The sequence below is a fragment of the Natator depressus genome, chromosome 6 (genome assembly GCF_965152275.1).
Source record: "Natator depressus isolate rNatDep1 chromosome 6, rNatDep2.hap1, whole genome shotgun sequence".
Taxonomy (NCBI): Eukaryota; Metazoa; Chordata; order Testudines; family Cheloniidae; genus Natator; species Natator depressus.
The window spans coordinates 118,334,305-118,622,662 of NC_134239.1; the positions used below are offsets into that span (position 1 = coordinate 118,334,305).

Consider the following 288,358-nt stretch of genomic DNA (forward strand, 5'->3'; position numbering starts at 1 on the left):
CAACATGGCCAATTCTGTTTTTGTAGAACTTTTCTAAGGAGAATTGTACGTACGTTAGGGAAGGCCATCTGTATTTGTGCAAGCAGAACTGGGCTCTTTCACATGCAGACCGGTTTGGTGCTTATGTGTACTGGATTTGCGTGACTGGAGAGTGCATGAACACATGAACAGCTTGTGTGTCAGCAAGACAGCTTTTTGAAATTTTGACCTAAGGTACAAGTAAACACACGTGCCTGTGCCACTGTAATGATAAATGGCATTACCGCCAAATTGATTTCGCTAGGTGTTAGAGAACTCTGTACTTACTAAAGCTTGAAAGATTCTGCTACCTACTAAGTGGCCATTAGTACCAAACACAAGTAATTGAGTTTTGCTTCAGTGCAAGGTTGTGGCTAGGGAACTGAACTGGGATTCATAAATCCCAAGGTCCGAAGGGACTATTGACCTCCTGTGTAACAGGCCATAGAACACCTCCAAAATAATTCCTTTTGAAGCTAGAGCATATTTAAAAAAAAAAAATCAATTTCTCAATCAAGATTTAAAAATTGCCAGTGATGGAGAATCTATCACAACCCTTGGTGAATTATTCCAGTGGTTAATTATTCTCTGTTAAAGGTATGCCTTAGTTCCAGTTTGGATTTGTCTAGCTTCAAATTCCAGCCACTTAAGCCCCAGAGACTTAAGTTCACTTGCTAGGTCATCTTGGGCAAGTCATTTAATCCCACTTATTTACACTGTATACTTTAAGTGACCCAGTACGCTTTAGGATCTTTAGCACTTATTTGAGTATTGCTCTTATCTTTCCAGTTCATGTTTAAGTTGTCGCCTCATTTTGTTCACAATAAATATTTGCATATAAATGAAGTACTTGAATTTCAGCACATCCAAGGCTAGATTTTCTGAATACTGAGTACAAAACTGCACCTCCAATTACTGCTACTGCACCCATATTTGGAAACTGGACATAAAAATAGCCAGTTAAGTATCTAATCATTTGCACGTTCTTAGCATGACTGCATTCACATTTACAACCAGACGGCTAAAGCGTTACAACTCAACAAGTGGAAGGAATTACTTGGGAAACCAAAGCAAGAGCTTCTCTGTCATCCTGTGTGAATTCAAACAAGTACACATTCACCTTGTACACAGTGCAGCCAATCTATAACACAGTGCAAAAGTATGGAACTTGCCCAGCTGCCTGATTTCTACCACCACTGCAGAAGCTCCTGTTTAATGTTAACTGTTGCTTCATGCTTATACACTACCTGGAGCAAGGCTATCACTTTCCTGCGATACCAACCCCCCTGTTCTCTGCCTCTCGAAAAAGCTGACCAGCTGGTTTTTAACAGCTTTTTAAGATAAAGCTGAAAACTTTACTTCATCTCTCCCTCTACTAGAAGCTCTGGTTCTATTCCCCAGTCAAAACTGCTTTCACCTGCTACGCTCCGCTTCAAACACCGGTCCATGTCACTTCTCCCCAACCAGGCTAGCAGCCTCAAACTACCCAAGACCTGGCTAACCTTTGCTGCTAGTTAAGCTTGCTGTCTAGCTTCTGCCATCTGTTGGCAGAGGCTAATATTCCTCACTCTGTGCCTTTGTTCTCATCTCCAGTCTCCATTTTAATCTGTTACTTTAAACTCTATAATGCATACAGACAACCGAGGCTTTGAAGGGCATTAGCCTTTCCTACTCTTTCCCCCTCACACACACACACACAATATTTGTGCCCAAACTTTCCTCTCGTGGCCCCCCTCCCTTTTACCTGTAATGAAAGGTGCTGTGCCCTTCCTCACCCCCCATGGGCCAGGGCAGAGCAGACCTGGGTGGCATTCTTTCCCTGTCCCCTGTGGGGGCTGGCTCAGGCCATGCCATGCTCCCCGGGGACCACTGTTCTAAACTGTCACAGAAAACTTGCTCTGTTTAATAAAGGAGCTGCATTGCCTTGGAAGGGGGGGTGGGGGGGAAATGACACACACAAAATGATGAAGCAAAGGTTTGTTGCATTCTTTTCTATATCATTTGGCCTCCTTTAGCCTTCTCCGGTTAGAACCACTTGAGCTAGTAATGATGCTCCACTTAAGCTTATTCTCCAGGAACACAGGTGAAGGATTCTTAGCCAGGGACTTTACTGCCACTTTCTGGACAAAGGTAGCATGAGGAGTGACATCAAGTATGTCTAATATAGGAGCGATGTCAGCATAGCTCCACGTTTTCTTGTCTCCCCCCACAGGCATTAGGAAACAAACCCACTCGTCTAGGCTGGAGAAAATAGTTTTATGGGGGAAAAAAAAAACATAGGTTTGAATATTGACTCAATGTTATAATCAAAATGGCATTTAAATGCTTGTGCAAATAAAACCCTGCAATAAGAGTAAAACCACAAAATTTAATAAAAAGTCTGGTTTTATTTTAAAAAATTTACAAGTCTCTTTTTTAAACCTCAAACATCCATAGCTGAATTATTCACATCTTCCATTAGATGTGGCTTATTGCTTCAGCCCCTCTCAGCAAAGTACCACATGACTAAAGAGTTCCCCTTCTGCAAAAATGTATCCACCACTTTACAAAGCTCTTGTGCAGACTTAAAAAAAAAAAAACCTTTAGTAAAGCCAGCTGTGCTTAAGTATTTTATATATATATGAAAAAGGTGACAGCAGGTTAACGATAGTGCAGATGGCAGCAGTTTCACTGGAGGTTTGCTTGACTTGCTCCTTGCTCCGCTCCAGAATCCACTGCTCACAGGCCGGTGTATGCAGGCTAGCTGGGATGCCAGAAAAGCCCACTGAAAGCATCCTGTAGGGCACGGTGACAAGCAAGGGAGGAAGTGTAGCCCCCAGCAAGATCCTGTGGAGAGGTAGCTCGGACATGGTTTAGATATCTGAAACAAAGAGAAACATGGTTTTAGGCCAAAACCAAATATCACATATACTGTGGGAACCCCAAGTAGTTTTTAAGTTCCCACCACTGAAAACTTTTCCAGTGATGGTAAAAATATCACTCAGAATCTAACTAAGACCATTAGAAACTACAGCAATCAAATATACTTAGCTTCTTCTCAATAAGCGAAGTATCCTGAATGATTTCTAACATACTTAAAGCACAGATTATTAAAGAGTCAGACCACATATAAATATATTTTGTATAGTCTCATAAAAACTAGATTTCTAAAAGTTTTATGATTAAATAATACAACATAATGGCTTGTAAAGTTCAGAAAACAAGGGTTCCAAGACCTCGGGCACATTTCAGAGGCCACGCACCTGGAAGAACCTGCCCATGCGCGTATAACAGTGGTTCCCAACCCTTTGTGTGCCGTGACACACCTTGATGTACCTTCCATTATTTTGAGGCACACCACATGGTCTCCAAATGAACTCATGAATATTCATGACCTAATCCCAAAAAGGCTCCCAAATGTATTGGGTAGGAGGATTTTGGCCCCTGCAGCAGAATTTCTTACCCCCCACATCTGCCCATCCCAAGCCCAGCAATGAATTCTATCCCCCAACCTCCAAATCAATCCTGTTCCCCAGTCTCCAAATCAGTTCTGTCCCTACCCTCCAGACCAGCCCACCCCCCCCAACTCTGCCCCCCACCCGCACCGGCTGTACCCCCCCACACACCCATCCCCCACACCTCACTTCTGCTTCTCCTGGGGTTCTTCTCCCCTCCCAACCCTGGGGGGCTGTAGCAGAGTCCCTGCTCCCCTTCCAGGCTGGGGAGGGGTGGCTCCAGTAGGCTCTTTCCCCTCCCCCTCCCCCAGCTGGTGGCTGCAGGAGGGGGGAAGAAGTGGGAGACTGAGTTCTGATTGGTTGCTCTGCCCCTGGAGCAGACAGGGTAGTGAGGCAGACAGCCAATCAGAAGGCAGCTTTCCCCCCATTCCTTTCTTCTTCCCTTCTCCCACTCCACAGGACTCTGAGCAGGGGGTTGGACTAGATGACCTCCTGAGGTCCCTCCAAACCCTGATATTCTATGACTCAAATTTGCTATCTTAACCTTACTTTGGGGAGTGGAATGTGACGCATGCATAATATTCGCACGGGGCCTGGTCCTGGAGAGCAAAAGTACAAACTGCAATCCACCTATGACACTAATTAAAGTTCAAAGGAAGGATTTTTGTTCTAGTGTAGTTTTTCAAAAAAATTAGCAGCACACCTGTTCAGGCCTGATGGCACACCAGTTGGGAAACACAGGCGTATAATACAGGCCAGTATGTGTGAAAATGCATCCCTAGGTGTGCTCACAAATTTCAGGTTTTCTGGGTGCAGTGAGTATCTATGCATTTTTTCCCCCAGTTGCTTTTGTCACCGCTCTTGAAAATCTAGCTATCTGTGGTGAGTAAATTCAAGCACTTAGTCAAGAACGTGAAAGATATCAGACTCTATAGAAGTCTATGGAACCACCTGCGTCTAACGGCCCCTAGTAACTCACAGGACAAGCCCGGAGGGACAATGGCAATACAAGCTTCCCTACATTGCTCTGAAGGGGTCTTTGAGGAGTTCTATGTCCAGTTAATGCTAGACTGCCAGTAGACTGCTGGTGGGTTTGGTGACACCAATACTCTGCATTCTGCTCCCAGAATGTCTATCTGGAGCAACTCCACTGAATCCATGAAGTTACACTGGTGCAAGGCGATTGCAAAACCAGACCCATTAGTGAAGGAATCCTTACAGCACCCCTGTGAATTAAGTATATTCCCCATTTTACAGATAGGGAAATTGCATCAGACACAGGTGTCCTCAGAATCCCTATTAGCAAGTGGACAGAAACCAGCAACTCATTTCACCAGGGCTGGAAATATCCAGACCAAATTTGAACCAGTGACCTGAAGCTGGAAGAGGCTACGCTCATTGTATGTCCTTGAGCTCTCGGGCTCCCAAAAAAAGGGCTGGAGAGAGCAAACACTCAGGTTATTTTGCCCACTTAGAACTACCAGTAAAGTGGCAGTGTTGTATGAAGAATGGGGCTAAATGGGGCTTGAATGTTTCATTTAGTGCCATAAACTCATAATCCCTGCCCTGGCATAACAAAGATGTAGGGCCAGATCCTCACCTGGTGTAAATTACTTTGGTGCAGCTATACCCATTTATACCAGCTGAGGATCTGGTCCACAGAACCCAATTAAGCACATCAAATCCCCAGGGTTACAGCTTATCACCACCAGGAGAGTGGCTGCCTCAACCTTTAAAAGCCAGATACAGTACCATACATGAGAATTGGTTTTCCACAGTTGTAATGAAAGCCATTAAGATTAAACTAGCTGTTTTGATTCATCACATCTTGGTACAAGTTGCACCCGGGAAGGCTGAGTCATTCCACCTCTGGCTTGGCAATTCAAGCATAAACTTGCAATGCGCACACTGCCTTTTTATATGTTATCCTGAGAAACCCAGAACAGCTGCACTTCTGGCAGGAAAATACAGGACCACCAGTAAAATATCCAAAAGAGTTGCATCTTTTAATTTATGACTGCACTGTTTCCATAAAGAGTACATAAAACAGGTCAGCCTTTTTAGGTAAAATGTAATAAAACGGTCATACCCATTGATGCCATAAATGTGTAAAGAATGTTATTAAATAATGATTAATTACAGTTTGAAAACTGTATTTCTCACACCTAATAACTATAATGGACCCACGTGAGCGATATTTCTAACGGAGTTATTGTTAGTAAGATGCTAAGTTAACAGAGTGAGTTTGTCTTTTATTGCCAAATCCAGGTATGTGCCAGTGCTTTATATTGACGAGTACAGGACGGCTTCATGGCGCTGAAGACAAGCTCTCAACAACATGGACATTACATAGTACAAAGAAACTCCCCTTCAACATCAATGGTAACCTACAAATGGCGGGGGGGGGGGGGGAAGGGGCTGGAAGTTTGTGCCATTTTTAGCTTCTTTATGACGTATGAAAGAAAGCCTAAGAGAGTTCCTGGTTTTGTTTGGTAAAGGACAGATTTTTTTTTTTTGCTTGCCCTTTAAAACATTAGGAACAAAGTCTTATGTTCCCTGATTTTACTGGAGGATATCTGACAGCTTTTCTCCTGAGTTAAAAACACCCCTATCACCCGTAATACCAGTGAGTTTTACATAGTCTTAATAAAAATCATCTCATCTCAATCAATCAAGTTTTACTTGCAGCATGTTTTTCTCTTGGCAGAAGCTTAATAGTTCTCCAGTCTTCCATAGAGTCTTCCAAGAAAAAGACCTGAATTTTTACAGTAAAAAAACCCAAGCAAGGCGGGGTAATACCCCCAAACGCGCCTTTTATTGAAAAGCTTTTCAGACCTTCCTCAGACATGGGGGAGGGGAGGGAAGAGTGGGAGGACAGTCCAATTTTTCCCCTTTCCAGATCACCTTTAAATGGGAGTGTCAGTCTTATAAAGAAGTCTGATTCTACAGAAATTATGGCCTTCACAATCAACTAGTATGTGATCTCTGAAGCAGCACAAAAATCATTACTGCTGAAAAGGTTTTAAACCTAATTTTACCATGGCAACTTGCATTAATTCTTGTTTTTCCAATAAAACAAACAGGATACATTGTTGGCTTTCAACTGAGGCATTTATTTTCTTGTTAGGTAATGTTAACTTAATGTTCTTAACCCCTTTAATTACTGTGGTACACCAGAGCATTTTAAAAAGGCTCTGCCACACTGAAACCACACAATGAGAAATAAGTGTTTTGCCTACTTTTTCACATTAATCCACATCTGTGTTATTTTAATTCCTTCATGACCATTACCCAAGTTCATCTCTGAACGGGATTCCTGGGGTTTCTGGCAGAGGTCAGTATCTTTTCATGTACACCTTTACAACAGCACCAGGAAGAAGAGCTTGCCAAGTCTATTTTCAAAAGTCAAGCTCAGTTGGGTTTTGGAACCTGTAGGTAATTGCTCCGACTAGTTAGCAAATTCCAGCACACTCTGTCTGTTTTTCATAGGTTTATTTTAAGTATCTGTAAATCTTATATGCAGAAACCAGGAAAAAGAGGTTTGCTTATTCTGGTGCACTGTTTTTCATGTATCTTGTTTTTACTGAGAGCAGACTAAACTCTAAGGTTAAGAAAAACATGCACTATTATTTTTGAATAAGGTTAAAGAGCCATGTGTTCTCTAAACCATGACTTTATACTCTTCGCATTTGCCATGTTGCCAGTGCTCTGCTTCATACTCTGCCCAAACAAGTCCCCTTTCCATAGCTGCTGCTATTGATCTTCCCCCGTTAGCGCATCAGTTAAAAACACACTGTATTTTGTTCTTTGTGAGTCTTGAGGAATTTCGTTCTTGACCTATGATTTCTCATCACAATGTGAAATAATCCTTCTGTTTTCAAGGAAAAGGATGTACTTTACAATTATCCTAGAATCTTCAAGGCCAAGCTGGTCATTTCAGGGAGTGAGCTTCCCCTTATATTTTCCTCCTCCCTTCAAAGGCCTTGTGGCCACTCCTCTAGCAGGAATGGCTGGACACCACTCAAGCAGTGGTCAGCAGTATTCAACCTGTCAACAGAGCACGCCCATTTCTGAAAAGCTAGGGGACCCCAGACTTTACTTTCCAAGATGGCAGCACTTTATTTTGACTTCGGCTTTCCTATAAAAGCTTCTCTGGTAGTTCTTTTGCATGGTCACCTTTTATAATTGCATTAATTGCAGTAAGAGGAACATAATCAAATAGTTTAGGCTTAAAATTGGGCCTGCTTAAAAGCAATTCCAGTGTAGAGTTACAAGTTTGTCCAGATGTTTCTTTTTAAAATCAATCAGTTTTAGGTAGAACAATGTTATCAGAGATCCTGTCCACTTTCCAGTTTCTAGCAAAGTAAGGGCCCAAACATTTCCTTACTCCACCTATTCCCTTGCCCACTGATGACATCTCCCCCCCCCCGCGCCAAAAAACACCCCACCTCTTAGCTGCTGGACCATCTTTCCTCTGCACTTTAAAACTCTAAGGGAACTGGGTCCTCAGTGCCAAATGCCCTCTTCAACCATTGTATTAAAAATGGTTACTAACCTTTCTGTAACTGTTGTTCTTCGAGATGTGCTGTTCAGGTCCATTCCATGTTAGGTATGTACGTGCCGCGTATACAGTCACTGGAGATTTTCCCCTCAATGGTATCTATTGGGCAGGCTCTGGAGTCCTCTGGTGCCATGCACTCATGTGCCAGTAAAAGGGGTCCAGCCAGCTCTGCATCCTCACGATTCCTTCTTGCCGGCTAACTCCAACAGAGGGGCAGAAAGGTGTGTCATGGAATGGACATAAGCAACACACCTCGAAGAACAGTTACAGAAAGGTTAGTAACTGTTTTTTCTGCTTCGAGTGCTTACTCATGTCCATTCCATGTTAGTCTACTCCCAAGCGGTACCTTAGGAAGTGGGCTTAGAGTTCATGGACATGCGGATTGCAACACTGCTCTACCAAACCCAGCATCACCTCTAGCCTGCTGGGTGATGGTGTAGTGGGATGAAAAAGTATGCACTGACGACCAGATTGCCAATCTGCAAATATCCTGGTTTGGGACCTGGGCCAGAAATCGACCTACCATCCACTGGAGGGTAGAAGGCCGAGATGGCCGGTAGGTGTACCTTAAAATCAACGAAATAGCTAGGCCCTGCTGTCTCAGATGAAGCAGATATTCCAGCAGACAACTACATTGAGAAACGCTTCCACTGGCAAGGTAAGTCACTCCAGTAGATAGTTTCCTATTACGTAGCAAGACTTGGCGGACTCAGCTGGGTTTAACCATGGTCAGGTGGAGGGCCTTGAGGTTCAGGTGAAGCAATTGGCTGTGATCTTGCAAGATCAGGTCTGGGAGGAGAGGGAGTGGCATCGGCATAGCTACTGACAGGTCCACTAACGTATAAAACCAGTGCTGGCATGCATGCTGGAGCTATAAGGATAACCCTCGCTCTGTTCTGCTTGACTTTGAGTAGGACTTTGTGCATGAGAGGAATGGGGAGGGAAACACATAGAACAGGTGCGTTGTCCAAAGAAGCAGGATGGCATCTGTGAGCAAGCCCAGGCTGCGCCCGTGTAGAGAACAAAACTGCTGACACTTCCCTTGTAGACCATTTCACAACCAAGCAAAACAGGGAGTCCACCACCACTGGAAGATGGTCCTGGCTACATTGGTGTGAAGGGACCACTTGTGGTGAAAGGAGAAAGATCTGTTGAGGTAACCTGCCAGATTGTTCTGGGCTCCCGGTAGGTGAGAAGTTTCAAGGTGGATTGAGTGCTTCACACAGAATTTCCACAAGTGAATAGCCTCTTGACACGGAGGGTGGGGTGGAGAAGAGAGCATATCCCTCCTTGCCTGTTGATGTAAAACATGGCAGCTGCGTTATCCGTAAGAACTTGAACAACCTTGCCTACAATCTGGGGTAAAAACACCTGGTGTGCTAAGCAGACGGGCTGTCATGATGTGGCAGACCTTGACCTGTGATAGCAGGGATGAGACTGTCTGGAAGCAGGCCTCTAGGAGGAAGGCTCTGGCCCAGGTGGAATCGAGCATGGCACCAATAAACTCTATCCTATGAATGGGGATGAGGGCTGACTTCTGCTCATTTATCAGCAGGCCCAGTGTTTGGAAGGTAGCTTGGAGCAGGTAAATGCTGGCTGTCACCTGGGTCTTGGACCCGCCCTTGGTCAGCTAGTCATTGAGGTAAGGATAGACTTGCACCCCTCGCCTTCTGGAGAAGGCCACCACTATTGCCATGCATTTTGTGACTACTCACAAGGGGCTGCTGACAGGCCAAAGGGGAGGACAGTGAACTGATAGTGGGTCTGGTTCATGGTTTGCTGAGAAACCTTCTGTGGCCCCGAAATATGGAGATGTGAAAATACAGTCTTTTAAGTTGAGGGCAGTGTACCAGTCCCCTGGATCCAGGCAGCGAATAATGGAGGCCAGGGAGACCATGTGGAATTTCAGTTTCTTGAGGTAATTGTTGAGGAAATGGAGGTCTAGTATGGGTCTGGGACCCCCTTTGGCCTTCAGGATTAAGAAATAATTGGAGTAAAACCCTTTCCCTCTCAAGATCTGAGGTACCTCCTCCACAGCCCCTACCTGGAGGAAGGCTTGTACCTCCTGGGCCAAAAGCTACTCATGAGAAGGGTCCCTGAAGAGGGACAGGAAAGGGGGCTGGGAGGAGGGATGGAAATAAACTGGAGAGTAACTTTCCTCCACTGTACTCAGTACCCAGCTGTCTGATGTAATGAAGGACCACACTGGGCTGAAGTGGGAGAGATGGTCTGAAAACAAAAATGGGGCAGGATCTGGTACAAGAACTGGTATAACACCCTCGAGCACCCTATCAAAAATTCTACTTGGAGCCTCCCAAGAATCTGAGAGTGCCTGGTAGCAAGGCTGAAGTGAATGGGAGTGGTTGTCTGCATTTAACCAGTTTAGCTTCTTAAACAGGTCCTGACAAGACAGTGGAGCTGAGAAGCGGACCAGTTGTTGACGTCCGAAGTGTGTCCTCAAACGCACCAGGGCATATAGACCCAGGGACTTGAGGGTGTCTCTAGAATCCTTTAGGCCATGAAGCTTGTTTGTTCATTCTTCTCTGAACAAACTGATGTGGCCTCCGAAGTGCCTTCAAATGGAAGGTCCCGAATGGACTGTTGGACCTCTGTTGTGTCTCTGTGTCCTTTGCTTTGGAGATCGCTCCTTGTTGTCCGTCTGTCCCTCTCAGCCGCTAAGACCACCAGGAATCCTGAAGGGGAATAAGAGTACAAGTATTCACAGCCTTAGGTGGGAACAAAGTACTTATTTTCAGTCCTTTTGGCAGTGGGAGGCAGGGAGGACAGAGAGTTTGCCAGAGGTCTTTAACCAGTCCCATAATGGCCTCATTGAGTGGGAGGGCCACCTTTGACGGGCCCTTGGTGGTCAAGATATCAACCAGGCTGTGAGAGGATTCTTTGACTACCCCCATTTCCAGCCCAAGGTTTGAGATCACCCTTTTCAACAGCTCTTGAACAGCTGCGAAGTCGTCATGAGGGGGAATATGCACACCCCAGACACTGCATCATCCAGGGAGGAGGAAGAAGAGGCCTGCAATAGCAGGGGGTTCATCTCCTGCTCCTTCTGCACCAACCGGGTCCTGCAGGTTGGTACCGGGCTTGGTATCGGAGTGTGGGTCGGGTGCCGGTCATAGGGATGGGGGTGCTCTTCTTCCTGAAACTACAGAATATCGGCATCTGGAAGAGGGCCTTTGCATCAGCAGAAAACCCCACAGTTCCAAAATGGCCATTGCATCTGCATAGACCAGTGCCCACACGTACTTGCAGTGCTCCTGCACCAGATCCACCAACTAGTAGGGCTGCCTGGGAGGAGAACTGGCAATGGTTCCTCAAGTGGGAATATGACTCCACTTTGAGTCCGATGACAAACCTTCCACCTGGGACCATGGAGAGGCAGTATCCATCGGTGCCAACGAACGATGCTGAGGAGGGAAGACCTGCATTGAGACAAGCAAGGATGGTTTCCCTTTAGATGGTACCAAATGGGAGCCCGGGGCCACATGCTCCCTTCTGCTCCCCGTTACCGATGCTACTGACTCTTATACCACTGGCGACATCAGTACTGATAGCACCAGCAGGTTCCTAGCTGCAAAGAACGCCTCCAGGGTAGATGCTATCATGATCCCGCTTGTGCTGCTTTGCCCTTTTAGTGCTGAGGGATGGTCTGGGACAGGACTCAGCGGCGTCTGTACATGAGGCGGAGTCACCGGTGTTGCCCTTGGAGCAGGGGCAGAGGAGTGGCCAGACTCATGTCGCACTCCACTGCATGCCCCGTGCTTCGTTCTCTTCAGAATCGGGGAAACATCCACTCTCAGCCAGCTGCTTATGTTTTTTCTTTGGCACTGGTGAAGGACAACGGTGCTGAGAGACTCTCCCAGCGAGAGGAGCACTTTGTACCAACACTGAGGTACTGAGTGCCAAGTCTGACTGGCTTGGCGCTGATGAGGGATAGAGCACCACCTGTATCAGGAGGGACTTCAATCTGGCCTCCCGGTTCTTCCTCTTACAGGGTTTGAAACCCAGGGACCAGATCTGGTGGTAGTTCCTAATAGGAGTCGCTCTCAGGCACTTCAGACAACTGGAGTGTGGGTCACTCACAGGCATAGGCTTGTTGTAGGAGGCACTGGGCTTGAAACCCAGGGACCGAAGCGTGCCCCGGCACCAGGAGCAGATGAAACTCCGCTAACAGGGTGAGAATCACCAACTAATTTACAACACACTAAACTGAGAAAAATTAACTACAGGGTACTTAGAAACATAGGAAAAGGACTGAACAAAGACCATTGAGCAGGAGTTTGCCAAAGCAAGAAGAGCTGTTCCAGCGACTGTCGCGGGCGGTACGAAGGACTTGAGAGGCTGCGGAGCCAGCTGGGCCCCTTATACTGGCACATCAGCACACAGCACCAGAGGAGGCTAGAGCCAGTCTGATGGATACCACAGAGGAAGAAATCTCTGGGGACTGTGCATGCAGCGCACACACCCCTAATGTGGAATGGACATGAGCAGGCACTCAAAGAAGAATACTAGGTTTTTGTTAATACTTTAAAAAAAATTAGGCCTAAACTACTGACAGTCCCTTTGAAGTAATGGGAAGAGATGATGCGAATACATTTAATTCACACTAGTTTACTAGTGAGGTACACTCGCAAAATTAAGTTGTCTGAAAGTAATGTTTGAACTCTCATTAGCAGTAATATTTAACAAATCCTTGAAGTAAAATTGGATGAATAGAAGATATTTAAATGCAAAGACTGTTTAGAAGCTGGTGCTAATCGATAGATTCTCTTATTCAGACATTTATCTGCATTAGGACAGGGCCTGGAGTCCAGGATTGAATTGGGCACTATAGAAACCTGTAACAAAAGGTGATACAGCCCATACAGAGGGCTCCTTGGAGCCAGCCCATATTCAAGTTAGTTAACATCCAAGGAGTGACTGTAGTAGTTTATAGCTTTGAGTTATTGTAATTCAGCAACATTACGAAATAGCCTGAGTCAGCGCTGAGATAAGAAAATACATAACGGTGCTGTGGATTATCTCATGGATCCTTCTCCAAACCCATCCCAGATTAAGAAACTCCCATTTGGGGTGTGCTGTGGATGGATCATCTGTGGCACACATACAGCTACATTTTTGGCATATAGATGTTCTTTATTTTTAAATCTGCTAGCCAGATGTTTTATGGGAAATGAGGGGAAGATAAGAATAATTCACAAGTTGTTTGACAAGAAGAGATAAAGTAAATCACAATTCACCCTGTGATTCAATTTACTGCCCGTCTGACCCCAGCATCTAAAATGTAGTGGAACGGGGCGGACAATCCATCTGGGAAATCTTCCAGATTCAACGTTTAAATAAGAATACAAAAATGATAACTCAAAAACTGGCTGCACAAAGCAAGTGGAATCCTTCAGTTTTGAACAATGTCCCTAGTTACAGTGCTTGCGGGACAGTCTAGTTAGTGACCAAACCGAAGACAGGAAAAAACAGCACCTGCCATAGCTACTGGCAAGTTTTCAATACCTTCCCTGGTGCACTTAACTCTTTAACTATCATCAAAATGGCATAACACCAATTCAAAGACAGACTGGGAATAAGGGCTATTTCGAGAAATTCACTCTCTGTGACACAAAGTCAGCTACTGCCATTGTTATTTTATGAGCATACACCTCCTGAATCTTTCCACAATATGCTGGTTTCATTAGGCGCACAAGGCCTCTACAATAAGTTTCAAACATATTTGTTCGTGGAGCCTTTCAGAGACACGTCCTTTTCAAAGGTACCCCTTTGGTACCACTTCTGGTTTTGAACATAAAAACCAAGCAGTTATTTCACTGAGAGCTTCTTCAAGTTAAGTATATTGCTGCACAAAGCTCAAGCTCAAACCCAGTGGCTTCCCAGGTTGTTAGTGTAACTAGGTGGAGGAGATTTATACCAATCTAGAAATAAGATGTATAAAGAATTAGGCTGTATCCAGTCTTCTGTTTGCCCACTGGGGCATGCCTAGCTTTTGTTTTTCCATATATCTCCTGAGCTGACAGAACTCACGTTCCAACAAGCAGTAACTTTTTGCTTGAGTTGATGGTATGGAAAGCTTCTCTATCTCCATGCAGTTGAGGCAGGATTTGTTTATAAAATACATCCAATTCTAAAAAGTCTCGAAGTGCATTATTATGTTTTATTATAGTAGCACCCTGAAGCCCAGCCAGGATCAGGCCCATTTTTGCTAGTTGCTATTCAAACATATATTGAGAGTCCTTTCACCAAAGAACATACAGCCTATGTTAAGAGAAAATACAACAATTGTGTAACAAACACATGGGAAGAGCGTGTGTGGAGGCAGAGAGGAGGCACAGTGACAGGAATACTTGGTTACATATGGGCCTGTTCCAAAGCCCTTTGAAATCAGTCAGAGTCTTTCCATTGACTTTAAAAATGGGCTTTCAATTAGGCTCTTAGGATACAATTTGTTGGGCAGGGTTTGTTTGTTTGGTTTTTCTTGTTCTTCAAGCTATAACTAAATGAGCTATTAATCATGCCAATAATCCTGCTGGTGACCTGCCTACTCAATTGCAATTATAACTCAACATTTTAAACAACAGCAACAAGAGACTCACAAACACAACACACTTGCACCCTCTTTCCCAATCCCCAACACACATTTAAATGCCTGCGAAGAGCCTTGTACCAGGCCTGTCAGCAAGGACCAACAGGAGAAGTGAATTCCAACATTTTATTGGAAACACCAAGCCATCCTGGGAGACCGCTAGCTCAACAGCTTCATCTCATCTCAGTTGCTATGGTGGTACGTGGAGGGAGAAGCAACCTCTCAACATAGCCAAGACATAACCCCTAATGGTCTTCATAGACCAAAGTTAACTTTGAATTGCACCTAAAGGGAACAGGAAGCCAATGAAATGGATAAAACTGGAGCAACCCGCTCTTTGCTGCAAACCCTAGCAAACAGGCCGGCAGCTGCATGGTGAATGGCACTGGGTGCATTAGCTGAAAGTTTCAAGTGGGCTTGTAGTGGCATAGATAATCATGGCGAGACGTCCAGGTCTGAGAGAACCAGCTGTAGACGAGAAAAGTTTGCTTTTGATCAATAGCGCCACCGGGGCCGTCCTTAGGAGGTGCAGGGCCTGGGGCAAATCAGCCTGAATTGGGCCCCCCTTAACATTTTTCATACAGGTGAAATCTGGTCACAGAGAATTTCAAGGGCAGCTGCTGGCCGCAAGTTAAATATTGATAGCACTCAGCTGTATAATTATAATGTTATATTATATTGTAGTTCTTTTTTATAATTATAATGAAGTTCATATAATTTAAAAAAAACCTTCACCAATCACGATCAGTGTCGCGCCGCTTACATTCTGAAATCCACCTTCCTGGACTTCCTTGCAGCAAACTCACTTCCCAGGTGCATATGGTCTCACTACCCTCCGTGGATTTTTAAAAAAAATGTAATTATGCATTCGCAACACTGAGAACCCATGTCTCTATATGTGCCCTGGTGCTGGGGGACCCCAGGACTATCCAGCATGGAGGAGGGGCTCTAAGATCTGTTTTCTCTGGGGGTGGGGCGGGAGACAGAAAAGCAGATGGATGGAGGATCCCAGTCCTGATGGGTGGTGGAGACAGCAGAGGTGTGGGACCCCAGGTCCTGGTACTGCGGAGAGGGGGACCCCAAGGCTGGAGAGCTGAAAGCCAAGGAGGATCCTGAGGCAGGGGGCATGATAAGGGCTGGCCCTGGTCAGGAGATGGCATTGGAGGACCCCACCCAGTGCTGGGGAAGGGGAGAATGGGCAGTGGAAGAGGGAGGTGTGGGGCACTGGGGGGACACCAGTGCTGGGTGACGGGCGAGGGATGATGGAGACTACTGGCTGGCACTCACCTGTGCTACGGGTGAGGGGCCCCCTGTGCTGGTGGAGGGTCCCACCAGAAAAGGGAAGGGTCAGGGTCAGCCTGCCCTGGCACGAGTGGTTAAGGGGTGCCAGGACCCCGTGGCGGCAGGCGACGCCGTGGGCCAGCAGAGCGGGCTGGGGCTGGGGCTGGGTCGCTTGCTGCTGCTGCCGCAGAGACTGAGCCTGAAGCCGAGCCCAGGGGGCTGCAGGCACGAAAAAGAAATAAACGCCTGGGCCAGTGAATGCGGGGCGCGGGTGTGACCCCTGCTGCCAGCACCAGGCCCCCCACTAGCCTCTCAGGCCGCCCTGCCTCCCCCCTACATCCCTCTGCAGTGAAGGGCCCAGGGCAGTTTCCCCGGTCTGCCCTATGGTCGGGACAGCTCTGAGCGCCACTTAGTGAAGTAGCAGCAGGGCAGGGATCCAAGAGCAACCTGTAATGCAGTGTGCGACAGTAAACAAAGGAAGCAATCGATCTCAACCCTGCATCTCAGTTTTTCTTCTAGAAACCATAATCTCAAGAAGATGACATCGCTATTTCAAACAACAGGCTCCAACCTTGAAAACCCAAGGATGTCTTTGAACCACATCCTCAAGGGGCCTATGCCAGCTGGACACAGCCGGCTGCAGTCACACCCCTCCCCCAGCCATACCACAATGCATACCTCCTCCCAGGGGGCCAGCAGAGTGGAGCCACGGAATTAACTCCGGATTTCCACTGGTGCAAGTGAGGGCAGAATCAGGCCTGTAAGCTGTACTCACGACGTACAGCACACGGTCACGGTACCATCAACTAGGCACTAAACTGTGATTAAGAAGGTTCTACTCTTCTGGGCCCCAATCCTGCCAACACTTAACTGCTGAGGGCAGTACTTACATTATGAGCCAGACCCATCGGCTGCATCTCATGGTAATAAGTTCTGTGCTCTATTTTTGCAGGATTGCACTCTGGTTGATTAAAGTAAATCCACATATACCTACACAGTGTCAAGGAACACTATATGTCCAGTCCCATAGACACAGTAGCATGCTGATAAATTCAAAAATAAAAGTCTATGGGCCAAATCCTGAGGTCCCCAGTCCTTTCTTACCTCAGGACTTCCAGGACCAAGGAAACATTAAAGCCCTGATTATGCAATGAACTCAGCAGAACCTTGTGCTCCTGTGAAGCCCTGTTGACTTTAATGGGGATCCAGATAAATCTCACGGCAGGACTGGGGTCTAAGGAAAGACTTCTAAATTGGAGTGACCCACACCACTTCATTTATTTTAAAGTTTTAAACAGAAAACAGACTGTTCCACCAACAATAATTTCTCCCAATGGGAAAACCAAAAAAATTACACATCCAAAGCATGAATCCTTAAAGGAAAACTAGAACCTCTATTAATTCTTCTCCGACTCCTCTGTCTGTCTTTTCTAACAAGCAATTGTTTTCAAATGCCTACCAGGGAATCTTGGGCAGGCACACGATTGAGCTGTGTTTAGTAAGGCAAAGATCTTTAAAAACAAAACTCAAATGCCACACTGTGGTTCAATTAAAGTGAAGCAGCACAGAGGTCAGCTACTGGACATCAGCAGAGGGAAGACAAAACTGTAGTGCAAACCAAAAGAAAAGGACAAGTAACCTTAGCCTTGGAGCAGCTGTTCTTTGATAAAGCTAGTTTTAATTCCAAAGGTGGGAAACCAGTTTAATGATATGGAGTTATTCCTCCCTCTCTTCTTCCTTTCCTTTTCTCTCTTTGATCAAGGGCAAACATTTCAGAGTGCAGCAGTCTGAAAAAGTGCATGCCTTGCTGTAATAGCAAATGCTGACAAGTTCAGTGGAGCAAGTTCTCGGAGTTCCTTGTTTCAGTTATGAATGAAACAGCGTTGGTCCTTGGAAAAGAGACGGTTAAGGGGAGAGATGACTGAGGTCTATAAAATCATGACTGGTGTAGAGAAAGTAGATAAGAAAGTGTTGTTTACTACTTCTCATAACACAAGAACTAGGGGTCACCAAATGAAATTAATAGACAGGTTTAAAACAAATACAAGGAAATATTTCTTCACACAATGCACAGTCAACCCGAGGAACTCCTTGCCTGAGGATGTTGTGAAGGCCAAGACCATAACAGGATTCAAAAAAGAACTAGATAAATTCATGGAGGATAGGTCCATCAATGGCTATTAGCCAGGATGGGCAGGAATGGTGTCCCTAGCCTCTGTTTACCAGAAGCTGGGAATGAGCGACAGGGGATGGATCACTTGATGACTACCTGTTCTGTTCATTCCCTCTGGGGCACCTGGCACTGGCCACTGTCGAAAGTGATAGGACAGGATACTGGGCTAGATGGACCTTTGGTCTGACCCAGTAGGGCCATTCTTATGTTCTTACCATCACTACAGCTACTGTAGTGGCTTTTTAAAGTGTCCATTAGAATGTTTCACAAAAATCAATGCAATTTTGAAGTATTTCCAAAATAACTGGTCTTCTAATTTAATCACAGAACATATGTTTAAACCAAAAAGTCATACCTATTCCTTATACTAGGAGGTTGTGGCCAAGTGTGTCCATGGCTTTTGGGGGTACAATTCTGAACACAACACACAAAAATTCCTAAATCATGAGAAATAAGGTCAATGCAGACTTTATGTCAAGGTCTCGATGCATGTGAACACAGGAATAAAGATCTTCACAGAGTAATACATATTAAGTAGAGCTAATTGGAAAATGTTATTTCTTCTCCTCTCGTAAACCCCCACTTTTTTTTCACTTTTTGAATAGAAATTTTTCAGAGGTTTGGTTTTCTGATTTAAAAAAAAATGGAAAAATTTTCAAGGAAAGTGGATGCTTTCTGTGACAAAAATTTCGTTAACGTTTTCCACTGAAAAAAAGTTAATGGAAAATTTTCAACCAGCCCCAGGTCCTGATTCTACCCTCCCTGCATTTTTAAATCAGTAACTCCACTGACTTCAGTGGAATACATTCTGATTGGCACAGGTCTGAGATCAGCACCAGGGTATTTTTTTTTTTTTTATTTAGCATACATGTAAACTGTAGCCTTTGGAGCAGCACAAACTCAAAAAATTGTTGATTGCACATAATATGAGGAAAGGAAGGAGAGAAGCCTCATGGTTCCACCGAAACTAACAATTCATAATACTCTGAAAGCTATAGATCGTTTAAAGCATCGTGCTAACTGAAAAGAACAATGAAAAAAGTAAAGATCTGTAAGAAAGCTAACTTTCCCCCTTTTGTTTTTGCCATAAACTAGAAAAATCACTCCATGGGTCACATCCTTAGCTGATGTAAATTGGCGTAGCCTCATTGACTCCAAAGGAATTACATCAGATTACACCAGCTGCTATCTTTTGTTTTATACTTGGATTGTAAGCTCTCTGGGGCAGGGACTGTTCTGTGTTTGCGCAGTGCATTACACAAGGGGGTCCTGGACTTGAGTAGAGCTCTTCATCACTATGGTAATACAAATTATAAATACTTAACAATAATAAAGAGATCTCATTTTAAAAAGAAAACTTCTTCCAATAACGAATCATGCAAGCTAGAATATTCTACCTGACTGTAACTCATACATGTAAGCAGAGAATACTTTTGAAATTCATACTCCAGGCCTCACATGAGCATGAAATTTGCCATGTGTGTCTGCACATTAACATGGAAAATAATTAAATGCTACATTTAAGGAGGATATATTAAAATTTGACTGGACAGCACTACACAAAAAGGCTAGAACTCAATTTTTAAACAAAAAATGGGAATGCAAGCATGAGTAAGAACCCACTTCCAGAATTCACGGTAAGATTTAAATTATTTTTGCTAATGCAAAAAATCCTGAAAGCACTTGTAAAAGCTTTGTAAAAAAAAAAATCAAGCAATGACAGAGTTAATATACATGTTCTTTAGGAAAATGAGCATATCTATAAGTGTGCATTGTAATTGCAACAAGTCAAACTTTAAAAAAAAATAGGCCTGATCCTTAGCTGGTATAAATTGGCACAACTCCATTGATTTCCATGTAGCTATGCTGAAAATCTGGCTCAGTGGTTATCTGAAAGTTCTCCTTGTTTTATAAAGTGACCGTACATTTTAAAATAAAAATGGGAAATGGAAAACAGAACCTATAATCAAGTCTTGAATGTTGGAAGACTATATGCTTCCCGATTTATTCATGTTTATTCACATGCTCATACTTTATAATGGAGGGATATCTTAAGTGAATTGTATGCTGGCTTCTCCTACTATTCTTTAAATGTTTGAGACACAAGATCGGTGAGGTAATATCTTTTATCGGACCAACTTCTGTTGGTGAAAGACACAAGCTTTCAAGCTACACAGAGCTCTTCTTCAGTCTTCTTTAAATGCTAGGGATACTTTTTCTTTTCTTTAATAAGTCAGTTTAAAATGGACTTAAATATGCTCAGCTAAGAACCAGCCTAAGTTATATTGTACAAATTTTTTATCTTGTTTCTAGAGCAGACCCTGGTATCTTAGATTGCTATTGTGATATCACATTTTATATTCCACATGCTGACTGTCTAATATGTAGCAATGAGACTACTTGGAGGAAGATTTTTTTAAACACGATAATAAAGCATGAAGGGTGTTTGTTTGTTGTTTGAAAGCCATCCCTAATGCAAACTGGAATTAATTTCCCCAGACATTTAGCTGGTAAAATAGGTTAATGTTTATTTCTAGAAGGAAGCCTTCCTTTAGTGCAAGTTAATTTTGTCTGTCGTGCCTGTGGAAATGGAGGTTTTACAGGCATTCTCTGATGATCAGGGCACCTGGCCCACCATTTGTCATTTTCCTGAGGTCAACAGCCAGCTGCCTGTCCTCTCAACACCCTGCTTCACCAAAACAGTGATCACATTCTGCCTCACTCAGATTTCTAGGTCTGAACCTCCAGATATAGCAAATCAATCATCCATCGCAGAAACTCCAGAAACAACTGCAAGTAAAACATTTTAACATCCTTGAGCAGCTTTACTGCCTAGCAAGGACACTGCAGTAATAGCTGGAATCCAGCAAAACACTCACTCTGCATGACTAGTATAGATTACACTTTAGAGGACTGCAAAACTGTAGCTACATTTAGTCTATGACTAAATCAGGCTTCACTTGTAATTGACCCTGAAAAAGAATGTCATTGAATGTGAGGGCTACTTCTCAGCTATAATTCCACAGATTCATAGATTTTTAAAGCCAGGGGCCATTAGATCATCATTTTAAATAACTGAGGAGTAGTATGCTCTTTCAGACAGAATTATGGAGACTTTTTGGCATAGATTTACCTTGTTTTTAAATTTTAGTTATTCTTAGTATAAAGACAACACCCCTCCCTACAATGAGACTACATAATTTCAGTTCCCTATTATACACTATGTTTAGGACAACAAAGAACTACTAGAAGAATTTGGGCATAGTCAAATAATTATTCAAACTTTATTTCATAACTATAAACTATGGCCAATCATCAATTTACATTAGGTAAAGGAAATGTCTACTAAACAAAGATATGTATTAAACTGATTCTGTACAAAGGGTCAAATTCCATTTTGTGTTATTGTCCATGGACTGGGACTGCAAAATTAGGGCCATATTTGCCCCTCAGTTCATAAGGGGATCTTCCACTGGGAACAATGGGAAGTATGCACACATACTGAGAATAGAATATGGCCCTAGTTAACATTACCTTTGCATTCAGCATCACTCAGTGAGGAAAATGGTCAAGCTGGGCACTTACTGAGTCATCATTCTTTCTACCTATTATTTGGCAATTTGTGCATGCAATTTGGCCATTTGCTTTCACAAATACAGTAACAGGATGCAGCAATTCAGTTCAAAATTGTGTACCTACATCAAAGTTATGGAACTTAATATATCATTAAGCTTAAGTTCACACATCTGAGACCTGGGGCTTCTGTCTAAGGGTCTATATACACACAGCAACTGGGAGGTATGTAGCACATGTAGGCATACCTACACGAGAACTAGCTTTAGTAGTGAAGCTGCAGTGACATGAGTGGTGACAGGCGGTGACACAGGCTAGCCACCTGAGTACAAACCCACCCAGAACCCTGAGTACGTACTAGCCACAGCTTCACTGCTACTGTTGTTTGAGCAAGCTAGATCAATGCCCACCCATGCTGCAGTCACATCTCCTGATTGCTGTGTAGACATACCCTAAGGCACTTCTACATCAGGTTGTGTTTGGAAAGTTATCTTCACAACCACAAAGACTAGAAACTTATTTTAAAGTAATCTTGCATACTGCAGAATCTGAACTTGACATGCTGGCCAGATAAATACAAGCAGGCCAGAAACAGTGTATGCCCTACCATTTTAAATCATAACTGTACAAAACATTAGAAAATGTAGTGTAGGGAACAATCTCCCACTGGCAAGCAGATGGGACAGAAGTGCTAAGAAGTCTTTATCACCCTGAATTTCAATGAACTATACAACTGATTTTTTGGTAGAGTGGCTTAAGTTCCATAATACTGATAGAGGTATTAAAATAACTGACAGAAAATCATAAGTGGATTTGGATTTTTGGGGTGTTGATAAATGTAATGATTTTTTCCAGCAACTCTGATTTTCTCAGATTTGCATCTATATGTTTCCCCCATGTTCCTATTTACTTCCAGTTTGTCTGAAGTATCATTTACATTATAACTAAATTTCACTGATAGTCTCATTTTATTTCCCTTTGGCATTTATTGAGAAGAGAACACACGTCACTGCTACTTTCATTGTTCAGCCATTAGACCAGTTCCTAGACCCCTTACATCATGCAAGTAATTCTGACTCGCGTCACCACCTCCCAGTAAATGGCACTATTCACATGTGTGAGGATTACTTTCATGGACTCAAATTTTGCAGGGTAAGACCCCTAAACTGCAAGTCCAACCTTAAACACAACCTAATCCTCACTCACTCTTTATGGAATATTTTCTTGGAGTTGAACTCTGGGAGTGTGCTTCACCTCCCTAGACAAAGGGATACAACACATCTTCTTTCAAGCAAATTCTCTTTGTATTCATCAGTTATTCTTTTAGGATAACAATTCCCCACTGTTCCTCACTCTGCCCTTTTTTGACTTCCTTACACCCCACTGTGCATCATAAATCCTCCACTGCACAGCCAGAAGCCCATATTGATGAACTGTGTCTTTGAGTTACGTGAAAGACTCCATCGAGCCAGCTTACATGTAAATTACACAGATCTCAGCCTCACGAAGGTCGTTATGAGTGCTCTGTCTATAAGTCAGGAATACCCAAGGAAAGAGGGTGGCGTGAAACACATGGGGACTTTTCTTTTTATAGCAACTTTTGCTTGGATGTGCAGCTTTGTGGCAAATGACTAAGAGCGCAGTCATTACTTTGCCACAAGCCCAGAGTCGTCGTGCTGTCCCTCAAGCAGCCCAGGAGGGAAATATTGACTCAGAGCATGAGGGGTTGAGAAAAGGTTCTGCCCACCTGTGCAAGCGTGTGAGTGAGGGATGGGGTTCACAGCAGCTCCACAGAGCTTGCTTCCCTTCCTCTGATGAATGTTGCCAGGGCAAAACCTTACCTAGCTCCCCTGCCCTATCATGCTGGTCAAGCCACAATTTGGCACTAAAGAAGTGGGACAGAAAGATATAAACCCAAGAAAAAGTAAATGTGTAAAAATGTCAGTGCTACATAGATTTCATTATTCAGGGTTCATTAATAAGAACCCTGAATGGCTACATCAAGGCTACAGACTGCTCTGGTTGGCATACTTTTCAAGATTTATTTTTCCTTGGAGACCTGTTTTACCATTGATATGGCATCATGAAATGACCTCACATGGTTTTTAGCTCTACGAGGGGGAAAGAGATGAGGTCAGAAATAAACGGGAAGAAAAGAGGAAAGAAAACCACACTCAGAAGAGAGGACAAAACAGGGGACAAAAGAAGGGAAAATGTATCCTACCAGGATACATGTATCTATCCTACTTTCTGTCAATCACAGAACAGGCTTCCAAAAAAGCCACTAGTGGACTCACATCACTTAGTGAAGGGAAAAAACAAGACTCTTATTTTTCAAATCTTGACCCCTATATCTTTGTGTTATCAGGGGGATATTGCACCATTGTCACACATTTTGGGCATCAATTCACATTGTGTGACATTTTCAGCTTAATATTACCCCCAAAAGAGAACAAAATGCACAATGAATTTCTGGAGCCAGTTATTCCAAGCTTTTTATTTCAATCAAGCAAATGGGTTGTAAACCTGCTCATTCTGAATGAACAATTGCAAGCTGGGAATAACCTTTTTAAAGCTGTTACTATAGGTCTTTTTTAGACAGTACTGGTGGAAAAGCACAAGTGTCCAGAGCAAAATGATGGCTGTTTGAATGACTATTTAAAGAAGATGAGGGAGACTAGGTCAAAATGAGGTGAGAAAAAACAGCCAGCATGGGATGGCAGCTGACTAATGCTCTAATGTATTAGACCCTCTGCTTCTTAATTCTCTGGTGCTGCTGATCGGGTCAGCATTTCACTCTGGTGTTGAGGATCAAGTTTACAGCTCCCAGCCGCACTGGCATTTGCTTCTGGGAAATGCTGGGGAAGGGGGTGGGGAGGGAAGAGCTAGGAGTGGAGGGTTATCCCATGAAACTACTATTGGGATAAGAATTAAAAGCATCTGCTAAAGTCATGTGAGCTTTGTTGGCTGAGCTCACCAGAATGACAACCTGCAGAGGATCAGTTTTGACCCACCACAAGTCTGTGTCACACAGCAGTCAAGGAGACTTCATACAGAGGGCTAGGAGAAAAGTCAATCTGCTATCTTAGAAAAGCTTTTCTAATTAAGTGAGGGGGGAAAAAACCCCAAGCCCTCAAAACCAGTCTCCTCCTATCTGTCAGCATATGGTAGGAGCTATTACTGTTTGGCGTAAACATAAAATAACGTTAAGCCTGTTTTCCAATTTTAACATAGTTTGAGGTTGCTGTTGTGAAATCTGTACATAATTTGTTCGGTTTTATTGTCCCCAGTCTATTGTTCCATGATGGAATTTCCAGACAAAAATAATAAAAAGGAAATTTTTTGCTTTGTTCTTTTATTATAAAAGACAATGAATTAGACTATTAAAGGAAATAGGCTTATATTTTAAAAGTTTTTTTGATGAATTAAATCCTTCTCACTGGTAGTATTTAGGCTCTAATACAGTTTCCTGAAACAGCAGGAGCACAGACTTCCAGACTCACATGTGCTGATTTAAGGGTTATTCATTACTTTCATCTGGAAGAGAAAAGTGCTAACAAAGTCGTTACACAGAAGCAACATGCAAGGTCTATTGAAATTCTCCATGGTTTATATGAGGAACATAATTTAAGCCAACTTGCAAGCTGTATCCTTAATAAATGTAAGAAAAGTAGTAATTATTTACTGGTGCAGAAACTGCCCCTTCTAACATGCATGGGCAGCAAGCACCTAAGCATATTAGGGGCACTATGAGGATATGATTAATAAATAATGATGATTAATTTAATTGCTGAAACCCTGTAGAAGAATTCACAAATTAACACTAGGTGGCAGAAGGCTCTGCCATACTGGAGACACCTGCAAGCAGATATACAGACATACTACTAAGTCTTCCAACAGACTTTAGAAAGCCAGAGAAATATTGAAAAGGCAGATCAGTTATAAAAATATTTTGTCTGTTCCAGTCTGTATAATTGTGATTTTCACACCTCCAGAACAGACCTTTTCAATACTCAAAGATTAATGCTATACCTAGATTTATGTACACCTTTTAATCTCTGTCTCACCTGAATTCAAGTTGATACAGACCAGGTATTTATATGGTCAAAGTGAAACTGTGCATGTGACTAACTAAGCTTTTACTTAAACACAAGAATAAGTGGTCCAATGAAATAACACAGCCCATTGGATCTGATAAATACTCTGCCAAAGCAAGCACACCCAGTTCCACCTGAGGGATTTGTTCTTCTATTATAAATGAAATGAGGTTTAGGGCTTACTTCTGGTCATGAAAAATGCTGATGGTGAACCTTACCCAACCTGTCTAAAAGGAACGGTCGAGAATATCTCCTGAGAATGGCAGCAGGTAGTTTACGGACATGCAGTGGCAGATATTGGAGCTTTTGCTATCCATGGCTACATACAATTTTCCATGGTAAAACCTCTTTATTCCATTTACCATTCTCCATCTTTACCCACCCCTCTTCCTCAAACCGTACACCTCAATACCCACATTTCATCTCTTCTCACCCGACTCTTTTCGGTTACAGCCACCATCTTTTTACCTTTTCTCTCTTTTCTCCTTATCCCTTTTTATAGCGCGGTTGCTGAAAGCCATTGAACAAAACTGTAACCCCTGTATATGATGGAAACCACTTCAAACCAGGAGGTGCTACCGCATCCCTAGCACCTGTGGTTGCAACTCCTATGCTATTTCTGTTTGATACATTTCCCATTTTTAATCATCTTTAACTAGCAGAAGCTGAACTTAAGAGACAAATGAGTTTGACCTCCAGAGAAGGGGGAGAGAGAGGTATCAACAACTCTAATCTGACAGCACTACCATAGGTCAGCTCATGAAGCTGCTTTAATGGTGGGTCCTACCAACCTGGTTAAAAAGAGGAACAGAGGAGAACGCGGAGAGGTGAGGGGAGGAAATAGCTGTGAGAACAAAAGGTTGAGGAACAGACCATGGTTATATGCCAGAAAATAAGGGATTGGAGATGGGGAAGGGGAAGTACATGCCATTTCCTTAGGCCAAGAAGCAATGCAGCAAAGAAGATAGAACTGACCCCCACCAAAAATCTCCTAGGATGGCCTATGGCTCAGATCCTCAGCTGATATAAATCAATGTAGCTCCACTGATTTTAAATTAGTCATGTTGATTTACATAGTCAATATCTGGCCCTACAAGTCTCACTATGCCAACTCAGAGCTGTCTGGCACGGTTGTAAAATTGTCATCAAAGCAACAAGAGAGGAATAGGTTAGAAAGTGAAAAAGTATCGGGACTGTAACTGGCTCATTTGAGGGGAGAGGATTGAGCCACCCACTGCAAATTGCTGTTCTGATGTGCAGAAAAAAAATAGTAAGTAGGAAATCCTATTCATCAAGGTTTCAGTCACTGCCAGCTGAAAATTAATGTATCTGTCTGCATTATGTTTTTTTAAGCAGCACACATGTGAACTGAAAAGGTGCAATGTGTCACCACCCCTTCTCTCCTCTTCATTTTCCTTCTTTTTTAAAACCTTGACTCCAACAGAAAACAATCACATTTCACCTCATCTTTTCCCAGGTTTTCTGAAGTTCAGTTCCTGCTCTGTACCACTGAATACAGTCTAAGTACTAACCCTGACAGCCTATTTGACAAATATATATTGCACATCTACTTTACACCAAAAAGCTCTGCAGTTGGTAAGGTTTAGATAGGAAACGAGGCCAATTAAAATAAACAGAAAGAAGGTTATCAATGAATTCCTTAGAAGCACATCAGACAGATGCACTGTAACCTAATTAGCATTTACCCAATATCAGAATTTTAGGGCTCACTCACGAGGGGGATAAGCACTCTGGCTTAGAACCAGGAAAAACTCCTGAGCATATGTTTAACTGTGTATGAGTAGTCCCACTGCGCTTTCTGACTAATACTAATGAAACTATTCATGTGCTTAAAGATAAGCACACACTTAAATGCTTTCCTGGATCAGGGCCAGATGGCTCAGTACCTCGCAGAAACAAGTCCAGAGTGCAATTACCATTATTTTACCACCTCACTATTTTCTTCCAGAGAAATTTTTAGGTATTTTGAAAATATCACATTTATAAAGTATTAAACTAGTGACGCCTGATAAACCTAATAATTTCTGCTTTACAGCTATCCTCAAAGTAACAAGTATTCCTCTCTGATAGCTGTAATCAGGATAATCAAGCCGCACAAGCAAATAATAAATTGATAAAAGAAATGAATTAGAAAAATAAGGCCAGTGATCTATCATTAATCTGGACAAAACTGACAGAGAAGTGTAAAGTGAAGGGTGATATTCCTTTAATCTTAAGTGGCAGCTTATGTTGCAAAAGTGCTTCAAAATCCCATATCATAGCAGGCACTGAATAGCAATTTATACAATAAGGTAAGTATCTTCACTTTGGTAATTAATACCAGTCAACAGTGTCATTGGTTTTTGTCTTCTCATATTCATATTTGAGTTCAAAATTTGGAAATCCCACTCTTATTCCAGCAAGTATATGAAAAAAACCCAAACCATTGATATGCAAACTTGTGACTGCTTCATCAAGACTAACCCTTCACATCTGAAAATCTCAAGTATTATCGAGAATAATTAATACCTTTTTCCCTGCTATTAAGAAAATGAATGTCCTTCACTCAGCCACAGGCCAAAATTACAAGGCAATAATAATGATAATTATCTAGTTGCTTTTATCTGAGTGTACACCATCAGTATCACATCATGAACAAACACCAATTAAAAAAAAAGCATATCAATAGGACTGGGAAGGCACCAGGATAAGTTGTGCATATGTTATGATGAAATTTATCTTACTGTTTACTTCAGTACTTGATTGGTTTTCCTTAAATGTTTAAAGAACTTAGTGGAAAATGTAAATATATGAACAAGGCCAAATTAAAACGTCAAAACTTCAGGTTGATTTTGCATCACAAGTTTTACACTGGTGTAACTTCATTTATTTCAATGGCATTAAATCAGCATAAAACTGGAGTGAAACTCTGGTGAATCAGAGCCTGTGATGTTTAAACTGTACACAGCTGGTGAGTTCTGCTTCATGCCTGAACCAGATTAAGGGGAGAACTCTGTCATCTTGGCCCCATGCCAATGAGGAAGAGGTTAGGGAACTAAGGAGCTTCCAGAGTGTTACTCAAGATGATTTTACACCCAGATAAGAATCTCATGCACCTGATCCAAGACTGGACCTATAAGGCCTTGTCTATACCAGAAAAGTACACCAGTTTAACTATATTGGTCTAGTTAAACTAGGGCAAACCTCTATTGTACACACATTTAAGCTAAATAATTATTTAATGATGTTGTACTTATTGCCAGAATTAGAAAAAGAATCTAAAAAGCTGCCCTAAATAGCATGCTGTACTGTTAAACTGAAAACACATTCCAAGAAATATAAAATACTAAACTCACGCAAGATGCCAAATCTACGTTGTACAAAGTAATGGGCTTATTTTAAATAAAGTACATTTAGTAGTAGAATTATAAGTTTTTCAGAAGTTATATTAAAATAATAATTAAGTTGATGCCCAGAGTCAGAAAAATATTAATGTCACATGAAATTGCCTCTGTGTTTTATGTAAATTAACCTTCATTTTAACCAGGTGCAATTGGAATCAATTGTGTGTCAGTCTGAAAACATCTCCTTAAGGCAACAAAACTCGAGGCAAGGATGAATGAATATTAGCCCTGGTCTACAGTGGGGTGGGAAGGGGGCAGGGAGAAATCGATCTGAGTTACGAAACTTCAGTTACGTGAATAACATAGCTGAAGTCAACCTACTTAGATCAACTTACCATGGTGTCTTCACCGCGGTGAGTCAACTGCTGCTGCTCCCCCATCGACTCCACCTGTGCCTCTCGTGGAGCTGGAGTACAGGAGTCAACAGGAGAGCGCTCAGGGGTCGATTTATCACGTCTAGACTAGACACGATAAATTGATCCCCGCTGGATTGATCGCTGCCCGCCGATCCGGCGGGTAGTGTAGACATGCCCTCAGAGTCACAACTGAAAGGAATTTTCCGTCATTGCTACAATTTGGAACAGTAACATTGAAACAGAGAAAACACAAAAGAATGAAAAAATTGTGACCACATTTCTGGCAAAATTGTCAGAGTCAAGCGCGGGTTTGCAAGAAAATGGAATGGGAACTGTTTTGACAATGGCTTATGGCTTTTATTTAAAGAGGACATTCAGCACTCTATTAAACCATATACAATACAATCATAGCCCTGTGCTTGCTTACTTACAATAAATATTCTTGAAAAATACTGTAAGGACAATGTTCAGCAAGCGTCTAAGAAGGAAATATGTCTGACCACACAGAGCAGATATGAAAATATAAAAAACATATACTGGAGACAGAGCTTATCACCAATGGGAGAAAAACAGTAGAGATTGGTTTTCAGAGGTGCTAATCACTTGCAACTCTAATTGAAGGCTGGGAGCTGTGGGTGGCTCTGCTCTTTTGAAACTCAGGCCTAGAAAGCTAGGCTCCAATCACTCACACAAAATGCAGAGAAACCCCTGCTAATGTTTACCAGCTAATACCCCTCACCTGTATTAACAGCCTGTAAAATCTCTCTGTTCCTGCAAGAGCTCCCATCTTAATTCCACTGAATCACGTGGCCACTTGTTATAGCTACCAGAAAAACATAACAGAAACTCACTGGTCCCTATTACTAGATTTTCACTAGACATCAATTTTTATATATGTAGAGATCTACCTACATATCTCACACACACACACGCAATTAAAGGTATCACAATGATGGACAATACATTTTTGTATACACATTCATTAGATCCATCATTGTGATACCTGTTGTATATTCCCATTAAAAAAAAATTCCCCCACAATTGGCAGAAATCAAATCCTTGCTTGCCTCTATCACTTCCTGATAATACTGTTTATCAGCTGAAGTGATGGAAGAACATGCAGACTAAAAATTGAGGGGAAAAACATATGCCTGAAACAAAAAGGAGAAACTGATTGTGGTTTATTTTGCAAACTACAGCCCATAACAGGACATGTACTCCGCTATCCCTCACTTCTTGGTCAGTGGGCATCATAATATAAGGGAAGGGTAAACCTGAGACAGCTTTACTTGACGTGATTGAAGAGCTCCACAATAAGATGGATAAATTGGAGAATTGAAATAGTATTGACAAGACATTTAAAAAAAAGTGTAGTACAGTATTGTCTGGAAACAAAAGGCTTGATCCAAACCCTATTCAAGTGGATGGGAGTCTGATTACTTTGATGGGCTTTGAATCAGGCCAATCATGTTGAACAATAGTCAAAGGAACAGAACAGAACAGAGCAACGGCTGATAGATCAAGTAGAGAAGTAAAAATGTCTAAGAGTTAGCTAATTCACTATCTCCTGAAAACCAATATCCTTACAAAAGCAGGTAGAAAACCTTGGAGAGCAAGGAGTTTTTGAGTACTAGGAATCCCAAAGAGATGCAATTGATCTATTTGGTTCTATGACAGATTTAATCCATGAAAGCTTACCTTAAAAACACAGAAAGCATCCATCATACTTAATGTTGTCCTTTATGCATGTTTCTCCCCTACCTGAAAGGCCCTCTGACAACGAACATACTCGGGAGACGAAATTTTCTCCTCTTAGTAAGTCAATTGCCTTCAATGTGTTTGTGTAATCTGACAGAGAAAGAACTGAATCTGCAATCTTTCTGGCATCTGGGATCATATTCCTCACTCACCTACCCTTGCATACCAACAGTTTCTAAGGAAGCTACCAGTATTTTGATGGGATGTTCCATTGCTAAGGCATATCTCCAAAGGTCCACATAATGTATGCTATATATAACAGATCTTCAATGAAGTCAAGTCATAAGGCTGCAAGGCACAATGCTTCCATGGATGAATGCAACAATTACTGAGAACAACAAATTTAATACTTTTACTCTTATAACATTAAGTACAACATATCCTTTTACTTACTCATTTAACTTTTATCTGGAACTTGCTAATATACAGACCTCAACAGAAGCAGAGTATCAACAGAACAAACTATGGATGGAGTTAATTTTCACTCCATGCATCTGAAGAAGTGGTGTTTTACTCACGAAAGCTTATGCCCAAATAAATCGGTTAGTCTTTAAGGTGCCACCAAACTCCTTGTTATGGTAGTCTTAAGCAATATTATAAAATGTAGCAAATTAATAAAAGCAAGGACATTTGCCTGTATAGGACACTTGAACATTGTAATTTCACAAGTTCTAGAGATACAAATTTAAGACAATGAAAAATGACTCTAGCTTGGTCATAGCAGTGCACAAGTCACAAGATGCATGCTCACAGTTTTGTTGTTACCTTAACAAATAGCCATAAACTGCGTTCCTGTCCCTCTAATGTTACAATCAAACTTTTTTCTTTTAAGTCTACATAAAATGTTAGTGCCTTATGCAATACACTATGATACGAAGTCATTAGATTACAGGATACACAACTCTTTGGCATTATTAAACCAAGTGCCAGATCTCATCACATTTTATGATCACTATAACTCAAGTCCAGACTCATTTCCCATTAGCCCCAATTTAACATTTGTGTTCATTGCAGGTCAATGTACAGGCCTCCTAATTAGAAGCAGTGGAGCAGAAAAAGATAATACAGAAGTATGTTTAATGTATTGTTTGTGTAAAAATAGAAACTAATACTTACTTATTGGGTCTTATTATTATGGGTCTTACTAATACTTAGTAGCAAGGGGGAACTGCAACAAGTTCTTTGCTACTGAAGTGCACTTCACTAAAGAGATTACTAAGGGTAATGGGACCAGTACTTTAGTTCAACTGTCCTGGATGGCTACCCAGCTGGATGGACATTTGGGAAACAACTTTAGCACATAACGGTGTCTGGGACCAAAAAACTGAAAAAGGCAGGTCCACAGAATGGGATGGAAAAAATTGCAAGAGGAAGAAAATTTTGTTTTTTATTTGGGGTTGGGTCTTACTATAAGGCCTAAGTCCATCCCCCTCACACCCCAGTCTGCCATTCTGCAAAAATTGTTTTTGCTCAAATAAACCTGCTTTTATTACTAGCAAAATGAGGCATATATTTTTGGTAAGCAAGGCAGGCTAACTTCTGATAATTTGCTAGAATGGCTTTCACTCTGAGAACTGAAGCATGTACTGATTTCTTCCACCAGAAGGAGAAGAGCTTTAGTGGATCCCCTTTCACTAGTGTATTGTAGGATCTCCTACACCCAAGTAACTAATACAAGAACAGAGGAGGAAATTTTCAAAGGCACAAAGGGCAGTTAAATACCCAAATCCTATAGAAAGCTACTGGGAGCTAGAAACCTGACCCCACTTTGGGCCTCTGAAAAAATATCCTCCTAAATACACCCAAATAACCAGAGATATTGTCTTACAAAAGGATAAATACCGAAAACTGACTGCCATCTCGGCTCACCTTTGTAGTATCCAGAAACATACATTTGACCACATTTAAGTGCAATTCTGAGCTGACACACAGGCTCAGTCCCTGAAACTAGTTCTCTGATGTTTCTAGTGAGTGCTGTTTTGGACAATTTCCACAGTGTTCATCATAGATATCAAAAGCTGAGAAGATCTGTATCGAATTCCTCATCTTTACAGAAAGAACTGTGTTCCAGTTACCAAATCCTTACTTCTTAAAACAGGAACTAATGGTCTTGTGTTTTTTTCTTTAAACTGGCTCAGCAGTTTTGATGAACATTTGACTCCATTTTTTTTTTAAACATACTATATATATATAAAAGATTCCACTAAGCGCTCTGTTCACTAAAAGCATTGCTGCAGAATAGTATGGCTGTCTGTTGTACCCAATGATGACATCACAGCATCTCATGTGTTCTCTTGTGGCTATATAGTCTGATCTGTGAGGAGCAAGGTCGCAAATAGATATGACATAGGAATTTGTAGGCTCCCACTGAAGACTTGGCATGACTGTTGGCCCTTTTTTTTCAAATCAGTATGTCAGGTCTGTCTCACTCTAAGTGTCTGCAACGTTTATTGATAGTTGCTCTCCATTCATGTCTGTCCTTGGTTGTGTCTTTGAAGTTGTCAATATTTAGGTCACATGAGTTGAGACTCTGCTTAAGGGTGTCTTGTAAAGTGTTTATGTTGATTGCCCTTCCTGTACTTTTTGAGTTTCAGCTCACCATAGAGGATTTTTGGGGGGAGTCTATCACCACCCATTCTGATAAAATGACCTGTCCATCTATGCTGAGATTTGATAATCACTGCCTCAATACTGGTTGTTTCTGTTCCTTTCAAATGTGTTAATATTTATCATTTTGTCTTCCCTGTGGCAACAGCAACACGGGACATTTTTCAAGTTGCTTCATGTGTTTGCAGCAAATTGTCTATGTTTTTCACCTGTATAAAGGGAAGGCTACCATTGCTGAACTTATATAATCAGTTTTGTTGACAGTTTGATGGTGTGCCAGTTGAGTATCCTATGGTGAAGTCTTCCAAAAAACCTGGCTTGCCTTTCATATTCTGTTTGATAATTTTGATGCAGGAAACTGCCCCTTGAGATGGTACTGCCAAGGTACATAAAGTGATTAACACTGTTAATTTTGTACCATAGATAGTGATGTTTGGGCGGTGGTAGTGGTTGACAGGGCTAGTTGAAAGAGGACTTCCACTTTTTCCAGGCTGATGGTGAGTCTAAACTGTTTTAACTTTATTTAGATGATCTTCTGAATATTATCGGTTGCGCACTTAAGAATAGCTGCAAAGAAAAGACCAACGAGGATCAGTGCCAGCACACAGTCTTGTTTCACCCCATTATATATGGGAAATGGTTTAGAGAGCAGTCACCATCTGAGAGCACTTGACCAGTCAGGTCTTCATAGAGTTAATGTATGTTGTTAACGAATCTGGTGGAGCAGCCAAACTGTCCTAAAGTTTTCCAGAGGCCATTTCTGCTCAGTGTCAATACTATTTTTTAGATCAAAGATTCAGCACACAGTTCCAGGTTTTGTTCAATGCATTTTTCCTGAATCTTTCTCTCAATGAAAATCTCTGACCTGATTTAAATCCACATTGGGTATCATGTAGATGTTTCTCTGCTACTGTTTCTACAAGCAAAGTAAAATACAAGCAAGGATTTTATCACCTGCAGGTAGCAAGGAGATATTCCTGTAGTTGCCACAGTCAGATTTTATACCTTTATTTTTGTAGCGTAACTACAATTGCACCTTTGAAATCCTGAGGATTTTTCTTAGTTTCCCAGATATCCTTAATTTTGTACAGATAGTTGACAATTTTGGGTCCTGCAAGTTTATTGTATGCTGTCTTTGCCTGGTGATTTACCTGACATCACTTGTTTGATAGCTTTTTGCACTTCTTGAATGGTAGATTACTGGTATATTTCTTCATATATGGGTTGTTGGATTACTTTCCATCTAGTGTCAACCCATAGATGCAAGAGATTGCTGAACAGCTCAGTAAAGTGATGCGGCCATCTGTCAAAGACGTCTCTCTTGTCCTTGAATAATGTAGATCCATCTGAACTGTTTAGCGGAGCTGCTCCTGATTTCAACTGGCCATAACTGGCCTTCAGGGAGTCATAAAACAACTTTGTGCTGTTAATATTACTGTAATGCTGTATTTGTTCTAGTTTCTTTTCCTACCAGTTGTCCTTTAGAACATGAAACTGCAAAATATACTTCACACGGCCACACAGATATTTTTTTTAAGGAGACATTGGTCTAATTCCTGCTCCTACTGAAGTCAGTGATAAAACTCTCAGTGACTTCAATGAGAACTGGATCAGGCTCCATATTTTTAACCAAACTGGGATTCACAAAAAAAAAAATGCCATGCCTTTTTTTAAAAGTAACACATTCAAAATATTGATCAACGTGGCCATATGAAATGGATTAAGAATTGGTTAACTGATTTTTCTCAAAAGGTAGCTGTAAATGGAAAATCAAGCATCATTATCCAGTGGGGTGTTTCAAGTCACATCTTGTTTTTGTTCCAGTGCTATTCAATGCCTTTTTTCAATGATCTAAAAGAAAATCATTGCTGGTACAAATTTCCAGATGACACAAAAATCACTGGAGTGGTAATAATGATGGGGAAAGGTCAGTTATAGAGAGAGATCTGGATCACTTGATAAGGTGGGCTTTTTTGAACGACATGTATTTTAATACAGCCAACTGCAAGGTCATACATCTAGGAACAAAGAAGGTGGATCACGGACTGTATCTTGGAATGCAGTGACAGTGAAAAGGACCCAGGAGTAATTGCTGATAACCAATTGAACATGAACATCCAGTGTGATGCTGTAGCTAAAAGGATTAACACAATTCTTGGATACATAAGCAGAGGATTATCAAGTAAGAGTAGAAAAGGGATATTCCATCTATATACAGCATTGAAAAATGGGAAAGGGTTCAGAATAGAGCACAAGAATGATTTGATTACTCGAAAACCTGCCTTATAGTGACAGACTTAAGAAGCTCAGTCCATTTAATTTGTCCAAGAGAGGGTTAAGAGATGACTTGATCACAAGCTATAAATACCTACATGGGGAAATAGATTTCTTATACTAGATGGCTTTTTAATCAAGCAGAAAAAGAAATAATGAGATCCAATGATTGGAAGCTGAAACTAGACAAATTCAGACTAGAAATAAAGGACCATTTTTTAACAGTGCACATTGGAACCACTTGCCTAGGGATGTGGTGGATTTTCCATCCCCTGAAAGCTTTAAATCAACACCGGATATTTTTCTAAATAATATACTCTAGCTCCAATAGACTCATACAAATGTAGGGCTGAAAGGGACCCTGAGAGGTCATCAAGTCCAGCCCCCTGTACTGAGGCAAGACCAAGTAAACTGAAGCCATCCCTGACAGGTTAAACCTGTTCTCTAAAAACTTCCAATGATGGGGATTCCACAATGTCCCTTGGAAGCCTGTTCCAGAGTTTAACTACACTTACATTTAGAAAATTTTTCCAAAAATCTAACTTAAATCTCCCTTGCTGCAGATTAAGCCCTTCTTGTCCTTCCTTCAGCAGACACGGAGAACAATTGATCACAGTCCTCTTTATAAGAGCCCTTAACATATTTGAAGACTTATCAGGTGCCACCTTAGTCTTCTTTTCTCAAGACTAAACATGCCCAGTTTTTTTTAAATTTTCCTCAGAGGTCAGGTTTTCTAAAACTTTTTGTCAATTTTGTTGGTGTTCTCTGGACTGTCTCCAATTTGTCCACATATTTCCTAAAGCATGGCGCCCAGAATTGGGCACAGTACTCTAGCTGAGGCCTCACCAGTGATGAACAGAACAGAACAGAATTACCTCCCATGTCTTACATACATTTCTATTAATTCGTCCCAGAATATTAGCCTTTTTCACAACTGCATGACATTGTTGACACATATTTAATCTGTGATCCACTAGAATCCCCAGGTCCTTTTCAGCAGTACTATCACCTAGCCAGTTCTTCCCCACTGAGTGGTTGTGCATTTGGTTCTTCCTTCCTAAGTGAAGTACTTTGAACTTGTCTTCACTGAATTTCATCTTGTTGATTTCAGATCAATTCTCTAATTTGTCAATGTTGTTTGGAATTCTAATCCTGTCCTCCAAAGTGCTTGCTACCCTCCCAGTATGGTGTCATCTGCAAATTCTATAAGTACACTTTCCACTCGATTATCCAAGTCATTAATGAAAACATTGAATACTACCAGACATAGGCCTGACCCTGCAGGACCTTACTAGATATGCCTTCCCAGATTGACAGAATCATTGATAACTACTCTGAGTATGGTCTTTCAACCATTTTTGCATCCATTTTCTCATAATTTCATCAAGACCACATTTCCCTAGTTTGCTTATCAGAATAGTTTATGGGACTTAACCTTTTACATCCCTAACTGGTTAACCAGTAAGCATTAGGCTTACTGTTAACCAGCCTTAACTGTTAACCCCGCACTGGCCGGAGGGACCCCAGCCCTGGCCGTCTCATGCCGTCCCACCAACCCCAGCCCCCCAGCACTGGTCAGCCCACTGACCCCAGCCCCAACCGACCAGAGCAACCTCGGTTAACCGGTTAAACAATATAATTTTAATAGTTTAAATGGTTAACTTTTAACACGATATTTACATCCCTAATGGGACTGTGTCAAAAAGCTTACAAAAAAAAAAAATCAAGATATGCCATGTCTCCTGCTTCGCCCCATCCATTAGGCCAGTAACTCTGTGAATGAAGGAAATTAGGTTGGTTTGGTATGTTTGTTCTTGAGAAATCCATGCTCACTATTCCTTATAACCCTATTATCCTCTAGGTGCTTACAAACTGATTGCTTAATAATTTGTTCCAGTATTCTTCCAGGTACTGAAGACAGACTGACTGGTCTAGAATCCCCTGGGTCCTCTTAGTACCTATCTTTAAAAAGGGGAACAATGTTTGGCCTTCTCCAGTCCTCTGGGGCCTATCCTGTCATCCATGAATTCTCAAAGATAATTGTTAATGGAAGTTATGGGCCTGAGGTTCTATAGCAGGGGTGGGCAAACTTTTTGGCCTGAGGGCCACATCTGGGTATGGAAATTGTATGGCGGGTCATGAATGCTCACGAAATTGGGGGTTGGGGTGCAGGCTCTGGCTGGGGGTGCGGGCTCTGGGATGGGGCCAGAAATGAGGAATTCAGGGTGCGGGAGGGGGCTCCGGGCTGGGGAAAGGGGTTGGGATACCGGGGGGGGGGGAGTGAGGGCTCCAGCTGGGGGTGTGGGCTCTGGGGTGTGACTGAGGATGAGGGGCTGGGGATGCAGGAGGGTGCTCCGGGCTGGGACCGGGATCAGGGCAGGGGCAATGGGGTGGGGTACGGGAGGGGATCAGGGGTGCAGACTCTGGGCAGTGCTTACCTCAAGCAGCTCCCAGAAGCAGCAGTATGTCCCCCCTCCAGCTCCTATGTGGACGCGCAGCCAGGCGGCTCTACATGATGCCCTGTCTGCAGGCGCTTGGGACGGGGGCAAGGTGTGAAGCCCCCTGGCTGTCCCTACACATAGGAGCTGGAGGGGGGACATGCTGCTGCTTCCGGGAGCCACGCAGAGTGGGGCAAGCCCCTGATCCTGCTCCCCAGCGGGCGCTCGAGGGCCGGATGCGGCCCCCAGGCCATAGTTTGCCCACCCCTGTTCTATAGCCTATGTTATGCAAGAAGTCACACTAGATCTTCATAATGATCCCTTCTGGCCTTAAAATTGATGGCTGTATAAAGTATTTATATTTGCATATATCCATTATTTTACCTCCACTAGCTTCCACTCACTGACTACTGTCAGGCATAAATTTGTTAATGCAAATGAACAGTTACAGAAAATCACAGGAGTTGATTAATAGGACTTCCTACAATACTTTTATAAGATTATTCTTTGTGTTAAAGAAGAGGGACAATGAGAATATAAAGGAAAGGACAATCTAGAGAAGTGAGAGTCGATCTATTAACCTTGAAGGATTTGATGCTCAAATTTATAGATCCTTAGAAGCTTGTATTGAATAAGATTTGCAATATTGACTCTGGGTAAAATTTTCAAAAGCACCTAAGTAATTTAGGAACCTAAGTTCCATTGAAAGTTAATGGACATATTTGTAATATCCAATTTTCAGACAGTAAAAAGTTCAAAGCACCTGTTACAAACATGCCCACCAACAGGACTGACAATGTTTCAATAGCCAAAAATATGTTTTGAGAGAATTAAGTCTTCTAGTTGAAATTGTGGGCTTGACTTATCAAAATGCAGAGGGCTGGCACTTAAGATCATGCCCTTGAGTATCATCAGAATTATAAAATATTGTGCAAGACAGAACCACAGCCTCCTCTTAGGGTTAAGGTTGAAACAATTAATAGATCTTTTGAATTCCCCCCTTTTTTTCTTCCAAGATTTGCAGACTACACTGGAGAGTCTACTCCAGTTGTGGTTTTCTGAAGACAGTAGTTTTTGTCTCAGAAGATGAAAAAGCATTTACAATTCTCTCTCCTTTCTACAAATGTCCCTGGAGACCCAGCTTCAGATCCAGTCTCTGGTGACAAATTAAAACACGTTTCATGGTCTCATCCTAGTTTAAAGACAAGGACATAAAGTAGCCATTATAACATCTGGTATAAGTGCCATTGCTCCACTGTCACTTATGCATTTAACGAACACTAAGTGGTGAGTGAGCAGCCACTGTATATATAGAACAAAATTACCCAACATGGTAGGTCCCTGTCCCCATAGGAGCCTTTCTGAAATTCCACAACTGTGTGTCATGGCAGACACCCTGCTCTATCCGAGCTAGTCTGGTCTTTACCGATAATTCTAACCTCTGCTGCAAGGATGAGCCCCCCACAGATGCCACTAGAACTTAGCTGGTATTCCCCCACCAATAAATCAGAGCTCAATCCAACATAGTACATTCAGGTCCAAATGTCAGCTTCTACACCTGAGAGGTGTATGCCACATGGATACATGAGTTCAGGCCAGACATAGGCAATGTCCTCGTGCTTCAGTGTGTGGAGCCCAGCAGATCTTCCTTCATGCTGTCCCCCATGCCTTGGGCAATCGTCTTAAACTAAGTGCGGGGTCTCTCCCTCTGCAAACTCACTTCTTCCACAGATCCTTTTGGCAGAGTAAAACTTTCAAAAGCACTTACGTGATTTAGCAGCCTAAGTCCCATTTTCAAAAGTGACAGACACTTAGTTTCCAATGAGACTTAGGCCACTAATAGGCTTTAAATTAATAAGTCACTTTAGAAACGTTCTTTGGAAACATTTATGCTTTGGCTACTCACTCACTTGATCTGTTTTTCTGGGTCAAGATGTGTCAGTGTTAGATTGTAACACCTCCAGGGCAGGAGCCATGCCTTATTCCATAGTTTGAACAGCACTTGGTGCATCCATATTGAATTATAGATCAGCAGCACTGGCAATGACTTATTACCCTAAACAGTGATGTTCATCGATAAAACAATCCTAGTGGGAATAATATTTGTTCTATTTTTCAAATTCAGGAGGGCTGGGCTGCTTTCAACAAGTCCATGAGAAGCCAAATCCCCCCTCTATTGCCCAGCCCAAGCATCTGGGCTTGGCATGGGGGAGGCGGGGGGAAGGAGCAGCAAGGGACAGATAGGAATATGACTGCCTTATGATTCTCCCCATACCTCACTGTGATTGGGTATTCATGTAGAAGCATACTACTTGCCACAGAGGGTGTGTCTGCTAAACAGGGCTCTGTGCAACGCATGGGATGCATACCTGTTACATCTCCTCTCCCCTTCCCCAAGTCCTGTGCTCTCCTAAAGCAACACAGCAGTACCAGTGCAGCTGCCACACAACCTGCCATGATGGTGAAGGAGGATTTGCCTTTGGGAGTCTTCCCACATGTCATTACTACTTTTCTGGGAATATCTGGCCTATTTAGCAGAGTAAAAATAAAATCCATGGAAGCACCTCACTAACAAAAGGTGCAATTAATGTATGTGGGTGAGGGGGGCAAATGTGTTTATTTAGACGTCCTTTTTTGTTTCTATATTTTTTTTTTAAAGTTACTAAATTTAAACAGATTTCTTGCCCAGTAGGTTGTGGGGTATCCAGGCTGTTTGATGTGTTTTACAGCCTCTCCTTTATTTGTATTTCTTGTTTTACCTATTGTTTTTGCTTTCCTAAGGCAGCTGGCTGCTGAAACACTGTTATAAAACCAGGTTGCAAACATTTAGTGGTGTTGCCATTTTAAACACGAGGCTCAGCTGTAACAGCTGTGGGGCAAGGTTTTGCTGTTTCAGCTGCTGGATCCCAGAGAAAGGGCAAAAAATGCTGAATAAAAACAAAATATAAAAACACAAATCACTAAGATTGTGGGCTTTGCACTTGATCACCATCCATCAGTGAGGCCCCAAATTCAGTAAGCACTTCCTTCCATCCATCCATCTTAGGCACTTACACAATCCCATGACCATTGTATCTGAACGCCTCACCTCCTTTTCGGTGCATTTACCCTCACAACAGGGCTGAAAGTCCTATTATCCCCATTTAACAGACAGGGAACTGAAGCAAAATGAGGCTAGGGCCATGTCTAACACTAGGAGTGCTTTCCCAGTATACTATACCAGCAAAGCACATCTCATGCGGACACAGCTTGTAACACAAAAGCTGCACTTCCACCAGCATAGCTTATTCCATATACTCCTGAGTGAAACAAGTATATCGGTAAAAGTGCAGTTTTGCCAGTATACCTGCATCTACACTGGAGGCTTTTTGCCAGCACAGCTCTGCTGGTCAGGGATTCATACCTCTTCACCCCCGCAACCAACATAACTATGCCAGCAGAGGTCTGTAATATAGATATGGCCTAAGTGACTTACCCCAGGTCACCCAGGAAGTCTTATGGAGCAGTGAATTGAACCGGGGCCTCCTGAGTCTCAGACTACCGCTCTAACCATTGGGCCATCCTTCTTACGTGGGCTGTTGGACTCCTTGAGAAAGGAGTAAAATGCAGTGGTGAGTTCCTTTAGTGTTTATGGGCCAGACCGTGCCATCATTACTGACACTGAGTAGTACCGTACTCCATAAACAGTCCCACTGAAATGCATGGAAGTACTTAAGGAGTAAGGTCGTACTCCATGAGAGCAAGAGCGGCGCAATCCAACCCATGACAAAGTGACTCACCAGTCTGTTTACTGCCTTGTGGCTGGATGTGGCGTTATTAGGATTTTCCTCACCCTAGACTTGCTGACCCACTGTTCAGGTCTGCTGTTGGCCCTCTCTCTCTTGTGACTTGGCCCTCACTGTCATGTCTCACCCCTTTCAGCATATGTCAGGGTCCAGTCTGATAACAGTCTGGCAGCCTTGTTTCAAGCTCCAACACCACATCCAGGCCCACTAGGCTTTATGACCCTTGTCTGGAGCCTTCCCCAGGCCTTATAGGAAACCCAATCCCTCCCTCCAGCCAGGGCCCCCATAGCACATGGCTAAAGTCTACATGTTCCAACCTCCTTTTCTGTCCCTGGGCTTCTTCCTATGGCAGCCTGCCTCTACACCTTCTTCCCTAGCTCCCAGAGGAACATTTACAAAAGAAAGACAGAACACAAAAATAGTCCAATGTGCCCTGGCCTCCCTCCTTTCAGGAGATCCCTGGAAAGCTGTACCTGACTCAGCATCCTCAGGGCTACAGTGCAGCGTTCACAGGAAGCCTCTGCTAGCTGTGTCCTCTGCAGCGCTCCTTCCTCAGGGCTAGTGGGGAGAGGTCTGTCCATCTCTCAGGGCTGGGCTTCTCCCCCAAGATTGGCATACCTTGCAGGTGCAAAGGTGGGGTGAGGCTGCCTGAGCCCAAAGCTGCTCTTTACCTCTTTTTGCCTGGTGTGGGGTTGGTACATCCTGTGACATGGCCTTATGTATTAGTACTTCTCTCTAAAAGAATTTGCTACCATAGCTCACAAAGTAATTTTCTCAGGAGATAAGTCTCCTACCATGAATAAAAGCCTATTCTTCTTTTCTTTTTAGGGCCAGATTCTGATCTTAAGTACACAGCACAGATCCTGTAAAACCAGCTACTGTGCATGTGTACATAAAGGCAGCTGATCTTACCAGATAGCTCAAGATTTTGCAACACTGGTTTGTGTTGTGAAACACAGACAAGTCAACCAGCAGGCAACAGCACCTGAGAAAGCCCTGATCTCGAACAACATGGCTGAAGTACTATTCCAGTAGCCAAACTCAACCAGTCGGCACGCTCATTGAGACTCCCAGTGACACAAGGAGCTGCAGCAACCACATTCCTTTTTTCCCAACCTAGCATGTGAATGGTCTCTATCAAGTTGGGTGCTCCTGATCAACGCCATATTATGAGTGCTATAAGTACATGCAATGCTGTACAATGTGTGAACTGCAATAAACAAAAAACAGTCTCTGACCCACAGAGCTTAATCTGAGGGTGGGATTTTTGAAAGCACTCAGCACTGGCCTACCTCTGCTCCCATCAAATCTATGTTAAAATTCCCATTGACATCAGTGGGATCAGAGTTAGGCCAATGCTGAGGGTTTGTTTGTTTTTTAAAATCTCATCCTAACAGCCCAAGTGAGTGCAATATCAACAGTTTGGAATGGTGTTTTGTTGCTTTATGGAACAGGTGGGGTTCCTAGAGCTGTATGAAGACTGAAAGGAAGGGAACTTGGCATATATTAAACGGGAGGCTGTAAGAGTGGTCTGAAGGAATGTATGAAAGTTGGGGAGGAGTGAAGTAGTTGCATTGCACTAACACAGCTGTTGTCCCCAGGGCCTGCTACTCCTTGCTCAACATTTTATCCAGTTGATGCTTTTTCAAGCTCCCATTTTGGACCAAGAAAAGGAGTACTAGTGGCACCTTAGAGACTAACCAATTTATCTGAGCATAAGCTTTCGTGAGCTACAGCTCACTTCATCGAATGCATCCGATGAAGTGAGCTGCAGCTCACGAAAGCTTATGCTCAAATAAATTGGTTAGTCTCTAAGGTGCCACAAGTCCTCCTTTTCTTTTTGCGAATACAGACTAACATGGCAGCTACTCTGAAACCTGCCATTTTGGACCAGCGACTTTGGCAGAACAGGTTCCCTTCATCTGAGTGCTCATCCCTACCAAGTGATAACTGTCATAATGGATTGGAACAGTTACAGGTTTCCCTAACAGCACATCATCTTTCAGGCAGCCCGTTTTAAGAGTGTGATGGAGGCAGGATAGAGGCAAGGTACATAGTTTCCACCCTGATAATCCCAGATAAGGAGTAGGGAGATTTATAAATGTCTCACATAAATGAAGGACCAAGGGATTGTTTTCAACCAAGAAACCAAAAGGCGTAGGAGATGTCCAATGGACTCCTTGGGGTTGGAGAAGGACTGAGCCAACTACTGCAAATCCATGACAGTCTCTTAAATATGTCCTCCAGTATTTTATCCATTGAATCTCAAGATGCCATTATCCTCTGCTGGGACTCTTTCCTTTGGTGAGAAAAGAAAAGGAGGCAGCTACACAAGGTCCTAAGAAAAATGTAGGGGGCTTTTTACCATTTATAGTTTAAAGGCAAAGTCTATGAACAAACCCCATATTTGTGGGACCTTCCATTCCAAATTAACTGTGCACTGAAGTGAAACTGGAATAGGATCCCCCATGTGCTTCCTCATTTTCAGATCACCTCGGAATCCAGATCCTCACACACACAATAGGGAGATTTAAAGTGAAGTGAAGTGAATCAAGGTAATCAGAGTTGAATAGTTTGCCCAATCCATTAGTGCCTGACTGTGCATTCTCAGCTTAAGGAAGAGGAGGTTCCCCCTTCCTGCTCTTAGAAGAGGGATGGATTTTATCTGGGTTTATTCCTATGCTTTCCTCTGTTTTTGTACCTTCTGGAAGAGAGAGACACAGGAGATAAAGGCAGTGGCCAGGGTCCATGTTCTGAATTCTCCTCTGGAGGTGACATAGATGGAAGAAGTAGTAGGGAGTAGAGGAAGTGCATGAACACAGCCTTTTCTGCGCAGAGCAGGAGACACAGGGGCACAGAACTGCTACATAACTGGGGTATAGTGGCCTCTTAGGTGAAATTCTCAAGTTACAAAGTATGACTGTGCTGATACAATGCCTGTAAGAAACAGTTCAAGTTTCTTAAGGTCAGGCTGACGTACCTGAGAACGGAGGAGTCACGGAAGTTCCTGAGTGAAGAGAGAAAGGGTCTGGTATGACAAATCTTAAGTCCCTTGGAGAAATCTCCAGACAAAAAGGTGTTCAAGAGACTCTTCAGAGGAGGGGAGATCACCTGCTTTGGAGCAGGGACCGAGCAATCTCTCATCCAGGGCCAGCCATTTCACATGTAGTTTCCTGCACAGCTCTGTTGGTCATGCATATCTGCCTTTCCAGATAGGCTTGCCTACCATTTTGGAGTGAGAAAGCTTAACATGCCGTTAGCCAGCCTCAATCGTCTAGCCCGAGCTGCAGTGGTGGCCTTCCAAGGCGTGTGAGCAGGCACAACTGAGCCACATTCACCCTATAAACAACTGAGGGCAGAGAGGGTCATTTTCTAAATGTTTCTACAGTGCCTAGCACAAAGGGGCCCCAACCTGGCTGGCCTCTAGGCATCTCTGTCATACAAATCTTAAGTAATAATCATCCTCAGGTGGATGTGCATTATGTCTGCAGCCACCTTTGAGGACGGGGGGTGGGGGAGAGGAAGGAAAGAGAGAAGGTTAGCTACTAATCCCACCAAGCCCCATTACCCCCATGTTTTCCAGTTACTTAGAGAAAGGGCAGCTAGCGAATAAGCTCACAAAAGCAGCATACTAGAGAGACAGACTATGCTCCTGTCTTGGACAGAGCGAGAGCTTTGCTGCTTAGGGAAAATATCTTCATTGGGACTACAGCTGACTGGTCCTCTAGAAAATGCTTTCCGTGTGGCAACTCCAGATCGACTGGTAAGGAAACAAATGTTACTGAAAAATAAATTTGGATTTTTTGTGGAAACATTTTAAATGTAGAAAAATAACACTACTTTCATACTGAAAGTAACTCAAGCATGTAGAAAATATATTACATCAACTCTAATAAGAAATCTAATCCTGTAATGTTTTCAGGATCACACTTTGTTCAGACACTCATTTGAATTACTATCAAGCTATTTTTAAATAAATCTCTTCTACTAAAGAAAATATCAATAAATCAAAATTATTTTTTAAACTAACGAATTTCCTCTTTTGCAAAGCAAGTTGTTAGGTAATGGAAAGGTTTCCAAGGTAGCTTACACTTTCAAATTACAGACATCAATAATTGCTAAAACTGAAAGAGGACAAACAAACCTAAACGTTTGAATTAAAAAAAAAATTCTGCTTAAAAGATAAACAACTTATTTTTTCTTAAAGAAAAAAATATGTATGCACACCTGCTGTTCTCCTATCAATTTGAGCAGGAAACCATTTCACCACTGCATCATAAGTAGAAGAAAAGTACTTATTAAAACATTAATCACAGTCCATTATATTCTGACTCACTGCCAAAAGTTCCCATTACATCACTGAAAATATCTATTAACCAAAACCTGATTCTGACAAGTTACAGAAGCGTAGTGTTTAGCCTTTAGTAATGTAAAAGTCTGTTTTAAAAGAACAGTTACACAATTGATTTTGCAGTTGCAAGCAAGTATAATTAATTGTTTTTCTGACATTTATTACTGCAAGGGGGTTGATTTAACTGGTGTTTCTACTGTAAAATTATTCAAAAATTATTTCAAACTTCACTCACCTTTATTAAACACATTTATTGTGACGGTATTAAATACCCAGGGATGGCTAAACAATTTTAAAATGTGCTGGATATACTACTACTATGTAAAAAACTGTATTGTCTTGTGTAAATATGGGCCTTATTTAGAACTATGTCTCTCAGGAAATTATGCCAAATGAAAACCATCCCCCCTTTTCCACTCCCACTGCATAGGATTTATGATTTTACATTTAAAACCATTTAGGTAAAGGAACAAAAACATGGTAGCATTACCTTCAAGCCTGAGCAATAGCTAATCTGTGAAGTCGGAGTATGTTCAAGTCATTATTTCATTATTAGAAACACAGCTTGACTGGAGTATTTTGATTCTGAAGCCAGGAAAAACAACATCAATATTTTTTGCAAGCCCAAATCTTCACTATGGGTTTATGTAAAGTATCTTAAAAATATTATTGCCTTAGTTTTAAAAATAGAAGCCTAAAATGACTTTCTATGACCTCCATGACTTCTGCAGTGGCCAGTGTGGCTGATCCCAGGGCCGCCCAAACAGCTGGGCCTTGCCCTGGGGACTAGCCACTGCCTGGGGGGCCCAGGGGCCCAGCTGTGCCAGCCGCTGCTTAGCAGTTGGTGTGGCTGGCTCCGGGGACCGTCCGGAGCAGCAGCCTCGGGGACGGCTGGAGCAGCCCCGGGGACAGCTGGAGCAGCCCCTGCTCGGCGGCCTCAAGCTGCTGGCGCTGGGGACCGCCCAGGCAGCAGCCAGTGGGGCTGGCCCCAAGGGACCCCCCCAGAATATCAGCACCCCGGAACCCCCACCTAAGATTTAGTCTGAGGTATCTACAGTAAAGGTCCTGGACAGGCCATGCGCCGTGATTTTTTGTTTATTGCCCATGACCTATCCATGACTTTTTCTAAAAATACCCATGACTAAATCATAGTCTTATTTATATATAGGTAGCTAAGCACCCAGCCCTTCAAAGACTTACGAGTCTGCTTCACTTTACATGAGTACTTTCACTTGAAGTCAAAGTCACTGTGCATAAAGTGAAACACACACAAGTCCCTGCAGGATCAGGGCCTAAATAAGCTACCTGTTTTTCCAAAGTTATGAGCCCCTAACAGCTCCCGTAGTGGCCTATATGTTTAGGATGACAAGCCCTAGAAACCAATCCTTATGAAATACCATTAATTTACACAAATATTTACTCTGATTCTGCAAATACTGATGCAGGAGATTCATAAATTAAACATGTGGACTTCCATGTCTCAGGATCAGTTTTTTTAATTAAATTTTTATGATTAATAAAAGGTATCTAGAATACATAATGCCAACAAAACACCTCATTCCTTTATGTCTGTTTTCCTTCCATTTAGACATATCTGGAAATCCAAAACTTAAAGCAAGTGTGTTCACGCTAATAATCACGTTGCCATTCCTTGGACAAATTAAAGTTTCTGAAAGGTCTTCAATTTTTTCTCCTTTTTAAAAAACAAAAAAACAAAAACAAATTCATGCTCAGTCACCAAAACAGCTCAACACATTCACCTGGCCACTTCCAGACCCTCCCTTTCCAAAGTCCCTCCCCCACAGTCCAATTTTAGTTTTTAAATAAGAATGTACTATAAGCCTGATCCTCAAAAATCACTCCATTGACTTCAAAAAGAGGATCATATTTATTATTTATACAGCACCATACATGAGCTTTACTGATATATGAACAACATAGTCCATGACCTGCTTAGCTTGCAACCTAGGGCCTCGACCTGCAAACTTGCATCAACAAGAGTAGTTTTACACAACCTGAGGCCAAGGGACTTCTTACACTCGGGTGACCAGATGTCCCGATTTTATAGGGACAGTCTCAATTTTTGGGTCTCTCTCTTATATAGGCTCCTATTACATCCCGCAAACCCCCTCCTCCCCCCCCATCCCTGTCCTGATTTTTCATACTTGCTGTCTGGTCACCCTATCTTATACTTATATGTATTTGCAGGGTAGGAGACTATATTTCTACAATATTTTTCTCTTTTCATCCTTTGGGTGAGGGCAGAATGATGAGAATACCGTTGTTCTGGGATTTAAGGTGAATGGCATTCTTCTTTGATATGAATTACTCACTACTTCTTAGCACCATACCTTCTTGGCTTGGAAGACGCTGCATTTGGATTCTGCAGACACCGCTCCCAGCTTTGAAACATTCCTGACCGAGATGATCGCTGCAAAGAATATTATCTACCAACAATAAAGGTGTTAGGAAAAATGACTGACTGCGATCAAAGCAATTATAAGTAGCCTGTAAAGCTCAATTAAGGCTCCAAGTGACATTCTTTCTAGGAAGAGACTATTTCAGGAAGCATGCTGCCCAAGAGCGGGCCAGCAAAGCCACTGCAATCTCTTGGTCCATTTCATACTTTGGGAACAAGTCCCATTTGGAAGGCTGTGGTCTCTGCCACTACTGCATCTATTTCTGGAATCCAGGCCAAGGAGTTGCACTGCTTCTGCGATTTTGAAGAACTCACTACTTCTCTGTTAAGGTACCTTCATTTCGCTGGCTGCTCCGATTCCGATTTGATCACTTTCTCTACAGTTACATTAATAAGCGCCAAGATTGGGTTTCTGCTCCAAAGACAATAAATATACTGTTGTTGGGGCTGCTGGAGTCTTGTTTAGAAGCGTCACCAGATCTTTGTTTCATAGTGAAAAGGATGTGGGGAAGTCTTTCCTATCCGTTCACCTCCAGGGTTTCTGAATCTGGATCCAATACTTCCCCTTCTTCCAGGAGTGAAGTCTCAGAGTCTGAGAATACCTCATCTGTTTCTTGGACCTCTTCACTGTATTTTTGCAACTTCCTAGATTTCTTGCATGACCTGGAGAGGGAGGAACTGGGTCATTCAGAACAGGATGCTCTTTCCCTTCAGCTTTTTAGTTAGTTCTTTAGCACTGGATATGGCTGAAATTGCCAAGCAAACCCCTATGGAAATGCTGGTAGCGTCTAAGCTGGATGAGAGGACAGACTGCCTGGACAGGCCGGGTGGGGAGGGCCACACACTTCTGTGAACATCCATCTAAGTACCTCTTGTGGTCTGTTGGGGAGGCAGGGGAGCTCCAACGTTCTGAGCAGGAGCAAGAGGAGGTAGTTCTCCTGTAGTACTTGGTATGGTGTTGGGCTGTGCCTACTCATGCTCTGAAGGACCGTTATCAGACTGACTCAGTTCCTTACTCTCCTTATGGCCTGATGCCACTGTAATGCTGATACTACTGGGCTTGAATAGCATTATTTGTGGCTGTGTGCCAGAAACAACAACGGAAGCTGGAGAAGGAGCTTCTGAAGACATTTGGACTCTCCGGTTCCTGGGGGAAGGGGGGGAAGTGGGCAGGGGCGGCTGCCGTTCCATATGGAACACAATCAGGAATTTGCCCTAGCCATCATCTTGATACCAGCTGTACAATTCCCAATGCAGAGGCATGCTGCATTGTGGGGAGACAGGAGAGAGACAGAATTAAGAAGGGCAAGGCAAGGGGGAGAGAAAGGGAGACTGAAAAGGTGCTAGGCATCCTCCAAAATTCCATGAAAAGGCAGAAAGTTATGGAAGCTTTAAAACTGCATGCACAGGTCCCACAAAAGCAAGATCTTCTGACCAGGAAATCAAGGAGCGGGCTCCCCACCCAGTCCCGATACTGAGCAGGAACTACCCCAGGTAATGATCCCTCGGGTATTTCAAAATGGAGGGTGGAGGGAGAACTTTGGTTTTGGAGGAGACAGAGAGATCTGGGAGAACTCAGTACGTAGGACCCTAAACCATCTTAATGCTAATATGAGTGAGCCCCCTAGAGCTAGGTTCTCTATCACACAGGTGGCACACAACCCCTGAAGAGACATCCCCACCTGCTCCGCACAGCACAACTGCACTGCTGAAGGGGAAGCACTGACACCTGTGAAGACAAGAGAAGGATTTTCCCCTTAGTGATTCCAGTAATAAAGCCAAAATATGAATCATGGCTTTTTGAAGCCAGCTTAATATTTATCGCTATTTACCATTTTAATTCTTTAGTGCAGTTTACTCAACACTCCTCTGCTCTCAAAGGTAGGTGCTGAATTTTTATTTATATATAAATACACACACGCATTTAATAAACATCATGATTTAGTATTCTGCAAGCTCACACTACAAAAGACTGTTCTGGAATAAATGGTATAATTACATTTCCTACAGTGACCTTGTAATCTCTTGAGTATTTACTCTAGACTAAACAGCCTTATTCAGCTGCCCTGTGTCTGATTGTCGATGAAAGAAGCTTGTTTGACAACTGCTTCGAGCAGAAACATATTTTTTCCATGATTGCATAAAAAAGGTAAAAAAAAATAACATCACCAGACTAGTATTCCAAGCACAGAGGTTCATGTTAGATCGATGAGTTAATTCTGAAGCCAAACGCCAACAAAAACAATTACTATGGACATTCTGCTGTCATGACCAGCTTTTGAGGTTAATTTAGTGGTACATATACAACTGCAGCCAACTTTAAGTATAAGTAACTACATGGTGTATGCAGGCTTCCCTTCTTGTTTCTTCATACATTTTCCATTTTCTTTGCTTTTATAACTCTCCCGAGACCCTTTACAGTTACAGAACCCACACTATACCCACAGGTGGGCAGGCAGGAAGTAAAACTCTGTTTCAAAAGCAGTCCACTATTAATATATTCAATTTCTAATGACCTTGACAGAAGAGCTCCATGCAAAACACCATGTACTACAGGGTGTCATTTGAAATGTTCATATGATATTTTTGCCAAAAAGTCGATTTCTTAAACAGTAAGACTTCAGACACACTACAGGCTGATTTCCATTCAGTTGAAAAAAGACAGTGCTTATCTGCCTCTCCTGTATAAACCCTCAGCATTCCAAGCCCTTATAACAAAACCTGAAGGATTTCAAATAGTATGTTAAAGCAATATAAACCAGCTCCTAAATCAGCTCAAAATTAACATTGTTTATGAATTGTTATTCCTTCCCTTTCCGTTTGATTCTGAAGAAGGAAATGCACTAGTTATTCTATTGCATATCCAATATATAAAATATAGTGTGTTTTCTTCACAAGTCTTTATTCAAAGCTGCTCACTGCAAAGTGCGTACAAGTACTTTTTTTTTTTTTTTTAAAGTGTGGATACACTGCATAGAAAGGTGTCCAGATACTGTTATGTCCCTCAAAGCATAAATACTCCACCTCCTACCTGCCAATTCTCATTTATCAGCAGCCAGATTCAAAGCTTAATGAAGTCAATCAGAATCTTTCCAATTACTTCAAAGGAATTTTGATAAGGCCCTAGCACAGGAAACTTGTTGGAAATCAGAATGTGTGCCCTGCTAGCCAACAGAATTCCTATAAGAATAAAGGGACAGCAACTGCGAAGTATACGTTTCAAATCAGACCTTCCTTACCATTACTCAATCTTTCGGCTCTCTGATGACGGAGCTGGCTAAGAAACTATATTCTATTCAGAGGAAGCAGAATGAACTTAGTGTTCAGAATCAATGGGCCAAAACAGATCAACTTGAAAAGAGCCGCACATTAGAGCTTTTCTCCCTTTGTAAGGCTCAAAAAATATCTGTATCCCCTGTCGGAAGACAGCTGACGTGAAAAATCACCTGTTACAATTTTTGGAATTCAGAGGCCCTGGTACTCCTTCCAATCAATTCTCAGTTATTTTATTGGAAATTAATGCAGAGACTCAGGTTAAGCAGTTATCAGCAACTGACCTGACTGAGAAGCAGACTAACAAGGATTTAAAAACAGCTCAAAGACTAAGACATTACTAAAGCCTCTTTAAAAATCACTCTGATTGACAGCTAAGAAATTATACTAGTCATTTCAAAACAAAAGTTCCAGAACACTACATATGTTTCAAATTATGCTACAACATTGCACAACAAAGAAACATGCCCATGTTTTCTACAGGAAATAAAGGTTAAAAATGAAAAGCTACCGAAGTTGTAACAGAGCTGAAATCTAGCCTTGTCGTCATTGGACATTTGAAATAATTGAACTGTTCTGAACTAGGGGGGGAAAAAAAAAAAAATGGACTCAACCCCACTGTTACACTTACGAAAAAGGTCCAAATCTACTTGCTTTACTATTATGAGAAATCCCACAGAAGCCCAATCCTGTTTCAATACTTATTGTTTGCTCTTGAAACATCATTTTATGTTTATCTTTTAAAAGTCCTAACGAGGGAATATCGGTCACAATGGCAGTTCACCTACAAAAAAAAAGGGAAAGGCCTGACTTGCCCACTGCTCTGAATAATGTGGTTATATTTGAAAACAAATGGCTAGATAAAAGGGAAATCATATTTTTCTCAAAACAGATTAAAATCCTTGAATCTACTATCAGCTTAATTTTCCACGATTCACATATATTTACCCAGGATGCTGCTCGAGACACTTTTAGGGGGGAAAAAAATGATAATTTCCATTGCATAGACAATGTTACGTGGGAAAATATAGACATTACGATATTTTTAAACTCACAAGGCCTGAATCTCATTTACAGAACAGTCCCAGTACAGCACTCGGGCAATATAACGAGGCCTTAAAGTAGGTGCAAATAGAACAAAACAAAACATCGTTGTAATTTCAGGCCTCTTCAGTCTGTCAGAGGTGGTGTAAAGTGTAAATGAGAATCAGGCACACCTGGGATGATGTTTTTAAATTACAAGGCATGAAGTTCCAATTTGTCTCAAGATTTCGAATAATAAGAGCAGATTTTCAAGTTACAGAAATGTACAGCAGCCAGTAGCATGCAGCACTTCCACTGCTGTATTTAGTGTGAGAACATAATGCAGCAAATCCTGCCAGCCTTAGGTGCACCAAACTGTCCTGAGGTCCTTAAAGGACATCAGAGGGACCAAAAAAGGACAGTTTTGATCCTTAGGGTTTTTTTGACTCAAGTTTACATAATAGCAAAGCTATTAGCACTCTCAGTCAGTGGTATTACTGACATGAGTAAGGGAAGATGATTAAGTCAGTTCCCAGTTTTCGTTTTACTCTTTCAATCTTGACATATTTGCAAGTTATTTTGTAAAATTTCTCTTGATTTATAAGTATGAAAAATCCTGCATATTCCAGGTACTAGGACCCTCAGGCATAAATTCAAAGTACAATCACAAAAACACCCAGCGTCTTCCCCCTACTTCAAAACCAAAAAATAACCAACCAGAAAGAAAATTGTATTTTAACATCTCCACCTTGAAAGCCTATGTAAATCAATGGGCCCTGCAATATTATACAAATGTCAGTGCATCTGGACTATTTTGGACCAAAGAGCGAAAGTTCCCAAGTCCCAAAGGTGTCTCACACAGAACACCATGCTAGCAGTTCTCTCTCCTTTAAATCAAGTGATGCCAGCTTGAGTTTCTCTATTGACCACAGCCATGCCAGTACTGCACAGGTCTCAAGCAGGGAGGTCTCAAGCTATTTAAGGCTCTACAGGTCAAAACCAACACTTTAAACTCCACCCAGAAACCAACAGGCCACCTATGCATATTGCTGAGCACTGGGGTGGATTTCAGGTGTAAATGCATTGCAGTCTTCACGGCAGAGGTGAGAAAGCATAGATCACAGTAGTAAGGTCTGCATCCAAAAGCAGTGATCTCAATCCCCTGGTCAAATGGAGATGAAAGAGACTTTTTGAATACTGCTGCTACATGGCCATCTAACAGCAACTGAAGCTCCAACAATACCTTCAGGTTGCAAACTTGAGTAACAAATGGTGTGCACAAGAACTTATTTCTCGGTTGCTTTTCATAACCTATCAGCTTCACCTCATTATTCCTAATTGAGCTTTAGCAAGCTAGCATTCCTTCACATCTCAATCCCAGACAATGGGTAAGGCACTTGGCAACATGATATGGGGTTAGATAAGTCAGAAATATAGAGTTGGGCTCCATCAATATAATGAAGACATGCAGCCCAAGACTCTGCACTAACTCTGCCAATGGTCACCTATAAATATTGAATAGACGAGACCACCAGACAGAACTCAGTGAACTCATGAATGGAACACTTAGGAAAGATGAGCTGGTGTTGGCCATTCCCCTCTAGGAATGCTCAAAAGGAAGACACTGAGTCACTCAAGAGCCGTACCACCACCACCACCACCACATGAAGCTGATACATCTAGGAATATCAGCATAGACATTTGATCGTTATCCACTCTATGGACGAGCTCATCTCTGAATGACATCAAAGCATGGCCCAGGGACTGCTCTGATCTATCCATTTAAGGTTTTTATTTGGGTCCCACCACCATAGTATGTGATTGCCTCACAATCTTTAATGTATTATCTATACCCAGAACAACAAGGTTCAAGGTGTTCAGAGGTATTCAGATTTGGCTCACCACAAATGTCTGTTTAAATTTTAACCAAATGGAAGATTAAGGATCCAGACTATCGTTATCCTGATTACCAGCATCAAGGAATATTTTTTGAGGAAAAAGTCCATCGTTACCCTACATGTGAAAGAGTTAAATTTCAGAACCACCAATAGGATTTATGTTCAGTTTTGTTGCTAATCATTTTTACCAGTTTCCCATCTCAATTACAGACCAGCACCAAACACTCATATTTTTATTTTAAAAACACTAAAAACCGGGATTATGAGAAAGGTAGCCTTGCATTGCCAGCAACTGAGATTTCCCAATACTAACCCAACAGAAGAGTAGTCGGGGACTATCAATTAGCAGTTAGCAATGAGAAACTAACTCTCATTGACAAAGTTCAATCCTTGTCTGCATCTTGGCTGGAGCAAATTAGAATAGTAATTGCCACAGAAACACACGTAATTTGGGAATATCATCTATAGTTCAGTGATTCAGGAAGCTATTCTTGAGTCGCACCAGAGGGAAAATTATATGTGTGTATTATACATACATATATATATATATATATATATATATATATATATATATATATATATATATATATATATATATACACACACACATATACACACACACACACACACACACACACAGAGCCATTCATTTGTGTTGAAAATCTATTTCTTAATTATTTTCAGGCTTTTAAAGGAGTTGATAGCAAAAACACACTTATGAAGGGGACAAAACAGAAGGAAAAAAAAAAGTTGAAGCACTTAGTTACCCTTTTCCTTTGAGAGCCTGAAAACAAAATTTTCAAAAACTATTTGAACGCTGATTTCTCCATGTGGCTTGCCCATGTTTGAGAAATGGCATGCTCTGCAGAGCTCATCAGTACCCACACAATTTAATTATCTGAAGCCTAGTGAGTAATTGGTATAGGACCATTTAAATGTGAACCACCATTTTTTAGAAAAAAGAAAAGTAACAAGAGTCCTAAAACAAGCTCTGGAGAATTTATCCTCTTTCTTACTCTTCGTGCTAATCACCCATTTGTTCTCAGCAGACTCCAGCGAACTGCAAAAGGAGCAGCCTTCCTTGCTCTGAAGATTGATGCGAGTGTTGTGGAAAAATATGAGGTTAAGACCAGAATATTTGAAGGATCCAGCCTGTTGAGTGCTTTGAAGGTAATAAACAATATCTTAAAATCAATAAAAGATGCTACCAGAATAAATGTAAAGGCTCCACACTAGGTTGACAGAGTATTTGCAAAAATCTTGGTTCCTGAGGTTTGGATAAACTGAATTCTGCACGTTTTGGGGAACTGTCCAGCAAGCAATAAATTGCAGTTTTCAAGCTGCAATATTATTATAGGGACAAGAAATTTTGCTGTAGTCTATGACTAACTACAGTGTTACAAAACTGAGAAATTTGAACGATCAAGTGAAACCTCACTAATTTGCATAGACCAATGAAAATATTCACTTCAGAGGGGGACAAGGAGAGAGAGAGCGCGAGATGGAGAAATTGAGAATCTGTGTCCTTCTTTTAAATTTAACTTTTGTAATATGGTTCAAGTTAAAAGGGAGCTAAAAGTCTTCAGCATGAGCATGTAACACCATTATGCTCAACTCATCTGCCTCATTCAGCCAGCTGTTTGCAGCTGCTTCTAAGGCCAGCCACGGGACCACAACATATTTGTTAAGCATTTATCATCAACAGATGAGCATGAGTTCATGCAAATACAGAAACAAATATATAAAGGAGTAGGGTACTGCATGGTCTAAGGTATTAAAAATACCCAGTGGAATGGGATTTGAGGAGTAACAGCAGGGCACATGCAGGATGGGTATATTTGTTTTTATGTTACAAAAGGCCTCTAGATTCAATTGGGGAAACTCACAGTTCCCCCACATGTGGCAGATGACATTTGCCAAATCACTCACTCAAACTCTTTCATCACCTGCATTTCGCAGCCAAGTGGGATTGCATTCTTGAGAAACACCCCCCACCCCCCCCCCACACACACACACACTACCAGACTACTCCTACCTCTTCCTGAGCATCTCTGCTAAGTGGGTCTTGCTGATGGTGCTTCTCCAGAAATTAAGCATGAGCATAAGTATTTGCAAGGCTGGGGCTATTGTATGTAATATTAGCAGCTAGACTGAAGCCATGCAGTACTTAGAGGGGGTTCGCTTTCCAAGAAGCTGAATTCTCCTGGAACAAGCAATCACACACACAGATACTATGGAGATAGCTATTATAGAAAGATTCCAAGATCTCACTGCCCACAGGTTACTCAGGATATATGTTATACATGAAATGCAAATGCCTAGGGGGTTCCCCATAAAAAGACTTATTTTCCCCCCCGAACATTTTCATCTGTAAGAATGTCCATGGCTGACAGAGCTTCAGAACTCCCCCTGCAGGAGATGGCCCCACAGCTGTGTTTTGAACAGGTGGTGAATGCTGGCTCCAGCTATGTCTGGGTTGGGATAGCTGACGAATATTTGCTCTGATAAACTTGATATCAGATAATGAAAATGATAGGCATCAGGAATACATGGGAACACAAACAATAAGTGATTCTAGACAAGCTTGAAGGTCTTTCGGCAGCACTGAGTTTTAGATTGCTTATCCATCAGGGCTGACTGTGTTTTAAAACCTTTTTTGGAGACCCCTATGCCCTCCCAGGATGAGGAGTGTAATTTCTCATCTGAAAAACACAACGGCACGTGTTGGCAGTGCCCACTGAAGTAAATTGGAATCTTTCCTTGGATTTCAGTGGGCTTTGGATCAGGCCCAAGATGCATACCAAAGGGTCCCTCCCAACTATACTCTCTCATTGGTATTTTGTTTCTTCCCCCCTGACATCCTGCATTTTCATTGTTCTGCAAAGTGTTTTCTAGAAGTAACAAGGGTGCATGACCTTGAAGTCAGCCAGACCCAGCTCAATGACACTATCCATCTGGCTGGTTGTCTACGTGTCTAGCGGGTGTTCAGCTACTAACCTCTTTAGCGGTGAGCAGGCATGCCTCTATTGTGCTATTCAGTCTCCATTACCTTGGAACACCAGGCTCCTAAGTTCCCTTCCAAACATGGCCACACACTGCAATGCAGCCAAACTGCTGGGCCAGCCCTGCATTATACTTTGACAAAGTTAAGCTCTATGCTTCATTTCTCACAAACGTTATTTAACTGTAGATGGCAGTCAGTGAGTAAATCTACCCTTTTCCATGGCAAAAGGCCCAGCTTTGATATTTTTACTGGCTTACTGCTGGGTAAATTATGCCCCGATTTTTTATTTATTTACTCTTTAATACAGTGCAACTGAAAATGAACAGCTACTTCACTACAGCTGCCAACGACAACCTTAAAAACACTAATGCAATCCAGTTTAGCTCTCCATAGATCTATAAAGGCTAGAGGACCAAAAAAATTTTAGCTTATCCACCCAAACAAAACGATGGTTGGGCAGGAAGTCTAATATTTCATTAAGATACTTTTAAAAAAAAAAATCCATATGCTGCTGGCAAAGTGAAGATGGTAATATTCCCAGATACAATGCCATGAAATGAAAATTAAAGTTCTAATATGGTACTTACCCTAGCCTTCCTAGAAGTTCAGTCTCTGGAACTTGTGGTCCATAGGTCTCGACTTGCAGTGGCTGATACTCATACAGTGCTTCCTCCAGTTTTTGAATGGGCGCTAATGAAATATGCTGAGTCTGTTGAAAAGGAACAATGAATCTTTAAAATGTGCCATAATTTTTTTGCTGGTTCCTTCATGGAGGTTGGGAGGGGTAAGTTTGCACTTAATGTGATGTTCAGTCCACCTTTAAACATATTGTCCATTATATTAGCCATTTCCTGATGGTAATTTTAATTCTTTACAGGACCTACAGTATGGAACTAATGTTTTGTTAGCTATAATTCTTTAGAGGGATAAGAGGAAAAGCTTTAGTGAAATCAGTCTTACCATCAAAGATAGTGTAGCTGCTTCCAGACTCTCTGGTGAAATTACGTAAAAATTTCACTTATCAGAAATAATGTCAAACAAATGCCTCTGAGCAATTGTATTAGATTTTGTAATCAATGATTTCCTGAAAGCCCTAATTAGAAAGGGAAATGACTTTAATTTCTCTCTGCAGGGCTTTCTAAGCTACCATATATAATGGCTCTCGTGATAGACTTTTTACAATAGAACACAATTAATTCATTCAGCAAACTCCCATTTGTTCTGTAACTAAAATATAGAAACACGCAAATATAAAATTTTAATTCCAGATGGTACTTTTTCAAGGCCTTCAGACCACAGAGAAACAAACAGCTAGAATTCCTTTTAAAGCTCCTATCACTCCAAACTCTCAAAACAGAGATTTGGGGTTTGAAAGGAGAGTCAAAGAAAGAGATAGAGCCTAGTTAACAGATGTTGTTGTGTGACATTTGCCACGGATTTGTTGATCTTTCACAGAGTTTCAATTTTCTACTTTATTCTATGGTGCTGACAAAATTACCAACAGCAGAACAGAGAACACTACGATACCCCAAGACAATCTGAGTACCCATTAGGAAAACGGTAGCAGTGTATGTGTGCTCACTTTAAGACAAAAGTGTTGAATCTTTACATAGGGTTAGGCTGTGTGACTCCCACTGGCGAACGCTTACTCAATTCAGTGGATTCAAAGGCACTACTCATGTAAGTAGCTACTCACCAATGGGTACAAGGGGCTCACAGCCTGGCCCATCATGTTAAAGTTAACTGAGGAAGGCGTGGAGGATGTCACGCGTGCGTGTAGTCCAGGTACAATGGCCTCCCTGAATTACAAGCTTAGAAGGCTTCGTTCAAACATACAGAAGGCAGATAAGACAACTGAGGACCAGCCGGTCAGGAGAAATACTATCAGTGATACAGAAAACTAGTCAGAGCCAGGGGCCTTCCAGTTTGGTTGAGATCTCAATGGAGGTGAAGTTTTCTACTGCAAATGGATTATGCATGTGATGAGAATGGATCATTTCAACTTCCTTCTCTCTGCACTGCACAGACGCATAGGGGCATTGCTAAGGTGACAGCTTGCATAGTTCAGGCACTTTAAAGGAGAATTTACCATGAGAAATAAAAGTTCTGAAGTTAGACACTATTCAATCTAGCTTTCATACTGTTATTTCTATGCCAAAAACACCAATGTTAAAACTGAGCAACCAGTCACTCAAAGAAATCAGGAAATGCAAAAGTAAGGTTGAAACTTTAACTGTACCCCACAATATTTTAAGGCATATACAGTGTCTCAATATCATCTGAAGCTGTCAATTAATACAACACATTCAAGTGTTCATCACTTTTATATTTTATAAAAAATTGCTCTCATCGTGTGACACCCATTATGGACTCTGCACTTGGAAACCTTTAGGTTTAAAAATTCAACTCCCCTCCTAGCTGTGCTGTTCAGTCACTAGATATTCGACTACTTCAGCTGTATACACTGCGGGTTTCCCACCAGCAGCTTGGAATAACCTTTCCCTTTGCCAGTCAGGCACCATCAGAACAGTTACAGCCTCCAAAATGTGAAAGGCCTGAAATTATAGAAAAAGCTTTTGTAGCCAGGCTACTGACTGCCCCCAGGTAGTTCTGAAATTTTTAGAAAACAAAAACACTGAATTTTTAAACTTACCATTGTCTCTGCATTTCTTTTGCTGTGATTAACCAGGCTGTGTGCAGGGAGCTTCTGTGGACTGAAACATCTCTGTCACAATATACTCAGAGTAGCAACCGTGTTAGTCTGTATCCGCAAAAAGAACAGGAGTACTTGTGGCACCTTAGAGGCTAACAAATTTATTAGAGCACAAGCTTTTGTGAGCTACAGCTCACTTCATCAGACTGCGTACATCCGATGAAGTGAGCTGTAGCTCACGAAAGCTTGTGCTCTAATAAATTTGTTAGTCTCTAAGGTGCCACAAGTACTCCTGTTCTTTTAACAATATACTGAATTTCAGAATGGAAAAGTAATATTTTATGCCCTTGAAACTTCCACACGGATTTTTTCTGTGCTCCTTATTTGAGACAATAATCCTGTGACTTGTCCTATTCCAGGCCCCTCAACCGGCTGTAGTACTGCCATAGCTCACCCACAGTGCAGCACAAACCTGAAACATACCTCTGTGGACTATTCCAAGAGGAAGTGTTTTCGTAATCACCTTATGATTGACGTTTGGAGAAGGCCAACAACCAGGTCTAGTACCAGAAACAGGGGACTTACAGCTAAAGAAAAGGCCTGGCAAGAGGCAACAGGAAAGCTGAGGCTGGCCGTACAGCTTGAGGACAGGGTTTCAGCACAGGAGCAGACACTTGGCTTTGCAGTTCTGGGAACAGGAACGATGGCTAATGAAGGAGACAGAGCTCAGCAGAGAGCTGTTTGAGTGGCTGATTTCAATCATGGCTTCAAGAGTACCAGCTCCTGCTGCCTCTCCCACACCATGGCCTATGTCCCCTGTGCCATACCCTGGGATGTAGTGAAACAGCTTGGAAAATTCCATGGCTGGGTGGCCCATGCAATCAGGCCCCATGAGCAGCTAGGGAACTTAGCCCCAAGCAGTCCTCCCTCTTGACCCTCTGGCCTGTGGATACTTCCACCCTCCCTCCCCAGGCGTCAGGTGCGTGGAAAATGGGGATAGAAGGGAAAGGGGAATGCGGGGCAGGGGTCTGTGTTGTGTAGATGGTTTTACTGTTTGCACTTGTTCATGCACGTTTTGTTTTGGAAAAGTTCTGTTGTAACTGGCGTTTTGGTGTAATGATAGCAGCTAGCCTGCCTGGCAATGAGAGGATGTTGTACTGTTTTAAAACATGTTTATAAATAAAGCTTTTTTAGGTCATCAAGAAAGTTTATTGCTATCACTGCATCTCATCATACAATCTGTATTTGAAACAATAAAGGTTAACACATGATCAGGAGCAACTAGGAATTAGTAAGCAAACACTAATCCTCTATACAGTTAGATACAGACATCCACACTTCAATCAATCACTTCCTTATATGAATCCATACCGTGAATCATTCCCCACCCCCCATTTCATAAACTGTCATGTCATTCATAGATGCACTGCATGTCAATCAAGCCCCCAGCCCAACCCAAGCACTGAACCCCCACAAATCAATTAACCCCATCCCTCCACAAGCACATTCAGAGAGGTGCTACTCCCCCTCTTCCACTGGGCCATGCAAGTCCATAATGTGAGAACACAAAGCATCCTTGACTTCTGTTGCCTGGGTACCAGCTCCAGCTGGGGTAGGTGCACTTTCTAGCTGAGGGAACCAGTCCAGCAGCCCTTGTCTGTCATAGGTCCATTCATGGGGAAACAGATCATCTCAGGCTTCACAAAGATTGCAAAGAGCACAGCATAGCCACAATAATGCAGACAGCATTAACACCACTGGCATCCAAACAGCTCTGTAACCATCTCCAGCATGATTTCAATCTGCCAAAAGTACATTCAACCACCATTCTACACCTGTTCAGAGTGTAATTAAACCATCTTTTGCCAGGGCCTCTGAAATCAGGGCACAGTTTTGTAAGCCAGGGCAAAAGGGGGTATGCGGGCTCCTCCAGAACAACAGTGGGGACAGTAACAACACTTATTACAATATCATTTGGTGGCAACAGTGTCCTAGCCTGTCCATTAGCGTAGACTCCTAAGCAATGAAAAGCCCTGGCATCATTAACTTTCCCAGTGCAGCCCACATTGGCATTCACAACTTGACCTGTGGTCCCTGTCAAAGGGCAAGTGTAAGCAGATTTCGGGTTAGCAGAAGGGAGTGTGGATATGGTTGTTTTGACTCGGGTCTGCATGTTGTAGTGTGGACATCAGAGCCCCAGGTTCAAGCCTGGGTTAGAAAATTCTTAACGTAGAGTTAACAAATCAATGTAGATGCTCAAGCCCCAGGTTCTCTAACCCAGGATCAACTGACTCGAGTCCCACTAACCATGGGCTTACGTTGCCATGTAGACATACCCCAATGGCCAGCTCAGATTGCAAGGCAGAGGCTGGGGTCACATCTCTGGAGGGGGTTTTTGCAATCACCTGGAGGGGGTTTTTTGTTAAGGTTGCTCCCAACACTAGCCTAATGCTAATTGCACTGGGATTGGCTAATGGAGGTGTGGGACCACACAGAAAAGAGCAGTGCTAGGCTGAGTCAGGCTTCCTCCTCCACCCACTGTGCTGCCGCAAAAGCCCATCCTCCTTTTTGTCTTCACTGTAATTGGCAGCATAGGGTATCTGTGTTTCATCAGGCTTGGTCTATGGAGTTTCACAGGTTTTAGAGGCAAGAAGAAGGAACCATTACAATCATCTAGTGTAACCTCCTGAGTCACACAGGTCACAGAACTTCAACAAGGGATTCTTGGATGAAGCCCCGTAACGTGCAGTTGAGCTAGCGCCTATCTTTCAAAAAAAGATCTGCCCTAGATTCAGAGACTTGGTAAAGTACTTGCTACCTCCCTAGGTCAGCTGTTCCAATGGTTAATTATCCTCACCATTAAAAAACAGTACCTCGTTTCCCATTTGAGTCTGTCAGGCTTCAGCTTCCAACCACTGGCTCCTGTTACGTTTCTCTCTGCTATACACTTTGGATTAGGGTGTGGGGTGGTTTGGTCCCAGCCACTGGGGGCCAGCAGGCACCTCTGCACATGAAGGTAACTGGATGGGTTTGCATTGTGCAAGTACATCTGGACATTGAGGCAGCTGCACAACACAGTTCATTTGCTTTAGCTTCCCAGGATTACAACTTTAGGCGGTGGGTCTTGGCAGCATGGGATAGACTCCCCTCAGTAACAAGAAAAAAAACCCCAGAAGCTGGGTTGGCTGGCACTCCTGACACACAGATGTTGGGAGTTTGGGTAATGTCCTTTTCCTGCAAAGTGGGTATTAGTCTGCCTTCACTTGGGAACGGGCTAGATTTGCAGGGAGGACCTGGAACACAAAGGAGGGCTAGTGGTTGTCTCATGAATTCATTTGCACGGGGCTGTGGCCACATTCAGGCCTTGAGGCAATATAGGCTCCAATACAGGCAATACAGGACCAGGAATATTTGTGCTTTGAGCATCAATAAGGTATGCTGGGGGAAGGAGCAAAGTAGGAGTTTGGGACAGCTGTGACCTTCTTCCTTTATACTGCTGGTGGGACAAGTTGCATTTAAAACGTATCTTGCCCAATTAAATTAAAAAGTTTAATAAAGCAGCAGAGATTTGGTCAATATCATCTTAATCTGGTCTCCAGCCTGACTGGCCCCTATGCATTCACGTTATCGTCATCATGGCAAATCCCAAAGGAACGTGGCCTTCTTACAAATCAAGCCCCATGTGGTTCAATCACTGGCAAAGTGCTCAACGCAGTCTGATTGTATATTCAGTTTATGTTCATCGCTGGCATTCTTGTCGCACCTCCAAAGCTTTTGGTGCCCGTGTGTTCGCCAGCTGTGTAGCAGCATTCCTTGGTGCACACACTTTGGAATTCACTGGTCTTCCATTCTAATAGGTCCATACCCAAGAATACACTCATGACAGTGTCTTGCTGACATTGTTCAGTTTGGTGAACTGCTGTAGCTGACGGTAAAGCTGGTTGGGCAAGAAGGAGCACACACTAGTTGGATTATTAACCCAGATGAAACTAAATCCCTGACCATTACTATCAAACACCCTTCAGACCAGATTACACCCAGCTCAATATTAACCTGTCTGGATGGGACATCAAGTACATGGCAACCGTCAAATATTTGGGCTGGGAGACAGAGCTAGATGATGCTCAAAGGGGGTCGGGGGGAGAAGGAGACACAGCCATTCATCAGAGAGTGTTAAAATGGAAGCCATTATGCAACTTGATAGAGATCACTAGAGGCAAACACTATTACTTAGGGCTTCTACAGTGCATTACAAATGCATAGCACTTTACACTTCTGAGAGGTAGGATTTTTAAATTTACTATACTCCACTTAGAGGACAGGGCCTGCCTTTTTCAGCATTAGGAGGAGTTTACGACTGAGCTAAAACCAGACTGAAGGTAGTGGGCTCCAACATTTTCTTTTTGCATTGCTTTGTCCTGACACATCTAGAATTTGATTTTGTGGTCATGGGTAAGTGTTTCTAATTCCCCCTGGATGCTGTAATGTTTGTGTACAAGAAGCAGACAGTATCCGAATGGTGAAAGAAATGGCTTCCAAGAACAAAGACAACAGATATTCCTGTCTCCTCTCCCCACCCCCAATCTTTCTGGCATATTCCTTCCGTTCCGTCCCATCCCCCCCCCCGCCCCCTCAGTTTAATTTAGGCACTGTGGCTGTCCATTATATTTTGGAGTTTATGGCACCACAAAAACATTGTTAATTAGAATTAAGATGCGTGTTTCATCCTCATAACTTCGTTTATGTAAAAGTTTGCACAGCAAGGGATTTGTGTGCAACTGATTAACCTAAAACATACTGCACATGAATAGACAGACACAGGATCAGCTACTTTTAAAATTAATGTCTTTTCTTATGATACTTAATAGCAGATTTAACAATCCGATTTACTTTTCGCTACACTACATACGCTGTTTACTTAATGCATTTCTCTGTTTAGACAATAAAAAAAGACTTGTCAGTTTCTCTCTCAAATACACTAGCACAATGCTGCAACATCTGGGTTATAGACACTGCAAGGGGAATATTTCTGTTTGCAAAATGCTTGTTTTTACAAAGCCTAAACCTTTGATGAATGAGACCTAATAATCTCCTTTTGCTGTCATACAAGCAGGGTGACCAGATCTTGGAAACAGAACACCAGTACACCTTCTGTAATATGGCTGGGGAGTGGGCATTTGACAACTACTGAACAAGTTTGTAGTTGCCTATTAGTGTACCAGTGCTGGGGTAGGAGTACTTTAAGAGGATGTGAGTTCAAGATACCCCCACTTCCTATCCCTTGGTCTCCCAGCTTCCTTGTTCCCAAAACTCCACCACATTCCCTAAGCCCTCAGACCCTGCCTGCCCTTCACCATTTCCATCCCCCTACAGCTTACCAAAAAAAAAAAAAAAACACACCAAAGAAGAATCAGAGCTGAGGTTAGCAGAAACAGATTTAAAACATAAGGAATTTCTTCACACAACGCCCAGACAACCTGTGGAACTCGTTACCTAGGGATGCTGTGAAGGCCACAAATATAATTGGATTAAAAAAAGAACTTCATTGAGGATAAATCCACCTACGGCAATTAGCCAATACAGTCCAGGATGCAACCCCATGCTCTAGGTGTCCCTAAACCTCTGATTACCAGAAGCTGGGACTGGATGGCAGGGGATGAATCACTTGATTGCCCTGTTCTGTTCATTCCCTCTCAAATATCTGGTACTGGCCACTGTTGGAAGACAGAATACAGGGCTAGATGGACCATTGGTCTGACCCAGTATGGCCATTTTTATGTTCTTATCTTTCCACTGCCATGAAGAGGAGAATGAAGGAGGAAGACAATACCAGAGACCAAACAATGGATGCATCTGTAGTGAAGAGAGCAGAGATCGATTATGTTGCAGATATTTCCAGTAGCAGTAGCAGAAACCAAGGTTGCCGGGGTCATTAAAGCTTGTCTCAACAGTGCACATTTTTGCATTAGCACATGGCTGTACTAGATAAAACAGGTTTTTTCACGCTTTAATTTCTATCTGTCCAGGTACGTACTTACTTACATGGCCCCTCTATTACCATATTATCTGAGTGCCTTCCATGTATTTAATAATGGAAATAGTAATCTACAATTCTATGTGCTAGGTCTTCTTTAGTCAGACTGCAATACTGTTATTTATATGCACACTGGTAGCTGAAAGCCCAGGCTGTTGCATAGGTGTAATTTATAAAAATCACATGAATTAAAAAAAAAAAAAAGCCAAAAATGGCTCAGAACTTAAAAACTAGACAGTAACAGACCATGAATCCCAGTGATGATTCAACCAGGTGCTATTCTAAACAAGGAGCTCCCAACCATGCTCCTAGCTGTTTCTATCATATCACACTGCCTCTACAGACATAATAGACTTCAGAGTGACAATCCTGGAATTTTATTATATAGATTCCTTTAGCCACGAGGTCACTCCCCTCCAAAACAATCTATCTGGGGTAAGGAGTATGCTGTGTTTGTTGAAAGGAACTTAAGGAGTCTCTAAGGCTGGAATATTATTACTTCTATTACAGCAAGTCCTGGAACCCCAGTCAAGGACGAGAGCCCCACTGTTCTTGGCACCATACAAAGCAATGCAAAAGACGGTCCTTTTTTGATGCATTATCACATAATATTGTAATTATCCAAACACTAAGAGGCAAAATTTAAAAAGAATACCAAACTATTTTAGATTTCACTTACTGGCTATCTTTGAGAAGCCATTTTACTTTTAAGTTCATAGAAATATTTAAGTTTGAAAAAGCTGCTTTGATGCAGGAGAATTTCTGATGGAACAATGTTCCTGTAAATGTTTTAGATATTCCACCCTGAACCAAATAGCTAATTTTTGCAGTTTCCTCCCTATCCCCCTCCATCATCATTGACAAGTCCATGTCAACAGAGCTGATATGGCTTTCTGATTCTGATTAACTACTTTGTTTGGCTACAGTAATACACAGGAAAAAGAGAGTGAACCCGATAGATTTGGAGGGCTTGGTTAATATTATTTTAACCTTTACCCTCCCTGTCTTCCACAGCCTTTTTAAATAAACACGAAAGATGTCAAACTAAAATGCATAATACCATTCCCAGGTTTACAATTCCTATACCAATGAGGTATTTCCAATAGGACTCAAACATCTGAAACCCACAGCTCTTTTCTACCCACAGCTCTTTTCCACCCACATCCTTTGAATTCAAGAATAAATCTGATTTCTTCACCAAATTATCACAACTTTTAGAGAGACAGCCCAGCAGCTGCCACGTAAAAGAACCAAGGAACTGATCCAAAGGCTGTCAAAGTCAATGGGACGCTTTCCATTCATTTAACAGGCTTTGGATCAGATCCCAGGTGGCAGTACTGGTTTTAAGGCTCAAGTGGCTCATGTGGAGAGGAGTTCAGACATGTAGAAAATAAAGCTGATCACGTTTGGACATTTACTGAGAAACAAAGTAGACTTGAGTTTTGAAATCCAAACAGCTTTAGAAAACACGATTTCACTAGGAATGGCTCTAGTTCTTCCTTAGAGAATTTCCAGCAATATAGGAGAAGATCAACAGTGCCGAAGAGGCTATTAATGAAGATGATTACATATGTGATTTAGTATGTGCAAATAGGTATCTGGAAAACTAACCACATAGTGACTTAGGCTCAATCACATGTTTGCTTGCTTACTTCTGAATTTTCCTTCTGCAATATCCTGACATAAATAATTATCTGACCAGACATTTCTTAAACGCCTGCCAAAAAAGCAACATTTCTCTAATCTCTCAGAAGAAAGCATATGTCCATTTTATAAACTGAAATGTAAAAGTCTTTTGGTTTTGAGCCAGTATCAGGATTTAGTGATTACTCTACAAGAAAAAATTCCAGTCCTTTCTCTCTTCCACCAATACTTCAAATTGCCTGTTTGTTACCATTATCCACAGCTCTGGCCACTGAAACACAGTGGTGATTTTGAGGAAAGCTTGTGGGTGTTTGTTGGATTAAGCCACTCATTCATTTTCATCAGCGACTCCAGGGTTCCGACAAGAGTTGTCAGACTTTCCCTGGAGGCCCCGCTAGTGTGTACTGTGCTATTATCTGAACAAGACAGCATTGTGTCTGAGAAAGAATAAAAACACATTTTATGCCACTTCTCAATAACCAACACACAGGTCATCACTGTATTCTTTACCACTCCGCCCTCCAACTCTCTTAGCTGAGTCTCCCATCTATGGTCTCAGGTCCTAGGATCTGCTTCTTTTCTGTGCAATGATCCCTCCGTATAATGCATCCTATTATATGTGGAACTGACCTGGTCATTGCAAGACCATTGTTCTACTGCCTCTCCTACCCTGGTTTTTGAGGGAGTCTATTGGAGGGACAAGCATCTTACCCTAAACTTCACCCCCTTTGATATATTTGAATAGAAGGGTACAGTCTCCTCGCCCTTAAACTGGCTGCTAGGAGTTACTCATAGCGCCTTGCGGAAGCGACTGTCACATTTGCAAGCCTCAGGCACAGACTCACACTTCCTTTTTCCTCATTGTGGCCTTACAGGTGTTGAACATTACTTGTTCAGGCTGAAATGCCATTTTTCAGAGATTCATTCGGTCTTCAGTAAAAAACTAAGTCATTTTCAATGTGTTATTCTATTCCCCAATACTACCATGCTTTGTTCGGAATAACAGATGAAGTAAAATTAAGCAAACTCAGGTTGTGCTTCTACAATCAGATCTACCAGTGTGGACTCCTGATGCCAACGGGAGACACATACATTCCACTGAGGCTACACACAGGCACAGGGATCTGAGTTAGCAATCCAATTGCAAAGTTGAAAGCCTTAATGTAGTAAAATTGAAGTTCTACATTATCTTAATTTGGACAAATGAAAATACCCACGTTAAAGGGCCAAATTTTCAGAGAGGTATCAACCCAACTTGCCTTTACACATAAACCACCTTGCATGTGGAGTTTTTGCATATAACCATCACAAATTATAGCATTTAGTACACAAAACTCATTTGAAATCAAAGTGCACACACAAATGGAGTTCATGCATGTTAATTTCATCTAGATCTTGCATTTAAAAAAAAATGCAGGTGAACAAATCAGGGCCATGTTTTGAAAATTTTGCCCGAAAGTTCTGATAGCTAAAAAATTTGTACTAATCGAGGGGGGAGGGGAGGAGCTACATGTAGTTGTAGTAGACAACATGGATCCACGCAATACTGCCTATATTCAATGAAATTGGCTTACGTCTTGGTCCAGATGGACTTATCAGTGTTCTTGTTTTGCTACAGTACAACTCTTTGCAGAATACTGTATGCTGACACAACATTTCAATTATAGGACTATGGTATTTAGGATTTCCTGAAGGAAGACGAAATATGCTCCCTACAGCAGAAAGCCTATGCTTATGAATAACACAATGCGAACATTCTGACGTTCATAAACAGCTGTATTATGCTGTCTGTATTTTCCCCCTCCCCCAAATCTCCACAACTGTCATAAAATCATAGAAATGTAGAGCTGGAAGGAAACTCAAGAGATCATCTAATCCATAACCCTGTTCTGAGGCAGGATTAAGTACACCTAGAAATATATACCTCGAAATACTATGAAATATTGCTGTTAAGTTATATACCATATGATGGACAATTTAAAACCCCTCCTTAAAACAAGGAGATGAAATAGAAAACTGAACTTGGTCTTTAAAAGGTTAGACACTCAGTTTGTTTGAAATTAAGAGACCCATAGACATTCCCTGCCCTGTTAAATTTACACTCTGAAGCAAGACAAACTGTAAGTAAAGATACAGAACAATGTCTCAGTAGAGTGATGGCTTAGGGGTTATTAAGGGAGAGAAGAAAAGAGTGGGGGATTCCTGAAACAAATGCATTTTAAGGAGGCATTTGGTGGAGGCAGAGAATGCGTCTGGCAGAAGAAAGGAAATAAACAAGGCAACTGCTATGGTGGATGGGGACAGAATGGAAAAGAACATGCAGCAGAGTGAGAATAGGAGACAAAAGGAGGAGGAAAGTTAAAGGAATGGGAAAAACAAAGGGAGCGAGGGTGAACAGTTAGAAATAGAAGCAGCAATATGGAGTGCGGGCAAAATTAGGCATGTAGGAGGTCTGTGGAATTTAACTCTGAAGCAGTAATTTTCAGGCAGCAACTGACAAAGCATCAGCGCATGTTAACAACAAGCAGTCACTATTAGTAAGATATGCAGGACACCGGTTTTAAAAGAAAATTGAAACCCTTATGCAAAACATTTAACTCCTTGATATAACTCTTCATTATTAGTATAAAAAAGATGGAATGGTTTATAATCTCTGGACTTTCTCATCTTCATGCAAAGAGGAAACAACATTAGCATAAGGTCCATGTAAAAGAGCCAGAGGAATAACTGTCATGGTTGATTTAGGACGAACACACGCACAGTTCACTATCTCCACAGCAGGTTCAGGATGGGTCAGTGGTAGCACAATCATCCCAACAATACCCTACAAACGGGGATCAATTCTGTTAAGCCAAAAGAACACCCCCCCCAGGGGTGGGAGGAAGTACTGATTTACTCTTCACACACACACACACACACACACACACACACCCCTTTTTTTTTTTCTGCTGAGGCTGACAACAGAGGTGCTAACTGCTCTGGTGAGGTGGGTTTGTGATGTTGTTCTCCATCTGTCTAGATTTCTGAGCATGCCTAACGTAATTTTTACAAACCAAACACCACAAATCTTACACACAAACATCTCATTTTTAAGGCCCGATCCTGTGGGGCTCTGAATGCCTTCAAATCTATGACAAGTTGAATGCTCACAGCACCAGAAACTCTTTAAAGTGCTGGCTGATTGGCTGAAGCCCCTGGAGGTAGTCCCTCTGTATTTGCAGCATTGAGAGACAAGGTAGGTGACCTAACATCTTTTATTGGACCAACAACTGCGTGGCTCTCTCGCCAACAGAAGCTGGTCCAATAAAAGATATTACCTCACCCACATTGTCCCCCTGATATTCTAGAACAGATACAGCTACAAGTACACTGCATTAGCAGAATTGAGGCACGCTAGTAGGTAACAGCATGGCCTAGGATAGTAACATGGATTCAGTGACACACCTTTCCAGTATACTACAGGTTATTAAAATTATTGTTGTTGCAGGGGGGGTTTCTTAAACACGATGACAAGCATGTAAGGCACTTTACAGAACAAACAGAAAACCATGGTGCCTGCCTGGAAGAGTCTACAATCTAATTTTAAACAGCATGCTGGAGATAACTAAACAAGGGCAAGTATTATAGCGATGCAATCACAAGGTTACTGCATTAAGGCATGTGTGCATCTCGATGGTCCAGTTTGGAAGGGGCTCATTTATTTGTCATGGTGACAGGCTCCTGTTGGAAACCTCTAATTAAAACACTGTATTTAAATCAAATCGCAGTTAGCTTCTAGCAGCCAGTTTAAGGGCGAGAAGACCATACAAAGGGGATAGAGGTAAGTGGCTGAGACCATTTTGAACAGCCATCAACTGCATTAGCTCCCAGCAAGTTAGGGGGAAGCTGCAGTAGTGTCTCCTACCACAGGCGTATGTGGAGAGTAGTGCTTTAGAAACGAAAAAAATATCCAGCTACAAGATGGGGAGAAAGTCATCTAAATTCCAGTGTAATCCAAGGTCCCCAATGAAGTTAATAGAACTCTATATGGGGGAAGGAGTCCATTTGCATGTAGTTCATTGCAGGATCAGGGCCTAAACCAAACGCTAGATGCTATAGTTATGTATCTGTTGCTGAGGTATAGAACAAAAAAGTTGGCTGTAATCTGAGGAAAAGAAAGCCTGAGGATAAAAATTATAAACATTTGTTAGTCAAAAGACTAAACCTATAGGAAGGGTCTCAATTTTTTTTTGAATTTCAGATGCCATTTCCATACAGGAAAATATGCACTAAGCTCTTCATAGTCAATGCAAATGTTGCCTGGCACTCGGTCAAGGCAGCTGCCATGCTGAGAAATGACCTGAAATACATTGATCATTTGACTTTCCTTCAATCTCATGCTATTAGGCCAATAAAACAAAGTAGAGCTACAACTTAACAAGCTATGTCTAGTATCTTTACACACTTAGCATTACAATTTAATTAGCCTTACTTGTCGGTTTAAGAAAAAAAACTCATTTTTTCTTTATTCTGAAACGATTAAGTCCAAATCCCTATACAAGAAGTAGTAAAAATAGCTGGGTTTCTGGTAGCAATAACAAAAATGAGGGCAAGATTAACTCTTACACTTTTATAGCAAACAATCAAAAGCAGATGTTTGAGAATAAAAGTGAGATGTCAAAGTGGTTAAAAAGAGCTTTTCAAAACCAAAGGCAACTGATTAATTTACGGCTTGATCCAACTGTTACTCTAACCCTTCTCAAAGTTCAATCATGCCCCAAGAAGGGGGAGATCTAGTCTAAAACTTTGGCTCACTACAGGTTGAAGTCAAGGGGACTTAAGTACTTGCTTAAGTGCTTTGATGAACAGCTGCTGCTGAATCAGGGCCCCAGGGAGCAGAAGTTTCGCACACTGCATTCCCCGGCATTCTGGAGCAAGACATCAGTTTTCAGTCACACCAGAACTATGCCGTGATAAATCTACAGCCATTTTTACACTCCACAGAGCAGAGCGCTTTTTAAAAGATTATTTATTGATTGATTGTAAAATTAATAGACAGGAAGTTAACTTTTCACATACTTCCAAAATATGGGGAAGAGAATGGCAGTTTTGAAAATGGGATCCATCCTTACATTGTATGGTCACAAACCAGGGTGTTTCCCCAGAGTCCTATCTGAAGGTTCTCCCTCGACATGAAGGGTACATCTCCACCGCATGTTTCTTTTGGCGTCGTCTAGAGTACATATCAGTGTAGCCCGCCCCAGCACAGGCATACGGAGCTGTGTAGCTGGAAACACATGGCCTAGGCAAGTAGAGCAAAGGCACGCCTAGTACACATGTGAGTACACACCCTATGCGCCTTTCTACTCACCCAAGCTGCGTCTCCCTTTCCTCCGTTTTACCAGCGTAGTGTCCTGCTGCCTCCATGCTGCCGGAGCCATTCCCCGCCAGAGGGAAAGACTCCTGCAAAGGGGAGGCAGCAGGGAAAGGCTCTACCAGCTCCCTGTTGCTGGAGCCTCTCTCCACCGCAGGAAAAAACTCCAGCTGGGGAAAGGCCCTGGGAGGGGATTTCCCCACTACCTGCTCCCTGCCCTAGGCCTTTTATCCCTGGAAGCAGGGAGTTGCTGAAGCCCTTTCCCTGCTGCTGGAATCTTTCATTGACACATGTAACTACAGACGCTGCAGAGTGGACATGGTGTGCTCTTCATTGCAGCGTCCCGCTACACATATTCTACACAACACTGGTATGGTGTGTCGATCTAGCCAAAGCTGTCCAGATCTCCCTGCCTGCGAGGTAACAGAATTTCTTGTGTATGAAGTGTACATTAAGATGTTCATCTCCTGCCTAAAAGTATCACGGGAAAACGATGCACATTATTTTAAATGGAGGGCTCAATCCTTTAAAACCTGTCTTGTGAGCAATCTTTACTCACATGAGCAAACCCATTGAAATCAATGGCATTACTCACTTGTGTACATGTGAGTGAAGTTTTGCAGGTTGAGTTCCTAGCTCTGAATGCAACAGAGGCTCGCCCAAAGTAGTCCACATCACATCCATCTATAAAGGAAACTAGATTGATCACTGGTGCGAAAGGCATTTTGTATTGTGTTAACTGAAAACTTTTCTCAGATGTGCATTTCAATAAGCCTTAAACAGGATTACTTTGATGTAAATAATGTAAATTAGGCAAGTTTTGCTTCTGAGCTTCCCACATATAAATAGGGGTTTTCAAGCCTTTCCAGGCTATCTGGCAGGACAACTAAAAAAAACAGTTACCTACCTCTCATAACTGTTGCTCTTCGAGATGTGTTGCTCATGTCCACTCCAAGTAGGTGTGTGCACGCTGCATGCACAGTCATTGGACGGTTTTTTCCCTTAGCGGTAGCCGTTGGGTTAGCTGTGGAGCCCCCCCAATCACATCTTCATGGAGGTGTATATAGGTCCCTGACGACCCACCGCCTCTTCAGTTCCTTCTTGCCAGATACTCCGATAGAGGGGAGGTGGGTGGGTCTTGGAATAGACATGAGAACATCCTGAAGAACAAACAGTTGAGAGGTAGGTGAAAAACGGTTATCCACCATTTTGTAACTGTTGTTGTTCGAGATGTGTTGCTCATGTCCATTCCATTGTAGGCGTGCGCGCGCTCACATACATGGCCGTTGGAGAATTTTGCCTTAGTAGTCCCCATACGGCCGGCTGTGGCTCCCTCTAGAGTGCTGCGTTCATGCCGCACTATATCAGGCACTGCCAGCCCCGCGCCCTCTCGGTTCCTTCTTGCCAACAACTCCAACAGAGGGGCAGAAGGGTAGGTAATGGAATGGACATGAGCAACACATCTCGAAGAACAACAGTTACAAAATGGTGGGTAACCGTTTTTCTTCGAGTGCTTGCTCATGTCGATTCCATTGTAGATAAATCACAAGCAGAATCCACAGCGGTGGGCTCAGAGTTCACAGCACATAGTGTGAAGCAAACATGTGGATGGATGACCAGGTTGCAGTGCGGCAAATTTCCTGGATCAGCACCTAAGCGAGGAAGGCCGCCGAGGACACCTGCACCCTAGACGAGTGGGCCATCACAATTGCTGACGGGGCACCTTCACCAGCTCATAACACCAGCAGATGCAAGCTGGGATCCAGGATGAGATTCTCTGGATAGACAGTGACAAACAGTTGTGTAGACTTACAGAATGGCTTCATTCTCTCTATGTAGAAGGCCAGTGCCTGCCTGACGTCCAGGGAATGCCGCCTGTGTTCCTCATCCATAGCATGAGGCTTCGGGGAGAAGACCGGAAGATATATATCCTGACCAGTATGGAACTGGGAAACGACCTTGGGCAGAAAAGCCGGATGAGGACGCAGCTGGACCTTGTCCTTATTGGAGCCCCCTTATATGGTCTTCTATGTGAGCATCCTGATCTTGGACAGCCTACAGGCCGAGGTTAGGGCAACCAAAAAGGAGACCTTCCAGGAGAGAAGCAGAAGAGAGAGTAGGGGCCCCATGAGCCTGGGCAGCACAAGGTTCAGGTCCCAAGGAGGGACCAGGTCCCAGACATGTGAGTAAAGGCGCTCCAGTCCTTTCAGGAACCGCACTGTCACGGGATGGGTGAAGACTGACCTGCTGTGAAACAGGGGACGGAAAGCGAAGATGGCCACCAGGTGCACCTTGACTGAGGACAGAGATAGGCCCCGGAGCTTCAGATATAGCGAATAGTTCAGGATAACTTGCAGGGGGGCCTCCTCCACCTGGATGCGGTGATCCGAGGCCCATGTGAACCGCTTCCATTTTGCTATGTAGGTAGCCCTAGTGGAGGGTTTTCTGCTGCCCAGCAGGACCTTCTGGACACTGGCGGAACACTGCCGCTTCTCCCCACTCAGCCACACAGAAACCAAGCCATCAGGCATAGCGCTGCCAGGTTCAGATGCAGCAGGCTCCTGTGGTTCTGGGGCAGCAGATCCGGCCGAAGAGGCAGCTGCAATGGGTTGCCTGCCGACAGACTCAGGAGCATGGTGAACCAGTGCTGACAAGGCCACGCCGGGGCTATGAGGATGACCGTTGCTTTGTCTTGCTTCACCTTGAGCAGGACTGTGTGGATTAGTGGCACTGGCAGGAAGGCGTACATCAGCACTCCCGACCACGGGGTCAGGAAGGCGTCCAACAGGGAGCCCTTGTCTCTGCCCAGCAGAGAACAGAACACATGACACTTCCTGTTCTGTCTGGACATGAACAGGTCCACACAGGGAGTCCCCCGCCTGCGGAACACTAGGCTGACCACCTCCGGATGGAGCGATCGTTCGTGGCAAGACAAGAATGTCCTGCTAAGGCGATCCACCAAGACTTTCTTGGCTCCGGGCAGTTGGGCAGCCACCAAATGAATGGCATGCCACACACGAAAGTCCCAGAGGCTGAGAGTTTCAAGACAAAGGGCCGAAGACCTGGTGCCACCCTGCCTGTTGATGTAATACATTGCGGCGGTATTGTCCATTAGGACCTGCCCTTCAGGTGAGGCAAGAACACCTGGCACGCCAGGCGAACTGCTCTGACCTCCCTGACGTTGATATGAAGGGCCAGGTCATGTTGCAGCCAATCACCCTAGGTGCTGAGCTGGCCCTGATGGGCTCCTCAGCCCAGGTCCAACGCATCTGAGACCAAGGTGAGTGAAGGCAAGGGGGTTGTAAAAAGAACTCCCTGCAGTACTGACTTGGGATCCCGCCACGACTGACCACCATGGGCAGTAAGAAGGAACTGAGAGGGCGCAGGGCCGGTGGCGCCTGATATACCGTACCATGACTGCGACACTCCGGAGGGCGCCACAGTCAGCCCAACGGGTACCGCTAAGGCAAAAGTCTCCAATGGCCGCACACATGGACGCACGCACCTACAATGGAAATCGACATGAGCAAGCACTCGAAGAACCACCATTTTTTCTTCTTTGAGTGATTGTTCATGTCAATTCCAAGTAAGTGACTCCTAAGCCTTACCTAGGAGGCGGGAATCAGCATTTATGGAATCGCTGATTGTAGCACTGCTCTGCTGAAAGATGCATCATCTCTGGCCTGCTGTGTAATGGCTCAGTGCAATGTAAAAGGTGTGGATCGACAACCATGTCGCTGCCCTGCAGATGTCTTGGATAGGAGCTCGTGCCAGGAACACCACTGAAGATGCTTGCGTCCTTGTGGAGTGTGCTGTCAGTGCGGGGGCAGGTATCTTTACCAAGTCATAGCATGCCCAGATACAGGATGTGATCCAAGAAGAGATCCTTTGGGATGAGACTGGAAGCCCCTTCATGTGCTCCACAATTGCAATGAAAAGTTGCATTGATTTTCAAAATGGCTTTGTTCTTTCAATGTAGAAGGCTAATGCTCATCTGACATCCAGGGAGCAGAGCATTTGTTCCCTGTTGCTAGCATGTGGCTTAGGAAAGAACACAGGAAGAAAAAGGTCCTGGTTCATGTGGAGTTGTGAAACCACCTTCAGGAGGAAGGTCAGCACAAGTGCACCTTGTCCTTATAGAAGGCCATGTTCGGAGGTTCTGAGGTTAAGGCCTTAAGCTCAGACACCCTCCTAGTTGAAGTCATAGCTACCAAGAACGCTACTTTCCAGGAAATGTACAGGGAGCATATTGCTAAGGGCTCGAAAGGAGGTCCCATCAGTCTAGAGAGCACAAGGTTGAGACCCCATGGGGGAACTGGCTGTTTTACTTGAGGGTACAGCCTATCTAATCCCTTGAGGAAATGGCCCACCATGGAGTTCACGAAAACAGAGACCGGCCAAACTGGGGTGGAAAGCTGACATAGTGGGTAGGTGCACTTTTATTGTTGAGGATACCAACAGACCCTGCTGTTTTAGACGCAGAAAACAATCCAGGATAAAGGGAATCGATGACTGTAAGGTGGAGTGTGTTTTTGTAATGCCCAAATTGAGAATCTTTTCCACTTGGCCAGATAGTGGATGGCTTCCTGCTGCCAAGGAGGACTTCTCTAACAGGGTCTTAGCAGGTGAGCTCCAAGGGGTTTAGCCGCAGAGTTTCCATGCCACGAGGTGGAGAGACTGCAGATTGGGATGCTGGAGATAGCTGTGTTCCTGGGTGATCAAGTCCAGGACCAGGGGCAAGGTTATCGGCAGATCAATCGACGGGACTAGTCGCATGGTGAACCAGTGCTAGCGGAGCCACACTGGTGCTATTAAGATCATGGCATGGGTTTTAGACAGGACCCACATGGCTTAAGCCCTGGAGTCCGAGGCATGTCCCTCCCCCCCCGGACCCTGGGAGAGGAAACAGTGGGGGAAAAGCCCCAACTGAAACTTATCTAAACTAACTAAAAACTACTTGACTAACTAAATACTAAGTTTTTAACTATTTACAGGAACAAGAAAGAAAGAATCCACTTGGGGATCGCTTGCCGTAGCAAGAGAGCTGCTCTGACTGTCACAGTCAGTAAGAAGGAACTGATGAGGCCGCGGGGCAGCAGGGATCTATATACACTGCCATGAAAGCGCGAATCCAGGGAGCACCACAGCCAACTCAATAGGTACCGCTGGGGAAAAACCTTTTGATGACTGTGCACGTGGTGCATACACACCTCCTTGGAATGGACATGGGCAATCACTCGAAGAAGAATATACATTTGTTTGTGTATAAGCGCTTGTGTTGGACTCACTAAGAAAGGCTGCTTCCTAAGCCTGCCAACCTCAAATCTCAGAGATCTCCATCAAACTGGAAGCCACCCAACCAGCAACACTGCACTACTGTGCATCTGCATTCATATGCTGCACCACTAGGTAAGATGTGAACCCTTCTTTACAGGGCAATAGGGGCTTGACTTTGCACCCTTTGAGGCACTGGGAGCAAGTTAGAAACTATACGTTTGGAATAGACATGGCTAATCATTTTCTTCCCCTTTTCAAATGCCGAGAGATCTAGAACAGTTTCCTTTTCTTTTGACATAGGATTCTAGCCTGGAACATAATCACACAAATACTGCCATGACAAGGCAAGCGCACAAGAAACATTCAGCATGTTTGGCTTCAAAGTTTTTGTTTTCTTAACTTTTTTTAAAGCTGTCCAAGTACTGAAAAGGAAAGAAAATGTATTGCATATAAATCTCACCAAGAAAATGATATTTTCAGCAAAAGCAGACCACAGCTGAAAGCCTTACCAAAAAATCCAAATATTTTTACATCATCCCCCTCTCCTCCAACTACCTACACCTTATCTTTGCACAGGAACTCTTGTCCACCCATAATAAATTGAAAAAAGCATGTTTTGCCTTATGTATATTTTTTTCTTTTGGTTTCACATTAAACTTGGGCCAGACTCAAACCCTAGGGCACAGGGGTGAATGATTTACATCTCCTGTCCCCAGAGGGGAAGCTGTGTTGGTGGAAGCATTCATTGATGGGGTATGGTGAGTGACAGGTGTCACCCACAAGAGATCTACTAGTGCAGCTTTATTTGACAGAGCTCCCCGGAAGTCTTGCTAATGGAATCTCCTCAGGAGACTCACCGAATCACTCAGACCAACCTCACCCGATTCACAGGTTGTGCCCATCAACTCCAAGGCCTGCTCAAAAGCAGCGCTTACAGAGGGCGTAAGCTGGTGTACGCTCTACTCCAAGAGGGAAAGTGAATCCGGTCCTTTGTTCAAAGGTTAGTATTTTATTTTTAAATCAATATTAAGAGGTGACCTCCAAGTAATAGAATAGCACCTCTCTAGTTCACACTTGACTGGCCGACCCATTGAGAATTACTGAATTTTGTCAATTAGTGAACAATCCAAAAAGCCAGGATAATGCACCACACAAAAATGTACCTGCATTCATTTCCTTTGATGGGTGCAGTTTGGTTTTAATTATTTATAACACTCTGTACTCAGATGTACTGGAATATATTTTGTGAGAAATAACGAAGTCTCAGTAATATGAGAGTTGAGCACAGTGCTCAGTTATTACATTTTGGATGAGATATGAGGAGCGAGACTTTTTTAGTACAAATGATAAATTATGTGAATTAACATGTACTGCCCAAACACCTCCGCAGAATGTTCTAACCAACCTAACTAAGGCCCTCAATCCTGCACAGACTTACACATGTGCTCAACTTTATGCATTCTGTGTAACCCTATTGAAAACAATGGAACTACTCCAAGTGAAGAAAGTTAAGCATGTGCTTGAGTCTTTGTAGGATCAAGGCGTTAGGTCCCAATCCAGCAAAGCATGGAAGCACCTACCTCACTTTAAACATGCAAGTGGTTTCACTGAGGTTAATAGGACTAATTATTAGCCTAATCATTCTTCTGGATCAGGACTTAAAAACCCTTACTATAAAGCCAACTGCTTACTGTCTTGCATGAGCCCATCCATTTCAATGGGTTTACTTATGGCAGTAAACACTATGCTATTGGTAGCGGGCGACTGCAGGAACAGATGTCAGGAGAGACAATCAGCCCCTGGACAATTGAAAACTCAGCTCTTTTTGGTGTCCCCCCCCCGAAAAGTGCCAAAACGTTAAACCCTACCGAAGACAGCCACTTTGTCCAACCATAACCAACACTATGCCCTAGCATGCGCTATAGTCTTATTGCACACTCAGGGTAGCTGGGCTAAAAGGGCTCAAACAATGGAGAGGGGTTAAGCGCATGCTTCATTTGTAATATGTAAGTACTCCCACTGACCCCAAACCCAAATTGCTTTGCTGGGTCAGCACGAGAGTGGACTGAGCCTTTCGTTGGGTTTACTTTAGGTCAGTTCTTTAATGTTACTTGACATTATTATTTTTCTGCAACAGGAGCATTACATCAGCATGGAAAGGCAGAATGTGGCTCAATATTTGGGACGTTTAAAGTAAGAAGAAAGTCTGTTTTCAGTTTGCTGCAAAAATGGCTGATGGAAGCAACACAGGTCCTGATCAAATGTTCACTGAAGTCAGTGGGAGCATTTCTACCATATATTTAATAGAAGACTTCTGATATTAGGTTAGTAGCTTTAATTTTAAACTCTAATGGAAACTCTTTTTAAAAATACAGGATTTCTAACTGTTTTGTAAGGCGTATACGTTTATTGTACTAAATTATTCTAATCTTAGAATTTGAACCCCCATCTTGCAAAGACTTGCACATATTTAATTTTTACACATTATGAGGAGTCCCACTAAATATGTACATGCACAAGCCGTCATCCTATAAAGCTTATATCAAATGGATTAATAATAATCTTGGATTTAACTGATTACTAAACTGCTTGTCATACCGTTTCTAGACCACCAATTTCAATCTGAAATATTATTTATATTCTGCCTAAATTAAAACATACAATTGCAAGGAAAAATTAAGCAAACTTTAAATCGTGCAATAATTTATTTATTTTTGTGTGAAACAGAAGTGTTCAGGAATTCATGGCAGCAGCCTTTTTAATATTATGAAGACTGTGCTTCTAAAAAGTGGTCTACTACAATATAAATTTGATTCGTTTTAATTATGTTTTAATGTCTTTTTGAATAGATCATGTTTCAACATTTGGCTGCGAAAGGAAGAAACTGCAAAATGCAATGCAGACAAACCACAATCCTTTATAAATTCATGTTTGGGGATGTAGTTGTGTGTTGATGGTATGTAACTAGTCACAAAAAACAATAAAATAAATGTGTTTACTGTATGTCATTTATGCGTTCTTTTAACAATATAATGCATGCCAAGTTTTTTAAAAACTGTATATATATTAAACTTTAGAAGTAACTGAATAATACAGAAAAACGTGTTGATTTGGTGCAATAAGTACAGATCCATTTAAAGAATAACGCGTTCCAGAACTCTTAAGCCTTTTTGGAAATAACTGTGCCTGTCAGGAGCTCTGACTTTCCACCAGTTGCTGCTCCACATGCTATTGCCAATCAGATGCATTTGCTGTAGCACATTCCAAAGTTTACTAATTAATCTCTGCACTAAACCCCACCAATGGCTGTTTGCCATTTGAAATGATCATCATTTTTTATTTAAAGAGATAGGGTTGAGTTTGAGCATGGGCTTACTAATTCCAAAAAAAAAAAAAAAAAAAAAAGTATTCAAGTTCCATTTTGCTAAATCCATTACAATCCTTTGCTGGAATTTCTCTGTAATAATTGGCCAAAGAAAACATGCTGAAACAAATAATAATTAAAAATGTCAATATAATGTAAGAGATGATTTTAAAAAAAAAGCCTGACTATTACAAGCTTACTAATTACTTTCATTTGGATATAAAAAAGAGTTAAATTCCGTAGTGGATACTAGTTGCAAACTTAAGAGAAAAAAAGATCAGTAGCATTTCTGCAAAGTGGCATACACATTTGAGTTCATATGGTCTGATGATTCCAAACTCTCGATGCATTTCATGTTACGTTTTAAATATTGATTTCACGCAGTACAATCTCTTTCACTGTTTTTAATAGATTGCTCCCATTCAGCAGTGCATGCTAGCTCTGTGACCTTCACAATGACCTCTGGAAAAGCAGTTGTGCATTTTACTGTAGTGTAAATCCTCACAGACAAGTCAAACCTGTTCTTTTTGGCATCCAGCCCTTCAGATGAATACTCTGCTGAGATTTATTATGAAAGGGGAACGAAGGGGCATTATTGCACAACATTCATCCTTCCCATATATCTAAGCTTAATCTTTCACAACCTCTAAAGGCTTTTAAACAAACAGATCTTCTCTTAATTACACAAAGGTTTCTTATTTATCACCGATTGTATGTCATTTTAAGAGTCATTCTTCATTTAGCAAAAAGTAGAAACAAACAGAAAAAGCATGTGCGCTAAGGTGTTCTTTTATTATTACTAAGTAATAATAATATTTCCTGTTACTATACACTAGGGATTAGCTTTTCCTAGTAAGCCTTCAGGTCCTAAACTGAAGTAATATTCCATGTTGTTATAACAGCACATATTGCCCTAAAAGGGTCCATTAATTATTTTTGTGATGCCATGAAGTCGCTACAGGATATTTGATGGTCTTCGTAGATAATACACGGACAATAAAACAATTAAAAGCATATCAACTTGTACTATCTATTGTCTGTTAATCTGAAATCTTTCAGGATGTGAAAAATACTTTAAAATTCACTTTCAAAGTGGAATATTGATGGTTGTCACTACATAGCAAAGAGCAGCTACCTGAGCATAGGTACACCAAGGTGAGATTATCTGAACCAAAAATACAGTTCTTTTCAAGAACGTAAATAAAACCTTAAGCGAGTGGAGGATTCTATGATTTCAAAGAAGTCTTCAAAACATTTAATCACAGGAATCATCACACTATTCAGTCAGTCATTCTTTAGGATTTGCTAATTGATCTATCACCAAAACTTTTCTTATAGGGGTAAATAAAAGAAGAACTAATGCAGACACAGTAGTATTCTGGTCTGAGACTCAGGTTCAAACTAGCTTATCAGATAATCAGTCAGCATTAACAAAACTGCAATATGTTGATTCAGGTGAATATTCCCTTATCTAAACTGAATTCCTGTGAAAAGTTCTCTCTCTCTCTCAACATCGGCTGTCACAGGCAATTGAAAATGCAGGAGGGCAATGCTCAGACTGGAAAAATAAAGAACTGGTATGCTTCTCACACACACAGGCCATGTCTGGCACAAATATTCTCCCCTCCTCCAGGGTGCCAATAGGCCCTTCCCTGCCATTTCAGCTCCCCTTCTTCTGCCACCAAAATGTACCTAATAGAGTACCTAATGGCTAAGACTGAGCAGCATACACATCTATAAAAAGGCACTGACATTAAGGTTATGCATCTTTTATTGCTTTCCCCCGTTTCCCCCACTCCATTCCGTTTTTCCCTTTTCTTCTATTTCCTCTCCTTCTTCCCCCGTCCCTCTTTCCTTGCTTCCCTTGCTATTTTTCATATGAACTCCCAGGTCCACTGGTGGAATCCTCTGGCTGGTGCGGGATGTCCACTGAAGCCCATATATGCTGTGCTAGTCCACTGCAGCCCAGGTTTTCCTTCTTTAGGTTCCCTCCACTCCCATCCCAGGCAGTCTCCTGCTGCCCAGAGCAGGGCCCTTTCTTGAACTTCCAAGCCTCCCAGGCTCTGGCACAGAGCAGAAGTGGTCTGCAGGTTGTAGATAGGTGGCTGGTGTGGCATACTTCCATAGATACCAGTATACCATACCAGCCCATTTTGAGCTCTGAATGAGGGCTCTTCCCATAGAAGGTAATACCATTTTTGTGAAACTGCAAATGTCATGTTCTCATGTCCTTCTAAACAAATACATATAAAAAAAGGACAGGGCCACAGTTCTCTGGAATACCCAAAGAAATCGATATGACAAAATTGTTCCACGTAGGCCTATTTAAAAAACACATTCCCAAAACCTTTGAATAAGATGACGAACAACAGTCCAATACAGGGGTGGCCAACCTGTGGCTCCGGAGCCTCACGTGGCTCTTCAGAGGTTAATATGCGGCTCCTTGCACAGGCGCTGACTCCAAGGCTAGAGCTACAGATGCTAACTTTCCAATGTGCCGGGGGGTGCTCACTGCTCAACCCCTGGCTCTGCCACAGGTCCTGCCACCACTCCACCCCTTCCCCCCAACGCCCCTGCTCCTTCCCCCGAGCATGGCATGCCCTCGCTCCTTCCCCCTCCCCACCAGAGCCTCCTGCGCACTGCAAAACAGGCATGGGGAAGGCACTGATTGACAGGGCTGCTGGTGGGTAGGAGGCACGGAGGGCTGGAGGCGGGTAGCGGATGGGAAGCTGCTGACATATTACTGTGGCTCTTTGGCAGCGTTCATCGGTAAATTCTGGCTCCTTCTCAGGCTCAGGCTGGCCACTCCTGGTCCAATAATATCAGAGATGTACCATGCAGGACATGTAAGGCATAAGTGATGCAGTTTGACTTAAATTGGGTTAAAAATCAACATAGCTGAACTGGTATTTAGACCAGACCTTTCCATAATTTTTTACCATGCAGAATGGATTTTAAAACCTCTTGAATTGAGATAGAATCTCCCTGTCCCCGGTGGAAACCTACAAGCTCCAAGACTCCTCCAAATATGGGCCCACACAACAGACGCTTGAGGTGCAGTTGATGAGGCTCAGTGCTTACAGAGCACTCTCCGCTCTCCTGCTGACCCCCAAAAAGGCAAGTGGGGTCCAGGCTAGAGAACGGGTGAAGACTGGACAGGTCAGGGGGAAGAGTGGACAAGACATCCCCTCTTGGTCCTATGGAGATGCCCTTCCCCCCCCCATCACCAAAAAACAATGATCTTTAAAATAGCATCTCCCTTCGGCATCTGTGTGAAGCAGCAACCAAAAAAAAAAAAAAAAATAGTCCCTGGTAGAGTCTCTGAAGGCACGACCCTGGCTGGGAGGTGGCCAGGAATAAAGTAAGACTGACAGATACATAGAGATATGTGTCATGACCTTTTCTGTGGGCCAATGGTGGCAGTCAAAGCCCTATTTCCCCTTAACCTATAAAATGAGGCATGGAGAGGGGCACAAAAATCACACCAAGAATTCCCACACAGACCTTACTCCAGATTCCCGCAATGAACTCAGTGGGAGTTCTGCCACAAAATCCTAATGGGATCAGAATCAGGTCCTTAAAAACAGGAATTTCTACTCTAATGGAAAAGGATTTGCAAGGTGATCCATCATCAAGCCTTGCCTTGCTGAAAACAAAGGAACTAACGCAGAGTGTCCTGAGCTGCAAATCATATAGAAGCTTAGCGAGTGTGCTGGTGTATGTTTATACTGAAAACGTGGGCACGCCTACATGTGTACACACACAGACACTGCATTGCTATCTGGGGCCAATAATTGCCTAATGATGGAAACGGTCATATGTCCCCATTGCTGATCGATCTAAACGGATCAATCTCAATAATACTGGCCAAGAGGTCACGTTGACTTGAGAATTGACTCCGGCAGTCATGGAAGGAATCATGTTTGCATGATTCCCCTCCTATACTTTGGGACAGGGATACTAGAGAGAGGGGCAAGGTATTTATTCATGTCCCCTCTCCAAGGGCTCAGATAGGGAGGATGGGCCACAGCCTACCTGAAAATACCAAAATCAAAAACATTTTATTTAGAAACATGGCTACACAATCCAGCAGGTATAGAAGCATACATGGATTGTGCTGTTAATACATATTCTGTAGTAAGCCATAGCTATTCCAAGGGTGTTACATAAATATGACTCTACATAATATACTGTACATATTATGCACAGACCATAAAGGGTTTGTTTACTCTCTCACACAAAGTAAAAACTGGAGGGCTAGGCCTGTCTCCACCATCCTCTCCCAGCATTTTCAACACTCCTACACCCACCACATTAAAATCATAGACTCAAAGAAATGTAGGGCTGGAAGGGACCTCAGGAGGTCATCAAGTCCAGCCCCATGTGCTGAGGCAGGACCAAATAAACCTAGGCCATCCCCATCAAATATTTGTCTACTGTTTTTAAAAGTCTGCAGTGAGTGGGATTCCACAACTTCCCTTGGTAATTTATTCCAGTATTTACTTCTCCTTTTAGGTAGAAAGTTTTTCCTAATATGTAAAATAAATCTCCCTTTGCTGTGGATTAAGCTCATTGTTCTCCATGTCCACTGAAGGTAGGACAAAAGTAACTGAACACCTTCCTCTTCATAACAGCCCTTATCCCCCCTCAGTCTTCTCTTCTCAAAAAGAAGCATGCCCAATTTTTGTAACCTTTCCTCATAGGTCAGGTTTTCTAAACCTTTTACCATTTTTGTGGCTCTGGCCTGGACTCTCTCCAATTTGTCCACATCCTTCTGGAAGTATGTTGCCCAAAACTGGACATAGTACTCCAGCTGAGGCCTTACCAGTGCCAAATAGAGAGGGACAGTTACCTCTCATGTTTTACAAACACTCCTGTTAATACACCCCAGAACAATAGCCTGTTTTGCAACTACATCATATTGTTGACTCATTCAGTTGGTGATCCAGTATAGCCCCCCTGATCCTTTTCTGCAGTATTCCCCATTTTGTTGCTGTGCATTTGATTTTTCCTTCCTAAATGCAGTACTTTGTACTTGTCTTTATTGAATTTCATCTTGTTGACTTCAGATCACTTCTCCAATCTCTCAAGGTCATTTTGAATTCTAATCCATACTCCAAAGTGCTTGCATCCCCTCCCAGCTTGGTGAAAACCACCAATTTTATAAGCACATTCTCTACTCTATAATCCAATATAATATAATATCTTATATAATTAAATATTAAATAGTACCAGACCTAGGATTGATTCAAGGGACCCCACTAGATACGTCCCCCTAGTTTGACAGCAATGTACAACATTCTTGAAGTTAACAAAAAGCCACACACAATGACTTTCTACCTTCTTCCATCTCCTTCAGGGTCTACTTCACTACCTGAGAACAATATCTGGATTAGTATTCTCATAGCAACACTTCCAGCAAGTTGATGGTCCATTGCTTTACTTCTTACCAACTACTGCAAGTGCTGGTGAGTTCAGCTTCCTGTTCTTCAAATACAGACACATTTTCCATATGCGACCTCTGACCTTCCATCTCCTGTCCATAACATAGCACTCACCTGCTTTGGCTCACTTAGTCTTTCTTGTCTCCCTAACAATCTAAAATCTTTTATATTTAAGGCAGAGCCTTCTTAAAGCATTACAATGAGTACATAAACTATTCTCTCTTTAAGCCCCAACTCAGACTTGAGGCAGACAGGATTTTTAATGATGTTCCTCAGCTCACATACAACAGAGTATGTCACAAATTATACCAAGGCCTCACACATCCCATAAATAAAAATTTATTTACAGGCACTGGGTTTATACACACAGAAAAAGAGAGTAAAATTTAAAAAAAGTTTACACTTCACTGCATGCTTAGGTATAGTCCCTACCTAAGTTTATTTTCTTAACAAAGAGAGCTGATGGAAATACAGATAAGCCACTAAACTTTCACAGACGAAGAATTTTTACCCTTAATAAGGGGGACTTCTCTTTCATGAGCAGCCAATACTGTCAATATTCCTTTCTAGCTACACCTTGACTGACTTTTTGAATCCAGGCTGGGCATATACAGGGAATTAACCTTTTGATGTCCAATGTGGATTGCCTAAAACAATATTCTGTTCGCCTGCCCTCTGCACCTGAACAAACATCTTCAGGAACACTATTATTTAGGTTTCATTGGTACAGAACATTGTCTTTGATCAACAACGACTTCCACTGTGATGTTTTCGAGCACATAATGAATACAGCTGGGGGAATATGGACTACTGAATACGTAGACACCCGCTTCCCTTTTGAAATGCATTTTTAAATTTTTTTTTAGTCCCAAACATTGTATTTAAAAAGTGATCAAAAGAGCCTGAATCTTTTGAAGCTCTTAGATATACAACTACCTACTTTCTATTACAGGCACACTAATTTAGGCCCAAATTTAGGATTAAAGAGGAAAAAAAGATCAAATCAGAGGTCCCTGAACAAGGTGCTACAAATTCCGTCCTCATAAACTGAAACAGCTACCAAAAGATGTTACCTGTAACAAACACCTATGTGCTGTACTGCAACCTATAGATCCTTTACAACAGTGGAAGAGGTTCAAGTGTACTAAGGTCCAGAATAAGAAGAAAATGCATTCCTAGCTATATTAAGATATATGCTAACCAGGGTAAACCTAATGTGGGCATGGGAGGAGAGGGAGGGGAAGACATTTAAAGCAGTTCCAAAACCACTGCCTGGCCACCTGACTATCAGTATATAATATAGTATATAGAGCCTGGTCACAAGATTAGAACCCATGAAAGTCATCATTAAAGACTAATGCAAGATAGCAATTTCCCTATGTTATTCCAAGGATTAGGGAAATTTGAAGGGAAATATTAAGTTTAAGCTTGAACCTCAACTGAAGTCTTTCACATTTACAGACCCTTCAGAACATTCAAATGAAGGAACTCAGGAACGAACACCAGTGTGAAACGATACTTTGTGGAAACAGAAAGCCACTTGGGTAAAAATCTCACCCTGCCTGTTTGTTGAGAAAACAATCTTTAGGAGACCTCATGAACAAGGCCATTAAAAAGAAATGGAAAAAAGACAGCAGAAGGAACTCTCAGAAATTGAAAAAGGAGCCTAAAATGCCTCCAAACTTACTGCTGTACAATACAAACCTTGAAACAACTGTCAAGTGATGCATCATTTTATGGACAAGGTTCAAATGACGTTCAAGAGCAAAGCAGCAACTTTTGGCTACCAACAGCAAATGTCTCAAGAGCCAGATCATAAAAGGAGTACTCTCTAGCACTTGGCCAAATCAAAGCTCCAGTTAACTGGAATGAAGATTCATACACAGACAGACAAATGCCCTTGATCTTGTTATTGTGCTGAAAGGAAAGCTTTCTCTAGATCAGTTGGCCTCTTGGGCAGCTCCCTCAAAATTGGATGCAGTCCAGCCCAAAGGCCGACTTAAAGGAAATTGCATACCTCTTTGCCAATTCTCCCTTCCCAGCCAAATCAGTCAAGGTGGCTAGACCTCTCTCAAGTAAGCAAGAAGAGGAGGAAATAGAAATGTCAGACACATGACTTCAGGTAGCATCAGACCAAGAGACTTGGAGACAAGATGCAGCAGGCCATGTCTGTGTGGACAACATTAAAAAGGGACTATGATGACATACTGACACTCAGTCAAACCTCATTAATTCTTTTGCATTTGAGCCTGCCTTAAAGGCTTTGAATCTATTCCACTGTTTCTGTTTCTATGGAAAGTCAAAAGCCTCTTTCCCTAAATGAGCTTTTGTCTTTTACTTTTGCTGTTTATCTTGAAGAGTGCTTTTATCAGCCTATGATCACATTCCACATGTATTCGGATCAGCATAAACACAGCCATGAAGATAACAGGCTGGTATCAGAGGAAGAAAGTTTTATTATTTGTGGAACAATTAAGACATCACTATGACTACTTTTTAGATTATTTCTTCCAGTTTGTGACACGCCAGGTTATATGATTCCATTGATATCCAGTTTGTGATTTCCCTTTACTCTGAAAAAAACTCCCATTGTAATAATCAGTTCCAAGCTCCTTTGTCTGCTCTTCAGTTTCAGCATCAAAGCTTTCCCTCAAGTTGTTAAAGTATTCTCCTACCGCTCAAAACTCTAACTCTGAATATGGAGATTCTGACTGTCTAGCTTTTCATATCTATCACCAGGATAGCTGAGGTTGGAGGTTTACAAATCACTTGAGAGCGAGACAAACAGGACCATCTTCCCACTTATGGAAAAAGATATATTTACTAAGTAACTTGCCATTTACTGACTTGCTTTTCTTTTTGGTATGCTTACCCTTTAGGATTACAGTGTAGTACTGCAAGTAGCAACGTTTAGCAACATTCGGCACCAATAAAAATAGCTCATTTATATTTTGCATGCTCACGTAGATTAAGAACAGTTTATTAATTTTAATGGTCATGATTTATGTACCTTGTGGCCAAAATATGGTACCTAAAGTACAGATTTATTAAAAAGACAGCAGCACGGAAAAAGTTATACTGGAATAATCTATAATCTGTTTACAGTATATGAATGATTTGCTGTTCCTTCATAAGGCATGTAGGAAGTCAGCACTCCTCAATGTGAAAAGTATTTCCATGTGCTTAAAGCATGAGCTTTCCAAAGAAAACAATGACTGAGAAAATTATTATTCTTTATTTCCCTGCCAGCTGTTTTTGGGGATTTTTCTCCCAGCCACCTTCTTTCTTTCAGTCAGATCTCTCCCTATTGCTCACAGTAACACCTACTCAAGGAACGCAGCAAAATCAATGACATTTTCATGGTTAGGAGACTTAGTAATGAGATGATCCAGTTTCTTATCTCAGACTGATTTAAGTTACGTTTTCTTAAGGGCTAGTCACTACCATAACTATACTGGTATAACTAAAAATGGCCATACTAAGGGGTTGTATCATTCTAAGAATAATAGTTTCTAAACTGATATTGCTATATGACACAAAAACTGTGTAGACAAGCCCCCAGACTGACATGCACTTCTATACAACTACTCTGTCTGGGGGTTCCTTGGTCCCCTTCCAGACACTAAGGGTTTGTTCACATGAGACAGTTGCACCAGTTTAGCCTAATGTGTGATTTCAAACCAATTTAGTTAAACCAGTGCAAGTCTGCACAGACAGGACACTCTTATTTTGTTTCAAACCAGCTGTCTCTCAATACAGAAATCCTGGGGACAGATCCTTAGCTGACGTAAATTAATATGGAGATTGAAGTCAATGGAGCAATGAGGATCTGCCCCATGGCCTACATACAAAGTTGCACCAGTTTAACTAAACTGGGTGTAACTTTTTTTATGGACACCATTACATCAATTTAAATCTGTCCTACATTGGTTTAGGTTGCCCCCGTTAAGTAAAATAATAAAAATATGGTATGATTTTAGTAGGTTTTATGCCTTGGCAAGGAAGTGTTCTTAGCAATTTCGCAAGACTGATTTATAGATCTTTTGCATGATAAATGAAAGTATTTGTACAGTCCTGTGTCTATTGGCTAAAATAATTAAGAGTAATGCTCACAGCCCTGTTGATGTTGAAAAGTGTTTTGCAGAAGAAGGCAAGTATCGACACCCCAACCTTTATCGACACCCCAACCTTACAGTTGAGTAGGCTGAGGGACAGAGATGAAGTGAGTTGAATAAGATCACAAAACAAGTCAGCAGAGGGAGAATAGAACCCAGGTCTCCTGACTCCGAGTCTAGTTCCCTTTCCCCAGATTATGCTGCCTGACCAGCAGAGAGCATTCCTAGGGGATTATCAGGGACCCAGGTGGCAAAGCTATTTGGTATCCCCCTGCTGCCAGGCATCCACACATCATTTTACGATGTCTACCATTTTACACTTTTCAGTCTTTTTTTTCCCTTTTTAACTGGAACGCAAGACAACAATCCTACAATCACACAGTGTAAGATCACTTTAATGGGGCGCCATGCAGGCACAAGGGCTAATGAGTCTCCACACAGGTCCACCCATGCCAATCCAATTGTACAAGTGGGCCTTAAAATGCTTAAGACATTTTCCAAAGCAATTGAAAAAAATAGCTCATGTAGATTACTCTGCATCAGTAAAAAGAACTAGGAATATCTTTAGTTCATTGTAGTGGTAGCTTCATAAAATTCATTAGATCCAAAAGTTACAACAAGGCAATTCTGTAGATCAACTCAACTTGCAAGAGATCCTGTGTTCAAATCCCAATTAAACCCTCACACAGGTAGGGAATACGGTTGTACCTGTGTTATGGAGGTGATCGGATTACACAGTCCCTTCTGGCTTTAAAAGCTAGGAAATAAAAATCTACGAACAATACTTTAGGATTAATGAATGGCACTTTCAAATTATCCTGCAATCTATTTTTGATAGACTTTCTCCCAGAGAATATTTGCTTCTCCTGAAAATGTTTTATTAATAGATTTTGTCCATCTCTACAGTGAGCTGCTCTTCCTGGGAAACCAGTGGAATAGCTGCAGCTATGGCTAATCCGACGTTTCTGATCAATAGTCTAATAAACACAGGTCCAAATTCTGCTCACTTTACTCACCCGAGTAGTGCCATTAGCATCAATGGGCTATATAACTTAACTCCAGTGGCCAAGATAAGCCTGGCATACATTGCTTTGTCAGCTAAATACAATAAATTCAAGAGTACAGCTCTCTTCTGAAAAGAGAGAGTATACATGGCATCTTCTTTCTCAGCAGATCTACTCCTTGTGTCCCTTCACAGGCAGACCCACTGACTTTGGTGAAACAAATATATATTTTATTGTTTTTCACTCCTACAGAGCCAACTGTAACTAAGTGAGTGTGATAAGAGTTTTGTTTACTCAGTTCCAGTCATTACAGGTGTGCCAACTCATTGGCCCATATACATACTAATATATGTATATAAACAAATACCATTTTGACAGCAGTAAGGGGCCTTAAAGTGGGCATAAATATAATTTACACTGCCAGAGCACTGTAAACATGCACAATGGTAAAGGACAATCAGGCCCTTTGTCTTTAGCAGGCTTGCATAGGTGTAACGAGAAGTCTTAATTTGGACTACCAGGTCCTTATCATATTACAGTACTAGTGAGGGATAAACTGAACAGCTCAACTTTCTGAGTCCAGGCTAAGTTTGCATGGCTGGTGTGAGGGGACATTTTTATATTCGTAAAACACCACTTTTGACATGGAAACAAAATGAGGTAGTGAAAGTCATAGAATCATAGAACTGGAAGGGACCTCGAAAAGTCTGTAGTCCAGTCCCCTGCAATCAAGGCAGGATTAAGTATTATCTAGACCATCCCTGACAGGTGTTTGTTCAACCTGCTCTTAAAAATCCCCAATGATGGAGATTCCTAGGCAATTTATTCCAGTGCTTAACCACTCTGACAGCATGGTTCAGATAGTTCAGTGTGGTAACATAGTTCAAAACATTTAAACGCAGAACCTCATGATGCCATTTTTTATAGTTACTTTTCAGATTTGAACCACTCTTTCACGTTAACTGCAAACCAACATAAGGTAACAAATACCATCATTTGCAGTGGTTTATATACTTTTTCACCTAACCTTTGGGGGGGGGGGGGAACTTCATTAAGCCAACATGAAACACCTAATGTTTAAACACTTTGATATATCAGCAGCTATATAGTAATCACAGAACTAATTAATTAATTATCTAAGACACTGGTTTGTAGGTTGGCACACACAGAATATGATCTGATGACTGATTGCTTTTAAATACAGTATATCTAGCTTACACTTCAAAAAAACAGTGAAAAACATTTAAATGCAGCTATGCATATATCTGCCTGAACCCTCACAAAACATTTATTTAATTATTTTTGTAAAAAGCCACTTCCCCACCCTAAAAACTTTGTCTGTTGTTGCTAAGTTTCTTCCATCAGGATACTCAAAACCTACAAGCATGTTGCTACATATTGGATACATATTTCAAGATGTTATAGGATATACATAACATTTAAGTCATGGGATTCTTCAGACAAATGGTAAAATACTTAGAATACAACCCTGAAGTACCACATTGTAACCCACCATTTAATTTTTGCAGATATAATAAAACTTATGAATTCTGTACCAATGTATTGTTTCTTTAATGAGGGTTGAGTTGTGAAGGTCAGAATTTCCCTTTCCTCTCTGGCTTCTCGAAGTTGGTGTCCTGCTTCCCAGATCACTGCAGTGTTTGTTGCGGTTAATAAGGACACCCAATGCTGCAGTTTCTAATAATGTAACATGCACCATTTTTCTCAGCATGTTTTTCCTTATACTAGAGAGCACAAATATAAGGCCCAATTGTAGCAGTGCTGAACTCCCAGAATTCCAAGCAGAGCCAATGGGACCTGCAAGTGCTCAATGTCTTTAAAAAACAGCTCCATAGGAACCGTTCTGAAGAGAGCCACTTTTACCTGCTTTGGCCAGCGCACAAATCAATATCACTTCACGTTCTGTTTACTCTCCTACGGCAGCAATCTCCTTCCATCTCTGCTGTGTTTTTTCACATGCAGGATTAACTGCCCTTCGGAACAGCCACTAGATTCCTCCACCTCCCACTAGTTCACAGTAAGACTCTGTAGCATAATGACTGCACTTTTAGACTCTAGAAATGGCTACAGTAGCTGCTAGTCAGATTGAGGTCTATTAGCCTGATTTTGGAAGGTGCTGAGCACCTACAGATCCTATTGATTTCAAAAGGGGGTTGTGAGTGCCCAATAACCAAAAATCTGTCTGTCAAAGAGTGCACCTCCTCATGGCTGGGTGTGGCATAGCAAGCTCTCTCCTCTCCAGTGCCGCCTGCTGACAGTCATTTTGGCCCCACAGCAGTCCCCGTCTTCTCGAAACTCGGCCATCTGCCCAGGTCACCATTTTGTTACCCCAGAAGTTCAACAAACAGCTAGAGTACTTACAACTTACAAAGTCTTTGTCCCCAACTTTGGGCTCTTTGGGCCTTGCATGCTCTTTGTTCAAGGCTTCCCAATGTTCTCATCCCCTTAAATCTGGGGACTTAACATCACCTTCCCTGGTGGCTAGTAGGGGAACCGAGGCCCTCTCCCCACCCCCTCTCCACTGGGTTCCAGCCCAAGGTCACTTTAAGTGAGAAGGCAAGGTCTCTCTATTCTGACCCACCCCTGCTTCTACCCAGAACCTCGCTAGGTTCATCCTACTCTCAACGTCAGGACTTGCAGGGCTCTCCCCTGGAATCCCCCAATAAATCTGAGACTAAAAGCACAAACTTAAACCATCTTCCATCCTCCACAGGCTTGACCTTTCATGCCTCAGGTTCCGCAGGCTGTTCCTCCACTGAATACCTCCCAGGGCCCCACTCCCTAAAAATCCAGATCCTCCCCTTTTATCAAGGCTTATCACTGGAGCCTACTCCACTCCCAGTGGCTGCTTCATCTCTCTCCTGGTGCTCTGTGAGACTTGTCTAGTCAGGAGATGGCTAGGGCCAATTCTCTCTCTAGGCTTCCGCCTTGAGCCTGCCAGTCTGTCCACTTTCTAGTCCCAAAGCATGACCAGAGAGTTCCTTCCTCTCCTCCCTGCAGCCCCCTTCTGCTCCAAACTTCCTTTCTTTATCCTAACCACCCAGCTCCCTCCCCAGCTGAGCTTCATCTCTAATTGTGCCTGGCTCACCCTTCAGACGCAATCAAGTCAGGTTGCTTGAGCTCTCAGGCCCACATTATCCTTTCATTTCCTGCATGGGGTACACAACCCATCATACTGGCCCATATAAATTAATTTACAAACTCCAAAACAAACACCCTCACAACATATTTAACTCTGAAAACCCTAATACTAGACAACAGAAGAGAGGAAAGTTACGATATTCAAGTGTCACTTTCTGTTCCAAACAGCAACAATAAATGTATATTCAAACATTTTATATTTGCAGAAGCCTCATTTGTTTCAAAGAGGTACTTGTAAACACTATGCTAATGTTCGGGAAGTGGAAAATTTACTTAGTTATTGATGTCAGACATTTCAAAATGACTTAGCCCAAGAAACACCAAAATTAAATAATGTTCACTGAACACTAGTCAGAATTTGCATATTCTCTGCTCTACTCCCACAGACAAAGTTATACCCTGCTGGAAGGTAAACAACAGCTTCCTTCAAGAGCTGAACACTCAACAGAAAAGGACCACATCTCAACAGAAACACAAATGGAACATTAAGGCTTTGTCTATATTGAGATTTTGCCCCCATTTCAGTAATTGATGACTAGACTTTGAAATAGTTGCAGGCATTGAAAATCCTAGCACAGTGTGGCTTGGTGGAGAGAGCACTGGACTGGAGCACAAGAGACAAGGGATCTATTTCTAGCTCTGCTACTGGGCAACCTGGGACAAGTCACTTCATCTCTGTGCCTCAGTTTCTCCATGGATACAATGGTATAAAGATGCTTACGTTCTTTATAAAGCACTTTGATATTTACTCATAAAAAGCACTATATAAGAGCTAGGAACAACTAATAAATATAATAGCAGCATAGAGGAGGACAGCTGTAATTATCTCAGTCATGCAGGAAGACAAGGTGCAAGGGATGGGGCTTAATTAGGCTGCAACACTATTAACTCATCTGGAAACTATCCAGCAATAATTCACACAGTGCAGGTTATCGTAACTTCCTTAATCCTTACTTTCACAGGTTAACTTTGACCTCCCGCCCTTCCTCCGGGGCGCTCACTTAAGGTTTCAGGATCCCAGCTGACAGCTCTTTTGGGCAGAGACCTGCGTCTCCCCTTCCAGGCTTGCAGTCTCTTTGCACCTCACTGTGCCTGCCCCAGCAGGTCTGATTGGGATCCAGCACCTGTGGTTAACCTTTCCCCAGGAGTTGCAACAATGTGTACTAGTTAGCAACCAGCCTTCACAAAGCAAAATACTTTTATTCTTAGGGTGCATTTATTATCAGGGTAAAAGTGTTACAGAGAAAACATGTGAAAACAATAAAAATGTCCTGTACCCATGCTAAAACTTTACCAGAGATTACTCATCAGTTCTAAGGGGTTCCGATAACCCAAAGTCTTTCCAATCCTTCCACAACAGTGCCCTCCCCTCAGCTCCCCTTGGAGCGAAGGTCCCATCCATTTGCTGAATCAAAAAAGGTCCTGTGCCAGTTTAAACTCAGTCTTTATGCCAAAAGCCCTTTCTTTGTCAGTTACTCTCTGGAAAATTCAGTCTGAACCAGTATATGCAAGTCTCCCCAGGGAGTGGTACCTCTCCAGAGGAGTTTACAAACCAGAGTGATTCATCTTAATCAACCCCCCACACACACATACTGTTTTTAGTTCCTGGAGGAACTATGGTAACCCTCCCTCCACTCCCCCACAAAACTGCATATAATCCCTTCCCACAGTGATGATAAACCATCCATAAACTTAACACAATATGGTCCCCAAAGATATCGCACGTGATTGCAATATCTATCACAGTTACCACCTAGTGAGAGGCTGCCATCAGCCCCCAACCCCTCTCCACTGCTGGTACCTAGCCTGTCGCTGAGACCCCAGCACCATCCCCTTGCTTGAGGCTTAAGGGGCTGGGGAAATGGAATTGACAGTCTCTAGGAGCTCCAACGCCATCCCCCAGTTTCTTGAGGGGATGCTTTCCCCGTTAATCCACTTCTCACTCTGGTTTATCAGGGAAGCAGACCCTGTATGGAACTGGACACCTGCCAGCTGCTAAATTACGACACCTTGAACCTTAACTCTTCACTTACCTCCCTGGATCCCTACGCTGCTGTGGGGAATGTGAAGAAAACCACTTCACGCTGGCCAGTCAGGTAGTGAGGGAAAATTCTTTCCCAGTCCCCAAAAAGGTGACTAGCGCAATGCCCACAGCAAATCAAAAACCTGGTGCTATGCTAATCCCAGCTGTGGAGCTGAAGCTCCGGTCAGAAGGTCAGGGCTCATATCCCTCTACTGAGTTCACAGGGGCCTATGGCTAACCTGAGCCCCACTGGCCTGCCCACCAGCCCAACTGATGCTCCCTTCCCATCCCCCCAGCCATCTTCCTCTCCCAATGCCAAGGAATGAGGGAGATTACTCCTTTTACTTGCCATTCCAGACACAAAGTCATTGTATTTGAGGTTGCAGGGGTGTATTTGCTCTGATGAAGCTCACCCCTCAAAACTAGCATAAACTCCACTCAAGCAAATCTTTATTTTCCTTGTCTATACTTGGGGTTCACATAGGTGCATCTAGTCAATGGCTGGCCTCTGATTGCTGCATTTGGACTGAATTTGCAACTTTGACAAGGCCTAAATTAATATTTAAAGTGCCTATTATATAGAGGACCAAATTAGCCTGTTATCCCTCTAATAAAAAAAGGGTAGAAAAGAATCCATAGATAGAATATCTTGTCTGTTAAAAGGCTATTGTGTTATTTCACTCATGTCAACAACAACAAAATTCCAAACTCATTCACATGCTCATGATTTGATCTGCCACTGGAAAAGAAAATCATTTCTTACTTCAATGTAAAAGATCACTAATTCTTAGGCACTGCTGCATGAAGTGCTCAGAGTTTTAAGATGGCTCATCAAATGGCCATCTAAATTTCCAGACCATTTCTTCACTCCCTCCTCCATAGAGTATTAGTTTCTATTACCTGGATTGGAATTATCACCAATTAATAATTAGTGCCCAAACAGATGTGAAGTCTTCTCTTGAAAACACCAGTCACAAGTTCTCATTTGCAAACTAACGTAAATTGAATCTAGATATATTAATGGCAAAGGGTTCATATAGTACCACTTTGAACACAAGAGATTTCTCACATACTAGATTACAGGCAAAGGGCTCACAGAGGACACCTTCCCAAATTTACTGAGATATCCAGTTCTTAACTTTGAGTCAGTGTCTATTCACTCTTAAGTATCAATAAAGATAGTGAAGTGTAAAGAAATCTTAGAGTCAACTAATCTGTATTATTAACTAATCTATAAATACCAGCCTTTAACTTTAAAGAAGCAGTCTTTAAACCAATTATCTGCAGTGTTGTTATAGAATAATGGGATAATCTTTTAACCCACAGGAACAGTTTAACATTAAGACATAACAATTGATATTGGACTAAAGTAATTAAATCATAATCTCCACACAATGTGTTTTTGCTACAGGGAATCTACAAAAATGTGTTACAACAAGCCAGACACACCCTTCAGTGCTGAACGAAAAGGTTTACGCATAACACAATATATTTTCCCCCAAATCAACTAGAGTTAAAGAGGGTGGAGGAAAGGGAAGTAACCCAGGATGCTCTACAAACATCCCAAGACACCCTGTCCTCTTCAGAGAGTTTTGTTTTTTATTTAGTTGATTAAATAATAGACAAAGTGAGGGTAATTATTAATGGAGGAGTATATTCAAGGCAAAGGAGAAGAGCGAGCTTTTATGGCTGCAAAGGTATGAACTACTAACAAAAGAAACCTTATTAAGTGATCTAAAAGCTTTGCAAAAGCCCCACTCAGAGGCTTTCACAATAGTAACTCCTTAAGGACTCGATCCTGCAAAGAGCTGAGCAATTTGGCCCTGATCCAGCAAAGCATTTAAGCGTGTATTTAAACTTTGAACAATGAAATCAATGGGACTACTCAAGTGCTTAAAATTAAGCATGCACGTAAGTGTTTTTCTGGATAGGGGCCAAAGTAGTCATCACCTTCCAGGATTAAGGGTTAAGCGGGGGCTAACAAATACTATAAAAAAGGAGTGTTCCTTACCTATCTCCATGCAAGAAATCCATACACCATGAGCAGAGTGGAGATTAAAAACAAAACAGATTAATTCTGCCTGGCATGCATCTAATGAAGAAATCAAATCCGTCTGAACTGTTTCTGCCTGAAGATAGACTAGCTGAAAGGAATAGCAAAGGAAGGAAACTAGATTGATTCCCTAAAAAAAAATCTTTTACTGTTTAGGCAGATTTTAAGAGCACGTCTTAAAAACAAGAAAAGACAACAACGACGACCAGTAACAATGACGATTTATGAACATAATCGCATGCCACACAAATGGATGCAAGTACTTGAAACACAACACATAACTATCTAGATCTGTAGACAGGGGCAAACTACTGTAAATGGTCGGATTAGGTTTAATCCTCCCACTTCACATAATGCCATATATCTGGGAAACTGACGGAACACAAATGATTAAAAAGTATTTGGAGGAATTTTTTTTTGGGGGGGGGGGGAACGGACAGACTTGGAGCACAAACTTGGTACTGGCTCCAAAAACTATAAAAAAAACAACAACACAGACTGGAAAATAGAAGCAGCCATTGAACATTTGCTGGAACCTGAAGCAACAGAGGTAATAACCAAGTACAGTTAATTTGGCCTTAGTTGAAGTCTAAGTTAAAACCACATCCCAACAAAATGTAAAATAAGAATGTTATTTCTAATTAGAACAATATTGTGAGGGTAACACCACAAGAACATTATTTCTTCACACTTGCTATGCTCAGTTTACTACTGAGATGCATTTCAATGGTGACCTAAACATCCTGTGTCACCAGGCAGGAGGATTCATTCTTGAGAATTATTGATCTGACTACTCCTTCCTGTGACTTCTCTGCTTCAGGACAGCATGTCACTCACACTAACCTTGAACTAATTACAGTACAAGATGACAGCACTCAGAATGAAATGCTTGTAATATTCAGACCAAGTTAAGAGAACATTGTTGCCATGATTTAGACAGAGAAAAGCCAGGACACTGAAAAGTTAAGGGTGAAATTCCTACCTTAACTCACACTGTCATACAAGGAGAAGATTGACGATAGGAGATGCAGCATGGGTCCAGTGGACAGGACACTAGTCTGGGACTCAGGAGGCCCAGATTCTATGATCTTCTGTATGACCTTGGGCAAGTCATTTCACACTCTGTGCGTCAGTTTCCTTTCCCACCCTTTATCTTGCATACTTAGTCTGTAAGCGTTTAATGAGGTAGCAACTGTCTCTGTGTGTACTACTATATTACTAGGAATAAATACTATTAGTATTATAAAAATAAAAAAAACACAGATGTGCCAGGAATTGGGCTCATTATGCAGCGACAATGCAGCAGAGCTATACTGAAAGGGTGCTTTCCCCTGTTGAAAAAGAAAAAACTCTCCTCTCCCACCCATACTAGGGATCTAACATTATTCTATACAGAGATTCTCTGATTCCTCAGTTCTCCAGTTACCTGCCCAGGAAGTGCTCTGAAGAGGTGAGCGGTTCTATAGGAAATGACAAGGTATTTAGACAGACAGACAGTCTAGTTTCAGGTACTTAATTTTTTAACTGCATTAAATTGCCTCCACAGAACTTCACTCCTGAAGACCAGCAATCCTCGAGTAGATGGGTCAGGGAACCATCATAAAAATGGGGTGGAGGGAAAGAGTGACAAGCACTCTGAAATGCTGCCCTACTTCATTTAGATTCTCCAGCACTATTAGTTAGTGGATTAGCTAGGGAACTGCTAAATATTAGAAGCACTAGTGGTACTGTCAAAAGCACAGACAAACCATGAGGATCAAGTGGCTCCCGCCACCACCCTGTAAGTGGCAGAAACGTTGAAAGGAAGCTATTATTGTGGTGAAATGAGCCCTTTCTACATTTGTGAATTGCTGTCACCAGTGCAACACACACCCCTGAATACAAATAAGTATCCTTACAAGGGTATGTTCTGACATCAACTCCCATGTAGACGAATCTCCCAACCAGAAATGACATTCTCCAAACAGTGGCTTGATTTATTCCAAGACGATTCCTAGGATAATGGCGCATTAGTGACAGCCATTGCCCCCTTCCTCTAACTGAAAACTATTTAGCTACTAGCACAGACCTGGCACCACCATTTTCAAGACTGTTACTGGAAGTGCAATTAAGATTGCCACACTTTCTGTAACAGCATTAAGCTGGTTTGCAGACTTGGCTTAATAGACATACTCCACTAAGGAAAATAATGTTTAAAATATTCAAATTATGCAGGAAGCTGTAGATCACAAATAAGAAGGGAAATGCCAAGATAAAAAGGTCTACAGCTCCCTATCCCACTCACTTACATAAAACATCAACTCACTATGGGTCTTTTTCGTAAGCAGGCATCTTGAAGACCCCGTTGTCCGCAGAACTTACTGTAATAAAAAAAAAAAAGCTAGGCAAAATGCTACACAAAGCTGTAAGGAAATAGCATAGATCAAGCTTTAACAGCTCTCTCTCAGGGTGGCGGAAGAGAAAAGGGGGTCCTATTCCTATCTAACCTGCGTGCTGTTAACAAAAGGAGCCAACTGAAGGGGAAGAAGTCTACCTTTTCTGACTAATGAAGGATGTTCTCATTTAGTTTATTAAAGGAAGAAAACCACCACTCCTCCAAAGGAATGGAAACTCAACCTCTAATATAAAGAATACACATAGGACACCTAAAAACAGCCAGCCTAGTTGACTGTCTTTCAGGAGACTAAAATGGGCATATTCCTTGGAACTCAAGAGCAAAACCACATAAGTCAGGCTCAAGAACACCTCTGATTTAGACCATTCAAGGAAAAATCATCATATTTCAAGCCAAAAAATAAAAATAAATAAATAAAAGTAGAGCACCACAGCCAATATTGTTAAGAATGTAGCTGCGTAGACACAGGCTCAGAATCAGCTAGGTATAAGGCATTCAATACACTATCTGGCCTCTGTAAAATAAAAAGTGACCACCAGAGAAGAACAGTCCTAGGTTCAAGCAGCAGGTAAGGGGAAAAAAAAAGAAACCAAATGGGAAGGGTGTACAGTGCTTCCTTACATGCACGCTGCTAGAACTCTCCACTGGTGGACTTGAAGCACTGCACCCATAATAGCAATACTACTTTGGTTCTAGATCTACACATCCTATTGCAACAGTAGTTAAGGTGGGATTTTCAAAAGCACTCAGCACTGGTCTAGCTCTGCTCCCATGAAAGTCCATAGTGAAACGCCCATTGCATTCAATGGAAGTCATTGGACTTCAATGGGAGCAGTGCTACGCCAGTGTTGAGCACTTGCCCTTAAAGGCTGAGACTATAGAAAAAACAACGAGGAGTCCTTGTGGCACCTTACAGACTAACATTTATTTGGGCATAAGCTTTCATGGGCTATAACCCATTTCATCAGATGCATGGTGAAAAATAGTGAAAAATACAGTAGAGAGGTACAAATATACAGCACATGAAAAGATGGGAGTTGTCTTACCAAGTTGGGGCTTAATGCTAACGAGGCCAATTCAATCACGGTGGATGTGGCCCATTCCCACCAGCTGACAAGAAGTGTGAGCATCGTCAGGGGGAAAATTACTTTTTGTAGTGACCCAGCCACTCCCAGTCTTTATTCAGACCTAACTTGATGGTGTCAAGTTTGCAAATTAATTCCAGCTCTGCAGTTTCTCCTTGAAGTCTGTTTTTGAAAGTTTTTTTTTTTTGTTGAAGAATGGCCACTTTTAAGTCTGTTATTGAGTGCCCAGAGAGATCGAGGTGCTCTCCTACTGGCTTTTGAATAGTACTAAAACAGCTACCCCTCTGAAGACTATAGAAGAATATCCTACCTGAGAATTACCACATACAGCACAATCCCACAAACTTGTGAGGGGCTGAGCACCACAGGATTTGAGGGAGCCCTGCATCTCCTAGGACAGTGGTTCTCAACCAGGAGTCTGGGGCCCCCTGGAGGACCGCAAGCAAGTTTCAGGGGGTCTGCCAAAATAAACCAGAGAGCAGGGCCAGCATTAGACTTGCTGGGGCCCAGGGCAGAGAGTGGAAGCCCAAGCCCCACCACTGAAGCCAAAGCCTGAGCAACTTAGCTTCACGAGGCTCCCTGTGTCATGGGGCCCCAGGCAATAGCCCTGCTTGCTACGCCCTAACGGTAGCCCTGGCTTTTAATCTACTGAATATGCAGAAATACAGCTGTGGCAGCACAGGTGAGCCTTGGAGTTTCTATAGCATGTTGGAGGGGAGGAAGGGGGGGGTTCAGAAAGAAAAAGCCTGAGAAACCCTGTCCTAGGAGGAGTTCAGTGCATCATAGGCTTGGACCCAAAAAGTGAGAGTTCACTGTACTTTTCACCACACCTACCACCCACTTGGTAAATACCACCCACTTTCAAGGTCTAGTCACAGAATATACCAGAGGTGGGCAAACTATGGCCTGCGGGACAGTCCTGCCTGGTCCTTGAGGTCCTGGCCAGGGAGGCTAGCCCCCGGCTCCTCCCCTGTTGTCCCCCCTCCCCCGCAGCCTCAGTTCGCCGTGCTGCCAGCGCTCTGGCAGCACAGCGGCGTGGCTGGCTCTAGCCTGGCAACACGGCTGCCAGACATGCTGCTCTGAGCGGCATGGTAAGAGGGCGGGAAGCGCAGGGGCGGGGTTGGATAATGGGCAGGGGATCCTGGGGGCAGTCAGGGGACAGGGAGCGGTTGGATAGGGCGGAGGTTCTGCGGGGGAGAGCAGTCAGGGGACGGGGAACAAGGGGGCTTGGATAGGTGTGGGAGTCCTGGGGGGCCTGTCAGGGGACGGGAATGTGGATAGGGGTCGGGCAGTCAGGGGACAAGGAGCAAGTGGGGTTGGATGGGTCAGGAGTTCTGAGGGGGGCAGTCAGGGGGTGGGAAGCAGGGGCCAGGCTGTTTGGGGAGGCACAGCCTTCCCTACCCAGCCCTCCATACAGCTTTGGAACCCCAATGTGGCCAAAGAGTGTGCCCACCCCTGGTATATAAACAACTGATAGAGCTGAAGGTCAGAAGGATGAAGGAGCCATTACATCATATAGCCTGACTTCATAACACAGACCTGTAAATTTCAACTACTTACTTGTGTGTTGGGCATAATAACTTATGTTTGACTAAAGCATGTCTTCCAGAAGGGCATCCAGTCTTGAACTGAAGGCACAAAGACATGGAGAATCCACCACTTCCCTTGGAAGTTTGTTCCAATGGTTAATAACCCTCACTGTGAAAATTTGTGCTTGATTTCTAATTTGAATTTGTCCGACTTCAGCTTCCTGCCATTGGTTCTTGTTCTGCTATTCTCTGCATTTTCTTCCCCTGAAGTACTTACTGTAATCATGACAGCCCTCAAATCTTCTTTTTGGTAAACTAAACAGATTGAGTTCTTTAAGCCTCTCACTGTAAGGCATTTTCTCCAGCCCTCAAATCATTTTTGCGGCTCTTCTCTGCACATTCTCTAATCTTTCAATGTTCTTTTAAAAATGTGGACACCAGAACTGGACAGAGTATTCCAGCATACGTCTAACCAATGTCATATACAGAAGTCATGCACCTCCCAACCCCTCTGATGCTCTACTGCCCTGTTTATACACCCAAGGATTGCATTAGCCTTTTTGGCTGCAGCATTGCATTGGGAGTTTGAATTGCTTGCTTGTCCGGTATGATACCTAAATTCTTTTCAGAGTCGCTGCTTTCCAGGATACTGTCCCCCATTCAGTAGGTAGGACTTGCATTCCTTATTCCCAAATGTGCAACTTTGCATTTGGCTGTATTAAAAAACACATTTTGTTTGAATGGGCCCAACTTACCAGTGATCCAAATTTTAAATCAAGGGTGATTTGATATTTACTTCCAGATCATTGGTACTAAGCCTGATCAACTTTTTTTTTTTTTTTTAAAATCAATCCCTGCAGAACCCCATAGGAACACCCTATTCAAAGATGATTCCCTACTGATGACTTTTTGAGGTCAGTTAGCTAGTTCTTAGCCTATTTAACGTGCAATTTATTGATATTTGTATAATGCTATTTTTTTTTAATCCAAATGTTTTACGGTATTAAGTCAAATGCCTTAAAAAAAAGTCTAAATATATTAGATCTATGCAGCTGCCTTTATGAATTAAGTGCATAATCTCCTCAAAGAATGAGAATTATATTTGTTTGACAAGATCTATTTTCCAGAAAACCATGCTGACTGAAATTGTATTCATTTCCTTTAAGTCTTTATGAACTGATTCCTTTATCAATCATCTTTTCCATTATTTTGGCCAAGATTGATGTAGGGATAACCAGCCTATAGTTACCTCTTACCTTTTTTGAATATTGGCACATTAACACTCTTCCAGTATTTTGGAATTTCCCTGGTATTCCAATAGTTCATAAAAATTATCAGTAGCAGACCAGAGATTACCTCAGCCAACTCTTTTAGCACCCTTAGGCACAAGTTACCTGGGCCTGTCTATTTTAAAATGTGTGTCCCTAGTAGATAGTGTTTAATAGCTCTCTGTTTAGAAATGACCTGGAAAGTACTACTTCATCCTCATGTGATACAAGCACATCATTCTGCTTCTTTCCAAATACAAAACTAACAATTGTTAAGACGTCCTCATGACACACTCCAATGGTTCCCAAGTCCAAGGATTAAAAATACATAGGAACATTTTGCAGGAAAAAAGGAATAATTAGTGCAGCCATCCAGTTGTTTCTAAACAAAATAAGAGTTTTTCTGTTAATTCTCTCTACACAATCAAATACACTAGTTTATAGCCCATACTAACAATTCCTAATCCTTGTAGACACAAATAAAATCAACAGAAGAAAACATTCCATGCTATAGGAATGCAAAAAAAAAATTTTATATAAAAAATCTTATAGCTGCAAGTACCTACTTACTATTTGTCAAAAGCTGACACTGTGCTTGGTGCTGTAAAGACAGAGTAAGATGCAAATGCTGTTCTCAAGGGGCTCATGTTATAATTCAGACAGAGAATAGTCCAGACACCCAGGACAAAACAGACTGATGTCACAGAGATGCAGGGTTGGGTGCTGGGAGTTTTTTTTTTTATTTTGTCTGTTCTAGGGATTTTTTGAGTATCAATTTCGGGTTATGGTTTTGTGGATTATTCAGTCAGTGATGAGAAGATGATTTTAGAAGGAATTTTTACAGTCTTTTCAGGAGACGTTGGAAAATAGATCCATTATTGAGTAGAAAGGATAAAAAAAGATTAGTAACTTGCAATTTGCTTTTATCAAATCCTGAACATATATATTTTGGAGGGAAAAAAAACGAACAGAAGAAATGTTTATTTCGGAAAAGAAAATAACATTTATATTATGTTGTGACAGAAAGAATGCAGTTATAAAAACAGGAAAGCTGACAGATCCTTATTACCACAGAACTACTAACATATTTGCCGTTAGAAAAATACTCGTCTCTGCTGTTCTCACTGTTTGAGAATGTGTTCTTATTGATGTGACACAGATTTCCAGATTCTCTCTGACACACAATCTTCTAGTGCACAAAAGAAGCAAAAGGAGCACCAGTCCTTTTCTGAAGCCTCTAGAATTTTAGCTTTCAGAACAGTTACATCAAGCGATGGGGCAAAAAAAGCAACTTTCAATGGATCGACTACATCACAAAAATTGCAAGGGCAAAATGCACAAAATTTCTTACATTCCAACTACTAGAATGCTGATATTCTTGAATTGCTCTCTTTAAATTACACCAATAATTAGGAACTATACTTATCATTGGTCCGTGTGCTAATGCAAGTCAAATTTAAAAAGATATAAATGATGATCTCAGACTGGGAAAAGCTGTGCTTTTTGAAACAGTGAAATAAAAAGGAAACAAAGAAGTCTTACCATTTTGATGCCAGTGGAAAATGTGACTGGTTTGACTGGTCTGGGTTTTTCCAGCTGCATTTCTAGCTGCGTAGATCTGTCTTTATGTTGAGCTAAGAGCAGGGAGGCCGGCAGATGGGAACTTTCCTGTAAACATGTTGAAAACACAGATTGAAATATTCAAAAGAAAAAAAATTAATGCTGCTTATTCTTCACGACTACAAATTGTGTCTGAAAAGGCCATCACCAGCAGAAAGAGATTACGCTAAATATTCTCTATATGAGAAACAGTTTACAGCAAACAATCACGTTCAGTAATAAGAAAAAGCTGCAGCAGCCTCATAAATCAGTGTAATCTGCAAACAACCATTTTTATAGAATCCACATTAAAGACAATATAACAGAGTCCTTATTGCAACCGGCCAATGCAACCATATTTATTAAAATAAAAAAATTAGAACTTAATCACAGAAGGGGTAGTACAAAGTAGTATAACTTGGATCAGATGTTTATCTAAGACACATTCTTTCTACAAATGAATTCAGACCAGTTTGAAATTGTTTCCCATTAGATTTCACCTGAGGCCGTTTGGAAATGATCCTTGCTCTGCCTTGCACAATGGCACCATTGTAAGTGCAACCAACAGCATATTTATTTTTTCCTTTACCAACTTATTTTTAGGGAAGCCAGCCAATTTTTTTTTTTAAATATAAAAGTAATAAAATAAATAGTTAACTTGCTTAACTACTTAAAATCTTACATTTAGGTTACAACAAAAAGATTTTTAAACATATATACACATACCACATTCCAAATAGAGGTAGACAAATTATTGGCTAAATATTTCTCTATTAAAACTAGTCCGATTATCTCTGTGAGCCCTGAAATACTCTAACTTCTCTTTACTGTGGAAGTGGGGCAGGGGGAGATCAGAGCTGTTTATTCGCAGACTCCCTTGCTGCAGCACTTTATGCACAATGCGCTCAAGACAGCAGATCCATTTCTGTTCTGGGGAACCAAGGAACTACTGCTTTGTGAACCAAATTTGCTACTAACTTATAAAGCAATTGAATCCTCAAAGCCAGATTGTGACTATAAATATTTTATTTTTAAAAGTTTAAGATAGAAAAATGACTTTCAATGGGAGTTAGGTGCCTAGGAGCCTTTGAAAGTCTCCTGAAGTGATATAGAACCATCAAGCAGTGCCCATACTTACTACTGTAAGATTAATGTTCCCTCTTCATCTTTCCTATTGCTTGTTATGCTCACTCACTGACTTGTCTTAAAATAGACTGAGTTTCAGGGCAGAGATTGTATCTCACAGTGGGACCTGATCTGGGGTGAGGGATAATACAAATGACAGTGAGGAACAGCACAGTCCTGAAAATGCTGGGGTACAGGTTCAGTACCCTTACTCTCTTCTGCATAGGGACTTCTCCCCTTCCAGTTTACATGCAACTGAAAAGAGAATTTGGACCACCCATTTGCTGTGTTAGCGCCTGAATCTCTGAGCACCTGCATATCATCCAATACACTCATAGTCCAAGTGCGCACTACAAGTGCTGCTATTCTGCAGCAAATTGTTGAGAAGACCCTACTGAATGCGATATTTTTTTAATTTCAGATTTAATGTGCACTATATGGCTGGGGGGAGGGGGGGCTCCTTAGGCTTTTTATCCTCCACCCACTTATCACGTTTGTTGTGTTTCATGCGACAACAAAAGGCAGCCAATTTCTAAGCTAACTTCTCAGCAGTTTCTACATTAGCATAGAGATACACAGTTCTGGGAAATCAGCATTGCAAACTGCTTTTGATTCACTGTTTGTCCTCGGTAATAAGCACACAGCCATTTTAGTTAACTATCACTACAGAGCAGTAAAGAGATCGATATCATAGACCAGATCCTGCAAACATTTAATGTATATAGGTAACTTTCCATATGTGAAAAACACATTGAAATCAATGCAAGCATTTGCCCCAGGATTGTCAATCATGTGCATAAGTGTCTACAGGATCAGAACTCACAGCTTGGAGGGAAAGGGTGTGGGGGGACTAAGATGGCTTTAAGCTACCTCGGCATCTTCCTGATTCTGGGAGCAGGAAATACATCCCCCACAGCGTAATTAAGAGAACCATGAGGGGCTAAGTCACAGAAGCCTGTCCCTACCTGCCTTCAGGCAGCATCACTGCCCAGAATTCCCACAGCACAACGTGCTTCATCCTTGCCCGGACACGCACTCCCTGTGCCACTAAGCCTCTGGCGCACCCCCCCCCAGCATAAAAGGTGCTGGGAGCAGGGCAGAGAATCTCAACCTTCATGCACAAGGGAATTAATGACATCTCTAGCACTATCAGTATACAATCACACCACGTGTTCAATATTGTACGTAAAGACAAGTTTACACATTTTGCTCAGGCCCAGGATCTGAAAGTCTGGACAGGAAGAAGCATTGCTCAGCGTGACCCATGAAGAGAATAAAGATTTAAATTACAACTGGCATTTTAGTGAAAAGTGGCAGCCATGGAGACGTCATTTGAAACACTGCCAGCATGAAATCCGTCTAATCCTATATTGGGAGATAGCACGGTGTTGCGGCTAGGACAATGGACTGTGATTCAGGAGACCTGGGTTCTATTCCTGGCTTGGCAACAGCCCTGCGGAGTGACCTTGGACAAGTCACATTACCTGTCTATGCCTCTGTTTCCCCTCCTACCTTGTGCCTGTCTGGTCTACTTAAATTGTAAGCTCTTTGGAGAAAAACAGTCTATTATATTAATATAGCATCTAGCTCAATGGCTGAAGCCTCTGCTACTGTAATCCACATAAAGTGTAAGAAGCTGTGAACTAGTCTTCAAACTTGCTTTAAAATTTGAACATTAAGGGCAAAATTTTCTCTTGTTGCTGCATGAGACCTCTTAATTCTGCTATTTGTGTGCACTGCTCTCTCAATGACTATGAACTCAATATATGACTGGAGAGCAGGATATTAGAGCTGAGATCTCTTGTGTGCATCTCATATAAATATTTGCCATAAGTTTCTTCTTATTGTTAAATCAATGTTAAAGCACTTTGGAGAAAGCAATGAAAGGAGTATACACTCAACTATTCTCTGTGAAACAATTCCTAAACAGAGGGTGCATTAAGGAGAAATTTAAAATTCATGAGTGAAATCCTGGCCTCTTTGGAGTTAATGTGAGTTTTGTGATTGATCAGTGGAGCCAGGATTTCACTCCATATGTTACTAAAATGCATATCTTTACCTATAGTTCTAATACTCAATTTTTAAATCCATTTTGACAATTTTCACTTGTTTATATTGTGTTTATCTTTTTCATTTCTCTCAATGAAAAAAATGACATTTATTTTACAGTTAGCTTCACTTTCAGATTTGCGACACAGCAATGTTTAGGCTTCGGGTACTGCAGGGGGGATGTTTCAAAATAAGTGTTCTCATAGAAATTTTAGGAGTTATTGAAGAAACTTAATTCTGCTGGTTTTATAAAAGCATAATTTTACAAAACTAAGTTTTGAGCCAAATTTCGCAGTCCACTTTCAAAACTAGAGAGACATTCTAAAGTTTTCTTACTTTCCTTCTCTGCCTTAATATTACCTGTTGTTTTAAAAATATTTAGATATGTTGTAATAGCAACGCATGTGCAATCAGAGTTAAATTACCTATTTGGTCATGTTATAAAGATTATTTATAACTGCTCTTTTCGCAAGCCATCTGGCGAACTGTATTTCCAGTATAACCAACTGCTGTGTAAGAAAACAATGTTGGCCCCTACTAAATTAAAAGTGTATTTTAAAGCAGGATTGAACACACATTTTAAAGTCAGAAACCAGTTCAAAACCTTTTTCCAAGCCATTAAGGAAATATACTAAGTGTACAGTGGAGTTATTAATTGGCCTGCTAGTCAGACTATGCCTAACTAAGCAGATCATGAGCATTACTACCTTAAAAGTTATAAGACTCTGCTGGATATAAAATCTCAGATTGTTGGGGGATTTCCCTTTCTGTTGGGATACATCCACTGGAGTAAAACAAGGGGCCTTTCTGCACATCTATGCTGATGTCTAAGGAAAATGAAACACCAGCTCCTTTCAAAGAATCCAATAAAAGGCTGCCACGAACCTTGGCCCCGGGGCAAGGCAGTTCCTCAGCACAGTCCCTAAAACCGTAAAACAAACTCCTAAATCACATAACACCAATATCTCTGCATTTTAGTGGATCTCCCCTTTGGGTCAAAGAAGAATTCTGCATTCTCAGGAAGGGAAGAAAGTAAGTTACATCTTCAAAAACAACCAGAAATAAAATGCAAGAGAACTGGGTTAAATGTAACTTTAATGTGAGAACCAAATGAAAGCAAAGCAAAGAAATTCAGAATTAAGGTTGACACCACATTCTTAAAACACCCTACCAGCATAACAATATTTTTATATAGATTTCCATGCTTTTCTGGTTTTTCTCTGCCCATATTTTTATTTATAAATGTGCATGTGCAGCGCACACACAGTTTTAAGACTCTCTCGTACCGTGCATGAGTGTAACAGTACGTTGAGTTGCAAATCCACATTAGACCACACATGCAGTGCATAGGCTGCCCTGTGATCCTAAATCACTACTGAATTTTTGGGTGCACAAAGAATGATGGATTAAGAGGAAATCTAGAAGCAATCCCAGAAAATAGGTCACTTTCCAAAAGTTTTTAAAAATAGCTGACCACTATAGATTTCCAAGAACATACTTTACCTAACTTAAAATAGACCTCTTTTCTCACCACAGTTGTCAATACGCCTCCTATTGTTTGCTAATATTTTCAGTGCACAAAGCAGATATCCTGATCTGTACAGTAATTTCTTACAGACGTAGGGATAGGGGAACAGTCAGTTGCTAATTTAATGGATGGGCTGGGTAGACTCACTGGGATAGCCTTTCTGAAATACCAGCACCTTGAATGGTCACAGTGAAGTACAATACAAAACACAGACTTTTAAAAAAAAAAAAAAAAAAAAGGGATGGATTACAGCTACAAGCACCAAAAAAAAAAATCACAAAAAAAAAAACACAAAACAAAAAACCCACACCACCTTACTCAGTCCAATCTCCTGCATTTTGCATGATTACTCCCTGCATCATTCCTGCTAGTGTCTTACCAGATCTGTTCTCAGATGTTTGTAGGATGAAAGAAATTAAAAAATAAATATTAAATGTACAAAACTGATATTTTGTATCAACAGCATAAGTAGTACAAGTCCATGTCTGAAGCCCCAAGAACTGAATTTAAAGCTCAAAATCTGTAGTTCTGTTTTGATACCCACCAGTTCATCCAGAAGAGCCTGTTTATTCTTCCTTTTTATAATCTGTTGCATTTGTTCCTCTTTCTGTATGAACAGTCGCCTTTGCTCATTTTCCTGTCGTTCCACTTCTAAAGCTTCCTCCAGCTCCTCTTGCTCCCGAGTCTAAAACAGGAATATGATAAATTTATTATTGGAAAAAATTCTACATTTGGCAGATAAAGTGCTGCCACGGTGCCCTTCCCCCAAGTAAAGGGTGTTATCCTAATGTCTTGGGCAGGGATCTAGAGACAGGCAATGAAAATGATTAGAGACATGGGTAAAGGCAAAAACTTCCTTTGAAAAGCCTGCGACTCTCTAGTTTAAAAAAGGAAACAAAAAAAGGAGGGTATAGCATAGGGAAAGTGAATTTGGTGCTCCTATTCACCCTCTCTGACAATACAAGAGCAAGGGGAGATTCAACTAAACTGAACTGAAGGGCAACAAATTTAAACTGACCACTTATTTAAAAAAAATACAATTGATAATTAACCCGTAGAATGTATTGACACGAGATAATTGAGGCCAAGAGCTTATTAGGAGTCATATCCATAATGAAAATGACTACAGTTACATCAGACAGGGATATAAACATGTATGCTTCAGGAAATAAGCCAATCACAAACTGATGGGGCTTAGGAAGAATGACCCTCCCCCTTGGGCAGGTTATGCCATCGTAATTCCCTATGTTGTTTCATGAATCTTCCTAGAACATAAGGCCATACTGAGTCAGACCAATGGTCCATCTAGCCCACTATCCTGTCTTCCAACAGTGGCCAGTGCCAGATGATTCAGAGGGAGTGCATAGAACAGGGCAATTTATCAAATGATCCATCCTGTCGTCCAGTCCCACCTTCTAGCAGTGAGAGGTTTGGGGACACCTAGATCATGGAGTTACATCTCTGACCACCTTGGCTAATAGCCATTCATGGACCTATCCTCCATGAACTTATCTAATTCTTTTCTGAACCCCATCATGTTTTTGAGTTTCACAACATCCCCTGGCAATGAGTTCCACAGGTTGACTGTGCATTGTGTGAAGTTCTTCCTTTCATTTGTTTTAAAACTGCTGCCTATTAATTTCATTGAGTGACTCCTGGTTCATGCGTTATGTGAAGGGGGAAATAAAAACTTCCTTATTCACTTTTTCCACACCATTCATGATTTTATAGATCTCTATCATACTTCTCTCATTTGTCTCTTTTCTAAAATGAACTGTCCCAGTCTTTTTAATCTCTCCCCATATGGAAGCTTTTCCATACCTCTAATCATTTTTGCTGCTCTTCTCTGTACTTTTTTCAATTCTAATACATCTTTTTTGAGATGGGGCAACCAGAACTGCATGCAGTATTCAACGTGTGGGTATACATGGATTTATACAGTGCCATTACAATGCCTTCTGACAGGGGTGCTGAAACAATTTTTATAGTGGGGGTGCTGAGAGCCATTGAACCAAACTATAAACCCTGTATATAATGGAATCCACTTCAAGCCAGGGGGTGTGGTAGCACCCCTAGCACCCATGCCTTCTGTCTTCTTAGCTATCCCTTTCCTAATGGCTCCTAACATTCTTGGATGTTTGGCTGCTGCTGCACATTGAGCAGCTGTTGTCAGACAACTATCCACAATGACTCCAACATCTCTTTCTTGAGTTGTAATAGCTAAATTAGACCCCTTTGCTTTGTATGTATAGCTGGGGTTATAAAAAGAAAAGGAGGACTTGTGGCACCTTAGAGACTAACCAATTTATTTGAGCATGAGCTTTCGTGAGCTACAGCTCACTTCATCGGATGCATACTTGCATATGCAAGTATGCATCCGATGAAGTGAGCTGTAGCTCACGAAAGCTCATGCGCAAATAAATTGGTTAGTCTCTAAGGTGCCACAAGTCCTCCTTTTCTTTTTGCGGATACAGACTAACACGGCTGCTACTCTGAAACCTGTCATTAGGAGTTTGGAGTCTGAAAATAATAAATTTGAACGATTTCCTTCAGAGAACCAAAGAGTTTCCCTTGTTTGTGAAGGAAGGTGTTGGACTGGAGTAGTACCAACAAATAGAGAGTTGAAGTGGGTTTTAACCCATGAAAGCTTATGTCCAAATAAATTTGTTAGTCTCTAAGGTGCCACAAGGACTCCTCGTTGTTTTAACAAATAGAGAGCTCCTCCATATATCTATGTATGTGTATAAAGCAATGAGGGCAAAGATGATGCACTATATTTCCTTTTCTGAAATCAAAGATCATTCAGGTCATGTATAACTTGTAGGAACATAGCAACTCCCATATCAGATCAGACAAGAGGTCCATGTAGTCTGATATCCCGTCCAACTGTCCAATATCAGAGGAGACAGGTAAATAGCGGGGTCCCCTAAGGATCTGTACTGGGAGCAGTGCTGTTCAACATATTCATAACAGTGAGGTGGCAAAGTTTGCAAATGATACAAAATTACTCAAGACAGTTAAGTCCAAAGCTGAAAGAAAAGACTTAAAAGGGAACTCATAAAACTCATAAAACTGAGTGACTGGGCAAGAAAGTGGCAGGTGAAATTCAATGTAAATAAATGCAAAGTAATGTACATAGAAAAACATAACCCCAGCTTTCAGAGTAACAGCCGTGTTAGTCTGTATTCGCAAAAAGAAAAGGAGGACTTGTGGCACCTTAGAGACTAACACATTTATTTTACTAATGTGAGTGTTGAGTGCAAAAGGAATGCAGGATCAGGCCTTATTGTGTCATTTCTGTTACTATATTTGCCTGAATTGAAATATTTTCTTCTTGAAATGATGTATATTTTTAATGCTGGAAGAAACACTTAAAACATTATAAATAAAAAAAATCCTTGCCAGGCTACTTTTAAAGGAGAGCAGAACTCTGTCTGAATCATATTTTAATGAAAAACCTACAGGAAACTACGTATGGCCCCCATACAGACCACGTGTTTTATAGCCCTCTAAGAAGCAGTATCATCATTAGCATTTAAAAAGGCTTTTGTCTTGTTAAAGTATGAAAGTTTGTTTCACTATCGCTCGTTTTAGATTTTGCATAAGCCAGGCCTTTGTTTTCCCATTCTCCAACTCTCTCTTGGGAGCTTCATAATGTCTGTGTCTGGATTTTTTTTTCTTCCTTTGGATGAGAAAGAAATTATTGTCCTGGAGTAGGAACGAACACAGTCTCTCCTGGATATTGTCCAAATACACTGCCAGCATACATATGTTTGAAGAGCCTGCATTTACTACCTAGCTATGTCAGTCCCTCTCTCTCTCTAAACCCTCGTCAAAACAATGAGCACACAAAATTCAGTTGTCAGCATGATCTCCTGAAGCAAGCAAATCTTTAATAGAGGAGAATACTTGCACATCACATTTTTCTTACTATGGAGTGTGTCAGTGTGGGTGTCGGAGTTTCTTCTTTTTTCTTTTCTCCTCTAAGACAGCATTTTACAACTATTCCGCTTTAAAATACTTAATTCCTCAACTATTGAATAAGAAATTTTTTTAAAAACAGCAAACTAACCAGTTTTATCTTGTTTTTCTGAATGACTTCTTTGTTATCCTTCTGGTAATTATCCATTTTCTTTTTGGTGTTCTCCAAATCCACATTGTTCGTCAAGTTAAACACTGTATTGATATTTAAAAAAAGATGCATGAAATCATAGTATTAATCTGGTACGCGCACACAAACAACTATAGCCAATAAGTATTATCCTTATTTAATGCTCCTTGTCCCTACCACATTAGCAGCATATACCTAATTGAATACGGCAAAAAAATCACTTGGACACACAAAGGCCAGATCCTGATCTTTGTTACATCACTGTCAACTCCATAGCAACTTAATTTACTTAAATGGAGTTCTTGCAAATGTCTTCCTGCATAACTGAAAGTAGAACCTGATGTTTTGCTTCCTTCATGGGATACTGGTAGAGTAATCCCTTGAACAGCATCAATAGCCAAGAAGCACAAAAATTAGCCATAAATTACTTGTTATAAAGGCCAAGAAGAACCTAGACCAGAGGTCCCCAAATTGTGGGGCACCACCCCCCACCCACCTAGGGACAAAGCGCCACCCAACTCCCACCCCTATCCCTGGCTCCCGGAACGGTGCATAACCCCATCCCCAGCCTTGGCACAGCTCTGCACCTGGCCGGGGGCCCGGTTGCCGAACCCCACCACAGTCTGACTGTGGCTCTGCTCCTGCTCCCGCCCTCTGCCTCTGGCCATGGCTCCATCCCTGCCCCCTGACCCACGCTTAGCCCCTTCCCCTTATCCACATCCATCCCTCCGCCCCCAAGCCATGGCCCTATTCCTGGCCCTGGCTCCTGGGGGCCAGGAGGAAGAGAAGAGCAGGGTATTGCAGACAGGAGGAATGGGGAGCAAGACCTTCAAAAGTTTGGGGACCACTGAACTAGACTAAGTAGAATACACACACACACCCCTCGTTACAAATGAGGCCCTTCCATTTCCTATGGGTCATTTGCCCTTGCTGAAAATCTCCACATTTATGCAGAGATCCATAAAAAGAAAAACAAGTTAACCTATTACTCAGTGCTATGTGTTGTGCTAAGCCTTCTTTGTACACAACAAATATTAGGAGGATTTTTCTCATTTAAGTTATGCAACAAGATGAAGGATATGCAGCCAGGCCCTTTGTTTCGCTGAACATTCCCAATCATGTATATCTGAACTAAAGATGCCTCCAGGAATAGAGCAGCTTCTGTAGCAGGCAGATTGAAAGAACTAGGTGTGCAGGGGATTAGTAATTAGATACAGAGCCTTTCACCACTAGGTCACTGGTTCAAACTGGGGTCAAGTCAATTCTAACTCAAAGTCATTATCACATGAAGATCATTTGGTGGCCTCAGTCCAGTTCAGAGTGGACACCAGAGAGATCACCATACCCCTAAAACTAGCATAGATAGCAACCCACTCAGCACGAATCAACATGGAGACTGTACAGTCCAATCACACTCTATGTGGCCCCTCCAGAACACGGCTGAGGTACATTGACATGAAAGAGCAGGGAAGCTCGCACTGTCACTGATAAACCCCTCACAAACTAAAAAGGACACAGTCCCAGCCACAAAAAGCTTGCAATCTGAATCATAAGGAGAGGAAGATGTTCCCGTGGCTAAAGTGCTAGCCTGGGAGTCAGGAGTTCAGGGTTCAATACCTGTTCTGTCACAGACTTCTTGTATGACCTTGGACAAGTCATTTTGTCTCTGTGCCTCAGTTCCCCCCCACATCTGTAAAATGGGGATAGCACTGCCCTACCCTGTGGTGCTGTTGGGAGGAAAAAACGTATTCAAGATGGTGAGATGCTCAGATACCCCAGTGGTGGTGCCGCATAAGTGCCTTACATACACATAAAGAAAAGGAGTACTTGTGGCACCTTAGAGACTAACAAATTTATTTGAGCATAAGCTTTCGTGAGCTACATGCATCCGATGAAGCGAGCTGTAGCTCACGAAAGCTTATGCTCAAATAAATTTGTTAGTCTCTAAGGTGCCACAAGTACTCCTTTTCTTTTTGCGGATACAGACTAACACGGCTGCTACTCTGAAACCTGTCATTATATACACATGTGAATCATAGAAGATTAGGGTTGAAAGAGATCTCAGGAGGTCATCTAGTCCAACCCCCTGCTCAGAGCAGGGCCAACCCCAATTAAATCATCCTAGCCAGGGCTTTGTCAAGCCAGGCCTTAAAAACCTCTAAGGATGGAGATTCCACCACCTCCCTAGGTAACCCATTCCAGTGCTTCACCCTCCTCCTAGTGAAATAGTGTTTCCTAATATCTAAGCTATATCTCCCCCATTGCAACTTGAGACCATTGCTCCTTGCTCTGTCTTCTGCCATCCTCTTTCGAACCTTCAGGTAGTTGAAGGCTGCTATCAGATCCCCCTCACTCTTCTCTTCTGCAGACTAAATAAGCCCAATTCCCTCAGCCTCTCCTCATAAGTCATGTGCCCCAGCCCCCTAATCATTTTTGTTGCCCTCCATTGGACTCTCTCCAATTTGTCCACATCCTTTCTGTAGTGGGGGGCCCAAAACTGGACGCAATACTCCAGATGTGGCCTCACCAGTGCCGAATAGAGGGGAATGATCACCTCCCTCGATCTGCTGGCAATGCTCCTACTCATGTAGCCCAAAATGCCGTTAGCCTTCTTGGCAACAAGGGCACACTGTTGATTCATATCCAGCTTCTCATCCACTGTAAACCCCAGCTCCTTTTCTGCAAGATTGCCACTTAGCCAGTTGGTCCTCAGCCTGTAGCAGTGCATGGGATTCTTCCGTCCTAAGTGCAGGACTCTGCACTGTCCTTGTTGAACCTCATCAGATTTCTTTTGACCCAATCCTCCAATTTGTCTAGGTCACTCTGGACCCTATGCCTATCCTCCAGCTTATCTACCTCTCCCCCAACTTAGTGTCATGTGCGAACTTGCTGAGGGTGCAATCCATCCCATCATCCAGATCAGTAATGAAGATGTTGAACAAAATCAGCCCCAGGACCAACACCTGGGACACTCCACTTGATACCAGCTGCCAACTAGACATGGAGCCATTGAACACTACCTGTTGAGCCCGATGATCTAGCCAGCTTTCTAGTCACCTTATAGTCCATTCATCCAATCTATATTTCTATACCTTGCTGGCAAGAATACTGTAGGAGTCTGTATCAAAAGCTTTGCTAAAGTCAAGGAACAACACGTCCACTGCTTTCCCCTCATCCACAGAGCCAGTTATCTCGTCATAGAAGGCAATTAGATTAGTCAGGTATGACTTGCCCTTGGTGAATCCATGCTGACTGTTCCTGATCACTTTCCGCTCCTGTAAGTGCTTCAGAATTGATTGCTTGAGGACCTGCTCCATGATTTTTCTAGGGACTGAGGTGAGGTTGACTGGCCTGTAGTTCCCTAGATCCTCCTCCTCCCCTTTTTTAAAGATGGGCACTACATTAGCCTTTTTCCAGTCACCTGGGACCTCCCCCGATCGCCATGAGCTTTCAAAGATAACGGCCAATGGTTCTGCAATCACATCCACCAACTCCTTTAGCACTCTCGGATGCAGCGCATCCGGCCCCATGGACTTGTGCTTGTCCAGCTTTTCTAAATAGTCCTTAACCTGTTCTTTCACCACTGAGGGCTGCTCACCTCCTCCCCATACTGTGCTGTTCAGTGCAGCAGTCTGGGAGCTGACCCAGTCTGTGAAGACAGAGGCAAAAAAAAAGAACTGAGTACTTCAGCTGTTTCTACATCATCTGTCACTAGGTTGCCTCCCCCATTCAGTAAGGGTCCCACACTTTCCTTGACCTTCTTGTTGCCCTTGAAATCTTTCTTGTTACCCTTCACATCCCTTGCTAGCTGCAACTCCAATTGTGCTTTGGCCTCCCTGATTACACCCCTGCATGCTCAAGCAATATTTTTATATTCCTCCCTAGTCATCTGTCCAAGTTTCCACATCTTGTAAGCTCCCTTTGTGAGTTTAAGCTCACCGAAGATTTCTCTGTTAAGCCAAGCTGGTTACCTGCCATATTTGCTCTTCTTTCTGCACATCGGGATGGTTTGTTCCTATGCCCTCAATACGGCTTTTTTAAAATACAGCCAGCTCTCCTGGACTACTTTCCCCCTCATATTAGCCTCCCATGGGATCCTGTCCATCAGTTCCCTGAGGGAGTCAAAGTCTGCTTTTCTGAAGTCCAGGGTCCATATTCCGCTGCTCTCCTTTCTTTCTTCCTTCTGTCAGGATCCTGAACTCGACCATCTCATGGTCACTGCTGCCCTCTACACACGGAAGTGCTCAGTAATTCAACAGGACACAAGTGTAGCTGATATTATATTTCCATTTTTTTAATCTAACAGTAGGCAGGAACCCATCTGGTTCCATTAGCTTGTGTTTGTCCATTTGATTTACATCCTTTCTCCACTCACACTTTGCATAGGTACAACAGAAGAAGTGAGCTTCTGGGAGAGTTCTGAAGTAGGCAAGGGAGCTCTGTCAGCCCACAGATTGGGCAAGAGCATTCCATGCCTAGAGGGCCACAAAGAAGGTGGCAGAGTGGTGGGAGAGGCAGAAGAGAAGAACAAAGCAGGTGTCATTGGCAGAACAAAAAAGGAGAGACACAATGACAGAGATATAGGTTGCTGCTTAGTAGCTTTTCATCTGGAATAAAGTGACAAGGAGCTGGAACCAATGATAGTGGCACAAGAATGGTGATGAGGGGCATGATGCCACTCATATTTCAAACAAAAGTAACTTTGGAAAAATACAGCACGCTCTTGTAACCAGTGAGTTAGCATTCATTTTCAGGAAGCGTGGCTAATTCCATTAGTCTGGGTTTAAAAATTAAAAAAAAAAAAAAATAATAATAATAATTAGTATAGCATCCATAAAGCATGACACGCTTTTGTAGCTGCCTAAAATGTTTAGGGATAGCTAACGTAATATCTCTAGTTTTCACCTTGACGCATCAACAGGAATCATGGGCCTAGGTTCCTACCCAGAGAGCTCAATACTTATCCCTGGGTGAGGGAAACTTTTAATCCCTTCGATTGGAGCAATTGGGCTGAATATGATGAATATAAAGTGGCGTGGTAGATTACAGCTAAAAAACAAATGAACAAATGCTTTATACCCCTTTCTTACAAAGAAGTAATGATCGAAAGGATTTTCAGTTTATTTTAGCCTGACTTTCAGAATTGATGAATCCCAGTCTCTAAGGTGCCACAAAAGTACTCCTTTTCTTTTTGAGAATACAGATTAACACGGCTGCTACTCTGACAACCCCAGACTGACTTCAGAGTTATTTCGGAGGCAGGACAGTCTTGCAGTTTAGGCCCTTAATTGGGACTCAGAAATCTGGGTTTAATTCCCAGATTTGCCACACATTCCCTATGTGACATTGGGTAAATCATTTAACGCCTCTATGCATCTCTTCCCTCAGCTGTAAAAATGGGGGAAATAATACTTCTTTTCTCCCACACTTCATCTGCTTGCTCTATTTAGATTTTAAGTTTTTAGGGCAGGGACTATCCCTTATTATGAGCACAAACAGCACCTAGTACAGTGGACCCTTGACCTCAGCTGGGGTCACAAGATGCTGTTGTAATACAAGTAAATAATAGTGAATGCTCTCTGCCTTTGAAAGCTAGGCCCCTTGTGTTTTGAGAGAGGTTGCTCAACATGGATTTTCATTTCTTATGCTGCTCTCTCCCAGAAGAGACAGCATTTTTCAACATTATATTGCTCTGAAATCTACATACACCATGGGACCACAAGGGCGGGGGAGGCAGAATAAATTTCTCTCTCTCACTTTATCTTCTTAAACCCATTCCAAATCCACAATCGGCCCTTAGAGCCCCTGTGACTGAGTAGGCTAGACGCCAATCACTCCTCTCTCCTTCCGGCCCCACAGAACAGAACATCAGATTTTCTTCTGCTCCCTCACCCAGACCCAAAACAAGGTTTCAGAATAGCTACCTCACAAGCTGTCTTCCCCGCAGCTGTAAGCATCAGCTCCCTGCATAGGACCTCTCTGGGCTCTATGCAAGTTCCTCTCCACCCTCGTCATACCATAAGAGCATAAAAACAGCCATACTGGGTCAGACCAATGATCCATTTAGCCCAGTATCCTGTCTTCCAACAGTGACCAATGCCAGGTGCTTCAGAGAGAATTAACAGAACAGGCAATTGAATGATCCATCCTGTTGTCCACTCCTGGCTTCTGAAAAACAGACACTAGGAACACCTGGAGCATAGGGTTGCATCTCAGGTCCATCAATGGCTATTAGCCAGGATGGTCAATCCTCCATGAACTTATCTTTTTTGAAAACTGTTATAGTTTTGACCTTCACAACATTCCCACGTAACGAGGTCCACAGGTTGAATGTGCGTTGTGTGAAGAAGTATTTCCTTTTGTTTCTTTTAAACCTGCTGCCTATTACACGTAATTGGGTGACCCCTCGTCCTTGTGTTATGTGAAGGAGTAAATAACATTTCCTTATTTACTTTCTCCATACCAAAGGTTTTATAGACCATCATATCCCCCCATGTCGTCTCTTCTCCAAGCTGAAAAGTTCCAGTCTTTTTAATCTCTCCTCATAGGGAGGCTGTTCCATATTCCAAATAATTTTTCTTGCCCTCTCTGTACCTTTTCCAATACTAATAGATTTTTTTGAGATGGGGCAACCAGATCTGCAAGCAGTAATCAAGATGTTGGCATACCATGGATTTATGTAGTGGCATTATGATGGTTTTCTATCTGATTATCTGTCCTTTTTCTAATGGTTCCTAACGTTCTGTTAGCTTTTTTCACTGCTGCTGCATATTAAGCAAATGTTTTCAGAGAACTATCCACAATGACTCCAAGATCTCTTTTTTGAGTGGTAACAACTAATTTAGACCCCATCCTTTTGTATGTACAGTTGGGATTATGTTTTCCAATGTGCCTTACTTTTCATTTATCAACACTGAATTTCCATCTGCCATTTTATTGCCCAGTCACCATCAGTGGCATGTGAGCCACTGGCTTGGGGAGGCTAGCCCCCAGCTCTGCCTTTCTGCTTGCGGCCCCGCCCCTTCAGCGCCCCCCATTGCGGCTGCTGGGCCCAGCCTCCGGATCACCAGGAGGGAGGAAGGGCAGGAAATGTGGCCTCAGAGCCAGCCCCAGCACATGGGAAGAGCCGGCTCACAGACCAAGAAGCAGGAAGGGAACTGGGGGAGGAGCATAAGCGGGGCCACTCCTGGCTGTTGAGGGAGGCACAGCCTCCCCCAAACTATGATACCCACCGCCCATGCCAGTCACCCAATTTTGTGAGATCCCTTTGTAACTCTTTGAAATCTGCTTTGGACTTAACTACCTTGAGTAATTTTGCCACCTCACTGTTGAATCACCACCCTTTTTCCAGTGCCTAGCCTGAGGAAGCAGTCAAGAACTGGCAATGGGGAAGGCAGGTTGCAGGGGGAGTGGGTATCAACTGAGGGACAAACCACAATTCTCAGTAGACAGGCAGGCAGGCCATAGGCAGCAAACAGATTTACTTCCTTGCCTCAACACAGCATCTCCCAGCACCTTCCCTTAACTCCCCCAAAATCTCTAGACATCAAGGTTTAAAACATTAAAGAGTTAGATTTGGTCTAACCTATATTATAAAAAACTACAATGGCAAGTACGCAAGCTAAACTCTTGGACGTAGAGCCTTCTTTGCTGGTCATTATCTAGCCAAAACTATTAATAGCATACATAGTCTAATGGCTAAATCTTCTAAAAGCACTACTTCCTAACCAAAGTTTTAAAAAAATATTTTCGCTATTCAATTACAACAACCTAGCTTAGCAGGCTGGCATGCTCCTTTTTGTTAAGGGCATTTAATTGAATTCTTCTTGGTCCGTGAATAACGGCAGATATTTGAGGATTGGTGAACATAAGCCATAGAACAAACAATACTGCAACCACGAGCATTTAAAATATGGTGTCACCATATTGATGGTTGAGCCAAATTCCATAGAATTTAAAACTGACCTCAGTAAGGAGGGTTGCTCAGACATGATCTGCAGAATTTGGCCCATTACGGGTTTTGAGAGGTGGGGGGTGTAATTTTTTTAAATTTTAATAGCAACATTTAAAAAAAAAAGTTTCAAATCAACAAGCAAAGAGTTAAAACCAGGAATCCTACATTACTCCTAGCTAAAAATTAGTAAAAAAAATGTATGAATATGACTAGCAAAGCAGATGGCTATTCTGCAAAGATTTCAAAGGCAAGCCAGTATTACTTTCTATTCTGAAGCATAATATAAGCTCATATAATGAGCCTGAAAATCTTAAAGGTAAAGACAGAGAAGCCGATTTGTATAGGAGAATTATTTACTTCCTTATTCATCTCACATTGGTTGGTTTAGAAGTTGACCTGCTTTTAGACAGCTGCTGAAATACAACAAGAAGCCTATTGTATTTTCTAAAACGTTTAATTCTATTTAGGCAAAACTCCACAGATTTCCTGAAATCCAGCCTTGACAGAGTGAGATAATCTCTATTTTTAACAATGCTACTAATTAATCTCATAACAAAAGGAAAAACAATCTGATAGTTTATTATGGGATTTAAAATTAACCTTTGAGACAAGTCTTAAAGCCATGTGAAGTAATCATTGGTCTGGGAAAGCAGCATTGTTTATGGTAAATAAATCCATCACTGGTGTTTAAATCAGCATCATCAAAATCTCTCACACTTTCTATTGAGGACATTACCAACTTTGAGCCTTCTCTTGATAATTAGTGTTTCTTTTAATGCAGATAGTTATTGTTGCTAGAAAGAATTCTTGCCACTGAAGAATATTCAAGCAAGTTTCTCCTGTGAGGGAGAATGGCTGGAGGACGTATGCAGGCATGATTCACTGGCCCAACCCCAACCCCTTCCATTCTGGGGCATAAGGAGTTCTTGCTGAAGCAGACCTAAACAGTCAACTAGGTACATGGACAACCTGCAGGAGCCCCAATCCATGTGCCCAGCCCTTATCCACAAGGGAAATGCCTGGATTCTCCTGCATCAGGGCCACCCATGACAGTAGAATCAGGAACAAGATTTAACCCAAATGGATTAAAAAACAAAAACAGAATTAGAATCACATGACTTTACAAAGCAACCAAAGTGTATGGATGTCACAAAACAATCTGACAGACAGTCAATGTACTTTATAATGAAGTTTATGTTATCAGCTGGGATGTAGTCAAGATTTTCTTTCCTATTTCCTAATAAGGGAAAAATTGATTTATTGTGCTGCCTTACCAATAAAATAAAAAAGGTCAATGAATATTTCTCCTACAGGTTAGCACTTTCCTAATTCTCAGGTCCATTAATTAGCCAATAGAAATTAAAAAAACAAAATTGTAAATCATTATCCTGCGATATTTTATACACATGGACTTAGTGCTTAATGTAGATATTACTGGCATAAGACAGCTACAAATTAAGTTAAAAACTTACCAGTAAGTATTGGTGTAGCACAAACACCACTTTTTCTACCCCATCATTTCTAGCCTCTGCTTCTGAGCAGTCATCATAATGCTCATTGACACTTAGACTGGGAGTGGCACAGAGATGACCCCTGAAAGCACAGAGCTTCAAAACGAAGCTGATTGCCAATGCTCCACCATCTCCCCCAAAAACACTGCTTTTGCCATCTTCAGTTGATGCTGAAGTGTCCCAACCTCTTCTGCCCATACCCTCTTTTAGGGGGCGGGTGGAAAAAAATCAATACGCCATCTAGAAAAACCTAAATTAGAGATTATGAATTATGGATGTTCCATCTCAGTTCTCTTTTTACTGTAAAAAGATGTTTGTTTGTTTTTTTTAAAGTGCTTGCACAGTTACAATTATTTCCAATTACTCATCCCCATCAGGTCAAGTAAGGGACATTTTGGCTGGGGCAGGTGCAGAAGCTCTCTGTATCTGTCGTCTTTTACATTTTGAGAGAGCTGCATGCCTTTGCATTGTGTCGTTTCCTTCGTTAATGAAGTTAATGTGACCCACAGGGAAAACAGGGAAAAAGTCACAGTCATTAGTTCTTTACATCCAGTAAACATTCACTAGATAGTAATTTTGGCATGAACACAAGTCACTACACAATGGTTACTACAAAAAAGGCTTTGAAAAAGTAGAAATGCCCATAGGGCACATGAATAGTAGTCACTTTTTCCCACTTGACTATACTTCATGCTTTAAAAAGCAGTAATTATTAACAACTATGTGTATGGTAGTAATGCCTAGAGGCCCTACTCAAAGATCAGGACCATACTGTGCTAAGTACAGTACACGCACATCCTAAAAAGACAGTCCCTGTCAAAAAGAGCTCAGAACTAAGTTTAAAAAAAATAAATAGTTTAGGAAGCAATACGGAAGGGAAAAGAGTAGGAAGCATACAAAAAGGGTCTGGCTCACATTGTTGTACTTGCAGCAGTGTTCTTTGTAAGGCCTATTCCTGCTCTTTGTGAGGCACATGTATGTCCCATTGATTTCAATGAGTGTTGTGCCCAGCTGACCCAAAGCAGAATTTACCCCATTCATTTTTTCTTGGTGTGAATGACAATTAAGTGTCTACAATATGCTAAAAATTGTCAAACTGATTTTTCGTGGGGAATTACCATTTTTTTAAATGGTTGCATTCTAAACCACTTCAAAGTGTGTGTGTGGGGGGTGGAAATATTGGCAGGTCAATACCATAACGTTTATGTTTGTTGCTATATCGCCAGCGTTCTCCCTGCTCTTTCTGTTTAAAAGAATAAAGGAAAATAGACTAAGCATAATAGGCTTCTTGTGAAGGGGAAATTAATCTTTCAAATAAAGTTATAGATCACATCTAATGAGAGAAGACACTGTAAAAGACATGTGCTCAAGTTGAACTCCAAAGAAACAACCATTGGGGAAACAGCAACAAAAATGTCCCGGGGCTGCAGAGATAGAGACTGCTGCATGTTTTATATACTTTGTTCTATTAACCACATTTTTATTTTACAAAAAGAAAAGGAGGACTTGTGGCACCTTAGAGACTAACCAATTTACTTGAGCATAAGCTTTCGTGAGCTACAGCTCACTTCATCGGATGCATAAAAGTGGAAAAATTGGTTAGTCTCTAAGGTGCCACAAGTACTCCTTTTCTTTTTGCGAATACAGACTAACACGGATGCTACTCTGAAACCTATTTTTATTTTAGGTCTTATGGCTTATTTATTTACTTTTAAATTTACCAGGCATCCAGAGCAAGGTGAAGCTGAACTTCAATCCACTTTTGACCTCTACCATATAAAAATCTATTCAAACCTCAATGGAAGATCAATTTCTGCTTCCACCTATACCAGCTTCCTAATCTGCGTGCTGTATCAGCAGTCAACAGCAATTGTCATGTATTATATAGGGGCCAGTCGGCCATGCAGTGCTATAGCATGGTACTGATTCGCGCTTGGTTCACATTTGGTAATTTAACATCAACCATGAGAGCTAGAAATATAAATAGAATCTTAAAACTCTGTAGAAAACTTGATGGTGCACATACTCCTACCCACTCAGCCAAGCTTTCCATTCATCTGAGGCGAATGGATGTTTCAAGCCATGGTAATAGCAATAATGAGATGGAAGCCTATGGCAAATGCTGCAAAATATTCTCTTCCGTTTCACAAGCACAAAATAGATTCTCCCAGCATTATTTCAACAATCTGTCTAAGTTGCTAGAACCTCCCACAGACACATGCACACACACGCACGCACACGCGCACACTACCTACCTCTCCCAAAGGCTTTGGCCTGCCTGGCTATATCTGAAGTTTCCCAGACAAACACATTAGCTCTCCAGTTTTAACCTTCTGATGCCAACAATAACACAACAACATGCTACTTATAGCTGAAAAGGTGGGGAATGCAACTCTCTGAAGCTAACACCAACAAAGTTTAGAGGAATGCTTACTCTTCTTTGCTGAAGAGTTAAAAGGGAGCAAGATCACCTTCACCATGTTTTCTTTTAAAGCTCAATCATTGCCTTCCCTGAAAGTACCCAGCCCCTTCAGTCCTCCTCCAAAAAGCAAACAAACAATTTAAGAGCGACTCCTCTGAACACTTCTATTTTTGTCTATGCAGACTCCATCACCCTTCCATAAATCCTGAGTAACTCTAAAAAAGTGGAAAATGAACTCCAATACAAACAAATTCCTCCCTCAAAGGGCAAGTCTCTGCTTCAGCAAATCCAAGGAGAAAGAGTTCAGCGTCTGCTCCTAAACCTTCCTCTCCCGAGTAGCAACATAAAATGCTGCCACAGTGGTATGTAAGGTCATCTGCTTCAAAGCAGCTTCCAACTACTGTACTCACAGAAGCAAAATGATGAAAGACACCATATGGCTGCTGTCATGGTAAATAAAGCTAACAGAGGCATATAATAAGAATTTGAATTTTTCTTCTTTGTTTAATCTTTTCTTTTGCAGCACCACCAATGCCCTGTGCCCCTTTCCTTTCCAGCAATAGAACACCACTTCCTCTATGCATCATAGTTTTTCTCTTGCAGATAAAATGTTTATTACTTAAATATGTCCCCCAACTGGACAAATATGATTAAAAATGTAAGGAGAAAGTAATTAGATAAACATCAGATACCATGATAAACCCTATTAAAGAAATGCAGCTTTGATATTCTATTAGGCAGTCGGAAGATAAAAGCCTGTGGTCTCATGAGCACAGCACATCAAAAATGTAAGCATTAAGACTTACCAATTTCTTCTACTTCTTCCAGGAAATCATTATATTCCGTTAGACTGGGAAAGTCATCTTCTCTTTTATTGTATCTGAGAGAGACGAGAAACTAGTGTTTGCATAATGCACCGAGATGGCAGTTGAATTCAACATTGGGCTCACTTCATACATAGTATATATGGCCAAGGATTATTATGGTCAGAATACTATATGGCTCCTTTAAAGTGAAATAGGACTGCCCATCCCCAAGTGAAGAGACCACCACTGTCTGAACCAGTGCTACACCTGAGTCTTTACCACATTTCTGGAGCTGCAAAGAAGTGGAGGCATAGGCTAGCGTTTACCAATTCCAAATCAGCTCCTCAGACACTACTTAAGGAAAGAAAAAAAAAAAGGAGCAGACTTACTAGGAGTACTCTCAGCTAGAAAATAACCACCTCAGCTCCTTGTGGAAATGGCTGAAGAGTATGCAGTTTGGTTTTGTGTCCAGCTCTGGTGCAGCCAATAAGTGCCACCGTATTTGAGCCCAGGCACCCACACCTCTCAAAGCTCACATGTGGGACGCAACAATGACACAAAATGAGGGACAAACATAAAATGTTGTGGGATTCATCTCTTCAGCATCAGTAACTTTCACACAATCCTTTATTTCTGACCAAAACAGTTTTCAGCAGTAAAGGTGAGAGAACAACAATTTTACTCCTGAGGGAATTCTGCACACACACAAAAAAAAACCCACACCCTAAAAATTCTGTGCACAATATAATAAAGTAACAATATAATCATGCCATTTTCAATTATTTTTGGTAACTTTATTTCAAAATACCTGTCAGCAAGTATGTCTGTAATAACAAAACAAAAAAAAGATTCAGGAAATGTTGTGGGTTTTTTTGACAGGTAGACTCCTTACCAACGCTTGTATGTCAAGCACAGAAGACTTTATGGATATGTCTACACAGCAAAGAAAAACTCAGGGCTGGCCAGTGCCAGCCGACATGGGCTTGAAAGGGTCAGGCTGTAGGGACTGTTTCATTTCTGTGCAGACTTCTGGGCTCAGACTAGAGCTGGAGCTCCAGGACCCTCCTACCTTACAGGGTTCAGCCCCAGTCTTCATATGTGGGACCCTCACATCTTCAAACTCCATGGTTCAAAAGCTAGGTCCAGATGCAACAATAACAAGGCTCCTGTTCCTTGATCCACTCACTGATTCACCTCAAAAAGGACAAAGCAACTATTGTCCTCGCACTCTAGAGCCAATTCAGTTCGGAAGGTAAACCCTTTTCAAGGAGGCAAGCACAACCCCACATTACACAGAGTGGACCTGGTTAGGAAAACAAAGACACCTCAAGGTCATGATGAGCCTCTGCTCCTAATGAGGTCAACCAGTTACATGGCTTGCAGAGCAAATCAATTCCTTTTTTAAAATTAGGCACTTAAATCTTCAAACAAAACAAAATTAAGACATCCGAATCTTTAGATCCACACACACATACTCCCATTGGCAAAAATAAATCCTTTTTTGAAGATGGAAATAATTTAAGTCCATTTGAATTTAGTTTTCTGAACTACAATACTCACACTTTCAATACTTTCTTCCGAATTTCCACCTCCTTGTCGATGGCAGGGTCTTCAAAGAGCTGCACTCTGAAGTTGCTCTTCCGCAGCGGGGTATCACACTCCTGACAGTTTCCAGCCCCCCGGACGAACAGCAGCTCCACACAACTCTCGCATCTGACAGAGAGAAAAATGGAGTTAAATGAAAGAGTGATGCTTAACAGTAACTGCAAGGTAAGTCTTTCCCCTGTTTATTATTTGCACATTATTTTTAATTTTGTGTGAACGAGAGTGACAGCAAGGCAACACTGTGCTCATGAAAGGTGCCAGGTTAACATCTAGAAACAAATGTCCTCTATTCAAAGTACCCAAGAGCATCAGCAATGGCAGTGCAAGTTCCCTACATTGGCCTGGTCTAAGGAAGCCCCCTCCAGGCTTTATTCTCCCTGTTTAAACTGCTTGTCCTCTTTGCTGAGAACACCAGGTAGCCTGCATTCTCACTGCAAAATGGGGGAGTGGATGATGTGGGTGGAAAAAGAAGGGGAGCTGGCGGAAGCCCCCTGGGTAATTGTGGAATGAACATGGGGTTACCTGCACTGTAAACTTTTATCTGCCGGGTAGTCCCAGACATCTAATAATGAAGTTGTAGGCTGCTTAAACTCATTACAGAAAGGAGGACAGCAGACATTTTGTTTAGCCGGACAATAAGGGTATCACAATCTGGCCCTAGCTCTCCCAGCAATTATAGATAGTACTGTAACAGTTCTGTCACTCTGGACCTGAGCTAGATTCAAACCAGGCTCAACCACATTCAAGAGATTCTATGTCCCATTATTACCAATGCCCAGTGTTAGAGTCCCCTTATTTTTTCTGCTTATAAATTCAGAGCACTGCACATAAATAGATTGTACACAGAAGCAGCATACCCCGCCTCACCCCCCAAAATGCTGATTCCTACCACATTAACAAGCATCTTCGTTTATAACTGTCACTTGCTAAATGTCAACTGACATTTAACAACAAAAGAAGAACACCCACCCACAGGACATTGAAACCAATACAAAACTCAAGATGTATTTGGGTACTCGTATCATGCAAAATACTAGCACAGGACAACACCTGTTGCAGTCATGTCCTATTGTTGAGGGGGTGAGAGAGAGCGCGCGCTATTTATATCTTTGGTACATTAAAGCCATGAAACAGTTCTATACTAATGGTCAAGCTTCACTGTCTCTTCCTAATCTCAGTCTGCCAGGCAAATTATTAGAGAGTTAAGAGAAATACTGAGACGGCTGTGAAGGAACTTGAAACAAAACTTCCATCCCGCTGAGCAGACCGGTTCCATTACTTATTGAGGCAGAGCAGGCTAGAGTGTCCTAATTTTATTCTGCCTTCATTTAAGATTGGAAATTGCAGAACAGTGCAACTGTAATTAGTTGCTCTGATGTTACTTTGCCATTCTGCTTGAATGCTATCTTAAACAATGGCCAACCCCATTCCATTAACCAATCTTCCTCTTATTTATATTTCTCTCTCACACACCCGCACACACACTTACTACTTCTACTTCAGAAGAACAAATATTTAAATACAATTTATCAAAGAAGGAGGGGAAGGAAAAAAAAATTTTTTAGCACATTTGACCAGAAAAGTGATGCACTACAAGGATGTCAGCTCAAAAATTAAGCTTCTGTTCAAACTGTTTTGCCTACTATCATTTACAAGCAACACCCATAACTGAAATAATAGAAAGAAAGTGGGAAGGAAACATTCCCTTTTTACCACTATGTTTACTCTGTGCATGTGACAACCCTACGTGTATAGACAGTTTCATTGTTCCCTTGGTTTAGGCCGTCAATTTTGTTTGTGTGGGTCTCTCGCTATATCACCTGGTGCAGAAGAGGGATGGGGGTAGGGGACAGATTTTAATTTTTAAATTAGGGAAACAAGACTGTAAAGCTACAAAGATTTGCAGGTTGACCCAGGTGCTGATGTTTCTATTATAGTATTGCCTAGGGACCAACTGCGAACAGGACCCTACTGTGCCAGGCACTGTGCAAACACAGTAGTACCTGAAGCAACATAACATTCTCCCTCCCTCCCCCCAAATTGACTAGATATCAAGTTCAAACTAGACCCGACTCTGAACGCATCCCTACCTGGGAAAGCACTGAAGCAAGCGCTCTAGTGTTTTCCCAAATTGGGGCCAGTGTCTCTTGAAGGCTAGAAAATATCTGTCTATACCAAAAAGGTGACAGGACACCTCTAGCTGGGAATTCCATTTCATGTGCTCAAGTTCCCATTTTCCTCACACACCAAATCCTGCCTTCCCTTACTTATATGCAACCCCTTTTGAATTCAATAGGGGTTACATGGGACTTTTTAAAAGGGCAGAATTTGGCACAGAGCAGGCAAAAATGTCTTGCCCAACAGCAGTATCCTCACTATCCCAGAGAATGATTACATAGAGTTGAAACTCTACACTTCCTTGCTGATCAGCCATACCTGCCCTCAAGCAAAGGGAGGTCTGGCCGCCTTCTCAACGACTGATCGCAGACACGTTTGATCTCAAGAATATTCTTGTTTTATTAAAAGAAAAGAAATAATCTCCTGAGATCCCATCTGACTGGTTCTCTTTGATCTCTTTGTGTACCACTAAACCCAAAGAACACACTTATAAGACAAGGGCAGGCTGCAGGAAAGAGGGGATTAATTACATTTGGAAAGTGCATACAGGCCGTGATCCTGATTAGGGCCCTGCTGTGCTAGGTGTTGAACAAACAAGAAAAGAAAAATATGGTTCCTGACCCAAAAACTTTATGATCCAAGACCTCAATCCTGAAACATGCAGGCGAACTGCTGCATCCACATGGAGTCCCAGTGGGGCTCTCTACAGGCACAGCAGTCAGACCACGTAATGCATGTAGGGTGACCACCTTTTCAAAAGGCAAAAGCAGGACACATGTAGGAGATGCCGCCCCCTCTCTGTGACCCCACCCCCCACTCCTCCTCTTCCCCCAAGACCCCACCCCTGGCCAGGCTGGAAGCCAGACCAGGTTAAGAGCCACCCAAGGAGCCTTTTGTGCTGCTGTGGAGTCCCGGACCCTCCGCCTGCCCTGGGCAGGGGGCCGAGGGGCCCTAGAGCAGCCCCAGTCCCATGTCTCCACCCCCAAGGCAGGTGGAAGGTCCAGGGCTCTCCAGAGCAACTCGGACTCCAAGGGCAGCTCTTACTACTGCCTGGCTCCTGCTTCTGGCTTGGCCAGGGGGGAGAAAGACCAGGAGAGGGGGCCTCATGGCGAGGGGCAAAGGCCAACCTCAGCAAGAGGCTGGGGCCACCCCTGAGCCTCAGGCAAGCATGGAGCAGCGCCACAGGAAATCCAGGACAAATGCTGTCCCAGAGTCATTCAGCCCAGGACTGGGACTTGAACTCTGCATTTCAGGACTGTCCCACCCAATTTGGGATGGGTGGTCACCCTATTTGCACATGGTAGGATCATGGCCTACGATGACATCACAGAGCTGTCCCAAGGAGGGTCACCCATAGGCTATGTAGATTCAGACAGACAATGTATCATGCATCTATTTAGCAGGAATAGTAATACCAGCTAGTGTAGGGTTCCCTTACGTGCCCACCTTTGGACAATTCCATTTAGGAACTGGCAAGCCACTTAGCCTTTGTGTATCAGTTACTCTACTTAATCAGGACAGGCATTTTTGGCCCCAATTCAGTGAAGCCCTTAAGCATATGCTTAACTCCAACTGAAGTCAGTGCTGAAGGGCTTTGCTGAATTGGGTCCTTTGTCAGGATTTCAGGGAACTAGTATAGCCTAATAATAACAAAGGTTATGGATTGCTGCTTAAATCAGGACTGTACATTTGTTCAGACCTGGATCCTGCTCCCATACAAGTCAATGACATAATTCCTAATGATCTCAGTGAGAACTGGACCCTGAATACCGATGCATTTGACAGTGACACGTGATGCTTAACCAAGTCAAAAAAAGATGAGAAATTGTGAACTCCAGTCTTAATACAGAATATGTCAAAGAAAACTACGTATCATTTGTATTCAAAATACTTTATTTAATTTTACATGTGTGTGTGTCCTAAAAAACACTTTCTTAATTGGGAGGAGTCATCCACCAGGGTATCTGGCTGGATAGGCAGTGGGGAAAGGAGTTACTAATTTCACCTAAAAATAGTCACACAAACGTCTAGAAGAGACTGGACTCTTTACAGTAGAATAAGATCAGCAAGACCCAGTTATCATTACAAAAGGTCAACCAACATATGTAGAATACTGGCAAGATGTTCTAACAACTTTTTATTCCCCTTCAGAAGTGCCAAATGTTAAATGAACATCTCATGCTTATATAAGGGCCCGCTCTATGATTATGCTGAGAAGTGTGACAGACTGACAACATTCTGCAATATCATGAATGACCTGTGTGGAATGAAGATAAAAGTTATGGAATTAGGGTTAATACCTTTGGGGTAAACTGTATTAAAATGCAACTGTATGTGTTATTGTGGCATTATATGTACCTTCCTAGTAAGGAGGGGGGATACTAATGTACTTCCTCCTTATCAACCCTTTTCATGCCACTCTCCTGGAGAGGTATGCATATATTAGGGATGTAAATATCAGTTTAAAAAGTTAAACGGTTAAATGATTTAAATTATATCATTTAACTGGTTAACCCGGCCCAGCAGGGCCTGGGACCACTCCAGGGCTGGGGTCCCTCTGGCCAGATAGCTTGGTGTGGTGCAGCCGGGACCCCTCCTGCCCACGCGGCGCGGCCAGGGTTGGGATCCCTCCAGCCGGCACAGGGCCACCAGGGTTAATAGTTGCGGTCGGTTAACAGTAAGCCTAATGCTTACCAGTTAACCTTTTACATCCCTAGCATATATTAGTTCAAACTGGATTCTCCAGGGATCAGCAGACAAAGGATTGTTTTTGGATAAACAGTCTGGTTTTAACCTGGCTCAGGACCTTCTTCCTGATCCAGCAAACAGAAGGACCCCTGGTCAATGGAGGGCCCCAATCCGTAGGGTAAGTTGGAAGGACTGGGCCTACTGAGGCCTTATTCTGAGCTGAACTTGTAACCACAGGGAATCCCCCTCGCAGGGGGTGTGAAGGACTGTTCCTGTCAGAATCCATGTTAGGGTTAGGGTGAACCCTGGTAAGCTTATTAGCATACTGTAGATACTTTTATTGTTTTAATGTGTTTTTTCTGTAATGCTTTTTACCTTAAGAGTAAAGCAGGCTTCCTTAGACAGTGCTGTGTGGTACCTTATACCTGGAGCAAATAAACCTATTATCAGTCTCTGAAGAGAAAGCAAGCAGGTATCCTTGGGCAACTTGTCTATGCTGGGGGTAACCGTGCAGGCAGGGAACAGTGCAGCCTGGAAATACCCTGGTCAGACGAGAAAGACAAGAATCTCCACTCTGAGAGGCAATGGCTGGGGAGCCGGAAGCCCGAGAGTGGGCACCCTTGCTGGACTACTGATGGGAAATACAGGTGAGTTGCCCTGAACTGCATCAGCAAGATGGCATATTTACGAGGAATGCAAACAAAACGGGAAAATGTATTTAGCATTGTGAATGCATTCACAACACTAAATTGCTTTCTACACTTAACCTAAATATTTTAGTTGGTAACGGACCACGTTAAAGAGATCTTTCTCTGTTGTGCTTTGGAAACATTTTTTAGAAGTTTAAAGTTTTGTCGGGAGAACATTAGATATTTCAAAAAATAAGCTCCACTTCCTAGAGCTGGGCATTTATTTTGGACAAATCTTCTAAAAAAACAACAAAAAACCCAACCTTTAAATAGTAAACACTTGGGTGTGATCCAGCATTTTGTGCATCTCCCTATGGACTGCACTCGGTGTGGGTGGAGGGAATAAAGAATCAGGCCCCGCTGATGCTATTGCTATGTTAAGACAAATGGAAGTAGTTCACATTTTGATGGTACTGCATATTGTTTTAGTCTGGTTGGCTGCAGAGCAAACAAAACAGCAGCATAAAGGAAGGGCTATCTCTGCAAGCAGAAGTGCTAGAAATGCTTTTTAATGAAATCTTAGATTCTGCTGAGTACAGCAAGTCTGCAGAAGAAGCCTAGATCCACGGCCATTACTCATTCCTAAGAACATTTTTATGGTATTTTTTGTTTTTGAAGCAGAGCAGTAGAGTTGTTTTATTCTCCTTCTTTGCAGAGTTGGGTTGTTTTTTGTTTTAAGTAGAGATGTACGTACTTAAAAAAAAAATCAAACATTTAACTACTTCTATCTGCATTTTTTCTGGCATTTTAACCAACATTCTTCTATAGTTTAAAGTAACCTGCATTTCATCTATGAATCATTCTGCCTAGGCACAGTTCAGATAAAATGAGAACAAATCTGAACATTATCCCAGACTCTAATCAAAACCAAAGTGGTTCAAAGTGTGTGTGTGTGTGTGTGTGTGTGTGTGTGTGTGTGTGTGTGTGTGGGGGGGGGGGGGAGGAAATAGAACAATTATTTTTCTTTTTTCATTTGCACTTGTCTCAACCTTTCTAGATTTCAGATGGAGCCAGAAGCAGCAGCTCCAAGAAACCAGCAGAAGAGATTTTGTTGTATATGTGAATAGGAAACATAAGAAATCTCATAAGAAAAGCTTGATCTAGTAAGATTTCTACCCTGATTTCCAGGCCGCAGATGCTTTACAGAAAGCGGACCACCCTTTTAGTGCAGATAAAAAGATTTCTAAACAGCTTTCAAAGTTGTGTTTATTGCACAAGATTCACATGTGGTTAATAGCCACCCATGCTCCACAGCAGTGTCTGCTGCACACAAATACTTAGTAAAAAACTGTGGCTGACTGGTTATTACAGATTTGTTTTCTGAGATTATGCATGGTACAAGGCATAGACAGGTCTGCTGGGCTACCAGGCACTGCCCAGTAGGCTGGTTCTTTCCATGGGCTGAAGTAGTGCTCAGTTCTGTGGTTCCGAAAGATTATGGGATTTGGGCCATCACATGAACATTTTATGGGTCACAGACCGAAAATGTTGGTGGCTGGGGGGATTTGGGGGGGGAGGCAGGCAAGCAGTTGTGCAAAAGGGCCTGGTGCGTCTGAGTAAGAGGAGCTGTGAGAGCAGCTGATGGGACAAAGTGAAGGTGGAGTTGCTATGGGGCAGCTTCTCCCTCCTCCCATCCCCACAGCACTTTGCTCTAGGGGCTGGGAAACACTGCTCCAAGGGACTGCAGCACAGGTTGGAGAAAAACTGATGGTTTTTTTTTTGTTGTTGATTTAAAAAAAAAAAATTAGTTATTTAAGTTTTTCTTGTTAAAAATAAACCCAAATAAAATTAAAATCAAGTGTAATACTAAATATAAGGCCTTAATTTACTATAGCATCTTAAAACATTAAATAAAATAAATATGCTCAATTGATGAGTGTCTATCAAAAACTTGAGTTAAAAGGCTGCTTTTCTATATAAAGAAGAATCAGGGAAAAAGCCATCTAACTTTTGAGGTAAAGCTTTCTAAATATGGTACAATAGGGGCTGTACTACCAGGTGCAAGAGACCGGCAAAGTCATCATAGGCACTGGGACCCGGCCTCGGACTCCAAACAGAAATTCCCGAGAGTAAATTTACCCAGTACCTCTGGGTTAAAAAGGAACATATGCCAAATGGAAGAAGTGCAACAAAGAGATGCAAGGCCTGGTTGTCAGAATGAAGCAACATTATGAAAAACGCTCCTTAGAAGGCAATGATGTTGAAGATGATGTGGACACATCTGAACAATTTGGTTTACTAATTTTTGCACCATTCTTATGTACTGCCTACCGTGTCTTACTATGTCAGTAAATGATAACTTAGATTCTTGTCATAAATTTGCATCTTGGGTGGATTACTTATGTATTTCAACATGTGTGTGTTACCAATTATATTTTGATGTTTGTTCATTGCGGTAGTATTTATTGATTAAATTTTTACTGTTCCTGATGGATTTATGAAATTATTTTTATTACTGAGTATAATCAAATATCCTAGATGAAGGCTTCCTGTTTAAAAGTAAAGTTGTATTAGGCATTTATGAATTTTAATGTTTAAAAGTTTTTTTCCCAAGCTATTGGTATGTTGTTAGAGAAGGGTTTAAACAGATTTAGATAATCATTATGATTAATTAATTATTTTCCCTATAAAACTGGGTTTAGAATAAATCATATCATTTAATCAGTGGTACAAACAGCTACAGAAGTACGAATCTTCCATTTAGGATCTCAACTTTTTAAAATCAGTGCTCTGAGTAACACTCGCTGACAATGACATTTTCTAACATTTTGCTTCAGGTTCCATCTTAGACATAAGGGGTTATGAATGCCCACCCTTTACAATGTCTACAACATCAGAATCATCTGCTGGTATCACCAGCAGTGCTGCAACTAAACAAAACGTCAAACAGTAAATTACCTGTACAAAAGAAAAAGAAAGACTTTCTTCATCATCTAATCAAACCATGGATGCGCTGGTAATGGAGGACCAGCAAATTCCAGTGAGACTCCATAGATAAAAGTAGCTTGGATTGTTTATACAAACAAATTCTCCCTTGTGTCTTGTTCAGAAGAAACACTTCATTGACATGGTTCAGTCATTATGACCAGGCTACACTCTATCCAGTAGAGCAGACTTTGTTGGAAGGTTACTGGATACAGGGTACAAGAAAGCAATTAAACAGCATGCAAAAAACATTGACAGGAAATTTGTTAATCTGAATCTTGATGGGTGGAGCAATATACACAATGATCCAGTGGTATGTGCTTGTGTGACAGACGATTCAGTTGTCTCTCTTACAGAAGCAATTGATACAATAAGGAAATGCACATACAGCAGAATATTCAAAAGTAGCAGCAGTAAAAGCTATAACAAACTGAACAAAAATTCAAGTGTATAGCTTTGTCACAAACACTGCTGCAAATGTAGCAAAGATTAGAAGAAATCTAGAATAAGATAATGAAGGGAAATTTATAACGTATGGCTGCAGTGCTCAGCTGATGCATCTTTTATCAAAAAGACTTAAATACAACTCTAGGAATAAAGAAAAATGTTGTTGAAGTAGCAAAATACTTCTGTAACAACTGCTTTGCTTCAGCTTCACTGAACATAGCAGGAGGATGCAAAACTAGTTCTCCCCCAACATGTACAATGAAATTCAGTGGTTAACTGTCTTCAGCTATTTATTAAGAACTTGCCTACTCTGACCATTTGTGAAGAAAATCGTGGCAAAATAGGTGGAACTATCACCCCCAAAGTAGTCAAAAAATGTAGAAGATATGCTGAATATACTGAAACCTATTTCCATCGCCTTGGACAAACTTCAGAAAGATTTCTGTTGAAATTTGGAAAGAACCTCAAGAGACATCGGAGAAAGAAATAACCAACAAAGTTAAATTACAGGCAGGAAAGTGGATAGATCAAGCACTTATTCCACCATATTTTCTTGCCAATATTCTCCACCCAAAGTACCAGGATAGATCCCTAACTACTGAAGAAGATGCTGCTGCTATGAAATGGACATCTAATAAGCCCCACATAAGTCATGCCAACCGTAATAAATTTCAGGCCTGGAGGTGAAACATTCAAGCAGTACGTGTTTGCTGATGTTTGAAAAGAAAGTGACTTCCACCAGTTCAGTGGTGTGACTAGCTAAAGACCTGGAACCAGAGTTTGTTGAAGTACTAAACAAGCTTTTGACAGCAGCAGCCTCTTCTATAGATACAGACTGAATATTTTCTTCATTTGGACTAATTCATTCGAAATTGAGAAAAATCGATTAGGAGTTGAAAAAGCAGAAAACCTGTCTCTCTTCCAGTTTACGAATAAAAATTAGGAAGGAGGGGATGAGACCTACTAGTTTTAAAAGTCTGAAGGACAGCCTAAGTGACTTAGGTGAGTAGTTACTTAAGTTCCAATCACTTTCACTTAGGCATATTTGAAAATTTTCCCAGGCTGACCTGGGAAATGCACTGACTTCAATTCTCTGTTCCTTTAATAAACCATTTAGTTGTAAAAATGAAACACGTTTTGATAAGAAAAGTTTATATATCCAAAACATTTAATGTTGTTTTGTTTAATAAAAAATTGTATATGCTGTTTTGTGCATTTAAATTCCAGTTTCCATTCCTAATGCAGCTTAACACAAATCAAGAGCAAAAAGTTAGTAATTAATATATAATTCACGATTTTTAACATTAAAAAGTAAAATTAATGAGAATCTGAAATATTAAGCTATATAATTGCTTACATAAATGTATATTGTTATAGTGCACCCACCTAGGCAGCAAAAAGATGTACCAAATCTAGTGTAAATACTCAATTTAGTTGTAAATTAACATGTTTTAATGGTTATATCAACCAATGAGAATATACCTTTCTTTACAAAATAAAAGTAGTAAAAACTGATTTAATCAAGGTTTTTCATTTGGAGATTTAAATCAAAGCGATTGAAATCAGCAGTTTACATCTGATCTCAGTCACCCTGCTGCAAAAGAAGATGCACAGTTGCTTAGAGTGTGTGCATGCAGGTGCTCGCACACATGTACAGAGCGGAAAAAGAGGAAAGAAGGAGCATACTTTCTTTCTGTCCGGGTTCTACTGGGTCCTCAGGATGCATGGATTTTGCTGTTCTCATCTGGTGGAGGTATGTCCTTGCAACCAGTTAGTCAGGTGCTCAGGAACATTGTGCCAGGTAGTTAAAACATTTTAATTTGGCAGGTAAATGAACCGGTCACACTACCGTTCACACTACCGTTCACATACAGTCTTGGGAATAGAGTTCCTCAGGGCAATGGCAATGGCACTGGCACGGGCACGATTTTGGTTCCAGTCAATCAGAATCATAGTTCGACTTTAAACAAAATACAAAAAGCAGACCCAGTTACATACTTTATAAGCTACCATAAGCTGCCTGCAGGACTCCTCTTGCCAGCCCCCAGTGATGAACTCTGGGTGGCAGAATCTCACACAGAAAGTGACTCCTTTGCTAACCATTTTCATTTTCACAATTCTTGTGGGACTCCCAGACAGCCTAATCTTTATTCTGACTTTTAAAGAATTCAGTGTGTGGTACTTTTTCTGGATCTGTATTCTGTCAATTCTCATTGTCGTCTGCCAAATTTTGTGGCCATATGAATAATCTAAAAAGATTTTTTAAAAAAAAATAGACACTTCTTCCTTTGTTTCATTATTTGCTTGGTCAGACTAATCCCTGCACTATTTCCCGAGAGAGAAGTGACCGAGTGAATCCAAATATCTGTAAGTACATGTCTGCTTAAAACCCTATTCTTCTAAGACTGCTTACATATTCAAATTGTTCAGTAAATACAGAGCAGCTCATCTCAGACATAAGACAGCAGACGGGGCAGTGCTGAGAGCAACTCAGCCTACTGAATGGTGATTTCAGTGAAATGATGTATTAATCGTAGCAAAAACATTTGCACCACTCATTAATGTGTCAGTGTTTCCATTATAAATATATTTCCAATGGCTTGAACTCTGCCATAAGAATTTGCTGTGGGCTGGAACTTGGCTCATACTTTCTTAGCGCACACTTGAGCCATGTTATTTTTTAAGCAGCATTAGAAAAGAGTCTTTTGTGTTATTAACTTGAGTGGGGAGTGGGGAGAGAAGGAGAGAAAATATTATTGTACATTGCAGATTTTAAAAATGTTCTTAATGAGAGGTTACTATCTAGCCAATTCATCCCATAATCTAAAAATGAGGAATATCAGTGCAGTGGATGGTAGTAGTATCAACTGATTGTAAACATTTGAGAGTTTGACTCAGCTGGTACCACAGAGTATCTGGAATTGTCAAGCAAACATATTTAAAGAAGTCATTACAGCATCAGGAAATAAGTGCTTTCACAATGACTGTGCATACCAGAATACAGTACATACAAAATTTACCCAATACGCCGGAATAACTACTTCAAATTCATTACAGCCTACTGGGCAAATACAAGCAAATAACTCCTTTAGTACCCATTGCTAGTTCTGAATAAGATCCTGGCAAGTTTTCAGGGTTTTCTATCAATTACAAGAAATCCATGACCAAAAAAAAAAAAAAAAATTCACCTGTCTGTGGCCCCGTCAAGCTAATTTACCTCCCAGGACAGCTAACAAGAGTTAGTAGCTGTCCACTTCATAAATGAACTTTTAAAAATACTGAAGAGCATTTTCAGTTACAAGAGTCTCTATATTTGTCCTGAACTCAGCTCCTTAACTCATTTAAACCATGGTCTGATTCAAATATTGTCCATTGGCTCACAAGAGCCAAGACAAACACGCTTTTTGTTAACAATCTTAAGATTGTGTATGGAGCTTCTAATGCGACACTTAGGTTCCTCCCAACCGCAATTCCTGCATCGTGAGAAACTTCCATGCCATCCTGTGCATTATTTTTTCTTATGCTACTCCTAAAGGTTTACAATTGTTTGCTTACTTATTTTGAGCATCCACTTGGCCATGCAAAAACACACAAAATGCAAGAAACAGTCAGATATTTAAAATTAGGGCTGTCAAGTGATTTAAAAAAAATGAATCGCGATTCATCACACTGTTAAACAATAATAGAATACCATTTATTTAAATATTTTTGGATGTTTTCTACATTTTCAATTATATTGATTTCTATTACAACACAGAATGCAAAGTGTACAGTGCTCACTTTACATTTGTTTTTGATTACAAGTATTTGCACTGTAAAAAACAAAAATAATATTTTTCAGTTCACCTAATAGAAGGACTGTAGTGCAATCTCTATCATGAAAGTTGAACTTACAAATGTAGAATTATGTACAAAAAAATGCATTCAAAAATACAACTAAAATTTTAGAGCCTGCAAGTCCACTCAGTCCTACTTCTTGTTCACCCAATCACTCAGATAAACAAGTTTGTTTACATTTTCAGGAGATAACACTGTCCAGTTCTTCTTTACAATGTCACCTGACAGTGAGAACAGGTGTTCTCATGGCACGGTTGTAGCCAGAAATTTACGTGCCAGATGCACTAAAGATTCATATGTCCCTTCATGCTTCAACCACCATTCCAGGGGACATATGTCCATGCTGATAACGGGTTCTGATTGATAAGAATCCAAAGCAGTACAGATCAACACATGTTTTTCATTGTCTGTGTCAGATACCACCAGCACAAGGTTGATTTTTCTTTTTTGGTGGTTCGGGTTCTGTAGTTTCTGCAGCGGAGTGTTGCTCTTTTAAGACTTCTGAAAGCATGCTCCACACCTTGTCCCTCTCAGATTTTGGAAGGCACATCAGATTCTTAAACCTTGGGTCGGGTGCTGTAGCTATCTTTAGAAATCTCACACTGGTACCTTCTTTGCGTTTTGTCAAATCTGCAGGGAAAATGTTCTTAAAATGAACATGTGCTGAGTCATCATCCGAGATTGCTATAACAGGAAATGCATGGCAGAATGGGGGTAAAACAGAGCAGGGGACATACAATTCTCCCCCCAGGAGTTCAGTCACAAATTGAATTAACACATCATTTTTATTTATTTTTTTTTTTTTTAAAAAAGTGTCATCAGCATGGAAGCATGTCCTCTGGAACGATGGCTGAAGCATGAAGGGGCATACGAATGTTTAGCACAGAGGTGGGCAAACTACGGCCTGTGGGCCACATCTGGCCCACAGGACCCTCCTGCCCGGTCCCTGAGCTCCTGACCCAGGAGGCTAGCCCCGGCCCCTCCCCCGCAGCCTCAGCTCACTGTGCCGCCAGCGCCATGCTCTGGGCGGCGGGGTTGTGAGCTCCTGGGGCAGCGCAGTGCAGCACCCGGCCTGACCCGGTGCTCTGGGCTGTGCAGCGGCGGCATGGCTGGCTCCAGCCAGGCGGCGCAGCAGCAGCGCCGCCAGCCACCGGTGCTCCAGGCAGAGCGGTAAGGGGGCAGCGGGGCTGGATAGAGGGCAGGGGAGTGGATGGGGGCCGGGCAGTCAGAGGGCAGGGAATAGGGGGGTTGAAGGTGTCCCAGGGTCCATCAGGAAGGAGAGGGGGGATTGGATGTGGCGGCGGGGGGCAGTCAGAAGCAGAGGTTCTGGGGGCAGTCAGGAATGAGAAGAGGGGTTGGATGGGGTGGGCGAAGGGGGAGCAGTGGATGGGCCAGGAGTCCCGGGGGCCATCAGGGGACAGGGGGAGTTGGATGGGCCAGGAGTCCCGGGGGGGCCGTCGGGGGCGAGAAGCAGTGGGAGGTTTGGATAGGGGTCAGGGGCTGGGCCTCCCCTAGCTGGCCCTCCATACAATTTTGGAAACCCGATGTGGCTCTCAGGCCAAAAAAAGTTTGCCCGCCTCTAGTTTAGCATATCTGGCACGCAAATACCTTGCAATGCTGGCTACAAAAGTGCTATGCAAATGCCTGTCCTCACTTTCAGATGACATTGTAAATAAGAAGAGGGCAGCATTATCTCCTGTAAAATGTAAACAAACTTGTTTGTGTTAGCAATTGGCTGAACAAGAAGTAGAACCAAGGGGACTTGTAGGCTCTGAAGTTTTACATTGTTTTGTTTTTGAGTGCAGTTATGGAACAACAAAAAAATCTACATTTGTAAATTGCACTTTCACAACAAAGAGACTGTGATACAGTAGTTGTAGGAGGTGAACTAAAAACACTTTTTTCGTCATTTTTACAGCGCACATATTTGTAATCAAAAATATATTGATTTCAATTACAACACAGAATACAATAAGTATAGAAAAACAGCCAAAAGATTTAATAAATTTCAATTGGTATTCTGTTTAACAGTGCAATTAAAACTGCGATTAAAAAATTAATCACGATCAATTAATTAATCATGAGTTAACTGCGATTAATCGACAGCCCTATCAAAAATAAATCAAAGGAAGTTATGGAGCTTACAACAGTCAAATATTCAACTTAACAATAAGTTAGAAGTAAGGCCCATTTCTTTGCCTTATGCTCTATTTTTCAACAGAATTCATTACTTCAAAAAAATGCACCTATGAAGGCGAATAACTGGGACTACAATAAAGACTCAGTTTTAATGACATTTAACTACGAACAACAGGAAGATAAAGCTGGTAAAATTTGTGACTTTCAGAGGGCTGGCCACTATTTTCAGGCATGACCACAGATTTTGGGTGCCCAACTTGTGATTGGGAAGGTGCTTAGCATTGTCTGAAAACTCAAGACCTTTTGGGGCAACTGAAGTTAAGCACCCAAAAACACACTTTTGAAAACCATGGCCCATATCCCTCCCCCTTTGGGGAGGAGCCCTCAGCTAGGCCCAAATTAAGCAAGGCCTGTGCTTAATTATCAGCCTGCAAGTAAGCAGTCTCATTGTTTCCTTAAATCATGCAAGTAACAAGAGATTTTATAAATATTTGTGATTTGCAAAAAACAAAAATGGGGTCAGGGGAAAAAGTCTGGCAGGGCAAGGACTGTACAGTACCAGGCACAACATCAATCCCCAACAAAGTACAGGGTAGCGAAGAACGTTTACAAGCTTGTTTTGCTACTATAACTTATTTTATTTGTAAAGATTGTGTCACAGTAGATAGTGCTTTTACACTTCCCTAAGTGACTTGGCTGGACTCAAAGTGAGTCAGTGGCAGAACTAGGAATGGCATCAATGAGCAAAATTCTGGCCCTATTGAAGTTAATAGCAAAACTCTTGAGATCTTTTACGTGACATAAACGGGCCATAATAGCCCCAGTTCCACCAAGGAGACGATTCCTTCCTGGCACAAGCTACCATCCTGGTTTACAGGCAGGGCTACAGCTGGCAGCACTATGGAAATTCCCAGCAGTCCTGGGGCCCATAGGAGAGGCTGCTCTAACTCAGATAGGCCCCTGGGGCCTCTCCAACCATCAAAGCAGCCCAGGATCAAAAGAGCGCCAAATGTGGCTAAGGGTCCCTTTAAACCTCCCTTCTTCTAAGATGGGAATTCCAGGTTGTGCTTCTTACAAGCCTAGCTCAGAATCTCACCCCAGCTGTTTTGTTTTCTGCTGTTACCTAAATTGGTCTTCTGAATGAACTGTTTTAAACCTGGTGTCAAATATAAAGGGAAGAAGGCTAACCACTTTTAAATCCCTTCTGGCCAGAGGAAAAAACCCTTTCACCTGTAAAGGGTGAAGAAGCTAAAGATAACCTAGCTGGCACCTGACCAAAATGACCAATGAAGAGACAAGATACTTTCAAAGCTGGGGGGGGGGGGGGGACGGACAAAGTTCTCTCTGTCTGTGGTTTGTTTTTTCCCCAGACCAGAGCAGGAATGCAGGTCAGAACTCCTGTAAAGGACTAGCTAGATATGCGTTAGATTCTGTTTTGTTTAAATGGCTGATAAAATAAGTTGTGCTGAATGGAATGGATATTCCTGTTTTTGTGTCTTTTTGTAATTTAAGGTTTTGCCTAGAGGGATTCTCTATGTTTTGAATCGGATTACCCTGTAAGGTATTTACCATCCTGATTTTACAGAGGTGATTCTTTTACCTTTTCTTCAATTAAAATTCTTCTAAGAACCTGATTGCTTTTTCATTGTTAAGATCCAAGGGTTTGGGTCTGTATTCACCTATGAAAACTGGTGAGGATTTTTATCAAGCCTTCCCCAGGAAAGGGGGTGTAGGGTTTGGGAGGATTTTTTTTTGGGGGGGGGGGGGTGTGGGAGGGGAGGAGATGTTTCCAAGCAGGCTCTTTCCCTGTTATACATTTATTAGACGCTTGGTGGTGGCAGCAATAAAGTCCAAGGGCAAAAGGTAAAATAGTTTGTACCTTGGGGCAGTTTTAACCTAAGGTGGTAAAAATAAGCTTAGAGGGTTTTTCATGCAGGTCCCCACATCAGTACCCTAGAGTTCAGAGTGGGGAAGGAACCTTGACACCTGGTCTTGCAAAACATACCGCTTTTTCAGTTTGGTCCTAAGAAGAAAGAGCCTCTAAGATAAACCAGTTTCTCTCCTTCGTTATTTCAGGATACACTAAGCTGCCAAAACAACACACCCCTTGGGACAGATGTAACACATCACAGAGAATACACAGGTAATGGATGGAGGAACAGACAATGGATGAAGCAGGGATTTTACACGCTGCTAAAAATAAAGGAGTTGAAAGGCACGTCACAGCATCGTTACATATACTGAACGGAAGGTGCAAGATTACAGTTATAAGTTATCCCTGGATTCAACTTGCTAAATGCTGTTGGGGGACTACAACTTCTAGTGAACTAGTAATGAAGAGAAAAATATTAATTTCTGTGTAGAAAACTTTATATACATCTTAACTTGTTAATTTGTCTGAAATTTAACAGGATACTACCAATAGCTCAACAACCATTACTGTCCTTCCCTTAAGGCAGTGCTCCACCCACCTAGGAGGGCACAGAGCAACATGCAGCGAGGCACAACAGGGCCCAGGCCAGCCCCCACAGAGGGTGTGGAGGGAGGTCCACCCAGTCTCACTCTACCCTCAGTTCTACTCTGACCCCACCCCTGGGCTTGGCCCATGGCCCCCACTCTCAGGGGATTGCGGGCAGATTACATTAGAGGTCAGAGGGGGGCACAAACTTAAAAAGTTTGGGAACCACTGCCTTAAGGTCATAACATTAGGAGGTACTTCCTAACCACCTAATTGTAGATGTAAGCCTGTCTTTCATAGGCCATATCCCAGAAACCCCACTCTCCCATCTATAGCCTGGAATTAACTCACCTAGCTTCCGAAGCAACAGTATGGGTACATGCACACATCACATCACAGCTATCTTCGGAACACTCGATACCTAAATCTGCATTCTTCTTTCTAAGCACTTATCAGCTTTTGGATTCCCACTCAAGGGCACTATGCCAAGTTGTTCACCTTCCTTTAAACACAGGATACTAAAATATGGAAGAAAGCTAAATAAGTCACTATTTTTATATCTTAAAACAGGATAAAAATATAAAGTTGACACATTTTTGTGAAATAAGTAACATGGATCCAACTTTTACTAGCTGAAAAAGAAATAGCTTAATAGCAAGCCTAAAATAATTCGTTTGAATTTCTTCTCTCCTGCGTCTGCAGCCACAACACCTTGTGCTGTGATCTCTCATATCTCACAAGCTAAACAAGGCTGATCACGTCAGTACATGTGCTGCAGGATGTGGTGCAGATGATTCAGCAAGTGGTATTTTTTCTTCTGAATCAGTACCATACCATTGTCCCAACATGGTTTTAGGGGCCACATTGCGACCAGAGCTTGGTCTTTCACTTGAGACAGCAGAGGTATTAAGCACTTTTAGTGATTAAAGATCCCATAGTACTTTCCATAAGTGTAGTGTTGGCAACCCAAGTTTCCAGGCCAAATTCCAAAGCTGGTAATTATACCTTGCTTCCCTAAATTCCCCCTGGAGTTTCAACTGGAGATGGTATTCTTCATTTCCTGTCCTAAACCACTGGGAGAGCTGCTTGCTGAACAACTGTTGTGTTCACTACAGAAGTAGCCGTATGTCACAAGTGGATGAAGTGATCACTATACATATGTGACTAACTTAGTCTAATGGTTTATACACTCTAAAATCCTTAGGTGCCTATGATGTGTTATTAATTAATTTTTAAAACTACAATAAATCTTAACTCAAACTCTAACTCGCTACTATAACTAATAAAGATACAATTTTAAAATAGTTATTTGCAAACCTTACAATACTACACAATAGAAACCTCTCCCATAGGTAGTGAAAAACAGGGTGGGAAAGTTTCCTTATTCACTTCATAAACAAACACTGACTGAACATGTTTACTGTTCAAATACATACAGAAACTTCTCCCGCAGACACAGCTACCGCCACTTGCGGAGGTGGTTTTATTATGCCAACGGGAGAACTCTCTCCCGCTGGCATAGAGCGTCTTCACCAGACATGCAGCTGCACTGCTGCAGCACTTCTAGTGTAGACTAGCCTTAAATTCCACTGACTATCTTTTGAAAATAGGACTTAGGTGGTCTTCGAAATCTGACTGACAGTGAATATGAATACCTGTTGATCCAGAGTCTCAGTATCTGTCTGAGCCTTTTAAACAAAGGACACAACGTGCAGAAGGAAATAAACTCAAGACTTCTATGACAACAGCTGTTACAGTTGGTTTTAAGCTTGTTTAAACAGGGTGTGATTCCTTAGACAAGGGCCCTGAAAACATAACAGCTAAAAATTACTTTTTTGAATACATCCTGATCTTCCAGCTATATGTGATTGAGTGGAGAGTGTTTTAAAAACTTAGTTATTACAGTTGGTAGAAAGTAGTAAAGTATACAACTGTAGTACTACCATAATTATTGTAACTGATTTAATTGGGATTATTTTGTCTTCACTTTGAAAAGGAAGCCGATGATTATCTCCCTGCCCTCAAGCTGTCTTCTTCCAAGGTTCAAAATAAATACAAAACAAAAAAACAAAATCACAAAAATGGAACATGTTTCTCCTCAGTCCCATACAAGAGCACACAAAAAAAGGTCTTTAGCAGGCATAAGGACAAACACCTCACCAGATGTAGCTTTCAAAAGATCTATGATATTTTGAAAAGATCTATTGATGCGAACAACAGACGTGACAGGGCAGATTACTCTTGCTGTGTGAATAAAAGGTTTCTTTTCAACAAATTGTGAGACTTAGCTTGGTTCTTGGGCTTATATTTTGTATCTGATTTTTTTTTTTTTTTTTTTTTTTTTTTAAGGTCTGACAAAAAAGGTAGATTTGTAGATCTCTAACTCCAACTGTGTGTGGTGCGGCATTATGTGGAAGTTAAAAATTCAGGAGAGATTGGGCTCTCTCTGGTATATTAATGCTAACAAAAATCTTGCAATTGTTTGCTATGCAATAACAAAACATGTCCCAACAAAATGACCACTTCAGCATAATGCCACAACACACACTTTTAGAATTAGGGATCTACAAATCTACCTTTTTGTCAGACCTTTTAAAAAAAATTAAAGATACAAAATATAAACCCAAGAACCAAGCTAAGTCTCACAATTTGTTGAAAAGAAACCTTTTATTCACAGCAAGAGTAATCTTCCCCTTCATGTTTGTCCTTCACATCATAGGTTACCATAAGTTGCATGTCCAGAAAGCTCCTGACAACAAGGCCTAATGTCATCCCCCATAAACAGCAAAGTTTGAGGACCTTCGGAAGAGATAAATCACGATATTAAAGTTATGTGTTTACTTTTTAATAGTTGTAAGCACTTATGTAAAATTTATTGCATCTCCTTTCTAGCTAATTTCTCCCAATCCTCTATTCTTTGCTTCCCTGTTTGCTAGGAACTTGAGTAGGAGATTAGTAAGGACATTCTACCAAAGGAGAAACTTAAGACACATTTTCATTTCATTTTGGAGCCTCTTGCTCAATGTGGAGCTTTAATACTCATGGCCTGCCCCATTTTCATATAATCCCAAAGTGCCCATTATCACATCATCTTTTCTCAGCATGACATTCAAATACAGAACTTGCTTCACTGCTTCAGAAACAATGGAGGCCTTAAGAATGTAGAGGAACACAGAAATGATAAATATCTCAAGGATGCCTTCATTCTTTAAGTGCCCTAGAACATACAGCCTGTGTCCAGTGAAATGGTACTCCCAGAGCTGGTTATTGTTTTATGAAATACGTATTGGCTTATTACACAAAATGTACTCATTTAAAAGGGTACTTTGCTACTTTACCTTTGGGGTGGGGGAGTGCTGAGAATTTGACCTACATACAACTCAGTGGAGAATGTTCTCTTGTATCACAAAATACATACATGTAATTTTTTCAACAAAAAAAAAAAAACTGTACCCTCTTGAGATTGAACTTTAAAAAATAAATAGCAGCTATTTGAGTGTGATAAATAGACCAGCATATGAGTTCCTACTACTTTTTTGTAGTTGCAATATTTTAGTACCCCATTCAGTGGGAGTACTTGCTGCCTAAGGTTCTAAATAAAAGTAAGAGTGGGATAATCAAACCATTAATTAGCAAATCAGATTTCTCAGCCCACTTCCAATAGATTTTAGGAACTGAAGCCCAGATCCTCAAAAGGTATTTAGGTGCCTATTTCAGGATCTGGGACCAAAAGCCCAACCCAATTCACAGTGAAGTCAACAGGAGAAATCCCATGGACTTCACCACTTGTGGAATCAGTAGATTTGTTGCTGGCAATACCAAAAAGGCAGTGCAAACCATTTCTCCCAGCTCTGTTGCACATGCCTAACAGCAGTATCACGATGCAGATTCTATTATGCAGTCATGCTTCTGAAAATAAACTGTTGAGTAAGAGGGACAGTTACAACAAAGGGGTGGGGAGGGAATTGCAAAAAGACATGAATGGGGGACCTAAGAAACAGAAACTGGAGCAGGATGGATTGATTTAAATCTAGGCAATATTTATCACCAAAAATCGATTTTAATCAGCTTTTCCATTTGTACTTCAGTTATCTTCTAAAGAAACAGGCACTCTCACTGGCTGATGTAACCAATAAAACATGAGCCTTTTCACTAGATTTGATGCATCTTTTTGCTACCTAGGAGGGTACACTATAACTGTATACATTTATTTAAGCAATTATATATCTCGATATTGTCAGATTACTACTTGTACATTTTTAGTATGTTAAAAATAGCAAATGATATGTTACTTATTTACTAGATAATTAACTTTTTACTCATGGTGTGTGTCAAGCTGGTAAATGGTATTTAACACACACACACAAAACAGCATATAAAATCTATTTTTATTAAACAAAACAAGCCCCCAATACAGTACATGACCTACTGTGCCACATTAGGTAGTGTGACCTCAAAAAAGTTAGATGTTTTTCCCCTGCTTCTTTATTTAAAAGAAAAAGCAACCTTTAACTCAAAGTTTTTGATAAAGGTCATGGATTCAGCTTTTTCTTTAAAATATTTTAAAAGATTATTGTAATTTCAGGCCTTAACATATTTTGTATTAAATTCAGATTTAATGATATATTTGTTTAAAAGGGGAAAAAAACAAAAAACTTTATAATTTAAACAAATCCAATTTTTTTTAAATCAATTTTCAGTCCACCCTGAGCTGGAGTAATTGATTATAAACACCCATGTATTTTGCATATCATTATTTGGGGGATCTGGTGAAATAAATCACTCAAAGTTTCTTTTTGTCAAGATTCCAGAATCCCTGGAAGGAATTACAACCATGCTATGAACAGTTGGAGGCAGGTTACTCCCTGTAGGCCAGATTTTGATACCCTTATTCAAGCTGCATAGTGCCTTACTTGACAACTGAGGTCTGTAGGGCTGTCTGTGGAGTAAAAGTACCAGTCAAAGGGTACATCTATCGGGGATCGATTTATCATGTCTAGATGAGGCGCGATAAATCGATCCCCGAATCGATGCCTGTACTCCACCTCGGCAGGAGGAGTAAGCGGAGTCAACAGGGGAGCCGCCGCGGTCAACTCACCGCCGTGAGGACGGCCAGGTAAGTCGAACTAAGATACTTCAACTTCAGCTACACGAATAGTGTAGCTGAAGTTGCGTACTTTAGTTCGAACCCCCACCCCCAGTGTAGCCCAGGCCAAAGTGAGTAAGGGAATCAGAACCTGGCCCAGTGCAGCTACACTAGGATTATCAATGATTTCAGACCACGGTAGAGCTGCTTTTCGTTTTACCTAAATATCAGCTCAGCAGGGAGAAACAGTAAAAATTAGACCAAGCTGCTAGGTATTCTCATGCTGCTCTGTAATTGTACTATAGAACGTGAGATCTGTACAGAATATTCAAACACAGCCTTTTATTTAGGATTGCTATAGTTATGTTAAAAAGATACACATAGGTTATATTGTTTCCTAACCAAGAAACATATTGAATAGAATTTTTTCCTACTATTTAACTAAATCACATGCAATGAAGATATTTCTTCAAATCATCATCAAGAACCATAAAAACACGTAACCAACCTGCAACAACCAACACCTGCAGTGGATCTCACAAGAGAAATGGCACTGGGTAAGTAGCAACCTGTCACTGGATTAGAAATGGATGGTATGTGACAAAAGGACACAAAGCATCGCACACGATTTATAACCGTTCTGTAGGTGGGCTATAGTCACCCTTGACAGATACCAGAGAGTCTGTACTTTTCATACCACTAATGTCTGATTGAATTGCATACCCTTCTCCAAAGCCATCATAAGAAGGTAGAGTAGATTTTTCTGATCATTAGAGGCTTTCAGCAGCATCTCAGTAATTAAGAAGTTCAGATGTGATGGCGACAGGAATTTTTTCTCCCCTTTTTACAGAGCAGCCAAAGCAGCCAGCAGCCTACCCATTTTACAGACCAGTCCTTTCTTTCCCTCCCAAACCTGATGCAACTCCCACTGAAGTCAACAGCCAACAATTTCAAATGTGACTGAAGATTTAGGATGCCCTGCTAAAGAAGGCTTGAAGTGTGGGTGCTCAGCACTTTTTGAAAATGGGGCGCCTTCAATATCTCTCAAGTTGGGTACCCAAAAATCGTTACCACTGAAGACCTTGGTCCGTGCAAGTTACACATGTGCAATTTCCTCTGGTATGTAATGAATATCTAAAGATGTGACAAGTGGTTCTCCACTGGTGAGGTAACTCCCTTCTCTTCATGTGTCAGTATATAATGCCTGCATCTGTAATTTTCTCTCCATCTCCATGCATCTGAAGAAGTGGGTTTTTTACCCACAAAAGCTTATGCCCAAATAAATTGGTCGAAAGGTGCCACTGGACTCCTTGTTGTTTTTGTGGATACAGACTAACATGGCTACCCCCTGATACTTAAAGATGTGACAAGATGCCAGAACATTAACTGGGTACAACCATCCACTAATGGGCCTAATCCTGCAAGCCTCGCACAAACAGTAACATTAATGTCGATGGGAATAACCTTACAAACAAAAGGCTACTTGCATAAATAAGAGCTGAAGGATCAGGCCCTTTGACATTACAAGTAAATACCCTGTGAAATTAAGCATTTGCAGATCGGAGCCCTCCTTTACTTATTTTCCAAGGCATGCATTCAGCATTCTGCTTTGGTCTAAGGAAAGCAGTTAACTTTGTGCTTAAGTCCATCACTGTTCAGTAAAGCACTTAAGCATGCACTTAACTGCTTTCCTGAATAAGGACCTCTGTGCTTCTTCCCCTGCTAGAGGTGATGCTATTACTGCCACATAAAGCAGCATAAAGAGTGAAGATCACTGTTCCAGTATAATTGATGTCATCAACTATTGCAAGGAACCTCTCCCCCTGTACTTTGGCCTTGCCAGGTAAAAAGCCCTTCAATTCACCTCTGAAGCCTATAATCCCCAGTCTTATCATTTAAATCCATGCATGTATTCTGCTAATGATGCAATTTCAATTAGCTTTTTATAAAGCGTTCAGATCCCCAGCATCAAGTAAACCCACTTCCTTAACTTTTCAGCTTGTATCTAACTGACAATCCAAGCTGTTTCTAACCCATAAAACCACACATATGTTGGACAAAGGTGTGAAATGTTACACTGTACGTCTACCTCTAACTTTGGAAAATGCTACAATGCAGTAGAGCAAGAAATCCACATCTTATCTATTTCCAGAAGACAAAATCTAGACTTATTAAAAAAAATTGGCACCAGTTTAAAAATCGGCAGGACCTGTATGGCACGTCAGCTATTTTATAAAAACCAAAGGTTATGTCCTCTCGCTACAGACAGTCACACTAAGCAGTAACAACCTGAAAATGTTTTTGTGCAGGCATGTGCGCACAAAAATTTGAAGAACTACTATACCACTTTGTTGACAGAATTCAACCAGCAATGACAAACAGCAAACTTCTGCAGATACAGTACATTAACTTTCTAACAGTTGACACTGCACTGGGTGTTTTCTCCGGAAAACCCTGAAAAACAAGTCTGGTGACAAGCAGGGCGACCCACAAACTAAATGTACAAAATTAACCAGTCGGACAACAAAATTCTACAGTAAGAACTATGCTATCCTTGCTCACACAAAAAAAAAAAAAAAATCACAGATTCCCAGAAGGATTGAAAGCATGATGGAGAGAAATGTCTCTCTCTATTTATATTGCCAAAGCCTAACTATCGCTTCATTCCACTCATCTGAGAGGTAAGTTAGCTAATTACCTACAGCTGATAGTAAATTTACATCTTTTAATTCACATGAGCTGGTGGTTAGTTCCTGACCTGGCACTACTGGTACAACTGTGCTGCTTCTCTCTCCTGCTGCCCTTGCAGTAATTCAGTAGAGGTCAGTTAGTCTAACAGAATTATATCAGCTGGTGCTGCTACTCCTCCTCCTGTGTATGCACACCAGCACAATCTCCTTCACCCTCCCCTTCTTTGCAATCCCTCTCCCCAAACCTATACACCAGCCATCATAACATGCTCTAATTTTTCAAACTTGTTTTGTACTAAAAAAGAAAATACAAATTCGAGTCTAAGCTCATGATATTTTGAGCATGTGCGCACAAATGTATAACAGCCAAAAAAATACATCTCAAATGCCACCCCATTCATCCAATTATTCCTAGGATTGCAGAGCAGTTGGCTGCACATACAACAAATAAACTTTATTTCAATGTGTTTTCTTTAGGGACTACAGAAAAGGTCACTGATAAAGTATTCTAGGGCAGTGGTTTTCAAACTTTATTTCTGGCAACCCAGTTGAAGAAAATTGATGCCCACGACCCAACAGAGCTGGGGATGAGAGGTTTTTGGGGCAGGTGAGGGGCTGAGGATGTGGGAGGGGGCTCTAGGCTGGGGCAGAGGGCCAGGGTGCGAGAGGAGGTCAGGGCTCTGGGATGGGGCCAGGGATGAGGGGTTTGGGGTGCAGGAAGGGGCTCAGGGCTGGGGCATGGGCTTACCTTGGGCAGCTCCCAGTCAGCAGCGCAATGGGACTGCTAAAGACAGGTTTCCTGCCTGTCCTGGCACCGCGGACCACGCTGTGCCCCGGAACCGGACAGCAGCAGGTCCGGCTCCTAGGTGGAGGCACACAAGCAGCTGCTCCATGCAGCTCTCGCTCACAGGCATCGCCCCCCCCCCAGCTCCCATTGGCTGGGAACCAGTGAATGGTAGTACAGAGCTGGTGCTCAGGGCAGGGGCAGTGCACAGAGCCCATGGCCCCTCCACCTAGGAGCCAGACCTGCCGGCCGCTTCCGGGGTAGAGCGCAGCATCAGAACAGGTAGGGACTAGCCTGCCTTAGCCAGGCAGCACCACCAACGGGACTTTTAATGGCCCAGTCAGCGTTGCTGACCGCAGCCGCCACAACCCAGTGCCTTACATTCTGCGACGCAGTACTGGGTCACAACCTGCAGTTTAAAAACCACTGTTTTAAGGGGGGGGATCTTCCTTAGCATACCAGGATAATATAGGTTAGCCTTTTCTCTAAAAAGTGTTTAAAAGGAAGAGACATCTTCTCTCCCATAGTGGTAAGAAAGAAGTATTTCCTTATGGTTTTGTTGGCCATTCTTTCATATCTGTTGTTGAAGATTCAATAATGTGAAGCTCACAATCCTGCTTATCATAAATATAGATCTCAGGAAGAGATGAGTCAAAAAAATCTGCTCTCAGTTATGCCAGTGAGTTGGGAGGAGGATTTGAACTGTAGAATTATATTTAAGTTTTTATATACAGTAAAGTATAATAAATGTAAAAAGGTACATGATAAAAAGTAGGATAAATTAAATGTAGTTTAATTGCATAAAGATGTGACTGCATGAGTAAGACAAAAGTAGGTTTCAGTTTTGCTAGCTAAGCAGTCATTTCTCCCGCTGGGCACAGAGTCAAGTATCTCAAACTGTCACTAGCACCTGCATTAAACCCCCACCTACACAGTAAACAATTGTCATTGAAAGACAAACCCTTGTGACTTTTGCTCAGCAGCTTAAACAAAACCAGTTTCAAGGAAAGCTAAATGGTCCTTTAAATGACCACATCTAAAGAAGTTCTTTGTTTTGACAATATGTGATCATGTCATTTTTTTCCTTCTCTGAGGGTCCAAGTGGGATGTTAAAATGTTGTATTTCACACGAGGTGGATTAAAAACGGACTAGGCTCTGCATTAACTAAAACACTACTTCCTCGTCAGTCTCTCTTAATTAAAAGGTAATGAGTTGAAAAAAAACACACACACACACGCTTTTTGCTATAAATTTAAAGCCTAATACTTCAAGCACTTACTACCAAGGCTAAAAGCCTGAGCCAAAGCCCACTGAAGCGAGTAAAGACTTCCATGGGCTTTGGATCAGTGCCCAAACACCTAAAACCATGAGCAGTTCCACTGGTTTCAATAGTAATCAGCTACTGGCCCAGTAGTAAGCGTTTGCAGGATCAGGCCCATCAAGATGATTGGACTCACAAGCAAAAACAAGTCACACACACTAAAACAGGCACAGGAACAATAAAACCTTAAGAACACTTCAAGAAAGAAAGAAAAAAGAAGTAGTTTGAGGGCATTAACTTTCTGAAGCTATATGCTTCATTTATCCACCCTCAGTGAAACTTTTATACTTCTTGAACAAGGTCTTGGCTGCACAACATTCTCATCTTCAAGCACATCACATATGTGCAGTTATGTTACAGCATCAAAGTGGTAATTATATAAAATATCATCGTGAGATGGTGAGGTCGATGGAAGCCAGCTTTTCAGTTGTTCTGGGCCACATGGAGAACATTCGTTAGTGTTTATTCAGCAAGGAGAGAGATATACTGAAGGGAGACCTGAACACTCTTTCAGGAAGAAGAATCACACTGAGCTCAGCATGAAGTCTATATCCCTCCAGCTTCCGCCCTCTACTTTAAGTCTTTTCCAGCTCTATTCTTTTCTGCTCAGCCCTAATGTTCACACACAAATTTACTGGCATGGATCCTCCCAAAAATCGTGCTGTTATGCAATGCAAGTGGTTTATAGATCATTTAAGCCTGCAGCAAAGAAGAATGGAAGATTATTTTAATGGAGCGGGGGGGACTGTGGACTGGAATGCACTGGTAGAAGGGATACAGAGCCTTTTGCCTACCCAACCTGGAGTCACCAGTGAACATTTTAATTTTTTGGTACATTGCCTGCTGACACTTGGTTTCACTGCTCCCTCAAGACCCCACAGTCGTAAAGGTCATATTGTAGAAATGTTTCCTCTATTTCACACTCTGCTGGTGCCATATGGGGAAATGCATTGAGTCAGTCACTCCCAAAGCATTTGGGAAAACCGGTTACAACACAAAAGCCTTCGTCAACTGCTGAGGAGTGCTCGCAAATGTGATGAATGGCAGAGTGCCTCCTAGCACTCCATCCTGAAAATACGTAATGCACCTGGTCCTGCGCACAAAAGGCTGACTCACCTGTGTGACATCCACTGTCTTTTGAAAAGACACAGTCTACCACCGCAGAGACACAATGTACTTTCACCAGGCTGACAGAATGACTTTTCCTTGTCCTTCTCTCCAGCTGCACAATCATACACAGATCGTATAGCTACAAGATTACTCTCCAAACCAGGGGGAGCAGAGAGATGACCGTACACGTCTGCCCACTCGTTGAGTAGACACTCCCTGACATAACTCTTTGACTTCTCCTTATAAAAGAAGCCAAGCACACAGGTTAAAAAGCCATTAGATCTGCAATCCAAGCAGCTTTCAATACGATATGAATCCTCTGACCTAACATGCACCTGAAACTTTGATTGGCCCAGCTACGCCACACATGGGTGTGAAGAATTCATACCCCGAGAGTCTTAGTTTAGTTGACCTAAGCCCCAGTGTGGACACTGCTAAGGCAATGGATGAATTCTTCAAATCAACCTAGCTACTTGGAGGGATGGATTAACTACAGCATCAGAATAACCTCTTCCACCACTGTAGTAAATATCTACACTACAGCAGCGTAGCTGCAGCACTATGGCTGTAGCATATGTAGCGTAGACATACCCCTAACGTGGGGGGGTGGGGGGAGAGTATCAAATTGAGTGAATCTGTTTGGGAAAACTGTTCCTTCCTCTTTCACTTGGTATTGATCTCTGTTCTAACCTTCCCAACTCAGACTTCTGTCTGCCTTTTAAACCGTAGCTAATTAAAGAATTTTTCCATTGCCCATGAAGAACTTTACATTGGAGTAACTGGAAGTTGCTCTTGTAAGTACCCATACTTGTACGATTCAAAAAAGTTTGGGATAAAACTCTAAAAGCATTATTCTTCCTAAAAATGTGTCAGAGTACATTAAGTTAACCTCATAAGCATGAAAATAACTAACCATTTTTATTAATCTTATGTTTGATCATTTCTACACATTTACTTTCCTTCTATGGATTCATTAAGGTAAAATGAAGAATGTTACTAACATAGAAGTGCCCTTATGAGTACCATTCACCCTGATAAGTAATGTTTTGTTCAAGGTATTTTATTTATACTGCTGACCATGCCAGGAGGTGGTCTGGAAGCTAAAAATGAGAGACAACTCAATTTAAGATTAACATAAGCAATTTTAAACTATGCCCCATAAAAGGTCCCCCCACAATTTTAGACAGCAGATCTCCCTTTAGACATTCTCCAGGTGTTTCTCAGCATAGCTTTCCTTTCCTTTCAGTCTACAAAGATGACAAGCATCTATAAACATTCGTGTTATTTTCTGGAAGATCAGACAGATTTTGCATAATCAGAAATAAAAGCCTTTCAGAATTTAAATTATATTCAAATCTGAGCTACACAGTGTCTAAGCAAATGCAGAATAAAGCCCCTACATGTTCATACTAACAAGCTAGAAATAGTAGTAAACTACAACATATTATTCCTGGGGGCATTCTGCGTGACTGTGCGCTCACAGACATACACACCCCCCTGCAGAATCCCTGTGCTTCCCTGCAGAAAACAGCAGGGAAGCAAAGGGAAGCCACAGGGCTGGGGGAAGGGGGGGGGGGGGGGAGATGCCCACAGGTGCAGTTTGGGGGGGATTCCCCCACAAAGGCAAGGCATGTGGGGGGCACACGGGGTTATGTGCCACTGTCCTGCCCCCCCCCCATCCCTATTTCCGCAAGCACAGAGCTGCCCAGCTGAAGGAGGCTGTGTCTGGGCTAAGCTGACTCTGCAGCTGAACACTGCCTCCTGGGTCCTAGTGCCAGTTGTGCTTCCCTTCTGTGTGCTGGGAGCCTTCCTGTTTTCTGTGCAACAGTGAGTACCCACGGTGGGGCTGGGTAAGAGGGGAGAAAAGAGGCAATGGCAAAGGAAGGGCGTGGAATAGGGCAGGGGGATAGAGAAGAAAAGGGGAGAGGGGAACCGTGAGCCTAGCATGCAGAATCCCCTCAGCATCAGCAGGCCCATCGAACCCTCACCCAACAGACCCTACCCCCCTACACCTGGGCCCCTCTGATGAGCCCCCCCACACCCCCACCCCTCTGATCCCCAATCAGCTGCACCTGGACCCCACCCTATCAAACCCTACTTCCCCAGCACCCTCCCACATCTAGGCTCTCCCCCCCCCCCCCCCCGCTGAACCCCAATCACTTTCACCTGGATCCCCTGCAGAGCCCATTGCCCCTGCACCCGGAACCCCCACAACGAGCCCCTGTGCATCCAGATCTCCCACTAAACCACTTGCACACAGACTGTCCCACACAGAAGCCTCTCACTACACACCGGGATCCCCGACACAGTAAGCCCCTCCATGCTTGGATCCTGCTGGGCTGAGCCTGCCCACCCACACCTGGTGCAGAGGGGCAGGGCCCCGGGTGTTTCTGGGGCAGGCCCAACCCTTGTACTGTGTCAGGGTCGGCTGCAGCCTCACTGCCAAGTCCCTGTACCGAGGGAGGTGAAGGCTTCAGGGTGATCTCCCACCTCAATGCAACCAGTGGCCTGTGCTCCCCATTGCCATGCTGGAGCAAACATTTATTTAATCGACAAATAAAATTTGCAGAATTTTAAAATAGTGTGCATAATTTTACAATTTTTTTGGCACAGAATTCCCTCAGGAGTAAACATATTGACTCCAACAGTGCAAACTGGAGAAATGCATACGATCTTCCGAGAGCCGATAAAGTTCTACACATGGTGTCTGTAAAGCTAAACAATGCTTTCTGGAGCCTGTTGTACGAATCCAAGACAGACAGGCACCATATCTACAATATGGAGCCTAGCAACACGGACATACATTAGCACCGAGCACTGTAGAACTTTCGGTGCTTTGCCACACATCTCCAGTAGAATATGGACTGAGGCCCATTACGTGTCAGTTTCCTTTTGTGCCGTTACGCTGTTTTAATATGAATGTGATAACAGTGCATAATGGCACGAGGCAGATAATCATTTCTCATTGCTATTGCTGCTTACAGAAACAATAGCTAAACATGGCTTAACATACAAAAGAGAAGACTAATTCTCTCGGAGAGCCATGATGGTGAGACCACAGTGAGAATCAACTTTTTGAACGAGTATGATTGAAGCATGCAGGTAATGATGTGCGTGAACTTAGATTTACACAATTAATGGACTTAGCAACCTGCATTATCATTGTGCGGGAGTCAGCCCATGAGTACTCTGACAAATAAAAACCCTGTGCAGGAACATACATGATTGTGAAAGTGTCTCAAGAAAGACTCAGATGCTTACCTTTAATCTCTACTGTTCTTATCTATAGCCAGTAACATTCTTTTCATGTCTTTTTATATGCAATAAAATACATAATTTAAGAGCTTGCAAATAAAATATTCAAGTTGCCTTGAAAATGTTTATATTCTCTCTGAATTAACTTTCACTGCCATAAGCACAGAACACAGGTTGGGTAGCACAGATAAGTGATGTTTACTTCAACCACTCTCTCAATGTTAAAGAAATCGTTCCAACCCTGGCAAAACAAACTAATGTCCACATCGTGACCTAAAAACAAACATATGTATTTACTACATATCCTAGTACAAATCTGTGCATGAACTCTTTAGGCAAGGACAAGGCTGACAAGTCAGATGGTCTGATGTCACTCAGCAGAACACGAAAGCCAATCACTTCAAAGCTTGTGACTGATAATATCTTAAAGACAGGTCCTCTCCCACCTCTGCATCTTCAGCGTCATGCTGTAAATAAGCCAAGTCAAATATGAAGAGAAAAGTGACTGCTCTAGGACAGACAAACAGCCTAAATCCACAGCTATCAATTTACTGTAAATAAATTGTCCATCTGCATAAAGTCAACTATTTGCCAGAAAATTGGTATTGGAATAATTGATTATAGTTTATTTTCCCTTTCAAAAATCTGTATGTAATGTTCTGATCCCGCAAACATTTAGTGACATCTATGGGGCTACGTATGTGAGTTATTCACATAGTTATTCACTTGTTTGAGTGTTTGCAGAACTGAGCTCCACATCTTTGTTACATCTTGTTTCATAGAATTAAATCATCTGTTCTGCTGTAGGCTCCTAAAAATTGCCTGGAAAACAAGAACTAAAATTTTAAAAATAGCAACACTTTTGTTTAAAGCCAATACCCATCACACGAGGCAAAATTCCATTTGTGTGCTATGAGTATCCAGTGAAAGTATCCACATCACTAATGCACATTGACATTTATTGGCAATCCCTGTAGAGTGGACTATGGCTGAATGGTCAAAGAGACTGAACTACCTTCTCTCAACACTAGAGATTTTAGGCAAGATTGTCACCCCCCATTTGAGACCCTTTATGTTAGGTAAAAGGGCCAGAATAGCATAAAAGTGCCCTAAAAGCCCTACATACAGCTGAGGGAGAATGCCTCTGGTACAGGAGCTGAGGAAAACCGCTGCAGGCTGTCCTCCAAGCCCCTCCTTGCAAGCTATGGAATAGGGGTGTCACAGCGCTGCAGAGACTCTAGGCAGTGCTGCAACCCAAAAGCAGCCAGGGACAAGTTGCCATAACTTAGACTGCCCCACAAGACTGTCTCAATTTTGCCAGGAGGTGCTCCATCCTCCAGAGCAGCTCAGAACCGGGAGGGCAAAGTCACCTTAGGTCCCACTTCCCCCGAGCTGCAAGTTCTGCGCTGAAGCTCTTAGAAACAGCACAGAATCTCACCCCACTGCCTTTAGAACAAGATTTGGCACATTAGTGGGGCACTGTTAAGGAAGCGGATACTGTCACTGCACATTCTGGGGAGAGAGGATTTCTGTCTCCAGAGCTGTCGGCCTGGCATCCCACATCAGTGCTTCTTATTTAATTAAAAGGAACCATTACATAATATTAAAATATCAACAATAATCAAGAAAATCTTAAGAGGGGGGTGGGGGACATGTTATACCTAGGACGTTTAATCCAACTCAGTTTTCACATGAAACATAGTGAGAACACACAGTATTCCTTGAATATAAGTGTTCCGTTCATTTAGGTATTCAGCTACAGTGTAATACAATTCTCAAAATGACATTCAAAGTAACACATCCCATGCAAACTCAAATTTCATAGTACCAAGTTCATCTATTAAACAAAGTAATTTCATTTTAAATCTATAGGTAGATAGAGAAAAGTAGACAAGTACACACAATCAAGTGGGGGGGGGGGGGAGGAGAAGAGAGATACTCAGTCTTCCAAATTTCCCCTAGGACTGTTACACAGGTTGTATTAGATGTGACAGCGAATGTGTCTCATTATTAAATATTATGGTACTACATTCAATGGCATCACATTATACAGGCCTCATTTTGCAATTAACTCCCAAAACACAAGTTAAATAGGATTATGAAAAATAAGAGGATCTAAACTAAACACAGGCAGAATAATATACCTTTTCATGTGACCAAAGCGTTGTATTTTCAATGAAAATTTAAAATATCATTACCACTAATGTGAGCCTATATGGATTAATAACACCTACAATAAAGTTTAGAAATAACTGGTTTTGTTTACTACAAGGTTACATCACAAGCCCAAGGCTAGTAAGCAAAATAAAACTCATTGCCTTTTCTTACTCACTTCCAGCTGAGACTTGCATGTTAGTACAATATATTAGTCAACAATATACAGAACTCTCAGATTTTCATTTATTTCCAATAGGATATTTCACAGTTATGCCTAGACTTTTCCCCCCCATCTACCGTAATTAGCTCTAATAGGCCATTATTTACTTTGTACAGTAAAACCTGCCCCCTCACACAAACTCAAGACGTTTGTAGTTCTTGTTACCTTAAAAAACCCTAGACTTACTTTTGAAAAAATATTATGCCATTAGTAAATGAAAGTACCATGTATATTTATAAATTAGTTGCCAACTTGCTAACATTCAATTAATGTAGGGCCAAATTCTGCAGTCCTCACTCAAGCAAGAATGCCACGGATTTAACCCCACTGGTATTGTTTTCCCTAATAGCTAAGGCCTGAGACTAAACATTTTTAACTGCCATTATCTACAGTAGCAAAACAACAGCTGTTTGATGACTAACATTGTAAAAAGCTCTGGATGAGTTATGCATCTCAACAATGAGGAGGAAATCAGACTTAACATTTGGACAGTTTTAAGAATTTCAACATTTCAGATGACAATGGGATACACTGTTAGCAAATAAATCAGAATTATGGCTATAGGCTGTTGTTCCTGTTACCCGAAATCAGAACAGAGGCTCATTAAATATGAATAAATTTCAGAATGCAGAGGCACTGCACCATATTGATAAAAGCTCCATTAAATTTTAAACAATATAACTCCTTCCATATTTTGGAGGGGGGAGTTAAAAAAGTGGGGATAGATTTTTCCCCTCCAATCATTTCATCTTTTTTTACTTTTCATTTATAAAAATGCCTGGATTTTAAAGGAACAAAATATTGAGCTAACAAAATTTACAGTAGGAGTGAATGTAATCCATTATATTTAAAAGCTATTCCTTTCAAATATTTGCCTTTTATTATGGATTACAGTGTGAAATTTCAAGTATGCAAAAGGACAGGGAGATTGCTAGAGAGCTGTAACTGATCTTCAAAGTCATTTTGTCACAGAAACTATAAACCTGCCAACAAAATACTGAATATCTGACAAAGGAGACAAAAAATAGATTGGAAAAGGAAAAATTTGTCTGGCAAACACTCAAAGGAATAAACTTTTAGTGCACCAAGAAGGAAAGGACAAATATAAAACTGAATAAGAGTGTTAAATGAGTTCTCTACCTAACAAAAATTTTTATTTTTTTCACCCAAAAGACTGAAAACAACAAACAGACCAGTTACAAAGAATACAAGTCTGATACAAGGCTTAATTTTCCACTATAATTATGGGAAAAGGTCAAGTGATTACCTCTACCTTATTATGTAAATTATACACAAAAAATATGTGAAAAAAGAACTTTACTAATGCTGCAAACTCTCAAAATTTAGCAGATGACAGACGGTTGTACAGGCAACCTCGATTATCATTGTTCAATGAGTGGTGGTCCCATGCCTTATTCACTGCACACTATTCAAATCCTACTCTGAATACAATCAGATGAGCTTTTCTATGGTGCTCATCACTATAGTATCTGAGTGCTTCACAAACACTAATTAAACTTATCTTCACTAGAACCCTGTAAGGTGAAAGGGTATTATTCCTGTTTTACAGATGGGGAACTGAGGTACAGAGAGATAAAGGTCAGAAGTGTCCACTAATTTGGGGTGACCAATTTGAGACATCTAGGACCTGCTTTTTCCTCGGTACTTTGTATGTTCAAAGCCCAGTTCCCATTGAGTTCACTTGCAGCTGAGAGCGATCAGCACTTCTGCAAATCAGAAACGACTGTCTCAAGTCAAGTAATGCAGAAGATGATGAACATACAATTAGTGACAACTTGTGAAAAGTGGCTGACATGATTTGCCCAGCATCACATATGAGCTCTGGGGCAGAGATGGGGTAGAATCCAATCGTCTAGGGCAGCATTCAATTGCCTTATGAGGCCATCCTTTCTCTCCTGCTTCATTCACAAGTACAGCAACAAATAAACAAGGGCTTCTATAGACAATAAACTCCTTCACTACAGGACCCTGATTCATCCCCAGAGCAGGTCCTATGGGCGGAAAAAACAACTAGAGGGAACCTTAAGTCTGGCATTGCCTAATTTGAGTGCTTGACTTTGCAATATTAACAACATTCTTTTAACTTAGATTTGTGCACGATTACCTAGGTTTTTAAAATAAAAATAAAAAATAGAATTTCTATCACATGGCATCATATTGACACCCACATAACTCATGAGCAGGGTTGGAACCTTTAGATCCACCATACAGACCTCTCTCACTTGAGCTCAGGGGGTAACTGATTGTTGTAGTAGGTTACCATCCTCTGCATGGATCAGCACTAGCAGGAGATGAGGTACACTTTGCAAGTGGGTTTCACAGATATTTACAGACAGCAAAAGAATGATGAGACTCAGGAATCCTGGGGTCCTTTCCAGGCTCTGGAGGGGTGCAGTGTATCGAGTGGTCACAGACAGTGTGGATTTGATTTAAATCACTAGTCAGGAAGACTCAATTTAATCATGGATTTCTACATAAAAGTGCATTCTTGTTGGTTGTTATAACCTTAATACATATTCTTCACAACTCAGAGATAGATGTAGGTTTCATTTTTAGAAGGTTATTTCATTTACCAAAAGGTAATTGAAGCAGATATTTATGAAGTCATTGGGAGGTGAACTATCTCCAATTCAACAGGTTAATAATCATTAATATTTGGAGGATTTTCTTGCCATGCTGTATTAGGAGGAGAACTTCACCAGACAGACATTTAAATTGTTTTATTTAACTAAAAACAACAATGTTCTGTATTCTGGATTTTTTCTTCAACAGTAAACATATCATATTTCAACAAAACAAGCAGATGCATTTTTGAATTTAGTTAAACACTCAAGTTTTTAAAAATCAGGTTTGTTTTTGTTAAAATTGTTTTTAACTAAAGTGGTTAAATGAAATATTTAAACAAAACAAAAATTAAAAATCGACTGTCAGCCAGGTCAACATGAGAAACTTAAAATATTGGCTTCTGCAGCTAACTCAGTCATCTTCACCTTCATTTTCCTGTTTGTTCATAATCTGGGAAAGAAAAACAAGCTTTTCTGCTTGTTCAGGTCCCAAAAGATTTCTCAATTTGGAATGAATTAGTCCAAAGGAAGAAAATATTCTTTCTACACCAGCAGAAGAAGCTACTGCTGTTAAAAGTGAGATCATCACTTCAACACTCTCTGAATCCAAGTGTTTAAGTGACTTCCAGCAGTTCACTGGTGTGACTTCCTTTAAAACATCAGCAGCAAACATATTTCTTGAATGGTTCACCCTTAGCACTGAAGTTTATTATAGTTGGCATTAGGGAGGGATGATTGCTGGATGTCCATGTCATAGCCAACTCCTCTTCTTCAGCAGTTAAGGTTTGACCCTGGTACAGAGTACTGAGAATATTTGCAAGAAAATGAGCTAGAGACAGTGCTTGTCCCATTCATTTTTTTTAATGCTTGTAATTTAACTCTGTCTTTACATACTTCGCTTTTTCAGATCTCACTGAGTTCCTTCCAAAATTTCAATAGCGTCAGCAATAAAACAGCTCTTTCCCTGCATTTTGTTCAAGGCTAAAGAAATAGGCTTCAGAATACTCAGCATGTGTTCAACATTTCTCTTAACCCTAACGTTGAGAACTTTGGCTGTGATGATGCCATGTATTTTTTCACAAATTTTGTTCACAAGCTGTCATCAGATTAGGCCAGTTCTTGATATAGTGCTCGAAACAGTCCACTACTGAGTTCCATTGCACGTCTTGTGGGAGAGTTAGCTTGGTTCCTCCCACTTTTTTCAGAGCAGCTGCTGCAAAGCGGTTGTTACGGAAGTATTTTGCAATTTCAACAACATTAGCCTTTATTTCCCGAACATTAAAGTCTTTGGCGAGGAGGTGCATCAAATGAGCACTGCAACCATATGTTACTAGCTTGGGACTCTCTTCTAAATAGTATCTTCTCATCTTGGGATACATTTGCAGCATTGTCGGTGACCAAGCTGCGTACTAGACATTAATTTTTTTTCCCCCCACAGTTTGTTATAGCTTTTACTGCTACTTCTTGAAAGTATTCTGCTGTGTGTGCATTTCCTGATGTATCAGTTGTTTCTGTGAGGAAGACATTCCCTTCTTCTGTTGTCACACAAGCACATACAACAGGATCATTGTGGACACTGCTCCACCCATCAGGACTCAGGTTAACAATTTTTCCCCCTAGACCTTTTGCACACTACTCAATTTCTCTTTCATACACTTTACCCAGCAATTTGCCTGTGACATCTGCTGTTGGATGGACTCTATCCTGGTCTTAATGACTGAACCACGTTAATAAAGTGTGGGTTCTCAATCATACAGAAAGGAAAGTTAGTTGCATAAACAAACCGGGCAATTTTTCCATCAATTACCTCTTTCTGTAATCTGCTTGTTCTTATAACAAACTTATCTATGGTTGTTTCTGGATGATGGAGATTTTTTTTCTCCTTTTGCTACAGGTGATATCATGTATGTCACATAGCCACACTATGTGACAGAAACGTTATCATTGGCAGATAACTCTGAAACTATAAAAAATGATGGCGATCTTGAAGGTGGATAGTCTTCAGAATCCTGTATGTTGAGGATGGATTCTCCTAAACAAAATAAGTCAATGCAGTTATTTAAATTATTACCAAACTGCTCATTTAGTATTACTCATGGCATTCACTGACACTCAGTACTACTTTAAAAGTGAAATTGTAAAAGGAAGATCTGCCTATTTCAGCTATTTATTTTTTATTACAACTGCATCTAAAATAATAGTACCATACAGTAACAACTATATTTTTTGCTCAAACATGAGAATTCAAGAATAGTCCAGAAGGAAGACAGGCAGACCTTAAGAAAGAATTATGAAATAGAAAAGTTTACCAACCTGAAAATCCTGCATGTTCAGACATGTTCTTTTCATCATCTTCAACAACGCTTCCTCCTGAGAAGGAGCACGTCTCATGATGTTGTTTTATTCGGCCAACCAGGACTTGCATTTCTTTGTTGCACTGTTTGGATTTTGCACACATGCCTGTCTTACCCATAGGTAGAGGAACTTCACTAAAATATTCCCAAACTTGGTCTCTTTTACAGCCTGCTGCCATTATAGGTTTTCCCTTCTAGTGAGAGAATGGTATGGTAGATCTCAAATCAATGAAGGCTACACTCAGAAAGACCTCAAGACTTCTGGAATATGCTGCTCAAACAGTTTCACTTTTGTTTATACTGCCTGTTCCTCCCTTCTCAAATTTATCTCCAGACTTCTTCTCCTTGTCCAGATCTATTCTGCCCCCAACAATCTTCTATACACTGAACTTTTTGAAACTTTGCATTTTTAGAGAGAGGTAAGTGTACACAAATTTGCAGAGGGACAATAGGTTTGAGGTCTGTTATTTCTCACCTCTGTATATTAAATTTAAAAACATTTTTGCTGTTAACAAGCATGTTATTTCTGGAGACACAAATCCACAGTTTGAGAACTGCAAAGCTAAGCATCTCTGATGGTATCTTCTAGACTGAGCACCGAGTCCCTTTGGGTAGATAGAAAGATTAACCTAAATAATCTATACAGAAGCCCCTGGAACCCCATAAGATTGGGTCCCTAATCCATGAACTATTGGAACTCATTTACAAAACTTTTCTTAAACATTACATGAATATATTGTCTCATAGTATAGAATTAGAATTTATAATCCCTATTCCTATGATGAGATATCTTTGAGCTATAATGTATCTTAATTAAAACTATCTTTAGATAAATGCTTTGAGAAAAAAAATCAATGATTTAAAAAAAAATCAAAATTATGATTTTTTTTTTAAATCGGATTTTTTAATCATTGATTTTTATCCACCCTGGTCACAGACCTTTCTGAATATTTCCCACCCCTAAGCTTGCCCCTTCTGCCTCCTCTCCAAGTTGCTACTGTCACTATCCTCCCTTCCTCACCCTAGACGTCTCATCCCAGTCCTAATCTCCTTGATCAGCCAATTCCGGTTCCCTCACTCCTGATTCCTCATCCAATCTGTCTCATCCCCACCACCTTTGGCTCTTAGTCCCAGTCTGACTCCCCACCACTTCCCAGTTTCTTTATCCAGCCAATCCCAGTCTCCCCTTCTCCTCTCAGCTCCTCATCTGATCTCAGTCCCGGTCCACTCCCTTGCATTTCCCTCACTGGCTCCCAATCTCCTTGACCAACCAGTGACCGTCTCACCCCCCAGCCCCAAACTCCTAGTTACAGTTTCTCTGCCCTTCCCAGTCTCACCAGGATACTTGTCCCATTCTACTCCTTTCCTTCCTCTCAGTCCAGCTCTTGTTCTCCCTGCAGTCAGGTCAGGAGGGTTCCTCGGTCGTGATCCCTGTGTGCCAACAATGGGGTCCCTGAAAGCACAGGAGAAACAGGCTCCCTGCTCTTAGTTCCAGTGACCAGACTCATTCCAGCCCAGAGCAGTCATTACAGGGAAAGTCCAGATTAGCCCTGGGTTTGCAGCATGCTCAGTCACTCTGCAGGGATGGTGCATGCATGATATGGTCAGTGCTAGAAACTGTGAGGGGCTGAAGCACGTTAAATGAGGATAGAATCTTTGGAGGTTTTTAGCCGCTAAAAATCTAAGTCTCTATTGAGCATGTGCAAATTCAGAAAAAAATTCAAAGGTTTATAACTTGGTTAAATTTGGGTATATTTTCAGAGCCCTGATACAAAGGCCACACCTTTGCCAAATTTCAAGTCCCCACTACAAAGCATGGAGCTTCTGGCAACCTTTTCCTTGAGAATTTTTTTAAATGTCAAAACATTTTTTCTTAACCTCATTCTTGGAAACAGCGGAATGGTTTTGGCTGAAACTGTAAAAAATAAATTTAAAAAAAAAAAATCCAGCCTGAGGCAGATACCCAGCATGGAAAATGTCAGCCCAAACAGTTAATTTGGCAAAGTTATAGCAACTGAAAAGAGGGTCTTTAAAATTGCTTGACACTTCCCACTGTAACAGACGACGCTGCCTGAATATAATTATTGCCATCTCATTTTAGGTGTATCAAACTGCTTGGCATTTACAAAGCAGTTAGAGAACAGAACATTTTAATGCTTTTCTGGCTTTCATTTTCCCCCCCCTGGGGGGGGGGGAGGGAGGAAATGAAACAAAAACGTTTTCCTCAATACCCAGAAATGTTACTTTCCTGTTTCTGTGGTACTACAAGTCAGCATGTTCAAATCAAAGCCATAATTCTCTTATGTACATCCTTAACTTTACTACTGTGAGCAATCCCATTATTTCAATAACTTTACTACTCTGAGTAAGCTTAAGCGTTTGCAGGTTTGGAGCCCAATTGGTTTCTGGTTCACTCATAAATAGCTACCACTATATAGACCCATTTCAGAAAGTTTTCCCTGCAGACTGTGCAAAACAATTTGCAAGATGACTTTTACACACACACACAAATATCAAGGGGCCCTAGGGGTGCGGCAGCACTCCCTGGCTTGAAGTGGTTTCCATCATATACAGGGTTTACAGTTTCGTTCAGTGGCTTTCAGTACCCCCACTATACAAACTGTTCCAATGCCAGCGCTTATAATGTCTTTAAACTTAAGCAATAGCAACTAAGAAAGAATATTGTTCTCAGAGCTTCAAAAATATTATACATCTAGAAGGTGTTCAGAACTAATCCAATTAAATAAAAATCAAACTTTAAATCATTTACTACATGAATTACTGCTAAATTCTCTCCAAAAAGCCAAAGCTGAGAAGAGATATCTGACAAAGTCAACTCCTGCAATGAATTCGCAAAAATTCATAAGCACCTTTCATTAGGCAGAACAATTAATTGAAAAGGTTAAACAGCCATGGTCATTACTATAAATTGAAGTGTTTGTATAGTGCACATATAGCCATTATTTAATATAGATCATTAAACTGAAGTATACACATGTAACTCAGCACTGTTTCTCTGATATTCCATTAATGTAGTTTATTTTTTTAATTTCCAGGTTTTGGAGGGCGGGGGGGGGGGGGGGGAATCCCTTTAGAAAGTAAGCTACACACCTGCATTGAGTATTCCTTTTAGCTGTCAAAAAGAGTTGAACTGGTTTTCTTCAAACATTGCCCCTGTACCTCCCAAAAAAGCAAAACCACACACAAACCACCATCACCCCAAATATCAAGAAGATGTAGACCAAGTGGAAGACAGAATTAAAATATTCTGAAGAGCAACTGTGTAAGAATGGCACCTTTGTACCTGCTTTACTACCAGTTGAAAGTGATTATTCTAGATGCACTTTCTGCTGTATTCATACACACTTTAGTAACTAAAATCATATTTTTACTACTTTTCATTCTTCTGAGCACTTTGAAGCCAATACTGCTCTGTGAAACTGTGCTAGATACTCTTCTGGTTCATACATCAACAGAATTATTAACTTGACTTTCTGGTTCAAGTAGTCTATTGGTAGGTGTGATATGAGACCCTTGGCCAAAGTTTTCAGAAGCATCTAGTATTTTTGGGTGCCCAACTTGAGAGGTCTCAAAAGGAATCTGTTTTCAGAAAGTGCCAAGCACCTACCCTCTGAAAAAAATCAGTCCTCTTTCAGATGTTTCAAGTTGGGCACCCAAAAAGACTAATTTCAGAGTAACAGCCATATTAGTCTGTATTTGCAAAAAGAAAAGGAGTACTTGTGGCACCTTAGAGACTAACCAATTTATTTGAGCATAAGCTTTCATGAGCTACAGCTCACTGCATCCGATGAAGTGAGCTGTAGCTCACGAAAGCTTATGCTCAAATAAATTGGTTAGTCTCTAAGGTGCCACAAGTACTCCTTTTCTTTTTGCAAATACAGACTAAGTCACATTTGAAGATTCAGGCCACCTGAATAAATAGCTGGTCTGGGTTTTTCAGGGCTGGCATTTAGACAAAGAAAACATTATTTTACTTGTAAACTGACAGATTTGATCTGGAAGTCAGGGACACAACAAACAGAAGCTCAAAATCACTTTTCTTTTGCCAAAGTCACCTTTCCAAGCAGAACTGCAATTAAGATTTCCTAAAGACTTTTACAGAAATTTTCACGATACAGAGTATCACTTACAGAGTCTTGCTAATCTAACAAAAAAAGATTACAAAAGAGACATGCCAAACACAAGCTCAATAGTACAATCAGAATCGAGGCAAGATTTCACACTGTCTGTTTACAAACAAACAGCAACAAAAGAACAGAACTGTACAACAGAAACATTAATACTCCATAAAAAAAGCTGACTCAGAGCCAAACCTATAAAAATGTGTTCAGATAATACTCAAGAAAAATTCTGTGTCATTGTAGAACTAGATACCCAGTTTCTTTTCTTGTGCTATTTCAATAATAATGTAATCACCTCCACGAGAAAATTAAAAATGACTATATGGGAGAGAATAGAACTCAGATAATCTAAACCCACAAAAAAATTGAATAAATCCAAAAAGCTAAAGGAGAAAGGCTGTCTAGGTTTCCAAGTCTTAAAATTCCAGTGAAAGACGCAGCAGGTCCCTCAAGGAGTGTTAACTGTAGAATGTTCTTTTGTATCTTCCTTTAAAGAAGAAATACACTTCCCAGGTTAAGTCAAAGTTGGGCAGGATATAAGCTTCTGCCTGCATTTCTTTTCCCACTAGTGCTGATTTTAACAAAACAAACTTCCTATGGTGAATTTGAGTAGACGTATAGAGATGAAAGAGCATACGGATTTACTATCACCTTAAACACACTCTGGGACAAATTCTGCTCAGCTCCACCAGTGTAAATCTGGAATAATTCCAATGAAGTCAACAGAATTCCTACAGATTTACACTAGTGTTTAACTGGGAACATAATTTTGTCCCCAGTTGTTGTTATTAATGTGGTCCCTGAAAGCATGGCAGGCACTTTACAGACCATATAAATAGACTAAGTCCCTGCCTCAGTTGATTATCTAAAGGCCCAATCCTACATACCCCTAGTTCCCATTAAATTTGTTTTAGTCAGCTGGGACCAGTCACATGAGTAAGCACTGCTCATGCAAGTAAGCGTTTTCAAGATCAGAACCTAATTTTGGACATAACGCACTGGAAAGAACAAGCACAGGGAGGAATGGGGAAAGGAAAGCTAAAGGTTGCATACATAACGTAACATGGTTATTCAGTGTCAGTGTACAGACATTTGGCAGTTCCATTAAAGTTGGTGTGTGCGTGTTGACAGTAAACTATTGTTACATTGGATTATGTGGAAGATATAGGGTTAGGTCTCATTTTACTAGGAACTCTCTCCCAGGCTTCAGCGACAGGAAAGAAGAAACCTGTTCAATTATTGCCAGATATTGCTCCTACAAACCACCCCATAAGGGCCAGAACAAGGTATGTTATCGACCTGATGCATCTGTAGTGGAAACTGAGGCCCTGATCCTTTGAATACTTATGCACATGTAACCTGACTGAAGTGAACAGTCTCACTCAATTCAACAGGAATACTCAAGGGAATAAAGTTAACATACACTTAAGCATTTGCAGGATCGAGACCTTAACCTCCAGAAGTAACTCCCACTTGTTACAACCATCTTAAACCCAATTTCAGATTTTCAGCTTTGATGTTAATTTTCTGCAGTCTCTAATTTTATTCCTACAATACTTTGCTCTCTGCTGCAGTAATTCAACAATGTAACACCGGGTGAGACATTATATACTTTCACACGGTACAAATATATCCAAAAGGTTCCGGGCTACGCTCAATGCTGGCATAAACAGATCCAGCTTCACTAAAGTTGCACCCACTTATGCCAGCAGTGAATTTGGCTCCCAAGGAACATCTTAAATGTGTCTAAGCTAAAAATTAAACCTCTCCTCCCTTTGTCTGTATGGCCATTAAAACAGCAATCAGAAAAGTCTGAAAGGATGCAGCTACCCCACTCAGGAATTCCTTGAACTGTTTTATATCTGCTTCTGGGGAGACTATGGATCCCCTAGGAGAACTCTAGGAATAGATGTCTCCCTGAGCAAGCTTAAGTTAAGCCTTGAAAGATGTTCTAATTTGTTATGTTGCTACCTCTATTTGGGAGCTGTATTAACAAATAGAGAAAAATTAACCCATGTCCTCCTAGGAAAAGAAAAGAGGAAAAAATAATGTAAGCTTCTAATAAGGATCCTAATCACATAACGAGAAACGTCAGGGGAGACTGAAAAGTCAATTTGCTCTAGCAACACAGATTTCGTATAAGGTAGCTAGTTTATTAGCCAGTAGGTAAAAGAAAAATACGAACATCTACACTGAATTATGCAGCAGGTAGCATTAAGAACCCAAACTTTGAGTCTGTCCACTTGTGCAGTGCTCTTCTGGGATCTGCATCCCACTCTCAGAGTGGTCACTCATAGTGGCTGGCATGGTAGAAGTAGCAGACCCAGAACTTCAAGGAGTTGGCCTAGTTTTTGTGGGCTTGCAGACCTCTCCATCCCTTCTCTCCAGGAGTCATGGGATCACGGGGAGCTGGAGCAGCAGGTCTGCTGCAGAAGAAACCTGGGTTTTGTGGGCTTGTCTCTCCAGGAGTCCAAAGGCCCCATTGTTGGCTGAAGCAGCAAGTCCAACAGCGTCAGGAAGGAAATCCTGGCTTTAAAGGCCAGCTTCCCTCCCCTCTCTGAACAGGAGAAATACATGAAATAGCAGTGGGGCTAGGCGGCTGGACCAGTGGCTCCAATTAACTTTTTTTTTTTCTCCTTTTAAATGCAAGATTTTTATGTCTGATTGTTGAAGGCCATATGGCATGTTTTACAGCCAACAGTAACTTTCTTTACCTCATCCCATTTGTGGTAACAACCTTAACATTCTTTTAATGAAGTTTTTGGTGGATGAATTACCTTTCTTTTTTTATGTAAGCACATCGGTAGGATATGTTTAAGCTGCCCACTAAAATTCAATCTGAGCAATGAAACCCAAGAAAGCAGAGCAAAAGATAATTCATAGTCTCAAATGAAGCGAGGTGGATTAAAACTCCATTGGCAAACACCCTCCCCCCCGGCCTCCACCGCCTCTGCACACTCCAAAAAAAAAAAAAAAAAAAAAATTAGAAACCATCAGAGCAATCAAAAATTTTCATGCCTGCACGGAGGCTTTCTAATACACTTCTTGAGACTAAATTTTTTAAAAGAAAGGCAAAGCCATCAGTGTACCTTAGAAACCAATGCCCTGTAAACTCTAACGGACCATTCCTTCCTTCAATTGGACACCCTTCTTTTTCCCCAAAAACCATCTTTTTAGCCAAACATTTAATTTTTTTGCACATTTATTACTGAAGGCCACCCTTTCTGCTTTTTTATTTTTTTAAAAGGCATTCCTTACGCTTGGACTGAGTACTTCTATGTCAACTTTCATTTTGCATCAAGTTTTTACTGCCCATTTATCATCCTCCCATCCTCATGACAAGATTTATAGTGGAAAAGGATAATAAAACTTTACCGTAACTCCACAACCACACACTGGTTCTTACTTAGTTACAGAGTCTATAATATTGGTCAAGCAACAACGAAGGAAAATAATTTAATAAATTCACACACATTCTCATAATAGACTCAGACTTTAAAGACAGAAGGGACCATCCTGATTATGGAGTCTGACCTGCACATTGCAGGCCACAGTACCTCACCCACTCCTGAAATAGATTCGTAACCTAAGTTCCCTCTAAGCTGCATGGCTGTGAGCATGTGAGCAAGATCTACCAAGCAGACACCTGGAAAAGAATTCTCTGTAGTAACTAGTGTGACCAGATGTCCCTATTTTATAGGGACATTCCCGATATTTGGGGCTTTTTCTTATATAGGCACCTATTACCCCCCCACCCCGTCCCAATTTTTCACACTTGCTATCTGGTCACCCTAGTAGCAACTCAGAGCCCTCCCCATCCAGCAGTTGAGGATTTTTGCTACTGGCAGTCACCAATAGGCCACACACCGTCATAGGCAGTCCTATCATACCATCCCCTCCATAAACTTATCAAGCTGACTTAAAGCCATTGAGGTTTTTTGCCCCCACTGCTCCCCTTGGAAGGCTGTTCCAGAAGTTCACTCCTCTGATGGTTAGAAACCTTCATCTAGTTTTGAGCCTAAACTTGTTGATGCCAGTTGTTCCTGTGTGCACACTAGTGCTTCACTTAAATAACTCCTCTCCCTCTCTGGTATTTATCCCTCTGATGTATCTAGAGAGAGCAATCATATCTCACCTCAGCCTTCTTTTGATTAGGCTAAACAAGCCAAGCTCTGAGAGTCTCCTCTCATAAAGCAGGTTTTCCATTCCTCAGATCAACCTAGTAGCCCTTCTCTGCATCTATTCCAGCTTGAATTCATCTTTCTTAAGATGGGAGACCAGAATTTCACACGGTATTCCAGATGAGGTCTCACAAGTGCTTTGTATAGGGGTACTAACATTTCCCTGTCTCTACTGGAAATACCTCGCCTGATACATCCTAGGACTGCATTATCCTTTTTCACAGCTGCATCACATTGGCGGCTCAGTCATCCTGTAATCAACCAATTCACGCAGTTAAAGTTTGACATTTATCCACTAAATGAAAGTTGTGACAGAAGGCTAACACATACCCTTATCTCAGTGTGCCTATGTGTCACACACAAGCCCCAATCCTGCAACCAATTGCACATAGACACACTCCACAGAGATCCACAGACTTCCAAGGAACCATGTACAGGGATATGCCCATACATAATCAATTGCAGGATCAGGACTATGGTATGTAAACCCTGGGACCTGATAAAGGACCACACATAATGTAATGATTTTGAGCAGGAAAGCGAAAGGGCACTAGACTAACCTTAATTCAGAATCTTGCATAATGACAGGTTTCAGAGTAGCAGCCGTGTTAGTCTGTATTCGCAAAAAGAAAAGGAGGACTTGTGGCACCTTAGAGACTAACAAATTTATCTGAGCAAAAGCTTTCTTGAGCTACAGCTCACTTCATCGAATGTAGCTCACAAAAGCTTATGGTCAAATAGATTTGTTAGTCTAAGGTGCCACAAGTACTCCTTTTCTTTTAACTCAGAATGTCATTCACTCAGAACCACAATAGCATATTAACACAGACTGTGTGACCGATTACCCCTCTCTTTTCCCCCCAGCTCCCCCACTGATTGGGTCAGTGGTGTCTCATCATTGTCAGGGCTGTCATCAGGGCTTCCAACTTGGTGACAAAATGTTATGAGATATAAGTTGAAACTACTAAAATGTCAACCCCTCAGAAACAAGATTACTAACATAGAAGTGATCATAAAAATGCAATATTAAACTACTCAATATTGAGAAAAAGAGAGAGAAAAGGCCACATTTGTGCCACAACAAGGTGGGGCGTTTACAGTTACAATGCAAGCCAATAAATTCAAAGATCAGATTCCCACACTCATGTTAACTTTATCCTCTTGCATGTATGCTTTACTGTAGGGCAGTAGTTCTCAACTAGGGGTCTGGGGCCCCCTAGGGGGCCTCGAGCAGGTTTCAGGGGGGCCTCCAAGCAGGGCCAGCATTAGACTCGCTGGGGCCCAGGGCAGAAAGCCAAAGCCAAACCCCCACCGCATGGGGCTGAAGCCCAGGTCCCTAAGCCCCGCCACCTGGGGTGGAGGCTGAAGCCTGAGTAATGTAGCTTCGTGGGGGACCCTGTGACATGGGGCCCCAGACAATTGCCCTGCTTACTACACCCTAATGCCGGCCTGGCTTTTATATGCAGAAAACCAGCTACTGTGGCACAGGTGGGCTGTGGATTTTTTATAGCACGTTGCAGGGATCTCAGAAAGAAAAACATTGAGAACCCCTGCAGTACGGCACAGCATCAAATTGGAATGTGCTGGCCTGTCCTGAAAGAGATAGGGACCCCTCACAGCCCTGGATAGCTTTGAACAAGAATAAGTAGTTGGTAAAGTTGCAAATCTCTTTAGCCTCGTCTAGATTAGGATTTGGATGCCGCTAAATGTAACATGTGTTACAGGCCTTGTCTACACTAAAAATTGTTAGCAGGTTAGTGAACACCCTCAACATCCTAACGCAGACAAGGCCAGGTGACCGTCTCCACTAGTTTTTGGGTGGATTACTATAAAGTGCACCTACTTTTTCTTCCAACAGCTGCACTATTTCTTCAGTGGCGGTAACTAGTGCTCTCCTGAACATACATACAATCAAAGCAGCGAGTGGAGCATCAATCACAGGAGCTAGAGAAGGAATGACTTAGTCCACAGTTCTGCCCCAACCAGCCAGGTAGTGTTGTACCTCCTCCATTTTAACAGTCATAAGGAGGCCCACAACACAAATGTGAATGTGATAAGGGCAGCAGCAATCCAACATGCTCCTCTGGCAGCTCTAACTTCACAAGGACACCTGGGACTCCCTGCCTCGTAACCACTCACCATAACAAAATCCGAGAACCTTTACAGATGGGGTTTTTACATTGTTGCACAGCAGTTACACAGGGGAATCTTTCAATGGTTTGGTTTCAGCTACCTCAGGAGACCACATCTCTTTCCATGCCCTGCCACAGCAGCTGAGGTCAGCTGATACGTTATCACTAACATCCCTAGATTCATCCAGCTAAGGAGTTGCTTTCAGTAGAGGCTCTGCAATTCTGTATTTCACTTCCCTGCACTGCAGTGATTGAGCTTTTAAAACACAATGCAAAGCTCACCTGTTTACTCTGGCCTTTACTGGAAGTGTGCAGTGGTGTATAGTTATAATGTAATCTATTATTTAGGGGAAATGTGCATTTAGCTAAAGATTTGTCGTACTGATTATATAGGACACAGTTCTGACACCCTTACTTCACATTATCAATGGCATTTACTCACTTGAGTAAGTTCTCCTCAGTAGCAAAAAGCATTGCTGAATCAAGCCCATATTGCATTTGTGCACAACCTCAGACAACAGACAGGGTTTTTTTTGTTTTGTTTTGTTTTTAAATTACTATGTATGCATAATTTATTATTTTCAGCAAAAGTGCCTATGTGTAGCTAAAATTACAGGAAAAGGATACTAAATATAAAAATTATAACATTCCACTTGTTTATGCTTTTACTGGAGAAGCAATATAGAAAAAACACAGTGTTTGAAGTTTACAAGCAATAATCTACTGCACCACAGAAGCATGTTTCACAGACTCCCTTTTCCCCCTTGAAAGTTTGCCAGTCAAGTACTAACCAGGCCTGGCCGGTCCTGGTTAGACTTAACCAGGAAACAGACATATTCAGATGGACACAGTTTTGCTTCTTAAAACAAAAACAAAACATTAAACCATCCAAATACTGCCCTTTTATCATATTCAGTTCACGTGTACATCTGCTATATAATTACTTGAGTTTGTTAGACTTCTAGCTTTAAAATTTTATAATCCATTAGAAAAGTGGTGAGTTGAAAAATTGAGGAGGGTTGTTATCGCAGTAAAAAGCTTTCACCAGTGTTCACTCAAGTAGGGAGGGATAGTTCAGTGGTTTGAGCACTGGCCTGCTAAACCCAGGGTTGTAAGTTCAATCCTTGAGGGGGCCATTTAGGGATCTGGGGTAAAAATTGGGGATTGGTCCTGCTTTGATCAGGGGGTTGGACTAGATGACCTCCAGAGGTCCCTTCCAACCCTGATATTCTATGAGCAGATCCAACCTCTCTATAGATGCATACTATAAACTTGCATGAAAATTATGAAAGATCCACACAACCAAACTAACCATCTCCTAAACCAACAACAGTCACTAGCAAGAATGATTCCTCAAATAGGTGCATCTGAGAAAACATTAAGGTGTAATGAGTGATTGAGTTAATCATGATTTCAATTGTTCGTAATATTTTCATTTCCAAACCAAAGTTCTTCCAACAAATCAGCACATGTATTCCTCATTCAGGGCTGCACCTGTGCCCAACTTTTAAAACACCACTTTTTTTTTTTAAGTTACCCAAGTGCACATAAAAAAAGCAGCCGATGAAGGTTTTAATTGGTGGAAAGTGCTTTCTCCTATTTTCCCAACTCAGACAACAACTGAAGAGATTTTATTAAATATTGTGCTAAGCATGAAAAGTTTCACACACCCCCACAAGAAAAAGTACCTTTTCATAAAAAGATGTGACTGAAAATAAGGTTACATAGTCTGAGGGCTATAACATGAACCAACAGTCTTGCTGAGAAACAGCTTTACAATAGCATACATACAGAGCAGCCAAGTCTGTTGTGCTATTACTCCTGAGATATCAAAATCCATGAAAGAAAAACACCACCACAAAACAGCTACAAATCCAGTTGGATTTTAAAGCTGGTAGGAGCTTCCAGTTTCAAACACAAACACTAACCTACAACATGGCATCTTATTGCCAAACCACCTGGACTTTAAAACAATTTGCGTGCTGAACAGCCGATGAACAGGATTCATTGCTGGCTTTCAGGCCTTTCTGTGCAGGTGTAAACTGAAGTCCCTTTGCACACCACAGCACTCCTCAGAGACTAGATTTAACTGAGAATCCTCCAGAAGTAAAAACACACCCATATTTAGGGCTGAGAAATTCGGGTTCATAGGGAACAAGCTATTGCAATCTGAAAGCCTGCAGCACAGTCCGGGACAAACACACAGGCGACATGCAGCTGCTTCCCACCAAATCATTGCAACCATACTGGAAGCAAATAAGTGGGCTTCCCAAGGGTGGAGATGCTCAGCTGCTTTGCGTGTAACAGTCTTCACAGCCCCTTCGCCCAGGAATGGGAACTTCAGGCCGCACTATGTGCAGTGATATCACACACACACACAGTTGTAGCAGCAATCCCCCATCACACACACACAGTTGTAGCAGCAAGACCACCGCCCACAACTCCTTCCTCCCGGGTGGGAGCTTCCCTCCTGAGCCTGCTCCTCTCCCCCAGCTTGGGCAAGGTGCTGCACACCCACACTCCGGAATGCTTTTGGCGGAGTGATACACCCCCCCGCCGCCGCACAGCAGCAGCCGCCTCTCCCGCTGGCGGGAGCCCCAGCCACCAGGGGGGCGGGCCGGAGGGCTTCCCCGGCCAGGGGCTCGCGGAGCTCGACGCTCCCCATGGCAACACGGCCCCCTCCTCCCCAGGGCCCGCGTGCAGCAGCACTTACAGCGTGTGCCCGCAGACATTCACCATCAGCTTCAGGGAAGGGTTCCGGTACTTGGTGGTCTTGCACCGCGGGCAGCCCTGGTCATCCATGGTCGCCTCCACCCCGCTCCTGCCAGGCACCAAGCTCCCGCCCCCCTCCCCTCGCGCCTCAGAGCAGTGTCACTCCAAACAGGGCCCGGCCGGGGCTTTAACTCCGCAGAGCAATCGTTCCGCTCACAGGAGGAGTGTTCCTGCTGCAGAGAAACTGCTCCCCTCATGTGCTTTGTGAAAGGCGGGGGGGGGGGACGACACACACACAAAAAGACAGTCAGTTGTGCGTCGTGTTTGTGCCATACACAGCGTCTCTCCCAGTCCCTTCTCGTTTGAAAAACAACAACAAGATTTTCAAAAAGAAAAGGAGGACTTGCGGCACCTGAGAGACTAGCAAATTTATTTGAGCAAGATTTTGTCATTCATGTGCATTTTAATCCGAATGCAAATAAATAACACAGAATGCACATAAATATCACCGCAGGAGTGTAGAGACAGACATACGGTACAATAATATCTATCAAAAGCCTGATGCAGCCTTATAAAGTCCAGGGCTTTTCAGTCTTATCCTGTACAAAATATTCAACTGATTGTTATACTCAACACTTAGCATTTTAGGAAAGGTTCCAAAGTAGCAGCCGTGTTAGTCTGTATCCGCAAAAAGAAAAGGAGGATTTGTGGCACCTTAGAGACTAAACCACTTTATTTGAGCATAAGCTTTTGTGAGCTACAGCTCACTTCATCGGATGCAGTGATGAACTTCATCCGATGAAGTGAGCTGTAGCTCACAGAAGCTTATGCTCAAATAAATGTGTTTGTCTCTAAGGTGCCACAAGTCCTCCTTTTCATTTTAGGAAAGAATTTCAGGTGCTATACAGCATGTCCTCAAAAGCACCCAGATCTGCTATTTGTATGAAGTGTAGAGAGGTAGGGAAATTGATAGATCAACCCATTAAAATGGAGGAAAGGGCTATTTTTAAAATTTTGCATTTGATGACTCTTTTCTATTTTCTTTGGTACTTATCATAAATAATAAACCACACTCCATTATGACTTTATTTAAATCCTGGGGTTCTCGTGATTCAAATAACTTGCTTTTGTGATTTATGCTGTCAACAGATAATAGAATCAATGGATAATAGTACAAAATGTAAAAAGAGGATAGAAAAGAATGTACACTGTGCAGATAAACTTTGTTCTTGCCCATGCACTGAATCTAGTCGCTCTTATAATCAGGTGTTTGGATCAGCTTCTGCTGCTCATCATCAGGGATTACTCGTTTTGCTTTGATATTTTATTTGCCTTGCTGTATCATGTCCATCTTACTTTACTTGCCAACTCTGGGTGATTTAAGGTTAGGAGTATAGTTTCATTTCTTTCATGTTTTGTGTATTTATGCCACGCTATTTATAGTATATGCTTTAACATTTGAAAAATAAGACGCTTCATTTAAGGGTTTGTAACAGATTCTTCTTGATCTTTCACAATCCCATTTGATCTTGGAATTTTTGTTTTGGTTTTGGTGGGTTTTTTTTTTACTGTTTAATCTTCTTGGGGAGCTGCTGTGTTTTAAAGGGGGTCAGAGGAATAAATAAATAAATAAATGATCCCATCTCCACATGCATATGCTGTAATTCTGCAGTGGCAACATGTTCTCTGGTTTATATTTCTAGTTTAGCCAACTAATTTTAAAAGGTGACTTTCTCCCCTGTTTAATAATCGTTGTGTTGAGCTTTCCTTTGCGCTGCTAATGATGAAATTCCCTGCTTTATAGTGCTGAGATATCCTTTAAGTAACCTGACTAACAAACACAAGAGGAAAGAAGAAACAAAACACCACCAACCCTTTCTAACTTCAGGTATAGGTGTTTCAAGCTGGAGGGGGGGAGGAATAAGGGAGTTTGATTGACGGTTTCTATAGAAACCGCGGATCCTCCGCCCCCAAAATGTGAAATGGCCAATGAGTGGGCTCGGCTGGGCCCACAGGCTGCTTGTGCCATATAGTATGCAGCGAGCGGAGGAGTCACGTTGGGGGGAGCCGCGGAGAGGAGTGATCCGTTTACACTACTTTGCTAGAGCAGCTATCTTAATGGTTACTGCGTGGCCGGGAGGAAACCTGATCGGCTAGATCCAGCCGAAAGCAGGAGTGGACTTTGCGGCGAGAGAGAGAGAGAGAGAGCGAGAGAGAGAGAAAGGGGGGCGGGGGGGGAACATGTCTTCTGCCTCCCCCACGGACAAGCTCCCGAGCGCGGTGGTGATCAAGCAAGAGAATGTGATGGAAATCCTCTCCGAAGCAGGCACGGTGCCCCAGGAAAGGGCAGCCCTCCACCCTGCACCACCGCCCCCGCCGGCTGCTGCCCCTTTCCCCATGGAGCAAGCAGGCTCCGCGGCTGCGGGGGAGGGAGCTGCGGATCAGATACGGCTCCACGCTGAACTTTTGGCCAGGAATCACCATGCCGCCTCTGCCTCCTCCTCCTCTCCCTCCTCCTCCTCCTCCCAGACCCCCCTGGCTTTCTCCCCGGATCATGTAGCCTGTGTCTGCGAGGCGCTGCAGCAAGGTGGGAACCTGGACCGCCTGGCCAGGTTCCTCTGGTCTTTGCCCCAGAGCGATCTGCTACGTGGCAACGAGAGCCTGATGAAAGCCCGGGCGCTGGTGGCTTTCCACCAGGGCATCTACCCGGAGCTCTACAGCATCCTGGAGGGCCACAGCTTCGACTCCTCCAACCACCCGCTGCTGCAGGAGCTGTGGTACAAGGCTCGCTACACCGAGGCGGAGCGAGCCCGGGGCAGACCCCTGGGGGCGGTGGACAAGTACCGGCTGCGGAGGAAGTTCCCCCTGCCGCGGACCATCTGGGACGGCGAGGAGACGGTGTATTGCTTCAAGGAGAAGTCCCGCAACGCGCTGAAGGAGCTCTACAAGCAGAACCGGTACCCGTCGCCGGCCGAGAAGCGGAACCTGGCCAAGATCACCGGGCTCTCCCTCACCCAGGTCAGCAACTGGTTCAAGAACCGGCGGCAGCGGGACCGCAACCCCTCCGAGACCCAGTCCAAGAGGTGAGCGCCAACTTTCCTGGCTCGCCCGCCCCGGGCTCTTTCTTCCCGTGCAAACATGGCGCTTACCTTCAGCAGCCTGCTCCTGCACGCACCCCCCCCGGCCGGCCCGCGGACTGGGCACCGGGCCGGAGCTCAGGTCTCCTCCTCCTCCCCCGCCAGCTTTCACTTTCTCCCCGGAGCCACACAGCCCCTGCGCTCCCCCCACCCCGGGCTGTGTGTGTGTGAGAGTGAAGCGGGCGATCGCAGGGAAGTTTCCTGCAACCAACTCGGGGCAGGTCTGCGACTTTCCCCCAACTCACATGCAACGTGTGATCGCGGCTGAGAAGTTGCTAAGTGCCCCCCACCCCCCCGCTCAAAATCACAGCTCCTCTCTCCCGCACGCACACCCGCACGGGCAGCAGGCGCTGCGCCCGGCTGAGCTCCGTGCAATGCTTGGGGGAGTCGGGTAGCTCTTTATTTGACAGAGTTAATCATTTGCCGAGTTTTTAAAGTCGTGGAGGCGGGGGCGTCTTGTCGCCGCTGCTCTATTTTGAAATCTGATTCTGAGCGGGTTCGGATCGGGTTTCACTGCGATCCTAGCGGGGAGCACCGGCGCTTAGCTCCCACCGGGCCTGATCCAAAGCCGGGGGAAGTCAATGGGGAGATTCCCACGGGCCTCCCTCGAGTGGGTCTCCTGGTGCTGGCTGCGGCTTAGTCGATAGACTGTTGGGGATGGGGGGAGCTCTGCACCGCCCCCCCCCAGTCAGCTGGTTTTTCCCACGTTCTTTACCCTTTACGTGTGTCCCTGCAATTTTGACTCAACAACAGGATCCCCAGCTCTGTGCCTGTGCCCAGTAAGCCCTGCCCTGGCTCTGGGGCAGGGGACCCAGGCACAGCCCTGGCTCCATACACGTTGCTCCTTTGTGGGCTAAGGAGACATGGGGGCTGGGAGTGGGGCCGCTAGGGGGAATTCCACCGCCTTCAGCCGGCCAGGTGGAGGTGACCTCCCTGCATACAAGCCACATTCCAGCCCCCTTCCTTCCTTTCCAAAGGCTGTGGGCAGAAAAAGGCCTCAAGGCATTTCTCAACCAAGGGCGCGATTGTGCTGATCCAGGCCTCTTCCCCCCCCCCCGCCCCTTTTTCGGGATACATCAAAGGGACAAATGGCTGTGGAGAGAGACAGAGCAACCAACAACAACAAAAACTAAGAAAGAAAGAAAAATGCACTCAAGAGCAGACAAGTCAGCAAAAGCCAAGCCCTGAGTGGCTCAGAAACAGAGGGAACCTGTGTACTGGGGTGTTGGCAGGACAAGGAGGGATTTAGATGGCACACAGCACATTTAACACCCCAACCCCTAAGGCTTGTGGGGAGGTTGTTGAGATCTTCCCTTGGTGAAAACTTCTAGGTGTGTTCCGTGGAGGTTTTGATCACCAAATCCTTTCCAATATTAATTGGCCCCCTGCACAAAAGAGAGAGGAAAGAGGCACCCTTCTTTTTTCATTTCCAAGCACGTGGAGGCAGAGTTGGGCTGGAGCCCTCTCTGGATCTGCCTCCATGAGTCACTCTCTCTCAAACTGTTAGGTTCGGTCTCAACTAATAAATCAAAGCAGTGCTGCTTTTAAAGGCTGGTGGCAGTCTGGGTAATCCCATTCTTCAGAGATAAAAATTAACCAAATACCAGGACGTGTGATCATACTATATGCAACCACAATAGATTCCCCCTCACCACCCCAAGGGAAGTCTGGAATATTTTCTTTGTCTCTTTTGTAACTTAAGGTTCCCGTGGGTCACTTTCCTCTCTTGGGAAAGGAGAAATTGGAACAGAATGGAGTCTTCATGATAGATCTAGACGTTCAAGAAATGCAACCGGGTGTGAGGTATTTGGGGGTGGTCACGGTCTCCCCTTCAGAATATCAGTGAGTCCAGTGAGCTTGGCTTTATTTAACAGGAGACAGTAGATACTTTCAGGGTTTAACAGTGCTCACTGGGACCCTGGTTTACCTCTTACAGCTGCCACAAAGCACAGTATAACTTACCAAATGGCTGCTCCTGGGCTTGCTGGATTTCACACATGCACACATCATTCCATAGGGCAATTTAGCAGGCAAAGAGATGGCCCTGAGGCAGTTCCCTTTGATTATTTTGGGTAGATGACCACAGAGAGAGAATATACTTACAGGTCTACAATCCAGTCTGTAAAGTTTCACACTACTCATGATAGGCTTTACTTTTTTTTTTTTTTTAAACCTTTACTTGGACTTAAGGCTTGCTTTAAAAACCAAATGCAAACAGTAAGCATAGCTGGATATTGTTTTATGGCCTGTGATAGCCATAGTGACCCCTTCTGAACTTAAAACCTATGAATAATGTCATTCTAATGAAATATCGTATTTCCATCTTTCCCCATAGTGAGTCAGATGGCAACCCTAGCACAGAAGACGAATCCAGTAAGGGACAGGAGGATTTATCTCCACATCCACTCCCCAGCTCGTCCGATGGAGCTACCAGCCTAAGCCTTCCCAATCACATGGAGCCAGTGTACATGCAGCAGCTTGGAAACACAAAAATATCTTTAAGTTCTTCTGGTGTTTTGCTGAATGGAAACCTAGTTCCTTCCAGTACTTCTTCTGTCTTTATTAATGGGAGCTCTTTTCTTCAGGGACCCAATGGAGTAATCCTCAATGGTCTCAACATGGGGACTTCACAGACAGTAACTTTAAATCCACCCAAAACAACTTCAAGTGCTGTGAGCAATGGCGTGTCAATCACTGACATATTAGTGTCTTCTTCTGAAGATGTCAAGGACTTCAAAATCCTCCAGGCTTCTGTGTCTAACTCTGCAGCAGAACCGACACCATACAGCCCCAGTAATGTACCTGTCTCATTTCCAGGGTTAATACCAAGCACTGAGGTGAAAAGGGAAAGCATACAAACTGTTGCTTCTCAAGATGGAGGGTCTGTAGTTACTTTTACTGCTCCTGTCCAAATAAACCAGTATGGCATTGTCCAGATCCCTAATTCAGGAACAAATGGCCAGTTGCTTAATGGAAGCATCGGGTTTTCTCCTCTGCAGCTGCCTCCTGTTTCTGTGGCAGCTTCACAAGGTAAAAGTTTTGTTTGCTAAAGTAAAGACCTTTTTGGGGGGGAAATGGAATACATTTCATCTTTAATAGTGTGTAATATTTGTGCAGTGGTGTATGGTTACAGCGTCCTGGCAGCTGCAATGTGCAGTACATGAAATCATACATTACAACATCTCCCTGTAACAATCAGTTCCCTCGATTCTCAAAGATCAAGTTATGTGGGGTATGAACTTTTTTTTTCTAATGCAGCAAAAAGGAAGGTCTGGTATTTGACTGTCTTTTTTTAAATACCATTCTAGGAATCCTTCCGTATTAATCTTCACAATTCCAGAAATGTGTTAAATCAATAAGTAAAAAAAGAAAAGATTATTGATTAATACTGTCTTAAAATGAGAACTAGCCCAGCAGCTAGTGAGAGAAAGTATGTACTGTTTTTTAACCAAAGCATTTTGTAAAAGTAAGTTAAAGCTAAATATACAGGCACAACAAGACTGATCAGTTGTGCTTGTTAATCTGTCTATCCTATAATTAAGAACAACTAATCTAAAGAGAAATCATAGAAATATGTGATTCCTTGTAGATATAAAATGTTAAGATGTTTTGGGTAAAGGTAACAGCCCTAGGGAAATGTATGTTACCGTGGATTAACATGCCAACTATATGAACTCCTCTCAAAAGATTATTTTAGAGGTTGCCTTAACATTTATTAGGGATTGATTTTTCTGGATAGTAAGGGAGAAAATCTGTGTAAAGCACATCTAGTTCTGGATCATTATTTTGATGTGGGTAAAGTAAAGTAAATACAAAGCTGAACTATCCTATAATTTATTAATCTTCAGCATCTTGCTGTTAGGAAAATGTTTAAACCAAATATGAATCTCTTTGTAATAGCAAGGACCATGAATAATATAACAACAATCAAATTGTACTGTGTTTTAGCTTGTTTGCGGTGTATGTGTGTAAGGAGTTAATTATTTTTCCAGTAAAGAGGAATGTAATGAAGGATGGACACTCAGGATGGAAACTATAAATCAGCACTGATATTATTCTGAACTATGCGACGCACTGTCATTGGAAGTTATTGGACAAATAGCTTAGTGAGATAAAAAAAGATTAGATATTTTATTTGAATACCATCTGAAATTACAAGGGCCATTAGTGTACATGTTCCAAGGCATAGGCTGACAGCCAGCAAAGGTGAGGAAGAAATTTCTCTCCCTGAAAGAGTGTTGGACAGCCTTAAGAAGCTGTGTAAACCTTTATCTGGAACAGTCAGCATTTTCCCACATTAGAGAGAAGACACCTGACTAGGCAGAGTGTGATGAATCCCCAGTGGGGATTCTAGGGTAGAGAAAAATCAGAAATCTCCATGTTTACTGTTTAGCTGTTTTTAAATTGTGAGACTAGTGGTTAACTGGTTTTGTATTCATAGTGAAATACATTCCATGCTATCTTAAGCAAGCTGCTATAATTTATTTATATCTTATTCCTACATAACTTTCAATTTCCTTCCTTCATTTTTCTAGTGTATTCATTGGGCAGAAATAATTATGGTAACCAAAAAAAAGTCTCTAGGAGCATCTCGAAAATATTAGCTAATGAAAACTAAGGGGGAGGTAAAGAGTCCGCATTTTAAACACTCCTTAAGTAGCTATGCGCTGTACATGTTATAAAACAGGTATCTACAAAACCAATTACAGCCCCTTACAAGTATCATTCTAATAGTTTCTGGAAAGAGGTGGAGAATTGGAGATGTCAAAAGGTGGAAACAGCTCTGAGAGCCAATTTATCTTGTCCATAGAGACACGTTATAATAATGACTCTTACTGGACTTGCTGTATAACCAACTTTGGGTCCAATTCTGCTCATTGAGTAGCTCCGAACTCTCACAAGAAGTCCTATGGATTTTAATGGGAGAATCCAGCTTGAGTAATTTACTATTCAACATGAGTAAAAGTGGCAGGACTGCGCTCTTAGAAATGTATTCAAAGGATCAGTGTTGATAGACAAAATAAGACACTTTTGAATACTAAATTGGCAAAAAGAAAACCTGGTGAAAGGTATTATTTGAACATGTCTCTGCAGGGTTACACTCTTAGCTTTTAGCTCAGTAGTCACTTACTTCATGAGATTTTTTTATAATTTTCCATGTGTAATTTTAGTCTGTCATTGAGCTGTCTTTACTTAGAAGCTTTTTATGTTTCTATTCTTTGATGGAAATCTAGTGCTAGCTACTAAGGAAGGCCAAATCGTGTTCATTTTAATCACACGGGTATGGACTATTTGGCCACTCAATGAGAGCTTGAAAGGTGTTAACGTACCAGAAACTTTTTTCTCAGTTCAGAAGTAAGTTGTATATTCAAGAGCTTTCATTCATTCATACCTAATGTTCTCTAAAATACTCCAAAGCATATTGCTTCTATGTTGCCTATAGTTCTAGCTTAAATGTCCTAAAACCGAGGAGACCAAAGCGTATACTAGAATAACTTGCATTATTACACAACTTCCCATCAACTATAATCTATACTTTCTTTTTTTCCTAGGTAACATTTCAATAAATCCAAGTACATCAGATGGGGGGACTTTTACAAGTGATTCTTCAACAGTGCAGCAAGGAAAGGTTTTCTTTAGCCCTCTTGCTCCCAGTGCAGTGGTGTATACAGTTCCCAATTCAGGTCAGGCAATAGGATCTGTTAAACAAGAAGGATTGGAAAGAAGCCTTGTGTTTTCTCAGTTAATGCCCGTCAGTCAGAATGCACAACTAAATGTAAACGTATCTTCTGAAAATGTAGCTGGTGGAGGCCTCCAGTCCATGGCTTCCTCCTTAGTAAATGTAACTCCCTCACATAATTTTTCCCTAGCTCCACCTTCTCTTTTAAATGCTGCAGAACTGAACTCTGGTATCTCAGAGAGTCAGTCTATGTCAGCATCTGTAACAAATACATCTACTGTGATATCAGTCAGCAACAGTAACTATGCAACTCTTCAGAACTGTTCCCTCATTACCAGTCAAGATCTCATGTCAATGTCTACAGCACAGCCTGCACTCCGGGAAATAGTTTCTGCAACTGGAGACCATGTCAGTCATCCATCTGCACAAGTTCATCCGGATTTTGTCAGAGAGCACAGGTTAGTTCTGCAGTCAGCTCCTGATGTCAAGGAGAATTTCTTATCCAATTCTGAGAGTAAGTCAACCAGCAACTTGATGATGCTGGACCCAAAATCCAAATATGTTATGAGTAATATGGTTGACACGGTCTGTGAAGAACTGGAAACGGACAAAAAAGAGCTTGCCAAACTCCAGACAGTTCAGATGGATGAAGATATGCAAGATTTTTAACTTTTTCTTGCGTTTGGTTTCAGTAGATAAGTCTCCTCATGAGGCCCTAAAAAGCATCATGTTTTTTCTCATTTAAAGAAAATGCTAATACAATTCAAAACAGAAGAACATTTGAGTAATCTGCATTAAAGTACATGGGAATCTACAATAATGGAATTAGGTTGCCACATTTTGTTTGCATGCAATATGTTCTTTTAACCAGACTAAGGGAGGCAGGTTAGAAGAAATACAAGCTAAACAACCAAGGAAATGTGCGTTGCTCTGGTCTACTAATATAACCCTAATAGTTTGACTAGAATCTTCATGCCACAACAGAATTTCATAATTAAGTATACACTCCTAATATTAGCTAGGAAAATGAAATATCTTTATAAAAAGGTAGAAACAATGCAGTCTTTGTTGTTTACTTCTAGTCCATGGGCATTGAACAGATTTTAAGGAAATAGACGATACCTCACAAGCTACTTTCATGGTGTTTGAGGTTAAGAAACTAAACACAATTGCAAATAATATTGTTGCTGTTTTTTCCAGCAGACTTCTGTTCATCCCAAAAATCTTGCTTCAAACTTTTGCAGATTTCTAAATGTTATGACTAGCATTTTGCCAGTTCAGTGGAGAAGGGCGGCGGGGGGTGCATTTGAAACTCTAATTATGCAACTCTAAAGCTTTCACTCCAGTATGAATGTAAATATTATTTCAGTTATTATAAAGGAGACTTTTTTATTAGTACAATGGATTTTATTTATGGTTTACGTTGGTCTCTTTCACTTTAGATACAGTGCATTGAAATGTTTTCTGACTGTTTAATTTATTTTTATCGTTTGAACAGGAAGTAAACAGTTATTTTCAACAAGGTTTTACTTTTTTGTAGGATTTTCAAGTGATGAGTTTTATCAATAGACTGTAAAAGAACAATGTTAATCACACTGAAGCTAGAAAATGAACTCCCACTATTGCAAGACTGGGACATTTTTCTCTCCCATCTTTGTGTTTGGGGTTTTTTTTTTGTTATGTTTTGTTTACTTAGTAATTTTCAAATTAGTTAAATGTATTTTTACAGAATTCCACGTGCCTTTCTTCCTAGTGGCCTTATATCCTTGTTACTAAAGCACAGTGGCAAGAGGAATGAAAACACTTGTGTGCAATTATCCATCCTCAGGACCAGATTCTGCCAGCCTTACTCTTGTGAGTAGCTCCACTGAAGTCAATGTGTCTACTTTCCTGAGTAAGACAAGTTGGTCTCTGGGTCATTTTGGGTGAAATTTGTCAGTTGTGTGGAGGGCCAGAGTCTGGCCCTCTGCACCATTTAAGCCCTGCAGAGGAGGGTCCACAGAGGTACAGTGGGCAGAGCAACCATGAAGAAAAGCCTCACATAGGCCAGTATGGACAGCTATGATGGGCTAGGCCAGGGAAGGTGGTTCTATATTTACAAGGTTCCACTGGCCCCAAAACCCCATGCAACTGGTGTGGAGGGGTTGTAGCTGCTGTTCCATCACAGAGGCCCTGATTCACAAATGCACAAAAACATGTATTTATGTGCTCTTCCTAAACAAAGGGATGCTTTCTTCAACAGGGCCATAGGCTGCAACAGGAACCCCTGATGGTTTGAGGGAGATGTGGAGCGGCGGTATTTGCTGGCTCTGAGTTGGGGAAAGATTTCAGCTCCCTACCCCTCTGCACTCCACTCACAACACTCAGGCTCCATACGAATGGAGCAGATTTCACCATTTGTCTATAGGATTTTTTTTTAACATGAAAAAGCACAACCTTAAGCTTTAATAATAATAATAATAATTAATAATGCAGATCTATGAAGAACTACTCGCTGTTGATTTTTTTTTTTTTTTAACTCTAATGTGAATATAAACAGTACTTAAAGCATGAATTAATCCTCCTAAAAGGCCTGGTCCAAAGCCCATTGAAATCAGTAGAAATGCTTTCAGAGTCTTCAATGGACTTTCAGTCAGGCCTGACATGAACTGATGTAGAACATCTTTTGTAAAAAAGACAAAAACAATGTAAAGGAAAGCAAATAGAGATAATGTCAGTTCTGGCCAGGAGCATCCCTGTCTCATCCTGTCTTGATAGCTAACTGGGTCTATCTAAATTTTTTAAAGGAAGGGCTTTTTCCATGTGCTGTGTGACACTAGGATAGCCTCACTGTTGTTTTGCACTATATTGCATACAATTTATTCTTGTAAGTAACAGCATGGAACCTCTAAGCTGAGCAGAGAATCCTTCCATTCAACACTGCAGCCCAAGTCTGGGGGAAGGGGCAGGAAGGAAGTATATGTTTTGTAAAAAGAGGTCATTGAGGCTTTCCAAAGTATATGGAGAAAAGAAAGCAACTAGCCATTTGGCTACCTCCCTGACTTGCATAAATGTTGTTAAAAGCAAGCCATTTAAAACGTTTATTATTATTAAAAACAAAACTTGGAGCCATCAACTGCCCTGAGTCTGCATGCATTCCTCCCACTGACATGAGGTGTGGTTTGACCGCAGGATGGGAAGTTAGGGACTTAAGAGTTCCAGTCTTTGCTCTGTTTCAGAGTAGTAGCCGTGTTAGTCTGTATTCGCAAAAAGAAAAGGAGTACTTGTGGCACCTTAGAGACTAACAAATTTATTTGAGCATAAGCTTTCATGAGCTACAGCTCACTTTGCTGTAGCTCACGAAAGCTTATGCTCAAATAAATTTGTTAGTCTTTGCTCTGACACTGTTTCTCTCTGTAGTATCTGAGCACCTCGCAGGCAGCATCTATGGCCTGGGACAAGTCACACAATCCCCCTGCCTCAGTTTCTCCATCCATAAAATGAGGATAACAATAATAATTATCCACTTTGCAAGAATCTTGCGAGAATTAATTTGTTATTGTTTGAAGAGTAGAAACACCATATGTTATTGTGTATTATTATTACATGAATGGAAATTGTATGCATGGATTGAAAGCTGTGTGTGGCTCTAGAAATGTTCTGAGCCTCATGTTTTGTTCTGCAAAGCTCAAACCGTCTTTAGGGGGAAGTTAGTGAATATTTCAGATAACTTTCTCAGCTGTTAAAACAATCAGATATTAGAATAGAATTGCTATGCTGTTCTGCCAGCACACATGCTGCTGGTAACTTTTCTGTTTGTATTAATTATGTTACTGAGGCTCTGAATTACTTGGCTATGCCGTGTGGTTGACATGAAAACGGTATTTGTGATAACAGTGGTGCATATCTCAGAATGTCTGGTACTTTTAACAAGAGTATTGCCCGTTCTACACAATGTAGGAACAGCAGGGGGTGCAAAAATGTACATAAAGCAATGGATCAGGACAGAGCCAGATAAGTCTATTCTAGTCTTCCAGAAAGCAAGTAATTTATTTTCTCTTTACCCCTCTCCCCCTTCAAAAATAAGGGTCATTCCCTCCATATGATCTAATATAACCTCACGTTTTCTGCAGGTACATATGCACAATGCAAAGTGTCATTGCCCAGAACAGTGTTTTTATAGCGGCTATTTAAATAGTATTTTTACTCCTACGGTAAAATAAGGTCAGTTTATTATAATGTGGTCCTTGCATAACTGCCCAGACAAGCAGACCACCTCCTTTCTTTACACAGTACACATAGACCTTTACAATACTTAGGGCCAGATCTTCAACTGCTGTAAATAGGCAAAGTCCCCTAAGCAGCTTTGAAAATCTCAGCTTTAGTCTTTACTGTGATGTTCTCTTGTTTAAATGGAAGACATATTTATATTTCGCTCAAGCATAAAATACCCTTCTTTTCCCCTCATCCATTTAATGTGGATGGGTATAAAGAATCGTGTAAACTTTTTGAAGTATGTATGCTATACTTTTTGACTTGTAAAGTGAAAGGCAGCTTGGCATCACACCATGGCCATCTACAGGTAGTAAAGTGCACAGTGACCTAAAGAAAAGGAGTACTTGTGGCACCTTAGAGACTAACAAATTTATTTGAGCATAAGCTTTCATGAGCTACAGCTCACTTCATCGGAGCTAAGTCCCCTGGAAATTGTATGGGAAATGTTGCCAAATTCTGCTAAATCTTTGACCTGGATTCTATAGAAATGTTTGGGAAATCTGCTGAAAGCTTAGTAAGCAAATTCCCTCAAAACGTAAAGTTTTTGAACAAATTTATTATTTTTCTTAATTTCACCCTGATGTTGCTGAGAAACCAGAAGGCTCATCTATGTAGCAGAGCATCCAGCCAGTCAGTTGCCTCATTAAATCTTGCAGTCTTATTCCTGTGAAGTGTCCTTTCAACTGAATCCAACCACACTGAATAAGCGTGTTCCTGGACACAGTTAGGCCACATCCTCAGCTGCTGTAAATTAGCAGAACTTCACTGAAGTCAATGGACCTATGTCAGTGTACACTGACTCAGTCTGTGGCCCATTCGTTTCATGGAGTTATACCAGGTATGAATTTGGCCCAATATAAAGTGAAATAACTAACAAGGTTGATCTATTCAGAGTGTTGTAATTAGATTTCCAAGTTAACACCCTATTGAAATTAATGGGGCAGTTTATACTTCTTAGAGTTATTGTTTCACCATGTCTGTGAACTAAGGAAGACAGAATTCCATTGATTCACATTAAGAAAATTGTTTTCCCAATCAGAAGGGCTAGAACCATTTTTTTTTTTTTAATGACCGCTTAAATTTTGCAGTGAGCATTGGGAATACCCCAAATCCATGGGGAGGCAATAAGGGCTAGGTTCTGTCCTCAAGCCCTGTAAAACCCTATTGATAGCAGAGACATTACAGAGGGCAGAATTTGCCCAAATTTGTGTGGAATGCTTGGAAAAGTCCCTGTGCATAGCTTTCCAGTGCCTGTGTACCTTTCATGACAAAAGTACAAGATGTATCCCTTCTGCTTCATATGAAACAAGTGTATGGAACTCCAATAGGCATGTGTCATAGAGTCTTCATGATCAATAAATATCTTAAGTCATTAAAATATTAATAATTTTGAAACTCTGGAAACAAAATAGTGAAATTTTACAAGAAAGGAGACCCGAAGTCTTCCTATATCTCTTAGAAATCCTATCTTGAAGATATTTTATATCTAACTTGTACATTTCATATAATTTAAAACTACCTTCTTACATTTCTACAGTCAAGGAGCATGTGAATCTTTTGGCTTTCAGGATTCACATTTAAAGGGTATCCATTCTTTTGCTGCATGTACTGTTTGTCCAGAACTAACCAGTTATTTCTGTAATCAATATGGGTTTATTGTGCCTTACAACAAAGATGAAATCTTTACAGAATGTATGCATTAGAGTAGAGAATAACCAGAAGTCTTTATTGCACCATTAGGTGATAGTGCACAAAGCCTATCATCAAATGTTTTTGTGCTTATGACCCAACCAAAGAGATCTAAGGTATGTATGTTTGTTGTACTGTAATAGGGGTTTGTGCCTGGACAGTTAAGTGTTTTATTTGTATTCTGAGATGATGTGAACTTATTTTTCTAAACACTATACTGAATAAACTTTATATTTATACACATCTTGTGCTGCAAACAACTCTATTTATATTTTACATCTGAATGCAGAACTTCTGTTAGAAATATAATCTGAACTAGATATATATTTGTAGGGATTTATTCTAAAGGTAATGGCAATAGAAAAGATGTATATTCACTATAGGCCTGCTTCAAACTCCACTGAAGCGAATATAGTCTTTCTGTTGACTCAGTCAGTTTTGTAGCAGGCCCTAACTTCGCTTTTAAAATATCAAATTTAAAAGTATCATGTCTGCTATTTCATACTGAACCACGCCATTCAAAATCCATGTATATTACAGAATTTATACGAAAGTTAAACAGATACAACATCAAAACAGGCTTCTGATTACTAACAGTATTCACAGCTCGCTCATTTTTCATCCAGGTATTTTCTAAGCTCTCATACACAGCTTATGTATTTTGTAAAGGTAGGTTGACTTAATCTCAATTTAAACTGAACTATTTAAAAATTGTGCAAGTCACTGAACATCTGTTTTGCAAGATTTGAGAACAGACGGATTTTTGCACCACCTTAGTACTGAAGTATTTCAATGGTACTGAATTATTTTCATGTCCTTCACCAAGTTTTAGGGTTACGCACAGTTGCTGTTTTTGGTCCCAAAACAAATTTAATATCAGTAAATTCAGCTATAAGACTCATGTATATGTGACATAGGAGATTGTTTTCCACAGTGAACATCAAGTTGCATGAAATATAGCTGTATAACTTGCCATGCAAGCACATAAAAAAACACCCCTTAACATGTTCAAACCTGGGGTATGTCATGTGATGTAAGTTGAGGTTTGACTCCCATTTAAAAATTTCACACGGGTTTTCATGTTCAGAGACAACTTTGTCACTTTTGAACTACAGTTCACTAGACTTTTACTTTTGTTTTCTTTTAGTCATTGTGATGGCCGTCGCTCAGGACTGGTTGGTAGGGAGGGGAGTGCTGCCTAGTGGATAGGGCTTAAGCTGGTGACATGTAGGGAGTTTGTTGGTAGAGGAGCCAGGGCCCCTCTCACTTCACTAGGCTCCAACCCAGGGCCCTTTGAGGGTGATCAGAGCTCTGACAACTGTGGAGGCTTAAGGCAGCCCTCCCTGGGTCACTTCTGACCATCTCCCCCAAGATCGTCATCTGTAGTAAGGCAGTGTGAGGGTAACTACCCCCTGCTGGGGTATGGCCCAACCTCCTGGGCCAGCTCAGTCCAAGGCTTTTCCCTGCTGGGGTAGTCCAAATAAAAATAAAGGGGATCAATCCAGTCCAAAGTTCACAGGAGGGCAATGCTTATCTGCAGCAGGCCCTCCCTTCCCTCCGGGATGGGCCTTTAAGCAGTTGGTTTGGGAGAGATTCTGCCTTCCCTCAGCTCATCTCCCTGGAGCTGTGGTAACAGATCTGTTCTCCTTCCTGGTCTGCCCCCAAATGAGCTGCTCTTCTGTCTTTTAGCTCCTTCTCTAGTTGGTACATTTGCTCCAGATGTGGCCATGCAGGGCTGGTTGAGGTCAGAGTAGTTCCTTAACCCCTTGTTGCTCAGTGTGGGGTTTGTATACCTCATCACATTCACCTCAGAGTTGCTCTACTTTGTACAAGTTCCCAACAGTCCCTAAGGACTGTTCCATCATCAGTCTGAATCATCATCCATGAGCTGTAGCTCACGAAAGCTTATGCTCAAATAAATTGGTTAGTCTCTAAGGTGCCACAAGTCCTCCTTTTGGGGATTTAGAGACACCACATCCATGCCTCTCTCTGCAACCATATCCCTTTGCCAGGAGCCTGGATGGGAGCCACTCTAATAATTTTGCACCAGCCAAGGCTTCCCTCATGCAGGGGAATCCTCAGAGGGCAGGATTTGCTGGAGCAAAGCAGCTAGAACACAGACCAGAATCATAGAATATCAGGGTTGGAAGGGACCTCAGGAGATCATCTTGTCCAATCCCCTGCTCAAAGCAGGACCAATCCCCAATTTTTGCCCCAGATCCCTAAATGGCCCCCTCAAGGATTGAACTCACAACCCTGGGTTTAGCAGGCCAATGCTCAAACCACTGAGCTACCCCTCCCTCCCCTATCCCTCCCCACCAGGATCTGGTCTACTGTATGCAGTTGCCTCCAGCAACAGGGCCACATGCAATATTAGGATTTGCTTCTGGTGAGTAATTCTAATGCTTCAGAAGTTTGTTCTTTTTTTGGAAAACCCAAATCATTGTGTTTAATGCAGCTGATTTTTAAATCTCAGTCACTTGATTCATTTAAGCCATCAAAAAAGACCATCCACTCTGAAAGCACATGGCAGGCTGTTTGCTTGTCAGACTTTATCAAAGTCATTCTGCTATACAGAAGCGGGAGAATGATCTGAAATCATTGGCTGCATTATTAGGAGGGAGAAGTGTCTGTGTACCTGGGAGCAGAATGTGACCCGGCACTGACCTCCATTTCTGCTTTTATAGCTTGCGGTTTGGTTTCTACATTTTATTTAAAGGAATCAAACTGAGAGTCTAAAAACAGAACAGTAAATGCACAATTAAGGCCTGATTTTTCCGATTTTGGAGCATCTCCAGCTCCCACTGACTTCAGTTGGAGTGGTAGGTACTCAGCACTTGTGAAAAATCAGGCCCATAATGTCTTGATCATTGTAATTACACTTCATAGGCCAAATCCTCACTCCAGCACCTTCTACAGAACTGCGTAACCTGCACAGGCTCTGCAGCTGCTGAAGCTAATGCAGATCCTGAAGAGAAACATCCCTAAGGAACATGAGACACACTCACATGGCTGCCCAGTTCTCCTTCCCAGGAGCAGAGTTCATGACTCCATTGCCCACATCACTTCACTGTGCCTCAGCTTTCCTGCCTGTAAAATAGAGAGAATATGTTCCTACCTCCCAAGCCTGTTGTGATGCTTAATTCATTAAGGCTTGTTCTGCTTCCAGATGGCAGCTCCATTCCAGTTGAACTCAGAGCAGGAACCAGAAGCTTAAAGCCAACTTTGGATATTGGGGTCAACTGGGGATGTGAATAGTCTCCTATAAACTGATGTAGCCCAAGGCTACTCCAACATATGCCCTGCTCCAACAGCCTGGACCATCAGGTTGGCTTGGAACCATCAGGGAATCACTCTTACCCCAGGGGTATTCCCCAGCCAAGGATTTATTGGCTTTGCAGCCCCTATACTCCAGCAGAGGTGGAGTGCAGAGGCTGCAGGGAAACCCCAAAGTAGAGCCTCTGTTACTTACACAAATGGCAGAGTTGTAGCTAGACAGCTGCCCAGGCAGATGGGGTGTAAACTGTAGCACATTTCTATTACTACAGGCCTGTGGTGAGGGGTTCCATTTCATTCTAGGAGAGAAAACAGCACAAGTCCCTAGTTGTTTATTCTCTGGCAGCATGTGAGCACATGGAGAAAAGGGGGCATAACGTTCAGGAGGGTGAGCAAGTTACTCCCACAGGCCAGCCCCTTTTACACTGGACACCTTGGAGGGTGGAGGGAGAACCACGCACTGCCAGTGCGGTACTCGAGCCAGCTGGAGTAAAGCGGCCTGTCAGGGCCTCCAGTGTCCCTGCTGTAGCTAACCTGCTGGTGGGGATACTTGGTGGGAGATGACACTTGCTCCCAGTCCAGCAGGAAGACCAACTAGAAGACGAGCCCAGTGTGGGAGGTCAGGGCCTCCTGCCCTGCAGTTTTTGGCCCAATGGGCATTCTAAGCCATTAAGAGGCTCCATCTCCCCACCGTACCAGTTCAGGGGTGAATGTTCTTATTCCCAGGGCAGGATACAAGTGCATTTTAATGGAGGGCTCCCCAGGTATTTCATATACGTACACTCATGGCATGTCAAGTATCTGTATTTAGGCTATTATACCAACCTGTCTCTGCAGTACCTGAGTATCTGTTGAGAATTTGGTCCTAGGTGTCCAGTCGATGCATCAACTCAGACACGAATCTACATTTTGTTTTTAATTGAAAAAGATCCATAGAAATAGGAATTTAACTACCAAAAATACATACTTAAGCAACTCAAAACCCGTAAGAGCCAGAAAATTCAGCATTGAGGCTAACAATCCAGACTGACACACCTGTGAAAAAATCTACTGCACTGGGGCCAGCTTCAATAAACATAGCACCTAGTTTGTGTGCTCCAGAAGCTGGTGCGAGCCTGTGATTGTACAGAGAGAAAGACGAAACATCCAGAAGCTGCACACAGCTCAGGGAAACTGAACAGAGTAGTAGTAAATCTGCTGGTTAATCAGGAAACATAGTCATGTAAGACATTCATCCTTAACGCTGCGGCGTCTCATAAAGAAAGACCTGATTTGAAATGTTTTGGGCTAAACAATAACTGCTGTTGTTGCAGCAAAAGTACTTTAAAACGCACTAACTGGAAATACTATAGAATGTTAAATTCAGCCATTTTCCTAGTCTTCTTTATGGTTGCCAATTGCCATACAATTAGTAATATTATAGTGGTGCTTTAAGGCCCCAACTGAGATCAGGCCACATTGTGCTAGGAGCTGTCCACACTTCATAAAAGACAGTCCCTCCTCTGAGGAGCTTACGATAAAATACACAAGGCAGACAAAGGGTGGGAGGGAAAACCAAAGCACAGGGAGGGAAAGTGACTTGCTCAAGGTCACACAGGAAATCAGTGGTAGAGCTGGCATGAGAATCCAGCTCTCATGCCCAGCCAAGTGCCTTATCCCCTGGACCACAGTGCCTATCAATGAACAAAGTGTCATCAGATTCAGCTCAGGGGCTAGTCCCAACAAAAGCAATAGGAGTTCTGCCCACTTTTACACGGAAGCGGAGTTTGTTTCATATATATATTAAGGGCCAGATTCTGATCTCACCTACACTGGTGTAAATGTGGAGCCAAACAATTTAAAGTAATGAAATTGCTCTGGACTGTGATAATAGACTGTGATCCTACAAATGCGTATGGACAAGGGTATTTTAAACACATATAACCAATCCCAATGGCAGGTACTGTCTATATAGCGGCGTGGCAGCATGACAGGGACTGCAACCTTTGCAGCCACGCCCACTCCTGTGCCTGCGGGTGGTCCATTGACATGCAGGAGTGGGGAGTTGAGTGAAGTAGTCTGCATCATGTGTAGGGCTGGAGTAGTCTGCATCATGCTCTTTAGGGCATGCTTGGGTCATGTTTTCAGGCTATTCTGAAACCGAGACAACTAGAAACTTTTTTTACATTTAAATTGAGTCTCACCTAATTATATGCCTACAGGAGCTGGGGCTTTCAGAAAAACACCAAATATAGTGAGATTCATGATAAAATTATGAGAGTTGGCAACACATCCCTCAGGGTTAAAGTACAGGTCTGGGAGTCAGGTGATCTGGGTTCTGTCCGCAGCGCTCCAATAATTTTATGAATGGGATTATATTATGGGGTTACCTGTGATAACGAGACTGGAATCAGTGACTTGGGAGGTCCCTTCCAAATCTCTGTCCTGTGTATTTTCATAAACTTCCTGTGTGACTGAGGCAAGCCACTTCCTGGTAACCTCACTGAACTTTGGTTTCCCTCAGCGATAAAATGGGGATATTAGTGCTTGCTTACTTCAGAGGGGTGTGGGTAGAGCATTCCTTAATGCTTTTAAAGTGACACAAGCTCCTCAGATAGATGGTGCTATAGAAATATGTGGTGATATTATTACCTCTGGCAATCTACACTTTATACGTTAATATGAGAGGCTGACCCTACAATCTCTCACACAGATGAATAGCCCTTGCTCATATGAGTTGTCCCACTGTGACTAAAGGTTATTCATATGAGTAAGGGTTTCTCTTGTAAGCTAAACTGTGAAGATTCAGACCTTCAGTGGGGAACATTTTAATTGAAACTGAGCATTTCCAAATGTTGTAGCAAGTTTCCATGTGTTACAGAATAACAGACATATCAACTGAAAGCAACCTGTCTAAGTAGTTTCCCTTTCAGACAGCTAACATTTTCAGACATTCGGAGAAGCTATTTCAGGTTGTATCTGCTCACATGAGTCCTGTCTTTGCTTTGTACAAAAAGGCCAATAACAAGAAAGCATGTTTCTTCTTTCATAGATTTCAAAGCCAGAAGGCTTAGATTATCTGTTCTGACCTCCCTGCATAGCACAAGCCATAGAATTTCACCCCGCTATTTCTGTATTGAGCCCAATAATTTATGTTTGGCCAAAGCACATCTTTCAGACAGACATCTAATCTTGATCTGAAGAACTTCATGAGATGGAGAATCAACCACTTCCCTTGGTAATCTGATACAATGGTTAATTACCTTCACTGTAAAAAAATATGTGCCTTATTTCTTTGGCCAATAGATATATTACTTCCTGAGGCAGTGCAGGATAGGTGCCTTCTTGGTAAATGTATCCTTACATGATTGGGGAAAGATATAAAAATATACAAATGACTTTTAAAGAAAAGGAGACGGTAATGCTAATTTTATTGCTCACAGGTGGTTTTTAACCTTTGGGACATACAGTATGATATGACATTTTCAGTCAACATAAAAGAAAGGTACAAACAGTATTAAGGAACATAGTATCATCTCTATGCATGGGTGTAGTGTATGTAAATCCCTGTGCATGGATATGATGTCATGCCCCTTAGTCATCTTCAGATTTCACCTCTGTTACTGATACAGCTCAAAAATGGTAATGTGGCTCCCACGCCCCAACAGTTCCCAGCCACTTCCTGGTTCAGGAACAGCCCTCCCTTACCTGGTCTGGGGAAAGGGAAGTGCATTGGGGAGGAGGCTGACAGGAGTTGTAGTCCTATGCTTTGCAGATCCAGCACAACTCTTTGAAAAACATTAATAATAGGTCAGAAATCTGCCCAATGACTACAAAGTAACAAAAGCATAAACTGGGATAACACCGAGGATCATCGATTAAAAGGAAGAACATGGTGATCCATCAGCTCTCCCCTTAAAAAAAAATAATAATAAATAAAGCAACACTACTGAAAAAACACCTCCCGGTAGGAAGAGATGAAACATATGGAGTGAGATGAATTTATGAACCCATCCCCCTACCCAGAAGGAACATTTCTGGAAAATTGAGACAAATTCTTTCATCTCCACTTGGAGGGAATGTGCCATACATTCACTAAAGACAGGATTTTTGTAGTAGTACCCCCTCCTCCATGTCACTATCAACCGTTGGGTGCGCTAAGCGTGAGATACAGCTTGCAGAACCTGCTTGCGGAAGTCTGCTTTGCCCGACTGAAGTCTTCTAATCTTACAGAATTCTGTGAATGCATGCAGGGACACCCAAGATTGCTGGTCCACAAAACCGCTTATATAGTGCACTGCACCTGTTAGCCTGTGAACTTGCCATTGCCTTCTTGAAATGGGCTTTAATCTTCAATGGAGGAATTTTCCCCTTGGCTTTACATGCCTCGGAAAATCCCCCCTAATATATCTTGCTGTAGAGGACCTGGATACTTTCTGTCCCCTATTAGAATGAACAAAAGCAGAGGTTTTACTGAAGGGTTTTGTTCTTTTTATATAGATCTTAATTGCCCTCGGGCATATAAGGTGTGCCACACCCTTTCTTTCAGACAGGCTGGATTTGAGTAAAAAGAGTAGAGCAAAATCTCATGGGAATTGATGGAAGAAGGAAATTGTCTTCGGGATAAAGGAAGGTTCTGTCTGTAGTACCACCCTTTCATGATGGGGGGTGGGGAGGAACAATTCTGAGGGAGGACAGAGAGAGCTCCCTACTCTGATAACCTTTGAGCAGGTGTTAGAGGCACTAGAAAGATGACCTTAATTGACAGGGAACAGTGACAGTTTGGACTGGGGTTGAAAAGTGGAAATGAGAATGTATTTAATATTAGGAAAAGATGCCATAGAGCTACCCTATGAATAGGAGGTGGTCTGATTACAGTGATAGCTTTGAGGAATTTTCTGACATGTGGGTGATGGGGTCAGGGAGGTTGACCTACAGCTACCAGAATTGAGGATCTAACTGACACCTTAGTTCTGAGTGTGTTGTGCTGTAGCCCCAGAGACAGGTCTGCTTATAAGAATTCTAGGAGCAATTTGACTGAAGGCAGTCCTGATGTGCTCCAGGAATCAAATCTTCTCCATATTATTGGTGGAAAACTTTCTGTACTACAGGAGGATTGAGAACACATCACGGGAATATCCTAGGGATTTTTTTAAGTAGGACCTCTCAATAACCGGGCAGTCAGGTTCAGAGACACCAGGCTGCCATGGAACAGGCCCTGTGATGGTAGATCCAGAGCGGATCATAATATTACCGGTGGAGCCGCAGACATCTCCAGGAGGCCTGAAAACCAGTGTGCTGTGATCAGCATCATTGCAGCCTGTTGTCTCAATATCCATTAGATTGTGTGTGTTATCAGCGAGAAAAGAGGAAACACATAAAGCAGAGCCCTTGGCCATACCTGGGAGAAGGGGTGGATTCCCCTGCCCTGATGATCTCTCCTACTGGCATAGAAGTTGTTCATCTTGATCCTGGAGCTGGATGCACTGAGAGGCCACATTGGTTTCCTGAAAATCTGGACTATGCGATCAAACTTCCTCTGATGGAGGCACCACTCTCCCAGCCCGGGTTTTTGTGGCTGAGCCAATCTGCCATGACATTCAATTTTCCTTTGATATGTATGGCTCGCTCTGACTGTTTCTTTTAGCCCAGCTGATGAAGGTTGTGGCTTCAGATTGTAACGAGCACACTAAAATAGCCTCTGAGAAAGCAGACCAGGAGCCTCTTCTAAAGTGACTGCCTGTGGCAGGTGAGCTTCCAGCTCCAAAATGGCTGCCCTGACGCCACTGTGAAGGGAATAGGGGACAGGGACATGAAACTGATTTCTCTGTGCTGCCAAATGGGGGGAGAGATTCCTGACCACAGCACAAAGCAGGGGTTGGGGGGCCCCCTGACAAGACATGTATCTGTCTGTCACAATGCTTTGACTGGTGATGTGGAGGAAGGAAGGTGACTAGGGCCCCAGAGGTTTACACTGCATTGGATTTGCTGGCTCGAGCTTCTGAGGTCTCCGTGGTTCACCCTCCAGAGGTGGGACATCCGGCTATGGGACCTGATCTGTGTCAGTGGCTGCAGATTAAGCCCTTGGTGTCCTGGACACTTTGTTCAGCTCCTGAGGTCTCTGCAGTTCACCATAACTGGGACACCCAGCATTGGGGCCTGGTCTGCATCAGTAGCTGTAGATTGAGCCCCAGGTATCCCCAAATAGCTTTTCTGGGCCTCTTATTTGTCCACAGCCAATGCCACACTGTCCTGGTGGGGCAGGCCGGCAGTCTGTTTTCTAATCACGAAACCACCAAGGTTGGAGGAGCAAAAGGAACACTTTTCCGCTTCAGAATATTTGGCCAAGGGTGCTGAGCACACAGAAAGACCCTGCCCTTTCCCTTCTTTTTCACTTTTTTTGTCCATTACCAGGGCTAATCTTGGGGGAGAGCTTGGGGAAAAAGTCCCTGCAATTGCCTGGAGCTTTGTGGCCCTCAAAAAGCCAGCAACCCTGCACTAAAAGGTAGAAAAAAAAAAAGGATCTAGAAAAAAGGGAAAAGAAGAAAAGAAGAATCAGGGTATAGACAATCAGCAAAGACAGCTGCATCTTTGGAGACAGAGAAAATTCTGGAGGGGCTCTCCCATGGGAGGAGTTATCTGGAGAGTCAGCCCAGCTAAACAAAAACATCTGACTCTGTCTCCTACAGCATGTGGGACTGAAGAACTCATCACTGCTGAATTTATGGAACTATGCCCCAAACTGAGAATATCAGAGCTGCCTTTGGACACCCAGTTCCCATTCATTTTAAATTAGGCTTTTATACTAATTTACTAGTTAATTTTTAATTTTCCCCTCTATATTTCTGTGCAATGAAACAACTGTTCCATGTCTTGCTGCCTTAAAAAAAATGGATCAAATATTTTAATATCTTCTTTAAAACAAAAAATTTTAGTGCCAGATATTCAAAAAAGTTCATTTCCTATTTAAGCACCCAAATAAATTGGACGGATTTTCAGAAATGTTCAGCATCTGGCAGCTCCCACTGACAACAGTAATGGAAGCTGCTGGTGCTGAGTCCTTTTGGGCCCTGATTCAGCAAGGTACCGAAGCACATGCCTTATTTTAAGCATGTGAGTTGATTGCGAAACAGAGGGGACACCTTGAAGATACAGCCTTTAAGGCCCTTTAATCCAACAGAATAACAGTAAGAAGTTCTTGTATAATGATTGGGTAAATTCACTCTGATCTCACAATCCCGCTACTCAGTAAGGTGTTTATAGGGCAGTGTGACAGGTGTGCATACCCCGCACTAGCTAAGACGGGATTAAACCCACATTATGGACAGCGGAAGTCCTGCCCTTCAGATGCTGCAGCAGTATAAAGGGAGGAAGCCCTCATCATTCAGGGCTGGATGATGGAGGAGAAGGACCTGTGCTGGAAGTGCCTGCTGAGAACTGGCTATGACCCCTGCTGGTGGAGATCAGAGGCCCCAAGAGTCAGCTTGGACCCCTGCGACCAACGGAGCCCCAGGAAGTGACTGGTGCTGCAGAGCCTGGAGACCCCGAAGCCTCATGGACTGCCGCACCAGAGACAATGGTAGGAAGTGACCCAGGGAGGGTGATGGAGTAGTATCTCCCACTCAGGTAAGCTCAGCATGTTTTGGTGGGATTCCCCGCTGAGCCAGTGATGGACCACTCCGGCACTGCCAGGACCCTGGGTCGGGGCCCCATGGAGTCAGGTGGGCCCAGACCCCCCCCATCTGGGCCACCAGCCACCCTTGTGGGTGGCCCCTCAGCTGCTGGCTACTAGGTCACACTGTCCTGTATCGAAGGGCCGCGCTATTGATTCTGGCTACTAGGGCACGCTGCCCTGGGCACCAGAACCATTAACTTTTCGCTGGTCCTTAGACCCTGGGATGCTGAGGTCAGAGATGGACAAGCAGACTTAACGGTGTTGTCTGCATACCCCCTGGTGCCCCCGTTTTGAGCTGGGATGTGCATAAATTGCCACAGGCAGTACAAAATAGATGCAAAATACAGCAAATGGGTGCATGGGGGAGTTAGTGTAAAGAGGAGAAAATGTTGTTGTATGGATAATACCCTTCCACAAACCACATTAAAGTGGCCAAATGGCTCCAAATCACCTGTATTGTATGTATTTAGCTGAGTTTGCTCTGATATTGCACTCTGCAACCAGCCCCCAAAGGGCAGCCAGAGACTAGTGTCAAGGACCCTTGGGGAAGGGAGGAAAGGGAATGGAGACATGAGAGAAGGAGAAATGGGTAGAGTAGCCATAACCATACCTATACTGGCTACAAGCTTAGGCCCTGATCCCACAAAGGCACATAAGTATGTGTTTTCCTAGATTAGGGCCTTAGAAATTAAAAGAACTTGTATTTTGTGATCAGATATTCTTATTTGTTGCCATGTAACAATGCTGCAATAATAGTAGTTGAGCTGGTCAACATTTTTTTGAATTTTGAAATTTTGGCCAAAAAATGCCTCAAGTTAAATGAAAGAGTAGAATGAAGGAGGTCAGAGAAGTCTGTGACTTTTTCTCCTGCTTTTGATCAACTACAGCGCCGGTTGAAATATTATATGTCCCTTATTTTCTGGGTCTGGCTCAGATGTAACGCCAGAGGGTGAAAATATCACAAGAATAGCTGATGACTGCCACATTGGGCCAAAACTCAGCTCACTACAACATCCGTGCTTCACTTCCCTATCTGTAAAATGGGGATAAATAGCATTTCCCTAGCTCACAGGGGAGTCTTACGGATAAACACAATAAAGACCATGATATGTTCAAATACCATGGTAAGGGGACCAGATAAATACCAATGGATAGATTAGATTAGATTTTATAAGATTTCAGTACTGCTGAACTCAACTAGCATTGTTCATTCTCAAACCTGGACTCTAAATCTAACCCAGATCCAGAGTGCTGAGCAGCAGTACCTTGTGATCAGTTGTACTTGTAAGTTATGATGGGGGCAGTGGATTTACTGGCAGTCCCCTGGCTCCCTCCTCCCTGTTCCTGACCATGCCACCTGTCCCATTTTTGTCCTGAGGCCCTGCATTGTAAAGAGGCTGGAGCAGGTATTTGCTGAAGAGAAAGGGAATAACACCCACCCTCTAGCTGCCTTTCCACTTTGCTAGGCCTTTCCTTGCCATTGTCTGTGATACCTACATTGTTCTGCTCTCCTCCTTGCCATCTATGGAGGAGGGAACATATGAGACTTAATTATAAGCAGGGCCAGATTATGACATTCTGAGGCCCTAAACTATGTCAAGTGTAAGAGGCCCCATACCATAAAAAAATATATAATATTTTCACAGAAAGGACACTGAATATATAAACACGAAAGCTTTATATTTGTATATATACAAAGGCGAAGTTGTAAAAATAGAATAATAATCTAACTAAAACATGTCTTGCAATATGCCTGTTTGCAATTATAAAATAGTTTCAAATTAACAAATTTTCATCTATGATTTCTTAATTTGTAGATATAAAAACTTTATCTACATCAACACAAAAGCAGTTACAGTTACACAGACCAGCTTACTTAATGGAAGCAGTACAACCTGCAGTATGTCTGTTTGCACATCACATTAATTTTAACGCTGAAATTTAAAACCTTTTCTTTCGTGATTTTTTGGAGAGCAAAGTCACTGATGTCCTCAAATGATAAGCTATGGAGTTTGTCACTTTTGATGCACAGAATGCTTAGGGCAGATAGCTTGTCTTGCAGCACTTCCTAGACAGACATATCTCTTTGTGTTCACTTCTCTATCCTCTGTCTCCCCCAGGACCACTTATTAATCTCGAGTAAACACCTCGGACACACAGAGTAACAACAAGCTATATGTGCAAAAGAGAGAGAATTTACCAGAAAAAAGACTGGTAATCTCTAGACAGGCATTGAGAAAGTGAGGAAAAACTAGCTTATATTCAAGCAAATATAATGAATATTATAGACTTTAATAGCCTATAAGTCATATATACACATAGTTTGAAATAACTTGGTCACCAAATACTCACAATATTTTAATATATATGTATATCTTCCTTCACTTCTCTCAAAACCCTCTATTTATCCTTTCGTCAGCACTCTGCTATTTACCATGAAGGTTCCCAAAACTGACGGAGGGAAGCCAACACAAATTTATCCTCCTCAAGATCCACTCAACCCAAGTCCGTAAGATGGTCATCTACAAACTCAATTACGTGAAGTATGGATAGCGCATGAAGCAGAAAGTGGCGTACATACTAAAACACAATTGAAGAGAGAACACACTAACACATAAGAAAACTAAGAAAAACAGGAGTGAAGGCACTATATGACTGAGCATGCTGGACCGCATAGGTGCCAACTTCATGGGTGCTCCAGGGCCGGGGAAAAATTACTGGGTGCTCTGCACCCACTGGCAGCCAAGCCCCCCTCACGCCCCCCCCACCTCCTCCCACTCTCCTGAGCGTGCAGCATCCGCTCCTCCGCCTACCTCCCAGTGCTTCCCGCCCAGCGTAGCACACTCCGGGAAGGAGGGGGAGCAGCGGGAACGCGGTGCACTCAGGGGAAGAGGCGGGGCTGGGGCAGGGATTTGGGGAAGGAGTTGAAATAGGGGCAGAGACGGGGCAGAGTTGGGGCGGGGACTTTGGGGAGTGGGTTGGAATGGGGGTGGGGCAGGGGTGGGAAGAGGCAGGGCAGGGGCGGGGCCTCATGGAAGAGGTGGCGTTCGGGTGGGGCCGTGGACAGACAGGGGGTCGAGCACCCAGGGGAAAGAGGGAAAGTCAGCGCCTACGCTGGACCGTAATCAAAGATGGTAGGCTTCCAGTTATTACCAGATAAGAGGGACGCTATACATGACATCACTCCTAGGAGGAGTCCCCTACGAGTAGCAGCGTGGCAGGGTGGCTTCACGACACGGCCACTTCCAACCTCACATTTTTCCTGATTTTATCGGCCGTGAGATTATTTATTTAAATAAGTTATGATGGCACAGTCAGAATTTTACCAGTAGCAGCTGGCTAATAAAACGCTGCTTTAGGAGACGGATAGCAGACTTACTCGTAGAAATACTAATTTTACAAGTGCAATCATAGTTTTTTTTCCCCTCAGCCCTGGCCTCCCACCTGTCAATAATGAACAATTAGTGAAGGGGTAGGATAAGGGCATTTGTGTAGCCAGATGTTTATATTTTTGTCATATTTGAATGAAAAGTCTATATTTAGAGAATATTATTTTTCCCATATCCCTTTGTTTATCAACCGATTTTGATAAAATTTGAAAAGGAGTCAGTTTTTTCTTTTTTAGAGGCCCCTCACTTTGCGAGGCCCTAAATCGTACCTTAGTTAGTTTATGCCTTAATCTGGCCTTGATTATGAGCCTTTATGCTTAGTCCTTAGTGCTCCATTAGTGCCCATCTCTCTCTCTCTCTGTTTTGCAAAGTCACTCTGAATTTACATGAGTGCAACGGAGATCAGACACTGACCCTTAGGCTGATCATGTATTCTAAGTACAGTTGGTTGGAAACCACTGATTTCCGCCTATCCTTCCCTTTGTCCCACACCTCTGCACCTCACTTCACCAATACAAGATGGTTCCCCCTATTATATTCTCCTGTGCTTGGTGCAGTACAGTTTCAAGTGACCCAAGTGATGGAGCTTCCACCACTTTCCCTGACAGACCATTCCTCAGTCTAACAGATCTCCCCATTTTGAATTTTTTCCTGGTACGCAGCTTAATTTTTCTCTTCTGTAATATGAAATGCTGTCTGACATTTAATAGCCTGGTTGGTTAATCTGTCAAAATCCTATTAATGGCATTTTGACTGACAACCTACCACTCACGTTTTGTCTAGCAAATCTACTTTGATTGGTTTTACTTCCCCTCATCTCTTTATTGTCAGAGTAAGCCTTAAAACTTGCTTATAGTTATATATACCATCTCCAATATTGCTTACTCCTGTCATTAGCAGAAAACTTTTGGTTTACAATACAACCATTTCTGAATTCTCCTCCATCTTCCTACAGGTGAGCCAAGCCCTCAGCTGGTGTAGAATGTCTTGGTTCCATAGGCATCAGTGGAGCTAAGCCAATTTACACCAGATGAGGATTGGACCCACGCATTTTCAGCGAGGTCTCCTTTGTTGTTAATTATCTGATGCTTTCCTTTAAAAGCAAAGTCCAAATACACTGGGAAGGCTGAGTGCCCATTTATGGGAAAAAGCAACGAAGTCATAAGAGGTTTGTACAGAATAGTACCCTTGTCACCTACTGGGGAAAAGTGAGCTTGTTTGGCATCAAAGCCAGTCACTGAAAACACAGCCTCACCAGCAGCTGTGTTGGCGGCTGTCCTCAATTAGCTTAGTGTGGTCCCAAAAATAGAACACACCCTCTGTTCTGTTATATAATAAACCACTTGCTATTTGAAATGACAATATTTAATTTTCCTATTGTGGACTCTGGCGGCTTCCTGCATCACAGTCACACAGCAGAGGAGGTCAACTTGGAAATGGGAGAGCAATGTTTAGTTCATACCACTTGCTCCAACTTCCTACGTGACCTATGAGTAATTAGATGACTCCCTCAATACTTCTCTCTTTCTGTATCTGGTTTAAAAACTAACATGGAGCCCAAGTGTCTGTATGCCTCCAGGAATAGTCACTCTGCAGAGCAGACTTCTGACCATCCTACAGTACACTGGATCCATAATAATAAGGTCCAGATGCCATCCTGCCAACACATTTATTATTCTCAAGTAAACAGAGTCCTCTGTCCAAACCCCAGGTGTACTTTCTACTTTCATTTTGCGAAGTTCAGGCCTTCAGCAAGTGCTGGTCAAGATCTGTTCTGTGCTGTAATCACTTCTGACCTTTTCCTCCCCTATCCCCACTGCAGTGGCATTATCAGCACCTGCTAATACAAACCACCCCTTTCTACAAAGCCAAGTGGATGTGGTAAGCAGTTAATTAAATATAACAATCACCTGCAGGCAAAATTATTACTAATTTGAAATATTTAATATATGGGGAGGGGGGAGAAATACCCACACAACTCATAAAAACTTTAGGACCTCACTAGGATTAAAAATATCTTTCAAAGACACCTGGAAAAAAGTAAGCTTTAGTTACTGAAATGGTTTTGAGTTGAAATTTGATTTTACAGAATTCCACAACCGCATAAACCCAGTTCTCTCTGAACCTTCCAAGCTGAGGGATAGTCTCCCAGCTGGAGTTTGTGAGCATAACTCCGAAGCCTGATTATCCAATTCTTTTCTTTCACTTTGAAGGACCAAAAGAGGGCTCTGAAGTGCTTTTATAAACCTCAATACAGCTCAAACCTTGTGGTGCAGAACCCATTACATCGTAATCCTGTATATACACTTCTAATAGCTTTTCTACCAGAGGGTTAAGCTAATTTTCCTATAGATCCATGGCTCCCTTTTCCATTCTTATACGGCTAAATGATATTTGCTCCCTTCTAAAAGTATGGATTATTTCTAGTCACTACAGAAACATTACAAATACTAGATCACTATCATCACCATACCTTGTAGCTTCTCCTAAATTGCCTCTATTTTTTTAATTATTTGAATAAATTCCTGTTGTTTTACACTAACAGAAATTGCTTATAATTCCCCAGTGTGGGGGTGGGGGGAAATGATGTAGAAGACATTAACCATATCCAGTAAATTCTCCCCCAAACTGTGTTTAGGGGAGTCCTTTGTTTGTTTGGTGGCTTAAAGCCTGGTCTATTTATTTTATATATATATATATATATATATATATATATATAAACTGTTTCTAAAGATGCCTGTTGTGAAACACTGAAATGCTGTACAGTAAAAACCAAATGCAAAATATTATAAAACCTAAAAAAAGAACCAACCAGCCAAATACAATACATGGCCAGACAAAATCAAACATTCTGGCTCCAATACAAACCCAATAGGCATCAGGCAAACCACCCCACCCACAACGGGAACAGTTCCCAGCTAGTAAAAGGAATGTAGAAAACAAAAGGGCAAGGCGAGGGCCCGGAAAAGAATGGTCACAAACAGACCAGCTGAAACGTATGAGACTTGCTGCGTGTGTCCAAATACAGTCAGCAAGGAACTCTGGCACACCTCTCCTGGGAGGGAATTACACAATAAACAAGGACCCTCCACCAACAAGGCCAGACTAATTCTTGTTGACCCTAGGGAGGTACAGAAGACTTTGCCAACTATAACTGATGGCCACAGAAGTGGCAAGAAGTGATCACTCAATTACTTAGGACCCAGATTGTGAGGGGCTTTATGTACTGGTGCTAAGAACCTCTATTGCATCCTTTGAGGTACCAGCAGCCAGTGGAGATTGCAGAGTGTGAGCATCATTTCCTTGCGCGTACTCTCAGAAGCTGGTGAGCAGCCTTGCACTGCCACTGTTGCAGACCTTGGAAGAATTTCCAGGGAAGCTCAGTTCGGAGTGCATTGTAGCATTCACAGCCAAGAGACTTGGTGGGACTTTACGGATAAACCAGAGATGGCCACAACCACCCTTTCACCCACGTCTGGAGCATAGCCTGGTCTTGTGGCATCAGGTGAGGACTCAGGTAATCTGGGTTCAGTTCCCAGCTCCACCACCGATTCTCTGTGTGACTCTGGCAAATCATTCATTCTCTCTGTGTCCCAGTTCACCATTTGTAAAACAGAGATAAAAATCCTTCCTTTGTCTGCCTTGTCTATGTGCAGTTTAAGCTCTTTAGGGCAGGGACTGTCTCTTATGTATATACAGTGCCTAGGACAATGGGGTCCAATCTCAGCTGGTAACTAATACATAAAATTAATAATAATCATAGTATTGTTGCAATTTGGCTTCCATGCTGAGAAAGTAGGTGACTCCAGGTCCCATCCCCCCCATGACCCTCATGTACTCTCTGCATACCAGACATGCACAAGCTGCTGACAAACTTCACAAATATGCATAATCTTTTCTAGAAATTCTGCTAATTCTTGCATATTTGAAAAAAAAATTATAGGTGTGTATGCACAAGAATGGCCAAGTTCACTTAAAAATGCAGAACTGGTTTGAAAAAGGATTATATACCAATAAAAATAAAATAATGCCATCTTCTTAATTGGCCTGTCAGCTTCCTGTGAGCATTCTGAGATCTATTTGTTCAGTTTTAATAAAATCAGTTTTTACAATTGCCACCCTAGCTCAAAGAGAATGCAGAGGAAATAGAATGAGTTAGAGCTGGAGTATGAGAATGATCAGAGGCATGGAAAAGCTTCCTTCTGGAGAGAGATTTTAAAAGATTGGGCCTGTTTAGAGAGGAGGTGAATGAGAGGGGATGAGATATTGATATACAGAACACAGATTGGGTACTTCTTACCAATTTCACAACCCAACAACAAGGGGGCGTTCAACTAAAGTGAAAGCCAGCAAACTAACAAGAAGTATTATTTTCCCCTCCAATGTGTAAGTAGTGTGAAGGATTCATTGTCACAAGATATCAGCAAGACCAAGAGTTTAGCAGGATGCAAAGAAGTATTGGACGTTTATATAGATAAACAGCATATCCTGAGATACAATAGTGAGTTTGGTTAGCGATATAAACCTTCAGCTGCAAGGCATAAGCCAATCTCTAACTGATGGGGGTCAATAAGAAACTTTCCCCATGGGGGAACTGCCCATAACTGCCTACTACTATCCCGTAACTGCCTATTGCAGAATTTCTTGAACCTTCCTCTGACAATTCTTGTGCTGGCCACTGTTGGAAACAGACTCACTATTCTGATCCAGTATGGCAGTTCCTAAGTTCCTGTTTGCCTAGCAGACCTCTTCTATCTCTGGGAAAGTGAGCTGGAGTCTACTCTAGCTCACGCTTCAACTGACTTACTAATGGATTGCAGGATTTTTATTCTTGATGATGTATGAGCCAGAAAGATCTCAACTTGACTTTCAAATTACAGGCTGAGTTTGTGGGGCCAGCAGTTGGGGGTGGGAACCCTCATCCTTTTCTTTATAAACTGATCAGATTTGGTCTGAAAATCAAAGAGAGACCAATGTTTTACTTTCACAGAGTCACTTTGTAGAGTAGACCCAGATGTTAAGTTCCTTGGCACCATTTGATTTGGATGCATTGGATATTTTTCTAGTTTCTTAATTGCTGATTCAGAAATATTTTCATTCCTTATATAAAAGTGTAATGCAAATGGATGGAGCAAGATTGAGTCTGTGCATCCAAACAACACATTGTAGAGTAGCACCTTTCCAAAGTATCCTGGATATCTATTACCTAGACTGTTTGGACTGACAATGTACCAAATGTTTCATTGCCTAGGGCCCTATACAGCCAACTTACTTTTTTTAGCTGAAAGCACTAATGTAGAAAGGCATTTGGGAATTAATTATTTAATTGGTACAAAGGTTCTGCTTCTCTTGCTCCTCAGCTGCCGTTATACATATGTTGCTCTGCAGAAAATTACAGGCTAAAATCCATCACACATTTTACACTGGTATACAGGGGCTCCACTCACATCAGTGAATTTACATCAGCATAACGAATAGCAGAATTCAGCTCCAGGTTTTGAAAATGCTCTTTGAAACAAAGAGCAAAACAATCAGTTTGTCTCCCCACAGAAGCCCCTTTTTAATTCAGTCTATCTAATAACTCCATTACTGATCACTCTTTTGACACAGCTATTGGAAGATTACTCCTTTTAAATAGTAAAACATTCATTAGTAACCCTGTTTGGTTGGGAAGTCGGAAATATGGATCAGTTCTCCTTAAAGTGTGCTCTCTGGATGCCTTTGTTGAAGATAGGGCAGCCAAAAGCATAGAAAAGTGTATGCCTGAAGCTGCACTTTGCACATTGATTTAGCTCATTTACCTCCAACTTCTCAGTTATTCTATACATCATAATCACCTGTTTTATTTAAAATGTTTTAATGATGACTGGTGTAGAAGTAAATATCCTTTGGGGCTGCCTCTGTAGTGGCTGGATGCAACTTTGTCACTATAAGAGCTAAAGAATCGGGCACTTCGTGTCTTTCTAAAAAAAATATGCAAAGTTTGGCTCTAGAAAATAATTTATTTTTAATTTAAATAAATAAATAAATAAATTAAATAAATAGCCTGGAGCATTGGGGTAAGACGATGTCAGGCCCCTCATTCATTATACCTCTGCCCAGTCCTAGTAACCTGGAATAAGTCTTGCAGGGCTCGATTGACTGCAGTAAAGTTGAAGTTGGTGGAGTTATGCTAGCAATTAATTTGTCCTCGCCTGGCTTATATTATCAAACACAAAATACATTGTGCGTTTGATTTTTTTAATCTCCTCAAATGAAATAAATGGAACTGTAACACTGTGCTTTTATAAGATCCCAATAAATGAGGCTTGAAGGACAATATTACCCCAGGAAGATTCAGAAACAAGAACTTTTAATAACCATGGAAGCATGAAGTTCCTGAAGTGCCATCAAATTATATTGTGTATAACACTGGTGTCTGGGAACTGTAAACCTATCCATCTGTGTTCACCTATCCTGAGAGACAGATGACCCTCATTTTCTCCTGCAATGCTGCCATATGTCACTCATAACCGACAGTTTTATGATTGTAAGAAGGGGAAAATATAATGCCAGCTTTTTTCCTGAAAAAAAGCCAACTTGAGAGTATTAGCAAAAGTTGAAATGATTCCATGTGAGGCAAAAGGGGGAAAGGACAAAAGCACCTCTTCAAATTAGATGGAGCAACGTTGGAGATGATTGAGGCATATGGACACCCACACAGTTTGCAAGAAAGAACTGAGAACCCCCAGACTTTAGCTTATTAAAGATGACCTTTCCCCTCTCTAAAATTTCAAAGCTGACGTTCCAAGTGCTGAACAGACTGTGTGCCATATGTAACATGACCTCGGCTCGGCTCTGCCAAAGCACTGATGGCATCACTAATGAGGGGTGAAAGGTCCTTTTCTTGCAGCTCTCTCAAAAACCCACCAACACTGTCTGTGTACTAAGGTCTCCCCCACCCCCAGCCCCTTTTACAGGCTAATTTCATTTAATACAGAGCCTTACACCACACGTTTTTAAAAGAAATAATAATACAAGGCTGGCTGGCTTCTGACCACAGCTGGACTGCAATGTGCACAGTGCCAGAGTAAAGAAAATGTTTGTTTTGTCTCAGAATGCAAAGAGTGTCGGTCAACAGAGCCGTTTATGTAAATCTTGTCTCTCATTCATTCAGCAGCCACATGAACTGAAAGCTCTTTTGCTGTTTATAGAACGAGCAAACATTTTGCAGCAGCCAGGTGTGTGCGTATTTTTTATTTATTTGTTTGTTTAACTTGATGAAGAAGGGGCCGGGGAGGCTTTGCATATGTGCAAAACTGATCTGCTAATGCTGTTTGAACTGTAAAGATCAAATAAACCATGATCACACACCCACGATGCACGGGGGACCAGGACTACAGAGTGTGTTAGTACAAGATACAGCCATCCAGGGCTGAGCTGGGGAGATGTGTCCCTATATGGATGGGTTAGTGTAAATCTGTGAGCATGAATCTGTTGCCGAGTGTGTAGGAAAGCAAACCTATGAAAGGGAAGTGGGTTGGGGACGGGAAGGAGGTAACTGGTGTCTGGGAAAGATGCGTTGACGTCTGGTGTCTGTCTGTGGATAGTCAAATCATGCCTGCAGCCTTTCCAGGGGGGAGCTATCAAAGCCAGGACAGCTGGGAGGGAGGCTACTCCCACTTACAGTTCCCCAGACTGGACAAATGGTCTTTTCTTTTCTTTCTTTTTTTTAAACAGCATCAGCTGAAGGTTCAAGGCTGTTTCTGGGTCCTAAGTATGGCTTTGAAAGTGGTTCTCCAGACAGCTGGTTTCTGGGTCGGACAGTGGGAGCAGTTCCTGGTTCTTTAGTCTTCTCTGTTTTTCATGCCCTAAAACGTCATCAAGTTCAAGCATCGTTATTAATCATTTCTCTGGGGCTCACAGGGATTGTCAATGGACACCAGCTTTCGGAGTGTGCTGCCCCTGGAAGCCCGATCATCCAAACCATCCAATTCCCCTGGGAAACCTGTCCTGTGCGTCCATCTCCTCGTGCTTCCTACGGCTGCGGATTCCTGGGGCTGGGGGCAGGAGCGGGGAACCTCCAGCCTTCTAAAGGGGGGAGCGGGGATCTCTCAGCTGCTCTGGGGTTTGGCAGAAAGGGCTAATTAACTCGGATACTCGTCTTTAACCGACTTTTGAGAGGAAGTAAACACTGATGCAGAAATAAAAAACCCAGGCCGAGGGGAAAGCTGCAGAAGCGGGCAGGTTGTCTGACCACCAGCTCTTCGAGAGGAGGCCGACCGGCCACCGATGCAGCTAGCGACTCCTTCCTTCAGTAAAAGAGCGCCCCCTCCCTCTCTCTCTTTTACTCTCTGTCCTATTCCTCTCTTTCTCTCCCTCCTCCTCTTTTCATCTCCTTCCTCCTGCACTCTTGCCCTCTCTCCCCCTGGCCAGATGCCGCCGCCACCGCCTCCTCTGCCCCTCCCCAGAGTCAGCCAGTTCTCCGAAATGCGGTGGCCCAGGGTGCACTCCCAGCGGACTGCAGCTCCAGGAGCCAGTCTGTGGTCCTCGGGTTCCTGGTCCAAAACACCACAACGACTAAAACCTCAACCCCGAGCAACAGTCGAAAGAGCCGAACGGGGGCAGGAGGAAGCCGCATTGCTTGGAGCAGAACTGGTCCACGCCTCCCGAATTCCGGCTTTTCCCAGGGGGAAAAGAACCGGAATTAATTCCCCCGGGGCGGGGGGGAGAGGGGTTTGCGAAAAAAAATCCAGTTTGTCCATCAGTCCCAGCTTCCGCCTCCAGTCCCAAATTCTAACCCCATAATGATCATCGGCTGAATGTTGAGCAATAATTTCAAGGACCTTCCTTTAGGTGCCGGCCAGGGTTTAGATATATTGCCTACATCTGATTTCATTTCTGTCTAACCAAGCAAGGGGGGCAAAAAACCCACAACAAACTTGTTCAAAGCCTGGCTGGGGAACAGCTATCTTTGGGCGGGTTTTAAAAATGTGAACGGGGCCCTATATCCAGCCCGAACTCCTTCGTAGGTGGGAGGTTTTCTTCGTCGCCATAAGAGCTAGAAACTGAATCTCTCTTTAATAATATGTAAGATGAAATTCGGCAAAAACTGATAGGGGCGGGAGAGTAAGGCCTGTATGAGGCGCCACCGGATACCAGCTGAGCCTGGTATCCACTTCCAGAAAGGCTAAACTTCAGAAAATGCCCCTCCAGATCAAAGAGCCACAGAGTTTGGAGCAAAGGGGCTGAATGTGACCAGGGTTCCTGTATTTACCCTGCACTGGGCTCTGCCCTCAATCAGAAAATCCCTGGGGTCACACATCAGCTATCTTCACAGACAGCTGCTTTCGCTTTTTAATACGTTATTTCATTAAAATCTTCTCAAACTAGACATATCTCAAAAAAGTTTAGTAAGTAGTTCTGGGTAACACAGCTCCCAATCCTAAGAAACATGCCCCGTGCCCAGCGACATTTCAACAGATAGCAAACAGCAAGAGGCTGCTTGTTTTAGAAATACTCACCCATCAGGACTTTTGGGATGAATTTACAATTATGGGCCAGACCTCCCATGGCCATTCGTTACTCAGGCAAACTTCCCATTAGCTTCCCTGGGAGTTTCCCCGATGAGTAATGGAGAGCAGGATTGTGCCCTGTTTCTTTCCTAAATTCAGAGTCTGAGAAACTATTGCACACACACACACGTGGTTTTACAGGGTTTCTGGCTGAGCTGCTTGCTTATGGTGGGCTGTTTAACTTTGTTTTTAGAGTTCCAAATATTTCTTTAAAACGATGGATAAACAGGATGGGACTCCATACCAAACAGGTCAGCGAGAGGGCAGAGGGTGCTGCTGATATGCCTGTCTTCCAAATTCAGCTAAACTATTCTTATGCCAAAGGCTACATAGTTTCTGGGGGGTTAAAACTCTTGTAGGACCTGGTACACTATCTGTGTGTATATCTCTACATGCGCGCACTGTACGTTTTATATCCATCTGCCTATGCTCTTATTAAATATGGTATACCCAGGAAAACAGGTTTTTTAATTAATTATTTTATTTATGTTGTATGTATGCTGCTGTATTATGGGGTGGGGGGTATATACACATAAATACTCTCTGTGAGCCTATTCGACAATACTTGTTTTGTGGATTTACTGGCGAGTGGGAAGCTGGTGTGTAAGAACCGAACCACCGAGCCACCTAGAACTCGAACTAAAGGATCAATGAAAGAGCAGATCTACTGCCCAATTTGTCTGCAGCGCTTTCCAGCCTAATTCAAGATGCATTATATTATTTAAAAGGGGCTATGGCAAGAAGTTGCAATTATCATTGTCTCGGGTTACGGCAAATTCCATTATGCTGAGAAATGGGAAGAAAACAATGCCGTGAAAATGCGAATTGTCCTGCTAATAATGCGCGGAGTGCGTGAATGCAGCTTGTTCTCTGTCTGCGAGCAAGAGCACCGGGCAGCTTCCAGTCCTTTTTAATGCTCGAGGCTAATCTTGATAAATGATGGGAATTAATTTCCTAGCTAGAGCACCAGTTTCATCTTCATCGTCGGGTCTGAGCTGCTTGGATGCCAAGTGAAATGCAGAGGACGCCCCTATATGGGCAAGGTGGTGCAAAGGTTTCTCTCGGGTGGGAAAAGCTCATGAAAACTGAAAGACACTCGGCAACCTGAGGGCGGATAAATCCGGTGGGTGTGGACACCATCCTGCTGCACAAAATGTCACAGACACACAAGACCTGGTTGTATGGGAAGCTGAAATGCTCAATAACCAAACAATGGGAAAATTCGGTAGCTATCAGTGCAGAAAAGGAGTTAAATGACGCTGTTGTCCTTTGATTTAAGAAGCTGCTCATCCAATTCAGTTTCAGATTATCCTGGGGCAGACATATTCTCTCTCTTTCTCTCTCTCTCTCTCTCCCAACCAGCCCCAACATCTTGAAGCAATCAGCAGCTGAGAAGGGACTCGTCCCCCTGGCATCTCAGGTTAAAGAAGGAGGTCCAGGAAAATGTGGTAGAGCCATTACAAGAAACCTGAGATGCATTCATCAGGGACTCCAATTGCCATCGCATTAGGATTGATTAGAGACCAGCCAGTACCGTAATGACCCGGAAAGAGGGGCATCCAGGGATTATTAATATAGACATTTTTCTAAAAGGGGAATCTATATTACCAGGATGACTATTTGTGTGCAAATTCACCTGCGCAAAACAGGTAGTTGGTGAGCCGCACAAATTGTACCTCTAACTTCAGCTAAAAAAAGAAGCCCCATGAAAATATACCTGAACATATAAACCCCTGGACTCCTTCTATGTGGTAAAGACAGAGGTCACAACGAAATAATGGACTATCTCCCAGCCTTGATCATGTAGGACTCTTGTGGGCGGTCTCTGAGCGAGCAGGACATCAGGCCTATGAATATAACGCCTCCCTGAAAGTTACTAAAAAAACCGGTGCTCTGAGGGGATGGGAGAATTTTTAAAAGTCCCCATTTCCTCACTGGTGCTTGTGTTTGACCCGGCTGTCGGGGGGTTTGGCTGCTTTGCCGAACAGTCTGAACCGCACACAGACCCTAAATATTGTAAAGATTTATTTATTTTTGGTTTAAATCTCCGTTTTAAAATTAAAACTGAATCCCCCCCACCACCGATATTGATTAATGCAAAAAGCAGAACAAGCGAGGGATTCCAAAGAGAGCTGTACAAACAGCGATGGTCAGTCTGCTTCTTAGCGCTGTGCGCCAAAACAAATCAGCCCCTCATGGTCTCGGTTTAAATGCAGCTCACTGGATAATTAACTCCATCTTTCCAGCCCAACTTAGCTGTTTATTTAGTGTCACCCTGTATTACCATCACTAGCACTTTCCTCTGAACAGGAGGAGCTGGAGGCTTTCACCTCCAAAAAGGAAATTCTTCTTAGCTTAGACAGATTCAGCATCCAGGATGTACATTAGTGCAAAAGAAAAGGGGGTGTGTGTGGTGGGGGAACCTTTGACTGAGAACTCGGGAGAGAGAAAAAAGGCGAGGGGAGGATGCAAAGAAAAACATATACAAACTTTGTCAGCCAGACTAACGAAGAAAACGCGTGATCACCTCTAATCCTTTGAAAAATGTTCCGGTAACTATACAAAGAAAGAGCCCTTTGTATGCAACTATATCTTATGTGAATCATGTCAAACGCTGGTCCTTTGGGGGTGGTTGGGGGGCACTTGAGAAAGGCTGTCCCCCCATTCATTCTAACATCTCTTGCTTTTCTGATCTGTTCTTTGGAGGTCCCAGTGCAGCTGGGCAACTTCCAGCGTTCCCCCAATGCTTTGTATTTTCTTTGTCTGAACATTTCCAATCCAGGCGTTCAGAACCAACACGCGCCCCGCAGAACTTTGGTTTCCTTTGCTTTTGTTGCAAACCCCAGGCACAATTGTCATAAAGCAGCATACATCTGCACACACGCACCCCCTCGCTCCTTGCACTGCAACTTAAAGCCAAGGAAGAAGAATCCCAAACAGCCCCTTTTCCACGTTTCAAACTCCTACAAACTTCTCTCCTCAAACTACTCCTGATTGTTTTTCCTTGTGCTTGGGCGCTAATGCCACGAAGCGCATCCAGGACAAAGGGAGGCGATATTTTCTGAAGATAGACAAACCGGACAGATTTAAGAAGCCGCTCCCTTGCCCTGCCCTTCCCAAGATGCCTGCTGACACCAACTTTGTTTTTACAGGTGTCTTGGGGCAATTACTAACAAGTAATTAAAGGTTCCATTGGTTTCCAGGCATCTTGGGCCAAGGCTTCTATAGATAATAGCAAGTAATATGGAAAGAGTTCTGTCCTTTTTAATTTATTTAAAAAAAAAAGAAAATACAAATCCTTATTGTTTAGAAATAAGCCAAGGAAACTGGCTGTCTCCCCTGTGCCTTGCAGCTGGGAAGGAGGGCTGCAGAGATCCGGTATCACGTTGCAGATTCTCACTAAAGATAACGAAATGTGATCTATTTTTCAGAACAGCAAGTGGATGGGAAAGAAACCCCTTACAACACAAAACTCATTTGCTAATGGCCTGGTTTTGTATTTCCCCATCTCAAGGTTCGGAAATCGCCCGACTTGCGTTACTGCACTTCCCGTTCGCCCAGGCGAAAGAGCGTATTCCAGTCTCAGCAGCAGGCTGGCTCCCCAGAATTCGGCGGCTCTGCTTGTTAGTTGTTATTGTTTTAATCTTATTGGCGCAGAGACTTGACGGAGCTGGGAGGGTTCTCATCAAATCAAGAACACATCCGCAGATGTGCATCATATCCGTGGCCCTTTTAATTTTACACTCATAAATTGTCGGAGTCCATCCATAAATAAAAAACGGACCCAAGCGCTTCCCAAACCGCGGTGATATGCGTGGCGCAGTTGCGTGCTATCTGCTTAATTTTACAGCGTACCCGAGTAACCCTGCGGATAGCTATAGCATGAATATCTCATTATAGAAGAGCACAAAATAATGGCCTGTTTAATATTAAACCTGTAAAGACATTTGATTTAAGGCCTGATGAAAATGTTGCAGAGGTCCCTTCCTCGCTTGTCTTTGCTTTTGAGAAGAAAAGACTGCAGTCAAAGGCGTGGTCAATTATCCTTTACAACGATTTTTAAATAAAATATTTTGATTAACATGAGCTACATTTTATTTCGAGGGGAAATGAAGGCTGTGATCTGGGATTTGAAATGTTGCTCGTTTTCTTTCTGCAAAGGGTGGGGGGGCGGACGATGAAGCCTACACTCTGTTTTGTTGTTATTTGGTTATTGACATCAAATGGTTTTGCTGGAACAATAAAACCCTTTCTGTGTGATTTTAAAAGGAGAAGTCGGTTAGTGTGGCTTTTAAATTCATGTCATTTTACCTCTTTTAGTGGTTTAAAGTGAAGGGTTTCCATTTTGGGAAAATCCGTCCCGGCCAATAATTAACATTCATAATAACTGGTTCTCTTATGCGGGATTGAAATAGTAGGCAGTACCCGCGTGAACAAGGCACTGTCCCCCCCTCGGTATGGGATTTTTGATTACATGGAAGAATAACCATTTTGGAATAGGAAAGGAAGGTTCTGGCGAAGCACTGGCCGCATCCGAAGAATTTGCTTATTCTTAACAATTGTGGTGTTTATTTGGTCAGACTTTTAACGATACACAGCAGAGGCAGGCGGAGGAGAACAGAGTATCGCCTTCAGATGGGAAGTATCTCCACCAGGTATAAATTTCCGTCTCTCTGCTCACTAAGTTTGTCAGATCCCTACTCCTTGAAAAAATTACAACTTATTTCCTCATTTAAAAATATTAGCCAAAAAAAAAAATCACTTAGCAAACTCGCGTTTGAACATGGAATTTCTATTCCAGGAGACAATCACTGGAAGTTGCAAGATCATAGGTTATAATTCTGCGCACTTGCTCTAGACTTTAGGGTATTAGTTGATTTTTGAGCTGGGTTTAAGACTCCGTTCCGGTCCCCACACAGCTGCCTTGTCAATAAGGATCTGTTCCAAGTAGAGACATTCCTTCTGGCAGGACATTGCAGCTCTTTAAGACTTCATCTGAAACATCATAAGTACTAAAATAAAATGGCAAGGGAAAATTACCAGACACATGGTCATGGGATATAGAAGTGCCCTGACGACTCCAGTTTAGTAAGTAAAGCCATTGTACAGACAGTGGGGGCAGTGGCTTATTTTAAATAGCTCACATAGCCATTATACATATTTTAAAAAATAATCTAGCCATACGTAAGTATCAAAGTCCGCCTTCAGCGTGTTTCATTGTAGATGAGAACCCTGACTTCGGAAATGCCCAGTGTATTGCGTTCACACACACGCATATCTCGCTATGAGCTTTTAGATTATATATTTTTTCTCTATAAGACCTCAAAAACCAACGATCTGTGGAAAACACGAAAGTTGTTGGCATTTAAGCAGAGGCAAATGTGCCATTCCAAATGGCAGGGAGTACGGAACTGCGGGCATCAGTGTATACAAACAATAAAGCCAGTGTCACGACACTCTCATTTCTGTGTCAGCCACAGACGTTCCGCACTTCACTTTAAGCGTCTAAAATCAAATAAATCCAAATGTATTTCGTGAGGAGAAACGGGTTTTTAAGAGCATCGCGATTGTGATTAGCAGCCACTAAGTGAACTCATTCTTAAATCAAAAGCATTCTGAAGGGTACTTAAAATTCTGTTTTCTGCTTATCTAATCAAAGATAAATACAGTCATAAAGACACTCTCTTCCCACCATTCGGCTTTCCTTATCTCTGCTTATTGTTCTTATCGCCTACCCTGTTCCCTGCTACTGACAATAGATTATCTTTGTTTAGGGAGGCTAATTGTTTTCAGAATCTTTTTTAAATAATACCTGCTTTTGAACAAGGTGTGCAAATGAGGATTAGGATAATTAAAGCGCAGTTTGTTTGTGTCAAATACTCTGCATGCACACACACACACAAAAGAAAATGAATATTGCACAAACACCTTTCATTTCTACTAAACTTGGGGACACACGTTCATTACTCCACTCCGAAGGCAAAACAACAGAAAGTGATGCTTCTTTACTTCTTCTTCTTCTACAGCATCCTATACTGGGGAGCTAGGTCCAAATCACAACTACCCGGTGTTAGATGGATGATTTTATTTGACTAATTCGAACTCAGATCTGCTTCAGTCTAAACGCTTTGCCCCTCTCCCTCCACCCCCCTAAAATAAGCAGCACTTTCAGTTTTGCCAGTGCCAGTTTGCAAAGCAATTCATGGCGAAGACACTTTGAATGAGGGCCTTGGAAATGCTTCCAGCCTCCCCCCCCTTCACACACAACCACCTCTCACCCTCCTGTCTTCCAACCCAAAGTTATGGCTCTCCTTTATTATTTATCATGCTCCATAAGCTATTCATCAAGCCGTTATTTATTCATTCCCAACATTAAGGTAATTAAATATGAGCTCACATGGAAGGAGCCGAGCTGAGAGCGACCAGGAGGTGGGGGAGGGGACGTTTTTAAGGGCTGTAATAATTGATTTGTGCAGAGATGAGCCCCCGCTCCCCTTAGGTGACACTTGAGACGGGGCTCATGTTGCAGGGCCCTGACGTGTCTCCCCTCCCGGGACGGCGCGCGGCTCCCCTCCCGGGCTCTCTCCCACACGCTCAGCCACTCACTCATCAGACCCCAGGCGCGGCAGCAGCTCGGCTCGCGGGCCCGGCCTCCCCGGCTCAGCCCTGCTGCCTTGCAGGCCGCGCGCCTCTGGCGGAGCCTCCGATAGGCGCGCGGGGGCGTCCAATCAGCGCGGCCCGGCCGCTGGGGCGCTTTAAGCCTGGCTGCGGCGGACGAGCCACAAAGTTCCCCCAGCAACAATCCGAGCATCCCACCCCGCGCTCGCGCCCAGGCCGGGGCTCCGCGCGCCCCCCGCCGCTCCGCCGCCGCCGCACCTGGGAGCGCCCGGCCTCGCGCCGGCCTCTCACCTGGCCGCTCGGGCGGGAGCCGTCCCGCCGCCTCCTCTCCGCAGCCGGGACCTTCGGCCGAGCCATGTCCATGCTGCCGTCCTTCGGCTTCACGCAGGAGCAAGTGGCCTGCGTGTGCGAGGTGCTGCAGCAAGGGGGGAACCTGGAGCGGCTGGGCCGGTTCCTCTGGTCCCTGCCGGCCTGCGACCACCTGCACAAGAACGAGAGCGTCCTCAAAGCCAAGGCGGTGGTGGCCTTTCACCGGGGCAACTTCCGCGAGCTCTACAAGATCCTGGAGAGCCACCAGTTCTCGCCCCACAACCACCCCAAGCTGCAGCAGCTCTGGCTCAAGGCGCACTACGTGGAAGCCGAGAAGCTGCGGGGCAGACCCCTGGGCGCCGTGGGCAAGTACCGGGTGCGCCGAAAATTCCCCCTGCCCCGGACCATCTGGGACGGCGAGGAGACCAGCTACTGCTTCAAGGAGAAGTCCCGGGGCGTGCTGCGGGAGTGGTACGCGCACAACCCCTACCCCTCGCCCCGGGAGAAAAGGGAGCTGGCCGAGGCCACCGGCCTCACCACCACCCAGGTCAGCAACTGGTTTAAAAACCGGAGGCAGCGGGACAGAGCAGCAGAGGCGAAGGAAAGGTACTTGCCCCTGCGTTTTCTCTCTTTTTACTCCCCTGCCGTGCGCTTTGTAGGGCGGCTTGGGGCTGCGTGGATCTGTCCGGGGGGGAGCCGGCCGTAAAGCTCCTGCACTTGGATGTAGCTGATGAACAAGAATTAGTCGCAGGGTTTTTTTGGGGGGTGGGGAAGGGGAGTGTTTGTTTGTTTCAGCTCGCTTTTAGCGCGAGCGACGAGCCGGAATCGTGATCCCCACTAGGGTCTCTGTCCCGCCCCGGCACCCCGCAAAGCTCCGGGGTGCGGTGGGGGGTTGTTTTTACGGCAGCAGGGTGAGTGGAGACACAACAAATGGGAACGGGTAGCCAGTAGCTCCCGCAGAGGGAAAGGTGATTCCCGCATCTGGCTGAGGCTCTGCCCGGCGGTGCTTTAGGGGATATTGTGCCTCTGGCATTGAGAGCAATGCTCGGGGAAGAATAAAATCGGCTCGGCTGCGCGCTAACCCGCCAGATCACTCCCTTGGAGTCACTTTTTAAAAGCAAAAGCTGGGTTTCATTTCCCCCTTGAAAGTGCGGGCAGGAGAAAAACGGGTTGGGTATTTTTCGCGCAGAAGGCTGGGACGCGATTTTTATAAGGCAATGAGATACGCTCTGAAAAGTCTTCGCTCTTCCTCCTCGCATCCGGACCTATTCGGCTGCTCCCCATCCCCACCTGCCTAACGCCAAGGGTTAAATCCACTTCTAGCTGACTTCTGGAGACAGCTTTGTCACTCTTGCCTTTTGTTTCATCCCTTACCGCCTGAGCGGGGGAATGGGACTCAGGGAACTTTGTGGCAGGCAGAACAGCCAGGGAAGTAAATAAATAAGAAGCTAGGCATTAAGGAGAGATCGTTTGATTCCCTGCCTTTTATTCACCCCCTCGTCTCTCGGGCCTTGGGGTTGTACTTCCCTCTGGCAGGGCTGCACTGTGGCAGGGGAGTGCAGCCTGGGGTCCGGAAGAGAACGAGAAATCCGAGAGGCTGTAGCCGAGAGTTTATGAAATTAACCAGGAGTGAGTCAGGGCTGAGACACTTTCAACCGCACACATAGATCGGGGGGTAATAGAAGCGTGAGGACCGCCTTGGGTGGGAAGGGGGTAACTAACCCCTGTGTGAATCGGCTCGGAACCACGTCTGCAGTTCGAGCCGGATTTCAATTCCAGCAATGAGCGTGTTATGAAACCAGGCCTCTGGCTCCCTCCCTTCGAGCACAAGGAAACTGGGCACAATGTGTCCTGCTCCCGCACTAATCTCGCTACCTGCCTGCTTGGTTAAATCCCAACTCCTCGTTAGCACCCAAGGGTTTAGAAGGCTTTCTAAATATTTGACCAGCCACGCAAAGAACAGTTTTTAATTTTAAAAAGCCCTTGTCCTCACCTAAGTGAACGTGCACATCAGTGACATGAGGTCGTGCAGCTGTCTAAATAGGCCCAACACGGCAGCTCCCGCGATGAATCCGGATTAAAATAGCAAACGCTTTTCATGGTGTTTTTGAATATCGGTGTGGAGTTTTATTTATTTATTTGTAAATAAAACGTTTTGTTCAAAACAGCTGTTTGTTGCGAGGTGACGCCCGCACAGTGAGATCCGTTCGTTGAATAGAGGGGGTTTGATTTAAAGTTTCTCTGTAGTTTGGGTAACGCGCTACACTGATGCATTGAGGATGAGTTGCTAGTTTCCCTCGAGGCATTCGCGAGGGAGAACGCCGAAAGAAATGGCGCATCCACTGCTTTTTTCATGCCTCTTTGGAGCAGAATACAAATTGAGTCTCGCTTTAAGTTGATGAGCTGCCTCCTTGTCCCTGCTTTGTAACAAACCGGATGCATTCTCTTTTTCTTAGGGAGAACACTGAAAACAACAACACGTCCACCAACAAAAGCAACCAGCTCTCTCCCCTGGATGGGGGCAAACCGCTTATGTCCAGCTCCGAAGAAGAATTCTCCCCCCCCCAAAGTCCAGATCAGAACTCAGTCCTTCTATTACAGGGAAACCTCAGCCATGCCAGGAGCTCCAACTATTCCCTGAGCGGCTTAACTGCCTCTCAGACCAGCCACAGCCTTCAGGACTCCCTGCTAGGACCCCTCACCTCGAGCTTGGTAGACCTCGGCTCCTAAAACAGGAGCAAGCTGCCGTTACAGCAATGGAAACGGAGGTTTACCTCGGCGATAAGACACTCGATTGTAAATAGAGGACCGGACACGATTTTACAGCTTCTCTGGTGATTCTTAACACGACTTTCAACTCTCTTTTAAAACGCTCCCAAGGAGTCCCCTCTCCTCTCCTATCTAACACGCTTACAGCTTTCCCATTATTCTTCTCCGAGCAGCCAAAAGCAGAACACGGCGGTTCCCTGTGATTTTCTCTCACGGTGTCCCTTCGAATTCAATTACATGTTACCAGCAGGAATGACAAAACAACTGGGTTTGAGTCAATTCGAAACAAAGTGCGGAAGATCCAGTCTGTCACCTACAGATGGGGGGGGGGGGGGGAAGAGATCTATGAAAAGTCTTTCTATAGTTGGGGAAATTTATTCTCATTTGAATTCTTAAGAACTAAGAGGGCGGATAATCTACAAGGCCTTTTATTTGGGAGGGAGGTGGGAGGGGAAGTTAAGTTTACATTGTTCACATTTCGTGTTAACAAAAGATTTCGGTGTAGATTAAATTTTAAAAGATGCAGTATTAGAATAAAAACCAGTGCCTATGTCTTAAAGCAGATATACGAGGCAATTAGCTAGAGGAACTTCAATGACCATTAATAGAGCAAACATTCTTGTCTTTTTTTTTTTTTTTTGTGGTGAACTTTCGAAATGCATCAATGTGACTTAAACTAAAAATAATAATAAAAAATAATAACTACGGCTTCCTCGGAACAATATTTCTTATTATACCCTGACAACTTTCATGTCAATATGGCATACTCTTGTTAGCTTGCCCCTTGCCCTCACGCCATAGTTTGTCTTGCAAAAGGATGCAGAGCTGGAAGCTGGAGTATTTGTTACCAAAATTAGCATGTGCTTTCAGGTTTTTCTTTTCTATTGTACCTAAACAAGCCTAAATTAAATAACAATAATTAATAGAATACAGAGAGTATGATTTTCTTTGAAAAGGTGAGTTCTGTCTTCTTATTCCAGACTAGTTCTGTTTTCATTTCAAATGGTTTAACTATTTCCTTTGCTGAGGGTTATTTTCGGCGGAAAAACAAGACAACAGGGCTATCTCAAAGAACTAGGTTGGTCCCACGCTGAATAACTGCTTTTTAAAAAAAGATTTGTTTAATGTTTATTTTTTAGAAGCATTGTTTATCCACTAGCTGTTTTCAGACACGTTCATCGTTATCTCGATCCTTCAGGGTTAACAGTCTTGCTGACAAGAGCATGGGGAAAGGACTACACTGCATTTAATCGTAAGAAAAGGAAAACAATAAAAATAACCCCTTACGCTATTAGCTTGTATTGGAATGCAGACTGGATGCGTGGGGAACCTCTTGCTGCCAGATAAAGGGCAGAATTATTAATAGCAATAAATTTGGGGTAGTATTACAGGATAAACCTCTTGTAGGTTCTGAATTCAGCTTAAAAATTAGCAGGCTAAATGAACTATTAATTAAAAACCAACAGGCGAGGCTCGCTTGTGCTGCTCAGGGAGGCCAGGGAGTTTCTCCCAGTGAAAGGCGTATCCTTCACAAGCTCAGCTTTCCATCCCCGGCGAATTTGTCTCCCTTTGAGCTAAAATGTTCTGCGTTTATCCAGGAAGGGCCCGCTCCTGCAGTTCGGAGCCGTCCCACTCAAACCAATGAGAGTTTTGCCCGAGATGCGGACCCTTTATAGAGCAGTTTGGCCTGAGTAAGGAAGTCAGGATCGGGCACTTCCCGGAACAGGAGCAATGCCAGGCAGAAGCCGGGCTGTTGCGGTTCAGCCCGTGAGTGGCAACACGGGCCCTCAGGCTGCTGGCAGGAAAGCGCCGCATTTCCTGTGCTGGGCGTTTGAATCCCCATTTTTCTCTGGCTCTCTAGCCCTTCCTCTGTTCACTTGGGTTTAGCACTAATGATCCCAACCTCCCCTGTTAGTGTTTTGGATCATTAAGTATGTGTTTATTTAAGTCACTGCAGTGTTTACTCTCCAGGTCTTGGGCCATGGAGAAATGTCACCCTCTGCAGGAAGGTCTTTTCAGGAGGGATCTCTCCGCATTCTTCACATTCACTCCAAAAAACAAACAGGCTGCCTAAAGATAGCTCCCAATGACCCAGACAGCGCTTCAAAGCTGCCCGCGGAAATCTCCCCTGCAAACCAGGAAGGACAACTCACTTCCATTTCTGACACAGCTCCCTCCGGCCCGCTGCTTTAGGGCCAGATTCTGCTCGTGGTTAGCACCGGTGTAAATGCCCAACCGGATGCAATTATACTCCGGTTTGACATCGCAGTGCAGAACGTAGCCCTTCGATTTAGCAAGCTATATTGCAAAGCTAGTGGGGCTGGGTTTTTTTTTTTTTTTTTGCACCTCAGTACAAACCACTACAACCCTCCATGGTGCCCTGGTCCTGTAAACTGCAGTGTAGAATCAGATCACATTGAAATGGCACGGCTATTGGAAAAACTACGGCGATTCTTGCTTCTAAACCCGACCAGACAGCTTTGCGCCGCAGCCCTACGCTTGGTGCAAGCTCCTCGGTGCACACAGCCAATGATCAATCTGACGCCTTTCCCAGGGTTTAGTTGCCAGCCAACTCTGGCCTGCTGAATTCACACCGAAGAGAAAACCCTTGGACCTACTGCCGCCTTCTCTTTCAGAGAACATAGTGCCCTTTTAGCGAGAGAAAAGTACCGGCCGAGGCTGAAACGGATTAGCTACAAGGGCTGCTCTTCACATTTCCATTTCTCATTTAGAATACTTTTGTTCAACGCTGTCTCCTTATAGGATAGTGTAGAACCATAACGATGACTATAATAAGCAATAATTATTCGATGGTCTTTTATGGAAACATCCCAGCCACCTTTGCAAAGTAAAACTTAGCGGGGGGAAATAAAGGAAAACAAATAGCAAATTAATAGCTAGAGGAGCCATCCTCACCCACGCTTCTAGCTCCAAGTTTTGGCCGGACAATCAGCAGCTGAAGGCCTACCTAAACCTGCCAAAGAAACGGGTCAACACTTTCCGATTTCCCTTCATAAAGTGCCCCATTCCGCTATGTCCAGTGCAGACCCAACAGCGGTGTATTGGAATATGCTCCAAGTGACTGGAAGCCTCCAGCGTCTGATTTGACAGTCAGGGCCCAGCAGGTTTGTGGAGCTTCGCCGGGCACAGGCGCGTAGCTCCAGGGGTCCAGTTTTAGAGGGACGTGTGGTTCACCCCGTTCATATGACCCATCAACCCAGGGATCGCGCGGCTCAGTTTGGAAGGAGGCAGAGCTGAGCGAAAGGAAGGTCAGAGCGGACCGAAAAGTACACACGGGCATGTATGTATGCGCGGGAGTCGACCCTGGGCCTTTAAGCAGGACGTGAATTCTGGGCAGGGGTTTGTGTGTGACACACAGAGAGCTGTGCTGGAGGACATAGCTGGGACGACCAGCCCATTTGCTCATCGGTCGATGACGATGCATTTGTATTGATTTGGGGCGCGATGCTGATTTCAGAGACACCTGCCCTAATGTGCGGTAACTCCCCTGAAATCCGCGCAACCCACACCAGCCCCTGGCCCTTTACACGATAAACACCCCGTTAGGCCTGTACCGAAACGCAGTTGGAGAGAAAACCTGGATTTGTGCTGGAAATGGCCCAACTTGATTATCATACACATTGTAAGGAGAGTGATCGCTTTAGATAAGCTATTACCAGCAGGAGAGTGGGATGGGGGGAGGTATTTTTTCATGCTTTGTGTATATAAAAAGATCTTCTACACTTTCCACAGGATGCATCCGATGAAGTGAGCTGTAGCTCACAAAAGCTTATGCTCAAATAAATTGGTTAGTCTCTAAGGTGGCACAAGTCCTCCTTTTCTTTTTGTAATTGGAGCGGTTCTCAGTTGCCGTTAGAGGATTTACGCAAGAGCTAGGCCGCTTTTCAGCTTACAAAATCCGCAACAACGCTGCTGCTGGACAAGAGACGCCCCCGTCTTCCTTCCAGGGAAATTAGCTGTTGGAAGCCGGGGTGCACCTGTCCTCGGTACCCCAGCCTACCAGCCCTCCCCTGCCCACCTCCCCAGCCCATCTCAGTTACTGCTGGCTGCTCGGCCTTGCAGGGAGCGGGTAGCGCTGCCGGCACAGGGCCTGGTGGTGGTACAGGGACGACTGTCGGGTTTCACTGCGGACACAGAGAGATGGGGCGGTTTGTACTGTCGCTTAATTTGGACTCAGCCAAAGCCTGCCAGCCTGGCGGAGGCGGAGCTCCCGGTGAAGTCGGGAGACACCGCTGCAGGGGTTCCCCTTTAATTCCAATTGCTTGGATCCGATCAGGATTTTCCCACCCTTCCCCTCTGCTGCCCGGGGCTTGGCGGTGGGACCTTGCAACGCGCGTTGCTCCTAGACCTTTGGGGCCTTCGCCCTAGCCGGGGAGCTCAGGAGGGGGGCGCCCCTCCCTGACTTCACTACCTCGGGTTGCAGCCCTGGGACCGGCTGCCCCTTCTCCTCCACTGGGAGCTGCCGCCAGGGATCAGCTTTGCGCTGTCCCTGACTCCGTGCGGCCGGGCTGGGCGAGTCCAGAGGACGGTTCCGCTGGAGGAGCGAGAGAGCGGGCCGAGCCAGCTCTGTGCGCCCTGCAAATGCGGGCAGATTGGTGGGGCAGCCAGGCCCGGCCCCGCCTTCCCTGCCAGGGGGCCTGGGACCGGCCACGGCCTTCAGCTCCCTGCAGCCCAGGAGCTGGGCGCTAAGGCAGGGGCGGGCCTGGAGGCCAGGCTGGCTCTGCCTTGGGAGCACCCGGGGATGCTGCAAACCAGCCACGTGGCGAGCTCTCCTGGGGCTGGGCAGGGCCCCCGACGGCTACCTGGGCGCACGGGCAGGGGTCCCCCCTCAGCTGCCGCTGGCAGGGGCATAAGGGGCGAAGGGGGCACGAACGGGCAGGCCAGGCCGGGTACGGCACTAGCCAGTCTCCTCGGAAACGCCAGCCGGGCAAGGGAATGACCGGGGCCTGCAGCCCCGAGGGAGCTCAGCTTGCTCCCGATCCGCCGCGCGGGCCCACTCTGTGCCAGCCGAGTTCCCGCGGGTGGCTGCTTGTGCCACCCTCTTGGGGCGCGTTCAGTCTATGCAGGGCTCGGCTTGGGGACCCCTGGCCGCCTTGGAGCGCTAATAGGGTGGAGGGGGACCAGCTGGGGCGCCCCTTTCCCGGTGCCCGCAGCAGGGCGGGTTTAGCTCCGCTGCCTAACTCGGGGTAAAGCTACACGTGCCTTGTCTTTGGTCGGATCGCGAGTCAGGTTACCCCCTTCCCCAGTGAAGAAGCGGCCTAAGTCCCCTGGGAGAAAACCTTTGGGTCCCAGCGCCTTTCGTTCCCCCTGCGCCCGGGAGCCTTTGCAGCGAGGCCGCGCGGGCTCAGCTCTGTTCCCAGTGTAATTCCTGGGCTACTCAGAGATGGGTGACGATGACCCCATCCATCCTCCTGCCCTGCCTCCAGCCTCTGCAGGAGACTCGGGTCCCGGAAGGTTGCTCTGGGGGAAGGAGGAGAGTCAGCCGGAGTTTGGGGGAGTGGGTTTAGTCAGGCACCGAGGATCGGGCTCTGCAGCCTTGGGGCGGGATGGCTTTCCCTGGCGGGCTCCCAGAGCTCCGGGGCTGATGGGCTGCAGCTTTACCACACTCACGCCTTCCCCCACGTGGGCTGAGGGGCTTCCTCTCTCGCAGCCCTGATTTGGACAGACAGAGGGGCCCGATCCTGCTCCCAGTGTAGCCAGTGGCAAAATTCCTAGTGCCTTCAATGGGAGCAGGATCGGGCCCAGGGACTCCCGAGGATTTCTTAGTTGCACCTGTGGCCACCTGAAACCCGTTTGCCCTCTCCCGGCCCGCCCTGCGAGCACCCCCCTTTACTGCGTTTAAAACAATGGGTCTTTGCACGAAAATCCAAACCCGGGGAATCCGTTTAAAGTAACCACAGACTTTGTCGCTTATCTACGCAGCCTTGGCACCCCAAAAGCGAGATGTCAGGAAAACGTAGCATAAATCGTACGTGCGGTTGGATGTGAGCAGCTGTTAGTTGGAAAATATTTAATCGGGGGAGACCCTGGGCGAAGCGATTGGGTAATATTTAAGGAAAAAACTGGGTAAAGCCGTGTCTGTCTATAAACTGCACCCCGAACTTGTTCAAAAGTGGGTTTTCTAGAGAATCCACGGGTTCCTATTGAAGGTGCTGTAGGTCTACCCTTCTGTAGGAAGCGACTGCTTAAAACCAATGATCCATCTACATCGGCGAACGAAACACCTCGAGCTGGTTGAATACCGTTTTTAAAAAGCCCTTTAAAACGATAATTTTCCTTCTTAGAAAAGTTGGGGGACACGAGCCAGCCCCGGAAGGGCTGTTACCGCCTTGACTCGGCCGAGAGCTGGGGTCCAAGCCGGAAGAAGACCTTAAAAAGCGCCCTGAAATCACTGGGAAGCTTGAGCTTTCGGAGGATTAGGCCCTATTGAAAGGGAAACCCAAGGAGAAGTTGCAAGCAGGTAGCGAAGGCTGACCTGTTAGCAGTTCTGGCAGACGGATTTATCGGGCCAAGTCCAGGGGCCGGAGCACTGATTTTAAAGGAGATGCGCCCCTGAAATCAACTGGGATTTTAATTCAAACCCCACGGCCGGCTAGGCTCCCATGGCTTCCCCCCCTGTCCCAGAGAGAGAAATCCCTCCCGCAGAGCTCCAGGGCCTCTTTGACGGGATGGGAAAAATTCACCGGACCTGTTAGCAAAGGGATCCACGAAGCTGCAAGAACGGCTTGGTCCCAGCCAGCGGCCCCAAGCAAGCCAAGCCCAGGCTCAGAAAGAGCCCGATCCTGGAGTCCTGCCCGAGGCGAGCCTTCCGGGGGCTGGCAGAGGGGCTCGGAGTGAGAACCAAACCCAGCGGAGACACAAGCGGAAGACAGGCCGGGCGACCCACTGAAATACAAGCCCCCTGGCCCGTGCTTATTATGTTTGGGGCAGTTTGGTGAGACGGGTCTCAGTAGCCGTGGGCGCTGGACGGAAACCATTGGTAGCAGGGAAAAGCAAGGCAAACGCTACCCGATCGGGGCGGATTTCACCTCATCTGTGAGCTTTTGTTTTAAAATACATATTACTAGCCAAACGCACGTCAACACACATTTGGGGCTGACAACCTTCCGCTCGGGTCACTGCACTCTGACAATCCCCGAAACCCAGGTCATGACACAGGGTCCCACCATGAGGGGTTTCCCTCCCCTGGCTCCCCCCGCGGTTACACAGGGACTGAGCATCCACGTGGATAGAGAGGCTTTAATCCGGTTTCAAACAGCTCGAAAGGAGTCAATTCCCGGCCATGGAGCTCAGCCTGTCCACCTGCCTCGCTTCCTCCGGGCACTAGTTTACAGGAGTGGTGACTCTCAGGGGACAGTCATAAACACAGCCGCGGGGGGTCCACAGGGGCCCCTGCTGTCTGGTGCAATCCAGACAAGCACCCCCTTTTCTAGCAAACCAGGCTCGATCCCTGTGCAAAGACTGAGACTGGCTGCAAACCGTGCCGCTGAATTGTCCGTGCCGACTTGGATTCCGTCCTGTTGCTCGCCCCAATCTGTTTGCCACCTCGCTGTCTGTTTATTGGTGCGACTTGCGGCAGAAGCGCCTGCAAAATGCAGTTTTTAAAAGGGCAAGGAAACGCTGATAGACGCTTTGGAGGCCCAATCCCCCTCTCCCCCTCCCCACTAAAGTCAAGGGGAGCTTCTGATGACAAAGGAGGGCAGAAATAAGTGAACCCTCCTCAATTCAAGAAAAATCAAGGGGTCTTAACATTTCTGGAACGAAGAAGTAATTAAACATGTAAGCAGAGGAAGCCTTGCCCCTCTGTACCTGTGTGGTGAATACTCTACACCCGTACAGATGCTGGATAAACATGATATGCTGCCTTCTAAAGCCAGGTTCTTGATGTGGATGTTATATTGACCAGGGCTTTAGCTCTGCACAAATGGCTGGTCTAGGGAAATCAGTGAGGGGAATCTATAACCAATGGCTATTTTCAAAATAAACAGACTAGTGCTTACTTCATATAGAAAGCAGGATTGTCTTACATACAGTTTACCTCCTGCCTAGAAAAACCCTCCTGTTCCAAAACCTCCAGGCAAAGAATGACTGTATAGCTCTCACCACCCTGCTCTTTTAAAAGACAGTCTTTGATTTGAGGCCCCTAGCTGCTGCAGCTCACCCAGTATTGGAAATATTTGTCATTCAGCTAGGAAACGCACACACAGGCTAAAGTGTGACATTTGCTCAGCTAGAATCTATTTGCAAGCAAGTTCAAGATTAATCCACAGTTTCAGCTCATAATACAAAATAAAATAATTAAAACCCTACTGACAGTCCCCAAAGAACAGCTCTTATGATGAGAATTACTTAACAAAATACCCCAGAATTTGGGGTTACAGAAGAATGAAAGAGGCACAAGAAGTTCAGCTGAGATTAGCCATTGTTAAAAGGACATTGGATGATATTTTAATTAATTAATTTTATTATAGAAAAGAAATATGGCGGATATTGGGGAAAATCATTAAAATACGCCCTCCTTTACTCAGAGAAAAGCTTTTGTAATTATTTGCCAACTACCTTGAAACAGAGACAGGTATAAATAGGGGAAGCCATACCAGGGAGCAGAGAGGCAGAGACAGACAGGGTAGGGAGCAGAAGCAGAGGCAAATAGGGGCTGACAGGCCAGGGAGAAGATTGTTCCCTCTTTTATTTCCACACCACTTCACTTGGCTGCAGTCTGCAATTTTTAGCTAGCTCCTGTCCACACACTGAAGTCCCAGCAAGTATTTCATAGGCAGGCCACAGCCACCTAGCACGTATTGTTTTCTCACCTTGCTCGTCTTTGTTTTTCTACAGGCAAGAAGGAGTTAATTTGATTTTTTAAAACAGATTTCACACTGTGTGTGGGTCAGCCAAAAAGGAGAGGAAATGGAGAACAGCAAAATGATTAATTCTACCTGCTTTTCCCATGAGTGATCACCTGCTTTCGGGGTCATGAATAGCAGGTAGCTCTCTCAGTCTCCAGCTCTGAGAGGCTCATTTGTTTGGTGACAGCTGAGTGACAAGACCTGAAACCCGAGCTCTCAACTTTGCCTGATGTGTGGATAAAACCCTGGATGTTCCCTCAAACATTTCAGGAAATGAAAGTTGTAATGTGATCCCTTTTGCGCCCACATCTCCCCCAGCAAACACAAAAGCTCAAAGGAACCTTCTCAGATTAAATTCAGCCTGGAGATGATGGAAGGAAAATGGAGAGCAGGCTGAGAAAGCTGGAGCTGGCAGGCTTTTCTTCAGCACTTATTGGAAATGTCTGCCCAAGCAGGGATTTAGAAAGGTCACCCATTTCACAAGTGCTTCTTCCTCCTGCAGAAGCATACCTTGCTGCCTGGATTAAAATGGCAACCTCTCTTCCAACTATACTAGCAAAGGTTTTGCGGGGTTGCATGTTCAGAGCCGTGAGCATGAAACTCAGTATATGAAAACAAACCCAAAACCCACCACCCACATTTCATTTACTGGGTCATGGTAATCATGGGTCAGGGCACCATTCATATTCTAAACCACACCACTAAATTTTAATCCTACTTAGCACCGAATGTGTTCAGAAAATGTTGCCATTATTAACTAACAAATCCTCAGGAAAGCTCTGTGAGGTAGGAAGGTATTAGTATCTCACTTAGCATAAGGCCAGAATTTTCAAACCTGGCTACCTAAATTCGTATTTCGGCACCTACTTAAAAACAGGATGTTCAAAAGTGCTGAGCATTGACGGCAATGGCAGACACACGGGTGCTACACCTTGGAAAATCAGGCCTTTTTATTTAGGTGTCTGCATATGGATTTAGGAGCCTAATTTTAGCCCCCCAAGTTTCAGAATGTTGGCCTTATTGACTTGCTCAAGATCACACAGGAAGTGAGTGCCAGAGCCAGGATTAGAACCCTCCTAACTTCCTCCCTTGGGTTTAATTCACTAGATCATGATCCCTTTAAAGAGACATTCAGGGGTTGCTTGGAGCATTGTCCATTTAAAAAATAAGTTATTTTATACTTAAGACTGTGGGTCACTGCACACCAACACAGAAAACACTGCACAAACACCAATGAAACCTCTTTACTGCACAGGTCTTAGGTCCTTATTCTCTATGGCATACTCCAGCTTTATGACAGTGTTACTGCACCCAATGGGAGCAAGATTAGCAGTGCAACTCCACTGGACTTGCTACCTAGGCTCTCTTTACCTATAATGCATCGACAGCTTTGTATCTGAAGACTGACTTGCATGGGATAATTCTGCCTCAGACTCATACCTTGTGCCTCTGGTTTTGCTTGTTATGTAGACATGTCTATCTGAAAGCAGCATTCTCACACATCTTCCCAAATTTTGCCATCTCGCAATTCACTTTGAATCTGCATATTGTGTGCAGTCACATGGATACCAACAGGAATAGCACAGACACATCCATGGCAGGATATGGCCACCCTATGAGCAGAAGTAAATCTCAGAGGGCCAGATTCTGATACCCTCACTTGGGTTGAACCCAAAAGGATTTCTTATAGAGCACAGTGGCAAAATCTGGCCCTAAAAGCAGCTTGGTTTGATCCAGAATGAGAAAAATAGCTGACGTGCTGATATTCATGTGCTACCTTTGTTCCTAGCTGGAGCGGAACACACTTTTAGGTGTAAAGAGAAGGAAGACTTGTGGCACCTTAGAGACTAACAAAATTTGTTAGTCTCTAAGGTGCCACAAGTCCTCCTTTTCCTTTTGCAGATACAGACTAACACAGCTGCTACTCTGAAACTTTTAGGTATGGAAGTCATAGCTAACCTTTGATGGAATAACAAGTGTTTTAGTCTCCTGACTAGCTAGGCATGATCTGTCACTTTACCAATCTTTGCCCTTACTGGATACATTTTTGGTTTGGATTTAATGATGCAACAAGGTTAAAACCCATCCATGCCTCTGGCCATGTTTATTTTTCTTGCTGTCAAACCTGTAATGATGCTGTATTCCAATGATTATCCAGAAGTGTCAGAACCCTCCCTCTTTTACCCTAGAATCAGTCATTCACTGTTCCCCCAAATTTAGATTGAGATTGAAGTCTCCCTGAAGTATATAATCCCAATAGTAATTTTCAAGTTAAAGATACACATTTAGATTCATTATACTGTCTTGTTTTCACTTCCTGAAAAATTCACCTTAGGGATAAGAGATTCTTGTCAATTTCTGTGTTAGTTCTTTATTTAAAATGCACCCACTCAGTGCACCAGGTTTGTCATTTACGTCATCTAAATCAAAGCTTTCCATGCATGGTCTCAGGCTAATGGTGATTTTGGTGGAAAATGTAAAGAAAATCCCCTTAACATATTCTGAGTCATGCAAGACTGAGGAAAAAACACACTTTTTCAGCTTAAGAAAAATTTATTTTTATAAAAAATTTTGCTCACTAATAAAAATTCACTTTTCATCAGTAGGTATCAAAGTGCTTTACAACGTAGCATTATCCCCATTTTACAGATGGGAAAACCAAGACACAGAGATGAAGGCATCTTCCCCATATCATACAACCGGCCGGTGGCAGAGCTGGGAATAGCACCCAGGTCTCCTGAGTCCCAGTCCAGTGTGCTATCCCCTAGGCTGCACTGCCTCTGCTTATTTAAATAATAAATTGTATTTTATGGTGTTATATTATTTCCACTAATACAACACAAAACCACTGAAACAAAAAATTCCAAAGAGGTTTGTGGCTAATACTTCCTGAAGAAATGAAGTTTTGAGTGAGTAGCTGCTCTCCATTCCCCTTCTGACTCTTTCCCAAGTCAGGGTAACTAGGTAAGGGGGGAGGTGTTCAAATCTGGCCTTTAGAGAGCAAAATAACTTGTTTAAATTAGAGGAGTATTTTGGAGTGGGTGCTTCAGGGAGGTCTGGGTAGGGGACAGACTCCAGCACATCAATCAAGAAAGAAGTCCCAGAGCTTACCAAAAAGGCTGCCCACTGGCTCCAGTTCATTTCAGATAACAAATATGATACCGTCCTCCTGGATCAGATGGGGCACCTCCTACATTGCTGTTTTACAGAGGCAGGGTGAATGAAAACATGGAACAAGAGCCAATATCTTGGCTATACTGTCTTTGGCAGCGATTGACAATGCCAATGAGATTTCAATTCCTGTGCTTGTTGGTTCCCCCCTGCACCAACAGAGCAGAAATAAAAGATTGTGTGCTTGGTCAAAGCTGGGAGCACAGTGTTATATTTTCCATCTGAAATGAAGTGAAACTGAAGCTGAAATGAACGGCGGTCTTCACTTCCTTGACTTTCAGCAGATTTTATGGTGCATGTAAATTGGAATTATGTTGTCATTTAAATTGCCAAAACTTTTAAGATTGAAAAACATAACACTACTTCCCCCAAAATATAAAATGGCTGTTATCTGAGCCTCGATCCTGCAAGAACCTCTGCATGCAGAAAGGCCACTAGAGTTGATTTTTTATCAGGACTTTCCTAGGGCTCCAAGATATGCCTTATAGTAAGAGACTTAAAAAGCTCAATCTGTTTCTAGGAACAAAGACTGCAGGCCAGGCTTAGAGGAGAGGGTGAAGCAGTGACTCTGAAAAGGACTTGGGGGACATGATGGATAATCAGCTGAACATGAGCTAACACTGTGGCCAAAAGCGCGAATGCGATACTTGATGTATCACCAGGGGAATCTTGAGTAGGAGTAGAGAGAGCAAAAAGAACAGGAGTACTTGTGGCACTAACAAACCTATCTGAGCATAAGCTTTTGTGGGCTAAAACCCGCTTCATCGGATGTATACAGTGGAAAATACAGTAGGAAGATATATATACACACACAGAGAACATGAAAAAATGGGTGTTGCCATACACACTATAACGAGAGTGATCAGTTAAGGTGAGCTATTATCAGCAGGAGAAAAAAAACTTTTTGTAGTGATAATCAGGATGGCCCATTTCCAGCAGTTGACAAGAAGGTGTGAGTAACAGTAGGGGAGGAAAAAAAGCATGGGGAAATAGTTTTACTTTGTGTAATGACCCATCCACTCCCAGTCTTTATTCAAGCCTAAGTTAACGGTGTCCAGTTTGCAAATTAATTCCAATTCAGCAGTCTCTCATTGGAGTCTGTTTTTGAAGTTTTTTTGTTGTAATATTGCGACTTTTAGGTCTGTAATCGAGTGACGAGGGAGACTGAAGTGTTCTCTGACTGGTTTTTGAGTATTATAATTCTTGACGTCTGATTTGTGTCCATTTATTCTTTTACATAGAGACTGTCCGGTTTGGCCAATGTACATGGCAAAGGGGCAATGGCATATATCACATTGGTAGATGTGCAGATGAACCAGCCTCTGATAGTATGGCTGATGTGATTAGGTCCTATGATGGTGTCCCCTGAATAGATATGTGGACAGAGTTGGCAATGGGCTTTGTTGCAAGGATAGGTTCCTGGGTTAGTGTTTTTGTTGTGTGGTGTGTGGTTGCTGGTGAGTATTTGCTTCAGGTTGGGGGGCTGTCTGTAAGCAAGGACTGGCCTGTCTCCCAAGATCTGTGAGAGTGAGGGATTGTCCTTCAGGATAGGTTGTAGATCCTTGATGATGTGTTGGAGAGGTTTTAGTTGGGGGCTGAAGGTGACGGCTAGTGGCGTTCTGTTACTTTCTTTGTTGGACCTGTCCTGTAGTAGGTGACTTCTGGCTCTGTCAATCTGTTTCTTCACTTCAGCAGGTGGTATTGTAGTTGTAAGAACACTTGATAGAGATCTTGTAGGTGTTTGTCTCTGTCTGAGGGGTTGGAACAAATGTGGTTGTATTGTAGAGCTTGACTGTAGACTATGGATCATGTGGTGTGGTCTGGATGAAAGCTGGAGGCATGTAGATAAGCATAGCGGTCAGTAGGTTTCCGGTATAGGGTGGTGTTTATGTGACCATCGCTTATTAACACTGTAGTGTCCAGGAAGTGGATCCCTTGTGTGCACTGGTCCAGGCTGAGGTTGATGGTGGGATGGAAATTGTTGAAATCATGGTGGAATTCCTCAAGGGCTTCTTTTCCATGGGTCCAGATGATGAAGATGTCATCAATGTAGCACAAATGGAGTAGGGGCGTTAGGGGATGAGAGCTGAGGCAGCGTTGTTCTAAGTCAGCCATAAAAATGTTGGCATACTGTGGGGCCACGCGGGTACCCATAGCAGTGCCGTTGATTGTATAGAGAGGTTATTTTACCTTTGTATTTGGCTCTGGTGCAACTGCTACTGGAATACCGTGTCCAGTTCTGGTGTCCACAACTCAAGAAGGCTGTTGATAAGTTGGAGAGGGTTCCGAGAAGAGCCATGAGAGTGATTAAAGGATTGGAAAACAGGCTTTATAGGGATAGTGTCAAGGAGCTCAAGCTAGTTAGCTTAACAAAGAGAAGGTTAAGGGGTGATTTGATCATCGTCTATAAGTACCTACATGGGGAACAGTGACTTGATAATAGAAGGCTCTTCAATCAGTAAGACAAAGATATCCCAAGATCCAATGGATGGAAGTTAAAGCTAGACAAATTCAGACTAGAAATAAGGGGCACGTTTTTAACAGTGAGGTAATTAAGCACTGGACCAATTTAACAAGGGTTGTGGTGGATTCTCCATCACTGGAACATTTTGAATCAAGACTGGATGTTTTTCTAAATGATAAGCTCTAGCTCAAACAGGAATTAATTCAGGAAAGTCCTATGGCTCATGTTTGTTATAAGGCAGGTCAGACTAAATGATCACAATGGTATCTTCTGGCTTTACACTCTATGAATCTATTAATCTATTTAGTTTATCCAAGAGAGGGTTAAGAGAGGACTTGGTCATGATCTACAGGTACCTACATGGGGAAAGGGATTTCTGATCGTAGAGGTCTCTTTAATCTAGCAGAAAAAAAAGCACAAGGGCCAACGGTCAAATGAAAGATTCAGTGGTCCAAAGATCTAATGGAAGCTGAAGATTCAGACTAGAAATAACACATACATTTTTAAGTGAGAGTAATTAACCACTGGAGCAATTTACCTAGGGACATGATGGATTCTCCATCAATTAAAGTCTTTAAGTCAAGATTGGATGTCTTTCTAAAATATATGCTATAGCTCAAACAGAAGTTATGGGCTTGAATCAGTGATTACTTGCATCCGATGAAGTGAGCTGTAGCTCACGAAAGCTCATGCTCATATAAACTGGTTAGTCTCTAAGGTGCCACAAGTACTCCTTTTCTTTTTTCTGATTACTTGGTGAAATTCTATGGCCTATGACATGCAGGAGGTCAGACTACTAGATGATCATAATAGCCCCTTCTGGTCTTACAACAATGAATTTGTGAATATAGAGTACCAATGTGAGGTGCTGATTGTCCTCATCTCCCATTCATTTCAATGGGAGATGAGGGTGCTCCATATCTCCCAAGACAGGACCCCTAGATAATAGAACTGTAGTGGGGCAATTGCCCCACTCCTGGAGAAAAGAGTTAAAAGCAGCCCAGGAGAGGGCTGCTGCTGGGAAAAAAGCTGATTGGCCAAGCAGCCTCAGCTGTGGCCACACGCCAATCAGGGCCCAGCTGGCTCTTATAAGAGGGCAGTGAGCCAGAAGCTCAGGCAGTCTCTTTCTAGCTGAGGTGTGGGATGGACCTGGCTGTCTGGGAAGCTTAAGGGTACTGGAGTAAAGCAGGGCTGGGAAAAGGCCAGAGGAGCTGGGGAGCTCCGGGCTGGCAACTCCCCAGGCTGCAGGGCCTTGTTCAAGGCCCCTGGAGGTACTGGGTTGCAGGGGAAGGCGGCAGGTCAAAACCTCCCTTGCCTATGATGACTGGCTTGTACAGACTGCAGTTGGCCCCAGTGAAAGGGGGCTAGATGGTGACTGGCAGTAGCCCATAGGCTGAGGCAAGGTGGGGATAGTGGGTGGGGGTTCCCTGGGGGAGGGGAGACCCAGATCTGTGGGGTATTGCCTGCCAGGGGGCAGCACTCTGGCATGAAAGGGGCACCAGAGTCCTGGATGGACTCAGGGCCCAGTGGCAAGTGAGATACCGGCCTGCAGAGGGTGCTCTGGAGGCTGGAAACGCTAATTCCCTGGACAACCAGCAGGAAGCGCTGCAGGGGTGAGTCCTGCCTTGCTATAGGCACCATTAGTAGAAGTAAGTACTATGGCCAGGGCTGGCCCACAACATTTTGGCAACTGAGGCAGGGAGCTCAAATGACGCCCCTTGCTTGGGCCAAAACTTTGAAAGGTCTCAGTTCTGCCTTCTTGGTACTGCTCTGCTACCTATCCCAATAAAGGAGAACTAACAACTTTAAATGCCTTGTTCTGTAGCTCACAGAAGCTTATGCTCAAATAAATTTGTTAGTCTCTAAGGTGCCACAAGTACTTCTTTTCTTTTTACTTATCTTTCAAATGCCTGAACAGCAAATTTAACTTTTCTTGTCTGCATAGTAAACACTGGCATTTTTATCTGTTTGAATAATCAAGGTGGTGCTTTCTGTGCCTTCTTGGTTGCAAAGATTTGAACTGCTTCCTGAAGGTCCACAGTCTGGGCCACCTCATGCTCTGTTGAGATGGTTGCAAGGTTGACCAGCTTCTCCTGTGTCATTGTGGAGTGTAGATGTGTTTTTATTAACTTCAGCTTGGAGAAGCTGCGTTTTCCACTGGCAACTGCTATAGGAAGTGTTAGAAGTATGCGCAGAGCAACAAAAGCATTTGGAAAGAGGGTGGTCATCTTATTTGTGCACATATATTCCAGAACAGCCTTTGGAGTTGATCCTGCTGAAATGTATCTTGAAAAGGCTTTCAGTTCATCACCTAAATCACTCGCATCAATATCGTTCATGTCATCATGTGTCAGCACTGTCTCTAGTGCCCTGCATTGCTGGTGTAGGTCTTCTTTAGGTATAGTGAGGAGTTTTGGAATATCATACAACATCCCAAATATACTGCTGTGTTCCTTGAGCTGCATGAAATGTTCTTCAATTGACTGTATTGCACAATCTAGCACCTGGTTAAAGAATTCAACTTTGAATTGTTTGGGGTCTCTTATGGGATTATCCCGCGCCTCGTAATCAAAATGTCTTCTTCTTCGGTGACTCTTGTATTCTTGAATGGGTGGGAAAATAGCTTCAGTGTGAAGTTCCTCTGCCAACTTCTGTGCACTCTTCAGAACGTTTTGAAATCCCTCAGCTGACCTGTAAGACTGTAGGTATGACTTTGCTTTGTCCAGTTGTTCCATTGCTCCAGATATATCAAGGTCAACACCTTGGAGTCTCTTGCTTACAACATTTATTTCAAACAGAACGTTATGCCACAACACTAAGCCACACAGAAATTTGAAGTTATGTTTCTGGTGATTCAATTTCCCTCTGCCACTGTTCTCCCACGAACAGTTCCTGTCATAGATGATGCCATAGTTGCCATTACGGAGGATAATGCTATCTTCCCAATTTGGTGTTTGATAGGCTTTATCGCCTCTACTCGACTTTCCCATCGTGTGGCACTCAATGGTTTCCGTGTCAGAGGATGTTCCCAGATGTTGCTTCAAAATTTGCCATTGAGTTGATGCAGAGAAAAATACATAGATGCTTTGAATTATCTTAAAAAATTCAGCAGCCTCACTCGAAGCTGATGCTGCATCACTGACCACCAAGTTCAATGAATGAGAACTGCATGGGACAAAGGAATCTCAAGGGTTTAACTCTCAGATTCGTGTCTGCACTCCTCTGTTCTTTCCTCTCATGTTGGCACCATTATCGTAGCCCTGACCTCTCATGTCAGCTATCGCAATTCCTGTATTTTCCAGCTTTTTAAGAAGCACATCTGTCATAGCAGCTCCTGTGGTATCATAAATGTCAATACATTCTAGAAAATGCTCTGACAGTCACCTGCAGGGACATTTTCACTAGGTTCTGTTGTTGTTACAAAACGCACCATTAAAGTCATTTGTTCCGTATGGCTAATGTCAGGTGTGCAGTCCAGAACAACAGAGTAATATCTTGCTGACTTCAGATCTGCCACAATCTTCTGTTTGACTTTTGTTGCCAGTAACTGTATGATCTCATTTTGAATCGTTTTTCCAAGGTAGTGGTGTGTGTACATTTCTTCGGTGGTGACTACTCTTAGATGAGTACAGCATCAAACTCAGCCATCAGCTCCAGATCAGCTGTATGTGCCAAACAATGGAAACTTCCTTAAAATTGTGAAGTGTCAAGCAGTGCTAGGTTTTGGGTAGCAAGCATTCTCACAATGGCAGTGAGCCTTTTCAGAACATTTTGCCAGTAAAGAGACTCTGATGCAATCTTCTCTTGATGCTGATCATCTATGGTGGCCTTTAACCTTAGTCTCATCTCAAGCTCTTTCCACCTATGGAATGCTCTCTGGAGATTTGCTGCCTTCTCATGGCATGCCACATTTCTAGCCAGATTTTTCCAGTCCTTTGTTTCTGTAGACCCCAATGTTGCTGGAACATTAGACTGGAAGAGTTTGCAACAAAAACAGTATGCAGCATTCTGGGTTTTTGAGTACATAAGCCATAGCCTCTCCATTTGTCACCATTGGGGATTTCACACCAGTAATGTGTTGGATGGAAACTTCTGTTTTTATTGTCTTTGGGGAACATGAAGTTTTTACTTGCTGTGGCCCATGCAGTACAAGGAAGTCCCTCAGGCTACTGCTCAAGTGGGTCCACAGTCCTGGATCATCTAGACTTAAGGAACTAAACTCTCAGCAAGAGCTGTTTCTTGCGCCTCCACCACACTCTTCTCTGATCTACCCTTTTTCTTCAGGAATGTGCATGGTTACATCCATTTGAGATGGAGATATGGATCCTGAAGTAGCTGCCAGGTCACCTGCACTCTGGCTAACTGGAAGATCAGGCATTTCACCAGTCACATCTTCACTGGGGCCAGAAGGCTCACCATGAACATTTGTGTCTATGTATCTCAGGAGATCTCCTTCCTTAGACAGAAAAGCTTCCTTTGCTTGCTTTCTTTTTTCTGAATGCTGCTCCAGAGGGGCATTTTCTTCTTTCACTCATGACTGTTGTTCTGTGCCAGCTATAGTGGCTCTCAACACTCAGTTATACGGGACAAATAAGCAGGGCCTGAGTGAGGGAAGATATCAGCGTCTTAAGGGCCTAACTGGCTCCTACTACTTCAGTTGACTGCCTGTTCTCCTCAAGTGGGTTCAGGGAAACAGCAGGAAACAGGAAGCTCCCTGAGAAGCTGGGGTTAATCAGTCCAGGCTCCTGGGGGTGCTAGAGAGGTACATAAGAGGCTCCTCCTCCTCTCTCTCCCTGCAGCTCCTGCTGCTTTCTGTTATTCCCTCTCATCTTTTCTCCTGCCTGCCTGTTATGTCTCTTGTGCCCTCCTTCCTCCAGCACAGCACTCCACCATCTCTGTGCATCTAGAGCAGAGAATACATATGCACCAGCAGCAGACACAATTTTCTACACTCTGGGTCTTAGGGGTGCCCCCCCACAGTCTGGCACCTGAGGTGGCTGCCTCAGTTCGCCTCTTGGTAATGCCAGCCCTGACTGGCTTAGCAAAGCAATTCAGTGTGTACTCAACTCCTACTAGAATCAGTGGGACTTAGAAATGTGCTCAAAGTTAAAAAGGAGTTTGCACGCTTCGCAGAAGTGGGGCCTTTGCCTGGAAGCAAGTGTTTTCAGGACTGGGCCATTAGGCTGATCCAAAGCACAGTGAAGTCAACACGCCCACAGATGGTAAACATGAGGAGCATCAGTAAATGCCTTAATCTGAAAGTGCTGAATATTAATAACAATGAGTGTATGAAACTAACATTAACAATTGCTGTAACTAGCCAAAGGCAATGTCTTCATTTCTGCAATTACTGTTAGTTCCTCTCATCTTAACGGATGCGGGAAGGATGCAGTTTATACAGTAACCAAAGGGCACTAAAATGATATAACAATGTGACCAAACACTGAAGAGATCAAACACACTAGGGCAGCTGTGACTGTCTGACCCTCCAACAGTGCAGTATGCCAAGGCATCAGCAGATACCACACTAGCATGTATAACACAACCAGCTGGGAGTGGTGTGCTCAGCACTATTATTAGTGACTGTCTATCATGCATTCCTCCTAACTTGAACTTGTGCTTCTGTTAAGGGTCTTTTTTTTTAAGTGACCTTTTATTAGGGGAAATATCTAGACTCACAGGCTGGGACTCTGTTGTGCCCTCACTTAAGCCCCAATGCTGCAACATGACACCCATGGGTGACCCATGCCCATGTGGAGCCTCGTTGACTGCATGCATCAAAGGTCCATAACATATTGCAGGGTTGGGCCCTTGCTCCCTTGCCACCTCACAGAATCCAGCCTTGGGACATGGATGTAAGCAAGGGCTGAATTTGTCCCCAGAGGCCAATGAAGGATTCGGGGTGGTATGTGAATGGCAGTATGGCTCTGCAGGGAGATTTGCTGCCACGGAAGAGGTAGGGTCAGAGAGGGGTCCACACAGTTGCCCCAAAATCTGTGTTTTCTCAGCCAGTCTTGGGACATGTGCATGGTTAGAGTTTTTCCCAATGCCATTTCCAGGGACCAGTAAAACCCATCCATGTGGCCTAGAAGGTGATCTGCTGCCTTGGCTTTTCCGCTTTCACCCATTGTTGTATGGTAGGAAATGATTTAGGCCCTAACCACTAAAGGACTGATCCTGCCACATTGAAGTCAATGGGAATCTAAAATTTGAAGACCCCCTTAATCTTCTAGGGCCCATTTCTGCAGATGCCCCCAAAGCAAATGGGGAATTAGCAATGTTTCGAGATTCATATTTTGAGCAGGTAGCTATTCCGCCCTCACACCCCTTCTCCTGCAGGATAACGTCCCCACAGCAAGGTGCTGGTGGCCTCCAAGGAAACTGTACATTCTGGCTTTGCAACTGGAGAGAGATGGCAGCCAGTTAGAAAGAGGAGCTTGCAGGGGGAAGTGGCCAAAATAGGAGTGCCACTTCAAAATGCCAAGAGTCGGGAGAATCCTAACCATCCTGGAACACAGAACTTCCCATCATCACACACAAAGAAACAGCAGCAGGATTTGAAGCTCCATTATTAGCAGGAATCTGTGCAAGGGAACTTGCTAACAGCTCAGAGCTGAGGTCATCCATAATTTTAGTGTCCTGCCTAGTGACCTGTGAGGAAGACTCAGTTACTCCAAGGAGCAGAAAATTACTGTTAAAACCATCTTCAGACATAGAACATGAAACTGGTTTTAGGAAAAAAATGAAGTCTTCCAAATACAGGCTCCAGTGATCTGCGCATATGTAACCCTATCCCAAAGGACAATATCTCAGTGTGCAATCTCAGCTGATATGATTGTTCTCAACTGAAAATCAAAACCACAAGGATACCAAATGACTGAACCAGAGTCATATCGTCCATGTGACAAAATGCACGTTCATGTGAAAAACATGATCACATTGTGTTTTATAGAAATGGCTCTTGGCTGGTTTTAAAATATTTTTTAAGTAACTAACTGTACCTACTCTGTGGATAAAGGATTCCAGTCACCTGGGCTATGAATCTGGTACCTTTCACGAGTGCTAAATTCATGAAACATTTTAAAAAGCGAGAGCAACATAAATGCAACGTCTGCAAACAGCCCAAATCCAAAAGAGAGATGTTCATATTGAGTGAAATTAATCACCAACCAGAGAATCAGCACTGCCCTAAGAACCGCTGGGTTTAGAAGAGATGTTAGTGCTGCACAGGTCACAGCACGGGGGTGAAATTCCCTCGTACAGTTTAATTGAAAGTGTTTTCAAACTAGCCCCAAACTCCTTCATTTAGGGCCTTTTTATAATTATATCTGACAGGGGCCATGCAATTGACCTCGCAAGCCTTGCTCATATGTGTGATCCTTACTCATAAGAGCAGTCACTTGCTTAAAGTTCTTACAGTGCTGCTTTTACAGCAGTGCAGCCTATGATTAATGTACATATATTAAATGGGACTGCTTGCCTGAGTAAAGATTATTCACACAGATAAGAGTTTGCAGGATTAGACCCCATGCTTGCAGTTGTGCCATATGCATCATTTCCGTATTCATCTTAGCTCAAAGTCCTGGAGGCCCCGATTCATCAGAATACAGAACCACATGCTTCAATTGAAGCATGTGATTACGTGCTTTGCTGAATCAGGTCCTTTGTGCTTTGAAAGTCAGGTAATTCCTTTTCAATTTTCTAAACAAATTCTAGTTATAAAATTGGTTGGGGGGGGGAGGAGTGTGGCAGGGAGCTGTGTGGTTGTGTCCCCCCATCCAGGTGAATGCTCATTCAAGGCCTCATATCCCATGCTTTGTGGCAGAACTGGGCAAATGCCACAAAACGCTTCCTAGGAGTATTCACACATCAGCGGTGTCCCTGTCCCTTCCACAACTGCTTTTCACGGACATGTCAGCAAGCAAGGTTCATGCACACAAATACTTGTGGAGAGTGCATTCTGAACTGGCGCACTCAAGTTCTCATGGAGTGCGAAAACTTCCATGTGCTGATATCCACCGGGGAAATGGTAGGTTTGAGATGAGATGGGACTCAGCTTGACACAAGGAGTGGAAAACGCTCCCAACCCCCTTGCCAGGGCCCTGACACAGAGGCAAATAACTGAATCGGAGAACGCTCTGATCACACTTTTCTCATCTAGGTCTGCCCAAGCAAGTGCAATTACTTTGTGTCAATAGCTCTGGGGTTACAGAACGTTAGACCGATGAATGCAATACACTTGGTAAGTTTTATCAAAGTACAGGACGCTGCTGAACGGGACATTAAGAACTTGAAATCTAATCAATTAAAAACAGTTAAAAGTAGTTTCTGGTACTACACCCCCTCCAACACCCCCGTCTACTGTTGCGGTTTTACAATCATATTTCCTGGGTGGATTTTTAAATGTGTTTCTCTCTCCTGCTGTCATGTGAAAATCCCACACAAACAACACAGGAAACATTCATTGACAATACAATGGAAACAACTAAACTGGCTGTCCACACAGTGCTATCAAATGCACAGAGTAAACAGCATGAAAAAAACAAAGTTCCCCCAATTTCATCTCTTTCAGTTACAATAAATCTTAGATATCACTTGCAACAATAACAGGAAAAAATTCAAACAGAAAGGTGATTTTCAAACATGATGTGTCCCTGTAATACAGCAGGGGCCCAGAGTTCCCAACACTCCTGGCCATACCTCTGACATGCAGAGGCAGTTAAATCTAACAGGTAGGACTGAGTAAGTGCGCACCTGTGCACACACAAACCCCACAATTACTTTGCATGAATGTGACGAATAAAAAAAACTTCTCTGCTGGCAGCCAGTACATCTTGCTACAAGTAGCCTTATTTTCTAGGAATGATGTTTCTGGCAAAGCTTGCATGGGACAGAAGAAAATGTCTATAATTTTCTAAAATTCCCTAATCCTGCTTATTTGCTCCCTTTCCCTGAGAGAGTCAAAGCCACAGTGGCCTCTTCCAACCCGTCTCCTAATTATAAGAGAGACTCAACCAGTCAGGGAACAGAAACAATATCACATGACCAAACACAGCTCACATTTATGACTACTGAGTATCGAATACTTGCAGCAAACTGGTTTGGACTCAAGCCACAAAGAGTCAAAGGCCCAAACAAATAGTTTGCTGAGCAAATCTGAAAAAAACCCAAAACCTCTCAAGAAAACTGATCTGCTCACAAACACATTCCATAATCCAAAAAAAAGAGAGAGGCTAAATTAGCTGAGAAATTACACGATGGGAATTATTTGCTGAACTCTGGTTTACAATATGCTCTTTCATTGCACTCTTAGCAGGCTCAGCTGGAAATACTGAGGGGCAGAGCCTTGGGCGGTGTAAATCAGCAGAGCTCCACGGAAGTCTTTTTTACTTCAATAGAGCTCCCCTGATTTGCAGCAGCTCAAGTTCTGACCCGACACTGGCATGGTTTGAAGTTGCCTCTGGCTACATTCTGTTTCACTGCGTTATCCAGTCTTCCTAGGTTTTCTTGTATTGTCTTTCTGGGCTTTATACATTGGTAAGATGTATGCATTTTTAACCATTTGCAATGCTATCACAGTGATAGACGGGCCCACATGCAGCCCACTTCCTACGCTATCAAGAAAAGTTCTTCCTTACACCCAGATTAGTCTATGCACAATGAATGCATTGACTGTTTAAATCTCATTTGTACACCCAGTTTCTACATGTATTAGGAATAAATTCCAAAGCTTTTCTGCCCGGCAATGCGTTATATAATCAATTGAGGCCAGATCCTCAGCTGGTGTAGTTCCATGAGCTTCAGTGAAGATATGCTGATTGACACCAGCTGAAGATATGGCCTGCCTAGGTGTGTGAACAAAACCTTACTTGGAAAACTCCTGAGCATTTAGGCCCACTAAGCTCATCTGTATTGTGGAGTTTGAGTGCCATCCGTTGGCTGGATTGGCTTATTACATTGTCATCATTCTGGCTGCTATGCAAAATCAAAGGCTTTGGCAAAAGTAAGGGAGAATAAAACTAAAAATGAATATATGGCAAAATAGTGACATGCTTACTCATAATCAATAAAGGGTAATATGAATCTATGGTACATCCTATGTGTAAATGGTGCTCCACAGATACAGGGCCTACCCAAATCAAACCCACAGCTGGAGAAAGTCAGGGCCAGGCACCAGAAAGTGTGCCAGTCTACACTTGAGGAGTTTCCTTTGGGCTAGAGGCTTTGGCCCCTTCCTTTCTTCTTTCCCCTGGAACAGGCAGGAGATTTAACTTGCTAAACAAAAGAATGTCCCAAGATTCTTGTAAAAAGAAAAGGAGTACTAGTGGCACCTTAGAGACTAACCAATTTATTTGAGCATAAGCTTTCGTGAGCTACAGCTCACTTCATCGCTTGTGGCTCCTAGGAAACCCACAGAGACCAGAACCACCTACGTGGAGCTTCCACACCTGTCTCTGGCCCCCGCACTCCCATGATAGCATGGCTTCTTCAGAAGCTTCGCTCCTTTGCTGTCCCTGACAGCTGGTGCTTCCCACAAGCTCGGCATTATCTTGCTCTACATAATCCCCTTGGAAATGGGGAAATGATGCAGCACAGAGAAACTTCTCCTGCAGCCCCAACCTCTCCCACTGCAGACTCTCCTGACCCTGGAAGCCCAAATCCCATGTGGGGTGTGAAGGTTGAAAAGTTACCACAACCGAAGGATTATCCATATAGTACTACCAGTACTCTTAGCAGAGCCGGGCAGATATTTCCCTCCCCTGCAGAAAATTTCAAGGCAGGCATATGTTTGTTTTTTTGAAAATCTGGAAACTTGAAAAATAAAATATGTTGAGGCTGTGGCTGCTGGCAAGTTTTTAGCCAAAACCAACTAAAACCCATGTTCTTTGTTTGTTTCCGGGCACTCAGTTTTCAAACAAAAAATGCACATTTTCAAGGACAGCAGATACTTTCCATTCAACTTTTCATTTAGTTGAAACCCCAATTCTCTGCTGGAAGAAAGTTTCAGTTAGAAATTTTGGACCGGCCCTAATTATTAGTTGAGGGCTGGCTATGAGCTCAGCACTGTACAAGACACAAAATATTGACCGTTCTTGCCTTGAAGAATGTATGGTCTGAGCAAAATTGAGCCAGTCCAGTCAGGATGCATCAGGAAGCACTGAGGAGAGAATAAAAGGCTGTCTTTGTCTTTTTTATGTTCATATCTACACTCAGAGGCAGTTAAACCTAATAGGTAGGACTGAGTAAGTTTATATTATTATATCAGCCTTTCATTTCTTGTGGGCAACATGAGAGAAATGACTCCTTAGGAGGATGTGAATGAAAGACCAGATTCTCAGCTGGCATAAATGAGCATAGCTCGGCTCCACTGATTTGCAGGTCAGTGAAGTGGTGCTGATTTACTCCACGTAACGGTCTGGCTTGAAGGTAGTACAATGGCTTGGCAGATGAGAACCGGAAAGCATTCCACGCAAAGAGTGTGACACGAAAGAAGCTGGGGACATGGGTATTGGCTGTCCTGGAGAAATTTTAGGAAGAATATTGCAAAGACTTCGCACAAGAGAGAGACAAGAACTTGTGCAGCCACATTTTCAAAGTAGCCTCTAACAATAGCTGTCTGGGAAACTGAGGCACCCCAGCTTAAAAGTCACCTTTGAAAATGTCAGCCTTAAAAAAAAGTGTAGGCCTGCTTTTCAGAAATGGGGAGAGCTAAAAGTGCCCAGGGACTTTTCCAACAGAGCTCAGGACCTCTAGTAATCAGACCTAGGCTCCTTTAAGCAAAGTCGCCAAAAGATGAAGGAGAGAAATGGGTTGTGTTGGAAATGCATCTTTCCTATAATACCACAGGGATGAGTTGGGGAGAGAACAAAAGGGAAAGGCTTGATTTTAAATCCAGACAGAAACCCACTGGTTGGAATCAAGCACAATGGAACAGGAAAAGTAAAATGAGAAAAAGTTGGCCACAGCTGTTTCTTTCACAGGCTCTTCCCAACTGGTTATAACAAACAAACCCACATGGAGAGGGGGCTTGTTACCATTTGCTGCTGCCGTGTCCCGGGGAGCTGGGAAAATTGTCTAACACAAGAACAAATCCTGGAGCTCAGCCCATGCTGCATGCCAGTGCTGACTGCCAAGCTCAGGAAGCCAGTGAAACTAATGAACACCACCACCACCGAAGGCACGCTGTTCCTTCCTCCTCCGCTACCACCGCAAGGACTGTGAAAAGCCCAGGAGCTGCTATGGAGCCAGTAAACACTGAAATATTTGAAGCTGGCCGTACCTGTTCCAGCCAAAACAATCTCCGCTCAAGTAATTTGTGCAGGAGAATAAAGGTAGTGATTCAAAACCAAGGGTCAAAAGGGAGGCAAGTGGCTCTGGCTCAAACCCTGAGCATGGCAGGAAAAAAACTTACAGGATTAGTGCCAGGGGAGGTGGGCTAGTGCTTGCTCTCTGTCTGAACTGCAGTTGAGGGTCCTAAACTGGGATTTAGGAGAGCAGAGTTCAGTTCCTGGCTCTGCTATGGACTTCCGTGGGTAAATCACCTGAGGCCTGATCTGAAATCAAGGGAAAGGCTCCTGCTGACTGCAGTGGTCCTTGGATCAGGCTCTGTGTGTCTCAACTCCCCATCTGTAAAATGGGAATAACAATTACTTTGTTTCTCTCCCTTTGCCTGTCCCATCTATCTAGCTCGTGAGCTCTTTGGGACAGGGACTGTCTCTCACTATCTACTTGAACAGCTCCCAAAATAACAGTGTGGTTGGGGCTGCTCTGTGCTGCTAAAACATTATTAATAAGAACTTGCTCTCAAATTTTCCTCTCTTGCAAATTACAGCCCAGCTCCTGGCACCTAGGCTGCATGTCTAATGCCAGTGCTGCACCCCATTAGCAATGTGCTTTCGTCGGGCTGTTTAGGAGGCCGTCTTCATTAAGGCACTCTTTCCTTCATCTCCTTAGCCTCCTCTCGTCTCTTCTTCCCCCTCTCCCGGCCAGAAGATAATGATGCTAATGATGATGCTGTTTCAGTGAGCACCAACCCACCGGCTAACCCGACAGGCCAAGCGTTCACTCCTTGCCAAGCTGGCACAACGCCCTCTTTCCCAGCATCGGGCCTCCTTGGCTTCTTTGCTAGCCTGATTTTTATTGTTTGATTTCTCCTGTCTTTAAACTCCACGGTTGATGTTAATTAGGTGACCATAGACCTGTGATCCTGGTGAGGACACAGCTTTCAAAAGCCCACAGCTAGAGCCCCGGCATGGCGGGCGGATTCTCCACGGCTTGTCCAGCTTGAATAGAACCTCAAAGAACAGCTCTGCCAGGGTCGCCTGTTGCAACAGAGCTACCTCAGTCCAGGTAAAGCGCCCCCTGCTGGACACTCACCAGTCTGCTGTGTTTGGAGCTGCATGCTTCCTTTGGTCTGAGTAGGCTACAGCCCTGTCTCTTTGTTGAGGTCTTTGGCCACTTCCTGGGCACAGGCTCTCTGCCCCTTCACGGAAATGGGACCTTGCAGGCCAGCTGCTGTAGGGCCCCCAGGACCAGTGCTGATTCCTTGCACTCCCCAGGAGCTTAAGCACACCCTCTCCCAGACCTCCAACCTAGGTTTACAAGTCACCTCTTCAGGGGCACGTCATAGTGAAAGCAAACAGTCACCTGGGTTTTGTAAGGGTTCCAAAAACCAACCACTCTTCACTTAGCACAAAAAATATACAGACCTAGACAAAATAATAAAACCGCGACATGCATTTTCCTTCCTCAGTTTCCTCACCACTCTGGACTGTCCTTTGGGCTTAGGTCAGAGTCCTCTAATGAGTCCAGGGAATTCCCCCCGCCCCCATGTATATAGCTGCTCCTCCAAATCATGGAGTCTCCCTTCTCTGCAGCCAGTTTCCTTCCTCCTTGGCTGGTCCCACAGTTATAAAAGCCCCTTCTGCAACAAAAACATGTCCCTCTCTTGCTCTCTCCTGCCAAAGCTTTCTGTGTCTCTGTGAGTCCCTCTGAGTTTCCCTGAGTCTCTCAGATTCTATGTGGTTTTTAAGCCCCAGTGTTAACACTTGATCTCTTTGGTTTCCTGTTTGGGGGTTTTCCACTCTCCAAACCCCTGCTCATTTCAGAGAGGTCAGAGAAAATTGGTTTCTACTAGGAAGCAGCCATCCCATTGTCCTAAGGTGCTCCCATTTGAATTTATTAGCTAGAGGAGCGGGGCCCCCAACTTGCTATGAAAACTAAACTTCCCATCCTGTGCCAGGGAAATCACCATAACTGGCATGCTCGCATTCTCCTAGCAACTGTAAGCTACTGCCTTCTCCAGTGACAAGTCACCATTGAAACACCTGCCATATTCTGGTGTAACTTTCTAATCCCTGAAAACTGAACACCCCTGCCCTGCCCCTTCCCCCAAGGCCCCACCCCCATTCCCTGAGGCCCTGTCCCCTGATCCCCCCGGCTACCCTCTCTGTTGCTCACTCCCCCATCCTCCTGGCTCACTCCCCCACTCCCCAACACCTGCTACCTGCAGAGCTGGGCTGAGAGGAGCTGATGTGGAGCCTGCCCAATTGGGACACAATGGGGCTTGGCAGGGGTCAGTCCCTGGAGTGAGGGGCTGGGGTGAGGAAATCAGGTCACAGCGGGGCAGGGGATGTCCATCCCTGGAGTGAGGGGCTTGGGAAATCAGGGCATAACGGGGGGGCGGGGGGGGGGAGGAGACATGTTACTCCACCCCGGATGGCTCCGGTACTTACTTTGCAGCCCGGTCCCAGAGCCAGCCAGTTCTCTGCCACAGGCTATGGGGGGGGGAAGAGCAGCAGCTGCTTAGCAGAGCCGCTCCTCCAGGCTCCAGCAGCAGTTGCTGCTCTTCCCGCCCCTGTGGCAGAGGCCGGTTATTGCAGGTAACTGGACTTTAGGCATCCAGTCAGCACAGCTGACCCGACGCTGCCAATTTCCCTTTTCCACCCAATGTTCTGGTCGAAAACTGGACATCTGGCAACCCTATTCTGGTGGCTCCAGCTCCTGCAGAACCAAAGTAACATTGCCCCCATGAAGAGCACAAGCAGTCAATCCAGGCTGCTGGGACAAATAGGAACCTGGGCAGTGTCCTAGTGGAAAGCGTTGTGGTTTCTGAGGAAGTCATCCCACTCCCAGGTTCTAATCCTGTCTAATCTGGGAGAGGAACAGTAGCTAGGGCACTAGCCTGGGCTTGTGAGATTTGGGTTTAATTCCCTATTCCAGCCATAGACTTGCTGTGTGACCTCGGGCAAGTCTCTCTGGGCTTCAATTCCCCAGCTGTAAAATGGGGATTGAAGCACTTTCCAACCTGCGTTGTGGGGATAAATACAATGAAGGTTGTTAGGGGCTCAGATAATACAGTGATGGAAGCCACGTAAATACCTCAGATAGAACTATTCCCGACAGTGCAACAACCAGGAACTAGTTAAATGGAATTGCAGAACTCCCTGGGCTTGTAACATTCCCACCCTCGGTCCCCAGAAGGGACAGAAAGGTTCTACCACAATAGCCTGTGAAAGCGATCAGAGGCTAGTGCAGTTGGCTGTGGCAGTATGAACCATGGCATAACGCCCCTAAAATCTTTCCATCTCCCGTCACTGGATGCCGTGCTAGTGAGGACACAGCGGGAGGCAGCAAGTGCATGGAACTTGACCACTCTTTTGCAGTGTGGTCACACGCTGTCGAGTCAGGCTAAAGGGCCTCTGACGATGCTATGGCAGTAAGTCTGTAGTGGAGACGTACCCTTTGAGCCACGCCACCAGCCACAGAGCCTGCATAACTAGTCCTGGGAAGACCATGTCAGGGATTCTCCTGTGGCACAGAGAGAGCAAATGGGCTCCAACGCCTCCCCCTCCTTCCTGGTGGCAGAAAGACGATGGTCGGAGGGAAAAGGGCACTTCTGGAGTACACCTAGGCAGAGCTGATCCCAGGCAGCTGTTTCAGCCCATTAGGGCAGTTGGAAGCCAGAATAAGTTGGAGTAGCCTCAGCCTGCCTCTCAACACAGCAGCCCAGGCTTGAGGGAGGGCCAGGGTCAGCTCTACAGCACCTGTCCTCGGCCCCCTATGATTTGTGCTAGGTGCTCCTTGGCCATGTCTCCACATTTGACCACATGCTTCCAGTCCAGCTTAAAGGTGGTAGTGCTCCTCTTGTAACATGGCAGTGTCCTGGCTCCCTTCTGCACTCCACGGTCCCAGTGACCTCAGAGAGAACGTGGGGCATACAGGCCTGCAGTCTCAGGCTCCTAGCATGGTAATAACATTACCATATGTACTGTTTGGTGATTTATGGCCTCAGCCAGCTCTCACCAGAGCCTAGGGAACATCCTGGCCTATGTCCATCATGCTCTGGGCATGCACTGTGTTTTGATGCCCTTCTGTCTAGGGGAAAGGCTTTTTACTGTCCATGCCAGAACACTGGAAAATTAGTCAAGGAAAAGGAAGCCAGAACAAAACAAAGGCCAATCAGGTAACGTGGAATTAAAATCAAAATGTAGAACCAGCCAAGGAAAATCAAACCCCAGAGCATTCCACATAGGTCCTGAATGCTCAGTAACACCTTAGCTGTGTTGTGAGAAGAGTCATAGAATCATAGAATATCAGGGTTGGAAGGGACCTCAGGAGGTCATCTAGTCCAACCCCCTGCTCAAAGCAGGACCAATCCCCAATTAAAGAAGGATGGGCTTGTGGTACAGCTCCTAGCACAGTGGGGGCCTGGATCTTGCTTAGGACTTCTAGGCATGACTGTAATAAGAGAGGGGTTTTGTGACTAGGATTCTTTTCGATAGTGTTGTTAACTGTGGACATTCAATCTGAATGTATGTATTGATGTCATTTGATGCCGTGAATTTTAATGTGTTGAGCAATGCATAGGCACCTAGAAGTGGTGTTTTTATAAACTGATCTCAGATGAATGCAAATATAATAATAACCACCACCACTAGTGGAGATGGCCACTTCTAAGGTCCTCCCCCCTTCATGCACACACACAACTCTTTTTCATAAAAAGCCCCCTCCCCATGTGGGCTTGCCAGGTATAATGTCATGAACACAAAGCTTTCCTGCGGTTGGTAAAGTTGTTTAAAGCTCTAGTTAAATTTTCTAAAAAATGCTTTTTATATTGATTCCATATGATTTAGGCCCTTCATGGCTGGCGTGCTTCAGGGAATCTGAGCCAACAAAGTGTGTTTAAGAGTTTTGATTTTCCAGTGGTCTAATATATATATAAATGTCAGAGCTAGTGAAAGGTTCTGGACTGACAACCCTGGAAGGCCACAGCAGGCTTTCTCAATGCCCAGCAATGCACTTCCACCTTGCCCCGAAGGGACCATTTACCTATGTGAATCCCTCAGTTCTTGGCCTCTGCTAACTCAGTGATTATATGAGGGACATCTCTCCACTAGAACTGGGCTGGACAGAGACCACCACCAGCTCATTTCACACAGCTCAACAAATGGCTGTGACTTTTAGTCACTTCTAGAGATGAGCCACTAGATCTGAGTCTGAACGGCTTGTCTCCATCCTGAGTCAAACCAAAAAGCTGCTATCCCAGTGTAATACACAGGTTTAGAGATGGTCATCAAATCTTCCAGCAACTACCTCACATCTCAAGGATCTCTCTCTTAGCTCAGCCAGGAGGGGCCTGAGTTTTTAGTGCAAGGGGGCCTGGGACGGCTCCTTGCTGACAACCATGGTGTATATGCAGCCACAGGTTGTTACAAAAATACTTCCATGGTGGGGGTCTGAATGGCATATCAGAGCCCACAGGTACCTACATTTCAGAGGGTTTGGATTCAACTCACTATAGATAGTTTCAATCTGAACCTGGCTCCAGGGTTCAGAGTAAAGCTAGCGTTCTGCCCTGGGGCCAATTTCTGCCAGTGCAGGGTAGATTATAATCAGTGACCCAGTGGTTAAAGGCTCAACATGCCCTTGCCAGTCTCCTGAGCCATCCCAGTCCCTCCACCCTGATGTTGTTCTTACGTTTTATTTTTAGAGCTGCTGCTCCATTAGCCCTTTTCTGTTTGTTTTTGGTTCTTATTTTTCCTGGCTTCTCCCAACGTTTTGGTTCCCTCCTTACTCCTCATTCAGATGTTTATTCTCTGGGTTTGTTTTCCCACTTTCCCAAGGCACCTTCTTTTTCATATGTTGCTGGAGATGTTTGTTTGGCCTGGAACCAGCACTTGCAACAGCTGCATTGGGAATGACCATTTGCAACAAGCCATTGTTCAGAGGGGCCTATTTGTGACGAACAGATTTGGGTATTGTACCCTGGTTTGCAGCCAGCCTGCATCTTTTACTGCCCAGACATTTCAGCTGGGTGCCAAGAATCTGCATATTTCTTTTTGTGGTCTTCGTAGCATTGACCCTGCAGTGGCTCCACCTCTATTATTGCTTAGGCTTTCACTCCAGGACCACTCACTCAATCTTGCATCCCGGCAACTCTTCCTTTTGGCTGGCGCAGCCTATCTGGGGAGGAGGAGTGGCTTTGTTCCAGTTTATGTGGTCACAAGGCTTTGGCAGGAGGAAAGGCTTTGTATTGCTCTTTCCCATTCCATGTTCGTTCTGCTAAATACAGTACAGAGCTCAGGGAGCTTTTTTCAGTTGTGTGTTTAATGTTGCCCTTAAGTCCTGCACCACTCCTGGCTACACTGGATTAAAAGTGTTGGGGCCTTAGCCAGCTCTGCATGGGCGACTTCAGTGGGAGTTCTGCACAGTCAGACCTCTCACGTCCAATCAACTGCAAGTGAACTTACATTTGCCCAAACAGCATCATGCATGTAGTATGTAGTTATGATTTTGTTTTTTCTATAGTGTACCAGATTCTTAATATTTGTATACCGGTAGCACCTAGAGGCCCCAACTGAGATCAGAGCCTCATGGTGAGGGTGCTGTCCAACCACGGAGAAAGAGACAGTTCCCTATCCCAAAGAACTTCCATTCTAAATGGACAAATTAGACAATAGGAGCTATTATGCCCCCCTTTTACAGATGGAGAATATAAGAAAGGAAATGACATGTCCAAGGGCGGCTGTAAGTAGGGCCTACATTTGAACCCAGATCTCCTGAGTCCCAAACCAGGGCTTTTACCTGAGACCATCCTCCACCCCCCATTTTTATACGATCTTTACAGGGGTTGCTGTTGATTGGTGAGCCACAGTGAATGCAGCATGTTTAGAGATGCGTACACTGTGCTCTCTCATAGGTGCTTGTACTTCTGTTCTCTCATTTCTCAGAGTCTAAATAACAGTCACTCAGATGGAAGGTGTCTGCTGCTGGCTCATTGTGTATGGGAAAGAGATAAAAGTCTACATTGACTGTAAACAAATACCAAGGCTGGGAAGCTGACATCGCATTAACTAGCTCTCGTTACCCCTCCCCCCACCACCTTCACTCTTCAACAACCAGAGGAACTGTTTTCACTCTGTATTTGTTCGAATGGCTCATAGCTGCCTGGGCACGCGTGTCTGCTTCAAAAAACAGGATGCTTCAGCTCAATGGCTTTTACCTACCGCACCTTTTAAAATAAAAATACCTTCACCCCTTTTGAGACAGGCAGATTAGAGTCAAGTTTTGCTTCTTTCCTCCTCCCACACAGGCTTGTTCTCATACCACATTTGTGCCCGACTGTTTTTGAGAACATGTACAATTCACTTTTCCCTTCATCTTTCTGGTCAGAGGTTTTGTTTTTCTAAATCTTCGTTTATTATGACTTGTATTAGAGTAGAGGCTCCAAGCAAGATCGAGTCCCCATTGTGCGCTTAATAAACACATAGAAAGGGACCATCCCTGCCCCCCGGAGCTTTTAATTTAAGTGGATAAGATAGACAGAGGAAGTAATATTATCCTCATTTTGCAGTGACAGGGACAGAGAGAGAGATTGATTAAGTAACTTGCCCAAGGTCCTGCAGGAAGTCGGTGACAGAGCTGGAAATTGTACCCAGCTCTCCTGAGTCCCAGCCCAGTGACTTAACCACTATGACAGCCTGAACAGCCTTCCCAGCTTTAACTCTAGTCTACTTCTGATCATCAGTAAAAATGATAAGATGTGCACTGAACATCACGTTATCAGCCTCTCTAGATCACACTGTGAGGATTCTGTCTCTATCAATCTTCATCTCTCATTTTGTGTCTTGCTAGTACATTTGATCCCGAGACATCTCACATTTCTTTACATGGTTGCTGAATGTAAGATAAACCAGCATCCATTAATGAATTACTGCATTTGATGTCCGATTATAAAGTTGAATTATTGATTTCACTTAATGGGCACAGACCCCTTTTTTATTTTTTAAAGATTCCTTCAGATTCTCAATCCATTGCGACAAGGGCACTACAAAGTCTCTGAAGTGCATGTATTTATTAGAAGACAACCCAAATGAAAGAGAGAGTCAATGATCAGTAGAACACCTTCTCAATTTTAGCTAGATGTACACCAACATTTGCATGTAGTGAAATTTTTAAAATGTTGGCAGAGAGCTCAGAGCCTGTGTATGGGTGCTTATTAGAGTTATACATCAAATCAATGCAATAAGAGCACTCAAGCAGAGAAAAGCTTCCCTCTGACCCAGCCATGTGGTGCATCATGGAAATCATGGGACTGTGGGTGTTCACCATGGGAAGTGTAGTCCACCCAGGGTGCCTGCCTAGAGAATGGTGCAAGACTACTTCCACGAAGCACCACAGCATCATAGGAAGATGCAATTTGATGTTGAACTGAGTTGAAATGAAATGTTTCAATTCCGTTCAAAAAATTGCAACTAACGGATTTGATTCAGGAATATCAAAATGTTTCCTTTTGGTTTAAAATACAGCAATAAAATAGTCCAACATTTCAGAATCAGAAATGTTACGTGCGCACTAAGTTACTTCCTTTATCTCTAAAAATGGTGACTAGCCTTGCCCACTTCTTAAATGCCTGGACCAAGGTTCATTGCTCCCTAGCATGCCCTGGCAGCATGTAATCATCGTGGTACGCAGGGAGTTCAGAGAACTGCATTTCTGTGGCTGCGTTAACTCTAACCCTTGAAAGATAGCTTGTATAGCCCGGAATATGAGTCTTTGGTTGTGATGAATCAGCACAATGGGGGCAGGGGCTGCAGCATTCTATTGAGAAGAAGGCATCCATCCTTCTTGGTATCTGAGTGGAACCGTTGCCCAAGACTTTCCTGATTAACAGCCTGTTGGGCAGAGAAGCCTGGCTTGTGGTCTTCCACTTTGTGAGAACTTTCATTTATGGCTATAGTAGTAGTCGTAGCAGCATTGGGCTTGCTGGCCCCTAGTTGGGAGGGACTGTCAAATACTCTGAGAAGATGCTGCAGGTGAAAACCAGCTCTCCTGTGGAGTCAGACCCCGCCCCCCATATAAGTTGGCTCAGCAACCTGGACTTCAGCGGAGCTACAGTGAGTTACATCAGCTGAGAATTCAGCCCATGGTTTCTTTCAGTCTGAGTCTTCAACTGCTCCCTCCACTGGGTAATTTTACTCCCCACTTAGTTCAACTCCCAGAGACTCCCCAACCCTCCTCAGTCTCCTTCCTAACGGGAGAAATCAACAGGTGGGTCCACCTGTGCTTCTTGCTCATGGCAGTTCTTTCCTCCGGCCCCCACAGTGCGGGCAGACACCTGATAGTCTCCTGCTCAAGGACGCTGGTTTCAGCCCTCCCCCTGCCAAACAGGTCTGGCAAGGTCTATGCGCGTGGCAGAGGCCTGTAAAAGAGGAATCTTATTTTACATTTACACATTCATTAGAGCAATCCCTAGGCTTTCCCTTACATCTACCAAATGGTCAAACCAGGACATGGCTTTTGCCCCCAAGGAAAGGATCAGGAGGGAGTGAAGATGGAAGCTGAAGTAGTTGGAGACAGAGTACATAAGAATTCACACACTGATGCAAGACAGACAAGACTCCCCAGAGAGTGAAATGTGAGCCACTGTTGGCCCATAGACCAGGAGCAGCAAGACATAACCAGCTCACAGTTACCTTGGGCTCCCCGCACTGTCTGTTGTATCCACCTGTTGTCCCTCCCTTGTCTTATACTTAGATCAGAAGCTCTTTGGGGGCAGGGACCGTCTTTTTGTTCTGTGTTTGTATCACACCTAGCACAGTGGGGCTGGGGCCTTGAGGTGCTACCCCCATGCAGATAATAATAAAGACCATTAAACACTACCAGCATTCTTCAGGCAGGAGGAGGATTCCAGGTGGAATCTCTCCTTTCATAGACCAAAATACCATGTCAAAGTGTTTCAAGGAACAACCAAGTTTCAGTCAAGGGGCAAAAGTGAGATCTGAGGGAAACAGCCCTGAACTCATTGGGGCTTTCTGATCAGCTCTTCCAGGATGTATTTACAGTTTGAATGGCAAGGAGTAGCCCATATGATCAACTTTATTCATCTTGTTTCAGAAAACAAATCCTTCCCCTATGTGTACATCCATGACTGGGACAGCACCTTTCCCACAGGTAATTTATAGTTTAGGGATTGTCTACACTCTGGTTAAAGCCAGCAGGGTAGCTGCCCCCATGGAAACCCTTTGTCTGGACATGCTGCACTGGTTTAATCTGCACCAATGCAGGTTTACCTATTGTTTATTATTTGCATTATAGTAGAACTTAGAGGTCCTGGCCAAGATCAGGCCCCATTGCGCTAGGCGCCTTGCAAACAGTGAGAGACAGTCCCTGCCCTGAAGAGCTTACAGTCTAAATAGACAAGACAGACAAAGGGAGGGAGGGGAAACAGGCACAGAGCAGTGAAGTGACTTGCCCAAGGTCACACAGCAGGTCAGTGGCAGAGCTGGGAAAAGACCCTGATTCTGCCCTGTCTCCTGCATAAAAGAACTACTCACAGCCTGGAGCCTTTGCTCCGTATTTCCACAAGGGGAAGGCTCAGCTTCAGTCCCCAGAATTACACCAGCCCAGCCCAAGAGGCCTAGCAGAAGTGCTCGGCAGACTTCACCTCAGAAGACCGTAATATTTGCCAGGTTCCAGCAGCAGGCTGATATTCACAAACATTGCCTGCCAGCATTCTGTGCACCGCTTTGTTTTCCCTTGTTCTGCTCTTTTCAGGGAAGGGACTCTGGGTAACTTGGACTCCTAAGTCACTTTGATGCTTTTGGACAAGTTCCATTTTCCAGAGTGGAAGCTAAATGCCTTTGTCACGTTTGAAAAAATTTCCCCATTTTTAAAGTGCCTAAGTGATTTAGGCTCCTAAGTCCTATTTTCAAATCTCTATAAAGACCCTAGAAGACTTTAGGTGCTAGTATTAAGAAAATGGAAACAGTTTTGGGACAAAGATTAAAAAAAGATGGGCTGGGGGGACAAAAAATAGCAATGCCGACATCTTTTAAAATATGGGCTGATTTCTTTAGCACAGATGTTGTCTGAAAGCTCAGTTTCATGATTCAGCATTTCCATTTTAAAATAATTTATAAGAGTAAGAGTGAGTTAACACCAGATGTGTGTGATGGAGTCATGTTCTGGTCTAAAACACGGAGTGTGCTTGTCATGATTGAGAGATCCATTAACACTCTTCAGCACCAGAGTCTACTCCCAATGTGGCTTTTTTACAATATCTAAAGAAAGCCTGAATGTTTGCATTTGCTGATTCTTGTTAGCTTTAGAAATATCAAGTCTTGTCTTCCCTGCAGGATTCTTTGGAGAACTGGAGAGGAAGCTTTCTCAGCACATGTGCTACCTGCTCACCTGGCCAGCTCCGCTCACCTGGTCATGAGGTGTGTGGAGGCCACTGCCAGCTTGGTTCCTGTATAGAGGTGGCCTTTTTAGAATGGAATCTTGGAGCTTCTTCTTTACTCTAGAAGCCTTTTCTTCATATAAGCTACTTCAGCCTCTAGTCACGGTGATGTCGAAGGGAGAGATGGGGCACCAGGTCATTGCAGGAGGGCGGTTTTGGAGACCAGGATTGAATAGTAGCACTATCTGTAGTATCACCTGCTAGGATCAAGAAAGCAGTCTGATTTAAAGGAGGGTGAAAATCTGACGCATAAGCATGAGCATGATGGGAGTTTTGGGAGGATGGTCCCTATACCACTTTTTTAGACTCAAAAGTCTTATGCAAGGTCCTCACCCAAATGGTATCGACTTCTGAGAGGACTGATGCTACTCTTTGGAGAATGGACATGGCTAGTCCAGGGACAAAGCCCAAATGTGGCTACCAGTCACCAGCAAAAGAGGTCATTGGCTCAGAACAGCAGCTTGCTCAAAGACTGCCTCATAAAAAGAGAACCTGGAACTTATCTGACTTCACAAGAAAGAATCCTATTTTCCAGCCCCTAACCAGAGCAAACACATTCTGCCAAGGAACCACACCCTGTCCCGCCACCTTGTGACTGAAGGGGAAAATGAAATGTCGGTTTCTTCTTTGGGCCTCTTGTTTCCTGGAAGTAGCACCAAACCCCACCCCCTCCACAGGCTACTGCTGAAGAAGAAATTGCTACAAAACCCAAACTTGTTGTAAAAGGTGGATGCTGACATTTCACTTCCATCATCATATTTCATAAGCAGTCCACCCACTCAGAAAGGCAAGTTCTAGTGTACTGGGTTCCATGCTGTTGAGTATGCTGCCAGATCAGAGAACTGCAGGGTCATTTGTTAATTGGAGATCACTTTTTTAATTACTTGGGAGTTTTGCAGATCTGGAAAAAAAATCCTCTAACCCTGGGATGGAACTTGCAATTACTTCTTTTGTTTTTATTTAAACGAATAGTATTTTACCAAATTTTTAACCTACTCAGGCCCCGATCCTGCAGAGATTTATGTATTATGAGCAGTCCCATTGGTTTCCAGGGGATTGTTCACAGTGTGAAAAGTTAAGTTTCTGTGTAAATCTTTGCAGGAGCAGGGTCTTAGACTGTAGGCTCTTTGGGGGCAGGCACCGTGCTTTTGATTATTGTTGTACAGTGCCTAGTACAATGGCAATGGAGACCCAGCAAGTAGTACATTAAGTACATCCATGTGCCACTGACATTAACATCAAGGCAAGACAAGCCCAAGGTTTTTGCCTCTAGGAATATTGTGTCAGTGACTCTGGTAGGGCCTGTTATTTATTTCTATTGTAATTATGTTTACATTTAAAATACAAGCTGTTAGGTTAGGCCAGTATTAGAAAAAAGTAAAAAGTAAAGAGACAGAATCAGATAATGAAGCTCAAAAGTATTTGCCCGCAGAAAACGATTAGGCTGTGATAATGTCTAAAGGGTTAGAGATGCAATGAGACATCTCCCACACAACAATATCTTCTTTAAAAAAATAAACGCATGGCATTCATTTGTAATTTGCGTGAAGAAAGACAGTTCTACAATTGCCATTTCAATGCTGGCTGATATAATGAAATATTGACCCTTTGTCATTTCTGTCTCTTTCTGTACACTTGCTAAGGATCTCTCCTCTGCTGTGATATCTACAAAAACCATGACAACAGTTAGGCCACTGGTGGGCTGAGATCAATGCCTATCAGGCTGACCAATACTGTCTCATTGTTACCTTGTATTCCCCAGCACCGGCTGTTCCCATCTGTTGTCTCTTGTCTTACACTGAGACGGAAAGCTCTTTGGAACACGGACTATCCTTGTGTTCTGGTGTTTTACAGCACTTGGCAGACTGGGGTCCTGGGCCATTACTAAGGCTTCCAGGTGCTAGGGTAATATGAATATTTCAAAAGTGTACAGGCCAGATCCTCAACTGCTGTAAATCAGCATAGCTCCATAGACTTCAATAACTTACTTCAAGCATTGAAGTCAATGGAGCTGCACCTTTTACACCAGCTGAAGATCTGCCCATATAGATTCACAGATTCATAGATACTAAGGTCAGAAGGGACCATTATGATCATCTAGTCTGACCTCCTGCACAACGCAGGCCACAGAATCTCACCCACCCACTCCTGCAAAAAACCTCACCTATGTCTGAGCTATTGAAGTCCTCAAATCATGGTTTAAAGACTTCAAGGAGCAGAGAATCCTCCAGCAAGTGATCCCTGCCCCATGCTACAGAGGAAGGAGAAAAACCTCCAGGGCCTCTTCCAATCTGCCTGGAGGAAAATTCCTTCCTGACCCCACATATGAGGAAGCTTATTTTTGTCTCCTCATTTTACTTCCAGTGCTTGAGAATATGTACACAATATGTAGGGAGACAAATCATAGCCACTTTTATTCCCACATTATCTCAGTGAGAGGGGAAATACTCCTCCCTGTATCTCTAACAATGTTCTTTGACAGATGAGCGCTGACCTACTTTGCACTTAAGCCAGATGTTTACATTTATGAATGCAAAGACATTTCAGTCAGGCTAAGAGAAGAGCTACTTTACAGCTTGTCTATGTGGTCTCTGGGGCTGAGCAGCGAATTTCGCATGAAAAATATAGTTTGTGGTTTAATGCAAGAGGCTTTAAAGGCAAAGAAACATGGGATAGCATTATGCATTTTTAAATGGCATCTCATAGATAGAGAAGAAGGGAAATGCAGCTGTATCTTTTTATAACAAGCTGCAAACTCCTTTCAATTTAAAGATAATAATAGTCACCCATAGCCTGTTCACCAGGTCACATTCTTACAGTGCTTCAGCTTCATGTCAAAAATCTCATTGTATCAGGCTTTTCTACTTTCTAGGTAGCAACATAATCCAGGGTCATGAAATAGGACTGGCACTAAACCACCGTATTGGATTATTTCTCACCAGATACCATCCCAATGACATGAGCCTCATCTATAGTCCAAATGACAAACCCAACCACCTTGGGTTCTAATCCCAAATCTGAGATGTCACTGCTTTGTGGCTCAATTTCCCCATTTATAGAATGGGAATAATATTTCCTGACTTTGCAGGTGGGTTGAGGATTAGTTAATGTTTTCTCAGTGCTACACAAATCCTAGTAACACTAACACAAAATGGATAACTGCAGAGATTGCTTCTTTTTAAAAGCCTTAAATCCTAGGGACAGATCAGCAGCTGGTGTAAATCAGTTTAACTCCATTGACTCCAATATAACTCTCTATAGATTCACAGATTCCAAGGCCAGGAAAGCCCACTGTGATCATCTAGTCTACCCTCCAGTAGAACACAGGCCATAAAACTTCCCCCAGAATAATTCCTAGAGCCTGTCTTATAGAAAAGCATCAAATCTTGATTTAAAATTTGCTCATGATGGAGAATCCACCATGACCCTATGTAAATTGTTCCAATGGTTCATGACTGTCACTGCCAAAACTGTACAGCTCATTTTCAGCCTGAACTTGTCTGGCTTCAATTTCCAGCCATTGGATCGTGTTCTACTTTTTTCTAGACCAGCTCATTATCAGCTGTTTGTTCCCCAGGTAGGTACTTATAGACTAATCAAGTCACCCCTTAGTCTTCTCTGTTAAACTAACTAGATTGAGCTCCTTGAGTCTATTGCTATAAAGCATGTTTTCTAATTCTTTAATAATTCTCGTGGCTCTTCCTCAAACCCTCTCCACTTTGTCAACATCCTTCTTGAATTGTGGGCACTAGAACTGGACACAGGATTCCAGCAGTGGTCACACCAGTGTAAAACAGAGGTAAAAATAACTTCTCTACTTCTCCTTGAGATTCTGCTGTTTATGCATCCATGAATCACATTAGCTCTGTTGACCACAGCATCACACTGGGAGCTCATGTTCAGCTGATTGTCCACCACAACCTCTATAACCCTACCTGGGGTACCCAGTGTTGTGAGGCACCTTGCCCAAGTGTGCTGGAACAATTTTTATAGTGGGGATGCTGAGAGCCATTGAACCAAATTGTAAACCCTTGTATATAATGGAAATCACTTCAAGTCAGGGCATGCTGCTGGAACTATGGGTGCTGCTGTATCTATGCCCACCGCCTGCCCTTAGCATGAGGAAATCTTGTCTGTGACTGCTTGTGAGTCAGATTCCCAACTCTATTGACCACAGGCAACACAAGCACTCTCCTCTAGGCCTCCCAGGCTCTGCTGTTCTCTGCAGGTTAGTGATAGACACACTTCACCTCTTGAGCCCTCCTCACATCTCCTGGAGTGTCTGGCCATGGGCCCACTGAACACATGCAGTTCTGACAGATTCGTAGGTTCCAGAGAAACAGTATAGCCCAGCTTACCAGTTCTACCTCAGGTCACTGCTCCACTTAACACACAGCACTTAAATAAACACATTTAATTTCACTATAAACTTAGCTAATAAGGCACAGGGATTCAAGTAATCTTATACCTTTCTGCATTGTTATTGCTAAATCTCTACCATTTAATAATGGTCCAATACCTTTGTTAGGAATTTTAAAGTATATTAGGAACAAAAAGAATTCTTCTTTTTATCCTTAACTCTTCTAGCCATTGAGTTTTCCTTGTGTTCCTTTGCTTCCCTTATCAATTTTCTACAATTCCTAGCTTCTGATTTTTATCTTTATTACTATCAACCTCCCCTTTGTTATCTGCCTATATCAGCTGAAGATCTGGTCTATGGTAATTTAGTTTTTAGCTTTTATTTTTATTGAGCCTACTCTAGTTTATGAGCTGTTAGTGCACAATTCCAATTTGTGTGCGTGTGTGTGTGTGTGTGGTGGGGGGAAGGAAGTTAAATATAAGAACACACACAAAAAAACCAAACTGGCAAATTTCATATTAATTCATTTGCACAAACATGTAGTACAAATACTTTCCCAGAGTATTTGAAAATCTTCATTTGCTTTTGTGCTTCAGCCTGTTATCCCAAGTTAGTATTTCAGACTTTGGGCTCTGTGTCTGAAAATAAAGATATAACTTACCTGAACTTGGTCATTAGAATTCAGCAGAATGCTGTTCAGCTGCCAAAGCTCTTTTGCTGTGGACAATTGGCACGTGATTAGGTATTGATCAGATACAGTACATACAGGTGATTTTCAGGCACAGAGATTCAACTCTGATCTGATATATGCAGGCCAGAAGTTTTCTAATGGGAATCATTTTCCTGGTGAGACAGACCCTGCAGGCATAAAAGAAGCAGGGGGTTAGCTTTTAGGGGCCGAACAGAGAAAAGGGATAGTGGGCCAGATCTATCATAGCTTCACTTGAAATGAGCAAAGCTATACCAATTTACACGAGCTCTGCTCCATTATCTTTATGCATTTTAAAAAACTTTTAGTATTACCCTAGGCCTACTTTTTTCAGGTAAAAAAAAAAAAAAGAAGGTATTTATTTGGGGTGTCAGAAGAGGTGGTGGTGGAGCAAACTGAAAAATTAAAGAGCAGCAGATCTCTAGGTGTAGCTGGCATACACCCGAGACTTCAGAAGGCTGTAAAGAATAGAACCTTGGAATCTCAGGAACATTTGCTACTGTACTGTAGGTAGCGAAAATTTTATCTTCCAGAAAGGTGCTTGGGCGATTCTGGGCAGTAAGTCTTATTTCAGATACAGGAAGACTGGGTAAAGTGATGAAATGATTCTATAACAGAGATACTAGGAGCTGACTGGGGCTAACCAGCACTGCACCAGTGAAGGAAAATCATGTTTCTCTAGTCTGTTAGACTTCCTTGAGCAAACAATCAAAGCAATGGATAGAAGAGAACCAGTTGTCATAATTTGGACTCTCAGAAAGCCTTTGACAAAGGCTCACAAGAGGCTAATTAGTCATGGGAGAAGAAATAAAGTACTCATGTGGATTAGAAGTTAGCTAGGAAACAGAAAACTGAGTAGAAATGAGTGGTCCTACCCAAAGTGGGCAGAGATCATCCCTAGGGCACCCCAAGGTTCCATACTAGGACCAGAGTTATTCAGTGTATTTATTAGTGCTATGGAAGGGCAGGGAGAGCAATAAAATGGCAACAGTTGGAGATTACAAGGTTATTTAGAGCCAAGTCTAGTCTAAAGAACAGGAAGGAGACAGATATAGCCAGCTGAGTGGGCAGCACAATGGCAAATGAAATTCTTCATTGACAAATACCAGGCAGTTCCTTCCAACGTGCATAGTTTGAACTACTTATGCATATTGATGGGCTAGACTTACAGTATACCTAAACTCCAAGTCACTGAATTCTCTTTCACTGACTAGAAAGGGTGTGGACGTTGGTCACTCTGAGCAGAGGGGCAACAGTCTAACCAACAAGAGGTTGAAAGAAGCTTCCTCTATTGGTGGGTGGCACAAGGCCAGAGTAGACTCGAAGAAGAGAGGTGCAGGTTCATTGGAGGCTCAAGACTGAGTGTAAGTTACCCTCTCAGGGTGCAGTTTTATTGCAGGGATTCTGCTGTAGCACAAGCTGACACCAGCCAAGTCTCCAGCTGCATGTTCCCCTTCCATGCAGTTATACAAGCAGGAGAAATGAAGAGCGCATGGCACCTGATCAGCACAGCTTGCCTCTTCTGAAAGCAGCTCTCTTTTACATCGGTAAGCCTAAACAATCTCCGCTACCCCCAGTTAGCTCCTAGCTGGGAGCATCTCCCTGAGTAGCATCTGAACCTTGTGCAGGAATTAATGCCCCAAACTCCAGGCCATGGCCTGACTCAGCTGCTTCCCCTCCTAGGGACACTACTGGGACCATGTGCAGCAGGTTAAGCTTCCCTCCAGGAGCAGCCAACAGACCCGTGCCTCCCCTCATAGCAGGTTATTTGGTTTATTACACTTTCCTCTGAAGCTGCTGGTACTAATCATTGACCAGGTTAAATGGATCACTGGTCTGATTGGCTGTGGCAAAGCCTAGATTCTCCTGGCATCTGGAAGTGAGCCTCCCAGCCCGTCCCACACTTACGCCCTGAAAATAGCTGTGTAGACACGGCAACTCAGGCTGGAGCTCAGGCTCTCACGTCACAGCCACAGCTAGCACGAGCCTCACCAGCACCAGCCTGTGGGCCTGGGCTGGGAGGCTTGCTCCCAGACGCAGTGAGACACACCCTCTGGGGCAAGGGAAGAGAAAATGCCGCTTGGCGGGATTCTCTTCAGTGACAAGGCCTGGCCTCATCAGGCTGCTATCCCTGCCTCCAGAGGCCACCTCCTCATTGAGCTTAAGTGCTGTCTTTGCCATCATCCCACCACCAGGGAGCAGTCAGGAGGACGGTAAGGGTCACTAGGGAGATATGCTGCTTATCGAACAGTGAACATATAAACACCCTTACAAAGCGATGAAGAAACAGTAAGCAAGAGGTGAGTGGAATTAATGACAAATATTGAAAGACAACAATTCTACAACTTGCCCTGGGCCCCGTGACTCCTGACTGGCTGGCCCTGACTTTTCCTCGGGGCTAATACAGCCAGAGATGCACCGTTGCTCAGCAGTGCTAGCCACCGAAGGAGCACAAGACTGAGAATCAAACCCACATGGCAACACAGATTCTGTTACTAGAAGGCTCCATCTTCTGTCCCACATCTACCCCCACAAGCCTTATAACCCCAGGGCAGCCTCAGAAAAATGTGTCTAATTCTTCTTGAGGTTACACTAGTTTACACCAGTCAAGAGCCATTCACTTTCCTGGCACTTTCCCTAATTTATACTAGCGTAACTGACAGGAGAATCAGCCCCCTGGTGTTTTGTATCCACTGGAATGTCCTGGTAAAACATGTAAACACTATCTGTATAACCAGTGTATAGCAATAACGAATATACTGCATGAATGTAAATGTGGCCATGTGGGGCCTCTTTGGTCACTAATCCAGGAGTATTTTACCTATGTCAATGTCTGTCTCGTTTCCTCATGCTGCAGGCCACTTTATAAGGGAGCTGGGAGCGTGAGATGAGCTCTCACCTCCTACACACAATTCCAGATCTTTCATTCTGCTGACCATCAGGAGTGGGGCTGCATGCAAGACTACTGCTCCACGGGTATATGAGAACTACTGTCTGGTATCCTAGAAATCCCAGTGGCTCATGTTCTTAGTGAAATTTGTTCATATATAAAGAATGGTAAATATCAATGTCTACACATGGTGGAGCTATTGCTCCATGTCCGCAGAATGTGATTTCATCACACAGTATTAATGAGGCTTTAAAGCAATTAAAGGGTCTAGAGAACCATTCAGTGAAGACAGGTTTCAGAGTAGCAGCCGTGTTAGTCTGTATCTGCAAAAAGAAAAGGAGTACTTACGGCACCTTAGAGACTAACAAATATATTGGAGCATAAATTTGTTGTAGCTCATGAAAGCTTATGCTCAAATAAATTTGTTAGCCTCTATGGTGCCACATGTACTCCATTTCTTTATTCAGTAAAGAGACATCATTGTCTCTTAAATCTCTGGTTTTGACATTGCAAATGTCAGAGGGAGGAGGATGATTTTATTTGTTTCCATCTAAGTGTTAGAAACTGGCAGATTTCTAACCAAACACTCAAATAAAACAGCTTGTGCTACTGTATTCGGTATCAGAGTAACAGCCGTGTTAGTCTGTATTTGCAAAAAGAAAAGGAGTACTTGTGGCACCTTAGAGACTAACCAATTTATTTGAGCATAAGCTTTTGTGAGCTTCTGATGAAGTGAGCTGTAGCTCACGAAAGCTTATGCTCAAATAAATTGGTTAGTCTCTAAGATGTCACAAGTACTCCTTTTCTTTTTGTATTCGGTATGTCAATGCAAAGTACAGGTAGCCATGAACTCCTGATTTGACTCCAAGATCTGTCGTTCTACAATGTTGTTTGCAATCCAGAGCCAACTTCCCAAAGATCAGGGTGATGAATTAAATTGTTCAGCTTTGGCTCATTGCACAGACAAATTAAAGCTGCAAATTTGAGTGTAAACCCATACCCAAAGTTTTGGTTCAGGCTCATCCACCTCTAGCAGAAAGAGGAAAATACATCAGGTCACCTTAAATTTAAGGCCAACATTTTTCAAAGTGATTTTGGGTGCCTCAATTTTTGGCTACCCACCTTGAAACACCTTCTAGTGGCCTGATTTTCAGAAAGTGCTGAGCACCCATTCTCTGAAAATCAGGCCCCTTTTAAGGTGTCAAATTGGAGCACCCAAAATCACTTGCCACTTTTAACAACCTTGACCTAATTCATTAAATGAGTATTTGATTCTGCAGCATGGTCTAGAGATAGAAACAAAGGACTGGGAGCCAGTGAGCTCCTGACACTGACTCACTGTGTGATCTGGAGGAAAGTCATTTAACCTGGCTATGTTTCAGCTCCTCCATCTGTAAATGTGGAATAATAGTATTTATATAACTAGTTAATCCTTGAAAACACCACTGATTATTATTATTATTGTGTTGCGTGATGCTGGATTGGTAAGCAATTCTGCTCAATGCTTTGAACACATGAGGTGCTATGAACACTTATGCTCTATTTGTTATTTGTACTGCAGAGAGTGGAGTGAAAAATCACTATTTCCAACTGGTCAGAAATTGATATTTCAACATTTGTTTTCATTGTGAATTGGGACTAAACGTTAGGGAAAAAAATGTCCAGGGAATGAAAAATTCAAAATCATTGTTAACAATTCAGCTTTTCAACTGCACAGGTGAAGCTGGGCCCTCGTATCAGCTTTAAGCACCTGATCCAAAGCCCACGGACGTCAGTGGCAAGACACCCATTGATTTCAATGGGCTTGTGATCAGTGCCTAAAGAAGGCAGGCTGATACTCCAGGGGAAGGGAGATTGCAGTGGATGGCAGTTCAGAATCTGGGAGCCCAGTTAGGAGTTGTGGGGGAAAGGGAAATCTCCCTGGGGGTTGTTTGATTATGGGCTTTTCTGTAGTGCTTTCGTGAGCACCTCACATATGGGATATTCATGATGTGTTTCCTTACACACACCCGTATGAAGGAGGGAAGCATCACACTCTCCATTTTTACAGATGGGAAACTGAGTCACAGAGTAATTAAGGAAAGGTCTATACTAGAAAGTATACTTAGACTGCTACAGTTAAAACAGCCAAACCCACCTAGAGTAGATGCTGTTATGTTTGTACGAAAGTGCTTATACTGGTATAGTTTTGGGAAGTTTGGGAAGCAGAATAAGCTATACTGATATAAGGCAGTTACACTAATATAACTTAGTCTATGCTAGGACTTTTACTGGCATAGCTAGGGCAGCAAAATCAATCAATCAATCAATCAATCCTTCCCCTAACTGATCTAGCTATGCCAACCAAACTGGTTCAGGGCAGACTAGGCCCCAGTAACTTCTCCAGGTATGAGCCTCCCAGCCCAGGTAGAGAGACTCGTGCTGGTGGGGCTCAAGCTAGCTTGAGAAAAATAGCAGTGTGGATGTTGTAACTCAGGGAGGAGCTTGGGCTCTGAAGTCTACCTGACCCCCGCCCTCCCCAGTTTAAGAATCTGAGCTTCAGCCCAAGCCACAACGTCCACACTGCTATTTTTTTGTGCACTAGTGTGAGTGTCTCTACCTAGACTGGGAGACTTGCTTGCAGCTGCAGTGCATACATACACACAGGAAATCCAGATAAACCTGGGAACAGAAGTCAGGAACTTGGAATCCTCGTTAAGATCCTTACCCACAAGACTCTCCTTCTTTAAACCCCCACCCACTTCCCTGACTGTCTGAAGTCTCCCTGACCCCACTCCCCTCTGCCAAGGGAATCCATGGAAAGAAGACTTCCAACCCACATCCCCATCCAGCTGCCACGCACTCACATGCCGTATCTCTCCTTTCTTTGTATAAGAAGTCACCCTCCCTCTAGTTGTGGGTCTGGCTACATTGCAAAATATGTTTGGCCTCTGGCTCTATCCAGTGCTGGATATGGCTGATATAGCCAGCTAAGACAAGCCAGGAAATTCATTAAAAGGAAATATGCCAGTCTTCATTTTCAGACGGAACCCCTTCTTCCTCCCTCTTGGCTCTCTATGCTGGCTTAGGAATGTCACCCGTAAGTTTCCTTAAGTTTGCGGCTTTTCATCAGGCCTGTTAATATTTTAATACTTGCAGAACATTCTGGCTGCATGATGGTTTCTGCTGCAAGACAAATCCTTAGGTGTTTTACGTACTTTGCCATTGTACCAAGCCATCTCCTAAAATACTGCATAAAAATAAATCAGTTAGTGCTACCAATGAAAGAACCTCCCCACCCAGCTAGAGCTGCAAGGAACCAGACTTTCTATTTCATGGGAAATTCAACAATTTCAAAGTTTTTTTTTACCATTCTGAAATGGAATGAACATGCCAATTTGAAATTTCCTGCTAAATGAAATTCTTAAAATAGTTTTGCTTCCTTTCAATAAAATTGAAACATTTTGTTCTCATTTCAACCTTTTGAAAATGTTTTCATATTAACAACAACAAAAAAAAAGTGAATTTTATTACAAGAAGTCATTTCAAAATGAAAGAAGTTCCATTCTAGAAATGACAGAATGGAACATTGTGACTTGATCGAAATGCTTTGTTTTGGGTTTTTTCCCCCAAATAAATTTAATCAAACATGTTTCAATTTTGGCAAAACCAGCATTTTTTAAATAAGCTGTTTATACAAAAAATTTCTGATGAGCTCTACACCTAACAAATAGTTGTTACATGCATTGAAAGGATTCATTCTAAGTCCTGTGTGCAGAGCCTTATTCAGTACATTTGATTGTATACTTCCTGGATTAGAAGCAGTATATACACATAAAATATTAAATGAGTGACTTATGAGTAAATAAGTTCCCACCATAGAAATCATAGAATCATAGGACTGGAAGGGACCTCAAGAGATCTAGTACAGTCCCCTGCACTCATGGCAGGACTAGGTATTATCTAGACCATTCCTCCCAGGTGTTTGTCCAACCTGCTCTTAAAAAATCTCCGAATGGTGGAGATTCCACAACCTCCCTAGGCAATTTATTCCAGTGTGTAACCATCCTGACAGTTACGAAGTTTTTCCTAATGTCCAACCTAAACCTCCCTTGCGGCAATTTAAGCCCATTGCTTCTTGTTCCATCCTCAGAGGTTAAGAACACTTTCTCCCTCCTTGTAACAACCTTTTATGTACTTGAAAACTGTTATCATGTCCCTTCTCAGTCTTCTCTTTTCCAGATTAAACAAACTCAATTTTTTCAATCTTTCCTCGTAGGTCATGTTTTCTAGACCTTTAATCATTTTTGTTTCTCTTCTCTTGACTTTCTCCAATTTCTCCACATCTTTCCTGAAATGTGGCACCCAGAATGGACACAATACTCCAGTTGAGGCCTAATCAGCGTGGAATAGAGAGGAAGAATTACTTCTCGTGTTTTACTTGCAACACTCCTGCTAATACATCCCAGAATTACGTTTGCTTTTTTTGCAACAGTGTTACACTGTTGACTCATATCTAGCTTGTGGTCATTTATGACTCTCAGATCCCTTCCTGCAGTACTCCTTCCTAGGCAGCCATTTTCCATTTTATATGTGTGCAACTGATTGTTCCTTCCTAAATGGAGTACTTTGCATTTGTCCTTCTTGAATTTCATCCTATTTACTTCAGACCATTTCTCCAGTTTGTCCAGATCATTTTGAATTTTAATCCTATCCGCCAAAGCACTTGCAACCCCTCCCAGCTTGGTATCTGCAAACTTTATAAGTGTACTCTCTATGCCATTATCTAAATCATTGATGAAGATATTGAACAAAACCAGACACAGAAATGATCCCTGCAGGACCCCACTCATTTATGCCCTTCCAGCATGACTGTGAACCATTGATAACTACTCTCTGGGAATGGTTTTCCAACCAGTGTTGCACCCATGTTATAGGAGCTCCATCTAGATTGCATTTCTCTAGTTTGTTTATGAGAAGGTCATGTGAGAGGATCAAAAGCTTTACTAAAGTCAAGATATATCATGTCTCCCACTTCCCCGCATCCACAAGGCTTGTTACCCTGTCCAAGAAAGCTATCAGGTTCGTATGGCACAATTTGTTCTTGACAAATCCATGCTGACTGTTATGGATCACCTTATTATCTTCTAGATGTTTGCAAATTGATTGCTTAATTATTTGCTCCATTATCTTTCTGGGTACAGAAGTTAAGCTGCCTGGACTGTAATTTCCTGGGTTGTCCTTATTTCCCTTTTTATAGATGGGCAAATATAGTGTTATTTTCCAGTCTTCTGGAATCTCTCCAGTCTTCCAGGACTTTTCATCCACAAGTCTAATTAATAGCATACAGTTGTCTAAATAAATCAGCTTATTTTTCATTAATATAGTGTTAGATGTGCACTGGGAACTTTACAGACAAGAAAAGAAGACTAAGTTCTTGTCCTGAAGATCTCATTAAAATCCCCTCCCAGTGGCCATTGGAATCAATGGAAAATGATACGCAGACAAGAGGTAGAAGATGGAATGCAACAAAAGGGCAATAATGTGGCTTGTTTGTGCCACAGGTCTCCTCCTCCTCATCTATTTCTTATCAGGTCTTTGACTTTGCCTAGACTAGGAAAAGTGGCCCACTTTAGGTTGGGTTTAGTTAACATATGCTAGTTACACTTGACTTAAACTTGACCTTATTCTCAGTGTAGGTGCAAGGTAACACCTTGCAGTTCAATTTTATATGGTCAAGTTGTAGCTTAGGCTCAACCTGCTACAAAGTTGAACCAAAGATGTTACCCTGCATCTACATACTAGGAAAAGAGGCATGTGATAGCTCAATCTGACCTATGCTAGACCACTTTTCCTAGTCTAGAGAAAGCCTGTGGGCTGGGATAGCATTTCAGGCCTTTTAATACTAGCTTATAGAAGTCAAAGCATTTATTGGAACATTGGTCAAGTACTCTCAGATTCCAGACTCCTCTGCATGACCAGTGCATTTCTTCTCAGGCATAAATGCACTTGCCATCCTGAAGCCACTTGCCACCACTTGTAATACTCACTTATAAAACCAAAGGATTTATTGGATCACTGCAAACAACAACTCCAGCACACACAGGCAGGACTTAACGTCTTCTGACCACTGCAGCCACGGCAACACATAATAGCAAAACAACAACTGAATACTAAGATAAAGATACAGTGCTATCTACTGGTGGAGGTGCTGTCTGCACTGATACTTGCAATATGGTGTAAAGAGGAAAGGTTGAAGGTGTAACATGGCACCCCTAGGTTTGTTGTTGGCAGCCAGGGCTGAATGTGGGACCTCTGAGCCTCTACTGCTTGAGCTAAAAACCCCATCTCTATTAGATAATGCTATAACAGGCTCAGCCTCACTAGAGTGGGACGGGACACCACACTGAATCAATGTGGGTTACACACTCCCTTTGAATGTGGACACTTGTCCACCACTTTAGAGGACCACTCAGCTCAGTTTCCTGTAAGGGCACCTGGGTGTGAGGCTCAGGCAGCAAAGGAGGCAATTCCAAGCATAGGAGGCTGCATGGAAGAAATTTCAGAAATAAGAGTGGGAGAAATGTATTTGGCTTCACCTGAGCAGCAAACATTAGCTAAACTAAATGGATGTTTCAGGTGTCACTTGGTGGAGTGGTTATTTCACCATGCTAGTCCTGATTCTGCATTCCCTGCTGTGGGTCTGTTCTCTTAGGCAGAGCATTTTTACAAACCATTGCTGTGGAATTTTTTGGATGAAAGAGAATCTTACCTTATTTTCAAAGGACCGAGCCTTCAAAGCAGATCAATGGAAAATTACCCATGTTGAGTGCCTTTAGACAGAGCATAATGTCTGTCTTAGTCTGTGTAAAGAGTCCATCACTGCCACTTATCTATGCTGCAACTTGATTTAAAAACAGGTTTTGTGGATTCTAGAGTAATAGTCTATTGCCCTGTAGGCCCTGATTCAGCAAAGCACTTATGCACATGCTTAACTCTCATTGGGTTCCTATTACTTACGTCCCATCAAAGTCAGCAGGGTTTAGGCTGGTGTTTAAATGCTTTGCTGAATTGGGACCATAAGTCAGAGCCTTAATGGTAGTTAGGTGCCTGAAAACCACTGAGGAACTGGGCTATAGTCATTGCTTACTTGACATCAGTCTAAAGCAGGAGAGCCCAAACCAGCTTGCAACCCATTCCCTGATGGAGGCACTGAGATAACTATTGTTCTATTCATTACATTGATCTGAAATGAAATGACTATGGGCCATCAGACATGATTTGTGACATACTAGCACACATGGTCAATAAACAAATAATTTTGTATCATTGATAATGGCCAGCAGCTGAGAACATATGTAATGAAAAAGGCAGAAAGGCCCAAATAAAACTCCCAGACCCAAGCATTTTCAAACTTTGGACCTGGATATGAATATTGCAGATTGTCCAATAAAAGATACCACCTAAAGATGGACCCAAACACCTCAGTTTATAGAGTAAGATTTCAGGCCTCAAAGCCCTGCACTCGATAGAATGCCAGGAGCCTGAAAGCTTGTGGATAAACATATCAATGAACTAGGATTTTCTTTTACATCCAAATTCTTAATATTTTGTACCTAGTAGGGCAGTAATATCCTAAAGACAATTATGTGAGTGTACATCTCACTAAGAGTGGATGTAAAGAGAAGCACAAAGTAAACCAGTTGCAAGGCACAACAAGAAGTTTTGTTGGTCCTACAAAACCCAGAAACTATGCAGCTTAGTCTTGAGCATTATCTATTACTTATCTTTCAACTAATTATTTACATATACACAGATCTCGGTTTTATAGAGCACTCCTGGGACGCAGAAACCCACCAGGGAGTTCTCAGAATCAAGCAGGAGGGACCTGTGTTCTGTTTAATTTAATCCTTTTAATTTAATCCTTTTAAAAGTGTTACATATTTATAATACTGAAATTAACATTTTCTAGCTAAGCTTTTAAAAAAGTACCACTCCTAATGAACTTTCTTGAACCAGATATAATTTCTGTTTTCCTTTAAAAGGCAAAAATTACCTTCAAATATATTGATGAGAAAGGTAATGCTCTAATAAAAATATAATCTCAAAATAATCTAAACTCACTACCTTTGAAATGTGAAATATCAGATAAAAGTCACACAGCTCAACCCAGCTCCCATTGAAATAAATGGAAAGGTGGCCACAATGTTTAGTTGCCATCCATGGAAGCTAGTAGTACTGGGCCTGATTCTGATGTAAAATTACACCACTGCAAAGGAATGACTCTACTGAAATCCAGGGAGTTATATCAGTATAAAACTAGCATGAGCGGAGAGACATGTCCATTATTTTGCCACCAGAGGACACATATATGGGTTCTACTAATGCAAAAGAAATATTAAGAATAACCTGAAAAAACTGAATATAAGGGAGAATTATTTACAGTTAAACATAAATGTGCTTCCTCAGTCATATCAAGATCTATCTGAAAGCAAAAAATTTTAAGCCAATTTTTGTATGCCTGTCTCACTGATTCTATAAAAACCAAAGAGTGATGGTGATTAATTAGCAGTTTGCAAAATCAGTTCGCATATGAGAAACACTAAGTATTATCATTGTGAAGAGCAAGGACATTTCCACATTTTGTCTGTCAGTTTCTACCTAAACCGAGCATCTAAAAAACCTCGCCATTGTGGGTACAGATGGGCCCCCATCTCAATCCCAGATCCATATCTGGGCTCTGATCCAAATTCACTATTTATACTTACATTTCTAGGTGGGCCAAAAGATCAAATTCTGATCCACATTTTTAACAACGAGGTCTGGGTATGTGTAGATTTGGGATTTTATCCCCTTATGGAGACAGAATGGCCTAACTCTTCTCAAAACATGGACAATTAGTGTTGGAGTATTGAGATTTTCCCCTTAAAGTAAAGCTCAATGTACCAACTCCTCCCCACTCCCAAACTATTAACTTTCTTTCCCAATGTCAAACAAGTTAAAAACAAGTTGTTTAACAAGTTAAAGGGTTTGGACTCCTAACATTTAGAGCTGAATTTGGACAAAGAAATCAGCAATGTGTTTTTAAAGATCAGAGATTTAGTAAACTGAGGGAATGCAAGAAATATAGCCTGAAAGTTGACAAATTTATCTGGCTTGACAAAGTGGCATTCTGTTGGGAAATGGGAATGTTAACAGATATGGAGATAGTCTCACTAGACAGTTAATATCAAACTGTACAGATGGAACTACGTTTAATATTTAAGATTCTACATTTCTGTGGGACAAACCAACTGCACCTGAGAAGGGGTCAGCATAGGAAGCTTGGTGCAGCTCCCATACACAATTGTTCAACCAGTGACATTCTTTTCCAGAGGTCTAGGGACTCAGGACCTAAGCCCTGGTCTACACTACAGGATTACTCCAATATTGCTATGTCGCACAGGGGTGTAAATAATCCACCCCTCCGGAACATAGTTATACCCACCTAAGCGCTGATGTAGACAGCACTATGATCGCAGGAGAGCGTCTTCGGTTGACATAGCTACCAAGCTCTCTCCCTGCGGCTTAGAGTGTCTTCACCAGAAGCACTACAGTGGCGCAGCTGCCTTGGTAGTGTAGACCTGCCCTAAACCAGCAAAACTCAGAGCTCCTCCTATAAACTACTGAGTGCTCTTCCCTAGCCCTGGGCCCATTGGGAGTTGAGGATGCTCATGACTTTGGACAGGGAGCTCAGTAACCTACTCATTCAGATCCCTACCAATTCAATCCTCACTGTTTTGTCTCCCATTATAATTAATAAGGAAAAAAGTTCACCCAACACAGCCATCAGAGCCGTCAGAAGCGATCCCTCTGTTTGCCACCCATCACTGTGGGTGTTGTCTCTACCCTCCACCCTGTTATTGGGCCTAATCAGCCCATGGCTGCATGAACATAGTTGGGGGCAGGTTTTGGCCCTCAGTTGTTATGCAGAAGGATTTGGCTGTCTGGCCAGAGACTGCAAGGGAATCACAGAAGCAGCAGTTCTTCTCAAAAGCACTTTACGGCCAAGCTTCATTTCCTGTCAGCATTTCAGGTGCAACCATTGCTGCCACCGCTCAGAAAATGTTCACACATATTTGGAAGTGGGAATTAAAATAAATTCTCTTTGGCAACTTCATATGTTTTTGTCTTTCCAATCAGAGCCCTTTAGCTGTGGGCCGGCATCTCAGTTATTCCATTCCCAGGATTGGCAGGTAAGCAAAGTTAACTTTCAGCCACTTTTGCCCTCCTAATTCTGGGGTTATGCAGGAACCTGCCCAGCCATCAGAGTGGCTTTATTCATCCTATTCTTTCTATGACCCCCTAAGGGTCCTGGGATTATAA

The 288,358-nt window shown here is 42.9% G+C and overlaps 3 protein-coding genes across 3 annotated transcripts; 2 read left to right on the top strand and 1 right to left on the bottom strand.

Annotated features, from left to right (window-relative positions):
• Positions 1-2,410: 2,410 nt before the first annotated feature.
• MNAT1 (MNAT1 component of CDK activating kinase) lies at positions 2,411-183,583 on the bottom strand. The gene is made up of 8 exons (XM_074957194.1): positions 183,480-183,583; positions 131,403-131,555; positions 129,843-129,916; positions 117,111-117,214; positions 113,583-113,723; positions 108,280-108,405; positions 58,922-59,043; positions 2,411-2,878 (listed from the first exon to the last, which is right to left on the bottom strand). The coding sequence occupies exons 1-8, from the start codon at positions 183,566-183,568 to the stop codon at positions 2,758-2,760; spliced, it is 930 nt and encodes a 309-aa protein (XP_074813295.1). The 5' UTR covers positions 183,569-183,583; the 3' UTR covers positions 2,411-2,757.
• Positions 183,584-185,719: 2,136 nt separating this feature from the next.
• SIX4 (SIX homeobox 4) lies at positions 185,720-193,563 on the top strand. The gene is made up of 3 exons (XM_074957195.1): positions 185,720-186,561; positions 188,951-189,645; positions 192,168-193,563. Exons 1-3 carry the CDS (start codon positions 185,720-185,722, stop codon positions 192,962-192,964), a joined length of 2,334 nt encoding a protein of 777 aa, XP_074813296.1. The 3' UTR covers positions 192,965-193,563.
• A 35,422-nt stretch (positions 193,564-228,985) lies between these two features.
• Positions 228,986-232,098, top strand: LOC141990213 (homeobox protein SIX1). Its single transcript, XM_074957196.1, has 2 exons — positions 228,986-229,644; positions 231,495-232,098. The coding sequence occupies exons 1-2, from the start codon at positions 229,085-229,087 to the stop codon at positions 231,766-231,768; spliced, it is 834 nt and encodes a 277-aa protein (XP_074813297.1). The 5' UTR covers positions 228,986-229,084; the 3' UTR covers positions 231,769-232,098.
• Positions 232,099-288,358: the final 56,260 nt, after the last annotated feature.

Bases quoted from the DNA above. Each gene is read 5' to 3' on its own strand.
- MNAT1 (XM_074957194.1), bottom strand. From the start codon at position 183,568: ATGGATGACCAGGGCTGCCCGCGGTGCAAGACCACCAAGTACCGGAAC. The intron at 117,215-129,842 runs GTAAGTCTTAAT...ATATCAATACAG, and splicing joins GGAAGAAGTAGAAGAAATTG to TGTTTAACTTGACGAACAAT. The intron at 108,406-113,582 runs GTGGGTATCAAA...ACATGTTTACAG, and splicing joins AGGCTCTTCTGGATGAACTG to GAAAGTTCCCATCTGCCGGC.
- SIX4 (XM_074957195.1), top strand. From the start codon at position 185,720: ATGTCTTCTGCCTCCCCCACGGACAAGCTCCCGAGCGCGGTGGTGATC. The intron at 186,562-188,950 runs GTGAGCGCCAAC...CTTTCCCCATAG, and splicing joins TCCGAGACCCAGTCCAAGAG to TGAGTCAGATGGCAACCCTA. The intron at 189,646-192,167 runs GTAAAAGTTTTG...TTTTTTTCCTAG, and splicing joins TTCTGTGGCAGCTTCACAAG to GTAACATTTCAATAAATCCA.
- LOC141990213 (XM_074957196.1), top strand. From the start codon at position 229,085: ATGTCCATGCTGCCGTCCTTCGGCTTCACGCAGGAGCAAGTGGCCTGC. The intron at 229,645-231,494 runs GTACTTGCCCCT...TCTTTTTCTTAG, and splicing joins GCAGCAGAGGCGAAGGAAAG to GGAGAACACTGAAAACAACA.